This window comes from Megascapheus bottae, chromosome 12 (assembly GCF_031878675.1).
Source record: "Megascapheus bottae isolate mThoBot1 chromosome 12, mThoBot2.hap1, whole genome shotgun sequence".
Taxonomy (NCBI): domain Eukaryota; kingdom Metazoa; phylum Chordata; class Mammalia; order Rodentia; family Geomyidae; genus Megascapheus; species Megascapheus bottae.
In genome coordinates this window covers 37,884,510-38,138,592 of record NC_143520.1, presented here as the reverse complement: position 1 = coordinate 38,138,592, position 254,083 = coordinate 37,884,510, and the positions used below count along the sequence as shown (strand labels likewise).

Genomic DNA, 254,083 nt, shown 5'->3' with positions numbered 1-254,083 from the left:
GGGATGGGGAAAAACACACCCCGACCAGGCCAAGCCGCGAGAGGAAGGGGCCCAATGTCCTCCTGCACCCAGCCTTCTTTTTTTTTTATCAATATATATAAAGGTGTTTAGTATTAGTAGTTAAAAAACATTTTAAAATAAAAATTACTACTTACTTTACCCTCAGCATTATAAATACATTAAAAATGAAAACTCCAAAAATATGACAAGTATTGGGAAAGATGTAGAAAGATATAAAACTTTGCACCCAGCCTTCTTACCCCAGAGCATGAACAGAGATGCCACCGCAGCTTCATCAAGGCAGGAAGATCTCTCTCCCTCTTTATTCCCCAAATCCCTCCTCCTTATATTGGGCGAGGGAGCCAATCAGTATACAAGATGGACAGGACAAAGAGGTCCACGTGTTTTATCCCTATTACAAGCCTCAGCAGAAAGTTATTAGACAAGGCGCTACTCGGCCCCCAACATGCTAGAATTACAGGTGTGAGCCCCTCGTGTCTAGCACTCTTTTCTTTTGGAAATCTGTATCTATCTTAAGATTCCTCAAATTTCTCAGTGGCATTGGACATGCCACATTCATGAGGTTTCTCTTATCCAGAGAAGGACACCAGGTAGACAGTGTCTCTGGTTACACTCATGGTATACAGGGAAAAGAGACTGAAATTTCCAGGAAAATTCTGATAAGCATCTTCATTCTCACAGTAAATATTGTTGCTGGGATTTTTCATCATTTCTTTAATTTTTTAGATATATGGTATGGTATTTCCATATTGTAATGAACCATTAGAATTCAAATTGCAAAGATGATACAATACTTTGAAAAAAAGGTGAATGATTGCAAATAGCTCTTTCAAATGATATTAAAATACCATGGCACTGCAAATCAAATATAGTTGGAAGAAAGCAAAGAAAACTTAAATTCATGGAGATGTGTGCTGTATTTATGGAGAATATGAATTACTGTTGCATATATACATACTACATATTCTTCATTCACTGTAGGTATCTCAGATGTTTCCAGCACTTGGCTCTTGTGAATTGTGTATAACATCCATATTTCCAAATTCTGCTACCGTTTCCCTTCCTCAGAAGTATAAGTGCTCGTCACTCTGCCTTCCAGACTTTTTTTATTCTATTAAATTCAGTGGCTATTAACACTCAGAGGAAACTTTAAAAATTTTTCCCATACAGTGTGATCCATGAATCTTTACCAGACCATAGTAAGATAACATAAAAATCCAGAAAAAGACTGTGCAAAATGACATAGCAAACTGAAAGCGTGACACCTGTTCAATCTAGTGGTAGAATACTGGAGCTTTGAGCCAGGTGTCAGTGGCTCAAGCCAATAATCCTAGCTACTCAGGAGGCTGATGTCTGAGGGTGGCAGTACAAAGCCAGCCTGGGCAAGAAAAGTTGGTGAGACTATTATCTCCAATTAACCACAAGAAAACCAGAAAGCTGGGGCCGGGAGTTTGGCCTAGTGGTAGAGTGCTTGCCTAGCATGCACAAAGACCCGGGTTCGATTCCTCGGTACCACATATGTAGAAAAAAAGCCAGAAATGGTGCTGAGGCTCAAGTGGTAGAGCTCTAACCTTGAGAAAGTCCAAGGACTATGCTTAGGCCCTGAACTCAAGCCCATGACTGACAAAAAAAAAAAAAAAAGAAAACCAGAAAGCCGCACTGTGGCTCAAGTGGTTGAGCATTAACCTTGAGCTGAAGAGCTCAGGGACAGTGCCCAGGCCAGGAGTTCAAGCCCCATTTTTCCTCCCTCCATAAAATATTGGAGATTTATTTTATGTCTTTTTATTTTTATACTATCTCAAGCTATGTTTCAATTTTTATATTATCTCCAATTATATCCATTTCTGTTTGACAGTGTTGGTGTTTAATTCAGTGTCTCACAACACTAGACGTATGCCCCACCACTTGAGCAACTGTCAGCCTTTTGAGGTTTAGCTATTTTATCAAAGAGCATCTTGTACTTTTTGCCAGGGACAATCTCAGATAGTGGTCATTCTCTTAATGCCTCACACATGGTTTGGATTACAGGCCTTAACTATCAAATTTGGCTGTTCTTTGAGGCAGAGTCCTGTTCATTTGTTTGCCATGGCTGGCTTTGAATCACAATCCTTCTGTCTGAGCCTCTCACATAACTGGGACACATAACCTTGGCTCCCAGAATTAAGTTATTAGTTATTTTAATTAAATACAGAATAATTGAACTGAATGTTGATTCAGAAAAATATAGTTCACCGATAGTAAAATGGTATTTTGAAATATGTGCACCTTTTGAACTCTACAGAGAACACTTTTTTCCATTCTATTTTTTTCCGAAGACAGAAATTGTTTTTTTTAAATATGAAAAGTCAAGGGTCCTGGCTTTGACATCGATGGAAGTCTGCCTCTTCCATTTGCTAACTGTGATTTGGGTAAACTGTGTGTATCCTTTTCTAAAATTATTAACTCGTATTGTTTCTATGTGTCTTTGGAAATGGCTTAGAAGAGCCCTTGACATACAGTTTTAAATATTTCAACTATTTGTGACTTCAGTTAGTCATTAAAACATATTTTTCTCTATTTTGAATGTTTCACTAAAGAGAAAGGATATGTATCTGAAGAAATAGATATGGTTACTCAATGTACATATTTCACATTCTCCAGATATATCAAAATATCATGTGGCATCCCGGAGATGCATATACTTTTTATGTGCCTGTGAAAATAATTAAAAAATGTCTCAAAGCTGGATACCACGTCCATCCGTGTAAACTTAGTGTCTACACTAATGCCTGCAAGCCACTGGCATTAAAGCAATATGCTGGACTTGCCAATCTCAAGGTTTAGCAAGTCTTTTCTTGAATTTCTAAATGCAGCCCCAGAGACCCCTCCACAGACCACCTATTCAAAATTAGCTCTTCATTCTTTACCACTCCTAGCCCATTCATTGTTTTTTTTTCACAGTTCTCACCATCACTGCCTTTAACCATCTTTATCTTTCTTTGTTTACTTGCATATACTATTTCCTGCCCCGCCCACCTCCAGTCTATAAGGGTCAGAGACTCAGGAAGTAAGTCCGTTTTCATTTCTTTCCCAGAATAGTGTCAGATATAAAGTAGTTTATTTATTTTCTAACTGAATTCTTTAAAAAAAAAGTCAACTCCCAACAAACTGACATTTTTTAGGAAGAAAAATGTTAACTATCAAACTGGTTTTTCACCATGAATGATCTGAGAAATACTCACTAGGGCCATTTCCAGATGTTTATGACTTGAACCCCATTTAAGGGGCTCAGTGATGAGCCCAAGACTAACGATGGTTTCATTATAGGACCTGAATAAATCCCACATTTCTGGATTCCAAGTTTGTCTCCTGATGTAGATTGCTTCATCTTTAACAGGAGGGTATCTTGTGCTGCTCAGACTGCATGGAGGTCCTTGTTCAATTTGCTAATCTGTTGTAACCAGTAATGTGTCTCTTTTCTGAATGATCACTGACATTACTGCAGAAGCTAACCACCCTGTTGCTGGGCTAACACCACAGGAATTCCATTCCTGGCTCTCTTGAGCAAGGCCAGGATTTTCATTAGTACTGGATTTGCATTGCTAAGTAAACACGCTTATTTGGTTTTAATATATTAGGCTTTGCTATTCTGAACTAGATTAAATTGTCAATCATCTCTCCCATATTTCATATTGTTTCCTCCGGGCAGGGGCATGTGTGATGTTACACATGTCTCGCCAATAAAACAGCCCTCTGGATTGAAATCTGTTCAGGACGTATAGCAAGATGTCAAATTAATTGTACCAAAATAATGAGTTAGCACCAAATGCTAATTAAATATTGATGAAAGTCATACTTTCAATTATCTTCATTATGGCACCATGTTTTATGTTGGCATTAAATGCTTGCAATCCGGGTGTGTCTGGTAATTAGCTGTGCACTATGAAAAAAAATAAAAGAAGCCTGAGTTATTACTCTCATATTAAAACTACTTAGAAACCACTTGGAAAATGGAAACTCTGAAGACAGTATTTTTTTTGAGGGGAGGGTGTTTTAAACCCTTCATGAATTCAAGAATTTCTTGCTTAAAGTTGGATACCTCATTTCTCTATTTCTTTAAGTGTATAGATAAAAAAATCTAATCTAGGCTGGGATCTAATGTAGGGCTGGAAGTTTGGCCTAGTGGTAGATTGCTTGTTTCCCATGCACAAAGATCCAGGGTCGATTTTTCGGTACCACATACACAGAAAAAGCTTGAAGTGGTGCTGTGGTTCAAGTGGTAGAGCTTTAGCCTTGAGAAAGCTCAAGGACTGTATTCAGGCCCTGAGTTTAAGCCCAGGACTGGCAAAACATAAAATACAAATTGAATCTAATATTCTTTGAGAACTCTGCTGGCCTTCATCATCTCAGGTTACTTTTTAATTTTATTTTATTGTAAAGGTAATGTACAGAGGGGTTACAGTTACATAAGTAAGGAAATGAGTGCATTTCTTGCCAAACATTGTTACTCCCTCTCTGTTTTCTTCCACTTTCCCTCCCCCTCCAGACTCCCCTCTCTCACCAAGTTGTAAAGTTAACTTCCAACATAGTATTATGTGACTATTGCTGTTGCATTGGTTCACTCTTTTTCCTTTGTCTCAATTCGGGTTAATTGTTGAAATCATCTTAAATATCTTCATTGACTTTTATCTTTTCTTTGTGTCTGTGGATCAAGTGTCTATCTCTGATTTTTACTCCTATTCACTGGGTTGTCATTAAAGTACACAGATTCTGTACTGCATGTACTAGAATCACATGAGTTACTCTCTGTGTCCATACCTGACTAACAGATGAGCCAATGAAGAAATAAGAGATCTGGTTATTCACAGTAGTTCTTGACAACTCCCTAGATGTATGTTTGAGTCAATCTGCAGTGTTTTGAAACATGGTGATATAACTGGCCTTAAGTGCAGATAGAGTACTGTGTGTGTGTGTGTGTGTGTGTGTGTAAAGACATATGTGCTGGTTGCTCACTCCTGAGTTACTTAGTAGGCAGAAATCTGAGAATCATGGTTTGGAGCCATCCAGGGCAGAAATGTCCCCATGAGACTCTTATCTTCAATTAACCACTCAAAAACTGGAAGTATGGCTGTGGTTTAGAGTGGTAGAATGCTATCCTTGAGCAAAATTTCAGGGACAGTGTACAAGTCAAACCCCATGACTGACATGAAACAACAACAACCAAAAATAAACGCATATCACATTGTCTTTTTTTAGGTAATTTTAATCTGCAGCTGTATGTTGGTTGAACAATTACTATATAGTTGTCCCAACAGAAATATATGCATTATCTGTCTTATGTAACTGTAACCCTTGTGGATATCAGTCCACAAAAACAATAAAAAGAACTACTATAATAGAAGAAATTTGAGGACATTATGCTACATGAAATAACCAGACACAAAAACAAACACTGTGTAGATGAGAGATTAGTTATCCAAATCATAGAGACAGAAAGATAAGACGTTCGCCAGATATTGAGGGTGGGAGAAGGAGGAAGGATCAAGGAATTATTTTTTAATGGGTCTTGAGTTTCAGCTTTACAAATAGAAGTGCTAAAGATAGAATGATAATGATGAAAGCTGGGTGCCTGTGGCTCATGTCTGCAATTCTAGCTACTCAGGAGACTGACATCTGAGGATGGAGGTTCAAAGCCAGCCCGGGCATGGAAGTCTGTGAGACTCTTATCCCAATTAACTCCCAGAAAACCAGAGGTGGTGCTGCTCAAGTTGCAGAGCATTACTAGCCTTGAGCTGAAGAACTCATGGACAACACCCAGGCCCAGAGTTCAAGCCCCATGACAGACCAAAAACAAAACCAACAACAACAACAAAAAAAAAACAGAAAAAAATGTCGATGAAAATTTTACAACACAAATTTGTGTAAATGAGCTAAACTGTACACTTAAAAATGATTTATGGGGCTAAGGACCAGTGTTAGAGCACCTGAGTAGTATGTATAAAATCCTAGTCTTCCTTACTTAAAATTGCAGCATCCTCCACAAGACTCTGGTACTCTCTCTATCTCTGCCATGCCTCAAAATTAGCATTTAGGATAAGCTTAACTGTGACTAAAATATACCTCATTACATAATAGGAACTCAGTAGTAAGTCGTGTCATTTTATAATAATCGTGCAAGTAGGTATTATTATCCTCATTTTCTAAACAATCTCAGGACATTTAAAATTATTAAGTACATGTCCAGAGGGGTTTCAATGGGAGTCAGATTATGAGTTCAGTGCATCTTGATCCATGCCATTCCTCTTATCATTCTCTTTCATCTTTCTGTAGTTCAAGTTTTACATAACGTACATTGAATGTAATGACTGTGTTTGCCTATCCTTCCTCTCTCTCCATTTACCTGCCTTCTCCTCTCCTGACCAAACATGCTTCAGCTTCCAGCTATTCATTTTGTTAAACTGCATATTAGTTGTTTAGAGGAGTTACACCATAGGGATCCTCCCTCAAATATATCATTCTTTAGTCTAGATATTTGTTTACATAAACATATATATTTATATTTATACTTTAAATCTAATTCTCACATATAAGAGAAAATATAAACATCTGGGCTGTTAACATAACTTGGCTATCATGAATAGTGAGTATAGTAATGAGCATGGGTGTGCAAGTATCTTCCCTTTTAAATATAATTATGTGGCATAGAGTGAAATTTGACTCAGGTCTGTCTGTCTTCAATGTATGCTCTTTTCATTCTGATGATACTTATTTAGGCTTGAAATTCCATTTTCTTTAGCAGAGAGATTCCCAAAGAAGCTTAATTAGCATTTATATATTGTGGTTTGTGGAATCTGACAATTAATCTCTCATCTGTATGTCTCCCATCTAAATGAGCCCTGAATGCTCTTCTTTCCTAAGTAGGTTCCAGATATATTATTGTATGTGAGCAACTTAGAAAAATGGGCTTCATTGGATAAACGTGGAATGGAGATGAGACATGAAATGGAACTTGTTAGTAGTAGGAATCAGAAATTTGAGGAAGGAGGCAGTCTCTTCCTTTCTTAAGGGGATTGTGTATCTAGATGGTGATAAGGCAAAAAGTAGAGAGAGGACTGGACTGTTTTTCAAAAAATGATAAAGTCCTTTGAGGAACTTTTTCTTATCTTTTATCTATTACCATGCTAGGACAGGACTTCAGGCTATGCTCTGATTGTCACCCCTCCCCTCGTCCTGTCCCCAATTCCCCCACTACAGGTAGGTGCTCTCCGGGAAATGATGCCAAGACACCCAACAAATAGATGGAATGCCAAAAACTATATCATTAAAGAAATCTCTCCCCTCCCCCACTCCAATTAACTATCTAGAGAAGACAGTAGTTAACAGTGGTGCCACAGAAAGGGTGTGGCAGGCCAATTAAAAGGCCAAGTGCAGGGACTGACTTTTTTTTCTTTTGTTGGTCATGGGGTTTGAACTCTGGGTCTGGGTGCTGTCCCTGAGCTCTTCAGCTCAACTCTACCACTCGAGTCACATTGCCACTTCTGGTTTTCTGGTGGTTATTCGGAAATAGACCTGGATTTTTGGCCAAGGCTGGTTTTGAACCATTATCCTCAGAGCTTTGTCTCCTGAGTAGACAGGATTACAGATGTGAGCCACCAGCACCAGGATTAGGGACTGATTTTGATCAGGAAAATGTGGGCAGTTGCCAAGGAGGCAATTTGTGTCTCAAAATTTCTCCTCAAATGTGTCATGCCAGAAATTCCGTATTTCAAAATTTTCTACTTTTAAAAACAATTTTAGCAGGATTGGTACTTACTAATTCATAGCTGTAAGTGTGAGGTAGGGAAGTTCAGAGTGTATTGAGACGATGACTAAGAACAGGTCCCCACACCACACACACATCCAGGGCCAAAAGGAGACTCTGAGGGAAAAAAGGGAAGAGGAGTGAACTCAGACCAAATTGCACAGACTATAATGACTAGTCTCAACACTAATTAACAAATAAATAACAACACAGCTTGGAATCCTGCCAGACTGAGTTCTAGATCAATGAACCCAGTCAGCTGTTTGATGGGAGAAACAATATGGGGTGATAAAAGGGTAATGGGCAGATTTGAGTAAGAATGGCTGAGTGAGTAACTTTTAAATGTTATTCAGCTTTTATAAGCTAAATGTAGGGTGGAAATGTGTGGGTAGGAAGACACTACTATTCTGTAAAGCAAACAATAAACAATGTACACTCATTGGGAGTTTTGTGTTGATTAAGAATGGTACATGAAATGAATCCATAACATCAGACACATAGCCACACATTGAACAGTTAACTGTGGCCCTTGTTGTTATCTCAGGGGAAGCCATGAAAACCTATAAGTAGAAAGATAAAAATAGCATTTCATTCACAGTAACTCAAACTTAAGACAATCCTCTCCATTTCAGTGGTATGTTTAAGTGAGTAGCTGTGACCTGAAATATTAGATCAGTTAGTTTGTTATGTAGTTTTCAAAAACAGCCCTTGGCTGCCCTAGTCCCCAGGAGTTTCTCTTTGGGAATGTGATAGAATCATGACATAAGGCTTTTGGCCCTAGCATTATTCACTGTCAATAATGTACTTTTTCCCTTGCAGGAGGATTATCAGGCATCCTATATAAAATTTGAATTCAGGAATGTACTGCCCATAGCTTTTAATATCTAGCAAGGTCATGGGAAAGTTGGCAGCTATTTGATATGGAGTTATAGCATTAATGTGGACTTGGAGTCTGTAAGTTTAGGGTACATCTGAAGAATCCTGACTAAAAATGTATATGCTGTATAATTTTGCCCAAGTTGTTTAACTTCTCTGAGCCTTGTTTTCCTTCTCAGAAAAATGAAGGTAAAATGAACTTGGTGATTTGTCTTGAACATTGAATGAGATGATGTGAAAGCATGGTTGTGCCTCTAATAACCCATTCTTTTCACAGAAACCCAAGTAATCATTATAAAATGCAGAACTGATTAGGCCCTGCCATTTCTCTTTGCTTAACTATGTCAGTGATTTCCTGTTGTCCTTGCAGTAACACCCAGGTTCCTAAATTTGGCCTGTTAGGTATTGTATCATGTTGCTCTTTCTTTCTTCCCATTTCTATTTCACTCACTATGTACTGACCATGCTGGCAATGTTTCTAAATACTTCAGGCCCCTTCCCAGTTCATTGGCATACTCTCATAGCCCTCCCCATTCATTGCATTTTGGTTAGCTTCTCTCCACGTAAACTTCGGTATACATGTATTTTCAAAGTGGTTCTTGATTCTACAGGCTAGCCTGACACGAGCACTATGGAGCAAGTGAATTCTCTTAGAGAATTTACCACAATTGCACCAGAGGACTAGTCACGCTATGCCTGTCTTTCCTACTAAAATGTCATGTCTTTGAAGTAGTAGCCTCACTATCTTTTAGCATAGGATTATACACGTGAAGTATTTATAATAGCATTGAATTAATGAATGTGACACTGAATAAATGAGCTCCATAAGGTCGGACCTTGGCTTTAAAACTAAAAAGTGATCCTTACCACATGATAGTTCTTTCCAAAGCTACCCAAGCCAAGAAAGAATTGAACCCTGTCAATGGACCAAAGAGACATGAAGGATTAAATGTTTGGACAGCCTGGGTGGTCATATCCCAGCAACAGGTGGGAATTCTTGTCTATGGAGATGCTACATTAACCACGGCTCACTACTGGTTTAGATTCTCATTGTTGGCTTTCGCTTGTGAATTGCTTTTTATTTCTCTCAACTTTTAAAGCCATAGCAGAAAATTCACTTATGAGGCACATGCCTCCTCTTTTGGAGCTTGTAAGAAATGGGAAGTGAAAGCTTCCCTGAGTGCTGAAGTGTGTACAGGCCTTCTGTGCATATGAAAATGTGGACTGTGCTAGAAAAATGCATTTGTGGTGATAGGAACAGCCAAACGGGACCAGGCTGTTGAAAAGCAGCTTAACCCCCTTTCTCTCTCTTTATTTTTCCTTCCTTTCTCTTTATTTCTTCATTTCCTTCTTCCCTTTCCTTTCTTTCTTCTTTCTTCTCTTTCTCATTCCCTTTCTTTCTTTCTTTCTTTCTTTCTTTCTTTCTTTCTTTCTTTCTTTCTTTCTTTCTCCTTCCTTCCTTCCCTCCCTCCCTCCCTCCCTCTATCTCTCTCTTTCTTTCTCCATTTCTCCCTCCCTCTCTTCCTTCTTTCTTCCAATGTTAATAAAGCCTCTACTCTTATGAAGCATGAAATACATAACAGAAATGAAAGGAGACAACACTGGGGATGGATCATATTTGCCAGTGAGAAAAAGTCTATTAGCAAGCAATAATCAAGTTTATTTTATTGGGTGATGGTAAATACTGAAGAAAAATAGTGTAAGGCAAGGTAGTCAGTAGTAAACACAGAATTAGATTGTTTTAATTATACTATCACAGATAGCCTCTTAGAGAAGATCTAATAAAATTAGCAATGTAACACAGAAAGAAATGTTCAAACAGGCAAAACAATGAACATTGGAAGAAAATTGGCTCATGGTTTTGATTAGAAGATGCTAAGTATTCCACTACCCTACTACCAAAACAAAATGGTTTAATACACTGCTGCTCATGGCAAAAGCCATTGTGGTACACTGAATATGTTTCCATCAATTGATTCAGAAATGCAGAATCTCTTTCTTAAGTGCCTTACTCCCTTTTGGTGTCCTGAGACCTCTACCAATCTTCCATATCCTATTAGCAGATAAGGGAAATGGATCATGTAGGAGACAAAAAGCATGATGCTCTTCTTGGTCTTTTGCAAAGGAAACTGAGAAATGCAACATGTCTGTGTGTTTAGGAAGACTATTCCAGCTTGATAAATTGCTAGCCTATCTCCTCAGTATATGTCAAGAACCTTCAGAAGACAAACATTTCTGTTGCTGAATGAATAAAAGATGATTCTGAGAAGTGGACAAATACTTATTCAGGCAAGGCCTTGGGGTCATAGAAGAGATTTAGTATGCTACTAGTTTCCTAAGTATATTGGGATACCATCATAAGCAAAGCTTTGTGACATGCTTAAAACTTTTAAAAACAACTTGAAAGATTTTTTTGAAACAACAACAGAAGACAACAAAGGTTATAAGGGTAATACATTGCAAAGACAGTGACAGGCAGCTTGGAGTGAATCATAGCTGTGGAGAAGTATGGAGAAGTGGGCTTATCTGGAAGATATATTTCAAGGAACAGCCATGAGGAGTTAGTGTAAAATTGGATATGGAGTATGGAAGAGTCAACGGAGTTTGCTGAATATTTTGTCTGAGAATGGTTTCATCATTTAATGAAAAAAGTAAAGGGAACAGACATAAGAATTCTTTTCTTGAGATCAAGTGGATTGGAAGCCAAAGAGGACACCAAGTAGGCAATCGGAGAAGGAACTACTAATAAGAGTAAAGAGGGGGAACAAGCTGGAGGCAGAGAATGTGTAATTATCAGTGTGCTGTTATAAGGAACCAAGAATACGTAAGATGACCTAATCAGAGAATTTGGGGGGATTTTTTCTCCTAGGAGTATTCCAAAATTTAAAGCTCAAATCGCAGGCTCATTGATTGAGATTTTTAAAAAGACTCTAGGAAATTATAAAAATAACATCTCATTTTGTTAGTGGAGATTTGAGATGGTTAAGTTGTTTTCACAAGGTCACATAATTTATGTTGGCAGAAATCAGGTGACAGTCTAGAGCTATGGACAACTTCTGTAGGCAGGAAGTTATGCTGGGCTGTATGTGGAGATCTCACTCTTATCACTACCCCCAGAGGGGACAGAATTGTGATCTTAAGAATTGGCATTGTTCAGTGGTTCCATATATCCACTTGTCTGTTGCTTTCCACTCTTCAGCCCCCAGGTCCATCAGCCTGAGGTCAGAGATACAGGAAATATGTCAGTTTTGGGTTCTCTATAAGTTTGGTTGTCTTGCCAATGTTTCATTAAAGAGCAAACACAACAACAAAAACAGTGGCATCTATTTTGAGTGCTTACATTTCTAGTCGTGAAGACTCAAATTCAGCTTATTGTCTGGATGGAGATTATCTTTCTGCTCCTAATTTCATGGCTTCCCACTCAGGATTTCCTCATCCATGCCAAACTCTCACAGGAATAGCATTCAAACTTTTCCCTGTTCTCTGAGATTCAGAACACATGAGAGCATAGTGATGGTTGTAATGAGATACTGCAGGAAAGAGATTGTAGTGACATCTGACTTTGAGCTTTGCCAAATCCAAGTCTCCCTGATCTGATTGGCAATCTTGTGTTGCTTTTAGTAACTTAAAGAATAGGCTGGCTCACTTCTCATAACCAGCAATTCCCTGCAGTACTCTTAATAGAGATGGTCTGCTTCAGGGATGGGCTGGATATAGTGAGTCATGTAGAACAGGATGAACGGGACCACAATTCTGAGGATTGATTAGATGCCTGGGTCATACTATGAGGACACTTGTCTACTATGCTCTTTATGCTAAAATACAGTTATGATTACTTTTGTGTTTCAGACACAGTGCCAAATAGGATTGACCATTAAGAGGAGGAATAAGGGGTAGGTGAAAAAAAAAGGAGAAAGAAGAGAAGCAGAAAAAAGCAAAGGAAAGAATGAAAGAAAGAAAGAAAGAAAGAAAGAAAGAAAGAAAGAAAGAAAGAGAGAAAGAAAGAGAGAGAGAAAGGGAAAGTCAGAGGGAGGGAGGGTGGGAGGACGGAAGGAACGAACGAACGAACGAATGAAGAAAGAAAGAGGTGCTGAGAGTGTTGTCTAGCAGTGAAGTGTTCATCTCATCTAGCATGCACAAAGTCCTGTGTTCAATTCCTCTGTATCATATACACAGAAAAAAGCTGAAAATGGTTTTGTGGCTCAAGTGTCCTGAGTTCAAGTTCCAGGACAGGCAAAAAATAGAAAAGAGAAGAGAGAGAGAGAGAGAGAGAGAGAGAGAGAGAGAGAGAGAGAGAGAGAGAGAGAGAGAGAGAGAGAGAGAGAGAGAGAGAGAGGAGGGAAGGAGGAGGAGAAAGGGGAAAGAGGAGGAGGAGAGGAAGAAGGAGAAGGAGGAAGAGGAGGAGGAGGAGGGAGAAGAGGAGGAGGAGGAGGAACAGAGGAGAAGGGGGAGGAGAAAGAGGAGGAGAGGAAGAAAAAGGAAGAGGAGAAGGAGGAACAGAGGAGGAGGAGGAGGAAGAGAAAGAAGAAGGAAGAAGATGAAGAACAAGCACAAGAAGAACAAGAAGAAGAAGAGAATAATCCCTTTCCTCAAGTAATACTTTCTATTTTGAAATCCATACAAATTAACAAATAATTCTAGATGCAATGGTAAAAGGGAAGAGAACTAGTAGAAATGGTATCGAAATACTTTCTAGACAAGGTTGTTCAGCATGGGAAAGGGAGGGGGAATTAGTCAGACTGAGTATACAATAGAAATAAAGTAGGAGAGGTGATAGTAAAGTTGACCATGGGAGGGAAAGACTTGTTTAGCTAACAAGACTATCAAGTAACCAGCATAGCTATACACTGAATAGACCTGCACAGTACAAACTGGTCCAGTCTTTCTTGGGCACAGTTCATGCTTCAATAGTCTTGGCATTTGGCCTACTAATTCTATCTTTATGAAGCTATACTAAGTCAATAAGAAAAAAATATGCATCAAGAATTCAGTATTACTTAGTAGCACATTGGGAATAACTGCTTTGTTTAGCTATCAAAATTAGAGTTGTCATGTAGACTTTAAATAGAGTGACTAGTACATATTTAAAAAAGACAGTATCACATTTCCTTGTTATAGTATACAGTTGACTGCTTTTTCAAATAGTTAAGGAGAAGAGAAATGGAACATAAAATACATGGCAGGTTTTGTTGATCAAAATAACATGCAAATCACCAACTACACTGAAGTTGGGGTATATGTGGTTGTAGAACTCTGATAGGTTATCCCTATCAAAAGAGACTTCAGGGAGATGGTACTCAAAGGAATTGTGGCTTTGGGGCAGATGATGCAGTTATGTGATTAAAATATACTGAGGCCTAGGTGATGTTTTCTTTCACTTGGATTGGGTGTGGTTAACTGGAGATGAGCCTCACAGGCTTTCATGCTTGGGCTGTCTTTGAACTGTGATCCTCAGATTTCAGCCTTGTGGGTAGCTAGGATTATAAGGGCAAGCCACTAGTACCTGGCAAGTAAGAGATCTTTGTATGCCGCAACACAGCTGAGTGGTTGTTCAGAATAATTGTCAGTAAATTAACTGGAACAAACATAATCTTCCTCTACCTTTCATTTTTGTGAACAGAAGGAATTTATTTTTTGTAGCACATCAAGTTCTATTGTATTGGGTTAGAAAAATTCTGAAGAAATGGTTCCTACTTTCTGCAAGGAAAAAAGGTCATAGTTAATTTCTTAATATATGTTATTTCAGGTAAATGTACTCAATGAATAAAAAGTGCTTTTTTCTGAAATAATTTAAGTCCCCTTGTTATACATGTTGAAAATAATTTGTTTTGTAAATTATACAACAAATTAGATCTTCTGAAGCTCTGAAGGTTCTTCATGGAGGCTTTCTTTGCAGAAAGGTAACTGGCTAGCTGTACCTTGAAATGATTTTCAGATCAAACTATTTTAACTATGCTTTCTTTATGCAAGGAAACATTCAAGACTCATAAGTTTTGTGTATTATATGTTAGGACAAATGAATAATATATTTTTGTTGGGTGATTGTCACTTAAACTTGGTAGGCTTATTCTAACAGGATTTTCCTTTTGCAACATCATTTTCTAAGATTGCACACAATTGTATTGTATGTCATGCATATTAGTATTGGTGGTCTAGTGAGCAGCAAGCTCAGTTACTCCCTTTGCAATGTGATGCCAGAAGGCCATAACTACATGTGACCCATTGACCCTGGACTTCTAGAATCACAGACCAAAATAAACACTGTCTCTTTATGATCCAGCCAGTCTGTAGTATTGTTATTGGAAAGAGAATATGAACTGCCATGTCTGTTTTTTCAACTTAAGAAAAGAACCCAGGGTATTTGATAATATACAATACCTTAATTTGTTTTAATTTACTTAAAGAGGACAAAAATTGCTCTCACATATTAGCTGTTTGTCTTTGGGGTGGGGGACATGGGCCTTGAACTCTGGGCCCTGGCGCTGTCCCTGAGCTCTTCAGCTCATGGCTAGCACTCTATCACTTAAGTCACAGCAGTACTTCCAGCTATTTGACTTTTAAATTGTTTCTTCCCTCCCCTTTTCTCTTCTTCTTCCCTCCCCCTTCTTCCTGCCTCACTCCAGTCCCTCTCTTCCTGTATCTCTCTCTCCTTTCTGAATTGTGAATGTCAAGCTCATTCTTAATTACAATTTCCTTCTCCAATATTTACTGACCCTTTATATTCTAGCGGGGGGAACAAAACAGTCTGCCAAACGGAATTAAAAAATAACTTGGGGCCGGGAGTTTGGCTTGGTGGTAGATGCTTGCCTAGCATGTAGGAAGATCCTGGTTCGATTCCTCGACACTATATATATATATGTATATATATATGTATGTATATATACACATATATCCAGAAGTGTTGCTGAGGCTCAAGTGATAGAGCTCTAACCTTGAGAAAGTACAAGGACAGTGATCAAGCCCTGAGCTCAAGCCCAGAACTGTCAAAAAATAAAACAGAATAAAATTTTTAAAAAATACAGTGATCAGCTGGGCATGGTGGCTCATACCTGTAATCCTAGCTATGCAGGAGGCTGAAATCTGAGAATCAAGGTTCAAAACCAGCCCAGGCACTACAATGTCCATGGGAGAATGCCTAGGCCCAGAGTTCAAGTCCCATGACAAAAAAAGAAAAAAAAAAAGTAAAGCCAAAATCATAATCTTCCTCAACTTTTTCTTGTAGCCAGGGTTGGCCATGTTTCACAGGCACCTTATAATGAAATGTAAGGAAAAGTTAGCAGCAGGGTCTCTATGAAAAGCATTTGGGATACAATAGACTAGTCAACTGGTTGTTGTTTTTGCATTTGCCTTTTGTCTTTCCTCTTCCTTCTGCCTGTATAGAGCCACACTGCTGCAGGACTCATTATCATCAAGTGGAGAAGGGAGGAAAGCTATTTGTGAAAGATGGCCCAATCTGTATGTACAGCCTGGTCCTTTGAGGCACAATGGCAATATCGTGCTTCCAAAATAGTCCCAGGCAGCTGAACTCTGTATTTCATTTACATGAAAAGCAAGGAATTCTTTTTTCTTAAGCTTCTCTGATTGGGTTTACTATTTGGTGCAGTTGATGTGACCATTTTTAGTTATCGACTCTGAAGTGCATTTATAGAATATAAGCACTTTTTTAATGTGTGCATTAGAGACGGTCTGGTGTCTCTTACTGTTTTCTTTGCGGTACTGTGGATTGAACTGAGGGTCCTGTGCTTTCTAAGCAAGCATACTATCACTTGTGCCACACAGTTTCTTTTGCTTTTATTTCATTTTTATTTTATTTCTTTCAGATATGGTCTCAAGATAATTTTGCTTGGGCTTTCCTCAGAACACAGTGTTCTTATAGCTACCTCCCAAGTGATAGGAATTTCAGGTGGGCATCAATAACCCAGTCAATATTGTACTGTGTATGTGTGCATAACTATAGATTAAATTCAGTCTCGTGCCTTTGAATCTTTTGCATACTCTGTTTTGCCATTCTAAAACTTCATTTATCAAATTTATTTGTCTTTTGTTTTATGCTTACTGCATTGATGTCATTTAGGAAGACTGTTTCCAGTTCATAATTATTTACTTACCTTTTCTTTAAATATTTGGTTTCATATGGTTTTTGTTTTGTTTTGTGTTGGTCTTTTTCTCTTTTTATTCCTGGGGATCAAACCTAGGATCTTTCACTTGTTAGGCAAGCACTTTGCTACTGAGCTGCATCTCAGCCCTGTTTTCATATTTTAGATAAACACATTGGAATGGTTTGTCCACTGTTTCCTTCATAAGAGTGTAAGACATTGCAAATCAATTGTCACACTAATCCTTAGTGAATACCCATAGTTTACAGATCTATTTTTGTGAAACTCTTTACTTTTTTGACAAGAGGAACCACCTATCAATAAATAGGTATGTCTACTATTTTCTTTGATGCATAAACCTGAGCTGACAGGTGCTATTAATATGTTATAGACTAGAAGATGTGTTAAGAAGAAACTTTAAATATTCTGTATGTTCACTCTAAAGAAAAGTCAATGCAATTCAAATAATGAAATCCTTCAAATGACAAAATTCTTGATTCAGCAAAAGAAATCAACAATTACCAATTATTTAGACAGGCATAAATACTCATAGTCCCATAGTATAGGGTAGTGCTCAGATACCCTAATTGTTGTTTGTAGGGTATAGGTACAGAAGTATTCAGAATCTCATTAATTTAATGGGGAGACTTAAAGAGGAAATAAGTTTCTCTTAAAATTAGATTGGACACCAAAAGTAATTTTTATGGACTAGAATCAGTAAGTACATATGTTTAGAGGTCCAAATGTTCTTCATCAAGATTTGATGACCAAACAAGGACATACTAAAGCTACTAGCACAACAATGTTCATTGCAGCACTATTTATCATACTGAAGATATGGAACCAACCCAGATGACCCTCAGTAGATGATTGGATCAAGAAGATGTGGTACTTATACACAATAGAATTTTATGCTGTCATCAGAAAGAATGTCATTGCCCCATTTATCATGAAATGGAACAACTTGGAAAAAAATCATATTAAATGAAGTAAGCCAGACCCAAAGGAACATAGGCTCAATGATTTCCTTCATTTGTAATAATTAGCACACACCTAGCACTCTCCTAGCAGAGGATTACAATAGCTTAAAACCTAGGTACATAAGGATATATAGGATGAGACTGAATGAAAGGAATTCTAGGATATGGAAACAAGAGCTTTATCTTGTGTGATTGTTGTTCTTAATATACTATGTTATTTCTCTTCTCTTTTTTGTTCTGTGGTTAATCTCATATTGTTACAGTATCTAATTTTGTTACCTGGTATATTGCATATACATTTATTTGTTTATTTGAAATAAGGAAGGGAAGCGGGGAAAATAAGATGATTGGAGAGAAAAATGGGGACAGAAACATTGGAAGGGGTATCAATGTATGAGAAGTAATGCACCTACTACCTGGCAAATGTAACTGTAACCCCTCTCTCTATACATTACTCTGACAATAAAAGAAGATTTGAGGACCAAAAACTAAGGCAAATATTTCTAGCAAACCCTAGAAATATTATCAAGGGAGCATGGCATTTAGAAGAGATGCAGACTTGAACTTGGCCTGTTTTCTTTATTTTCACTCCACTTTCTCTCCTGTAACCTGGCAGCTGTTTATTTCACACATAATATGCTGATGGCTACAGGATCTTCTCTTTTACTCTCTGCTGATCAAAGAGGCACTGCCAATATGGCTACATATCATATTAAAAGTAACTAACTTCTAAAGATACACATTCTACTGATGCTTTCAGGTATAATATATATTACTAAAGCCCGAATGGAAATGCTTCTCTGTAGCTGGTGTCTGTCTTTTTGCTACTAACCGAAGATAAGTGGATGTCTGCTGTAATGTTATCGATGGTGAGACTGTAGCATAAAGTAGGAAGAAATAAATGGGATTGGGCTTCATTGGTTTAACCTCCAGAAGAATCATGAAGCTAAAAAGAGAGGCTGTGGGAAGAGATCAATAGTTGACAAATGAAAAGAGTCTCAGTCAGTTGGAAAGAGCATTTATTTTCTCATGACGTAGCAGAATAAATCACTTGTAGTATCCAACATCTCAGGATTGTCCTTTGCAAAATTACACTCTTTGTCTTTCTTTATAACCTTTGTGAACTGTAATACAAAAAGTTTTATTTTTCTTCCTCATTATATAATTGGTGAAGTAAGAATACAGCTATCCAAATTGATGCTGAGCAAGAAGCAACAGTATCACTACTATGGCTATTCTGACCTAGTATTTGGTAACCTAAAACAAGGCAAAAAAACCCATAAAACATTTTAAAGAAGGTAAGGTATTATGGAGTCTTGTTTAGTAAAATGCAATTTCTACTGTTCCTATGAAGACGTTTTTGCTCTAGCATCAAAGCTTGTGGCTCACTGGTAAAGCACAATTGCTTTGTTTTTTGTTTATTGTTTTTCTTTTCAGATTTTTTATCATATTATTACATTTTCCTCAGTAACTTTTGTGTAAGCAAATTTGCCTTCCAAAACTGGAACATATTTGTTCTTTGCAATAAATATATGTGAATTTAAATCAATTTGGAGGGTTAGTCAAGATTTATTATTCTTTTTTCCATCCACTCTCTACCATGTTGGTTAATGGGTTTGTAACTTAGAAAAATAAGCATTTATATTTTTGCATAAAATATGTTTGTTTCTACCTCAGGTTTCAAATAAATGTCTTCTCAGTTATAGTCATCTCAGGATAAAGGATATGATGCTCTCACATCACAGGGAGGAACATAAGAGACAGCCAAAATCATAATCCACAATTAAACTTATAGGCAAACCTTTCTTGGAAAGACAAAAATGTCATCTGCTTATATTATGACCAAAGCAGGTCAATCAAGAAGGGATATATACTTCTCCCAATAGTATTCTTAGATCTGTATTTCCTGCTAGTCCTTTGACTAATATACAGTTGTCTGTATGGAAAATAGGTTAAAAAAGAAGGCATAAAGTTGCCTCATTGAAATCAAGGCAAGACTATAGCCAGTCCTCAGGAATGAATGAGAACAAGAGACTTGCATACCGTCAGAACTTCATTTTTCTCATCTATTCTCCTTTCAATATGCACTTCCTTCTTTTTCTTTTAGCAGGAAAACTTCTCTTATTTTCTCTTACATGCATGTTGGAAAACACAGTGGCCAACATCTACTATGTGCATTATTTCAAGTTGAAATCGAGAGATCTTTCTCACATCAGGTTTCTGGTTGACCGAGCATGGGTACAATCTTCATCCCCAGTGCTATAACAAGCATTCCACAGGCAAGCGTACACTGGATAAAGTAACCACAGGAATCTAGTTGAATCACTTCTATTCATTTTACTGAAGTATAATGCGGTTCAATTGTACCTAACACATCTAGACAACATTTTGGCAATAAGTGTTGCTTTAGTGCTCACTCTACTGTTAAGTAGCATTTAATAACTAAATGAATTAGAGCAATTTTTATTTTCTATTTAAATGAAATTGGGGGCTTGGACAGAAACGGTGGAACAAAGGGTAAACTAATTCAGCAGTGATACTCACTAGACACTTTTTTTTTTTTTGCCAGTCCTTGGGCTTGGGCTCAGGGATTGAGCACTGTCCTTGGACTTTCTCAAGGCTAGCACTCTACTACTTGAGCCTCAGCACCACTTCCGGCTTTTTGCTATGCATGTGGTGCCGAGGAATTGAACCTGGGTCTTCATGCATGCTAGGAAAGCACTGTACCACTAGGCCAAACTCCCAGCCCCGACACTTTTGGAAATGTACTACACAAGTTGGGGGGAAGGGAGAGAAAATAGGGAGAAAAATGAGGGAGTGTCATTCTGTTCAAAAAGAAATGTGCTCATCACCTGACTTACATAACTGTAACCCATCTGTACATCACTTTTATAATAAAAATTTTTTAGAAAAATCCTCTGGGAGCATGGCTTAGTGGTAGAGTATTTGCCTAGTATGCATGAATTAGATTCCCCGGTATCACATAAACAGAAAAAGCCAGAAGGGATGCTGTGGTTCAAGTGGAAGAATGCTAGTCTTGAAAAAGTCCAAGGACATTGCCATGGCCCTGAGTTCAAGCCCCAGGACTGGCAAATAAATAAGTAGATAGATGGATAGATAGATAGATAGATAGATAGATAGATAGATAGATAGATAGATAGATAGATGATAGATAAAACAGGACTTGGTACTATGATTTTTCTTATTTTTAAAAAATACCTGAACTTTTACCTTATCTAAGTTTTTGACTTCTCCAAAATACAGGTAGGAAGAAAGTATGTTACATAGACATCGCTCTGAAGACATCTGAAAAATTCAAGTTACTTTCACCTTGAGGCTTTTAACCTAGCAAGAAAGATATATCACTGGTAGTGATTTTGGTGGAAGAGACTTTAAAGAAAAATGTATTAGTACACATACACTGAGTGAAAATACTGGTAGAAAGAAAATAATAAAGGGAATATAGGATTTTACAGTTAGTGTCATGTTTTTTTTTTTTTTTTTGCCAGTCCTGGGCTTGGGCTCAGGGCTTGAGCACTGTCCTTGGACTTTCACAAGGCTAGCACTCTACCACTTGAGCCTCAGCACCACCTCCAGCTTTTTGCTATGTATGTGGAGTGCCAAAGAATTGAACCCGGGTCTTCGTGCATGCTAGGCAAGCACTACCACTAGGCCAAACTCCCAGCCCATGTTGTTTTTAATCTATGTGATACTCTTACCTCAAGAACACTGTGAAGCAGGTACTATGACTTCACCTAGCAGATGAGAAACCTGAAGTGAAGACACAGTGTGTAACTGGCCTATTCTCACAATACCATTAAAGGATATCTTCAAGATAGAAATCTAGGTTGAAGCAGCTTCAAAGCCTGTGCTTATTTGTAAAATATCTGGACTATGGGTAGAATGGGGTGAGCCCAAACAAGTATTCACTTTGTTTCCCTACTAAACCAAATCATAATGTTATGAATTCTGTGGTCCTAGCCTAAAGTGAGAGTGATGGGATTATGACAATAGGCTACATTGGCCACAAAAGCTCTAAGCATATGTTGCCTTCCCAAATCTAGCCTTTTAAAGTAAGATGGACATTTTGTTTTGGTTCACCAAATTCTGCAAAATTATTTTGTTTCATGGAATAAATTAGTTCTTTGGATCTTTGTCATAGAGTGTATGACACGAAAGAGAAGGTAGAGGATATCCTGTTTGTGCACATAATGCTCATGTGTACTCATGACTCGCTGCCACCATACATAATTTTCCACATTATTTGCTCAAGAAATGTTCTTAGAATTTTAAAATTCCAGTCAAAACTTTTTAAGGCCCAATAAAATCAGATTATAAATAATTTTAACAGCAAAAAACTATATATCATGCATGTAGTCAGATATATATATATAATGGTGAAAAGGAAAACAGAAGAAATATGTTCAATTTATTATAGATGAACTATGGATAGTGATTTCAAATCATAATTTTGTTTTCTTGACATTCACATTATAAGAAATTTGTTAAATTTAAATGGGGACAGTTACAAATGAATGCATTGTTATGTTTCAGCTAACCAGAATGAACAAAAAAGAGTAGAATCCTACAAGAGTAAAGGAAATTGATTAATCTTTCCAATATATTGAAAACATATTATTGGACTGGGTGCCAGTGTCTCACACATGTAATCTTAGCTACTGAGGAAGTTGAGATCTGAGGGTTATAGTTTGAAACCAACCCAGGTAGGAAAGTCTGTGGGACTCCTTCCTCCAATATTAAAATTCCCACATTTTTCCTGTCTTCAAGGAGAAAGAGAAATTGAATGTGCTCATGACACTGGTGTCTAATGCTCCTTAAAAAGTCACAAATTGCTTTGGTACAATATTTGTTGCATCTTTTCATCAAATCTAATACTACACTTGGGATTTGCCATATTCCTAGAGGATAAGTTAAAAAGTAAAGGTAGAAGCAAGCATCAAAATAGAAAGAAGCAGAGTGAGGAAGCCACTAGAATACCAAGATCCAGCAAAACAATCTTTTATTATGGCTGTGTTATGCAGAGCTTAAATATGTTACATATGCCAAATACAAAGGCACCCATTTCCAAATGAGACTGATTCTTTCAGGGACTAAAAACTGAGTAAACATCACTCTCACTTGTGACGCCCAAAGTTCTCAATTCCAAAGGATGTCAGTGTTCACAGCAGCCAGAGTAGCAGCGATTTTGGTAACACACTCATCAGAGAAATCTCTTTGTCTCCTAACTGCTATGGAGACTCTTTCTTAGTTCCTAATCTTGTTTGTCATTATCTATGGTAAGAGATTGTCATTTTTCACTCCTGGTAATTTTTCTTTATGAATATATGCATTGGATTTACAAATCTGAAAATTAGAAAAAGGTTGGAAGTGGAGCTGTCGGTCAAGTGGTAGAGTGCTAGCCTTGAGTATAAAACTCAGGAACAGTGCCTAACGTAAGCCTCAGGACAGTCACACATACACTATCTATCTCTCTCTTTCTCTCTATCTATATCTATCTATCTATCTATCTATCTATCTATCTATCTATCTATCTATAGTTGGATATAGAGGAAATGCACACTGCATCTTGCCTCTAGAAAAGAAAACAGAACAGCTAAGTAAAAGAAATAAAAAGGAAGTCAGAAACCACTCACCATATAAATTACTTCTTAAATTTCTTTTTAAGTTGACATAATTGTACATAAAGAATTATGAATTCTCATTAATATATTTTCAATAAAAATCATAAATATTGAGGAATTGCTGCTGTAGCTCAAAGAGGAATAGCAATAGCCTTGACAAAGAGCCCAGGCCCCAAGTTTAAGCCACATGACCAACACCAAAGCAAAAAGATTGAAAAGAAAATGTATACTCCTTTTTAATGCTTTAGTATATGAAGTAGTTTGGCATGATTCCTGAGTTTTTATTTTCTTACCTGTAAGAACTCTCCAGGTCTGGTAGTCTAGCTCAGCGTTAAAGTACTTGCCTACCACAGTTCAATCCCCAGTACTTCAAAACAAGCAGGAAAATAACAATAGCAAGTAATAAAAAAAAAATACGCGCCTCTATTTTGTAGGGATCATTTGTAAAATAAGTGTAGATCATTTGTAAAATAAGTATAAGTGAATAACTTCCTCGATTATCTTTTAACAAAACATTATTTATGTGTCACTTAAAGTAGCAGTCTTATCCAGGCATTGTGGTACATTCAAAAACAATATAAAATATAATGTAATTTAGTTAGCCTACATTTTCTTTACAGAATGAACATACAATAATATTAATAATAAACCAAGCCAAATGTACAATGTACATGTACATTTTTATGATACCCACCATAAACAAATAAATAATGGTTAAAAAGAAAAAGGTCAGGCTTATTTAGAGTTCACAATGGATTTTATTCAATGTTTACACTAGTTGCTTTATGTGAACTTGCAATAAAAACCCATCCTAAAAGACCAGTCACTTACAGAACTATGTATTTGTTAATCTCTCATATAGAAGATATGGGTGGGTTTGGGCATAATTAAGTTATCTACTTAATTGTCTTCTATTATCAGACAAGCACTCAGCCTAGCTGTTTTCTTTCAGTCTTCTCTGCAAGGTAGCTTCCCAAGTCAGCTGAAAGAGCCCAGAACAACACTTATATCTGTTCCCAGGAATGTACATGTCCTTGTCACTCACATTCCATTAATTCCAAGTTTAGCAACAATGCCTTCATCACTATTTTTAAGTCAGTCGATAGACCAGCCAATACCAGACCTTTCTATTTCAATGGAAGAAGTAAAATATATTTTGGTGATTAGCTGGGAGTCTATTACAGACATAAAATTTCAAATATTTGGAGGAATGAAGAGACAGAATGACTTTATCCAGGTAGAAGAACAATAACAATAACCAGATTGCTAATCTCCATCAGATTTCAATCTCTTTACCTGATAAGCAAAAATTATTCTTATTCCCAAAAGTGTTTCTATTCTTTAAGCTCTGTGGTTTCTGGAGCTAATATTCAATTGGAATTGTGTTCAATTGGAACAAGGTGTTCACACTGGAAATGGTTCAATGTAACTCTCATGTTACATGTGTAGATTTTGATAATAATTGAAATAATAATCACTGTTTGATCCTATATTGCATGGAGATGAAATAAAATCAGGCAACTAATATTGATCAAGTACTTACTTGTGATGGATAATTTTATTCTGTCAACTTGACTATGTTAGGGAATTTTCTGATAGTAAATTACTACGTATACCACTAAAACTATTTCTGGAAAATTTTAGCATTGGCACTCTTACCAATATGCATGCAAAATCCACTCCCAACAATATGAATGGATATTATCTTACCTATTGAGTGCCTGAGTAGATTAGAAAGGTAAAGGGAAGGAGAATTAGTTCTCTCGTACTTTTTGAATTGGGATTTCTACCTTCTTTTGCCCTTACTTTCTTTTGGCTTGGTCTGAATTTTACCACCTGTTCTTACAGTTATTCAGTTTGTAGTAGAATATCATGGGAATTTTCATCTTTCATAATTGCGCAAACTAATTATGACAATAACTCAATGTGTTGGGCCAGGTTTTCTGGGGAATCCTGGCTACACCAGTAATATAAGGCATTGCGGAGGACAAAAGAAGTTAACTCACATTTTTGATGAGCCGAGAATAAGTCAGCGCCTTGCACTTGCAAGGCACATTTTCTCCTACTGAGATAAATCTAAACCCCCTCACTCATTCTTTTGGAAAATAGATTATGTATTATTTATGAAGGAAATTGAGCTGAATTAACACAAGGGAACATTAAGATGAAGATTAAAAGGCATGTTTTTTTTTCAATTTCCAGGCCTCAGTATTCAGTAGGGTAGGAGAATGAATATGAAATGATCTTTGATTACCTTGACCCTATATGCTCTAAAGAAGAAAAACTCTAATAAAGCTTTTTTTCTTGTGATTTATTTCTTATAATTGCTCATAGTTTATTTTCATTCTTTAAAAGTTTGATCCATTAACTTTGGGTTTGACTGTAATTTTACTACAAATAAAAATGAATGACTTTGCTTTTAGATTGGTGGAATAATAGGAAAATTAAAATCCTGATACTTTTAAAGGTAAGAATATGTGAAATCATTTTGATTTCCAGATCATGTATTTTTACAAACACTGATTATTTTTTGCTATCTTGAATTCCTGATTCAAGGTACCTTTCTTATATACTCCAAGACTTGGCACCAGGAGTCAGGAGAAATGTATTTCAACAGGATTTGCCATTTATTCAAGGGAATAAATCCCTTTCCAAGAGTTTGAAGCTAATTATCTTCCAAATGAGCCAGTTCATATATAAGTGTAGGATATGCTCTTTGAAATGACTCTTCTTAGTGTTGAGCTAACCACTTCTCTCTACTAGTTTAATTTTATGTTTTCAGAATTTTTTTTTGTATTTTTAGGCAGCTTCTACTTTGGGTGCCAAATTAGCCTGTGTGAATGATGCCCTTTTCCTTAGCTACAGTAGTAAAAGGCAAAAATGGTTTTGCAGAACCATGTAAATTTACATACTTAAATGGAGTCTGATTTATATTGTGCCAAGTATCATCATTATGTAGGCTTTGAAATGAAATTATGATAGAAATATATGAGGCATATGTTCTATTCTAATTTAATTATGCCTTTGAGTAACTTTAAAAAAAATCCATAATCTGGGATGATGATATCTAAGAATTGTATACATTTATTTACAGGTTTTGTTCTTTGTAAGAAATTATATTTCTCAATTTTTGTACAAAAGTTTTAAATCTCATTTTATATTTCAATAATAATTAGCATAACGGGAAGTAACATTTATAGTGTTCTTACAAGATGTCATGCATGATTGCATGCAAGATTACATGCATGATGTAAATTATCTTTTACTCTGTAATTTTCATAGCAAAGCTGCATAGTTTAATTCTCACATAAGGAAAACCTTAATGTTTAATCATTATTATTATTCAAAACACATGGACAGCGATGCACACAGAGATACACACACACACACACACACACACACACACACACAATCCTTGTGGCCCCCGAAAACCAAGAACAAAAGTAAATCTTTAAAAAGTGACCACCCTGAACACATGTGACAGATCTAGCAAATTACTTTTATTTACATAGAAATGTGCACACATACCTTCTCTGTACACAGAAAATTCTAAGTATATATACATACATGTTCCCACATACTTTACAATAAATAGTACTTTACCCTTGTTTCTAGATAAACATAAAAAGATGTCTCAAGATATTACTCACCAATCACAGAATTACAGAAGCACCTGAAGAAGTCAGAGCAGAAACTTCAAGCCTGTACAACCACACACTAGGCCTAGTACAATTTTTACAAAAGACAAAATCGAACACTTTGAAGATATCACTAGTAAAAGGAAAGGATTGGAAATGCCAAATGGGGAACAGAGCTGTTGTTTTCTGAACAGTGTGATAGAGTGTTTTTGTTCATTAGACATACTTTTCTTAATCTTCAATTGAACATTTTACTTTCATTAATATTTTACAGAAAGAAAGGGGAAAATGAAGTTAACTTCTACTCTCTAAAGGGTAACCATACTTTGAGTCTTGATTACTAGAAGCTTCACCCTTCCAATCATTTTGTGCAATTCAGTCACTATCCAGTTTTGCACTATGTGCCCATCCCTCACCCATCACTGAATCAAAGAAGGGCAATGAGAGTGAAGTCACATTAAATTCAAAGTCTTTTTAGGAGCCTAGTAGTCAAGACTTGGCTTAGGTTCAAATGTAATTTTCTATTTCCACATTGGGGTTTGATCCTTCATCCTAATGATTAACAAAATCCAAAGAGGACCTAATTTGGGAATCCAGAGGTAATTAATCCAGATCCCTGATGTTTCCAAACCTCTATTCCACTTTTATATTCACCGTTTTGCCTAGGAAAGAAATGTTTGGCTCTCAAACCCAGACTTGTTCTGTGTATTATGTAAAATCACACTATCAAATGAATAGATTGTGATCCTAAACTCTTTAGTGAATGGGAGGTTTATGTGATTTCTGTTAATGTCACAGCATGGAGTTTGGTCAGTTTCTGAAAATATAATGATTTTCCTTCAGATTTACACCAAGATTGCTTTTTTGATGCTCCAGCATTACTAAACCTGTGAGAATCCTGTTGTGAGAAGCCAATACACATTTAACAGTTTAAAGTCTGTTCCACTCAACTCCACTTCAGAGAATAGTGCACTGTTTCCCCCTACAGCACAGCATGGCAACTTCAGAGAGGAGTCTGGCAATACATTTTACCCTATTACCCTATCTTCCCGCATATCAGGTTTGAAGAAACAGATAGTACTATAAAAACAAGAGGATCTAATGTCAGAAACACAATTCATCTATCAAATACTATCTTTCCAGTTACTTTACTGAATTTTCTATTTTTAATGGTAACCTTCCAAACACAGTTCAAGGCAGACCCATTCTGAGAGCAGTGCTTATTACATGCATAATTTAGTTCCTTCTTCACACATGGCTACCACTGAGGTTCTTTAAGAGAAACAATATTTCTAGAACTTAGTCATCTTACAAGAAAGTAACGTCTTGGTAAGCAGTTTGGCTTTTTAGATAAAGGTACTTATGATGGAAAACAAACACATTTCACATAGGAATGTGCTTCTATTTTTTTTCTTTTAACTTGAAAACCAGATAGGGAGCTGAGGTTCACTTCCAGAAACCAAAGGGATCCTTCACCACAGAGAGCTGGGCTTTGTTTCTTAGTCATTCTGGTTAAATATACACATGTTCTTAATTTCTATCATGGTGAGGAGGTTCATCCAGAAGATAAGTATGGAGTTTCGCTATGGTAATTGTAATCAGGACAGACCTTTTGCACAAGTTTATAATCAACGCTGTAAAAGGCAATGTAAATGCAAATGACCTTGAAGGGCTTGGAGCATAACCAAGACACATGGCTCTGAGTCTGCTCCTGGTAGCAGATCTTGGATGGGTCAAAGTTGCACAGGGCAGTCTTCTTCGCCCGATCTGTTTTTTCATACTCAATGCGACAATTGAAAGATTTGGATTCCTTGGTCTCCAAGGTTGACTGGGGAGAAACTTCAAACTCTACCACTTTCGAGGGCGGGACCAAGCTTACCGAAACGTTACCCAGGCCTGTGGAATTATGCCGGAAATAAACACTGAAGGTTCCATTTCCATGGTCGACAATTTTCCCCGTGATGAGGAGGTTGAGTTTGACAGTTTTAATGTTGGAATGAAAGTCACCCCATCCAAACATTTTCTTAAATTTTCCTGTCTTAACTATTGGCCGGCGTTTAGTTCTCGTTAATGGCTCCTGGACCTCTGTGATGTTGGCCAGCCAATCCCAAAAGGTGTCCATGCTGTCTGCATAGGCCAGTGGACCGGGCTTGGGTGCTGGAGATTGTTTCACGAACAGACGCAGGGGACTGATAATCCTTGAGTGAACCACGTTTCCAACCAGCGTTCCTGCAGCATCTTTATCCTCCCAATCCAGACCCTCTGTGGCAGGCACCACCTCTTTACTCTCACAAAACAGCTGTGGAGAAGAGAAGAAAGAGAAATAATCTTCAGGATATGCTTTGAGCATGCACACAGAAACAGAAGAGAAGCTCAGTATTGTTTATGTTCTTGCTAAATACCCTTTCTCTCCCTTTCTTCTCTTTTATTTTTTGCTTTCTCTCACAGGCACCTGATAAACACATACACAGCGGGGCTCAGTACTCTGAGGTGAATATTTAATGTGAGTGATGTAAAACAGTATAACAGTTAACATGGTGAGGGTAAGAAGAAGGGATTTCATTTTCATATGCTGGTGTGGCATCCATTTTCTAGTCTTCCTCTTTTCTTTTTCTAAATTTTTTAATTCTTTTTATTTTTAAATACTGGTACAAAGGATCTGCTATTTAATGGAGGAGTTTGTGAATACAATATATCTGGATCAATGTCATCTCTTTCAACATTCTCTCCGAAAGTTGAGGAGGATATTGTTGGCCACTCATGTGATAAAGTCATAGAAATTCTGAGATCTTGTCCTTCCTGTGGAAGACAATTCTAGATGCTGTATTGTGCCAATGATTTATAAATCACCTGAATATAAGGTAGAAATAAGTCTTTTAAATGTATTTGAAATTATTATTGTTATCAGTATATTCAGTGGTTTAAGGCAATTTTATAGAAGAATACGACCGCAACACAAACTCTAACAGAAAGCATGTGGTTAGTATTAAAATTCTACAAAAGATTAATTTGTGGGAACAGTACACTTGGTTACTTTTCTGGAAACAGAAATAAATGTGGAATGTATACATTTACAAACTACTTATGATTTGGTAAGTTTCACTACAACAAAATTAACTCGAATATGGAAATGATACACAAGTTATGTGCCTTTGTTTTACAAGCTTACATTATCTGGCTATAGATTATAGGCACTGAAATGCCACTGTATTTTCCTTTTTATGCTCTTTGTAGTATGTGTCCTCATGGTTTCTCACAATCATTCAGTTAAGTCAGATGGAATCTGACAACTCTTGCTTGGAGCAAATATTTATGGATGAGTTATAAAGTCTGGAAAGTACAGATTTCTTTTGGAAACACAGATAGGTTCTTATCTCCAGTGGCACAAACCCCTTTTGTAATGATTCCATGGAGAACTGTCATCATGGTGAAAAGGATGCCCTAAGAAGTGTGAAGTAATGCACCTTCTATCTGATAAATATAATGTAACCCTTATATTAATTACAATAAAAATATATGGAATTAAAAAAGGAAGCTAGGCTGTGTTTAGGGACTGTGTCTCTAGTCTTAGATTCTTCAAAACACTTTGTACAACTGATGTCAGATTATTTTAGATAGTATTGCATTCCATTTTAGCATAAACATTGCTTGAATTATAAATACTACACAAGAATGTATGGTATAGCCTGATAATTCAAGAAACCATTTGGTATAGTCATGAAAGTTTAGAAGTTTAATCTGGGATTAGTAGTGCATATCTGTAATGGCAGATACTTGTGAAGATTGTTTTCCCAGGCCACCTAGCCAAAAGTGTAAGACTCTGTCTGGACGAAAGAAAAAGAAAGAAAGAAAGAAAGAAAGAAAGAAAGAAAGAAAGAAAGAAAGAAAGAAAGAAAGGACTGGAAGTGTAGCATAGTGGTAGAGTGCTGGTCTCGTATGCATGATGCACTGGGTTTGAATCTTTGGAACCATATGCATAGAAAAAGCTGAAAGTGATGCTGTGGCTCAAGTGGCAGAGCATCAGCCTTGAGCAAAAAGTGTCCAAGAGCAGTGCCTAGTCCCTGAGTTCAAGCTCCATGACTGGCAAAAAAAAAGCAAAACGACAAGAGGCATGGCTCAAGAGATAGAATACTTGCTTAGCAAGTCTGAAGTCCTGAGGTCAGTCTCTAGAAGTACAAATGATGCTTGTACACTTAAATTCTAACAGAATATTTTGAAAAGTGTCACCATTTAGATCAGGATTGCTGCAAAGTAGGAATCCAAGGACTCGATATATATGAGATGTGTGTGTGTTTTAAAATGTGTTTCTCGTCCTAAAATTACTGAAGTTGAAAAAGAGTATATTGATATAATTTTATATTTTTTAAGTCAAACACATCTGGTCTCTTCTTAGGGCTTGTACAATGTGCATTTGATACTTCCTTCTTTCTCTATTTGTTAGGATTTCATAATCACCAAGAAAATAAGGATCATAATCCAGAATTTGGTTCTCAAAATATGTGGTACTGTAACTGTAGTTTTCTACCCAAATATTTTATTTAAATATTAGCTTACAAAGTGTTATATCACCTAATCATTTGACATACAACTTTCATGCTGTCATAATAAATGAAATAATTAAATTATGAACAAAATATAAAAATATAATATAAATAAGGCAATGAAAATTAAAGCATATATAGCTTTAATCAGATCACTCTGTGTCTTAAAAATGTTACTGCATTTGTGAAGAGCACTAAAAGCATCATTGAACACTCTTATTGTGATATGCAGAAACTAAATGTCAACAGCCCATGGAGATTGGTAGTCTGGTTCCAGGTCTGATTTGAGTTTTGCTGAGAACTGGTGTGAGTTGGTCCAAGTGATGTGTCCTGGCCTCTCTCCAGAGAAAGGATAAGGTTATCTGGACCGATAGGATACTCTTTCTGTCTGATTATCATGATCCAATTTCTACTTCCCGTGAGCATCATTCTCATTGCCCATAATCTATTACCTAGTTTTCACAATCTCCAGTGTTTTAGGTTTTCCTGCTTCAGAAGTACTAACAGGTTGGCCTACCGTTTGCCGAGCACTTCTGTCTTAAAGAAATGCTTGCTTGCTGATCTCGATTCCTTGACTTGGTACAGCTTCAAAACTTCTTTCCTCGGGCTTGTTTTCTTTCTCTTTCATAGGGCATATCCCTTTCATCATTCTTCCTTTGTAAGATGCTTAAAATACCATAATTTATGTTCTTCACACATTTACTAGTAATTAACATTCATTAGTAAATTTTCTATTCAAAATGTTTTTCAACCACAAATATGAAAACACTCTTGGCTACCAGGATCAGTCTACTTTTTCTTTTCTTTCTCTCCATCTCTGTTTGTCATCTCGTACACATTTTCCCTGAAATTTTTCTGCTGATGTCATTTCTCTTGATTGAGGGCTTTGCTCAATTTACTCCTCTGTTATTGAAAGTCTATAAACATTGAGATTACCATTCAAACACAAGTAGGTTTTGTAATCATATAGCATCTTCATGTAGGTGGTTTTGATGTATTTCAGACAATATGTTAAAAACCCCAACATCTTAGGATATGCTTATTTCTAGGACTTCCATTGTAATGATTCTAAGGTTCTTCAATGATAATATTAAATGAACATTAACTTAAACTCTTTTTAAAGATTTTTAGATTTTCCTGGAAGTAAATCATAATGTAACAGAAATACATCCAAAACATATGACTCACAGCAGAAATAAGTGTGTATAAATTTAATTAAAAAAAAACACCACTAATCAAATAGAAAGACAGGATGCAATACTAATGTTTTAAGAAAGGTTCTTTAACTTTTCAGAACATACTTTCATAAAAATTAATTTCTAAGAAATTCATTCAAATTATAATTCTTCATTTCCCAGTCTACTGAAGGAACTTGTTATTTTAAAGATGATCTATCTATCTATCTATCTATCTATCTATCTATCTATCTACCTATCTATCTATATTTTTTTCCAGTAACAGGGACTGAACTCAGGGCATGAGCACTGTCCTTGGGCTTTTTTAAGGCTAGACATCTACCACTTGAGCCACAGCACTACTTCTAGCTTTTTCTGTGTATATGATACCAAGGAATTAAACCCAAGTCTTCCTGTATGCTAGGCAAGCACTTTCCTACTAGGCCATGCTCCCAGCACCAAGAACAACTTCTGGAGTAATTCGAGATTAAAATTATTTATTTATTTATTTTTTTATATTTATTTATTTATTTATTTATTGTCAGTTGTGGACTTGAACTCTGGGCCTGGGCACTGTCCCTGAGCTCTTCACCTCAAGACTAGTGCTATAACACTTGAGCCACAGTGCCACTTCCTACAAAAATATTTAACCAAAGCTACAGATTGATAACATGTCCCTTTTCTAGCAAAAGCACTCAGATAAAAACTACTTAGGTCATATGTATACACATATATATGATTACATGTGTAAAAGTATACATATATGTGGATGTGGATATATATATTATATATGTACACTGAATCATGTTTGCTTTCCCTAAATCATCACCTTTCTAACTTCTTTTGACATGGTTATCCAAATTCAGAAAAGATGTATATAAATTCATCTCATTATTTTACACAGAGAGTTACCAAAAGTACTGATTTTCAAACTCAGTTTGAATTTCAGTTAGTCTGCAATAATATACTAGTAGAAGCTGCTAACTCTATCCCTCCAACTCTTTCTCCCTTTGACTTAACTTTTCCAGCCTTCCTTTATTATATATAGCATTTCTAGTGAGAAAGCACACTCCCATATATCATGCCTGTGTGATGGTTTCATGCCCAAGGCCATGGCTGAAGCTTCCAAGGCTCATGCTTAAACTCAGAAGACATAGTCATGGAAAATGGAGGCTATTAAATCTCATTCCTACTTCTCACTGGGAAGCAGCCTGGAATGGCAGAACAAAGCACAATATTTGGTATCTGATGACATCATCACCCCTTGCATAACTTCATGACCTGAATCCCAGTTTTTCCCTGTATCCTTTGCTGGCTGTATGAAAGGACTAAATGTAAGAATAGTTGGAGCCAAATCCTTGACAAAAGGCATTCAATGACTGATGACCCCTCCATGGTCCAATGGGCACTTCAGATCTCCTACTCAAGAAATGTTTCCAAAGGATTATATGAATCAAGACTACATTGATTAGCATTTAATTGACTAACTTGTTCCATTCCATGTGATAAATTAATAACCACGTAGGAATCAACCTTCTCAACCCCAGGACATCAATCACTTCTTCAGTGTGTTCAGCTGCATTGGCAGCTGAGGCACATTCAGATCACAGGTTCCGGTGATTTCTCTTTGCTGACAAAATGTGTTTATGGATCGCTGATTCTGACATCATATGACTCAGCATAGGAATCTGAACTTACAGAGCATCCAGCAGGCACCCTCATTCCCCAGCAGACAGCTTCTGTGATGCGACACAGCTGAGAAGGTTGTGGGTGGTTCTGAACCTGATGGCAAACCCCTCTGTGTGAGGCAAGATTGTTGATAGGTACAAATACATGGATGTATCCTGCTGGTTGCTTTTGTATTCCACTGGGCTCTTTGTGCTCATTTCAGCATCACTGCTGTCTTTTGTCCCATCTTATTACAATGATAATGCGAGCACATTTAACCTCAGGCACAAAATGGAGTTTTAAGAAGGGAAAGAAAGAGGGATTGCTGTGCTTTATCTGTTTGAACATTCCATGATTTCAACACATTTATCAAAGCTTAAGTAATTTATGTCTTGGCAGGGTGTATCAATTTCACAAAGCACACACATTAGCTAGATACAATGATATCATATTAGCTTTTTCTGCATCTCACATAAGAGCTCAAAAAGATTAATAAAAGCTCAAACCTTCATCAATTAAATGAAGCAGGTGGAAGGAAGGGGGCAGTGCAATAAGACTGTATTTCATTTCAGTTCTTTTGTTTTTTGCAGGTTTGGGGGGGTTGAAGATGACAGGTTCAAATCATTCATCATAACAAGCTGAAGTTGAATTTCACTGATAATTAAATGCCTTTTGTCCCAAGAGGCAGAGAGCTTGCAATGAATTATATAGTAGCAGATGTGAGAACTGTCACAAATTATGGAAATAATTTATAAACTAAAAGACATCTTCCCCTGAAAACATTATATCAGAAAAGACATTTTTAAATGTATCTGCTGCATATTCCTTTAATTAGCATCTTATTATGGCTAAACTGTAGTTTATAGAAAAGTTGAACAATGCAAGAATTCCTATATATCCTGCTCCCAGTTCTCTCCATTGTTAATATCTATTACTCCAATGAACTTCACACAAGTAATGAACCACTACTAACCCTTAAACTTTACTTAGTTGTCCTTAGGTATTTTATTTTATTGACTTAATTACAATAGTCTGAAAAAAATGTCAACATATTTGGTCATTATGAAACCTTGAGCTTCTCTTGCATGAGACAATTACTTAGATTTTCTTTGTTTCATGTGACTGAATGTTTTGATAAATACTGGTCAGATATTTTGTAAAACAGTTTCCAACTTGGCTTTTTCTGGTGCTTTCCTCATAATTAGTCTGAGATGATAGGTTTGGGAGAGGAAGAACCCAGATATGAAGTCATGATATCATTTTTAAGGACTTGAGATTGTCATTGACCTTGATACTATGGATTATGTAGGAAAGATTCGTACCAAAAAGTCTTGCTTTTATAATTCTCATAAGGCTTGAAGAGTTTTCTTTTCTTAAACTTAGTGCAATTTAAATTACATTCAATGGCATCTTGGTTCAGGATTGATTTTTTTTTTTTTTTGCCAGTCCTGGGCTTAAGCTCAGGACCTGAGTACTGTCCTTGGATTTTTATCAAGGCTAAAGCTTGACCACTTGAGCCTCAGCACCACTTCTGGCTTTTTCTAAGTATGTGGTACCAAGAAATCGAACCCGGGTCTTCATGCATGCTAGGCAAGCACTCTACCACTAGGCCAAACTCACAGCCCTGATAGTTTTAAAATAAAAATTCAAACATTTTAATGTATAACTTCAAGATATTTTTGAATAACATAATTTTGGGTTTTTAGGAATTCACAGTCTTTCTAAATTATTTTGCAATTTTATGTCTAACCCCAATATTGTATTATTATTTTATTTTTTGTTTAATATTAATGTCTTAAAATTTGGCCTAATTTGATCATTAGTAGCACCATAAAGAAGAGCATGTTCCATACATATCTTGTATACATTGGAATTACTTGTGAAATGTATCAGAATCACAAGTCCCTTCTTAGCAGGAGCCAGTCCATGTACAGTAATTAATTCTATACGCCCAAAGAGAAACAAGCAACTCTAAGATGAAAACTTCTATGCAAGTTTTGACTAAATGGAATGGAATTAATTAAAGATATCTTCACAGATAACTTCTTTTTCTTTTTCTCATTTTCTCTTTCTCTTTCATCTTTCCTTCCTTCCTTCCTTCCTTCTTTCCTTCCTTCCTGATTTGTAACTCTACAAAGGCTCATTTGAATCACACTGTGATTCTCCTGCCTCAACATTCCAACTGCTAGGATTACAGGATGGATCTTGTTTTCTTTTGAGCTTTAGGATATTCAGATCTTTGGCACTAATACAGGAAAACCACTTTCTACATGCCTGTCATCATAATAGTATTGCTTCCTCTCTTTTTAGCTACATGTGAGGCTGGGGTCTCAATTGTGCGAGAGAGAAAAAATTAACACTTAATAATAATAAAAATTCCAAAAGCAAAAATTAATAACAGAAGTTTTAAGCTTTCAACTTCTGATACTCAAATTCTATTTAATACCAACACACCAGTATCGGAACAAATAAATCCATCCTATATCTTTCTTAATAAATGACATTTTTCTTGGGCTGGGAGTTTTGGCCTAGTGGTAGAGTGCTTGCATAGCATCCACTCCGTACCACAGACATAGAAAAAAGCTGGAAAGTGGTGCTTTAACACAAGTGGTAGAGCTCTAGCCTTGAGAAAATAAAGGACAGTGCCCAGGCCCTGTGAGCTCAAGCCCTGGACTGGCAAAAAAAAAAAGAGATGAAGAAGAAGAAAAATAAATGATATTTTTCTTATTTAAAGTGACCACAAAGGAAGCAACCTTGCTCTTCTTGGCCAGTATTTAACAATTCTATGTGGCACATTTGTTCAGCACTTATTGACTCTCTACTTACATGGCAACAGGGGAGTAAAGGATACATGATTTCCTAATTCCAGATGAGCCCTTTAAACCCTCTGTTGCTAAATATGCTTCTCTTGACTTAGCAGGAAAACATTAGAAGATTTCCTATTTTGTTAACATACTCTTCTTAACAAAATAGGAAATCTGTGACAGCTGAGAACTAGTTTCACCAATACATGATATATTTTTATTCAGGACTACATTCATTACTCATTGGGGTGTGTGTGTGTGTGTGTGTGTGTGTGTGTGTGTGTGTGTGTGTGTGTGCATGCTCACAGATATGCATGTGTGCCTGTCCTGGGACTTGAAATGTGAGTCTGGGTGCTATCGCTGAAATTTTGTGCTCAAGGCTAGTGCCCTACTACTTGAGCCACAGCTACACTTCTGGCTTTTTTCTTTTTTCTTTTTTGTCATTTAATGGAAATAAAAACCTTACAGATTGAGAGTCTTACAGATTAAGAATCTTATAGAAGCCCAGATTGGCTTCAAACTGCTGTTGTCAGACTTTAGCCTCCTGAATGGTTAAATTAGAGGCATGAGCCATCTGCACCAGACTATTACATTGACTTTTGTCTATACCTGCCATCAGAAAAGTGCTACTGAACTCCCACATGGGGAGTTCATGCAAATCCCTGGACTGGGCAGAAAAGTGGAATGTCCCAATAGAATGTCTACAGTAGAAAAAGTCAGCTCCCCTGTCCTTCAATAGCTGAATTTATCCAATCAAATTAATCACTCTTACGGTGAAGGAATCAACAAAAGATGCAAGGCCTATCAGGCCAGTCAGGACAAGTAAGGCCTGAGCAGGGAAGGATGAGACAGGAGCAATACTGCTTTGGTTTCCTAGAAGTGCTGGGAATCAGGAAAATATAAGTGGACCTTTGGCACAGTTACTAAACTGTCCTGGGACCTTGTGCAAGCATGTCCTTTTTCTGTATCTGGTTTACTTAACAGTGAAATTGTAAAAGGTTGCACTTTAAAGAGACAAAGGGATCTGTGAGATGGAAAGGGACTTATAGTGAGGGGAATTCATTGACAGGGACTCTTCTTTTGCTATTCTATTATGATTATCAGTTAATTTTATCATCAAGGTGATGCACAGAGGGGTTGCAGATACATATGTAAGGTAGTGGTAAGTTTCTTGTCACTGTTACCTCCTCCCACATTTTTCTCCCACTTTCCCTCCCTTTAACCCATACTCCTCACACCCCCAAGCTGTAAAGTTCATTTCCAACATACTCTCTTGTGAGTATTGCTGTGGCAGTGACTGTTGTAAGGAGAGGACCACATAGCAGAGCAGAAATAGATTTGCACTTGTGCTCTACCATGTGTGCATTCACTTATTCAGCACCGGCTTTCCAAACATATTTTGGGTACCTGAATTTATGTTCTCGAAACTGGGAGTGTTTGCTGAAGAGACAAACACAGTCTTTGTATTTATACAATTTGTACAGAAGCATTGAGATGACACGTTAAAGACATATTCCAACAAATAAGAATTCACAAGTCTCTAGTTAATGCTGTATGTTTTAATATAACAGGAAATGTAGAATATTGATTCTAATATAAAGAATAATATAGGTAATAGGGCAAGGATTGAACAAGAACTGAGCAATTGACATATTTATTTAAATGAGAGAAATGAAATCTAAGATTTTCCAGTTGGTAGTTGATAAAGAATGAATTAGCCACAAGAAAAACAAATCAACCATTGTATTTTATATTCCCATATCACTTGATCCAAATTGTGTATTGATTTGCTTATAATTACTATTGAGAGTACGATAACATTACAAAAGTATAGTTATTTATTTTTTCTTGTAATGGTGACTTTTTACAAGCTTAAACAAGCTCCAATATTCAATTTTCATGGAGTCTGATTTGCAGTGCAGTGTTAGGAAAAGTCATCTTCTTAGTAGGCCTTGTATTTCTTAAAACTCCAGTGGACTTTGAAGGGTGTGTGACTTTTAGTTTTGTGTTCTGTGGTAGTCAGACCTCTGTGGAATTATTATACAATGCTCTCATTAAATCTATATAATTAATATCAATATACATTAATGACACTTGATACTAAAGTAAACATGCCATAGGTATTTAAGAATATTTAAAAATAATACTTGACCTTTGTCATCAAAGGTGTCTTACAAACTTACTAGTAAATGAGTCTAGCTACTGATCAACATTATTACAAAGGCTAAAAAATGTTCTACATGTAAAAGAAAACCAAGCCCGGGACTGGGAGCATGTCCTAGTGGTAGAGTGCTTGCCTAGTATGCACCAAGACCTAGGTTCAATTCCTCGGTACCACTTATATAGAAAAAGCTGAAAGTGGTGCTGTGGCTCAAGTGGTAGAGCACTAGCCTTGAGGAATGCCCAAGGACAGTGCTCAGGCCCTGAGTTCAACTCAGGACTGGCAGAAAAAAAGACAAGCTATCAAAATTTTTCCATAGGTGTAATATGAAAGAGACATTTATACCTTGAGAAGAGTTCAGATTTCTGTGTTCCACATATCTCTTGTGCTGTCCCTTGGTTATCTCATATTGTTACAGTATCTCACTTTGTTGTCTGATATATTGGATATATTTGTATTTGGTTATTTAAAATTGGATAGGGAAGGGGGAAAACAAGATGAAGGGTGGGGGTAGGGGGGAGGGAAATGAGGACCAAGACATGAGAAAGGGTATCAATGTATGTGAAGTAATGCACCTTCTATCTGGCGAATATAATGTAACCCTTCTATTAATTACAATAAAAAATATATGTAAAAAAGAAAAATGAACATAAGATAATTACAGTCTATGCTGGCTTACTGTGACATAATTGGTATAATATATAGTGCTTACATATATAATCATTTTCAAAGGAAGGCTATATCTATTTTAAAACACATCAAAAATGTGTACTCCTTTGTGGAACAGAGAGGATCATGAGGAAGAACTTGGTGTTCCCTCATGTGAATCTGTAACAAGCTAGATGAGTTGACTTTTTCTTGATAAAAAGATTGGCATACTGGGCGCTGGTGACTCATGCCTGTAATCCTAACTACTCAGGAGTCTGGATCCGAGGATGGCAATTCAAAGCCAGTTCTGGCACAAAAGTCTGTGAGACTCTGATCTCCAATTAACCACCAGAAAACTGCAAGTGGCACTGTGACTCAAGTGGTAGGACAGTAGCCTTGAGCTGAAAAGCTCAGGGACAGTGCCTAGGCCTAGAGTTCAAGCTCCAGGACTGCCTCCCCAAAAAGAGAAAATATTGGCATGCAACATATACACAATAGAGATCTTCAAATATTTATGGGGCAGCTGGTTTGTGCCTGTTGGATATCCTAGAAGCATTATTGTTCTTCCAGAGTGACAATGATAGTCACATACCAGTTAGAAAGTATAACTGGCATGCTTTGTAGCTTGTTCATAGAACAAGTTGACCTATATAACTAAGTAAATTAATTTAAGCCAAGACTCCTTAAATGATTACTGCAATATAACCTCAAGATGGTTTTTTAATCCATTACAGTGGAAAACTTAAAGACCAATAAGGAGAGTTGCTCCAAAGTCTCATGCTCCTTGCTTCCATACCTTATATATTGCATAGTTTATATGTGTTTTAACAATCCTGTCCTGTATGCTACAGTAAAAACTAAATGACAACTTGCTCAGCAGAAAAATAAATAAATAAAACCATTATTGAGATCGAACTCAGCATCCCATTAATTTTTTTTTTTTTGCTTGTAAATAAATCTTGGGAAGCTTTCTCTGGGTAGAGATTTTCCAGAACATCATCCTTGCTGACAGCACGGGAACACATTTCTGCTGGACAACATGCAATGCTATATTGATGATTAGTCTTACGACTAGCCCTAGGGTCATATTTCTGGTGCTCTATTACAGAACTGTCACAGTAGATTAGACAAAGAATGACAAAAAGAGATGAAGAATGAAAGAGTCAAACATCTATCAATGTATTAATTGCACCTATTAATATTGCATGGCACAATGTGGCATTGTTTGAAAATTCATTTTGCGAGTTGGAAAACAAATGATTGCTTAGAGAAGAAAGCTAAACAGTGGACACGCTTCCTGCTGAGAGGGGCAAACTCATTGTACTTTCCAGATATCTTTTAATAGCTACCCTTTACATTTTACTAAATTGATACATGAGCTAACAGGAAATATAAGTGTGAAGACAGAAATCTTAGCAGTAAGAGCCAAAAAAAGGCTAGATTGCATTGCTTGGCAGTAGCTTTATTGCTAAGGTTAAATATGGCAATTCTTATTTTATCTTGATGACAGTAAGCTCAAAAATCGGTAACTTAAGTACTTCTAAAAAGCTCAGTACACACATAACACACCCATGCACACTTATGCCCATATGCTATTAAACACAAGTAACATACACATAAACACATGTTTTCATGCTGAGAATTCTCAGTAAACACTTGAGGAGAATGTCAGAAAAAAATACAGAATTTATTTTGTATTCAGAAGCCAACCAGAAAGGACTCTCTAAACAAACTGTCAAATCAGCTGCAAGGAAATATTAAAGAAACCTTGTGATAAGAGGTTGCTGTATGTGGCAATATATCCCCAGTAAAACGAAGTGAGAAGGCAATCTCATTTGATTCAAGCTATACAAAACCAACCAGGGTACCTTCTAATTTCTGATAAAAGGACTCCTGTCTCATTGAAAGAATGACAAAAGCACTCAGGTGGTGCTATCTACTCTCTTCTATGTGTCCTTTAAATCTCTCTCAAGCTTTCAAATGATAGGAAACCATAAATCCTACTGGACTAGAGCAGCCCGGAGAGACAACATAAAAATATTTTTAAAAAGAAACAGAAGAACAGTCAAATGAGGAGTGGGAATGCCAGATGATTCTATCTCCATGTAATATTTGGCAGGATTTTATTGAGGAGGGAGAAAACACTCAGGGGGTAGAAATGTGCACATATAAATGATGATTTTGGCCAGGCACCAGTGGTTCACACCTGTAATTTTAGTGACTCTGGAGGATGAGATCTAAGGATTATGGTTCAAAGTCAGTCCAGGTAGAAAAGTCTGTGAGACACTTATCCCCAATTAACTAACAAAAATCTGGAAATGGAGCTTGTCTTAAGTGGTAGGGTGCTAGCCTTGAGCAAAAGGCTCAGCAATGGTGCCCAGTCCCCGAGTCCAGCCCTAACCAGCACTAAAATAAAATTGTTAGTTTTATATTCTACCCCATAATTTATTTGATATTTTAACCATCAAGTATCATTAATTTTGCCATTATCCCAATCCTGATGGTGCACCAGTGTGGCTGGACTGAAGTATAAAGTTATTCAAATACAAATCTAATTGATTAACTCAAAAATTGTTCTCAATATTAGCAGTTCTTGGTTAATTATATTCTTTTTATTATTATTGTATTTTATTGCTGGGGAGATGTATAGAGGGGTTACAGTTACATTTATCAGGTAATGGGTACATTATTTTTTGAGCCTTGTTATTTCTTCCCATATTTTCTTCCAGTTTCCCTACGTCCACCTCCTCCCAATCATCTTGTTTTTCCCCTTCCCTTCCCTATTGGAAAAAAACAAATTAACCTATATACAATAAACCAAAGTCAGATAAGGTAACAGCATGAGATAAACCATAAGGGGGAGGGAAAGAGAAAAGAAATAATTTCACATAGTACTTTAAGAACAACAATCACAAAGATAAACCTCTTGTTTCCATATCCTGGAGTTCATTTTGCTTAGCCTCATCCTCTATTACCACATGTCCATAGCTTTTGAGCTATTGGGATCCTCTCCTAGGAGAATCCGAGACATATACTAATTATTATAAATGAGGGAAACCATAAGCTTATATTTCTTTGTGTCTGGCTTACATTGTACAGGATATGAATTTAAGTAGTTAATGCAGAGTATAGTAATTTACTTAAGTGCAATATTCAGTCAGGGACTATTTTTTTTTACAGAATCATAAGCACACATATTTAATCTGCTCCTGTATTATGATCCAATATAAGTTGGCATTAGTCAACAAACAATAAAATAACTACTTAAAAAGAATACAAAATTTCCAGATGATGATTGAGAAGCTAATAAAAAAATGGTGCCAGGTACCATAACAGTAACAGAACTTTGCATTTTTCTGGGGTTTTGTTTTTTATCTTTTTATTAATGGAGTGTGCTGGATGTCTAATTTTGTTCAGATGACTGCAGAACCTGGAAAAGCTGTTGCTGCTATCGATGCATAACATACTGCTATTATTGATCTTTTTATATAAATATAAATATATATAAATATATATTTTGAATTTTTGGAAACTTTAGCTGTGCTGTCAACTTTGGATAAAAGTATCCCAGTTTACCGTGTTGAGTTGGCATTGTACAGAAATTAATAGCCACATTGGTCTAGAAACGTTAAACTTTTTTTTCATTTGTACAGGGGTAAACACACTGTATTAAATATGTAAGGTCTTATCTACGTGGATTTGATTGCAGAAACTAATAAAGTATTCTCTAAATAATAAAAAAAGAATACAAAAGCATAATGTTTGTATATGAAGGTGATAATCTGTTAAAAATTATTTAGCATTAATCTTTCTTGATGTTCACACTGAAATTACACTCTTTAAATAAGACAGTTGACACATATCTTTTTTTGTGATATACATAGGACAAGAAATAACCTTAGAAAGTTGCATGTTAGTGGCTCACACCTAGCTACTTAGGAGGTGGAGATCTGAGGATCATGGTTCAAAGCCAGCCCAGGCACAAAATGTCCATGAGACACTTATTTCAAATTTACCACTAGAAAAATGAGAAGTAGTGATGTGGCTCAAGTGGTAGAGCACTAGCCAAGAACTCAGGGACAATGTTCAGGTCCACATATCAAGTCCCACAACCCACCAAACAGAAAAAAAGAAAGAAAGGAAGGATGGAAGGAAGGAAGGAAGGAAGGAAGGAAGGAAGGAAGGAAGGAAGGAAGGAAGAAAGAAAGGAAGAAAGAAAGAAAGGAAGATAGGAAGAATCCTAGAAGATTAAATGACAGGGTTCAAGATCCAAAAGACAGCTATAAATCTAGAACTCAGATCTTTGTAGAAGGTCATGCTCTTTTTAGTCTAGTAGTCTAAAGTATCTGATACACAACCCAGTCAAACAAGAACAAAAATGCCTTGATTAATAAATTTGTCCAATAAAATAAGAATACTCTTCTTACCACGAAATGGAGTTTATTCTAAACTAGTTTATTAAGCTAAGAGATTGAAAAGGTATGGTAACAATTGCTTAAATATAATTCATATTTTCCTCAGCATAATGTATGCAATATCTATTTTATATAATATTAGCGTTTTTAAGAAAACTATACTCTATTTAACAAAACTATACTTCAGCTTTAAGAAAACTATACATTGTAGTGTAAAATAAAAAAAAATATTTTGGCATTATAAAAAAAAATGAAGTCAAGTGTCCATGGCTTATATCTGTAACTTAGCTAATCCAGAGGATGAGATCTGGAGATCCTGCCTCAAAGCCAGCTCAGACAGGAAAGTCTAAGAGATTCTTGTTTCCAATTAACCACTAGACAGCTGAACACAGACCCATGGCTCACTCAACTTGTACCAGAGTGCTAGCCCTAAGGCAGAAAACAACAACAACACACTCAAGAGCCAATGTCCAGGCTCTGAATTCAAGCCCCAGCATCAGCCATATCTTTCATGTTTTCTCAGGAGCAATCAGTTCACTTCAAACAAACAGATTATAGTTCATACTCCAATCGATGAGAAAGTCTTTTAAACAAAATACAAGTTTTACGAAGGAGGATGCGTTCTCTTTTGCCTACAGACTTCATCAACTCAGGGCTTGGACACTACCCCTGACCTCTTCAGCTCAAGGCTATCACTTTAGCCCTTGAGCCACAGCACCACTTCCAGTTTTCTGGGGGTTAACTGGAGATAAGTGTCTCACCACTTTTGTGTTGGGCTGGCTTTGAACCATGATCCTCAGATCTCTGCCTCTTGAGTAGGTAGGTGCCACTGGCACCCACCAACATTTCAATTCTTTAGACTTTACACTTGGGCCATTTTAAAAAATGTTTTAAATCTTAACTAAAATTTAGTCAATAACAAGGGGTGAGAAGTTAGATGTTGGGAGTATGGAATGGAATAGTAATGAAAATTTTATTGGATAGAAAAATAATGAAACCAACTAAATGTTTAAAAATAATATTGTCAAAAGTTGTTAGTAATTATTAAAAGGATAATTTACAAAATGGTATAAAAAGATTGAATTCTATTACCTCTCAGGAATAACTATCCACCATCTATTATCAGTATTAACATACAGAATCTATCGTTGCTTAGATCTATATATCTACGATTGTAATATAGATTTACTTCAATTGAACCATGAAAAGTACACAATATGTTTTGCATTTTGTAGAGTCTAATTTAGTTCCTTTATACTAACATAGTAATTGAAAATAAGCATAGAAAAATTTAAAAGTAGAGCAGAGATTGTAAGTTCTTTGTTGCAATGCAACTGACCATAACACTTCCTCATAAAATCTGTATTGGGCTGGCAATCTGCTGTGTGATTCCATGGCACTTTTTTACTTTTTGGACAATTGACATAACTGCACACATATTCAATGAGCTGTTTCCGTCATCTGATATCTATATGAGGTAAGTGGTGGTTTCTTTCTTGGCAAGTGCCATAATTTAGAAATGAGATTGCAATCACTTCAGTTTTTCTGACATTCTCAGTACCCTTCACTTGTTTCCCACCAAAACTGGGCTCCAAAGCTGACTCAAGATATCTGGCAAAAACCAAAACAGGCCATTGCTGGGAAGAGTAGATGGCCCAGGACCAAAGAGGGAGGAGGAATCTCTACCTTAGCATGTTACCCAGTAAATTTTCTAAATTGAAAAAAAGCTAATTTTATTAAAAAATATAGCTATTAAAATAAAAGCCCCTCAATTATCCAAGGCAAGTTTCTCATATTTTCATTTTCCTTCCTTGAAAGAAGCCTTTTTTTTTTTTGCCAGTCCTGGGGACTGAACTCAGCGCCCGGGCACTATCCTTGAGTTTTTGCAAGGCTACAGCTCTATCATTTGGTCCACAGCACCACTTATGGCTTTTCCTGTGTATGTGGTACCAAGGAATCTAATCCCACACATTATGCAAGCACTCTACCACTAGGCCACACTCTTGGCCTGCAAGCCTTTTTTTTTTTTAATTTTAAACATTTTTATTGTAATTAATAGAAGGGTTACATTATATTCACAAGATAGAAGGTGCATTACTTGACAAACAGTGATACCCTTTCTCATGTTTTGGTCCCCATTTTCTCTCCCCCTACCCCTGCCCTGCAAGACTTTTTTCTTTTCCTTTACCTTTCACTTACCTTCCTTCCTTCTTATGTTTCTTATCTTTCATTTCATGCTAGTACTAGGGTATGAACTTAGGATTTGGGCACTGCCACTTAGCTTTTAGCTGAAGGCTAGTGTGCTCTACAGCTTGGATCACTGCTCCACTTCTGTTTATAAATAACAAGAGGTTTTGTGTGTGTGTGTGTGTGTGTGTGTGTGTGTGCGTGTGTGTGTGTGTATGCATATATTCTGCAGTTGTCTTTTTCTTTCTTTTTAACTTTATTCTCTTGACACTTTTTAATTTCTGTATCTTTTGTTTTGTATGTAAGTTGATATACAAAAAAGGTAAGGAGAATCACAAAACATGATGGGACAAAAAGTGATAAATCATCAGTGATACTCACTAGGTACTATGTTTGAAATGTACTTTACAATGGGGGAGGGGTGTGGGCATGTGGTCAAGAGGCGAAAAAGTGGGAGAAAATGAGGGGTAGGGTAACACTGCTCAAAAAGAAATTTCCTCATTACTTGACTCATGTAACTCTAACCCCCTCTGCACATCACCTTTAATATAAAATTCAAATAAAATTTAAAAAAAGAATCTCATAGACTTCCCAGTCCAGGCCTCTTTTGAACTGTGTTTCTCAGATCTCATTCTTCTGAGTAGGCAGATTACAAGCACGAGTCACGGGTGCCTGCCTAAAGTTTTTATAGCATTCTAATACATACAAGAAAAACCAATGTCAGTTATTATTGCACAATTATATGCTAGTTCAAATGAGTGACAATTATTACTATCTTCTCAATAAGGGTAATAAGTGCATAGTAACAGACATGACACTTGGAATCATGAGTCACAGATAATCATTATAACACAGTCTCAAAACAGCTCATGGCAGCATGTCTTCCTTAATGACTCTTGATAATTGATCCGTAAAGTCACTGCAACATTTCAGGTACACAGAACTGCTCTTCTATCATCATGCTTGAACTGTTTTATGTCCCTGCTACTTCAAGCCAGAGATACTCTTTTCTGTTCTTAACTATATTCCCTTTTGTTTGTTTGTTAGTTTTTGGTCAGTGGGGGGCCTGGGCACTCTTCCTGAGCTCTTCAGCTCAAGGCTAGCCCTCTGCACTACCCCTTGTGCTATAGTGCTACTTCCTTTTTACTGTATTCCTAAGACCTGGAACAACATCTCAAATAAGTATAATTAGTCAACACACATTGCTAAACCATGTAACCCTCCCTACAAGGCTCCAATATCATTTCCTTATTGAGTGTACGACTAGGTTGAGCTTTCCCCTCAGACTTCCCTGGAGATTGTGCAATGCTATGTTATTCTTGGCTGGCACCCACATAGTTGTATAAAATGTTCAAATTATCAGGAATGAAATCTGTGAGTTTCAATGGATTTTATTTTCCAATATGGAAATGAAAGGCACGGTTGAGGGAAAGAAGTAAGACACAAGGAAACTTTTGATGGGGTCTTTGCAGTTCATTGGCCTTTGGAGACTCAGAGAAAGTCCTAGCCTCAGTTCTAGAGGAGAAGGGTTCTTATGTTTGGATGACGGGTATGTCAGATTTATGGAGGGAGATGGAAAAGAAAGATTTGTGGTACTTTCTCTATAGTATACTATGAGGAATATTCTCTTATGTCCAAGGGAGCACTAACCTATCATCCACAGAATTTCCAAGGACTCTATAACTTTTCTAGAGAAGTTAATTTCAAAGTCAGAGGTTAAGGTCTATAGAAGTTTCTCAGGTAAATTACAGTATTGTAGGAAGATCTGATTATTTCAGGTAGCTAGTGTTCTGAACATAAATCTCATAAGACAAGGCCATGTTTTCAATATACTGTATTTGGTTTTCATAATAAATTTAACGGTATAAATAAGACATCATACTTCACAACTGGTGTGTTTTGGGGGTGAGATGACCAACTGGGTCCTTATATACAGAGAAGTATTAAAAGATGAACTGATCAACTTGCCAATTAAACACAGTTCACTAAGGTCTTGACTGACAGGGTTCTAGTGACATCTGATAAAAGTGAGAGCATGCAGACATAGCATGAAGTGGTGACAGAAGAAGGAAGTGGTCAGAAGGCGTGTTTCACTGGTGGAGAAGCCACAGAGAATATAAGTATTTATTTTTTTAAATTTCAAAGGTGATGTACAGAAAAGTTAGTTACATAATTCAGGTCATGAGTACATATCTTTTTGAGTAGTATCACCCCTCCCTCATTTTCTTCCAGTTTTTTTCATCCTAACCCCCACCCCCAACATAATGTCTAGTGAGTACCACTGCTAAATTAGTTCACACTCTGTCCTGCCATTCTGTGCCGTTTCCTCTCCTGAGGAACTGTCAAGTTAACAGTGTTTCCTCCTCAATTGAAATGTCCTTTGCCTCTATTGCTTTCCCATATTCCTCTTGCAAAGATCCTTTCCATCTCCATGTACTAAGTGGAAAGTCACCTCGTGGGTCATGTCTTTGAAAAGCCCAAGTTCAATCTCAGGTTTCCCGAACAGTGTCACTGGAATCTAGACTGCTGATATGAATTCCAAAAGAGACTAAGAGCCAGAATTAAGTCTCTTCTGATGCTGCTGAGTTTTGGTCAATTTATAGTAGTGCAATGATTCAATACGTGCTTGGAAGAAATGAAATTGAATATCCCCAGATGCTGTTACCATCTCTGTTTTTTTTGCCTAAAAAATAATATCATGTAACCCTTTTATTAATTACAAAAAAAGAAAAAAAAAGAAAAAAATCCCCATTTGTTTTAAGTCTTATCGTGTTCATTCCACTGTGAAGAGACTACTTAAAGATTATTGGCACCTGAAAAGAGGGCAGTAACAGATCAAGCACTGTTAACCAGGCCAGTAGAAAGAAGATGAAATCCATGACTATTACCTTTAATTGATTTAATATGCTGATAATAGATTCCATTTCTAGACCTATCATATTTGATCATTAGTTATATTTTACTTCTCCTCTTGCCATGACCTAATTCTATTCTAAAGACTACATGACTCAGAGTAATTGGAGAATTGCAATATTCATAAAAGAATTATATAAAGAAGAAGGCAAATTGAGGAGGCCTTGTTTCTGAAGTTAGTTGTCACAAACCTCAAGGAAGCAGATTTCACAGTAGGAAGTCTCCTTAAAATTAAAATTAGAAATAACATATGATCCAGAAATACTACTACTGTATATTTAGAAGAACAGAGATCAGTATGTTGACACGTCTGTGTTCTGATATAGCGCTGATCAATGAGTACTGAGTTACGGTTAGATTGGAGCGAGAAGCTCTATGGTTCTATCACACAGGAGGGAGAATACAGATAACATTCGTGTATCATAAATTTTTAAGACCAATAAGAAAATGTGTGTCAATGGAATTCTATGCTGCTGTCAGAAAGAACGACATCGCCCCATTTGTAAGGAAATGGAAAGACTTAGAAAACATCATATTAAGTGAAGTAAGCCAGACTCAAAGGAACATAGGCCTAATAGTCTTCCTCATTTGTCATAATCAGTAGAAACCTTGGGCTCTCCTAGCAGAGATTCACAATAGCACAAAATCCAGAGACATTAGGCCAAATAGTACGACACTAAATGTAAGGACCTCCAGGATAAGGAAACAAAAGCCATATAATGAGTGTGTTGTCCTTAATGTACTATGTTATCGCTCATCTCTTTTGCCATCCCTTGGTTATCTCATATTGTTACAATTTTTCACCTTGTTATCTGATATATTTTATATGTGCTTAATTGGTTATTTGAAATTGAATAGGGATGGGGGAAATCAAGATAAGCATAAGCAGGGGGGAGGATGGGAGGGAAATGGGGACCATGTCATGAGAAAGGGTATCAATGTTTGTGAAGTTATGCACCTTCTATCTGGTGAATATAATGTAACCCTTCTATGAATCACAATAAAAATTATTTAATAAAAAAAGAAAAATGTGTGTGTGTGTGTGTGTGTGTGTGTGTGTGTGTGGTGTGAATACTGGAACTTGAACTCAGGGCTTCACAATCTCATGTGGCTTTCTCACTCAAGGTTGGTGCTCTACCACTTCAGCCACACCTCTACTTTGGCTGGATAATTAAAGATAAGAGTCCCTCAACTTTAGGTCTGAGCTGACTTTGAACTGAGGCCCTCAGATCTCAGTCAGTCAACTTCCTGACTATTTAGGATTACAGATATAAAACCACCAGAATGATGGGAAAGGATTTTTGAAAGATGTGAAAAGATTGATAAATGGTTGAGTAGGTAAATAAGTTTAATTTGTTTTAAACATTACATGATGCATAGATTTGGTGAACATTACATTGTACCCCATCAATATATACAAAGTTTTTGTGTGTCGGTTAAATTTGAAAAATAAATAAAGCATATCTTCAAAGAAATTATACTTTCCTCCACTTTTTCCACTATGGAGATGTCATTTCCACTTATTTCAAAGAGAAATAAATAAATAACATTTAACTTCTTGCTTTCCTCTTTTCTGCATTTATCCTTTTCAATGACTTTGATTTTCTTCATTACTTGCGTTGTGAATGTGCTAGGCTTCCCATTCTTTGTCACTAGATGTGTTACTGAGATGATTCTGAAGAGCCACCTATTCCAGTCACAGTGTCAACTTCTAAAGTATTAAAAAATTGTTCATGTTAATCAATGATTTCTTTGTTTATATGCACCAGGAGGAGAGATTCCATTTTAAGAGTGAGGAAGTCATTTCATTAAAGCCATTGGCCAGGCTAAAATCCTATGTAGGCTTGTATGTAGAAGCAGGTTAGATGGATATGCTAATAATCAACTCACATGCTCTAATGGCTGGTGAGTCTTTAAAATCAGGAACTGATATTTTGTTCATTTATTTATTATTATGTTTTTATTTTTTGGTCTGTCATGGGGCTTTGAAATCTGGGCCCAGGGAATGTGCCTGAGCTCTTAAGTTCAATAACCAGTGCTCTACCACTTGAGCTACAGAGCTACTTCCAGCTTTCTGGTGGTTAGTTGAAGATAGAGTCTCATGGACATTGGTGCCCAGTTTGAACCATGATCTTCAGATCTCAGCCTCCTGAGAAGCTAGGATTACAGGCGTGAGCCACTAGGGCCCTTCTAGGTACTCATTTTTGTTGATGAGAGTCAGAAATGAAATGGTCAGACTCATGTGCATCTTGGCCCGGCTTTATTGAAAAAGTATCTTCTGTGATATGTTTTATGAATTTTCCATATGACTTGCAGATAGTTGATTATAGCCAATTCTTTACTTTTCTCCCATCCAGTATGAGAGCTGTTTAATTCCATCTACAGAGATATCCACCAACTACCAGATAAGAGTTGCAATGGTCTGTCCTAAGACAACCTGAGGATAATAGTGTGTTTGGTAACAAAAGGAAATTTTCAGTACATGGACCGGTCATACAGCACCACCTGCTTCTATGATAATGTTGTAAGTTGAATTGTGTTCTTCTAAAAGACAGACTGAAGTCTGTTGAGGCAAAATTAATGGAGACCAAGCTTGAAATTTTCCTGAGCAAACAAAACCTGCTAGACCTTAGAAAAAGAACCTTAACCTTGTTTAAACCGCAAACACAAGCATTTCTGAAAAACTGCTTGAGTTAAAGAAAAAGAAAACCTTAGCAAATCAGAAGCAAGTGTATGACTAGGGACCAACAAATGTATGATCAGGGACTTGCACATAATGTAAATTAAAAACAGTGATTTTATAACCACAGTCATGCAAATAAGTATCTGTTTTGTATCTACTTTTGCCCAGTTAATATCTGGTGCCAACACTTCATCAATACAGCATTAAGCACAAAACTGTGGTTCAACACTTCCCAGCTCATGAACTGATGTTGACTCAAATAAGAATTTCTTCAGATTGTAGGGGAAGTGGTAGTACTTGAACTCAGGGTCATACATGTGCTAGGTGAGCAATGCAGCACTCAAACCATGCTCCCGTCCTTTCTCCTTTAGTTACCCTTGTTTATGTACTCTGATAGCCTGGACTATTATTTTCCTACTTATATTTTCTGAGTAGTTATGATGACAAAATGTCCCATTTTATCTAGGCTTTATATTTGTTAAAATGAAGCTTTCAAGAACATTTTGTCCAAGTTGGCCTCAAACTGTGATTCTCCTGATCTCAGATTCTCAAGTAGATAGTGCTTGATCCCCTGGTACCTGGCCTTACTTTCTATATTAGAGCAACATTACTTTTCTAACCTAGAAAAATAAATAATTCAAGCAATTGAAAAAAATGAAATGAAAACAAATTAAGAGATAGATGATTAAAGCAATTCTCCTTAGAGGAAATAATATATTCATCCTCACTACTAATCAAATAAGTACAAATTAAGCAATAGGTACATTTATAGCAGATTAAAAACATGAAATGTACAAAAACAATAAATATATTTTCAAACTGAAATGAGAATATCCAGTGTGTAGAAGGATGTTTTCCCTTCTTTGTCATGATAATATTTATAGAGTATTTTGAAGAAGCAATTCATAGTTAGCATAAAAGTCCTAAAATTCCTCATTCCTTGGGGTGTAATAAGTGCACCTATAAAGTGCTATCTCTGGAAAAAATTTTCCGTTTCCATCTGTGATTGATGTATGCATACTGATTCTTTCTGTATTGCTATTTATTAGTTAGTCAAGTGTATAAATCGAGATCTCAAACATGAAGGGAATTAAAACTTTGTATATCTATATATAAACTTGTATATTTAAAAGCTTATTAACTTTTATTTTAAAGCAATAGTTTAAAAAACATGCATCAATAGTTATTTCTATATTGCTTAAAGTATATACTACATTGTTTGTGAAGTGCTCTTTTAATTACATTGTGTTTTTAAACAGATCGGAAAAAAAAGGAAGAATGAATATCCTAAAAGTTTCCAGTTACAGCTGAGTAAGAAACATCACTGATAACTCCTATCTCTATTTTACTTTAAGTAGTTGAACAAAGGAGATGTCATTGACAAATCAGTTTATAAATAAAAAAGTGTTTTGGTCATATTTTTGCATTTTCTCTCCTATCCCTCCCAAGCCCCATTTTACACACTTTTATTAATTTTATAATATATGCACTGAATTTCTGATTGCATTTCTTCCCCCTTTCTTCTCTTTATTCACCTATTTTAATCTGTTTCTCTATTTCGAGTATAGTCAACAACTAGCAAGATTAAATTTAATTAACCTCTCCAAAGAGTCCAGACTAATGTTAATATTGTCAAGTAACTAGCTGTTTATGGCAGAATTGTTTACTCTTCTAGTTTCTGATGAAATTGAAATGGTATGGGATTTGAGGATCAAACTGAAAGGCATCTTTGATGCCTGGAGAATACATTTAAGAATAACTTTGACTGTGTAATAACTCGGACATAACCACTAATCATTAGTTACAAAAAATAGTAATAATATTTTGAAAATGTATAGGAATGCATTTCACATGCACAATTTTGAGGAAGCATTTAACTAAGCCTTCCTTCCAGTAGTCACTTTGCATTCATCTTGGAATTTAAGAAGGGCCATACCATAGGACATTGATAGGCATTAATGACTTTCCTCCCTCCTCCATTCCTTTTGTTCTTTCATCTTTCCTCCCTTGCCCCATCTCCCTTTCTATTTCTCTTTCTTTCTTTATGTCTTTCTTTCTTTTCCCCTGTCAGTCATAGGGCTTGAACTCAGGGCCGGGGTGCTGTCCCTAACAATCTTTGGCTCAAGGCTACCTCTCTACCACTTTGAGCCACAGTTCCATTTTGGGTTTTCTGGTGGTTAATTGTAGTTAAGAGTCTCACTGATTTTTCTGACTGGGCTGGCTTTGAAGAGTGGTACTTGGATGTCAACCTCCTGACTAACAAGGATTATAGGCATGAGACACCAGCTCGTTTGACAATTTTTATAAGACCGTACCAATCTGGACACTCTGGACTATCAGACTTTCTGAACACCATTGAACCTGCCTGCAACTAGATACTGTTTTTGTTGTTATTGTTGTTTGTTTTTAGTTTTTAGTTTTTAGTTTGTATTTATTTGCTTATTTTATACCAGTGCTTGGGCTTGAACTCAGGACACCCTGCTGAACGCTGGCTCTCTATCTTTTGAATTACACCTTCATTTTCAGCTTTTTAGTGGTTAATTGGAAACAAGTCTCATGGACTTTTTTGCCAGCAAGACTGGCTTGGAGACATAATCCTCAGATGTCAGTCTCCTGCGCAGCTAAGATTATAAGCTTGAGTCAGCAGCAGCCAATTTGGAATGTATTGTCTATGTTTCATCTTACCCATTACCCTAATTTTTTTCTAGTTAACCAAAGGCCAATGTCTATGCCCTGAAGTTGACTGGAGATGGACTAAAGTACTGTTGACTCATGGCATTATGACATATAATCTCTTTCTCTGACATATTTTTTCCTAACTAACTTCATTATTACTTACGCTTTATTAGTGCTCTGTCTGAATTCACATGCTGAAGGCAAAGCTGAGGTTCATCAAATGTGCTAAATTTCTAGTAAATGTATCAAAAAATCAGAATGAAAGCAAATTCAGTCTACAGTTATCAGTAATGTACAAATTATCCTTTTTGTGGGCTAAAGGAATAGAAGTTATATATTGAGACAGAAATTTCACCCTATAATCCTGGGAGAAAAAACTAACAGCCACAACAATGGAGGGTTTTTCTCTCCCCATAGACAACTAGGCAGGCTCTATCCTGGGTGGAGCTGAGAAAGCAGAGAAAGTAAAGAAACATTATCTCCAGGGTGATCTATTGATACCTTGTAAATAATTCATTCAGAAGACCTAGAACTGGGCCGGGAAGTGGAAGAGGGTGAAAAAGTTTGGCAAAGGAGCTCACTGGATATTTTATGAAAATGAACTATACAGCTTGTTTGTGGACATGGGGGAGGGGGAGGGACTTGGAGAGAGTGAGGATATAGAAGACAATGTACAAAAGGAAATGTACTCCTTACCTGACTCATGTAATTGTAATTCCTCTGCACATCACCTCTATTATAGCAATAAAGTAAATTAATTTTTTAAAAAAGAAAAGAATCAGGGCTGGAAGTTTGGCCAAGTAGTAGAGCCTTCCTAGCATGCATGAAGACCTGGGTTCAATTCGTCGGTACCACATACATAGAAAAAGCTGGAAGTGCTGCTGCAGCTCAATTGATAGAGCTTTAGCCTTGAGAAAATTCAAAATTTAAGGACAGTGCTTAGGCTCTGAGTTCAAGCCCCAGGACAGGCAAAGAAAGAAAGGAAGAAAGAAAGGAAGAAAGAAAGGAAGAAAGAAAGAAAGAAAGAAAGAAAGAAAGAAAGAAAGAAAGAAAGAAAGAAAAAGAAAGGAGGGAGGGAGGGAAGGAAGAAAGAAAAAAAGAGGAAGGAAGGAAGGAAGGAAGGAAGGAAGGAAGGAAGGAAGGAAGGAAGGAAGGAAGGAAGGAAGGAAAGAATCTCCCTTAATAGCACTGGGGAGCCAAAAGCAAGACACTGTCGAGCTTTTCTTTCTCCTAGCAGCTCCTCCCAGTTAGAGTACAAGGCAAGACCTAGATAGCTAAACTGGACTGGGGGCAGAGGTGAGGAACATTAAACTGGGTCATAGAGGTTATCAAGTTAATAAAGATACTCTGAGGGCAGAAGAGATGATAGGAATGACTTAGCAGCCTCTCTTTCTCTCTGTCTCTCTGAGTGTGTGGGTGCGCACATGTGTGCGTGTGTGTGTGTGTGTGTGTGTGTGTGTGTGTGTACTTTAACTTAGAGGCTGGGCACTATCTAAGTATTCTAATGCCTGAATCACAGCTCCATTTCTGTTTTTTTTTTTTGTTTTTTTTGGTTGCTAGTTGTAGTTAGAAGTCTCATAAATTTTCCTTTCTGGGCTGGCTTCGAACCTTCAGGTGTCAGCTTCCTCAGTAACTAGGATTACAGATAAAAGCCACTGTTGCCCAACTTCCAGCAGGCTTCTGAGAGGTTTGCCAGATGCAAGCACCAAAGGGGATTTTTGTGTAGGGATTAGCCTGGGTTGGAGTTTTGAGCAAGCAACTTCCCTTCTGACCCCAGCTGGTCTCCTGCTGGGGTGCAGTGCCCCAGCTGTTGAAATACACTCATGTGCTTTTTGTTGTTCATAGGAACCCTTAATTAAAATTTCTGCAGGAGGCCAATAAATAGATAAAACTATGTGGCAGGTTCTTCCTCTATGTATGCTCTAATATTATAACCATTTTTTCTCTATTTGTATATTCAATGTGTCATTGTGTTGGTCTGGGCAGCTTGAGTCATCACCAAAATTCTTTCCCCTATTTCCTAGTAAGCCATGTAAAACAAATGGGTATAACCTTATTTTACAGTTGAGAGATCAGGGCACATAGAGTTTAAGCAACTAATTCAAGTTCCCTAAGAAAGTTAGCCCTGGAAAACAAGCAAAGCCAAGTGGCCTTTATTAGTTATACATGAATGTATGCACAGAGTATTTTAATCCAGTCTTCAAGCCATTTTTAACACTTATCAGTGTCATTTCCTTTGATTAAATAGAGTATATAAAAACTTTGCTAAAATACCTACCTATCTCTATATGTATTTCAACAATAGATCTGGACAGCTCAACGATCTTTACACCTATAAATAACCAGTTTCTAAAATGCCTATTATGATGTTGAAAATGATGATTACTGGTATCTGGCCATATAAATATTTAATAGCACTATTAATTCCTGAAACGGGAAAATAGAACCTTGACATTAGGTTTGTTTACTTATTAGCCTTAAATACTTATAAAGAGGGGTTTCAATTCAACATGTCAATTTATTAGTACAATTTCTTTCTTTCTTTCTTTCTTTCTTTCTTTCTTTCTTTCTTTCTTTCTTTCTTTCTTTCTTTCTTTCTTTCTTTCTTCATTTATGCTATTCCTAGAGCTTGAACTCAGCCTGAATACTATCATTGAGATTTTTTTCTCTCAAGGCTATTACTCTATCACTTGAGCCATATTTCCGCTTCTGTGTTTGTTTGTTTGTTTGTTTGTTTGTTGGAAGTAGGAATCTCAGAGTCTTTATCTTGCCTGGGTTGGCTTCGAACAGTTCCTTCTGAGTAGCTAGGATTTCAGTCATAAGTCACTGGTATCTCGTTAAGTCAGTCATTTTTTACCATTTTCCCCCATCTCTCCCAAAGCCTACCATCCCCTTGATTGTATCTAGTTCCATTTTCAGACATTAGGCTTAAATGGATGCAGAATGTATTTTTCTATTTTGATCTATATTTAATTTGAGATTCTTGGAATGAGGCCTTTACTTTAGAGTGGTTCAACTTTCATGTGAATCTTAGACATTTGTGCTTACCTTTAAATATGGACTTCCTTCCCTCACCCTTTGCGCAGCAGAGAAGGATCGGAGCTTTCAACTTTCTATCAGACCAGCACCTGCTGACCATCCATCTGTTAGACTTCTTACTTAATATCCTCCCTCCTGCTTGTTTCTTGAATGCCTGGGAGAGTTCACTTTACATTTACGAAGACTGGTTCATTAAAATACTAATTTTAAACTGTAATTATCTGTTGGTTCATATCTGCGGCTGAACGGCAGTGGTGCTAATATCTTCCAACTGCAGGAGAATTTCACATCTGTTCTCATCCCCTAGAGCCTCAAGCAAGACTTACTGTAGTGCAGTTTGAAAGATGTGAAAAACCATTTCTTTTTTCTTATAGGCAGGCTGGGAAGAATTATAAATATGGTAAACAGACTCAATTGTAAAACTGTTCATGATAATGTCTTCTAGAAAAAAAAAATAATGCTAAAGCTGGCTAATGCCAGCCAGGTAATAGGCCTGTTCTCAGGTTGGGAAAACTTTAACTATGTAATAATCAAATTTGGAGAGAATTTGCAAACTTCTGTCCCAGGGGGATAGGGAATGGGCTGGGTGGGGTGACTCCTTGTTTTATGATGAATGTCAGAAATATCTTTCTCTTGGAGTGGTATCAGCCAGCTGAGGGAATGCCATTGGTTGGCAGAACTCGGCATATTTTCATACTTAATTCAAAAATACATGAGGAAGAAAGAAGAAAAGCAAACTCAGAAGAACAAACAGGGGTTTAAGAAGAGACTACAAATGAAAAGATGCAGAGGAGAGAGAAGAGAGCAGGAAGAACAAACATAGGGGGGTGTGGCTATATTTTTTAAAGTCATCTACACACAGGTGATGTAGGAGAAAGGATGGAAAGACACAGTGTTTACTCAATGTTTCATCTGTGCTTGGTGATTTGGGTTGGAAAGGATTTTCTGCAATGTACACCAGAGGAAATTGAGGTTTGTAGAGGTCAGATTCTGGACTGGATCATTGGATGTGAGAAAATTCCTGACAATGTCTCATTTCTACCCAAATGCCAAATGCACAGCAGCAGAGGGAGGAGGGGTGAAAGCAGACAGTTGCTCTGGTTTCAGGCAAAAAAAGTGTGGGAAATATGGAAGGATACTGGTACAACACTGAGGCTACTTAACCATTTTTAGAGGCTTTTAAATACATTTCATACTTAACTGTGAGCTTTCACAAGATTGTAAAATTGGCCTGTGGCTTCCTGGCTCCCACTCCTTCCCACCCAGAGCAGCTTCTACAAGATTCCAACCTCTCCTGAGTGACCAATTTGCTCTCTTATTTACCCTGTCCCTGCAAAACCCAAGCAAAATTAAACTGAAGGAATACATGTGCATGTATACATACATATGTATATATACACATATACATATGTACATATATATGTACATATGTATATATGATAGGAAACATATCCATGAAGAGGCCCTAAAGGCAGCCTTTCTCCCTGACAGAGTAGTTGGTGTTTTGCACACAATATGAAATGCCATCTTTGGATATTTCACCTTGTTACCTGATATATTTTATATATGCTAAATTGGTTATTTTAAATTGGATAAGGAAGGGCAGAAATCAAGATGAGCAGGGGGGAGTATAATGTAACCCTTCTATTAATTATAATGAAAATATATGGAAGAAAAAGAAGTAAATGTTTAAGAACAAAATGTGAAAAAATCTCTAAGTAAGTCTCTAAGTCTCTAAGCAATCAAATAAGAGCTTTCTCTATTCTTTTTATTATTTGGGGGAGGAAGTGGGTGTTGAACTTAGAGCCTCCGACTTCTACACAGGCATGCTACCAAGCATGCCCCATCTCTCCTCCTCCCTCCCCACATCTTTGTCTTTCCACTTGATAATGTTTGTGTAAGGCCTCATGTTTTTGCTCAAGGGCAGCCTCAGACAGTAATTTGTCTTTGCCATCTACATAGCTGGGATTACAAGCACATACCATCATGCCTGGCCAAATAAAGCTTTAGCAACACGCAAGCAAAGAAATAGATTTAAGAAGGAGAAAAGGTAAATGTAGAAAGAGGCTTAAAAAAGAAAGAAACATCAAGCTTAATGAGGGGAAAACAGCAAATGCAAATCATTTGATAAAAATGGTGGTTCATCTCTTATTTATATGTAGTGGAGTAAACTGCCCCTGTTCTATCCTTTACGTTAAACAACAAGTATTTAATTTGGAAACTTAATGCCTATTTTTTTTTTCCTTTTCTGTATCTAGAGCCCGAAGACTGGATTGCTAATAATTTAGCTAACTGGAGTAAAACCTAATGATTTGAGTCTTGAAGCAGGGAAATAAAATTTCGAGATTTCCTGTAGATATGGGATGCATAATATTTAATGCTTCAGAGATCATTAGCAAAAGAAAATATTACAACCACACACACCCTCTGAGAATCGAACTAATGAACATTTCCCAGCTGCTGTTGAAAAATCAGCAGTACCATCAATACCAATTTCAAGATAAGGCACAGCTGACAGATGTTTGAAGGGATAAATCAGGCTGTACAAGGATTAAAATAACAAGTCCCTGGTGCCTCTTAAAGGCAGGGGTTCCATGTCGAACTATTTCTAGCCAGTTGAGTACAACTGGGAAATAGATCCTGAAAAATAGTACATTGAAACCCAGTAGGTACCTGAGTGATATATCACCAAATCCTATCATAGGTTCTGTCTATATCAAGCTTCAAAGAAAGAATAGCTCTGATTGATATTTCTCTATTTAAAAGGGAGTCTCAGAGTTTCTACTCGAGTTACAGTATCTGTGGCTATCAACTGAGCTGAAATCATGGAACACAATGACAATGTCTGTTTTCTGTAACTTTTAAAGAATACCTAGCATGGTAATAAAGGTATTAGAAAAATATGACAAATAACCTTGTAATTAAGAGACATGTATTTATGCATCTCATTCAAGATCTGCTGTTATTTATCCTTCAAGGGGGTGGGTTCAAAGGGTATTTAAAAAAATACAAATGGCCAGTCTTCATTCCAAAACTTGTAGAAATCCCCAAAGTCACAGACTTCTTATATTACCTCTCAGAGCATTATTTAGTGCAAAGCATAATGAACTGCACTGTAATGGATTGAGTGCATGCCAGTTATAGCTCTCTTACACACATCCAAATGTGACTCTATTGAGGGGAAAATCTGGATCTGACTTACTTTCTGTTTCTAAGAGTCAGAGACAATGCCTGGGAAAGAACATGTTGACCAAATCTGGCATTTTGAAAAAAAATGAACCTCAAGTCAAATCAGTCTTCCCAACTAAAATTATCCCTAGCTATCAAAGCATAAAGTCCAAGCAGATATATAAGAGGTTCCATGGTACATAAAGACTGACGGATGGGATTAGAATCAGTGCCCCTTAAAGTTTGACCTGCGAACTGTCAATATAAATAGTTCTGTGTGTAGAAAGGTTGTGAAAATTTAGCATTTCAACAATGTGCAAAGACGTACTTTATCTCTTAAAACACCAACCAACACCTGGCCATTTACACAAATAGTTTAAGAAATATCATCTTAGAGCAGGGCATACACACCTTTAAAAGCCACTGGAGAGGGGAATGTTAGAGGAGCATGGTTTGGGGCTGGGGCCCAGGGAAAATGATTGAGAGCTTATCAGAAAAAAAATAAGAAAAATGAAAAGTACTGGTTGTAGTACTGGTAGAACTCTTTAAATTCAGGAGACCCTGAGTTCAGGGCCTAGTACTACATGCTGCAAAAGAAAGCTTAAGAGGGAAAGTTAACAACCAAAGCACGGGATGACAGAGTAGCAAGTCTATATGAAGATGACACATAGAGGACAAGTTGAAGCCTGATGACCAACTGACCAGACTACCGATGCTGCCCACAGGAGACAGAGTGGTGTTGGAGCTGGCTGATGCCTGAGGGACACTGCCGGCTGGAAGTTAGGAGGCTCTTCTCCAGTGTCCTTCCACTTCTGAATTTTATGTAAGCTGTTTTCTCTCCTGCAGTTTATGGAAGTTGTATTTGTCATTTTAATTGTGTGATTTACTTAAACATTACATAAGCCAATGAAAGATGAGTGAGGACAAAATAAAAGATCATTTATAAGAAAATTAAGTGGAATACTTGGAGACATTTTTGCAGATGAGTCTGTTAAAAGTTGCTGTGGCTATAAATGAGAGGAAGAAAACTCTGAAAGGAAAAAAAAGTGTAAACATGTTCAGTTAGGATAAGAAGAGGAAAAGAAAGGGAAAGAGAAAGACAGGAGGGTATGTTAGCTAGACATTATAGGTCATTCCTTAAGGATGAGACATATTTAAATAGTCAAATCTAAAACTCCAGTTCGGGGCCCCATCATCAGAGGGATGATATTCCAAGTGTTTTAACCAATCAGGATATCAACCAAACACATGAAAACTGAGGCCAGTCACAACCCACAGATGTGGCTGTCCAGATGTGAACTAGCTGGAGATCAGTTTCACCCTCCTGTGTTTGGTCCTACACCAAAAGATTTGTAAATGAATGCACATTTAGCATCTAAGTTCAGAAGTTTAATATACCATGGAGTTTTTTGTAATTATTAATTACTCATGGCCCCATCTGGTGACAGAAAAACATTACCACCCTGTGTGGTGGAGTGAGGGTCTGAATGAGTTGACCCTACACAGCATTTACTTGACATCTGTGTCTACTGCCTCCAAATGCTGTCATGTTCCCTTTACTAAATACCACAGTCTATTAATAAAGCCTAGGGTTGCATAAGCATTCTGGAAAGTTTATGAACATTTGGAGAGCTTTTGCCATATTGATGATTCACACCTTTAGTTTATTTTCAACTACAACTTCTCCATACTTGTTAACCATATATCTTTTTTTTTTTTGGTTGTTTGGATGGCAGTGTTCTTTTTGAGTCCAACTTTCCGGCCTAAAAATGATCCCTTTTAACTTTCTTCTTTCTGGATTCAGCCCATCATTCTAGCCTGCTAAGCTCCTTTAGAGTCTTGTTAGCCAACATATTCCCTTTCTCTGATGCTCATGTCATCAGCTAATTTAATAAGACTTGTATCTGCCCTTTTACAATCTGACCTTGTAAAAAGGCTCCCTGGGCAGACAAGCTGATTACTACAGATACTTCCTCTACTTCCTTCTTAACTGGAATAATTTGTGATGGCAGTCACAAATTCAACTGGGCCAAGATGCCAGGGCTGGCTTCTTTTGAAGAGTCTTACATGAGGCTTCATGTCTGCCTTGTTCATGCCTGTGTGTGGCTAAATGCACAAAGTGTTTAATAAATACATTTAAATAAATTTCATTTCTTTCTCTGGCTGAGGCCCAGTTTAGAAAATGATCACAGTAACAAATCATTGCTTCTTCTTCTTTCTCCTGCCATCATATCTACTTTCCATCTCACAATTTCATCAGAACCAGGAACCTACACTTGAAAAACAAGCAAACTTAAATTAATGATGGAGTTTCTGGAAATTTCAGACCATACAAATGCACCTTCATTATTCCCTGCATTAAGACTTGAATACTGTGAAAGTTTGTATTGATTGTTAAATCTAAAAATAATTTCATTAATGGAAGCAGATATAATCTGATTTAATATGCAAGTTAAAACTGCACCCTACATTTTCTTCATTGCCCTTTCTGTATTACCCCGTTAGGCAATTTGACTAAACACTGTTACTAAATTTCTAAGCAACTTTTTTCCCTCTGTAACCTTACTGAAAACTCCTGAAAGCCAATAAATGTCGTTTCACTTTGAATATTCTAGAAATAGGCCAAAACTAATGTGAGGTATAGTGCTTATTATTCTTTGAATGTTGTTCTAAATTAAGGAGACAACTTGCTGAAAAGTTAACTACTGTGAACTGGAAAACCTCCAATTAAGTAGCTGGATTCCAACCTCTCCTTGGCTCAAAGGCTGGAGGACATTTATCAAAGTTTAGGGAAATCAAGACTGAACACAAGGGCTGGTTTGGACAACAAAATACTCTGATTCATTCTCTCCATGTTGACAAAATATACTCTGTGCCCACGGCCCTAAGCTGTGTCCACACACACACAAAGCAGTTTGAAATAAAAACAAGAGAACATTTAAATTTAGACTAGTTTTGACAGCCAAAGCTGTGTTGTCTGGCAAGCTACCAAATGAGGAGCTTCAGAAACGAGCACTTAGAAACTTCCTTGGTCCACATGGGTATTCTGACAGTGGGGGCTAGCAGGAGGGCTAATTTCAATCAGAGAGGAAATGTTTTTAAGTCCAAAAGGATGTCAAACATTCCAAGGATGCTGGATGCAGTTAAGGCGTGATGTAGCAGCTCTTGGTCCTCTCAGGGCCACTGACCAGCTGGCCTTAAGAGTGGGAATCATTTCCAATAGCAAGACTTAGGCTGAAGTTTCTCACTCTCAATTCCTAAATCCACTTCACAGATTCTCATTCTAAATATTTTTCACGTGATGAAATACTTATGATAAATTTTGACTTTTGGGGGCCTGGGAGTGTAGCCAGGTGGAGAGTGCTTGCCCAGCATGCACCAATCCCTGGGTTTGCTTCCTTGGTATCACACACACACAGAAAAAGCCAGAAGTGGTGCCATGGCTCAGTGGTAGAACGCTAGCCTTGAGAAAGCTCAAGGACAATGCCCAATCCCTGAGTTCAAGCCCCAGGACTGAAAAAAAAAAAAGAAAAAAAAAATGTAAAAAAAAAAAAAAGTATCAAGTATCAGGCCTAGTGGTAGAATGCTCACCTAGCATGCACAAAGCCCCGGGTTTGAGTCCCCAGTACCACATACACACAAAAAAGCTGGAAGTGGTGCTCTGGCTCATGTGGTAGAGTGCTAGCCTTAAGAAACCTGTGTCCAGGTCCTGAGTCCAAGCCTAGGACTGGCCAAAAAAATGTATCATTTTTTGCTGTTGGGAGTACCAACATTGGTACTCAGGGCATTATGCCTGGCTAGCAGGCACTCTACTATTTGAGCCATTCCCCCAACCCTTTTAACTTTAACCATTTTTTTTCCCAGTGGAGTCTAGCAATCATGTCGAGGCCTCAACACTCTGATTTACACTTCCCATGTAGGTGGGATGACAGGTATGTACCACTATGCTCAGCATTTTTAATTAGTTGAGATGGAATCTTGTAAAATTTTGCCTCTCTACCTATACCTTCTGACTAGCTAATATTACAAGCATAAGCTTACCATTCCCAGCTCATTTTAACCATTTTTAATAGGCTAATTCTTTTGGTGGGGGCCATGGGACTTGAATTCTGCTTGAGTGCTGTCCCTGAGCTCTTCAGCTCAAGGCTACCCCCTTACTCTTGAGCCAAGCCCCACTTCCCATTTTCTAGAGATTAACTGGAGATAAGAATCTCAGGTCCTTTTGTACCCAGGCTGGCTTTGAACCTTGATCCTGAGATCTCAGCCTCCTTAGTAGCTAAGATTATAGGTGTGAGCCACCGCACCTGGACTCTTAATAGACTAATTCCTGAGTAATTTTAGATTCATAACAAATGGAAAGTAGAGAGATTTCCCACATGTTCCCAAATCTCTCTTATATGTATAACTCCATTACTAACATATACCATCAGAATGGTATGTTTGTTATAATTAATGAATCTACATTGAAACATAATGGTAATTCAAAGACAAACTATAGTTTATATTAAGGTTCAAGTTTAATGGTACATTCCACAGGCATATGTATAATGCCAATGACATGCATATACCCATCATATATTATAGAGTGTTGCTGTATCCTCCAAATCCTCTGTACTCGATCTGTTTACTACTGGTAAACAGGCATTTACTGGTCCTGTTCTTGTCTCTGTGGTTTGCCTTTCCAAAAATAGTTGGAGTCATAGAGCCAGTAGGTTTTTCATAAAGGCTTTGTTCCCCCTTTGTAATACACACTTAAATTTCCTCCAAATCTTTTCACAACTTGATAAGTCATTTCGTTTTAGCACTGAATAAATAATTCATTGTCTGTGAAAAAGTTAATTTACCTTACTCATCTACTGTTATGATTTCAAACTTAAATCCCTTCCAAATCATGTTGAAGGCTTGATTGCCATTCTGTGGCACTGTTGGAGATGGTAGCAACTCTAGAAACTAGTGAAAGGAGGTGATGTCATTGGGGCCCTTAGCTCCTTAAAGGGCCTACTCAACTCTTTCCTTTCTCTTTTTACTTCCAAACCACCAGGAGGTTAGCTGCTCAGCTCTGCCATATACTCCCCATCATCATGTCATCTTGGAATGAAACTTGTGAAATTGTGAGCCCCCCAAAAGCTTCCTTTTTATAAGCTGGTTATCTTGGATATTTGATTTGGAATGAAAAGATTCCTAGTGAGTTGCATCATGGTTTCTTCTATTTTAAGTATTCTTATGTGCACAACCCAGTGCCATTAACTACATTCATTAAGTCATATAACCATCACCAATATGTGTTTTCAAACTTTTTCATCATTTCAAAAGGAAAACTCTTTTAGTTAGTAAGCAATAATTCCTTGTTACTTCAAGCCCCTTGTATAGCTATGCTCTGTCTTTATGTATTTGTTTATGGTTGATATTTTACATAAGTGAAATCTTAAAACATGTCCCTTTTCATGTTTGCTTTGTATCACTTAACATAATGCTCCCAAGGCTTAGCCATGTAAGAGATGTATCAGAATTGCATTCCTTTTCATGTCTGGATAACATCCTTTTATCTGCTAGCTCCATGGTTTGTTTATTGGTAGATACTTGTGTTAATTACATCATTGGCAACTGCGAATAATGCTGAGAAGCAAGTATCTATCTGAGTTCTTTCGTAGATCCAAGGGAGGAATTGTTGAATCATATGGTAATACTATGTTTAGCTTCTAAAAGAACTGCCAAACTTTCCCACAACAACGGCATCATTTTACATGCCTACCAACATACAAAGATTCCAGTTTTAAGCCTTTCTTGAGTATCAGGAAGACTGATTAGTTCACCTGAGGAATAACTTGAAGGCAGCTTATGCATTAACCAGCAGACTTATTCTACTTCTCATTCCATATGATAAAATTTACCATATGCTCTTACAATTTACTATTCACATACCTACAATTCTTCATGGGCATTTTCATCACTTCAACTTTTATTTCAATGTCTCATAACTCTGATACCAATAAAACTTCATTTCATTCTTCTGTTTCCCAGTCTGTGAAAATAGTTCAAAGCACCTAGTCACACAAATTACACACCCTATTGCTTATCTAAGTTGGCCTATCTACCAAACAACTCTCTTAGCCTTTGTCTGATTTTCCTGAGGCCATTCACCATTCTTTGCTGCTCTTCTTGCTACCATGTTTGTAGGGTCAGCTCTCATAACAAGAGCTTTCAGACTTACGTTTTAGTCACTATATTGTATTTCAAGTGAATCTACATTGTCATCTGCACAGTGTATCTTTGTAGTACAGATTCTTCTGCTCAAACCTACTAGATGTTCTTAAATTCCTACCTAGTATATTTCAAAAGTTTGATTTTAGAAGTTCTGACCTTTTGCAAAGTCCCAGCTTACCTTTCCCATGATTTCCTTCATAAGTAAATTCTCTTTTCCAGCTTTGGCTCCTCTCAAGTCTGGCTCATAATTTGGTCTCTATAGCTGCCTTCTAAGTTCTTAAACCAGATTTCTAGCTCCATCATCTCCTCTGTTTACTCCTGCTTAGGTACTTCCCATTCCGTCCTGAAGCTTCCCCAACCATATCCAGAATCTCATGCTTTCCTTCTACCATGTCCTCTGCCCAGCCAATCTCTACATTTTTATTCAAGAGATTTCCTCACCACTGTGGCTGAAGAGAAATTCACTGATGTGACATTTGGCTCATATTTAGCTTGATCTGAAAAACATACATATTCTTCTAATGGTGTCACTAGAACAGAGAAGATGGGTGAATACTGAATGTCTCATATCAGGATTTCATCAGGGGTTGGACCACTCCTTAGTCCAGTAGACTGAGGAATCTAACATTTGGGGAAAAATTGACTTTCAGGAATGGATGTATATTAGTTGAATCCATGGAAGTGGTGCGTGTGTGTGTGTGTGTGTGTGTGTGTGTGTGTGTGTGTGTGTGTAGACTTAGAATATAGCATCTGTGCTATTTTGGTGAATCAAGATGGAGATTCCTTTGTCAAAGTGGTTGTCCTCATATCCTTACAGTAATGGTCATTTCCCATTTCTGAACTTTAGACCTGCTTAATCATACATGCTGACCATGTTTTGTAAATTTATAGTTTTACCTTCAACAACAATAATAAAATTCACTAGATAACCTTCCATCCATTAACTTTAGTGTAATTTTGCGTTAGCACACCTCTTTGTCTTATCCTTAGCGCAAGTATAGGCTGTTATAAACATGCCTAAACATACCCTCTACTTTAACTCTAAAGAGAAGACATCTCTCCAAACCTTTTCTCTGTTCTTGAAGTTACTTTACTCTTCTCACATGTGGTTACTTTGCCGGGGACCATAAAACCCATTGCATTGTGTGCACTTGGGCTCAGCTCCTATTTTCCTCTGCGAATGGAATACTAAATGAAGAATATACCAATATCTTCCATGACTGTCTATATAAGACATGGCCTTGTACACAACAAGTATTCAGACTATATTGCTGAAAAAAATTAGCTCTCCTAATGAATATTCTGCAATAAATTCTCTATTTTTCCTTCTTTCAGCTGTATTTTCTATGAATGATTATTTTGTATTGTCATCTACATTTTAAATGCCAATCTACATTTAAATCTACATTTAAATTCTTAATAAAATGCTTGATCAAGAAAATGTTTGGAATTAAAAAAATTGAATTATACAGCACATGTGGGCCTTAAGTAGTTGGCTGTACAGTAAGTAGCCTCTGGTAAGACCTCAGAGGCTGATTGCTGGTGAAGGCTGGAATGGGAGCAATCGGCATCTGGTTTATCCTTGCACCTCACCAGGCAGCTCTTTACATGGCACTGTGATGGACCTTTTGATTGTTGCCCTTCTGATTGGGGTCTGATTTTGTTGGATATAAGCAAAAAGTCTCAAAGGTGACAGGTCACCTTACTGAATTTTTCTGGATTTGCAGTCTCTCATACTAGCACAACAGAAGATAGATTCTTCAGAATCTTCCCAGAGGAAAGGATTTCTAATCTAATCTTAGCTTTGTGTGCATCTTTGTCACATAATGCTGGCTCTCTAGTGTGTTCAGTATTCATCTCATGATCTTAGAGATGGAAATGGAGCTATTAGTAAGTAAGAGCATGAGATTCATAAAACCTTTTCAAAATACCAGTTTTATAAGCATCTAAAATTGATTGTAGAAAAGAAAATGATTCCAGTATTGAGGCAGACAAAACCTCCATTTGCCCGAGATCACAAGAGAATATTTCACTCTATGGTGTGATGAAGCCATGAGTCCAGACCACAGGACTTGGATGGAGTTATGGATGGTCTAGACATCAGGACTGGGAGTGAACTAGGGACACAAAGGAGCTCCCATCCATACTTTGGTTTCACACCAAAGAAAAGATACCTGTCAAGGGAATCCAGTGTTTCTTATCAAACATTTTTCTTCTCTGTGGGAATTACTGAACAATCCTCTATATACTGATTTTTATCCCCTTACAAGATATATAGATAGATAGATAGACAGACAGACAGACAGACAAACAGACAGACAGATAGATAATTTTGCTAGTCCTGGCTGGAGCTTGAACTCAGGACCTATATACCGTCATTGGGCTTTCTCAAGACTCTACTACTTAAGCCACAGACCCACTTCTGGCTTTTTCTGTGCAAGCTGTACAAAGTAATCAAACCCAGAGCGTCGTGCACGCTAGGAATGCACTCTTCCACTAGGCCATGCTTCTAGCCCATCACAAGATAAATTTTAATTTGTGTTAGCGTAGTCTTATTCAGCATTCTGCTTCCAAAAGGGGGAATAGAAAAGCTACATTTGGTGAAATATAATAGACCAGAAAGAAGTCAGCCAGGGGAGCTTCTTTCTTTTCTTCTGTATTTTTTGGGGGGGGAGAGTAATAGGAAAATTTGTTTTTTAAAGAAATATGGCAGAAATAGAGACCACATGGCATTCACACACCATGCAATTTAGCCCATGTCCATCTTGGGCCTTCATCCACAGTTTTGTTACAGAGTTTGGCCTTTGGTTAAATAGTGAGAATTGGATGACTTTCTGATTGGTGGTCTTTTCCTTATTCTTATAAAAGTATTTGAGCCTAAATATAAATACCAGTGATTTTCTACAGAATAGATAGCTCATTTAGCCTCCAAATCCACACTTGAATGAATTAAATTTATTTGCCTTTTCTCTTTTGTTAATTGGTGTGTGTGTGTGTGTGTGTGTGTGTGTGTGTGTGTGTGTGTGTGGCCCCATTAGGGCAGACAGCATTCTGAAAGATGATAAACTCTTGGCCTTAGATCATTCTATACTAATTCTTCTCTAATTTAAAGCCATGCATTCATATGACAAATTATAGTAAAAGCCTGCTATGTTCTTACATGATGGGGACCACATCCTCATTCTGCAGCACCTCATATTTAAAAAAAATATTTTTGACTTCCTAGATATAGAGTTGCCTTTCTCACATAAATGTGAGATGCTCCTATCCTACTGCTTTAGAAAGAACTTTGGAGAATTTATTGCAAAGGTGATGAATGGGGGTTACTGTTACACAGGTACACTCCCTTCCCCCGAGTTGTAAAGTGCATTTCCCACACACTGCCTAATGAGTAACATTATTGTATTAGCTCATTCTTTGCCCTGCTGTTTCTGTGATTCTCTTTCCCTCCATGGACCAAATGAGATTCCATACAAGACAAAGGTTATAGAAACTAAAACTTAGTGATTGTACTATTGTGATCCCTTACTAAATATATCATAGATATATTCTAGTTATTACAAATGAGGTAAACCATAAAACCAATATTTCTTTGGGCCTGGCTTGCTCCAAGCAACACAATTTTTCCAGGTCTTTCCATTTCCTTGTGAATGATGCAATGCCATTCTTTATGATGGAAGCATAGATCCCCAAGTTTTTCTAACATGGAGTCAGGAGACAGGCTGTGCTCACTTTCTTTTCCTTCATCAGCTGGAATCAACACACATGTTTGCTTCTTCCCCGACAAGAAGGGTGAGGTTCTGTAGAACCAACTTCATGTTCTGGAATATCAGTGTTGATTTAACTGAAATACTTCGCTTAAATGAAATTTTAGGTCTACATTTCCTATTTACTTCAACAGATTTATGCAAAAAATACAAGAATGAAAGTCCAACATTTAGAAACAACCTGATTTCATGCCAAATATTATAACTTGTAAAGTCATATATATACATATACAAATATGTATACATATACACACATGCATACATGAATGCACACATACATGCATACTTACATACAATCATTTGGGTGTCTGTGATTTATTTATCCGAAGTAACATAGAACTCGAGAAAGAATGACATTGTGCAACAGAAACAGTTCATTAAAAAGGTTGTTAGTATGATTTACTCACATTGTTTCATGAAACTTTGTAAAACACTTCCACCAGATAGAATAAATTAGGAATTAATTTGACATTTTATTTTTTACAAAATGTATGCTGAATGAAGATAAAAGTAGTCAGAGAATTTTCACACACACACACACACACACACACACACACACACACACACACAATGATTATCAACTAATTCCAGTTTACCATAATTGACCAAATTCTTCCATTCTATGCTCCTTTTATTTTAATGTAATTCCTCATAGCTGCCTAGTACCTTGCTAAATATATTTCACAAAGATAACTGCTTCCAACAATATGCTGTACCAGGTGGTCTGTGGGACTTATCTGTATGGAAAAGGTCCTAGTTAGAGATTTCTTTTTGATGATCATGAATTCTCATCCATGAGCTATCCAGAAGGATGAATTGTTAAGTGACAAAATGGACCGGCAGGATTGCCCTGAAGGCTTTCTCTCATAGTGGCACAGCACAGCAGGTACTGAACCTCCAGCAAGTAGCAGGCAAGAGTAAACCAGCTGAGCCTGAGAATCCTATGATGAATTGAAACTCTCAAAGGAACCAAATGGTCACAGGTTTCTGGTGAAAAAAGATTCAAAGAATATTTTGAAGAAAGTATCACCACAAAAAGGTAAACAAAAGATGCACAACTGAAAATCATGAAGCACAGGAGAAAGCAAGGTCCCTGAGTTGGATCTGGAGGAAATGATAACGGAAGATTTGCACCACTGCAGATTACAGAAACTGGATTGTCACATGCAGAATATATACTGATCATCTATATGTGAATATTGTAAAGAAAGAAACCAAAATAATGGGCAGGAAATGAGAAATTAATAAGAATAAGCAAATGGATTTGTAAAAGAATCAACCTGAAGTCACATATATGCATATATGGAATAAAAAAGCAAAGGTACAAGTCAGACACAGAGGGACAATTAGTACCTGGAAAATATATTGGATAAAAATATCATCAGCACAGAAAGACACAGAGATGGAAAATAGGAAGGAAAAGTTTAAAAATATGATGAAAATAAAAAGTTCTACCATATGTCTGAGAAAATTAGAGAAAGAAAGAAAGGGGGATACAGGAGAAGAAATATTTCAAGGATAATTCTGGGAAATTTCCAAAACTGAAGAAATTAAAAGTGAAATGGCTTTGTTAAATGACAAATCATTTATACAGCTACTTAAAAAAAATAGAGACCATTTAGTCCTTTGAGTTGAGACACCACACCAGAGACTAGTATCTAAACATTATATTTCTTCCTTTGTAGATGCATCAGCATAACTTGGTTTCATAGCAAATATTAATAAAAACATTATTTCATAGTCGTGGTATTGGTACACAATGGAATTCTATGCTGCTGTCAGAAAGAATGGCATCGACTCATTTGTTAGGAAATGGAAAGACTTAGAAAAAATCATATTAAGTGAAGTAAGCCAGACTCAAAGGAACCTAGGCTCAATGGTTTCCCTCATTTGTCATAATCAGTAGAAACCTTGGGCTCTACTAGCAGAGATCTGCAATAGAGCAAAACCTTGATACATAAGGCCATATAGTATGAAGCTAATTGAAAGGACCTCCAGGATATTGAAACAAAAGCCATATAATGAATGATTGTTGTCCTTAATGTACTATGTTATCCCTCATCTCCTTTGCTGTCCCTTGGTTATCTCATATTGTTACAGTATCTCACTTTGTTATCTGATATATTGAATTTATTTGTATTTGGTTATCTGAAACTTGATAGGGAAGGGTAATGGATACCAAGACACGTGAAAGGGTGTCAATGTATGTGAATTAATGCACCTTCTATCTTGCAAATATCATGTAACCCTTTTATTAATTACAATAAAAATATATTAAAAATATGCTTTGGATTACCTTTAAGAAACTTTGAGTACACCTACAGATTAACCATGGAATGCATAATCATAGTATTACAATCACAAAACAAATCAGCAGATGACAGAATGTACAAAAGAGATGATCTGAACTCCTTAGATGATGTAACTTAACACAGATGACATAGGGTTTCTGAATTGTGACTATTGATCAAAGTTGAAGTGAGAGAGAGAGAGAGAGAGAGAGAGAGAGAGAGAGAGAGAGAGAGAGAGCTGAAGCTGCCATGGTAATTCCAGAACTATAATACAAAAATACTGACTTACATTTTCCTGAGGAAAGAATGGGAGATAAAGTAGAAGATGGGATAAGTTTAAATTGTCCCATGCCAATAAAGAATTTCTTAAGTAAATTTAGGCAGAATCATATTCATATAATAGAGTATTATAAAACCTTTACAATAAATGAAATATGTCTCAATAAGAGTGTGTGGTGTGTCTGAGTGTGTTTGTGTGTGTGTGTGTGTCTGTCTGAGTGTGTGTGTGTGTGTGTGTGTGTGTGTGTGTGTGTGGTGCATGTGTGAGGTTGCACAGGTGATGGACATAGGCTCGATTTCAGGACCTACCTAAATGCTGTCCATGAACTCAAGGATAGCACTCTACCACTTGAGCCATGGTTGCTGGTTAACTGGAGATAAGAATCTCATGAATTTTTTTGCCTATCCTAGCATTGATCTAAGATCTTAGCCTCCTCAGTATAAAAGATTATAAGCATGAGCCACAAGTACCTAGCTTGCTTATATAATTTTGTAGAAGTTTGTCCACTATTAATGTTTAAAATAAAAACTGAATTTACAGCATAGCATAGTATTATTCTCATTATATTTCCAGATGAATGACTACATGCTCATATGTATAAATATCAGGAAGAAAAAGAGATGACTTAGTGGGACTCTGGAACTTCTAAGCCCTCCCCTTTTTCTTGTTGGTCATGGGGCTTGAATTCTAGCCCTGGGCACTGTCTCTGAGCTCTTCAGCTAAAGGCTACTAACCTACACTTTGAGCCACAGCACCATTTCCCATTTTCTAGTGGTTAATTGGAGATGAGTCTCAATGGACTTTTTAGTGCCTGAGCTGGCTTTGAACTACCATCCTCAGATCTTAGCTAGGATTACAGGTATGAGCCATCAAGCTCTGCCTTCCAAGCCCTTTTAATATCTAAAAATATTTTAAAAGTAAATTCTATATCATTTCAATGATGAAAGTCAAATGTGTGACAGAAAGCATGAAACAATAAGTATATACGCAATTCATATTATTGACTTTTTCAATTAAAATGCTGAACAATTAATTATGTTACTAAAATGTAACCTTTTGTTCTGATAGGTAAATAATGAAAATATCACTTACTAAACAAGCTCAAGTTTCCATGGAATGGAAGTGTTATCATTTATCATATAGTAACTCTGTACATTTATTGATCTACTTCCAATTTGATTTTTCTTGTGTAAATATCTTTTTTTATATTACATTAGTTTTAAAGTAAATTTCATTATGTGGTTCTATGTGTACCACCTCATTATTCTTCCCCTCATATAATCCTCTACTTCTTACATTTATTTTTCCATGAGAATATATTACTCAGTACAGTACAAAAAAAAGCCTTTGTTTTTTCATTCCATGAAACACATTTTGTAACTGTAAAAAAACTAATTTGCAAATTAGACAAGATATATGGCTAGACCAACAGAGGGTCACTGACCACCATTAGAAGCACAATAAAAGCCAGTCTCCTATAATAGATGACAAGAACACAATGTCTGAGTGTTACAGAACCCACCTCTACTCATAAAAATCCTCTGTGATAGACAATAAGTAAGCTTATAAATTGCCTCATAGACAGACTATAACAAGACCTGAGTGTTCACGGATAGCTGTGTGACTGACCAGAGGTCATCATAAACTGCTTCAATGAGCTTCAATGCAGTGCAGACACTGCTTAGCCAGCAGTGAAGAGGTGGTAAGAAGTGAGGTCACGTGAACTAAGAATGAGGGCTGACCGCCCCCAGATGGTGTGAAGATGCAATTCCCAGTCGTGTATCTTCTCAGAGACAATAAACTATTCATGTAACAGCAAAATTGATGACCTAGTTCTCTAAGGCATGCAGCTACAAAGAGAAATAAAAGCCCGTGCCAGTGAAAAGCTTGCAGCTTTCGGGATGGGTAGACTCTCAGGGCCAGATGAATGGCATGTGGCAAAAGATGATATGAACTAGCACTGTAGCAGGAAAGCATTGTTCAGAACTCCATTCTCCATGATCTAGTTATAGGATCTAGGGCTTCTTCAGATTCAATTCTTTTGTTGGAAAATATAGACCAAAGTAATTTAAAACAAAAATGACTGTGATTGTTAAATGATGTAGAAAACACTTCATACAAAGCCTGCTGAATCCTAGGCTCAGAAAAGGTGCCCGACATTAATGTCAACCAGGTACAATCAACAGCTAGAGGGCAGAGAAAATAGTATTTAAAGTAGGATCTGGAACATTAAAGAAGTAATGACAGAACCTCCAAACTGCTTTCCAGAGTCGATTATATTCCCACGAGCAGTATAGTAGTGTTCCCTTTTGGCCACATCCTGGCCAGCATCTGTTACTATTTGTTTCCTTGATAATGGCCATTCTGACTGAGGTGAGGTTGAATCTCAATGTTATTTTTATTCGCATTTCTTTTATGACCAGAGATGTTGAACATTTCTTCATGTGTCTGTTGAGTATTCTTACTTCTTCCTCTGAAAAGGCTCTCTTTCAGTCTTTTATTGATTGGGGTGTTGAGTTTTTGACGGTTTATTTTAGGGGGGCTTAATTTTTTGAGCTCTATGTATATTTCAGATCATCCTACTCCTGGGCATTTCTACTAAAGCTACCAGCACAACTATGTTCATTGTAGCATTGTTTACCATAGTCAAGATAGGGAATCAACACAGATACACCTCAGTGGATGAATGGATCAAGAAAATGTGGTACATATACGCAGTGGAATTCTACTCATACATCAGAATGATATTGTACCACTTGTAAGGAAATGGAAAGACTTGGAAAAATTATATTTAGTAAAGGAAGCCAGAGCCAAAGAAACTTAGGTTTCATGGTTTCTCTCATTTGTGGTAACTAGAATGTGCCTATAGATCTAAAAGCAAACACAGTGAATGATTTAAATTCAGATACATCACACACATATACACAGAATAGGACATGATAGACTATTAAATTATACAGGACTCTAGACATTTATACACTTAGGCCAAAGGAGGATATGCATGAGTGGTTAAAAAAAGCTTAATAGCTTTGTATATATGATTATATAAAATAATATATTATAAAATGAACTCCAAGGAAACAGATATTTTAGTTGCTGTTGTTGCTAATTTTGTTTTCTTTTCCTTTTGTCTTGTTCTTTAGTTTGCATTTGATAGGAAAATGCGTGCTCAGAAATGGTGGAACAAAATGTGAATAAATACAACAGTGGTACTCAGGAGATACTGTGTAGAAAATGAACTGTGCAACTTGTGGGGTTTGGATGGGAAGGAAAATGTAGGAGAAAGCAAGAGAAAGGGAAAGAGAATAGTTCAAAAAGAACTCAGATCTATAACCCCTCTATATATCAACTGTACAATAAAAATAAAACAAAATTTAAAAAGTAATATCATGTTAAATGAATATGTATACAAGGTGGCATTAAATGTGATAAAACCAAAGTTTTCAGAACATGGAAGGCTAAAGAGAAGAGAGAATTACACAAGAATGCAACTTTATGCATGGCTATATCACTTCATGTTAGAGTCCCATTTGCTAATTTATTTAATTTGTATTGTAAAGGTAATGTATGGAAGGGCAATGCATAAGTCAGGTATTGAGAGCATTTCTTTTTAAGCAGTGTCATGTCTCATGTCTTCTCCTTACTCATTTTCTCCAAGTTAAAAATGTCTCCAGACATATTTATTTTTTAATGGGGAAGAGACTTGCATTGGTATAACTCCTTTAAAAAAGAAAGTCATAGTTTAACAAAATAAATACTAGGAAGTGGAGGCACTTGTCAAGAGGTGGGGGTCAGGGAAGGGAGCAGACAAATGGAGAGAGAAAAGTGGGTAAAAGCAATAATAATTAATGTACTTATGTGAACATGGAACTTGGAAATTTGAGGAAAAGGGCTGGTTTGGGAGAGATGGGGGAGAAATGATGGGTGGTGTGACCATGCATTATACTCATCAACTGAATGGCTAAAGATAATAAAAAACTAAGTGGAATAAAATGGTCAGATCTATATTTTATGAAGATCCTGATGTGGCAACAAATATATTGCATGTTATTTGGAGGGAATACTGTATAATCATATTGTAGGTAGGAAAAAATAATATTTTATTACTTTATTTCTGAAGAAGCATAGACTGTGTTTTAAGCCATAGTGAGAGAGGGAGGGAGAGCTAGAGAGCTAGAGAGAGAAGAAAAATCCTAGTCAAAAGAAGAGTCTGTTTAATAGCTACATAGGTGTGACAAACTATAAGAATAAAGGCTTTGCCTTGCTTTTTTCCTTTCTTCTCTGGTAATCGTGAGCTATAAATACTTAAACTACCATGGCGGAGTAAACTTGTTTGAAAGTGGATAATACATGCAGTGTACAGTATTTATACACAGAAGGTAGGCATAGAAGTGCACTACACTTTGAATATTATAAGCTTATTGGATTTGTTATCCAATGATAGAAATGGATGGAGCTTATCTATTCTTGCTTCAAAGTCAGTTGCTTAATTTAGCAGAAAGAGCAGAGGCTGTAGAGACAGTCACCTGGAGTAGATGTATTCTAGCTGGTAAACTTAGAATTTATCCTTATTTGTTTGTATGTTTTATGAAATTCACATACTGTGGAAGCAAATGAAATAAATGTATATCCAAAGATGGATTATATAGTAAGAAGGACAAATGGAGAAAGAAGCTAGAAACGAGCTGAAAACAATTTTTTATATAAACTGGTCAAAAGAAAGTATTGTAAAAAAATTTATTTGAGCTCACACTTGTAGGAAGAGAGAAAATAAGTGATGTGTGTGTGTGTGTGTGTGTGTGTGTGTGTGTGTGTGTACGTACGTGCGTGTGCCTGGGTATTTTCCTTCCATTTCATAGACCTAGGATTTGAACTCAGGGCTTTATGTTTTCTAGGCTGGAGTTCTGCCACCTGAGTCATGATCCCAGCCAGGAAATAATTTCTGAAAATAACTGGGTAGAAGAAACTCTGAGGACTAGTAAACAGAAAGTCAAAGGCTCCAAGGCAGAAAAAAAAAGCCTGACTCAAAGAATGGAACACTGAAGAAGTATGTGTAGGGTAAAGTGGCATGAAGAATGGAAAAATGGTGGAGAAGGACCAAAGAATTGACACAGGCCACATGGAAGTGGGTTGTATGGGCAGTGTGAAAAATCCACTCAGTTAATGTGAGCCAGCATTCAGACCAGTAGCTCCTTGGATTGGGTAGAAATGCTGAGCTAAAGCTGCCAGGCTGAGAAGAACAAAGACAACTGGAGATAAAATTTCTGAATGCAGTCTGCAGCGGGGGCACCTGGAGAAAAAATTATTCCAATCCCTAGGTGAGACTTTAAGGATCTATAATAGAGCAGCAAAATCAAAAGGCTTAGCCCAGGCTAGCAGGTGCAAATGTGTGGGGTTTTGTTCCGGCTATATTTAGAAGGTGGTGCTGACAGAATTAAATGATGGATTGCCAAGGTGCAATTATTTGGGTTCAGAATTTTTGGCTAATCTTATAAGAATAAGATGAAGGAAATACAGAGCCTACAATTGCCCACAAGCATGAGTGCCTTTCTACTTTCCTTGGGGATTCTTAGCTCTGTCAACTTCAGGCTCTTCAGCTGCTTAGCCTCCATAGATACATGTCAACAATGGCATCAGGTGTTCTGTCATCTGTGATACACTGCTACCTGTGTCTCCTCATTTGTTTTCCAGGTGAACAAAGTACCAAAGCTAAGCACCACACCATCTGAGATCTATCACCAAGGGAAAGAGAGAAGAGGCAAGCACTGCAAGAGACAAAATATTTTCTTTTCCTGAACAAGACTGAGGAGGTTCAGGGTAGTGTTTCTTGTTAAAACAAAGCTGTGCTACACTAACAAGCTAGCCGGCAAACAGTGTTTCCCAAAGCGCAAAGCTTCTATCCAAGGAGCTTTCATAAAGCTTTGCAACAACAGCCAGCAGTAGCAAAGGATTTGGCTCCAAAAGGGAGCAACAAAAAGGGAAAAACAAAGAGAGAAAGAAATATATTGATACATTGAAGATAAGACATACTAGAAAGTGAATGAAAAAAGCATAGTTAACTATATCAGCAGATTACATGGTATTTTAAAGAAAAATGTCAACAGATATCCTACAAAATGAACAGTGAAGAAAGGGGTTGAGTAGGGGAGGGATGGGTGAGAATTTTAAAAGGCGTGACCATGATATCAAGATAAATTGAATTCATGAACTTCTTTGTTAAATGGCAAATCCTTTGTATAACTACTTAAAGATGATGATAAAAAGATGATTAAGATGATGCAAACGAATAAATGAAATGAATTGTGAGTGTGATACATTAAAAAAAAATAGTCAAAGGGCCAGGAGTTAGGCCTAGTGGTAGAGTGCTTGCCTAACATGTACAAATACCTGGGTTTGATCCTTGGTATCATATACATAAAAAAGCCGGAAGTGGTGCTGTGGCTCAAGTGGTAGAGCTCTAGCATTGAGAAAGCACAAGAATAGTGCTCAGGCCCTGAGTTCAAGCCCCAGGACTGGCAAAAAATACTCAATATATTTGGCTCAATCCTGCCCCTGAATTCTACTTTTAGGGGTGTAGTTTACACATTAAGCCAGCTATTAGAAGAGCAGCCTTGAGGTTTTGTTAGTGTTTTGCTTTCCCAAAATGCATTTTTACATAAAATGTTCCCCTCTCCTAGGGGCAGCCATCTAAAAAGCTCAACTCACTGTTCACTGTTTGTACTCCTCCCTTTCACCCTCACTCCTTTCCTCCTTAAATTGTTTTTTCATATTTCTATCTGTGAGAAAAGGTCACAGGCAGAGGACACCAAGTAACATATATTCACCATTGCTTGAGTGTTAAAGAGGTTCAGTGAATTGTGAAACTTGATTGCTTATAATTGTGTGCGTATCTGTACCTGTTTTTTTTACTGTCCAAATCAATCTGTGAGTTGCCCCACAGGAGAGTTATTATCAATTCATTAGTTAAATAAGTAAACAAATGGTGAATGGATGCTCATTATGCAATAGGTGTTATGCTACACTAGGCACTTATACACAGTAAGGAACACTAAACATGGTTGGAAATCAATGGAATGAATTCCACCAGTTACAGCAGGTGCTCTGGGCTGGGCTTGCTCTTAGTCCTTCTTTCCACGTCTCTACAATTATGGGGGACTCACTATTTTCTGTGTTTACTAAAATATAATTTAGTTTTGCTTAAAAATGGAGTTTGAAATGTAAGTATGAATTATGTGTACTCTGTACCAAGAGTTGAGAGGCTAGTAAATTACTGGAATTTTTACATAATTGCTTTAAAGCTCTATTATTTTTTCAATATCCAGTCAGTTTTTCTTGCTTTGTTTTGTTGTTTGTGGGGTATTAGAGTTTGAAAACATAGGATTTCAGGTGAGAATCATGAGTTCCTGGACCAAATGTGCAGTGTTTAAAATAATGCACTACAAATATTTACCAATTGGTGGCTGTTTACATTTTTCACCTGCTATGTGGTATTGAATGAATACTGAGCCAGTATCTCAAAATAGATGTGAGAAACCTACATATGAATATGATGTTGCATCTTGCTAGCTGCATTTTTAGTTATATTTTTCTCAGTCTGGATAAGCTACATGGGGCAGGATAAAGAAAAGTACAGATGACACAAAGATATAATTCCTTCAGAATATGAGTTTCTGATTCAATAATGGTATAGAATGGATGACAAATAATTCATTAACAGATGCAAATGAATCTTGAGAAATTCATAGCTGTTTTAGGTAAAAAATGAATAGAAACTTCAATCTTGGAATAATTGGATATGATAGGATTATGCTTCGTAATACTTGTAATGTAGATACATATCAATTTTCTATTACAAAGTTGACTTTTACCTTTCTGAAATTTATATTTTTATTATCTTTTAAGTAGTTGTACAATGGGGTTACTAGTCAACAAATCAGTTTAAAAGTACAGTGTATTTTGCTCCATATTATCCCTTTAATTATTCTCACCTATCCCTTTCAACTCGAGCCCTCCCTTCAATTTTTTCTAGTTTCAAAGGATATGCGTTGACTATCATGATTATATCTTTCTTTATGCTAGAATTTATCTCATGTTTGTCCTACCCCTATGTATATAGTAATTTTTCATATTTCAAAATTATCAGTGACTTGTATCTTCCAGCTTCAAAAATCAGTGAGTTTCTCTGACAGCAACCTAGGTTTTTTATTCTCCTGCATAAAAATCTCATTTACTGTGTGCAAAGTGTTTTCACATTTGCAGCTAAGAAATATTATCACTGTTCCAGTGTGCCTGCTTTTAGTATTTATTGTCATTCACGTTATCTTCATTTATATTCCTGTTTTAGGATGTGCGAATTTGTCTCATCTACATAGCAATTTCCTGACAATATCTTGATATTCTAGGCATTTGCATATTGACTTTTTCTCTTCCCTGACATTCATAACAACTACAAAGTATGACCCACTTTAAGTTTAATTAACATAATGTTGATTTATCTTCTACAGATTGTTAACAAAAATGTAGAAACTGTTTTACTAAATTGATCCATTACTGCATGCATATACAATCCTTGGATTTCTAGTGATTAAAAATATTCAATCTGGCTGGGTGAGGTGGCTCACTCCTGTCTTCCTAGCTACTTGGGAGGCTGAGATCTGAGGATCCTGGTTCAAAGCCAGCCTGGGCATTAAAGACTCCAAGACTCTTATCTCCAATTAGTCACTAGAAATCAGGAAGTGTGTTTGTGGCTCAAGGAATAGGGTGGTATCCTTGAGCTGAAGAGCTCAGGAACAGTGCCCAGGCCCAGGGTTCAAGCCACATGACCTCCCCCACCCCCCCCCACACAAATTCAATCTGCAGGGACCTAAGTTGCTTAATTTGTTTCATTTTGGAAAAAAAATGAAAATAATGCACAAACATTGCTGAACTAGTATTGACACCAAATTTTATTGGTTGAGTATGAGATAAATGTTTTTTTTTTCTTTTTGCTTTAACAAGAATTTATTTTAGGATGAAGGAAGGAGAAATAGCCAGACACTAGTGACTCACATCTGGAATCCTAACTACTCAGGAGGCTGAAATCGAGGAAAGACTAATTTGAAGTCAGCCCCAGGCAGGAAAGTCCATCGCCGCTTAGCCACCAAAAAGCCAGAAGTAGAGCTGTGGCTCAAGTAGTGGGAGTGCTAACCTTGATGAAAAGACTAAGGAGCAGTGATCATGTTGTCTAGCTACCCCTAACTATTAAATTATGTAGGTGGTCAAAATGGTACAACTTATTATATTAAAACATGGAGATTTACCTGAGCTTACCTAAAATTCAAGGACAATAGATACACTTCTCATTTTCTGACTCTATTAGGACAGTATCTGCCCTACTTTTTTAGATTTTGGTAGAGCATACGTTTTGTCCCCTTCATAATACTGTTTGTCAATCTTTTTGGTTCTGGAATCCAAGAGAGATCGAGGAGGAAAAATATTAGAGGCAAAACAGAGAAAGACAACATGGAGTCAGGCCAGGCTTTCACCTGGGGATCGGCATGTAGACTGAGCTACTTTTCTATGAGCTCTCTCTCAAGAAAAGACCCCCAACAAACAATAGCAACTAAAGGGAAGGAAGGAGGGAAAGAAGGAGAAAAAGGGAGGGAGAAGAAGAGAGAGGAAGGTAGAAGGGAAGAAAGGAAAGAAGGAAGGAAGGAAGGAAGGAAGGAAGGAAGGAAGGAAGGAAGGAAGAAAGAGGCACATAGCTATGTTGGTTTTGTACATTAGCAGTTGTGACATCTCTTCCCAGTAGAAGTGATTTTGTATTCAGACTGCAAGTTACTGAAAGAAGAAAATTTATGTGTGTGTGTGTGTGTGTGTGTGGTGGTTTTGGGGCTTGAGCTTTTTGGCTCAAGGTTAGTACTCTACTACTTGAACTACAGTTCATCTTTTTAAAATTTGTTTTTGAGTACATCCCTTTAGCATGAATTATTGTTATTTTACTTATTATAAAGAACTAATGGGGTTCCCATTAAGTGAAGGTACAGATTTTAGGGTATATGGATATCATAAAGAGAAAAAAGCAGGGTTAATTTTTAATCATATACAACAATTATAAAATTGTCCAGTACAGTAAGACTATACATTCCTTAACTGTGGCTCAAAATTATAAGAAACCTCCAAATTTATAGGCTGTTCTCACTCAGATCTTGCTGTTGTATAATTAATTGTTTGGTTTTGAAAAGCAACACATTTTGAATTACAGATTTTAATAAAAATTTAGTTGTTTATATCTACAATTATTCTGTTTAATGTTCATTTATATACGGAAGTCTGTCCAATAAACATAACCTTGAAGACCAAGGGGTCTCGTGTCATTTTTTAAAATTAATTCACATGCACACATTAACATTCTTCAATTCTGTATTCTGTCACTAATCAGTACTTAGTATTCACTTTCTTCAGCTTGGATTTAAGCTCATAAGGCCTTTGGTATATCCCCTGAAATTCATTGTTTTGATGTATTGGTGTCAGCCCATTACCTAATTCATCAAAGTGACACTACATATTTAATAGAGTAGCAAAGGATTAATGCTTAATTTCATGTACTGATAAAAACCTAGATAGCAAGGTAGTTTGGATAAAGACATACGGCCTATAGCTGGAATACACCCTTTTTTAAAAGAGCAGTTTAATTTCCCAGAAAAATTAAGCAATTAGTACAAACACTTTCCATGTATACTTTGATTCCACCTACACCTCCCTTGTTATCAACATTTTCTACCAGTGAGGTATATGTACAATCTGTATACCTAGAATTGCAACAGCATCTGACTAAGTGGTAGAACATTTTCCAACCATGCTTTAGGCTCTGGGTTCAGTCTACACTTCTGTGACACATTAAACAAACAAACATACACATTTATACAGACTCATTATTTTCCAAAGTCCACAGCTCACATTGGGGTTTATCATTATTGCATACTCTAAAGGTTTTTACAAATGTCTAATGACATATATTCATTTTGAATAATATTATACAGATTAGTTTCATTGCCCTCAAAATTATCGATATTCTTATGGTTTATTCTTTCCCAATTCCAACCTCTGATACCACAGATCTTTTTATTTGTCTCTACTTGCATATCATGCAATTATAATTATACAGTAGACAGCACTTTCAGATTGACTCTTTCACTTCAGAATATAGTTTTAAGAGTGATCTGTGTCTTTTCAAAATGTCATTGGATGTTAGCACTAAATAAGACTTCATCATCGAGATGGACCATATTTTATCCTTAATCTATGGAAGGGCATCTTGTTTTTCTAAGTTCTTGGCAATTATATTTGAAGTTGCTTAAGTATCCATACACAGGCTTTTGTGTGGACATAAGTTTTCAACTTATTTAAATAAATACCAAGAGACATGCCTGCCAAACTGTCTTCAAAGTGATGGCACCATTCTAGGCTCCTATCAGCAATGAATCAGTGTTCCTTCTGCTACACATTTTTCTTTTTAACCAGTATTTGCTACTGTCAGAGTTGTGCATTTCAACCATCCTATTTATGGGTAGTGTTATCTCATTGTATTAATTTATATTTCCTTAATGACATGATGTGCAGGATCTTTTCATATGTTCTCATCTGTAAAACTGTTTTAATGAGTAGTCTGCCTATGTTTTTCCTCATTTTTAAAACCAAGTTGTTCACTTATGGTTGAATTTTATGAATTGTATATTTTAGAAATAGTCCTCAAATCAGGTATATTGTTTGTAAGTATTTTCCCCAGTTTTTTCTTGTCTTCTCATTTTATTAACAGTGTCTTCTGCAGATCAGAACAGTTTAATTTTAGTTAGGCATTGTCTGTTCATGCCTATAATCCCAGCTATTTGGAAGGCTAAGAATAGAAGGCTTAAGGTTTGCCAAGGCAGAAAAGTTCATGAGACCACTTTTCAGCTCACATTTGGACAGAGATGAGTTTATCCTTTCAAACTACGTAGGAGACTAGGATTAGGGACTGGATTGGGAAACTATGGCTCTCGGCCAGTCCGGGCAGAAAAACCCAAGAAATTCCATAACCACAGGGAAATACAGATATGACAAGAAGCCTAAAGTAGATTGATTGCAGTTCAGGCACTTGTTCTGATCAATATTCAGTGGAGATCTCAAAAATAATCAGTAAAACTAAGAGCTGAAGGTGTGGCTCAAATCATAGAGTACCAATCTAGAAAGTGTGACACACAGAGTTCAAACCCTAGTACCACAAAGAAGAAAAATAATGATAATCTTACTGTAAAACTAATTTTATGTTTCCCTATCTCTAAGCCTAAATAAATTTCTTCCCACTTTATTCATTACTATGGAGGACAAAAACAGATGTTTCTGGGGAAAATATAAACTACTAGGGAGGTTCAGGCCACCTTAATTGCCAGACTACCTGCAAGCTAACCTTGGCTATCTTATTTCCTCTTAATAGGAAGCTCTAGACATCACTGTATTCATAAACAAAAGTATTAATTCTTACTGTGATCATGTTTTAAGACAGGGCCCTTATGAATATAATTAAGGTCAAATGGGGTCATAAGAAAAAATGGGAGTTTTTAATCTCCCCATGAGTGAGCAAGAGTGAGAAAGCATTTGGAAGCCAGGAAGAGAGTTAATCCTGCCAGCACCTTTATCTTGGACTTCTATTGAGTAAAACTGTGAGAAAATAAAGTTCTATAGACCACTCCACCTAGTATGAGGTGTTTTATTATTGAAACCCAAGAAGATTAACACAAGCTCTAAAATTGAGTATTGTATTTCTTGCTATAAAAATAACATACACTTCATAAGGACTACTTGGATTTAAAACAATGACAGTTAAATGATTTACTATAACACCTGGCTTGTAAACCTCTACAAATGTTAGCTATTTTAAAATCTAGGGTGCATGATCTATAGACAGTAAAAAGAAAGCCTTTGAGTGAAACATAAATAGATATAAATAATGTCTTAAGGCATAAATAATGTCTATAAATACCAGATATACACAAGAAAAAAAATCCTTCCATGAAAATACTGCTAGAACAACATAGGTACACATTTCTCTGGTAAAAAAGTCTTTTCTATTATCTAAACATCAAGCTATACATAATGAACAAAGCAAAATTAGGGATTAAAGTGGAAAGAACCAGGAAAATCTCCAGATGCAATTTTACAAAACATTTAAATTATTTCTGCTTTCATTATTTAGTCTAAATGTAGAGAATTATGCAGACATACTTAGGTTTGGCTAAGGGAATACTGTTTCCTTATACTGACTGAAGTTATCTTATCTATCGAATCAATTTTCCTGTTTTGAATAGATTAGCATTTCTCTCTCTCTCTCTCTCTCTCTCTGTCTCTCTCTCTCTCTCTCTGTCTCTCTCTCTCTCTCTCTGTCTCTTTCTCTCTCTCTCTCTCTCTCTCCACACACACACACACACACACACACACACACACACACACACACACTTATGCTCAATTATTAGATAATATTATTTATTGGAGAAACCCATATATTCCTATATGGTTCCATTCTACTCCCAAGGCATTCACAATTTGCCTTAAGTTTCACACATTATTTTATTAGAGAACACGTTTATTTGTTATTCTTCAAAATAAAATACATTTCTTTCTGTAAAAGTGAGATTAACATTGAATTTATCTAGTTCTATTCTTTGCTTAAATGTACACAAAATTATAATATCTACTAACCTACTTTCTCAGATAAATTGGATTTATTTGTTCCTTGAAAGAAGAGATTTTTAAGTACTTTACAGTATACAGTTGATAGTGAAACAGGTCTAGTCTTAACTTTTTTTAATAAACAGCACAATTTTCAGAACCCATTGGCATATTAGGGCTTCACCTAAAATTAGGAGGCTAGCAGAAGACTTGCAGATAAGTTCCTTGGCATTGGTTCATTCATTGTTCCAGATAACTTATTCCTAAATCTTTGAACTAACTGGGGAAATACGAATGAGAGTTAGGAGACCTCCTTCTCTGGAATATTGTTTTAATGGACTAAACTCCATCTGAGGAAAAAGTAGTGTGAATACATACAATGTGTGTGTATACATAAATAAAGTATATATAATGAAATATATGTATTTTTGTGTATATACACAATAGAATATGTAGGTGTAATTTATACATACACTCATGTATTCACACATGCATAAAATAGAATCCTACTTATCCATCAGGAAGAATAATGGAAGGACCTAGAAAAATTATGTTAAATGAAGTGAAGTAGACTTAGAGAGACAAATGGTGCATGCTTTCTCACATAAATTATAAACATTTATAAAAATATAGGGTCATATGCATATATACATATATATATCATATTGTCTGAAGTATGGTATTCACAAGAGAGGATTGAAATGGTATAACTCCTTTCAATAACTAAATTATAGTTTAACAAGATGAATGCCAGGACACGTGTTGTCAAGATGGAGTGTAGGTCAAGGGGAAGGGACAGACAAATGGAAAGAGAAAAGCTGTAAAAATATAGATATAATGTTCATATTAAATGCCTTTATGTGAAAATGGAACTAAGTAAACTGAGGTAATGGATAAGGTTAGGAGAGATGGGGGAAAATGATGGAAGATCAAGGTCACTGTATTAATGTATTGAAAGAAATAGGGTAGATTTGAATGAAAACTCAAATTGTTTAATTCTTTAGAAAGGCAAAGCCAAAGTGAAACAAAAGAAATGCCAGGGAACTGGTACTTGAAAAGACTGAGGTAGTGAAGGGGCAAGTGTCAAATGAATGAAGAAGAAAATAGGAGGGAAATATAGACAAGAATCCTACAAAATTAAAAAGAATGAGGGAAGGGTGGGTAGGATAGCCATGGAGTGAGAATGTTGAAAGGGATACCATTGATCAATGTGCATTGTATTGCTTTAATAAATGGTATGCCTTTCTATACATAATTCTATTTACAGAATATAAAAATATGCATTGTGCTCATAAATGGATAATCTAAATCAAACCTCCTTTCTTTTTTTCATATATTTTTATTGTAATTAATAGAAGGGTTATATTATATTTGCCAGATAGAAGGTGCATTAATTCATATACATTGATATCCTTTCTCATGTGTTGGTCCCCATTTCCCTCCCCCCACCCCCACCCCTCATCTTGTTTTCCCCCTTCCCTATCCCAATTTCAAATAACCAAATACAAATATATCCAATATCTTTTTAATGTTTTTTTTGCCATTTCTGGGGTTTAAATTCAGGGCCTGGGCATGTCCTTGGGCTTTCTCAAGGTTAGAGATCTACCCCTCGAGCCACAGAACCACTTCTGGCCTTTTCTGTGTATGTGGTACCAAGGAATCAAACCCAGGGCTTCATGAATGCTAGGCGAGCACTCTACCACTAGATCATACTCCCGCCTGACTCTTTTCCTCAAGTTTCCCATCTCAATAAGTAACAAGTTTCTCTCAACATCAACCTGGTAGTGGGACTTCAAACCTTAACTCACTCATTTCTCATTTTCATTTTGTCTCTAATTATTGTCAATTTTACTCTGTTAATCTTGACCTACACATTTCCTAATGCAGGCTCACAGCATTGTTCCCCAGAATAGCTCGGCGAGATCCCTAATCAGTCATTCCACCTCCTGAGTTCCTCTTATCCACAAACGTTTTAGTGTATTTTAAAAAGATAAATCAAAATGTCACTTTCTGTTTCACCTTCCACAATCTTTCAGCTGCAGTTGGAACAATATCTGATTTTCCCCTCCTATCTGATGTCTTGCACACCACATCAGAGCCATTTTGTTCCAAACTGCCAAGCTGCATGCCATATGCTACATTTTTTAAACCATGCCTATCTTTTCAATCTGGGTGAGTTTGAACAAAAATGTAACAGAAGTGATACTATGTGGTATGTTACCTTGGGTTGCCATAACCAATACAATAGACTGATGGCTTCAGAAAAAGTAGTTTATTTTCTTAAAGTTTTGGGAGCTGGAATTAAGCATTAAGGTGTCAGCAGAGCTGGTTTCTGCTTAATTTTCTCTCTTTGACTTGCAAATAACAGTTCTCTGGTTGTATCTTCACCTGTCCACCGTTGGTCTCTATCCTTTCTCTATGTCCTAATTTTCTCTTCTTATAAAGAAATCAATCATACTAGATTAGAACATTCCCATCCAATTTCTTTTTATTTAAGTTAATTCTTTAAGGCTCATTCTCATCTCAGTCTCATTGTAGTTGGGTGCTCGTGGCTCATAACTGCTCAGAAAGCTGAGATCTGAGGATTGCAGCTTGTCCAAGCTAGCCTGACCAGGAACCGCTTTGAAACTTTCATCCCCAATTAATCACTAAAAAGCTGAACTGGAGATGTGGCTTTAGTGGTGGACTGCTAGCCTTGATCAAAAAGGCTTAGGGACAGCATGTGGGTCCTGTGTTCAAGCCCCAGAAATGACAAAATAAAGCAAAGTCACATTTATGAGGGTTTTGAAATTAAGACTATCATATGAATTTGGAGTCAAGGGATAAAATTCAACCCATTGTATTTCTGAGACTAGGCATCATCTACTATTTGCTTTTGAAGCCTTGAACTGCGTTGTAAACAATAACAATGACAACACATACCACACAAACCTAGATCCTATGATACATCACAAAGCAAGGAAGCCCAAACCAGTGGAGCAACATATGAAGATTCTATGGTTGATGTCCTAGCCAGTCTTGGTTTGAATCCACATAGCACAAGTACCAAATATGCAAGTGAAGTTCTAATAATGTTAGATCATTTCATCCCTTAGCCTTCCACTTTACCCACATGTTGAGTCTCAGCTGATGCATCATATGGAGAAGAGACAAGCCATTCTCACTGTGTCCTGTCCAACGTACTAACCATTGGCATCTATGAGCACACTAAGATAGTGATTGTTTTGTGTCACTGAATTTGAGATGTTTTGTCATGCACCAGTAGCTTCACAGGCCTGTAATAGGCTCTTTACTCCCCCAAAGATGTTCCTTCCTCCATCCTGTCTATTATCTTTATATTCTCCTTCTTTCACTACTGTATAGCTCTCTGATTATCTTAAGAGCTTCCAAAAACATGTGTCATTATTTAGTTATTTCCTTTTATTTATTCATTGCTTTTCTCTCTTACTCTCTAGTGGTACTGGTTGTTTTTGAATAAGGAGAAATTGCTTTTGTTTTGTTCACTGTGCATAGGATGCATTTGATGTGTTTCGTATCAGGAAACTGAGGAATGTTTGCTGAAAAAAAATCAGTGACCATGTGGTTATTTTGTTATTATTGCTCTGTTTTTCTTAATGAAAAAAGTCTTTGAAAGTAAACTGACTTCCTTTGGAAAGAAGAAGCCCTGGGTAAATTTACACAGTATACTGCAAGAACAATGAAGATGTTCCTGCTAGCTTTCATCTACCTGATAGCCATGCAACAATGGCCAAGGAAACCAGGTGTTTGAACAGCTCGCGCAGAAAAGAGACTCTAAGAAGACTGTTGGACACAGTTTCCTCGGGGATTCCACATCTGAAGGTCAAGTAATGACACTAGTAGCTAAACATTCTGATGGCTACCTGCACCTGTTGAGAGGACCTGAGTGTCTATGTTTTCTGGTAAATATAAGGCTCAACCTTAAGCTTAACATTAAAGACTTCCACAAATTTTTAGATAGGTGAGCTAAAAATGTAAAAGAAGGGTCAACTCATCCAGCCTTTCTCTGATTTGTTGTGATTCTTGGTCCTTATTAAGAAAGTTTCAACCTGTGCCAAGGAGGCCTAGTGTATCTCCTAATCCTTCTTGTAAAGTTTTCAGTGTGTCAGCTTTTACCTCCAGGTCTTTGATCCATTTGGAGTTAATTCTAGTGCAGGGTGACAAAGAAGGATCCAACTTTAGTTTTCTGCAGGTGCTTAACCAGTTCTGCCAGCACAACTTGTTGAAGAGGCTGTCTTTCTTCCATTCTAATTCTTTGGCTCCCTTGACAAAAATTAGGTGGCCATAGGTCTGTGGTTTAATATCTGGGTCCTCAGTTCTATTCCATTGGTCTTCAGGCCTGTTCTTGTGACAGTACTAATACTGTTTTGGTCACCATAGCTCTGTAATAGAGTCTAGTTTGGTATTGAAATTCCTCCTGCGCTGTTCTTTCTGCTAAGAAGTGTTTTTGCTATACGGGGTCTTTTATTATTCCATATGAAATTTTGGATTCTTGTTCTATTTCTTTAAAGAATGACATTGGGATGTTGATGGGTATTGCGTTGAATTTGTAGATAGCCCTTGGCAAGATTGTCATTTTCAAGATGTTGATTCTTGGAATCCAGGAGCATGGGAGGTTTTTCCATTTCCTCAGTTCTGCTTTAATTTCCTTTTTCAGGGTTTTAAAGTTTTCATCAAAAAGGTCCTTTACATTCTTAGTTAAGGTAATTCCTAGGTACTTTATTTTCTTTGAAGCTATTGCAAAAGGAGTTGCTTTCCTGATTGTTGCCTCAAGGACATAGCTAGTAAATTAATTAGGAAGCCTACAGAATGGGGGAAGATCTTCACCAACCACACAACTGATAAAGGCCTCATATGTAAAATATATCAACAGCTCAAAAAATCGAATCACCCCAAAACTAATTTCCAAAGAAACAACTATCCCATTAAAAGATGGGCCAAAGACTTAAAGAGAGTCATTTCTGAAGAAGAAACAAAAATGGCCTACAGACACATGAAGAAATGTTCAACATCTCTGGTCATAAAAGAAATGCAAATATTGTTACAGTATCTCACTTTGTTATCTGATATATTGAATTTATTTGTATTTGGTTATTTGAAATTTGATAAGGAAGGGGGGAAAACCAAGACGGGGGGTGGGTGGTGGGTGGGGGGGAAGGTGATGAGTACCAAGACATGTGAAAGGGTATCAATGTATGTGAATTAATGCACCTTCTGTCTGGCAAATATCATGCAACCCTTTTATTAATTACAATAAAAATTATAAAAAAAGAAGTAAACATCAAAAAAAACAACAAAAAAAAGAAATGCAAATCAAAACAACTCTAAGATTTAACCTCACTCCAGAATGGCCAGGATCAAGAAAACTAGTAACAACAGATGTTGGAGTGGATGTTGCCAGGAGGGATCACTACTACACTGTTGGTGGGAGTGCAAACTCGTTCAACCACTATGGAAAGCAGTATGGAAGTTCCACAAAAGACTAAACATAGAGCTCCCCTATGACCCAGTAATTCCACTACTAGGCATTTATGCAATTGTCCAGAAACAAGGTCAGCCTAAATCCACTAGCACAACAATGTTCATTGCAGCACTATTTACCGTAGCTAAGATATGGAACCAACCCAGATGTCCCTCAGTTGATGAGTGGATCAACAAGATGTGGTATTTGTACACAATGGAATTCTATGCTGCTGTCAGAAAGAATGACATTGCCCCATTGTTAGGAAATGGAAAGACTTAGAAAAAATCATATTAAGTGAAGTAAGCCAGACTCAAAGGAACTTAGGCTCAATGGTTTCCCTCATTTGTCATAATCAGTAGAAACCTTGGTCTCTCCTAGCAGAGATTTGCAATAGAGCAAAACCTAGATACATAAGGCCATATAGTATGACGTTAAATGAAAGGACCTCTAGGATATAGAAACAAAAGCCATATAATGAGTGATTGTTGTCCTTAATGTACTATGTTACCTCTCATCTCTTTTGCTATCCCTAGATTATCTCATATTGTTACAGTATGTTATTTTGTTATCTGATATATTAGATATATTTGTATTTGGTTATTTGAAATTGGATAGGGAGGGGGAGAAAACAAGATAAGGGGTGGGGGTTGGGGAGGGAAATGGGGACCAAGGTATGAGAAAGGGTATCAATGTACGTGAATTAATGTACCTTTTACCTGGCAAATATAATGTAACCCTTCTATTAATTACAATGAAAATATATGAAAAAAAGAAGGGTCAACTCACAGGAGACCTAACTCAAGACCTAGAAGTTAGAATCAGCATGTCTAAATGTAGCAAGAAGGGTCATTTGACCATCACAGGGACAAAGAAATAACACGGCCCCAATTAACTCCAATTTCACAATTCCTGCCATTTACTTTTGAAATCAAAAGTAAATTGACTCAAAGTTCTATCATCGTTTCTGGGGTATTCCCTCATTATTCACAAGCTATTCCTGGAGCTGAAGAGCTCAGTGACAGCGTCCAGGCCCATAGTTCAAGCCCCAAGACCCACACAAAAAAATACAAACAAAAACAAACAAACAAACAAAAAAGGCTTAGTGCTATTCTGCAAAATCAGTGATAATAGATATGAAAAACTGGAGATTTTGGGCTCCAGGATGATGGGTGAGGTCCTCAGCCTCCTTTGATTATGTGACTAGAAAAAGCTGAAGATGGTAGAAAGTTTATAGTTGGGATTTTTCCCAGCATCCTTGTTTACAAGTATAATCCCCACATATTTATCTATTGGTTTGTTGGTTAATTTATTTAATCCATTGTGGGGTTTGAACTAAGGGCCTGAAGGTTGTCCCTGAGTTTTTTTGCTCAAGGTTAGTGAGCCAGAGCACCATTTCTGATTTTTCTGGTGGCTAACTGGAGATACAGCCCATGGACTTTCCTGCCCTGTCTAGCTTTGAGCTGCAGCTTCAAATCCCTGTAAGTTACTGGTTCCATCATTGACAGACAATCTATAGAATACATGATTTTTAGCCATGTAAAGAGTCAAGAGCTTCTTTGATCATGATGTAGTGTAATATCATTTGACAAAAATTTGGGAGTCTAATTTGTGGTTAAAAATGCACTGATTAATAAAAGTGCTGCTCTGTGGCTTTGTAATGCAGCATGTTTTCATTTTCATGTGTAGATATAATCCAATATAGTAGTAAACACAGTTTTGATTCACATATAGGTTCTAAATTGGACTTTATTATATTCTAAAAATTACTTCTATAAAATCAGAATGTAACATAGTTTGTGAGGCTATTGTGAAAATTAAAATTATGAAGGAAGAAGTATTTGGAGAAGAGATAGACACATAGACTCACCCACAAGTGGCAAATGATACCTCTAGTTTTATTCTGAAAAACATTTTCATCTCCCTCAAATCTATTAAAAACAAAACAATACAAAACAAAACAAAAGTCCATCTAGCTTTTAGAGATGAAACTTAAAGGTATCTATAAAGATAAAAGACTTTAAAGAAAGAAAAGCAAACATTGTGGTTATTCAAAAGATTTTCATGGCACTGATAAATGGGTCTTTTGTCCAATATAGATTTCCTTGATCATTCAATGCTCATTATAGAAGCACTTCTGTTCTATTCTCTTTTTACAGTTTTGTTCCTACAACAAAAGAAATCAAAGCACCCAAGTTCAATGCTAAGCAGTGTAACTCTGATCTAACTACACTGAAACAAAGGGTCAGAACCCAGGGAACTGTCTGCAGCCAATCCCCCTTGCTCTGCCCAGTCAGTGCTGTGTTATTGCCTATGTCACGTGTGCCACAGAATCAAAGGGTGCAGAATCTAATGAATTGGAACTCTTCCTCTCGTTAGCTTTTTTGCAGATGGACAGACCTATAACCCCACCACAGAGATCTTGTCTTCTTGTGATTCAACCAGATTCAATAGATGGTACAATGGAAGTCAGCCTGCCGTGGAAGATATGTTGGCTCCAACGATTCATGAACTCCTGGGAAATAAGGTCTGTTCTAAGAGGGGGAATTTCTTTTAAAATTAGATTCAATTCTACACTGGTTAAAGGATAGTGAGTAAGTTTACATACTGTTGTTTCCACCGGGGGGAAAATGTTTTGTCCCTTGAAGGGCAGAAACTATAAAGCACTGTCAACAATAATGATAATAAACAAGAGTAACATTCACAATAATAATATCAACTATAATAATAAAAATGCACTTTCACTCAGCCAAAAAGTAATCAGCAAATTCTGTAATAAATTACTTGTATGCACTGTAGAGAGAGGGAGGCCCACGTTCCAGCTTAGTGTCAGTGAAACTATAAGACACACAACAAATGCTGGTATCAGACATCAGAATTAAATACACATGCATGTTCTCTCTTCCTTTATCTCCCTCTGTCTCTCTCTCTGTTACACACACACACACATATGCACATACATGCACATACACACAGAGGACAATGAAATTGAATTAATTAGTGGTTGGAATAATAAGGGGAGGCTTCATATGGAAAGTGATTCTGGAATACAGTGAAGAAGTATTTTGGAAGAAGAAGATTGGATGAGCTAAGATATGGAGGATCAAAAAAGAAGAAAGGGAATGGATGAGGGAGAAAGTGGAAAGTAATCCTATAGATCTTTTACCTAGGATCCTAGTTGTGTGATCACATGTGATAAGGTCAGAGTAAATAACGATACTTACTGAGGGGCTTGTGTGCTAGGTCAAGGAGCAAAGTGTATGATAGAATCAATGGAACACTATCTGCTGCCAAGAAGGGAAATAGTATAAGATTATAGGATCATAAGATAATAGGGTCTATATACTAAATAGAGAATTAAAAGTATTAATAAATAAAAAACATCTTTTTACAGACTGAAAAAGAATGAGTAGTGAGAAAAGAGGTAGGACAGAAAGAAAGAATGTGGGGAAATGGAGTTTTGATCTTGGGATTATTTGAATATGTAGAACTTTATTTCTGGAATTCTTATGGTAATGTTACCCTAATCCATCTCAGGTTACAATAATCCATTTGCACATGTTTCCAAAATGACAGTCCAGAAAAGAAGCAAACAGACTGTTCCTTCTGGGCTCAGGTTTGGGTTGAGATCTTCACATTAGGGTCCAGAAATTTCTAATGATATGGCCACCTGGAGATCATGACTGAAATGATGGCATAGGAGAGGGCAAAGCTATATGTTTTAGTAATGGATGTTAGCTAATTTAAAAAGAGAAGGATTTTAAAAAAATAAGCATCCATCACATCTGAAACTATGTGAAGTAAAATTATTTTCAACTTTCTGACTAAAAGTGTACTAGAATGCTTTTTACTTGTTTCATATCTTAATTCATATGCCACTCAAGTGCTCAGTTGTTTCTTGAACTTTGCTGGTTTGCTTGCACACCTTTTCAGATTATCTAAATGTGATAAGGGATTCTAGTCATCTTAAAATGAATCAGCTAATTAAATTAATTTTATCTCTGTATGTTGCTGAGTCCAATTAAGTTCCTAAGGCAATCACATCAGAATAAATCAACCATATTGTTACATAATTCTCTTTAATAAACAGAGTTCTAATTATATGAAGGCAATTCTGAGGATACCATATGCTACAGAGCAGGGAACCTAATTTATTTCATTGATTTGGAGAGACAAACTCACTCATGCGTAATAACTTGTATCATCCAAAATTTTAATTCTTATTGCAATATAAAGTTGAAAGTCTCTTGCTTGTTTTTATAGTTCACAGCAAGATTTGCAATGGGGCTTGAGGGAAAAGGAAGTATATGCTTTAGATCTGAAATGATGTTCAGGAAGCTGCAGTGTAAATTTTGCTAAAGCAGTGTTGGACTTATTTGAAAAGACAATATAAGATGTGATTGGAGCTGGGTCTTGGAGAAGAAAAATGCTCTCTGAAGTAGTATCCAAGGAGAGAACCATATCGGGATAATCCTTTTGCTTCCCATCTGTCCTCCACATTTTCCAGGAAAATAATAGATGCTCTATCAACTCCTAGTGAACATTGCTTACTTTAACTAAAGATACACAGAATTCCACGTAATGGATCTGAGAAGGGAAATGCAAACACTTTTGGTTGACAACTTGGCCTGATTCTCCAGGAGAATGCTGTTGGCTTTTCAGCTTTGTTATGCATGGGGCAACAGAAACCCAAAGGAGGAATTCACTTATGGCAAACTAAGGTTCAGAGGCATTTAGCATCTCTGGCCAAGTCAGAGCTGACAGAGTATGGCATTACTGGCCAAAGACACAAAGGGTCTCACATACATTCATTTATTCAGCCCCTCTATCAAGGAGATCAGAAACATCATAAGAGGAATTTAGCCAAAGCCCTTGAGAACTTTCTTGTCTTCCTTTCTCTTAAAGTGATTTATGAGGATGTTAGACAAATAGAAGCTCATCTCTGTAGCACCCCCCTCATATATACAGTATGTGTTTTTCTTATATTTCTCACTAAGGAAGTCCTGAAATGATTCAAAATGCTTAGTTACTCCAAAAAAATACACACACTGATTTCTCAGCTGAGGACGGCACTGCCTATTACTTAGCTGAGTTTCCTATCTTCAGAAGTAACATTACTTATATGTCCCAATGCAAAATAGTCCAAAGACAAGTGTTTTAATTCAAGTAGGATGAATACCCAGACTAAACCAGGAAAAAGTAGTAAAAATTAACAGGAAAGCAGGAGACTTGGAAAATTTTTTACTTTCTGTAGCAATTACATGGAATATTATCTTGGATTGCTGCTAGAAATAGCTGGCTATCTACTTTCTTTGATTTCTTTCCTACCTTTTTATAAGGGATAAAATGCAGAATTTGCCAGAGTAGAAGATCCCAAAAATAAAAGAAGGACTTGTATAGCATTTGTTTGGGGCATTAATGGGAGGAATGTTGCAAAGGCAAAATATGCTCTTGATAATTCATCCTTATATTTTGACCAAACCAGCCATACTGCTATGAATTTAGTGGGCTTGCATGATATAACCCCATGAGATAATTAGTCTATGACTCTAGCCAACTGTCCAAAATGAAAGCAAAATTTAGCCTCAATTGAATGAGTTCATTACCAAAGTATTAATCCTATGAACAATGAATCTTGGGTTCAAAATCCAGATTGTTTTATTGATCCTCAATAGTTCAGATCTCACAGCTTCACAGATGTGAGATGCTTCTGAGAAAACACTCAACTCTATATTTAAGGCACTAAGCTGCAGTCCCAAAAGAAATGAAGATTTTTTTCTGGAATTTACGTGAATTCAAACATTGACAAATTATTTCATCACTGGCATGAAGAGAGTTCTGCATAACAGATCATGTGGGGGGGTTAGAATAATGAAAAAGTGAATTTTGGTCTTTGGTAGAACTTCATTAGAATATATTTATGACAAAAATCTTCTCACTATGACTTCTGCAAAACATTTATTTCAAACACTGATATAAGCCCAGTACCAGTGGTTTATGCTGGCAGATCTAGCTACTTAGGAAACTTAGGTATATCTTTGAAGTCATCTAGGCAAATGTCTGTCAACTGATGATGGGAAAACACAATGTGATACATCCTCACCATGAGATACCATGCAATTATGGAAAAGAATGAAGAGCTGAAACACGTTATAACATGTATTATGGAAAAGAACTGAGCCAGTAACAACTATACACTCTATACATTGTTTATCCCATTTAAGTGACATGACAAGAAGTGGCAGATCTATAGAGAAAATGGTGCAAAGGCCTGGAGAACGGAAGGGGAGAAGATAAAAAGTGATCTTCAAGGAAAAAGAAATTTCTCTTTAGAGTGTTGTAAAAATTCTAAAATCATCAATGGTGACTGCATAAACCTTTGAGTACAGTAAAATCACCAGAATACACTTTTTGTGTGTACCAGTGCTGGGGCGTGAACTCAGAGCCTTGAGTACATCAAGTGCAATGTGCCCAGAGAAGACCGTCCTTCAGGGAGAAACTGGCAAAGTTTATTCATGCTCCCTCACTGTACCTAGCTTCAGCCATATCAGGAAATAAAGGTGACCTTGATCTGGTGTGAAAGTTAGATTATGGAAATTCTCTGAGCAATAGGGAGTCAAACTTTGCCCAGTATGTCCAACTGCCCACCACCAAAGACTGCTTGGGAGATCAGGATATTGTTAAACAAAACATTAAACTGAGCAAATGGGAAGGCAAGATATGATTATTTCTCTCTGTTGCTAACACCCGATTTGCCCTTGGTCTCTCTTAAAGCTTCAGGACACTATTAATTTCACTCCATCAACCTCACGTTGAAATTTTGCTGTTGTTTTTACCCTCATAGATGGTCCTAGGGCTACCACATATTTCTTTTTACTCTTTCGCCAAATAGATTTCTTATAAAGAATTATACTGACAGAGTAAGAGAAATCAAAAGATAAACAACTATTTGACAGATGTTCCTTGTCCCAATATTAATAAGTGAGTGTCCTGTTCTTTTAATAAGTTTTGTCTTAAATATACAAATGCCAGACTAAATAAGAGGCTCAGCAAACCTAATATTCTATATTCTCCTATCATCTAGATTTGAATTCATCACAGAAAGTAAATGTCAGATTATTTGAGAATTCTCTTGTTGATGGGCACTTCCATTGTTCCTGATTATTTGCTATCATAAACAAAGTCATGATGAACATTCCTGCATATTTACATTCTCAATCTTGACAAAGTTATGACAGTTTTGATCCTGTTGAGCCTACAGGAGATGCAGCTCAATGAAGTTCACAGAAATGTGAGGTGTCCTGGGGCTGGATATAAAAGGAATGGTTTATTATGACTAGAAATCAGTGAGGTACAAATCATAATCCTGGAATCCAACAGGGATCAGCTACCTTAGAGGAGTATAGAAGGTCCAACAGAAATCTGGACATTCACATTCTGAATGTCAAAGGCTGCTAATGGGCTGTACTGCATCACTTGGCCCCAGGTGACAACCTGTTCTTTCGTATGGCTGTGATACTGTGATATCCTCAAGTATTAATAGACCCTCTGTTATAAGACAATATTATGATGATGGTCACACTGCTCTATCCTGACTGTAGACAAAACAAGAGACAGATGGGTAGGAATCACATTCATACTTCTGGTAGTAAACTTCAGGACCTTTTTAGCTGAAATGAAGCCTGCCTCCTGAAACAAGATTTGGGGAAGGGCCTTTCTTCACTGAAATGGACACAGATTGTCTACAGAATGTATGCCATCTCACAAGCACATTCACACACACACACACACACATACACACACACACACACACACACACACACACACACACACGTGTTCACACTATTCCTTTGGAGTTACCTAGGCTGTCTCTCCCTCCAGGTTCAGTAGACTGCTTACATCGGCCCTGCCTGTCCTTTATACCCACATCACCTCTCAACCTTAATCCTCATCCTCAGGTCCTGCTTTCCAGGTCATTGCTTCTATGCTGCTTTTTCTAGATGATTTCAACTGTTAACCTCTGATGTGGTTGTTGAGGTTACTTGAGTAGGTTTGTTATATAGTAAGGATTCTTTTATTAGTTGTTCCAGTTGCCATGCTAAATTATGCCTTGTATTCATGTATCCGGTCTTTAGTGGATGCTGTTATGTGCCAGGCACTGTGATAGGTGCTAGTTGTGATCACAAAGAAACAGATAATGAACAATTGAAATTTGCCTAACCTTTCTGATCTGTAGCATAAGAATAAAATGGTTATATTCATTTCAGAGATTGGTGTACAGGACAGGTGTAAAACTCTTAGCCCAGCATTTGAGAGTATACGCTTGTTAGCTAAAGTAACTTGGTATCAACATTTAATCCTATATCAGTTAGCACTATAATGGGATGTCCTGGAATCCTGCTTTTTGAGCTGAGGTTCCATGATGGTCTGATTTTTTGAAAACAAAAGACAATGAAAACATCAAAAAGGTGTGGGAAAAATGGTACCAAGTGGACAGATTTATTTCTGAAGTAGATAGAAACAGACTAGAAATGAAAAATGCTACTGTAACACGATAATACAAGGAATATACAAAGTTAGATGAAGAATGGAATTCTTATTGTCATGTATAGAGGGATTACAGTTGTATTTACCAGATAGAAGGTGCATTACTTCTCACACATTGATACCGCCTCACATGTTTTTGTCCCCATTTTCCTCCTTTCCACCCACTCCCAATCATCTTGTTTTCCCCCTTCCTTTTTATATTTCAAAGAGACAAATAAACATGTATACAATATGCCAGGTAACAAAGTCAGATAAAGTAACAATATGAGATTAACCAAAGGGCAACAAAAGAGAAGCGAAATAACATAGTACATTAAGACCAAGAATCACACAAGATAAAGCTCTTGTTTACATATCCTGGAAATCCTTTCCTTTAGCCTCATCCTATGTTGTCTTATGTATTTAGGTTTTGAGCTATTGTAATCCTCTGCTAGGAGAGTGCTAGGTGTGTGCTAATTATTACAAATGAAGGAAAGCATTGAGCCTATGTTCTTTTGGGTCTGGTTTACTTTACTTAATATGATTTTTTTTCCAAGACTTTCCATTTTCTTACAAATGGATCAATGCCATTTTTTCTGATGGCAGCATGGAATTCCATTGTGTATAAATACCACATCTTCTTGATCCAATCATCTACTGAGGGTCATCTGGGTTGGTTCCATATCTTTGCTATGGTAAATAGTGAAGCAACAAACATTGTTTGTTGTGTTAGTGGCTTTAGTATGTCCTTGTTTCTGGAAGACTGGGTAAATGAAGAATGGCATTTTTTAATACAACAAAGATACTGCATTCTGGTCATGCTTAAAGTCTGATTATTTAACAAAATATGGCTTTATAAAATTTTTGTGCTTTGTTTCTTTATTATTGCTTTTAACCAAAAAGCTGCAATTTCTTATGATTTGGCTAATCTAGTCTTAAATTGTTAATTTTTAAAGTAAAGTTGATAATAATGTTTATATAATATAAATTCTTAATGTTTATCAAATTATTTTCATAAAATGTATCTCATGGGGCTGGGTGTATATTATAGGTAACACAGACCTGAAATCCCAGATACTAGGTTGATGGTGTTCTCATGTTTGAAAGCAGAACAGAGGAAAAGTTAGCAAGATCCCATTTCAACAAATAATTTCAGCATGCCTGTGTACCTGGCTTTGCAGGAGCCATAAGTAGGAGAATAACAGTCCAAGTCCAGCAATGAGAAAAAAACACTGAGACTCTCTGAAAAATAGGTAAAACAGAAAAATGACTGACAACATGGCCCAAGTGATAGAGCACTCATTGCTCTAGCCTTCAACATGACCTCAGTGCAGAAGAAAAAGATGAGTAGAATAATGTTTTATATTATATAACATATAATATATGCAATTTTAATATATAATATATGTAATATATAATGTAATACATATATATAATATATGTGTGTGTATATAAGAGATGTTAGAGTCACAAAACTGTTACAGCAGTGGAAAAGAGTTAAAATATTCTAAATTTCCTCACTGCCAATCTTCAAATCTTATTCTTCCAACGTCCCTCATTAGCCAAATTCAGGTGAGAACCAGATAACTCAGGAGACAAAAGATATATAAGCCTGCCTGGAATAGAAATTCCACTGCAATTCAGAGCTTGTTGGGAAGTCAAGGGATGAATTTGAGTAAATGACCAATCTGAATCCAATGCTGAAAGTTTTGGTCTCCAATCCTTTTATTGTCCAGTTTACTATTATAACTTTGGGGAAAAATGTACTTCTGAGTATTGTTTTAAAAAGTGGTAAAATGCCCAAAATTTTATCTTTTATTAATTACATTTTCAGTTACATATTTAAAGCTTAAATATTCAAAGTAATATATGTATTTTTTAAAGAAACCTTAATACAAGTTAAGATTCAAGAATAAGAAGCTTCCCTAAGCTTCATCTTTTATATGTCTATTCATTTCAAGTAAAATCCTTACTTTAAAAACAAGAAGGCTGCCGGGTGCGGTGGCTCACACCTGTAATCCTAGCTAGTCAGGAGACTAAGATCAAGGTTCAAAGCCAGCCTGGGCACAAAAGGACCTGAGACTCTTATATCCAATTAATCTCTAGAAAACAGGAAGTGGGGCTTGGCTCAAGGGTAGGGTGGTAGCCTTGAGCTGAAGATCTCAGGGACAAAGGCCAGGCTGAGTTTAAGCCTCACAGCCCACAGCAACAAAACAGCAACAAAAACAACAACAAATACAAACAAACAACAAAAGGGTACATTACTCAGAGAGCACTTGCCAAGTATGAATAAGGCTCTGGATTAGATCTTCAGTGCCCTATACAAAAGAGAATGTAATAGCAAAAATATTCAAGTTTTGAGGACACTTGCTTGAACTACAGGTAAAAAATAATTCAAAAGGAGCAATAATTTTGAAGCCTAACCAGCTAAGATTATAATGATAAGTGGCAGAAGCTAATAAATTATACTGAATAAAATAGTCCTTGTATAGAAACCCTACAGTCTAACTTTTGTTCCTCATAGGGAATGATTCAAGGGAGTAAACTTTCCTCTTCAAATTTGGGAGCAATTCAAGCTTTTCCTGAGATCTAAATCAAATCAATAGCAGCAGGAAATGTGTTGCTTACATCAAGGGCTTGTTAGATCCTTCATTTTACATGGTACTGAGAAGTCAGGTTAAAGTTAGGAAACCAGGGCTACAGCTATCAGTTAGCAGCGAGCCTCAGGAAAGATGACATAGCATTTCATTCATCTGTGGACCATTGGCATTGCAGCTTTTAGTATCATCCTGAGCCTCTTGGTCTCAGACAGAACACACACAAATGCTACCTATGGCTTGATGTCAAGGTGACAGGAGACTGCCACGGCAGAAAAATATTAGTTCCATTTTCTATTGTTCTCAAAGTACAGGTCTTCTTATTTTATTCTCATCCAGGTGAAGATTCAAGGGAATTCCTTTTTAGAGCCCACAAAACAGGACATATTATGTGAATATGAAATTTGTGTTTTGTTTTTAGCATCTTTCATGGAGTGATGAAAAAGCTTGAAATACCTAGAAATATATTTAACTTGAAGCATGGATCTAAATGTGCCCTGTGGAATAAGCAAAGAAAAAAAAGTATTTTCCCCATCTTGAAATTCTAAAACAAGTTCCTTAAATGAGAAAAAATTCAGACCTAGTTAATAGTAGAAATAGTGTAGTCATAAAGCTCATGAACCTAAACTTCCTGGTGTAGCTTCAAGTCAGCTTCTATAACTATAATAGCCAAATCTCACTGTTATTTCATCATTTGCTTACTTATTTAGCATACAATGATCCAAAGCTCAGGTAGGAGAGATGCAAGGATAGGTAAGACACAGTCATTGCCTACAGAAAGCTTGTGGCCAAATAGATAATGACAAATCAACTGGACAACAATATGACTTCAAAAGTTATACAGGCAAAAGGCAGTATGCACAGCCCAGCAACTTCAAGTCAGACATATCAAAGATGTTTAAACATCACAGTCTATAGCAGAGCAAAAATGTTGAATTCTTCCTTGAAAATTACAATAGTATGGAGGAGTTCTAGTTCTACTGATGTTTTGTTATTTCTGGAACCATGTGGCACAAGACAGGGCTTCTGGTGAATAGTGGTGAATTGTTGAGTGATAACAGAAAGTCTTCAGATTTAGAAACCAAATTCTAAATTCAAGAGGCTCCAGCTTCTTACTGGATATAACAAGGCAACCCTAAAAGACTTCTTTTCATGAACATTAAACACCACCAGTGATTATGACATTTCAGAGATGATAAATTGAGAGATAAATGGAAATTATAAAAATAAATGGAAATTGCCTTTTTGTGATGGTAGGCTCATTAATTTCCTAGATTGCTCTAATACTGCATTTTAATATAATCCTGAGCCTTGGAAATTTTTTATTTTTTAAAAATTAAGTTTAAAACTTTTTAATTAAATATATTAACATTGATTTTTACATCATATTTCAAATGACACATTTAACAAACAAGTATAACAAGTATTCAAGAAAGGAATCTATATACAATCACTGGGACTTAGATTTTAGAACATAATTAAAATTAGGCTGAGGGTTTGTGTATCATAGATACATATTAATCTATGTAATAAAACATTATTTCTATAGAGTCATAGGTTTTTATGTCTATGTAGTTGTGTTTATATTTCCAATAGCATGTCCATAACATTGGGTACGCAAATATTGAGTCCTCACTCTTGTAGTGTTTGGATCTAATTGCCACATGTTAAGGATACCATGCGCCTTTTGTTCCTTTGGTCTTACTTGTCTTGCTCAATATGATTCGCTCTAGAATCATCCACTTCCCTGCAAATGCCACTATTTTATCTTGTCTGTTGGCTATGTAGAATTCTATTATATATATATATATATATGTATATATATATATCACATTTTCTGTATCAATTCATCTGCAGTAGGGCATCTGGGTTGTTTCCATTGCCTGGCTATTGTGCAGAGATGAACATAGCTGAGCAGGTGTCTTTATATCTTGGGTTACGATGTTCAGGATAGATACCCAGGAGTGGTATGGTGGGATCATAGGGAAGGTCAATTTTCAGTTCTTTAAGAAACCTCCACACTGCTTTCCAGAGTGGCTGAACTAGCTTACAATCCCACCAGCAGTGTAGTAGGGTTCCTTCTCCACAACCCCGCCAGCATCTGTCATTGCCTGAGTTCAAAATCTTGGCCATTCTTGTTGGGGTAATGTGGTATCTTAGGGTTGTTTTTATTTGCATTTCTTTTATGACCATGGATAATGAGCATTTTCTCATATGCTTTTCTGCGATTTTAACCTCTTCTTTTGATGAATCTCTCTTTAGTTCCCTTACCCATTTAGTGATTGGTTTGTTGTGTTGGGTGGGGGATTAGTTTCTTGAGTTCCCTGTAAATACTGGATCTTAAGCATTTGTCTAATGTATTATTGGTAAATATCTATTCCCAGTTGACTATCTTTTTACTTTAGTGGCTATGCTTTTATCTGTGGGGAAACATTTTATTTTTAGGTAGTCCCATTTATCGAGTCCCTCTCCAATCTGTTGTGACCCTAGGATTCTCTTCAGGAGTTTTTGCCCATGCCTGTGAGTTTCAGTGTCTCTCCAACACTGTCGTGTAGCAGTTTCAAGGTTTCCTGTCTGATATTGAAGTCTTTGATCCATTTTGAGTTAATGCTTGTGCATGGTGAAAGGCTAAGTTTAAAACTTTTTGATGCCAGTCTGTGGCTTGAACTAAGGCCCAGGTGCTCTACCTGAGCTTTTATGCTCGGATGTTAGCACTCTACCACTTGAGCCACTGATCCATTCTGGCTTTTCATTGGAAAATGAGAAATAGGGGTCTTGTGGACTTTCCTGCACAGGTTAGCTTTGAACTGCGGCCCTCAGATCTCATCCTCTTGAGTAACTAGGATTATAGGCATGAGGCACTGGTGCCCAGCAAAACTTTTTTATTTTTCATTAGAATTCCCAGTACAAAATTTGTTTTAGTAGAAGAAAGCTTAATCTTAATACCTTTTTTCTCTTAAAGGAAAATACATCAAGAAAACTATAGGTCTACTTACATATTTCTCTGACTTGGTTCCTGGTTGTATTAAGCCTCTCTCTCTAAAGGTGCATTATAATAAACCTGCGATGATCAGGAGATGTAACCTGCTATTGATAACTCAGGTAGTATTAAGTGTTTTAAAGACAGAATGAACCTTAACATCCTTCCTTTAAAAGAAATGCCTTACATTTTCTACTGCCTTCTTTTATTCAGGCTATTAATTCTACACACAGGAACTAAATACTCATCACTGTATTTTCTGTCTTTGTCTCCTTGGGAGAAGACGTTTTTATTTTGATATGCCCATGTCAGAGTTCTTCCTTCCACTCAGCTTTCAGCTGAAATGTCACATGACAAGCACTTTTTAAGTCTAAAGCTATGTCTTACACTGTCCTCTCTCTTTCTCATTACCCTTGGTGTTTTCTTTACTGCCCCAAAGTCTCCTGACAATCTACTTACTTATTATTTTCTGTCTTCTGGTACGATGTATATTAGGAAGAACATGAATATGGCAGTCAAATGAATCAGAACTAAATATCTCAGAAGTAAATATTACTGATCAATGAACAGTATAGATCACATGTCAGAGAATGTACCACTCCCCTATGAGACTGAACTGCCTACAAAATCTCAGATGAGAAACATAAGAGAGATGATTTTAGCAATATGCTACCAATATGCTTCTCTTGCTTAACTAACATACCCCCAAATCAAATTAAAATGGAGTGAGTGTTACATATACATATATTATATGTATATACATATAATATATGTATATGTATATGTACATTATGCACAACATTATATCTATTGAATTTCCTTGTATTACTATAGTTTGAAATTGTTGTTACAGTTTTCTGAAAAACAACCATATAAATTTTACTTTCACATTGGTTGTGAAACTAGAGTAAACAATTCTTTTATTTCACCTTCTTAAAATGCCCTAAATACATCAACAGGAGGAAGGACAAAAATCACATGATTGTCTCAATAGATGTGGAAAAGGCATTTGACAAGATCCAACGCCCCTTTATGTTAAAAGCTCTGGAGGAACTAGGAATCCATGGAACATTCCTCAATATAATAAAGGCTGTGTATGACAAACCCACTGCTAGTATTACATTTAATGGTGAAAATCTAAAGCCATTCCCTCTAAAATCAGGAACGAGACAAGGATGCCCACTCTCTCCACTCCTCTTTAACATAGTATTAGAATTCCTAGCCAGTGCAATAAGGCAAGAAGCAAGCATAAAGGGGATCCAAGTAGGAAAAGAGGAAGTAAAACTATCCCTCTTTGCAGATGACATGATTCTGTATTTAAAGAATCCTATAGACTCTACTCCCAAGCTCCTTGAGCTGATTCAAAACTTTGGAAGGGTAGCAGGCTACAAAATTAACCCTCAAAAATCAACTGCCTTCCTCTACGCCAACAGTGAGAGGAACGAGGCAATAATCAGGAAAGAAACTCCTTTCACAATAGCATCAAAGAAAATAAAGTACCTAGGAATTAGCTTAACTAAGAATGTAAAGGACCTTTTTGATGAAAACTTTAAAACCTTAAAAAAGGAAATTAAAGCAGAACTAAGGAAATGGAAAAACCTCCCATGCTCCTGGATTGGAAGAATCAACATTGTGAAAATGACAATCTTGCCAAGGGCTATCTACAAATTCAATGCAATACCCATCAATATCCCAATGCCATTCTTTAAAGAAATAGAAAAGACAATCCAAAATTTTATATGGAATAATAAAAGACCCCGTATGGCAAAAATACTTCTTACCAGAAAGAACAGCGTAAGACGAATTTCAATACCAAACTTTAGACTCTATTACAGAGCTATAATTCTCAAAACAGCTTGGTACTGGCAAGAACAGGCCTGAAGACCAATGGAATAGAACTGAGGACCCAGATATTAAACCACAGACCTATGGCCACCTAATCTTTGACAAGGGAGCCAAAAAAATAGAATGGAAGAAAGACAGCCTCTTCAACAAGTTGTGCTGTCAGAACTGGTTAAGCACCTGCAGAAAACTAAAGTTAGATCCTTCTTTGTCACCCTGCACTAGAATTAACTCCAAATGGATCAAAGACCTGGAGGTAAAAGCTGACACTCTGAAAACTTTATAAGAAGGAATAGGAGATACACTAGGCCTCCTTGCACAGATTGAAACTTTCTTAATAAGGACCAAGAATCACAGCAAATAAGTGGGACTGCATTAAACTGCAGAGCTTTTGTATGGCAAAGGACATAGCTAGTAAATTAATTAGGAAGCCCACAGAGTGGGAGAAGATCTTCACCAACCAAACAATGGACAAAGGCCTCATATCTAAAGTATATCAACAGCTCCAAAAATTGAATCACCCCAAAACTAATCTCCAAAGTAACAACCATCCCATTAAAAAATGGGCCAAAGATTTAAAGAGAGTCTTCTCTGAAGAAGAAACAAAAATGGCCTATAGACACATGAAGAAATGCTCAACACCTCTGGTCATAAAAGAAATGCAAATCAAAACAACTCTAAGATTCCACCTCACTCCAGTTAGAATGGCCAGGATCAGGAAAACGAATGACAACAGATGCTGGAGGGGATGTGGCCAGGAGGGATCACTACTACACTGTTGGTGGGAGTGCAAACTCGTTCAACCACTATGGAAAGCAGTGTGGCAGTTCCTCAAAAGGCTAAACATAGAGCTCCCCTATGATCCAGCAATTCCACTACTTGGCATTTACCCAACCATCCAGAAACAAGGGCATACTAAACCCACTAGCACAACAATGTTCATTGCAACACTATTTACAGCAAAGATATGGAACCAACCTAGATGTTCCTCAGTTCATGAGTGGATCAACAAGATGTGGTATTTGTACACAATGGAATTCTATGCTGCTGTCAGAAAGAATGACATTGCCCCATTTGTTAGGAAATGGAAAGACTTAGAAAAAATCATATTAAGTGAAGTAAGCCAGACTCAAAGGAACTTAGGCTCAATGGTGTCCCTCATTTGTCATAATCAGTAGAAACCTTGGGCTCTACTAGCAGAGATCTGCAATAGAGCAAAACCTTAATACATAAGGCCATATAGTATGAAGCTAATTGAAAGGACCTCCAGGATATTGAAACAAAAGCCATATAATGAGTGATTGTTGTCCTTAATGTACTATGTTGTCTCTCATCTCCTTTGCTGTCCCTTGGTTATCTCATATTGTTATAGTACCTCACTTTGTTATCTGATATATTGGATTTATTTGCATTTGGTTATTTGAAATTGGATAGGGAAGGGGGGGAAACCAAGACGGGGGGATGGTGGAGGGGAGGGTAATGGGGACCAAGACATGTGAAAGGGTATCAATATATGTGAATTAATGCACCTTCTATCTGGCAAATATCATGTAACCCTTTAATAAAAAATATTAAAAATATGCCCTAAATATATTTTTACAGGGTTTAAAACAAGGGAATGTTTTACTTCTTTGAGAATCTCTTTTATTTGCTTATCATGAGAGATGTGTAATTTAATCACATTTCCTTGTCTTTCATGGTCACCAGAAAAAGTGGTGTCAGCTTTCCCAATAAATCATAACAACTATGTTAGCATCACTGAGTAAAAGATTTATCCTTTTATAACCCTGAACAGATTTTTAAAAATGTACTTTAGGTTTCTTTCCAGAATATTCTCAGTTCCTATTAGAAAGAATGAAACAAATACTGAATTCAAATTGTAATATTAATTCTCAGTCTCTAATACTCAATCCTAAATTGAGTAACAGGCATCATTGAGATTGTGCGTTAGAACTTGAGGAATATTTGAGATGCCAAAAGACTGAGATGGGTCTAAAAATACATAGAATGATGAAATGGATTCCTATAGGGATGAAAGATAAAATTTGTACGAAGAAGAATAAGCAGTGATTGAATTCTCGCTAGCAGCATGGTTTTAAAGGCCCCTTATGTCTAACAACGTGATGAAGAAACGTAAAGAGTAAACATCTAGGTCTGATTTTTATTCCATTCAAATCTTATTTACTGGATACGGAAGTTTAATCCAATCACCTTCCATCAGCATCAGCCTCTTGGTCCTTGGAAGAAAAACATGGTCTCCAATTCATGGTAGTTCCATCCTAAACCTACTTGTAAAATAAGTTAAGTATTTCCTCTTAAATTTCATTTGTGACACTTCTTCTCAAAGTTGCTATAAAAGGTAATTTAAGCACACACACATACATACACACACACATGCACATCACACACACATACAAAACACTCATCTCAGTGGTGGGTGGCTACTGGGTTAGGTAGTAAAAATTAGGTATTTACTAGTTGTCCTACCCTCCAACATTTTAAATATTATAACAGTTGTTAAATACAAAGAAAATTGTAAAGACAGTTCAGTCTCCATATTCTTTGTAACCCTGTTGCTGTCATGTATCAGTACGGTATTTCTGGTTATTTTTAATAAATTCATTCATATATATGAACATGTACTAAGGCCATTTCTTCCTTTATGTCCTTTTTCTGACCCATCCATGAGTCATATCGCCCTGGCTAAGGGGTGTTTGTCATGTTTCTCAACTGTGTATATGAATATATTGTATATTATATATATATATTACCCCTGTCTACACAATGGCAGGAAGTGACTGTGGATGGGCTACATCTAGCTAGGTGTTATGTCCCCTTCCTTGATGGGCAATTATCTGCATAAATCACTTGGAATCTCTCTGCCTGGGGGATCAATTTATCCCCCTCTATCTGTTTATCTAAAAGTTTTTATTGGTAAGAACTCCTGAGTGCTTATTTTATACATTGAATTATACCCTAGCAATAATTTACTGTATTGTTCAGTTTTGGATCACTGGAAGTCCTTTCCCTTGGTACCTGTGAGCTTTAGACAAACTTCTTTCCTTGAAGTTTGTTTGAAAAGTGTAACAAACTGTCAAGTAGTTACACTGTTTTCATGGGTTTGGGGGAGGCAGTGTTTGATTTATTTCAGAGAAATTCTTTCTTCTCTTTTTAGAACTCTGAGATGCCCATAGCTTATTGCATATTAATTGTTTGGAACTGGCCGTTTTTCCAGGAGGCCCTGATTCATTTTATTGATTGATCATATTAGAAGCCAATGTCCAGTTTCTAGGTATGCTCATCATTACTGGTCATGGTTTGTCCTAAGCCACTCTGCACAACAAAACAAGGGGATGTATGTATGTAACAAATTATGTATGCATATATATCTGTAAAAATCTCAGGGTGTAACTATATATCTTCATTAGATGAAACACAAGGGTAACTTTTTTGTTTCTTCAATTCTAACTTGTTATGAAAGGGATCTTATAGCCACTTCTTCTTGATTATCTGTCCATCCTAATTTAGTAAGAAATCTTGGTTCCTTTCTGCAACACTGTCATTTAGTCTGTCTATTCTGTGTGTGTGTGTGTGTGTGTGTGTGTGTGTGTGTGCGTGTGTGTGCATGTGTGCACAGGTGCACACGAGTTCACACAAGTTCTTGCCTTTAGTTTTAGGGTTGCCTTTGGTTTGGGGGACTCTTCTCATTTGTAAAAGAGGTAAAATTCCCTCGTTCTTCATTCTCTTCATTGAGAGTTTTTCTCTTATCTGTGTGATTGTGCATAATATATTTTCACATCCTCTAACCCATTTAGTGATTTAAATTTTGTATGTAAATTAATACTTCTTATGCTACAAAACAGTTTAGGTTTCAACAAATGTTTTGTCAGCTATCTTTCATTACCGTATCAGAAACAATACTTCCACTAGCTTAAAATTTCTTGTGCTTCATCATACCAAACCTTTTCTACCATCAAGTTTCTAAACATCAATTACTGTTTTGCTTTCTGCAGACTTTTTTTGGTTTCCAGAATATCATATAATTAAAATCCTAAAATATGTGGCTAATTAATATTTGCTCATTTCAATTAGCCATATACATTTTTTAGGAAATGAGTTTTTATTCGAAGTACATAGGTACAGATATAAAAAACTATGTCTCTAATTTGGAAGTATTATTTCCTTTGAATCCTGATTTAGATAAGTAAAATGGCAATAATAGTTGAGAAAGAATTCTGATTCTTGCATATATAATTGGCGTCTTTCAAACTTGACAAATCATTATGGACTTGAAGTAACCCCTATATAGAAAATCCACATTTTATGTTGTATGAAGGGGGAGAAGGTTAGAAAGTCCACATCCTAAATATATTATGAGTTTTACTTAGCTATCAGTGTCACTTCCATTCTAAACAACAGTCAGTTATGAATTGAATTAATTTCTGTATAGAAATTCTACATCCTAATATCTTGTGATTTTTACTTCATTACACATAAGACTTTTTTCCTGATGACTTTTTTTTTGGTCGGTTGTCGGGCTTGAACTCTGTCTTGGCCTGGGCATTTTCAAGACTCAAGGTTACTGCCCTACCCCTTGAGCCACTTCCAGTTTTCTCCTGTTTAATTGGAGATAAGGGTCCCATGGTCTTTAGTGCTTGGGCTTAGCCATATACATTTAAGACTAACACATATATTTCATACAGGAGATCATAACGAGTGATAAAAATGGATGATTCCATATTCTTACCTCTGAATAATAGTCTACTGAATAGATGCATCCGTTTATGTGTTCACACACGGAGGGACATCTTGTTAGAAATGAAATTACTAGAAGGCTTTGTATGATTTTTATTAATGTTTTTGGTATGGGAATATGTGTTCAAATCTGTTGTTCAGCTGCTAAGTCACATAATAAGACTGTTTATTTAGCTGTGTAATAAACTGTCAGGTGGCTGTACTGTTTAGCATTTCCTTCTACAATAAAGGGGAAGAAATGGGAGTTCCTATGGCTTTACACCCCCTCCTTCGTTATGATCATGGTATAGTTGCTCTCCTGCTGTTCTCTGAAGAGAAATGCTGTGGGATACCTTTTCATAGGCTTATTTGCTATTTCAGTGATCTTTATGATGAGGTTTCCATTCAGAACATTTTCATATTTAAGATTTTTCTCTATAGGTGAGTATTAAGGGTTTGTCGTTGTCATCATTGTTTGTTTTTAGATAGCCAGGTGTAATTGTAGATTGCCTTAGTCCAGGCATTCAGAAGGCTTAGGTTGGAGGAAGATCCCTGAGCCTCAAATTCAACATCAGTTTGAGCAACATAGAGGCTCTCAATAAATATAAAAGAGTTTATATATGTTCCATACAAGAACTTCATCAGAGTTATATTCAGTAATTCTTTCTCCCTGCTTGTGACTTCTTTTCTCTTACATTTTTACTGACAAGATTTTTTGGGGGGGATGAAGGAATGAGGTAATGTGCTGGTCCAGGGGCTTGAACTCAGGGCCTTCACACTGAGAGTTTTTGTTTAAGTCTAATGCTCTGCCACTTGAGCTACAGCTTCACTTCTACCTTTTAGAGATGTGAATCTCATACACCTTCCTTTCTGGTCTGGCTTCACACCATGATCTTCAGATCTCAGCTTCCTGAGTAGCTAGGATTATAGGTTTGAGCCACCAGCACCCACCCAGCAGAGCCACGACTAGCACCAGGCCATGTCACCAGGGCCAGGTCTGAGAAACTTTTTAATTTGCTAATGTCCAAGGTATCAGTTTCTCTTTCATGGGTCATAGTTTTGGTATGCTATCTAAAAATTCACTAGTAAATTCAAGATGACTTAGATGTTTCTCCTGTTTCATTTTAGATATTTTATAGTTGTATATTTTAATGTTATGGCCATGATTTGTTTTGAAATATTGTTATGAAAAGTGTAAGGCCTGTGTATAAGCACATGGGCCTCCTGTTGTTCAAGTTCCATTTGTTTTAAAAAAAAATCATCCTTTCTACAGAATTGTTAAAGATCAGTTGTCTTTATATGTGCAGGTCCATTTCTGCAACTTTTATTCTGCTGTATTTGTATAGGGCTTATATTTTCAACCATATCCAAATATTAGAACTTCATAGTAATTTCAGTAGAAGTCCATTAATTTTGTACTTCAGTGTTATACTATTTTCCTTTTTTCTTTGCCAGAATATCAATTGGTATTATATTGATTATGAGAAGCAAGTCATGAAACTGCTATAAGATGTTACTAAAAAGGAATAACACCTAAATAATATTGAGTCTTCCAATTAATGGGCACTTACTGTATTTTTGCTTATTTAAATATTATTTGCTTTTCTTTCCTTTATTCTCCCCATCTTCCATCTCTTCCTTCATCCCTTCTTTCCTACTCTTCCTTCTTCCTTAAAATAGGAATTATTATTGGTGCATGCATGTGTGTATGTGTGTGTGTGTATGCATGTGTGGTACTAGCAGTTGATTCCAAAGCTTTGTTCATTCAAGTAAATGGTCTGCTACTTGAGCTATGCCCTCAGCCTGTGTGTGTATATTTTGTTCCTCCCACATTTACCTAAATTGGTCTCACACTTGAAATACTGTTCCATGCTTCACCAGGCTGATCTTTAGCTTTCTCCCATTGGTGTTTTTGCATACAGACTCTTTCATATTTTATACTTACACACTTTAGCATTTTCATATCAACAGTATGTGCATTTATTATGTATAATTTATAATATGTTTTATAATTATAATATGAAATTATACATATAACTCATGATATGAAATTATATGATAATATCATATATGACTACACAGTATCTCTATATAAAATGATAAATGTAGTGAAGGCAATTATACAAATAAAATAATGCATACTAGAGAAGCTAAAACAATTTATGATCTAAATATAAATTATATAAAAATATAAATTATATGATGAAAATATTATATTTACAACATAATTATAGATTATATGATCAATTAAAATTAACTATATATGTATATAATTTCAATGATATATAAGAAAGAAGTAAACTTTTGTATATTAGCTTTGTATTCTTTATTTGTTATACTTCAAAATTTTATTTATGAGATAAAGGAAAAACAAGTACCACACCTCAGTATAGATTTCTTTTAACTTGAAAAACTAGACAGTATCTTATTCAATACAGAAATATAATTTTTATTGCCTCATTATTGTGCCTGAAAATATTAAAAGCTATGACAATGCAAAAGTCCAGAAATCAGCACAAACACCACTGAACCCTTAGAGGACATTATACTTAAAGATAAAATAGGCTACATTTTGCAGTAAATAGCCATTTCAGACAGTGATATTGTTTTAACTTTTTTGAAAAGTTAATTTAAAAGTACACACCACTCATAAAGAAAATTAATAAAATAAAAAGATTACCTTCTTCCTTGTCAATTGAATACACTATGTATTCAATGATATGAGCTCAGTATTCATATAATGAAAGGCATAGAAAATTAACCATCCCCACACCAGAATGAATTGCAGCCAGTGGAAGGCTATAATTTAAACTAAAATGTTTGAACTAAAATATATATATTAGAAGGAAACATTTTAGTAGGTATACTCTACCATATCACTATACAATATTTTTAAGAAATCTGTGGTTTTATATACATATATATAAATATATTCATTTAAATTTTATTTTTATGTATAGAGTGGTTACAATTATATTCACAGATGGAAGGTGCATTATTTTTCACACATTGATACCCCTTCTTTTGTTTTTGTCCCCATTTCCCTCCTCCCACCCCACCCCTAATCTTTTTTCCCATTCTATTTCAAATATATGTATATATATACATATATATATACATATATACATGTATATACACATGTATATATGTATACATGTATATATATATATATATATATACCATATAACAAAGTTAAATAATGAAACAATATGAGATTAACGAAAAGGCGAGATTTGCATTCTAAAACTGTTGTTTTTGTTTTTGTTTTTGTTTTTCAGTTTGGGGCTTGAACTCTGGGCCTGGGCACTGTCCTTTAGCTCTTCAGCTCAAGGCTAGTGCTCCCCACTTTGAGCCATAGTGCCACGTCCAGTTTTCTGGTGGTTAATTACAGATAAGAGCCTCTTGGGACTGTGGAGAACCATGATCCTCAGATCTCAGCTTCCTGAGTAGCTAGGATTGCAAGTGGGATACACCAAACCCCTGCTGCTGCTTCTTCTGCTGCTGCTGCTCCTTCACTTCCTCCTCCTCCTCCTTCTCCTCCTTCTTTTATCATTTAACAAAGCAGTTTTGAACACAATGCAGCCTGATCAATGCAATTCATTCAACATTCTCATCCATCTCTCCCTTTCTGAACCCTTCCCCTCACTCCTTAATTTTGTAGGATACTCAATTGAATTCTTGACTGTATTCACCTATAATTACTTTTCTTTCTGAAGTTTTTTATTATTGTAAATATACAGAAGGGTCACCATTACTTTTTTCCTTTTTTTCAATTTAATTTTATTGTGAAGATGATGTATAGAGAGGTTGCAGTTATGTTCATAATTTCTTTTTTATTTCATTATCAGGATAATATACAGATGGGTTACAGTTACATTGGTCAGGTAGTGGGTGAATTATTTCTAATGTATTTGTCCCCCTTTCCCTCCTCCTTTCCCCCCAAACATTTGTTAATCCTGCTTTCCTTCCCCATTTCAAATAAAGAAATAAACATATACAATATAACAGTCAGATACAGTAACCACATGAGATTAACCATAAGGATAATAAAAGAGAAAAAAGAAAACATAGTTCATTATGAAAAAAAATTACAAAGATAAACCTCTTGTTTCCATATCCTAGAGTGTATTTTGTTAAGTCTCATTCTATATGACGATATGTACATAGCTTATAAGCTGGTGTGATCCTCTTCTAGGAGAGTCCTATATGTGTACCAATCATTACAAATGAGAGAAACCATGGAGTCTATGTTCCTTTGGGTATGACTTACTTCATTTAAAATGATATTTTAAATTGTAATAAATAGAAGGGTTACATTATATTCACCAGATAGAAGGTGCATTACTTCACAAACATTGATACCCTTTCTCATGATATGGTCCCTATTTCCCTCTCCCTCTCACCCCACTCATCTTGATTTCTCCCCTTCCTTATCCATTTTCAAATAACCAATAAAGCACATATAAAATATATCAGATAACAACATGAAATATTGTAACAATATGAGATCACTCGTTACATGGCTTTTGTTTCCTTATCCTGGAGGTCCTTACATTTAGTGTCATATTATTTGGCCTATGTCTCTAGATTTTGGGCTATTGTAAATCTCTGCTAGTAGAGCCCAAATTTTCTACTGATTATGACAAATGAGGGAGACTGTTGGGCCTATGTTCCTTTGAGTCTGGTTTATTTCACCTAATATGATTTTTTCTAAATCTTTCCATTTCCTTACAAATAGGGTGATGTCATTCTTTCTGACAGCTGCATAGAATTCCATTGGTAAAAATACCATATCTTGTTGATCCACTCATAAAGTGAGGGACATCTGGGTTGGTTCCATATACTTGCTATGGTAAATAGTGCTGCAATGAACATCGCTGTGCTCGTGGATTTAGTCTGTTCTTGTTACTGGACGATTGGGTAAATGCCATGTAGTGGACTGCTGGGTTATAGGGGAATTCTATGTTTAGTCTTTTGAGGAAATGCCATTCTGCTTTCCACAGTGGTTGAACGAGTTTGCATTCCACCAGCAGTGTAGAAGTGATCCCTCCTGGCCACATCCCGTCCAACATCTGTTGTTATTACTTTTCTTGATCCTGGTCACTCTAACTGGAGTGAGGTGGAATCTTAGAGTTGTTTTGATTTGCATTTCTTTTATGGCCAGAGATGTTGAGCATTTCTTCATGTGTCTATAGGCCATTCTTTTAAATTTTTATTTATTTATTTATTTTTGCCAGTCCTGGGCTTGAGCTCAGGGCCTGAGGACTGTCCTTCGACTTTCTCAAGGCTAGAGCTCTACTACTTGAGCCTCAGCACCACTTCCGGCTTTTTTCTATGTATGTGGTACAGAGGAATTGAACCTGGGTCTTTGTGCATGCTAGGCAAGCACTCTACATCTAGGCCAAACTCCCAGCCCTTTATAGGCCATTTTTATTTCTTCTTCTGAGAAGACTAAGTCTTTGGCCCATCTTTTACTGGGATGGTTGTTTCTTCGGAGATTAGTTTTGGAGTGATTCAATTTTTTGAACTGTTAATATATTTTAGATATGAGGCCTTTGTCCATTGTATTGTTAGTGAAGATCTTCTCCCATTCTGTAGGTTTCCTAATTAATTTACTAGCTATATCCTTTGCCATACAGAAGCTCTGCAGTTTAATGCAGTCCCACTTATCTAGCCTTTCTCTGATTTGTTGTATTACTTGGTCCTTATTGAGAAAGTTTCAACCTGTTGCCTAGTATATCTCCTATTCCTTCTTGTAAAGGTTTTTCAGTGTGTTGGCTTTTCCTTGAGATCTTTGATCCATTTGGAGTTAATTCTAGTACAGGGTGACAAAGAAGGATCCAACTTTAGTTTTCTGCAGGCGCTTAACCAGTTCTGCTAGCACCATTTGTTAAGAGGCTGTCTTTCTTCCATTCTATTTTTTTGCCTCCCTTATGAAAGATTAGGTGGCCAAAGGTCTATGGTTTAATATCTGTGTCCTCAGTTCTATTCCATTTGTCTTCAGGCTTGTTCTTGTGCCAGTACCAAGCTGTTTTGATTATTATAGCTCTGTAATAGAGTCTAAAGATTGGTATTGAAATTCCTCCTGCTCTGTTCTTTCTTCTAAGAAGTGTTTTTGCTCTATGGGTCTTTTATTATTCCATATGAAATTTTGGATTGCCCCTTCCATTTCTTTAAAGAATGACATTAGGATATTGATGGGTATTGCATTGAATTTGTAGATAGCCCTTGGCAAGGTTGACATTTTCACAATGTTGATTCTTCCAAAATCAAGAGCATTTCAGTGAACTTTCCAAATATCCAGAAGGGCAGGCCCATCCAGATACAATAAGCTTTTAAAACCCCAAAAAGACCTGATCAGAAAAGGACCTCCCACCGCCACATTATAATCCCTACAGGATCAATAGAGACCAAAGAAAGGATCCTAAAAGCAGCCAGGGAGAAGAGAACAATCACCTACAAAGGAAAACAAATCAGAATAACCACAGATTTCTCAGCAGAGACCATACAAACAAGAAGCGATTGGAAGGATATATGTCATGCCCTTAAGTCAAATAACTACCAACCACGAATACTGTACCCTTATAAGCTCTCATTCATAACTGAGGGAACAATAAAAACATTCCATTCCAGGGAAAAGCTGCAACATTACATAACAACTAAACCAACATTATAGAAAATTCTTAGAGATGTTCTACACATTGAAAACCAACACAAATGTAATACAGAGAAAGAAATGGCACCAAAAAAATCATACCATCTAAGTCCCACAAGAACTGTCAAGATACAGGCCCTAATGAAAGCTTTTAAAAATGGAAAGGAACTAATAAATATTTCTCAATCCTAACTCTCAATATCAATGGACTTAACTCTCCAATTGTATGGCATAGACTGTCTAGTTGGATCAAAAAGCAAGATCCATCATTCTGCTGTCTTCAAGAGATACATCTTGCTCCCCAAAATAAACATTTTTTGAAAGTGGGAGGTTGGAATAATCTTTATCAAGCTAATGGCCCCCATAAACAGGCTGGAGTTGCCATCCTCATATCAGATAAAATGGACTTCAAACTAAAATTAGTGAGAAAAGACAAAGAAGGTTACTACATACTACTAAAGGGATCTTTCCTCCAGGAGGACATAATCATTCTAAATATCTACACACCTAATCCCGGAGCACAGAACTTCATCAAGCAAACTTTACTTTCACTAAAACCACACATAGACCAAAACACAGTGATTGTTGGTGACTTTAACACTCCACTGACACCTATAGACAGATCAACCAGGCAAAACCTCAACAGAGAAGCCTTAGAATTGAACAACTGTATATACCAACTAGATCTAATGGACATCTGCAGCAACAACACAATATACATTTTTTTCAGCAGCATATGGAACATTTTCCAAAATAGACCACATTTTAGGGCATACAACAAACCTGGGCATATTCAGAAATACTGAAATTATTCCCTGCACGCTCTCAGACCACAAAGGCATCAACTGAACACCAATCTCCACCACTAAAACCCTGTATCTCATGGAGATTGAAGATGATTTTTTTCCCCAAGACTTTCCATTTCTTTACAAACGGGGCCACGCCATTCTTTCTGATGTTAGCATAGAATTTCATTGTGCATAAGTACCATATCTTGATCCAATCATCTACTGAGGGGCATCTGGGTTAGTTCTCTATTTTAGCTGTGGTAAATAGTGTTGCAATGAATATTTTTGTGCTAGGAGCTTTAGTATGGCCTTGCTTCTGGACATTTAGATAAATGCCAGGGAGTGTGATTGCCTAGTCATAGGGAAGCTCTATTTTTAGTCTATTGAAGAATTGCCATACTGCTTTCCATAGTGGTTGAACAAGTTTACATTCCCAACAACAGTGTAGTAGCAAACCCTCCTGGCCATATCCCTGCCAGCATCTGTTGTTATTAGATTTCTTGATCATGGTCATTCTAACTGGAGTGAGGTAGAACCTCAAAGTTGTTTTGATTTGCATTTATTTTATGGCCAGAGATGTCAAGCATTTCTTCATGTGTCTATAGGCCATTCTTATTTCCTCTTCAGAGAAGTCTCTTTTTAAGTCTTTAGCCCACCTTTTAATGGGGGTGGTTGTTTTTTGAAGATTTGTTTTGGAGAGATTCAATTTTGTGGGCTGTAGGTATATTTTAGATATGAGACCTTTGTCTATTATATGGCTAGTAAAGATCTTCTCCAACTCTATGGTCTTTCTATTTAGCTTGCTAGCTATGTCCTTTGCCATACAGAAGTGCTGCAGTTTAATGCAGACCTATTTGTCAAACTTTCTTTAATTTGTTGTGTTTCTGTATCTTTCTTAAGAAAGTTTCAACTTGTGCTAAGGAGATCTAGTGTATCTCCTATTTCTTCCTGTAACGTTTTCAGGGTATCTACCTTAAGGTCTTTTATCCATTTGTAATTAATCCTGGTGCAGGGTGACATTTAAGGATCCAGCTTTAGTTTTCTACAGGTACTTAACCAATTCTGCCAGCACCATTTGTTGAAGAGGCTGTGTTTCTTCCATCCTATCTTTTTGGCTCCCTTATCGAAGCTTAGGTGGTCATAGGTCTGTGGATTGATTTCTACATCTTCAGTTATATTCCATTGATCCTCAGGTCTATTCTTATGACTTTACCAAGCTGTTTTGATCATTATAGCTCTGTAATAGTGTCTGAAGTTTGGTAGTAATATTCCTCCAGTCCTGTTCTTTTTGCTAAGGATTGTTTATGCTGTATGGGGTCTTTTATTATTCCATACGAATTTTTGGATTGCTTCCTCTCTTGCGTTAAAGAATGACATTGGAATATTGATGGGTATTGCATTGAATTTGTAGATAGCCCTTGGCAGGGTTGCCATTTTGATGATGGTAGTTCTTCCAAACCGGACCATGGGAGGATTTTCCACTTCCTTAGTTCTGTTTTAATTTCATTTTTCAGGTTTTAAGTTTTCATCAAAAAGGTCCTTTACATCCTCAATTAATTCCTAAGTATTTAATTGTCTTTGAGGCAAAAGGAGTTGCTTTCTTAATTTCTGCCTCACTCTTCTTATTGTTGGCATACAGGAAAGCAGTTGATTAGAGAGGTAATTTTATACCATGCTAATTGCCAAAGTTTCATATCAGCTCCAGTAACTTAGGAGTAGAATCTATAAGGTTATTTAAAAAGAAATTCATGTCATCTGCAGAGGGAAAGTTTCACTTCCTCTTTCCCTATTTGGATCTTCTTAAGCTTCCTTCTTGCCTTATTGCTCTGGCAAGGAATTCTATTGCCATATTGAAGAAAAGTGGAGAGAGTGAATATGTCTTTCTTGTTCCTGGTTTTATAGGAAATGGCTTTAGCTTTTCACCATTAAGTATAATGCTAGCTGTTGGTTTTTCAAACATAGCCTTTATTATACTGAGGAATGTTCTATGGATTCCTAGTTTCTCCAGAACTTTTAGCATAAAGTGGTGCTGAATCTTGTCAAACACTTTTTCGGCATCTATTGAGGTGATAATGTGATTCTTGTCCTTGCTCTTGTTGATGTGATGAATTACATTGACTTGTGTACATTGAACCAGTTTTGCCTCCCTGTGATGAATCCTGTTGGATCATAGTGTTTATATTTTTGATTAGTTGTTGAAGATAATTGGCCAGTATTTTGTTGAGTAGTTTGGCATCAATGTTCATTAAAAAAATGTGTCTATAGTTCTCTTTCCCTCTCTAGTTTTGGAATGAAGGTTATGCTGGCTTTATATAATGAGTTTGGCATTGAGTCTTCATTTTCAATTTCATTGAAGAGTTTGAGGATTATTGGTGTGAGCTCTGTTTGGAAGGTCTTACAGAATTCAGCTGTGAATCCATCAGGTCCTGAGTTTTCCTTAGTTGGGAGATCCCTTATTACCATTTCTATTTCATTACTTCAAGTAGGTCTGTTTAGTTGGTTTAGATCTTCTTGCTTCAGTCTGTTTAATTGGTTTAGATCTTCTTGGTTCAGTTTGGGTTGAATATTGGCTAGAAATTTGTTCATCTCTTCTAGATTCTCAAATTTGTTGACATAAAGGTTTTAAAGCATTCCCTTACGATGCTCTGGATCTTGGTAATTTCTGTCATGACTTTTCCATTCTCATTCATGATTTTGTTTATTTGAGTGTGCTCCCTCTTTTTGTGGTCAGATTTGCTAAGGGTCTGTCAATTTTGTTAATTTTTTCAACTCCTTTTTTGATTATTCCACGTTTTTTTTGACTCTCAGGATTGTTTTGACTATGTGGGGCTATTTTTCTTTTTATATGAGTTTTAGAACTGATTTTTATGTATCTGAAGAATGGAATTAACACTTTACTGGGGACTATATTGAATCTGTAAGCCTGCTTTGGGCAATATAGCCATTTTCTCACTACTGGCTCTGATTGATGAGCATGGATGTTTTTCCATCTTCTACATTCTTCTTCAATTTCTTTCCTCAGTGTTTTATAGTTTCACTATAGATTGTTTAACCTTTTTACAAGTTTTAAAATTCTTAATCAAACTACTTAATTATATGAAGCTTCCATTTTCAAGACAAGAGCTTTTCTCCACGGATGGGCTAACTGATTCATGTGTAATATTTCTAGAGGGAAAAGAAACAACATCAGTTTCCTTAAGATTTCCAGTGCCAATTCTGTTAAATAACCTCCAAATGAACATATTTTAATGCAGTCTGGAGGAAGAACTTGCTTAGAATTTTGGGAATATTTTAAAGTCTTTTTATAGAGCTGCCTTGCTCATAATTAATTTTGTAGTGATTTATTTTTTAAAAAAAGTAATTACCCTTTATTTAATCTTCCAAAAACATCGAGTTTTTATCAATGAAATCTTTTCTTCTGAATCAATATGAAGAAATTCACAGTAACAAAGATACAGAGGCACAATAACAACAAAAGATCTTATATGCAAAGAAAGATAAAGAGAACACTGGGATGATAATAGCAGTGCTGCTGGAATTGAAGAAGTGTTCAGAGAGGAATCTAATAGCCTCACGCTTGCTGTCCTGCCAGGCTGGTGAAACCAGTGGAGAAGCTTAAGACATAACTTAGGATGTTAAGAGATACCCTTAATTTTGGTTCAAAATACGAACGGAGACAACACTTACCTAGTGTGAGATCCATGGGTGTCAACAACTTAACACTCAGGCTAACCAGCTGTGTAAAATTTACTGTTCCTTTTATAGTTTTTTAGAAGTGTGACTTTATATCCATTATGAAGCCATATGACTTTAGTAGAAAAGAGAGAATGGAGATCTCCTACAAACAAGGCTTCTTGGTTTTCCAACCAAACCATAAACCAGCCGTTTACAATTATTATTCTGAGGTCTTTGTAGATATTCTATTAATTTCAACAAGCTATCAAGTTCTATGGATCCAGAAATGTGTCCCATACCTCCTCATATTCACCACTGAAATGGCTTTGTAACGTGTCTAGGCTAATCTATCTGCCTCTCTCTGAGTTTTCCTTATTGAATGTTAGGATTGAGAGGACACCTGGGAGTACCTGGGAAGCTTAGCAAGGCAGAAGGATGGAAAATGGTTTGCAGCTTACACAAGCTCCAGACCTGCTGCACTGACATGTGACCGTGGTTGCCATTGCTATTCTTCCACCATCCCTTGGATCTTCTTCCAACCTTCTGTGACTATGGGGCCAGTTGTCAGCATTTAACCTTTGGCAAAGGGCCTTTCATTTATTTATTCTGAAGGCTATCTTAGAAACAAAGATCATTGTTAACAAGACTGACTTATTTGGTCCATCCCTGTGCAGTTCCTTCCTCCTCCCCCTCTCCACCCCTCCCCTGCATTCCTGCCTGCCTGTCCTAGACTTCAGACTCCATGATCACACACAGATAGGAGAAGTCACAGAAGTGTTGGTACAACTTTTCTGCCTAACTCTACAAGGCCAAAAGGTATGAATCTATTGACACACACACACACACACACACACACACACACACACACACACACACGCATTTACATGTAAGATTTGTTTATATATGTACAATTATTCTCCAGTATACACAAGGAATTAGGTCTGAAACTAAAAGCTATGATTAGTCAAATGACTTACTGTTTGCTTAAAACTAATGTAGCCTTCCCACATATTTTACGAATTAGATACATGCATGTATGCCTATCTATGTTTGAATATCTATCAGTCATATTCCATTGGTTCTGCTAGCCTGGGTGACCTCTGACTGATAACACACCAGTAAACTTGGAAACATGTTTCCAAGTAGCAGGAAAAGTAGCCCAAGGCATGCTACTGTTAACTGTGGCTTTCAGTGTGAGTGAAAAAAATGGAGAGGCATAAAGATAATCCAGGAGCAAACCTGTTAAAACAGACTCAAGTCTTCTATTATCCATAAAATCCAATCTCATAAAATGGAACACACTCCTTTTATTACAGAGGATTCAAAAAAATTGGGGAAGAGGTCATTGTGAAGACTATACCTCTTTTCCACAAAGCTGATCATTGATTTTTGACTATGACTAACCTGTCTTTGTATGTGGTATTAAACAATATTATCGGTAAGGTATCCAGAGTCCTAGGCAGAATCTGGTCTCAAGGGTTGTATTTTCTCTGTCCTTGGAAAATTAATGTACAATCATATAATTGTAGGTCTGAACATAACTTTAAAGGATATGTATATGTACATATGTATATATTTGTACAAATACACACACACACACACACACACACACACACACATATATATATATGTATATATATCCTCGAGTTTTTTTAGAGGATAAAATGGAGGCTTAGTGGCATTGTGACTTTCTAAGGACCATGTATTAATGAATAGTATGAGACAAACAAATTTTCTTTATGTGACTGACTTGTGTCTCTACTTATTTGAACCCTATGATATCATGAGGCAAATCTGTTGGGTTGAAACATGTCTTGTCAACCATGTCTTAAAGTCATAAGCTTATAGTTTTCAAATTTCCAGTATGAAAATTGAACAGATTCCTAATTAGTGGCCTTATCCTTTAGACCTAGTCACCTGACTGGTTTACAAGCTTTGGAGAAACTTGGAAGTCATGAAATTCCAAAGTCTGTTGTATCTTACCAAGATCGCCATCAAAAAGTTCATAAAATGGCTCTATATATTCCAATCCTAGCCTCTTGTCCTCAGCAAGGGAGAGCTATTCCAGCCTCTGTATCACAGTCTGCCTATGGCGTGAGAGTATTTCCTCTGACTAGTTGGACAGGTACTGATACTCATCTTTACCATCTCATATTATAATGCATATTTTTTACCCATCCTGGGGCTTCAACTCAGGGCTTGAGCACTGTTTTGGGGCTTTCTCAAGGCTAGGGATCTAGCACTGTAGCCTCAGCACCACTTCCAGGTTTTTCTTTGTATGTGGTACTGAGGAATTGAACCAGGGTTTTTGTGCATACTAGGCAACACCCTACCACTAGGCAAAACTCCAGGCCCCCATAATGCATTTTACAACTTCCTCCCTCAACTGATAGTGAAACATATAGATATTCATGCTAGGCTGAGGGGATAGATGAATGTTGGAGCCCTCCTTGAAGCTACTTTTGAACCACACTAGACTGATGCATAGATGTAACTTGAAGGTAACTTTTTCCTTTCTTTGTTTTTCACTCTTGCATGCCCTTGTCAGAATGCCTGGAAGGATTCCATTGTTCATGGTGACATATATACTAAGGTGCAACATGTCACAAAATATTTAGTAGTTCATCTGTGTGAAGGGTGTGTGGTTTCAGATAATGAGCCTTACCACAGTGGCCACAGAAGCATGGGTTCAAGAATTAGTTCTGAGGCAGGCAGGGTGGCATTGATACACAAGCCTGACATTTCTTAAGAGACTCAAGCATTGTTGTTCATTTTTCTCAATGCTTGCTACCTCTTGCTCACAGCATGGCTACGTCATTCTAGGCCCAAAAAAGCCTAGAAAAGAGGAAAAGGGTGAAAATGCTGAAATGTAAAAGCTATGCCAGCCTAATTTATCATTGTCTCAAACAAGGTTTTTCCAAAAATAGTATTTAGTAACTTTATAGTTCACTGCTTTTCCCCATGGCTGTGTCCTAGAGGCCATTCTGAAGTGGAATGTCACAAAAAACAAAGAGGTTGTGGATAGTGATAGAAACAATCAGTCATAATATCTACTAAACAGTCTACGTCAGAATTCTTTCAGAAACAGTTCAAAGCTATAATCATTCTGAATAAGGCTTGGAATTCAAAACCAAGTCCTAGAAGTGTTTTTTTTTAATTTCAAACCAAGCAATTAAAGTTCATTAAATTTATTCAGTCTGAAAGAGTGGGGACATTAATAATTCTAATTTCATATTGGACAAATATCAACATATCTTGGTAACACAGTAGTAAGATAAATACATGACTACTGACAGGCAATAAGGAACTTATCTGTCAATCATACTTCTTGGTGGCTTATGATGTAGTTCAACTGAGTCCATCCTATTCTTGATGCTCACTCAAGCTCTCAGGCCATTGGCTTTCTGAACAAAGACAAGTATGTCTTAGACATATGATTACCAGTGGTATAATCTTGGGAAGTTACTTTTAGAATCTAGAGACTCATATTTCATCATGGCACACAGGTCTCTGCTTTGGAAGGAAAGATAACAGCAGGGTCCTTGGGTAAAACCATAATGTATTTAGAAACACATTTTCTGAACTAAGTAGAACCAGGCTGCTTTAGGCTAGTGTTTCTCAAAGCATCAGCTCTACAACCTTTATTGACTACTTTAGTCACTGCTTCAAATTCAGGTTCCTAGCTCTAGTTTAAATCCATGGAACCTATTTTCCAAGCAGGGACCAAAGAACCTAAACTTTGACCAATTATGAAAGGTTATTGCACATTAAAATTTTACAGTCATTCCCAGATTCATCTACCAGATTCATGGAGTGAGTACAAAGAGCGACAAAATTTCCACTCAAAGTGGAAATTGTGGCCCATGTTTTTAAAGCCAATTTAGGTAGGAGAATCATTTGAATTTTTTCAAAGGCACTGACTTCAGGACAAAGCAAACACATATTCAAGGCTACAGCAAGACACTTGACTAAAACTAGGCTCTGTACATACAGCCTCCAGCTGATTAAAATGTCTATCTAGATGGTGAAAATTTTTAGAGTGAAGCAGCTACCTCTCAGGGATCTATTAAGATCCAAAGGTCATGTCCAAGTCCAGCCTCACCAACCTGTCCAATCCTTCACCTCCATCAGAACATCTCCACACTGTCCCAGCTTCTTACCTGGCTCTGCCTCTCCTCAACTAATTCATTCACCCATACATCTTATAAGACGTTCCCTGGGTTGCCACTGCTGACCCCTACACCAAACATTTTCTTGAAATTGCGCTGCCTGATTTCACAAATCACCCAGAGTTGTCAATTGTGACAGCAAGAGGGGAAACTTGACAGAAGGCTCCTTATCCAGGTCCATAAGAGCCAGGGGCTACTGGACACTCCCTATCACATGAATGCAGCAGAACTTTTCCATGTTTTTTTGGCCACATTTCTTTATGGTTTTGAAGTTTCTTTGATTTACTAATACATCTGTTGTACCTCCTGTTGGTTTTAAATGAGAAGCTGAAGCCTGTGCTGTGGCACAGAATCGAGTGCTATTCTGAGAGAGTATGCTGGAAACTGAGGGGGGTTTCCTGTGCCATTTGAAGCTGAGAAAGGAGGATCCTGTCTTGGGCTTTAGTACCAAAGTAGATCTTCTTCCTCCTCCAAAGTTCACTAAAATAAAGTTGGAAAAGTGATTTTTTCCGGCCCCTTGCAGATATAGAAATATTTAACTTTCAAAGGTTCTGACTGAACTATATATTTAAAGCAAAATACCTTTCATCTTATGCATTCAAATGCATGTATTCTCTGAAGATGAAAAAGAAGGTTGGCAGATTCAACTAAAGAGAAACCTAGAAGTTCTGAGATTTAGAAAATGAAAAGGCAGTGGTTGGAAGCTAACCATGTAAAGTACTAGGAAGTGTACAGACAGAATGTCAAGAGAGTAATGCGCATCACAAAACACAAGAGGCTAGAGTGGCAGAAATCTCATATTATTACCCTGGTTAAAATCCAGAGTAACACCAGGGTCAGGCACAATTGTGACTAGGAATGTTTGCACCCTGGATTAGAGAATTATACAGAGCAGAGAAGCAGTAGGGCCACACGAATCCTTAGAGAACAAGATTAGCAGAAATTTCCATTAGCAATAATATTAAGCAGATTCAGAGCTGAGGCTATGTGTGAAGGGAGAAATGAGCCAACATGAAGACAAAAGTCACAGGTTTTATTGCTTTTGTAACACAACTTAAAGCTTATCCCTAACATAGCTAAAGAACTTGGAATTCTATGATATCACCTGAAATTCTACTATATCACCATCTAAGGTCAACTAGAGCTTATAGAAAACACTGCCACACTCTTAGTGTATCTTGGCATGTTCTACCATGCCTGCTTCTAATATCAATATATCCTTTTAGTATCATTCAAGCATTCTAAATCACCACCTTAAATACCTGGAGGTGCAAATAAAAACATTTCTCTGCTAGTACATTTCTCTTAAGAATCCAGATACATTTCTTCAGTATAAAAATCAAAACAAAAGCAAAACAAAATACTAGGGAGAGAATTTGCTAAATTACTTGGTTGAGTGCTTTGGCCATGTACATTTTGATCTGCTAACATAGATATGATATAAAATATAAGAAGAGTTTATTGTAGTCAGACAGTTCCTAAATAGAATAGCAAGTCCCTTCTCTAATAGTCTGGGGTGGGTCTCTGCACAAACAGTGCACTATTAGTGCTATGGCATCTAAACCCTGAGTACAGATGACAGTCCAGTTAAAGTAAATCTGTCCCCTCTTCTACTGGCCACATGGTTGTCAATATGATAACAAAAACAGACTCTATTTCCTCCAGTTCCAATACCTTACACTGTGGCTGCTTTCTCACATAGTGAAAGAATTTGGAAATGTCCTGTTATACCAAATGTAGTCACAGTCTTTACATGGGGGTAAAATGAAGACTGCTGATATCTTTTTTTGTCTGTATAATGAAATAAATTGTCAGAATTAACAGTAAAAATCTGACACTTTATAATAGTTAAAAGGACAAAAAAATTAAGATCCATTAAGTAAATATCCTTAGTGACTCAGTACCAGGATCTTAAACCTACTACCTTACCAGAAATAAGGAAGTATGAAAATTAATGCAGATAGCACCTAAACTATTAGAATAAAGCATCATATCAAAAATATAAATCATAAATTTAAATGGCTGACTGCCTAAACCCCAACTTTTACGGCATTTTTTTCTATCAACAATTGGAGCGAAATATCAGAAAATTCTTTCCTGTATAGATTAAGTTACAGAGCTTTCTCCCCACAATCCTAGTGACCATATTGCCAAGAATGAGATACTTTTTCTTATCCAGAACTAAAAAACAAAAGGCTTCAGGACACTTTAAGTGAGATCAGTGATACTGAGCTAGCAGCCTACTGGAGTATAGTTAATAAACCACCAGCTTCTCCATTGTTAGCTTGTCAAATGTGGCTTTCCTCTGATTCTAAAGCATAAGCCTATCCAGGGAATTATGATTCATTAACTGAAGCATTCTTTTGATGCCTACCATGTGGATGTCTTGGGGTATTAAAGATAGTGACAGCCACCTTTCCTGTGTTCGTGGATTTCGCTCGAGTTATGCAAAATAAGCAAAGATATGCCTCCACAATTCCAAAATTACAGTAGCATAAGAAATATAGTACATTGGATGTATGCAGAGTATACATGACACCAGAGTGAGAAGCAATTAACACCCCTTTGAGTGCCTATAAGCTTGCAGTCCCTGTCAAGATTTGAGGTGTTGCCCACCTCGATCACTGGCTGTGCAATCAGTGCATATGTTATGCTTGATTTCAGAAAAAAAACAATAACAAATTATTCATAAAAGTATATTCTAGCTGTGGACCAATGACCAATGGATTAAACCTGTAGTCCTAGCTATTCAGGAGGCTGAGATATGAGGATGGCAATTTGAAGCCAGCCATAGCATAAAAGTTTATGACAATTATATCTCCAATTAACTGCCAAACTGCCAAAAAACTAGAAGTGGAGCTGTGGCTCATGTGGTAGAGTACTAGCCAATAGTAAAAACAAAACAAAGCAAAACAAAACAAAACAAAAACTCAAGGAGTATGTGCAGTCCTTGAGTTCAAGCCCCAGGACAAGCACAAAAAGATAGATAGATAGATAGATAGATAGATAGATAGATAGATAGATAGATGATAAATAAGCTACCAAGTAAAATCTTAGCATGATGCCATGCATGTATTAAATACTAAATCCAAGTGAATGGAGACATGAATATAAACATTACCAAAATATTCTTCTCAATAGATATTTCCTACATAACTCTTTACCAAAATGAAGAATATACCAGGCTAGTAGCGTAATTTGGGCTTATTGCTTTCAAATAAAATGTAAAATATATGATATCCTCCTGTCAGTGAAAAGATACATCCTCTGATGTGGTCAAAAACCCAATCAGGGGGTGTTATCTGTGTTCATACATTGGTGTACAAAGGCTGAGGTGGGACAGAGCTGCTCTGCCCAGGGAGTTCAAGCCTTGGACGCTCAGGTCTAGGCAGAGCTCTTTAGAAAGGGAATGACCTAGAGCCCACTCTGGCTCTCAGAATTTATCCCCAAAAGTAAAGTCATTATTATGCATGGCTATAATTTCATCAAATTATATTAAATTTCAAATGTTCACACCATCAGGGATGTGGTTTATTTTTCTATTACCACATATGTCTCCAGGGAATGAGATACAACTCTCAATGGACACGTTTATAGATAAATGTTCTTTAAAAATGAGCATTTGTCTGAAAGGAAAAGCTTAATTAAAAAATGTATTTCAACACAGAACAATGTGAATTGTATCATTTGTAAAAGTAAAGTAACAGGCCTTGCAATTTAGTAAACTTAAAAATAAATCCCTATTCATTTTTGTTTTCTGTTTTGGTTTTTTGTTTTGTTTTGTTTTGTTTTGCCAGTCCTGGGCTTGGGCTCAGGGCATGAGCACTGTCCTTGAGGTTTTTTTTTTTTTTCCTTAAATCTAGAGCTTTAGCATTTGAGTCACAGCACCACTTCTGGCTTTTTTCTATGTATGTGGTACCGAGGAATCAACCCCAGGTCTTTGTGCATGTTGAGCAAGCACTCGACCACTAGGCCAAACTCCCGGTCCCTGTTTTCTGGGTTTTTTTTATTATTAAAAAAGAAATATGATACAGTTCCTTAGAAGTGAACTTTATTATTTTAAATTTCTTATTTTTAAATTTCAAGACAGGAGGTCAAATTTTGCATTCAGAACAACTAGCCTCGTTTTAGATTTGTGATTTTAAAGTTTGTGATAAACTCTTTGAAGAATATCATCCTACCATATATTTTAATTCTAAAACAAACATGTATGTCAGGTATGATTTTGTCCTCATTTTTATTAGCCAATGGATATTTATGAGTGCTATTTTCAGCTTTATTTGCTGTCTTTTACAGAGTAATTTTTTTCATTACTGAATTTTAAAATGGAAATTAGAAGATTTTCCTACAACTCTGTGAGGCAGCGCTACCAACTGGTAAGATATGTACCTGAGGCAAAATGAAATGTGTGACAATTTCTAGGAGGGAGGGAAATCTTTTCTGGGTGAGAAATCTCAGGAGAATCATTTATCATTTATTTCCCTTAAATAGGAAAATTTGTCAGAACAGAGGTATGTACACTGGGCACTAAGCCTGAGAGAGGTGGCACTTACAAATATCAGTTGAGTTGAACTGAACTGAAGCAAATTTCACCTGAGTTGAAATGAAGACCAAAAGTGTTTTTCCTCTTTTTCAAACAAAGCATTTATGAAAAGTTCTGTTGTCAAGTGACTGAGCTTCCCCTATTTCCAGGAAGTCTCTGCAGAAGAGAAGTTTCCATGAGTGCAGTTTTACTCCCTAGAAAACATGTGGCAACGCCCAGAGGCATTTGTGGTTGTCACACTGGGATTGGGTGTTAATAGCCTCTAGAGAACAGAAGCCAGAGGATGCTGTGAAACCAACCACAAAGCAGGATAGCTCAATGACAAAGAATTATGAAGCTCTAGATGAAAAAAATAATTATGAAAAAGCTCCAGGCGTGGTTCTGCTGTACAACTAAGATCCTGCAGGTGGCTTCTGTGATGTCTTTCCATTCCAAGTGAAGGAGAGATCACAGATTCATGAGACATAGCTCTCCCACGAAGAAGACTGTCTTTATTCTGAAATGTGCAAATATTTGACAAAATCATTGCAAATTTTTAAAAAGCATTTTTGAGGAAAAATGTAAAATAAAAATCATATTCTAAAGTCAAAATACTTTTCCAGATGTGAACTTTCTATTTTTGAAATAAAAGAAATAAAAGCACAAGCAAACAATTAAATCTACATGCTAAATCTTGGGTGGTTATATCATTTCAATTCTATTATTTGGTAATAACTTATTACAATTTCTTATTTCAATTTATTAACATTAGACAGTTTCTAATAATTTCTTACTATGCAAACACCTAAATCTACCTCTTTATCTTCAAAGCTCTCATGGTCCATCAGTTTTTATTTTATTATACTTCATTCTCAAGCTCATTTGAATAAGTTAGATTATGTGTAAGAGGACAGTATTTATACAGCAAACAATATCTATAAAGCTGAAATTATTTCAGTGTGATTACTTGTAAAGCAGAAATACTCCCCTACTAAAGGAAATGCAGTCAGAAGCTAACTGGCTTCTACTAAGACTTGGCCCCAAATGTACCTCATCCCTTTGCTCTCCATTCCTGTCTTGCTTTCAAGAGTCTCTTTGAAGATTTTTCTACATGGATAGAGCAGTTATTCCTCTGAGATCCTTACAAATGTCATGTTTTTTTGGTTTCAGATTTCTCTTCTTTCTCCTATCCCCTTTTCTTTCGTATTTGATTGATATTTTGGTCATAATTTCAATATTCATCTCCTCCTTTACAACTCTATGCTATTCCAGCACTTCTAACAGTATGAGTAATGAATGTTTGTCACTAATCTAGCTTGTTTTTATGAAATAATTTGAATGTAGAAATGGCACCATGATTTTTTTTAAGTTGGCTTCTATTAAACACTTGTACTACAACTAATGTTCTTCACCTTTTTGTCTTTCTCACCCTTTATTTTTTCCAGGACTTGCTCTTTGGAATTTCTGGATTTATCCTGTTATTTCCCCTTATTTTCCATTTTGATTTCTTCCCTCCATTTCATGGAAAATTTCCTTGACTTTGGTATAGTATTTCACCAGCATGCTCTTTATTCATATTTATTTAAACCTTTCCTTGTTTTTGTTTTATTTAGGCAGTTACAGATTTCATTTGGAAGAATCATTTCTTCTTCTGCTGTTAATATTTCTTTATAGAAACCTGATGTTATTTTTAGGGTACAGTATCTTCTTCACTTTCTGAGAACACTATGTGAGAATTTTAATCTGATCCTCTCATTAGTGGTTTCCAGAAGACTTAGTTGTTCTGTGTTCTAATTGCATTCTCCTCCCCTCCTCTTTTTTTTCTAATAACATTTTTGCTTTGTTTTGTTTTGTTTAGCCTGTCTCAAGGCTTGAACTTTGGGCCTGATTTCTGTCCCTAAGATACATTGCTCAAGGCTATCTACCTCTTGAGCCAAAGTGTCATTTCTTTCTGGAGATAAATCTCACAGATTTTCCTGCCAAGGCTGGTTTTGAAGAATTATCTCAATCTCCTTAGTAGCTAGGATTACAGATGTGAGCCACAGGTGTCTGGTTCTAATTACCTCTTTTAAGTTTCTAGGGATCTCTGGATATCTACATCTATTTGTGAGTGGGACACCACATTGAATCATATGGGAAAGTGTAATACACCTCTGAACTTATAACACACCTCCTTCTCCAGTGGGAGGTGCAATCAGAAGTTCTCTAATGGAAACACATAATGTTGGTTTCCTGGATGTTCAGAGATGTTCATCATAGTCCCACCTTTATCTAGCCAAAGTATCTGACTCAGTTCAACCAGACCCTCTCAAACAAAATATGAAATCTTAATTGAAATGAAAAAGGATTTTTAAGGACAATAGGGTTGGCAATTATGTATTTATATTGATTTACTGACAACTTTCTGGTACCTAGACCTTGGATTCTGTTCTAGAGAGGCCTAGATCTCCTGTGATCCTTCTAGTTATCCCATTTCATTTATTTTCTACATGCATGTATGAGTCCATTTCTATTGCTTAGCACATAAAGGAACATTGTGTATAGGTGGAAAGGTAAACTGACAATGGTTAAACTATTGCATACAATTATTAAACCCTTTTAGATAGTTATAATTACTATTCTTTTATGAGGAAAGAAGCCAAGAATACAGTAGATTAGTTTAACCAAAGCAGTACAGAAAGTGTCCAAATCTAAGTCAGTCTGATATCAAATCATATGCTTTCTCTCTACTCTTAAGTGTTTGTGTCACATTGAGGATATAGGCCTAGTTACAGTTAAGAATATGTGATGAATATTGGAAGAGAAATGTAAGGCTAGAAAAGCCAGGAAGTGGAATTTAGACCCAATGTGTTAAAAAAAAGAAGTTAGAGAGTGATAATCTCATTCTTAAGAGCAGAGCAGCATGGTAAATTAGAGAGAATTTAAGGAAGATAGTCCTATAGTTTGTGGAAGACATGTGCTAGAATAGAGCAGGGAATGCAAGAAGAGGGTAGTGATGAAATGGCCTAGGGCAGAGGAAAGGATACACTTTCCATGGGATTGGAAGAATATTTTATAGGATTTTGTGACTGCACTGATATTACGAGGGATGAGGAATGATGTGCCACAATGAATACAAGACTTGTAGTTGCAGTATGGATAGCTGAATGAGCATATTTACTTTGTCACTCTCACAACCCCCAAATCCCAAAGAAATGAATAAGGAATGCAAAAGCAGGAATGAATACATAGGAGTACTAAAAATCAAAAAAGTATGCCAAAACAGTCCAAAAAATTCTTATTTTCTCTGAAAGACATAAAGAAGAGTGAATCAAGCCAGGTATGGAGGTGTATACCTCTAAGCACAAAACTTGGGAGGCTAAGGTAGAAATGCAAATTTGGAGCCAGCTGGGCATATGGCAAGAACCAGGGAAGGCAGCATGGATTGCCTTGAAAGACCCTGCTTCATAGACATATATACATGCACATATGCATACATACATACATACATACATACACACATACACACACACACACATACATACATACATACAAAAATCCAAGTGTGAATCAGGATGGAAAAGTCAAACATGCTAAGTAGATTTTAATTAAACTTGAAACAAAGAACAGGAACTAAGCAGGAAATTGAAGTCTATCCTCATAAAGTGCCCCTTCCACCCTCAAGCTTGGGGAAGTTGGATTTGGAGTTCAGCAGGAACAACGGCAGTTACTAGCAGGCTGTATTATCTTTGTTGTGCAGGAATGGATGACTCTGCTTATTTTTTGCCCAAGACTATTCAGCATGAACCATCAAGCATCTTATGTAAGGAATTCGTCACAGAAGTCTTCATTTTACAGTCCCAGGCCTAGAGATAGAATGAAGGTCTTTTCTTTGCATCTATTATTCCAAAAGAATTATAGAAATGTAGATAAAACATAGTGCTAGTCAAGTGGTAGTGGCTCACATATGTAATCCTAGCTACTCAGGAGATCTGATCATATCGGCTCAAAACCAGCAAGAATGCTAGTAGTGGTGGCTCACACCTGTACTCCTAGCTACACAGGAGGATGAGATCTGAGGATCAAGGTTCAAAGCCAGCCCAGCACAAAAGGACCTGACACTCTTATCTCCAATTAATCTGAAGAGCTCAAGGTCAACGCTGAGGCCCAGGGGTAGAGCAGTACCCTTGAGCTGAAGAGCTCAGGGACATTGTCCAGGCCAAGTGCAAGCCCCATAACCCACAAAAAAATTGAAGAGTACATTTGAATGCAAAAGTAGTCACAAAAGAAATGGAGAGCTTATAAAAGACTTCTGCAAAACAAAGGCTAATATAGATCAAATAGAAAACCAAGGGAAGTCTTTCTATTTATGTTCCTCAAATAATCCTGATGCAAAAACTTAACATGTTTCACTTTCTCTATTTCATTTGCAAACATGACACTTGTATTTCTAAGGGTAATAATGTAAACACTTATGCCTTAGGTTATTAAAGTGTAGAAAATGCAAACCCAGGAGTATGGCTTAGTGGTAGAGTGCTTGCTCAGCATGCACGAAGACCCAGGTTTGATTCCTCAGTACCACATACATACATACAAATACTGGAAGTGAAGCTGTGGCTCAAGTGGTAGAGCTCTAGCCTGGAGAAAGCTCAAGCACAGTGCACAGGCACTGAGCTCAAGCCCCAAGCTCAAACCCAAGGACTGGTTTAAAAAAAAAAAAAAAAGTATAGAAAATGCAAACTCAGCATTTGTGGCACCTTTAACCCTAGCTACTGGGAAAGCTAGGATGTAGAGGATCAAGATGGAGACCAGTATGGGCAAACAAGTCTAACAGCTATGTGAAGGCAGTATGGCTAGATGTTAGAACACCAGCTGAGTGAGCAAACAAGTAAGGGCAAGGCCCTCAGTTCAAACTCCAGTAATATAGTACCATCACAGGTCATATATGTGTGTATATATATGTATGCATATATATATACACAAATAAACATGTATATATGAAGCACAGAGTCTATTTACAAATACTACAAAACTTATTTACAAATACAAAACAGGCATTTACATTTAAAATTATGTGGTCTTAAAAATCCTAAAAAGCCACTTAAAGTCAACCTCTATCCTTGATATAGATTTATTTAATATGAAATATGAAAACATATTCTTCAACTCATAGATTATTTACAAAAATAATCAAACTTCATATTGGTTAAAGGTTTTATCAGAAACATGGTAAAAGCCTAGTTTCAGTTTTATTCAACAATAGTTTAATGACTGTATCTATCCATTATACCTGGAGGAAAAGTTTAATATGAGACAAAATATTAAATAGTAGAAAAAGGAAAATAGGAAGTTTTAGAAAGATCATGTAATAGAATAAAATCAAAATTATTAGAACTAATAATCCAATTTATAGATGATATGAACTTAAATATATCAAAAATAGTTTTCTTATATTCCAGAATAAAAGTAAATGTTTTTTAAAAGTCAGGCTAAAGAAGAATCTATAGCAGCACTATAACGTATAAAATATCCAGGTATAATAAAATAAAGAAAGCATGCAAGAACAATTCAAAACTATTTAAAGTTTAAAGGTTGTTGAGAAAATTGAAAACAGGAATTTATTTAAAAAAGAAATTGATACACTAAGTAATACAAATGGCTACCATATACAAGTACATTTTTATATTGCTAGTAATATGCCACACATTTACTGAACAATGAGGTGTTTTCCTTCACAGACTGACATGCTCAGAAAATATTAATATTCAATATTCACATGGAACTACAGGCATTGTAAATGGTACTGTATACAATTAAAATGATTGAAAATTATATGTATACAAATTCCAATTATTCATTCTCTGCATATACTCAATTCTAGGAATTCATTTGATAAATATATTGAACAATGAACTCTATAAAGTATTATAGAACTAAAACCAATCAGCTATTAATTAAGAGCTGATTAAACCTATAAAGATATATCAATTCCATAAAGTACTGTGAATTCTCCGATGTTTAAGTTGCCCTATAAGGTATTTTAAATTTTGTTTATTTTTCATGCTGGTACTAGAGTTTAAACTCAAGGCCTGAGATTCTCACTTAGCTTTTTTGTTTGTGGTTGATGTTCTCTCATTTGAATCACACATCTACTTCCAGATGTATAGTACTTTTTAAGCCTCAAATTAGAAGATCATGTTAGAAGCATTATGCTGTTCATGGCATCATTATGATAAAGATGTACCCATCTACACATCTAGAGATATATGTATTACACTACTAGTAATGATTACCCTGTGTGTGATATGCAAAGTCGCAGAAAGCAGGTAGAAGCAATGATTGCTACCTTAGAAAATTGTGAATATTGATTAAAAAAATGAATGGAAATCTTAAATCAGGTTCCCAAAAAGCAGACAGTGAGGTAAGTATTTGAGTGCAAAAGATTTATAACTGGAACACTTCCAATCTGGTATGAGAGTGAAACAGCAGAAAACAGAATGAAAGAATGCCACATAAGTGTGCGATCTCAGATGAAGACCCACAGTGTAATTTTAGTTTGTTCCTCCAAAGACCTTCCAAAGTATCCGTCATACACCAGAGCTGTCCAGACTCAGGCAAAGAAGCTGAATTTTCCAGACTCTGATGCCTGTCATTCATCAATCCAGAACTTTCTAGCAGAAGAAAGTGCCTTCTTTCTGGTTCTGAAGCCGTGGTAACAACATTCATCCTCAAAGGCAATCTTGAAGAATCAATAGCATAGAAATGTTACCTTTACAATAAAATGTGTGCTTTGTTACAAATGGAAAAAGCAACAGCAGCAAGACTGTTGTCAAAGAAAAACTGAATGCTAGCTAAGTGCAGTGGCTCATGTCTGTAATCCTAGCTACTCAGGAGGCTGAGATCTGTGGATCACTATTCAAAGCCAACCTTGGCACAACAAAAGCACCTGAGACTCTCATCTCCAATTAACCTCTAGGAAAAGGGAAGTTGGGATCTGCTCGAGGGTAGGGCAGTAGCCTTGAGCTGAAGAGCTCAGGTGCTGCGCCAAGGCCCAAGGGTAGGGCAGTATCCTTGAGCTGATGAGCTCAGAGACAGTGCCCAGGCCGAGTTTAAGCCCCATGACCCACAAAAAATCCACCACACAAACAAACAAGCAAAAAAAAACCTGAAATGCTAAAACTCGCCAATTTTGTACAAGAACAAGTATCTACCAAACAATCCCCACAAGCTTCTACTCATATTCTCATCATCTGATTACTAGGAAACCAGGATGAAGGGTATTGGGAAACCTGGAACTTCCCTCTCACACTTGCATCTTTTCAGTCTTTTCAGAGGTTTTCAGGAGGTGAAGGGAATAGAAATCTTGATCCTAACAAAGCCACATGACATGGGTATTGATGTAACGTGAAAGCTACATATAAGCTGGAACACGTGATAAGTAGATTGTAGGCTAAAGTCAAAGCAGAGCTCTAGATGAAGGAAGCTACTCCAAGAATCTATGCATTAAGCTGAGGTTTCTCCCTTGATGTGCATTTCAGAGAAATTCTGTGGCTCATGGGCATCATATTGGGTTTCAACAACGATTACTCAGGAAGATGGTGCTAATCACGGTCTCTACTATCACATCAGTTCTACCAATGAATCTAGAGCTCTGCTGGGTAATTCACCTGATCATCTGCCTAGCTACTCTGTCTCTGTAACCTCTGTTGCTTCTGTGTCCTCACTGGTAACTTGGACTCAGCAGCTAGTCTCCTGTCTCCAGTCCAAGGCTAACGTGAAGGTGATCATAAAATAAAGCATGTAAACTAACAACATTTTATACTATGTTATTTGTCTTATTATAAAAGCTTTAGACACCAAAAAAAGATGACCCCCAAATCTGCGTCAATGAATGATGGAAGACACTTTTGTTTAGAAATGATTTAAACATTTAAAGAATAGGCTGGTATTGAAATATCCCAGTTAAAAATGAATGCTGCATTATAGAAACGTAAATGTTGAGCCTAGCCAGTAAGCTAGAAATTGGGACATAAATTTGGGTTACTAACTCAGGGGAAACAATGAATTCAAGACTATGGAGAAGATGCCTTTGACAACTTCATCTCACTTTCTAGTTGGGTAGCCATATTATTCTCTTCTTCTATCTAGACTACCCAAATGAAAAACTTACTAACACATATTCTATCATTGCCACAAATTACTACCTTAAATGGTTCTTTTTAGTCTCCATTCAGTTATCGTGTAGATCAGCCACTCATTTGAAATTTGCAAATTCACACATGTATACCCACAAAAATAAAAATAGAATGCTGAAACAGAAACCATGCACAGACTGGGCACCAGTGAGTCACACATGTAACACTGGCTACTCAGGAGATGGAGATCTAGAGAAGTTTGAAGTCAACCTGAACAGAAAAGGCCTGGGAGACTTCAATCAACAAGAAAAATGTGGAATTGGATGCATGGCTCAAATTGTAAGTCACCTCCGTGTAGAGTGGCTACTCAGGAGGCTGAGATCTGAGGATCATGGTTCAAAGCCAGCCCTTGCATTAAAGAATGTGAGACTCTTATCTCCAGTTAACCACTAGAAAACTGAAGTGGTGCTGTGGCTGAAGGAGTAGGGTGGTAGCCTTGAGCTGAAGAGCTCAAGGACTACACCCAGACCCAGGGGAAGGGCGGTAGACTTGAGCTGAAGAGCTAAAAGAAATTGCATACATTATGGACATCAATATAAACCACGTTGGATCTTTCCCTCTAAGTCATTGACTCTATTTTTTACATTACTGCTTAGAGTGAATAGTATACATGCTATGCCATTCAAGGTAAATTGATGAGATTTAGAAGCTGTCATTACATAAGATAATTTAAAATCATAGTCTTGTATAAGGAGACTTACGCAAATGTTTTACGGCCTTTGAATCACTTTAGCCAAACGCCAGCAGTATTTCAAATTCAATGTTCATTTTTAAAGACATTTAAGATGTTTAGAGTTGAAATGAACTCCAGTATTACTCTTTATTTTTTCCATTTAGATCATCTCTCTGAAAGTTATGATCAATAGTGATTTTTTCCTCTATAATTCATGGGTCTTAAATGCTAGTTTTATGCTGTTTTGTTTTCTAAAAAATGTAACTGAACTTCTGGATCTTTGATATTAAAAAGTACTTCTGATTTAAATAATCTACATTCCAGTGAGGCATACTAAAATCACTTGCTAGTTTACTGGTTGCTAAACAATATTAATCTGTAATGTTAATTTAATTAAGAGTCAACTCATTTTTTTAAGTTGAGGCAATGACTATATGTTAGTAGTTGTTCAAGGGGGAAAGCCCTGAAAATACCATTTTAATTTAAATGTTATTGATTTTGCTGATTATGTGTTTAGTAAGTACTCATTAATTCCTTTGCTTATTAGACTACATTTTCCTTTTCTACAAGCAAAGATAACACTAATCAGCAGTATAGTGTTTTTATAAATAGACTTCTAACCATATATACCACTTAGGATGCAGTTAATAGCATAAATGCCATGTGAAGGTTTTACTTAAATCAATTGTGTATAAGGAATATTAAAGATTGTACAGTAACTAAGGATTAAATTCATAAATGAAACAGAATTATTGCAATACATTTTCAAAGGAGCTTTTAGAAGTAATATTTCATCTGTTTTAGCATTCAGTAGTGACTTTACCATACAGGTGAAGGGCTAAGCCTGCTGTATGACTCTGCAAGGATGGCACACTCACAGGAGTCCATGCACATGTTTTGTTTGTTTGTTTAGTGTGTGTGTGTGTGTGTGTGTGTGTGTGTGCATTGTTTTGTTTTTGCCAGTCCTGGGGCTTGAACTCAGGACCTGGGCACTGTCCTTGGACATTTTTTTCTCAAGATTAGCACTCTGTCACTTAAGCCACAGTGCCATTTCTGGCTTTTTCGGTATTAGTGGTTCTAGGGGATTGAACCCAGGGCGTCATGCATGCTAGAAGAACATGTTAGCACTTGGCCACGCTCCTGGCCCCCATGTCTTTTCTTTCTTTTCTTTCTTTCTTTCTTTCTTTTCTTTCTTTCTTTCTTTCTTTCTTTCTTTCTTTCTTTCTTTCTTTCTTTCTTTCTTTCTTTCCTTTGTCATTCATAGGGCTTGAACTCTAGGCCTAGGCACCGTCCCTGAGTTCTTCAGCTCAAGCTTAGCACTCTACCACTTGTGCCACAGTGTCACCTCCAGTTCCCTGGTGGTTAACTGGAAGTAAGAATCTCAGGGACTTTTTGTGCCTGGTCTGGCTTTGACCCACAATCCTCAGATCTCAGCATCCTGAGTAGCTTTGATTACAATCCTGAGCCACCAGTGCCGTGCCAACACGCACTCACACTTCTCATTCACATACTTGGACCTGCTCTATTTTTGTTTGCTGCTATGATCTCATTACTTGTTACAGAATAAGTGCAAAGTCTGAGCCCAACAGTGAATAAATATTTATTGTACCTTTACTTTATTTGGGAATAAAATCCTAGCCTTTTAATATCATATTCATTCAAATGTTAATTGAAACATTTATAATGCCTTCTAGTCTTACTGGAAGAATAGGATAGGATAAACTGTGTGAAAGAAACTTGAAAGTGGGTACAATAGGGAAAGATAATGGAGCTTTATTATAATGTGGTCTTAGTTTTAAAAAGTCTCAATTTTCTTTCATAGATCCATATCTCTAAAAAAGGAAAAACTGAAAGATTGATAATTTTAAAAACAACTGTTTAAGATTTTTGAATGATTTCATAAGGCAAAAGGTAATTCTCTCCAACAGCATCTGGGTTAAAATAACAAGTCTTTCTGTTTTAAAACGATATTGCTGTAAAGAAAACAAGATTCCATATTGTATACCGAATATACAACATGATGAATCAAACATCTTGTTGAAGGCTTCTACCTAGATTTTTACAAATTGAAACAAAACAAAATGGAGGTTTTTAGTCTATCTTAATTGTTTATTATATGAAAATCTGTATTACTCACTTTTTACAATTGTCAACCACACTATTATATCTATCACCATTACTAAAAACATCATTCTACCAAATTAAGAAGAGTGAAGAATGGGGCAGGTAGGAGAGGGACAGTTAAGAAATGAGTGAAAACAGTGACATTGATAAAGACATATTCTATTCGTTAACTGCTTTGTTAAGTGGCAACTCTTTTGAATGACTACTTAAAATAATAAAAATTATGAAATAAAAATCAGAGAAGTTGTTGCCCAGTAAAGACTAAAAACACTGAGAAAGGTACTCAAATTTGAAACAACTAAGCATCTTGTAAAACAGTATTATAAAACTGTGTAACAGTACAATAAGTAAGTAAGCTGAAAAAAATAATATCTAACATAGTTTTAAAATATTGCAATTTAAGTTGTAACCATGAGCAAGTAGAAGCTATTGATTCATCTTTTAATTTTATCAAGTCAATAATATAGAAATTAGTTGTTGAACTGTCAGCCCACATATACCTTCAGGATACACAGAGAGAAGCTTCACATGGGTGAATGCTCAAAATCATTTGAGTCATTTTTTTAAGCAGTTTTAAAATAATTGACTTTCAAATCAAGAGATTAAATGCCAGCTTCTAACCAGCAATAATGCTTATGGCTAAGATAGAAATGAGATTCCTCAAAGAAACGCTGACACAGCCCTGGTTATAGGCACTTGAATGTACAACTATAATTCTTTTCTTCAAATCTTACCCAGGAAAGCCTCAGGTAAAGGAATCTGTGGAATATGTAAACAGTTGGAGACAGACCTGGAGGTTTTATAAAATTATCAACCTGTGATACATTTATATCCACCTTTGATTGTTTTCATTACATGACCAAATCATTCTAGATACATTAATTAGCTATTTATTACCTGAAATGTAGCCAATGTATTATAGAAGTATATTCCACAGCATCATGTGTTGCATGACAAAAATCAGTATTTCTTAATTCACTTGATTTTCAAGAGTTGCACATTTTAAGTCAATATAAACTGCTAAAAGATTTTTCAAAAATGTCTCTGCCTTATTTAGTATTCTGTCCAGTAATAAGAAGCAACACCAGGGAGAGGGGGGAGGGGAGGATAGGGAGAAAACAAAGATTTAGAAAGCCTTTCTTTTTCATTCAGAAATTTATTAAGCAGTAAAATACTTTCTCAAGAGGAGATACTTTCCTATGTCAAAGGCATTTTAAATTAGATCAAATAGCACAATCTTAGAATAGTACAATAGAACACAACTTTTATTAGGAAGTATCTGTCTGGGATTTACTTGTCTGACTCTAATTTTCATTTTTAAAATTCAAACTTAATGATACTCAGGCAGAGTTTAGCTTTAAAGCCCAGTTAACTCTGAATCACACCATGATGCAATGGTATTTTTCTCCTCCATATTGTCCAGTACCTAACAGACTACTATTGATCCTACACTGGAAAATGCTGTTTTGATATTTATTGGTCAAGACAAAAGGTAGGAAATTGTGATTTTTGAACGGAAGGTAGTGAAGAGTTATTACTTCTGGTAAACATAATGGACCAATATGAAAATATCAAATTTTAACATAAGCATAATGTCCTTTAAAAATTTGGGCAAGATTATGTCATAGAATGATGATAAACTTAAAACTGGTTATCATAACTGTTATGATAGTGTAGGATTGTAAAACCTTGCTGATTACATCAGTAACTTTTAACTTAGATTTCCTTATTTGAACTCAGCATTTCTATCAGAGCAAAATTAAATTGCAATAAATAATAAGTTTACTTTTATATTATTACAAAATTTTACCTTAAACTGGAGTTAATCATTCATCTAAATTCAAATTTAAACAGTCTGCATTTTGTTCAAAAGTAAAATGATCATTAGGAGTTACAAATAATCACAAAAATCTGTAAGAAATTAATACCTAGGTGAACTCTTCACCTTGGATATTGAGTCGTGAGACATCACATATTTTGTTTTATTAATTCAAAGTACCAAGTTTTCATTAGGTGACAGAATATTCTTATATTGCATACATTATGACAAAAGGATATTGATAAAATAATATAGTCAAGATGGGTGTATTAAAATTTCAAGTGTCTAGTAACTCCATTAACTGGGTTAAGCAAATTAAAAGGCTAGACAATAGCCAAGCAAATTGAGCAAGGACAAGCTGCATGCCTATATCCTTTAGAGGCTGCTTGTAACATTGATCCATTAGGCTTATTGTTTCCTTAGAACTTTCCACAAAATAAGAGAAAAATCAAGTTTTCCTAACAATTTTAAACCTTTGATGATTTCTTTGAATGCAGTTCCCTAAATAAGCAATTTTCATTTTGCTGTAAATAAATCTATTACTAGTTGTAAATGTTTTTTAAAAAAATTAAAGCACAGTCTCAGTCTGGCAATGCAAATAGAAAACAAAAAACAATTTCAATAGTAATTCAAGTGTTCCCCTCCCACTCTAACAAATTAAATATACAGATATGTGTTGCTTTTGGGATTTGACAATGAAATTCACTGTCAGCACAAAAAGGTAGACCTAACACAGAAACTAAGCTGGGTGACAGGTTGAGGTGCCTGACCTGTACTTTTCTGTACCTGCTGGGCTGGGGCATGTGGTGGGTTTGGGGAATGTTTCCATTTGGATCTACCAGGCTCAGCCACACTGCTTTCCTTTCACATCCTCACCCCCTTGTGTTAAAAGGCTGGAGACAGCCTTTCAAGAATGTAGAGAATGTAAACAGCCTTTTATTGTCCAAGAGGATGGCAATGGAAGGCCTGGTGCTTATCACAAGACTGCAGCACCCCACCTCACTTACCATGATAAAGTGTACCAGAAAACAAAATAAAAAACATTACAACCCCAGCACAATCCCAAAATGGATTTGAATTGGACATCACCTTCCTTAAACATGAATTAATCAAGCCATGCTGTCATATTAGAATCTAAATCTAAAAGAAGTATAATCCTTTCCAGATGTATTTCTTGCATCATGTGGGTTGTGCATGGGGGGAGCGGGAATCTAACCTTTCCAATACAAAAGCTGACTGAAGAGTCAACTTCTTTCCCATATATCTCCTAAATATATTTCTTCATCTCTGCAAACAGAGCTTCTGGAGAGGATGCACAGTTTGTGATCACTGAATGGAAAATTAATGAAGTGAGATTCATGAAGACATTCTAAAGACCTCATAGAATCACCTGACTCCCACAGGGCTCACCACACTACTGCTGCTTCCATGAGTCCTTTCCCATTGAAATCCAGACTTAAAAAAAATAGTCAAAGGAAATGATACTAAAGATTAATGTAGCATATATTTCAGATAAATAAAGCTTCAGATGTGAAACTTGTTTTTATATTCTATAGTATACATAGCCAGTCTGTTGCAATTCATTCAAGGACATTTGAGATTATTTTCTTGATGTCACTGAAGAATTTCTTAGTTAATACCTTGCGGGAAAAGTTAAATGTATGCTGTCTCAGGAATGGAGCATGGGACCAATGGCCTTTCTCTTTCACCTTTTAAGAGTCCCTTCTCCAACACATGCAAAATGCGCCAGCCTCCACCATGCCATGATTAATTTCACAGAAAAAAAAATCATAAATTATTTGACTTTTCCTCGCAAGGGAAAGGAAAACACCTTGTTGTTCTGGACTCTTCATTCCGGTTTTATAACAACCTAGAGGTAAGCATGCAAAATCTTAAGTATGTAAAGGGCCAAAGAAACCCTGAATCATGACAGTGATCACTTCATAACTATCTACCCAGGCTGATGCCAAGTGACCAGTAGTAATCACTCACAGACATGGAATGAGCCAAAGCCCTTCCACTTCGACATTTTTACTCAAAAGTTTCCTTCTGAAGTCTTAGGATTTGCCTTGCGTGTAGTCAAGGAGCAGAACATAAAGCCAACAAGTATACATAGGAAGGAGGAGAATGTGGAGCCTTTCCGGGAAATCAGTCAGAGCAGAAAGAGTCGCCCAGTTGTCTGAGATCCCTAAACTACCTTTTATTATCTTTCATCTCCTTCAGCAAGCCGTCCAGACAATGAGAGAGACATTTCCAGGAAAAGGATGCTTAGAGGTGCCCCAGTCAGGGCTCCTTCGTGGAGTTTTGGCATGAAAAGTTACACCTTACATTTGCAGGGAAAACAACACCCTTCTCAGTACCCCGTAGCAAATGCAAAAAGAAAAAAGAATTCCAGATGACACCAAAATGAATCTTTTATCTAAGTTTTCCTCCATCCAGACGTCACTATCCTAGCTCCGATGCTCTGCTTTAGGCATCTGAGCAAAATACTAGGGAGAAAAAAAGGATCACCTATTCTTTTAGTCTGGGTTGAAGGAAAAATCTTCCAGCCCATCCGCATCATATCTTCTACACCCATTCAAGCACTTCCCCATAGCAATCAAATCTTGCTTCCCAGCCACTTTCTTCCTACTTTAACCCAAACGTAAAGTCCCTAACCTAGCCCGCCTCCATGTCCCTTCTATTGGACTCCCCAATTTTTTTTCCCCTCCAACCCCTATGGCCATCCCAAACTCCCTCACTCTGTGCGCCCTTCGTCCCATTTTCCATACATCCACTGGCTCCTCTTCTCAGCCCGCCACCCTCACGATTTTCCCGCCGAAACGCGTGGCCTGCGCGCGGGGCGTGGGGCAGTGGGGCTGGCCCTGCACTCACCAGCTGCAGCAAGCCGGGGACCACGACGAGGGGCAGCGGCCGCAGGCGCATGGTGCCGGCTGGCGCGGCTTTTCAGGAGCTGCGCGCCCTAGCCTGCTTCTGGCTCATCTCCACTTCGGGGGCAGGACTGAGGACACCGGGGACGGAGCGCAGCACTTTCCTCGTGGAATCCTAGAGCTGCGCTGAGCGGTGCAGCGCCGGCTGGGTGGGTGGGTGGGCGGGCGAGGAAAGGGGCGGGAGGGAGGGCAGACGGGAGGTGTCTCTCCAGGCCCCAACGCGAGGGGGCTTGAAAAGTGCGGGTGTGCTAGAGCTACAAACAGTCTGCTCTGGGGTCCAGTGGCACCTGGGACCCGGGTTTGGTGAGGGTCAGAGGGAGCGCAGGGGCCGCTCAGCAGGTGCAGGCGCGGACTCTGAAGCTTTGCTGTAGGGTTCACGCGCAAGGCTATTCTCAGGATCTCGCCGTGCTAGGCTGCTCCCTAGCAGACCTGAGCGCTCGTTGGCCAGCTGGAGTCACGGAGTCCCCACAAAGAAGCGTGTCTCCTCTCTCCTTCTGCGGAAGTAGCTGGAGTCCTGGCCACTGAGGGCTCTCTCACCTGTCCAGGGAGCCTGGCAGAGTTATGGGGCGAGGTGTGGGGGCTGGACAGAAAGGTCGGAGGCCCGTGCCTTGGTGTGGGCAAGAAGGCACCAGAGGCTGCTGATCCGGCTGGATTTCTGGAGTTGGGAAACAATGAGGGCCTCAAGAAGTGGTAGTGGCAGGGCAGTGAGAGAAGCAGCTGGGTTTAGCTGTTCCAGCTTAAGCTGGCTGGGAAACCTTGTAAACAGCCACAAATGTTGGAGAGCTACTGACCTAGGCTGTGGATGCCTTCTGCCCAGGGAGAGGGAGGACTGGTTTAAGCAGAGGAGAGCCCTCTCAGCCTTCCACCAGGGACATTTTGTGTGTGGGGGAATCTTTCGTTCTTGGTGAAGATTCAGACCTCAAGCTCGAGTCCCAACCTCTGTTAACACCTCTCCACTGGAGAGGTCTTCCGAGTACCTGTGTGCGGGACCTCCAGTGGAGGATCAAAGGCAGTGAGGCTCAGGGACCCCAAAATATCCCCGGGAAATGAGAATTCCGCATCATCCATCAACCCAGATACTGGACAGGTAGAAAAACGGAAACTTTAAGGTCCAGAGAGGTAAATGCACTTCTCCAGGGACAGAAGTCTAGACAGCTGCTTCAACAGAAATCTCGAGGTAACACTACTCCTCATGTCTAGAGATATAAACAAAGTTCTTAAGGAAGAAAAACACATTGAGGCAGGGACAGACAATTGCAATTTATTTCTAAGCTTTAGGAAAAATACGACAGAAAGGGCAGTTTGGCGTTGTCATGTGTAGACAAGAGAAAAGTTTCCTCTTACTCCTCAGACTTCAAAATAGGAGGGAGGATTCATAAATTCTTTTAATGACCCTGCTTGAAGCAGAACTTCCTTGGTCTACTATTCTAAAGGTAGGAAGATTGACCTCAGTAGAGAAAGATTCTATTTGTGTTCTTTCTTGTAGCAACATTGCCCAAATGAGGACAGATTGTTCTAGACTGTTCTGGGATCACTGTGCAATTTTAGAAGACTGTGTTCCTGGGGCTATAGGTTGATATTTCTTTAATAAATTTCATCTTCTATATAAGAGAGAGTAACAAGCAAAAGCCATGCTTCTTATGCAACCTATTTGTCAAATGTGAGTTGGTATCTCTAGTGCCTTAAAGCAAACCACACACCCACTCTCTTGCATTTCTTTTGAATTTTTCCTTGAAGCGGACTCAAAAACAAATGAAATTTCCACATTTATAGCTCACTCACTTTGCTCTTGAACCGCACAAAAATGCTCTTTTTATCAAAGCCTGGAGCCTAGTTCTACCTGATCTAGAAAAGCATTGTGTCCTAAAGGCATAAATAAGGTACTTGAAATTATTGGGAGGTATCTGTCTTTGTTGACTTTTCTTGTCTGACTCAATAGATTACCTCAATAGAATTTCATTTTATTGACAGACAACCATAGGAAAACAGCAGGACACTGTGGAAGGATTTGACTCAAAAAAGAAATGTTACTTTGTAGTAAAAGTACAGCTAAGAGGGAAGAAAGGCAAACAGCATTTCAAGCTGCAACATCTTAGCAGATAAAGAGGGTTAGATCCCTTCTCAGTCCAGTAATTTGCAATTCCCTCCTCTCTAACTCTCTGCATGAGAATTGTATAACTTAAACTTATCACAATAACTATGAGAATAAGTAACTTTGTAGTTTAATTATTGAACTATTGAATTTTTATATGAACTTATTCATATTTCTTAGTGTCTGACTATTAGGAAGGTCAGGACACTAAAGAAACCCTAGGACATTTAGGGAACCCTAAATATTTATATAACCCCCTCACACAAATGGAATGCAGAGTGTTGAACTCAAAGCTAACTACAGTGCATTGCAGTGCTCAGGCAGTATAAAACAGAAGAAACACGACTCACAGTGGCTTAAAAGCCTGACATTGTTATGCTTATTTAGAAAGTGGCTGTTTATTATTTTCTATGTCACCCCAATTTTATGGCACAAATTAGAGAGAAAAAAGGAAAAAAATGAGGACATATTTAAAAAAAACTGGGAAAGGAACCAAGAGAAAGAAAGACAGAAGCATTTAATGTACTGTCTCTGTCTTCCAAAAGCAGGTACAGATTCAATCAGGAACAGATTCAAAGAACAAAACAGCAGACAATAGCAAGTGTAAGTGCTGTTTAGTGCAATTGGAGAATAGAAGATTATAGGAAGACACAGGTGCCTCATGGACAAAGTCATATCAAAGTATGATATGCATAAGGAAAATTAACTCCTATGAACAACTAACTTACAGTCTAACAAAACGGATATCAGGAAGCTGAAACAAGTCAAACAGGAGCAATCAAGGGGAGGGGGCAGATAAATGGGGAGAAAAATGGTGAGCAAAACCAGGCAGAATATTCAATGTGCATTGGTAAAATTGAACAAGACAAGTGGAAGAGATGGACTGAGTTGGGAGAGGTGGGAGAAAAATTATGACTGGGATAAACTTGATCAAAATGTATTGTAGCCATAACCTGACATGTTGAATTGAAACCCTTTCTTATAACTACTTCATTTAAAAATAAAACAAAAATGAGATGAAATATGAGTCGAATCAGCTTCTAAGAACAGTTGCATTGGGAAAAGTAGGCACCACAGTTCCACATGGGGAGGATAATATGAGAAAAAACAAAGAAGGGACGGATAATATGAGTAAAAACAGAAGGGAGCACTTTAGGTGGAAGAGTGGACAAAAAAACTGAGCAGACTGGGTGGTGGAAATGTGTTGAGGAAGAGTGAGAAGGAGGGTTGGATGTGAGAGAGACTCTAGACATCTGGGATGTCAGGCTGAATAATCTAGACTTAATCTGAAAGAAATACAAAGTCTTAAAAAATGTTTTTAAAGTAGGCAAATTATCCAGCAAGAGACATAAAGATATATGTGGTGGCAACACAGGAGTCTTGAAGAGGATGTGGCTCAAGGAGCAGAGCAGGCCATGCTGGCTGGAAAGAAAGGTGGAGAGAGATGTAGGTGCAATGACTGCAAGGATACCCAACTGAACTCAGGGTTTACGTATTTAAAACTTTTCTGGAAGATTAGAAGAATTGAAAGAAAAATAACACCACTGTTTCTCTTTTATATTCAACAACTAGAAAATCAGATTATCTTTCAAGGGTGACTTTTCACAAGGGTGAATGAATAATAATATTTTATTTGCTTTAATTTTGTGCCAGTCTGGGCTTGAACTTAGGATTTAGGCACTGTCTCTGAGTATTTCGCTCAAGGCTAGCACTTGATCATTTGAGCCATAACTTCACATTCAGCTTTTTGGTAGCTAATTGAAGATGGGTGTCATGGACTTTTCTGCTGGGGCTGTTTTCAGACCATGATCTTCTGATCTCAGGATTACAGGGGTGAGTGAACCCTTGGTGCCAGGCTAACATGATTCTTTTCATGTAGCACTAGCTGAAAATAGAATCCACCAAATTGTCACATGATTCTGTGTTTATAAGAGAGAGACTTATGATATATTTAACGCTTTGAGGACAGATTTTGCAATTTTATTTATTTATTTATTTTGGTGCTTTTCTCTCTATACTTTTACATATTCTACTGTGCATTACCATCATTACCAGAAAGTGGTCAGGAATATAGAATGAAGGTTGGCTTTTCATAGTTGCAATGCGTTTGAAATATTACCCAACTTTCTCACTTTACATTTAAGGAAACAGGCATAAAAAGTTATGCGACTTGCTTCAGGTCAGCTAAAGAGACAAGGGCAAGTGTGTAACTTGATTAAAGGCCTGAGATTCTCTGTGTGCTGAAACTCCTTGCAATCTGCCCCTCTGCCTCAGGTACTTTTCTCCCTTATAAAAGTTTTGGTGTAGTGAATGAATGAATGAACCTCTACCCAATAAGAATGTGGGAATGATCTATGAGTGCTAAAAGGCATGGGATCTGTATTATTATCCGGACAAGATTTTCTCCTCTACTAAGCCTGAAGCACTGAACTGGCAATAATTTTCCAAGATGAGAGGTGAGGAGAATGACCTAGCATAGTCTTCAAAGAAGTGGGCTCCAGGATTTGAGGACATGGCTTACACAGAGGAAAGAGAAATATTGAGAGCATGTTCCTGCCTCTTATATCTCTGCAATAAGAAACTCGGTGGAGGTGGAGGTTTTGGTGGTAATCCTTAGCAACGAAATTCCTTTAGGGTTCCCGTTATTTTTAAGTAATTGAATATTCTCGAGTCACTATTTCACAGCAGAAAATGTTGTATTTCATTGAATTCCAAATCCAATTGTATAATAGAATCACTGGAAACTTTAACTATCTCTGAGGATGGGCTTGACTATTCACAGTTTATACCAGTGAGGGTTGAAAATTATTGCTCTACCACTCCACCAGCCACTTGTTTCCTTTTCTTCCTCCACTTCTTCTTCTTCCCTCCCTCCTATTATTTCTACTACTCCTGCAGAACTGGCGAAAAACAGTTAGAATGCACTGAGGCTGTAACAGAATATCATTAGAATTGTTAGCATTCTTGGCTCTATACATTCATCTCAGGAGACAACCTGACATTTTATTTATAGATATCTGGACGTGACTGGAGGATTTATAAAGTTTCAAGGCATAAATATTGACTGTAGGTTTAAACATAAATCAAATATTCATCTGTACTGAAACTACTTTTCCACTCTCCTTTGGAGACATCAGCAATCTCTTTGTTACCTTTTCTGGATATCAGAAGGAGGTAAAAGGAGGATGTTGAAAGTTGATACAAAGTGTCAGTATCTGAGGAGCTAAGGAGAAGCTAGACAAGCTTCTCCCTAGGTGGTAATATTATTCCATCTTTGCAAACATGATTTTGCAAACTTGTTGCAAAGGTAATAATCTTTTCATATTTATTCCTATACATTGTTCATGTATACGTGACTAATTTGGTAATGTCATTCGCTATTTGTATGTCAGACACAATGAATGTCACCACTGAGGGAATTACTTAACCTGCTTTGAATGTTGCTTCATATATGAAGAAAAGGTAAGAAATAAAATAAGAAAGAAAGAACCACATACAGCTAGAATTGAAACATCCTACTCAGTGTGTAGATGATCTATTGCAGAGGGAAAAAAGTGTTTCCACAGCCAAGCCTTACCAAACATCAAGGCTGTTGACCTCGTTCAGTGATTCTTTTGGCCAGGCTGGATTTATTCTGTGGGTGGTGAGACTTAGTGGGGTGCATACTGCCTGCATTACAGTAAGAATGTCAGGGAAACATGGGCATAGAATCCTGTCACAGATATTTCTTATTTGAGAATATCTGGTGTTCCAGCAGAAGACAGAATGAAAAACTCAGAATGAAATAAGACTTCCCTCAACTTACTCTCTATCTCAGTTACCTCACTCACCCTGATAATGCAATCTGCATAAAAGTGCTCAAATATAACTAAGAAGACAACAGAAACTAAATTAACAGCCAACATGAATAGGTAATTCAAAGGCTACTTTTGGGCAACTGGAGACCAAGTTTAAACTTCTTAGCTGAATAAACAGTCAATCACCCAAGTATGAATGTGCGTGTGCGTGTGCGTGTGCGTGTGCATGTGTGTGTGTGTGTGTGTGTTTCCTTATTAAAGTAGTCTGCAGTAGCAGCAGCAGCAGCAGAAAGATTGAAGTTGGCCCTACAGGGTGGGGGCTAAAAACGCACCACCTAATTTTTGTCAGAGCTGGTTTCTCCAGCACCCAATTTTCTGCATGAAGGAGTTTTCAGATGTCTTTTTTCCTTAACCTGGACTCTCCTTGCTCAAGTGCCTCCAATTTTCCCTTGATAGGTCCTTGAATGACACTCATCTCCTTACTTGTGGCACCTAAGCTGTTTCTATTTGCTTGTATGGGTTCTGAATATCACCATTTTAGACACAGACCTGAAGTAAGGAAGTAGAGAGAAATGGCAGTGTCCAAACATCATCGATGGTGGATGATGATTCAAAATTATGCTAGGCTTTGGTGTCTTATATTGGTAATCCTAGTTACTCAGAAAACTGAGACATGAGGATGATGATTCAAAGCAAGACTGAGCATAAAAGTCAGTGAGACATTTATGTGAGTAACTAGCCAAAAGCCTGAAGTAGAGGTATGACTCAAATGATTGAGTTCTAACAACAAAGCCATACAAGGACATCCTGAGCTCAAGCTCCAGTGCTGGCACACACATGAAGCAATTGTATGAACTCTCTTTACTATATGGAACATGGATTTGTCTTGATACCATGGCCATTATCATTGTCAGAACATAGAAGTTGCTTCATGCACTGTAGCAACTCACTGTCCACCTGCTTTCAATAATTCCAAGTCACTTTTTTGTTTGCATTCAAGTTTTTAGGTTTTGTTTCTGTTTTGTTTTGCCAGTCTGGAGCTTAACCTCTGTCCTTGAGTACTTCTGCTCAAGGCCAGTGGTTTGCCACTTGAGCCACAGCACAATTTCTGGTTTTTTCTGTGTATATGGTACTAAGAAATTGAGCTAGGGGCTTCATGCATGCTAGGCACACTCCTGGCCCTGGATTTCAGTTATTAAAACATTGCAACTTGAAATACATGTTATGTTTAAGCCAGGCTCTTTCTTAGGGTCAGTGAGTACTAAAAGACAGCATTTTTTAGTATAATTTTTTTTGGCTAAATTCAACTGGCACCTGGACCTCAGCATTCCTGTGCATCTGCTGCCATTATGTTTTATATCAATGGGTGTCAGCTGTGTGATATCTTTCCACCTTCAAACAAATGCATCAGAAAGCAAATGTGCTCATTTGCCTGAGATGATGAAGGCCAGACTTACATTAAGACACCACCAAGGTTTTGTATTTAAAACTCTCTATTTCTAGGGGCTTCTATTTTCCTCCTTTACTATCTAAAATAAACTTGTCTAATGTTTCCCTAGAAGAATAATAATCACACCAAATACCTTTCTTTACTTATTGAAATATCTTTAGTGCTATCTACTGGCCAACAGAGGCACTGCCTCTTGAAGGGCGAATTTCAGGCAATTCGTTTGGCTTTTTGAAGTATAACTCAGCAGGAGCTGAATTTATGCTATGAATTTCATTTACATCCAGAAATCTGCTTTTCAGAATGATGGAATTTCTAGATATCTCTCATTGTCTTCTCATTTAGTGCATCCCTTGATTAGGAGTCATATAAGTTATAAGTGAAATGTAATGGGCAGCCGGATGTCAATCTGTCCTTCCTGTGAGTAGCATAAATCTGATTTTTGCTGAGTCATATGAGTAGACGAAACAAGCCATTAATATCAAATGAGCTTAGCTGTATAGGATCAATCAATAAATTTATGCCTTTATATATACAGAGAGGAAGAACAAAGAAGTTTGAAAAACTCCTTTCCAGTAAATTTACACTCAATACTAGCTAACAAGTACATGCCAATACTAATACTATTGATCAAAATACTGGAAACAGATACCATTAAACGTGAGCTAAAAGTCAATCCAATTTATTCCAGTCAAATCTGTTCTCTCCCCCAGCCCTTTTCTTTCTAAGCATCGTATAAATTACCAACTTTATAGCAAAGACTCTATCAGGAAGGAGTGAGTAAATAAGCAATGGAGAGTCAGAGCCGTGTGAGAGACACAGTGGAAAGTTACCAGGCTTTACTCATTGTACCATGAGAATTAAGTTCTCTTTTATGGCACAGGGCTACGAAAGAAGAGCCCCAAACAGGAGATTGAACTCACTGCATTGAGGCAAAAATCCTGACCCCCAAAAAGTATTTAAGAAATACTTCATGCACTCAAATGGACTTAATAATATATAGGGAAATAAAACATTCTATCTACATTTTTTAGGTTTTTGAAATGCAACTTTTGCCTTTAATGCGATGATTTTTGAACTATCCACTCAGTCATTGGAAATTATTTGTGTCAGTTCATAATTACTGATAATTATATTCTCTTTACAATATAATGCTAAAATGGAAATATCCTGGTTCTATAACTGCATATTTAATTTATTGAGTTATGTCAAGGTATTTATTAAAATGATGAATATAAGCATTTTGATTGATAGGAAAGAAAAAAGATGGTAAATTTAAAATTAACTTTGAACATTTTATTTTGAAAATGACAGTTTTTTTCTTTTATAATTTTATTTTTTTATTGTCTGGGTTATGCATCGAGGGGTTACAGTTACATTCAACATGTAGTAGGTGCATTACTTCTCACACGTTGATACCCCTTCTCATGTTTTTGTCCCCATTTCCCTCCCCCCACTCCTCCCAATCATCTTGTTTCCCCCCTTCCCTTTCCTATTGCAAATAAACAAATAAATGCATATACAATATACCAGCAACAAAGTCAGATACAGTAACAATATGAGATTAACCAAAAGGCAACAAAAGAGAAGAGAAATAACATAGTACATTAAGAACAACAATCACACAGAATAAACCTTTTGTTTCCATATCTAGATTGCAGAATCCTGTTAGTAATCTTTCCTTCCTGAAAAATCTTCCAAGGAGTAGTGACTAGCAGGCCCTCGGTAGGCCTAGCAGGCCAGCCCATCCTCACTCTCATCCATCTTGCCTGGTTCTTCTTTCTACTGTTCTAAGACAACAGCTGTCCAAATTCCCCGCTCTGTGCTTGGCTGTGCATTCACAGAGGGAGTGGATACAGAAGTACAAGGCTGACCCATCTATTGCTCCATGCACCACTGAATGATTCCATGATTCCATTCTAACAGATCCAAAGTTTCACCTGCCCCAATCTTCAGCAAAAAGAATTGGCAAAGTCCCTGTGATGTTTCAACTCCCCTTTTCTAAATACTGTTCCTCAAACTCCTACAGTCGTGTAAGATGTAAGGCCTAATTTTCCGTCCCCCTACCCGCAGTTCTGTTTGTTCCAAACTCTGCTTCTCTAACCCAATTTTGACTGAGATCCTCCCTGAGATTTATCCTCTCTTCTATTTACAGTTTAAAATTGGTTACAATAGTCACAGTTAGTTAGGAAGCTTTTTAGTACTCATCTTTGTCGTGTTGATTGCCTGATCATCTGTGGCTTAAAAATGCTTCTTTCAGGGGAATATACCCCCTGTCTAGTTTGCAGTGAAATTCATATTAGCAATGACTGCTTTCTGATTTTCACTTCTGCCTTCTACAGAGGATTCTGCCTGGTCCTGCTGTTGTTTGTTCTCTTTTCCTTCCTAAGGGAAGTCTTACTTTACTAGGCTTCATGGACTTTGGGGATGGTAATTCAGGAGCAAATGAGTAGAAAAAGAAAACTGAATGCCAGACAAGACCAGGATAATTAGAGAAGATTTTCAAAAGCCATTAAAGAGAGAGCAGAGTAGGATGTCCTTGGCCCATGTCTGTAATCCTGGTTACTCAGGAAGCCGAGATCTGACCATGGAAGTTCAAAGCAGCCTAGGCAGACAAATATGAGATTCTTAATCTCTAAGTAGCCAGTAAAGAGCCAGATCTGTGGCTCAAATGATAGACCACCAGCCTTGAGAGGAAAAAGCTAAACAAGATTTCAAAGACCCGGAATTCAAGCACCAGTTAACAGCATAAAAATGTAAGAAAAACAAAGTATGTTTGTGTGTGTGTGTATGTGTGTGTGTGTGTGTGTGTGTGTATGTGTGTGTGTGTGTGTGTGTGTGTGTATGTGTGTGTGTGTGTGTGTGTGTGTGTGTGTGTGTGTACGCGTGCGTGCGTGGTGAGGATTGGCAGATGAGGGTGAGGGGTAGAAATGATTTCACTAAGTGGAAAAAATGGATTCAAAAAGTATTGTATAGAATACACATTCCGTTTGTGGTATTTAAAATATTGGAAATCCAAATTATTCTGAACTTAGTTTTGGTTGTATTATGGCCCTCTCTGGGACTAAAACATGTACTCTGTGATTTTGTAAGAGTCACACATATATACATGAATTTCATGACTATCACAAGGTCTCAAAATAGGTAATAAAAATAGACACAAACCTCTCAAATCCCTTAAGATTCAAGTTTTTCTAACTCCAAATTAGTCTTGTGCTACTCATTGTACAAAAGTATATTCCAGTGGGGTGTCGATAGCTCACATCTGTAATCCTAGATACTCAGGAGGCTGAAATCTGCTGATCATGATTCAGAGCCAGCCCAAGCAGAAAAATCCACAAGAATTTAATGTCCAATTAACCACCACCAAAAAGCCAGAAGTAGAACTGTGGCTTTAGTGGAACAGTGCCAGCTTTGGGTAAGAAAGATCAGGGCAATACCCAGACTCTAAATTCAAGCCCCAGGATTGGCAACACACACACACACACACACACACACACACACACACATGTATGCACACACAGGAAGTATATTTCATTGTGCTTTTCAAATTTTTATTGTTTCATGAACAATCTCTAAAATAGTTAAATGTTTCATGAAGGGAAAGTTCTGATATCAACTAAGTTTAGGAAACATGATACAAAACAAAGATATGGATTCATTCATTGACTATTTAATTTCTTATTCAGTTCTCTTGGACATTTTTAATAACCTCTTTCAGAACCACATATACCACGAGTGATACAGGGACAACCACAAAGTAGCCATACTTTTCTGCAGCAAAAGAGATGAGAGATAACATAGTACATTAAGGACAACAATCACTCATTATATGGCTTTTGTTTCTATATCCTAGAAGTCCTTTCATTTGGCGTCATTCTGTATGACCTTATGTACTAGGTTTTGCTCTATTGCAAATCTCTGCTAGGAGAGCCCAAGGTTTCTGCTCATCTCTTTTACTGTCCCTTGGTTATCTCATATTGTTACAATATCTCACTTTGTTATCTGATATATTGGGTATATTTGTACTTGGCTATTTGAAATTGGATAGGGAAGGGGGGAAAACAAGATGAGGGGTGGGGGTAGGAGGGAGGGAAATGGGGACCAAGACATGAATTAATGCACCTTTTATCTGGCAAATATAATATAACCCTTCTATTAATTACAATAAAAATACATGAAAAAAGAAGCTATGTTTTCATTCTTTTACATTTCTGCAGAATGTAGAATATGCAGTGTAAAATGATTGATATTCTCACTCATTGATTAATTAAACTTTCAATGCTTAAAACACTAGTAATAAATTATTAAGATTTCTAACATTACCAATTGAAATGTTTGGCGTGGGAGGTGTTTGATTTGGATGGGGCCTTTTATGAAGTTCATTCACATACTTCCAAATGGTCTCTTTCATTTTCCTACCACTCCACCTCCTCATCTCCATGCCTTTGGCACCTGGGTGGGCACACTTCATTCTTGGGTGTTCCCTGTGATAGATCAACCTATGTAGAGCCAAATTCCTGGGGCTGTGTTCCTTAATTCTTCTGATCAAACATTTTTCTCTTAGCTGTACCCTGTCCTCTAAAGGACTTTTCCATTCTGAATGATATATAGGGATCAGAAATAAGAAGAGATTTTTATCTGATAGATTAATCTTTGATGATACATTAATAGAATTCAGAGTCGAATATTTTACTGAAGAGCACACATTCTATTAAGTCTGACATGCCCATATTGAAATTCAATCTCTAATAGCTACCATTTTTGTCATCTTGGGTAAATTGTACAATTTAAGTAAGAGCATATAGGACCTTTTTATAATATGGCAGGACAAAATGGGCAGGAGGTAGCATATTATACAATATTTCCTTTGACTTCTCTTCTATAATCCTTTTCTGAAAATACGGTAGTAGTCATTATGTTCTTAATATTTTTAGTTTATCAGGCACACTACTATATAGTAGTCATTATGCTCTTAGTACTTTCAGTTTATCAGGCACTGTTCTATGTGATTTGGACAAACTATTCACAATTTTTAAACATGCTAATTCACTAGTATTATTTTACTCTTGTCCATAAGAACAAATTAATTTTAACCAATGTCTTATAAGATCACAAAGTAAGAAAGTGGTAAAACTAATATCAGAATCATAGTCTGATTACTTTTGAGATCTCGCAAAGATGCAGGGAGGATGAGAAGTGGGGATAGTCAACAACTACAAACATGAAAAAGATATTTTAAGGTGCATGAACTTTTCAGTGGCTCTTCTAATCATATGACAAAAACAAGGATGCATAAGACACATTTATAATTGATTAACTGTGTTTTAATTGAGCAAGTTTCAGATTCAGAACATTTCTTTGGATCTTTCTTTACTAGAAAGTGATTTTCTCAGGAGATATCATGCTCAGAGTCTCTTAATTGCTCTCAGTTTGTTCTTTTCATGCATATCTTCCATCTATTTCTTGACTCAGTCCCCCTATTTGACTTCTTTATTTTCTTGGTTTCTCATTGGGGGCTAATGCAGCTTTATCCAGTGGTAGTCTGTGAAAATCACATGGGAGGTGAAATGTGGGTAACATTGGATATCTCCTTCTTGTGTTTATGCTTTTATACCTTCAAGGATGTCTGATATTCATCAGTCCAGATAGGCTCTTTTCCAAGATGGAGAAAGGGAAAAGTTTCATCTCTCTAAACTAGGAAGAGTATTTGGGAATATGTTTATCTCGCACAGAGCTTGAACTGGTCTTCTGCTTCCCCTTAGCTTTTCAAGATACCTGAAGCTAGCTTTTCCTGAGACTTCTCAGAGAGTTGCAAATGTGGCCTGTTCTTAGCTCTGACATGATTTACTTAGGCTTTAGCTTCCTTGAGTCTACTATAGCAGTTTGTAAAAGTTCCAATGTTTTCAATTTGTGTCTTGGTCCTTTTAAAAAATTAATTATTGCAGAGGTGTATGCAGGAGCAGAACTAATTATACATGCCCTGTACTGATGAACTGCCAGCTGGGCTTAGCTTAAGAGAGTAAACAGCTGTCCTCTATATATTTATACATTTATAGAAGATAAGCTGTTTGATATGTATATGTAGCTACACAGTATCTGCAAGTCATGGAGAATGACGGACAGTCTAGGGAATTTCAGTGTGTTACTCTTCAGGTTTGTACTGTTATCACCCCCTTGTCACATTTGAGGCTTTTTCTGTCATTCTCTTTTCCCTGGTATGCCTTTATACTTCCTTTTTGCTGTTAAGCATCAACTTGCCTTAGCTATTTCTTCTTTCTCTTTTAATAGTTATTTTCCCATTTCTTGGAAAAAGGAGAGAGTAGAATATCAAATTTGCACTAATCATAATTCCTTTTTATTACCTAAATCCATGTTGCTTCATCTCTCCACAGTAGAAATTTTTACTAATCCTGAGTAGTTAATTACTGATGAACCATCAGGCTCCAAACCTTCAAATGAAGAAATAATAAAAACTCAAGCAAATAAAAGCAGCGATTCCTATTTTATTGAGAAATAGATTTCTTTTTTTTCTCTAATTTTATTAAACCCAAAGCACAAGAGGGCCTTCAGGACTCCCCATTAAACTTGGCAGGTGATTAAACCCAGATCAAACTATGTCATAAAAGAAAAGAGATAACCAGGCTTGAAGGGGGGATTTGCAAATTTGTTAATAGAGTTATTTTATATTTGTATACTCCATGCTGCTAAGCCTTAAATAGTTCTTCAATTTGAATTTAAAGATTTAAAAGAGATAAGATTCTTGACACAACCTCATACCACGAGATGACATGCTGTGCCAACTTTGAAGGGCATGTGACAGCAATCTCACCAAACATGTTCTAGTGAATCAAAGGGTTCTTTCCAAGCACACTATATATTCCCAAATTACAGCAAACAGTTTGTGGACCTCTTACATCATACACTGAGAAAGTGAAGTATGCATTTGAATGTGAAAAACAACATAACTTAGGGAAACAAAAAGAAGCTTTGGCTTCTAGAAAGCATTTCAAGGAAATATTTATAAATGAATAGATAACATTTTCTCTTGATATTTCTTTTTTTTTTTGCCAGTCCTGGGCTTGAGCTCAGGGCCTGAGCACTGTCCTTGGACTTTCTCAAGGCTAGAGCTCTACCATTTGAGCCACAGCACCACTTCCGGCTTTTTTCTATGTATGTGGTACCAAGGAATCGAACCCGGGTCTTCGTGCATGCTAGGCAGGCACTTTAACCACTAGGCCAAACTCCCAGCCCCTTGATATTTCTTTTAATGGGATGGTATACTTATAAATTGCTGGAACACTTTTTTTTCTTTGCCAGTCATGGGACATGAACTCAGGGCCTGAGCACTGTCCTTGAGCTTTCTCAAAGCAAGAGCTCTATCACTTGAGCCACAGTACCACTTCTGGTTTTTTCTATGTATGGGATTCGGAGGAGTCAAACTTGGGTTTTTATGTATACTAGGCAAACACTTTACCATCAGGCCAAACTCCCAGCACTGGAACACTTCCTATCCCCATCCTGAAAATCGCTCTGATGTCAATCTTGGCTCACTCTGATGCCATCGATCTGTTGTTGGTTTTCTTAGGACATGCAAATTGTGTCAATAGCGTAGTTGTAGTGAAGACTAGAAACATCATGTGCTACTCACACGGAGAAACATCATGTGCTACTCACACGTGTGATATCACACGATTTGTACTAAGTGGTAAATCATAGGTGCTGGATTTCAATCCTTATCAGTGAGAGATGATTATTATTTTTTCCAAAAAAATTAATCTAGTTTCATGGACTAGCCAAATATACCAAAAACCATAACCCATATCAAGTGCACAATAAAAGGTAGAGATAGGACTTCAGAGGCGTAAGAAAGCTATGATTTAATTTGTCTGATGTACGTCCCCAGCAAGCACCATGTGGATGGAATTCCGCTCTACTTTTTGCTCTATTTTACATCTCTGGCCTAGACCAATAGGTTCTAGATCGTTACATGATTATTACCTCTAATCTACCAGCTATGTGTGACCTTCTGTCTATATCTTGACGATGCTGGAAAGGGGCTCAGGTTCATGAAACTAGGGAAGGTAGGGGAGGGAAGGTTTGTATGGAAAATTACCCTGAAGAATAGATGGGATAGAAAGAGACAAAGCATACAGTAGAAGAGCATTTCAGGAACTAAAAACAGTGCAGATCTAGAAAAGTATTCTGTGTGGAGGTGATAATGAACCAACAGTACCAGAAGAAATTTGTCCCTACTTAGGAAGACAGAGATAAGATTGATGGCTATTTGGGGGACATTTCAGAAAATCTGGAAGCTATTTATTTTTGTTTTTTAAAAGTGAGAGTCAGAAAAATTCCCCTTCAAAAGTGCTTGAATGCATAAACCTACTCAAACCTTAAAAGCCACTAAACACATAGTGTAAATCTTGCAGCAGGTTCCCCTGTCCTCATTTACATGGAGAAACAATTGTTGGGAGTCTGTAAGTAGTGATGTAGAGATGTTGCCTGTTTTGCATGGCCTAGGGCCAGAAAAATTTCTGCCCAGCTAGGGAACCTTAGGCAGAACAGATCGCCTTTAAATGTGCAATCAAAGCCAGGTCAATTGTGTTCCAGAACAGACTTAGAAATGGGATGCCAAATATGATAAATCCTGGTGAGTAGTTGGCTGTGAGAAAAAATTGGCTTGGCGTGTTTCCAAACATATTGTTTGGGGAGTCATTTGCTTGTTGACTGTTGGGTGCATTTAAAAAACAAAACTCTGGCTCATCTTACAAATACAGCCAATAATTCTTCCCTGTGTGCTGGTTATTCCTATACTATAATGAGGTGCCAATTAGCAGAAGCATTTGGTGTGATCTGGATTGGTCACAAATTAGGTGCAATCCAATTTCTATGATATTAGCTGGAAATAACTCAATTACCCCCTCACCTCCTCTAATTCACTTTTTCAATTTCCTTTTTATTTCCATGCTGCGATTTGAGATCCTAAGTTTCCCTCTAGATACCACATGGCTCCACATTCTCCTTATTTTAAAGACTTCACTTTTCTGTTATTTTTAAATTATAACTTTGCTCACATGCATAAAATAGTGGTTATTTAAGGGAGGGTTGCAGATCTGATTCCACACTTTCTTTTCCTTCTAGATCTTGGTTGGGATTTCATATAAAAGTAAATATAAGGAATATGTGTATGCGTGTGTGTGTGTGTGTTTTGTGTGTGTGTGTGTGTGTGTGTGTGTGTGTGTGTGTGAAAGAGAGAGAAAGAGAGAGAGACAGAGACGGAGAGACAGAGATAATGAAAAATGAGCCTTGAACTCAAGGCCTCACACAACTGCTCAGCTGTTTTGCGAAAGGCTAACACTCTACAACATAGACAGCCCTCAACTGCTGATTTTTCTTGGGTAATTGGCGATAAGGGTCTCAGGGACTTTTCTTCCCTTAGGCTGGCTTCAAACCGTGGTATACAAATCTTAGCTTTTTGAGTACTATGATTACAGGTATGAGCCACCAGTGTTTGGTGGGAACATATTTAGACAACACCCCAAATGCTACAACCCCAGGGATGCATTTCAGAGTGGAACATGAAGAAGAGTAAGTTTATTCATTAAAAATAAATATTTTACTGTAGGAATACATTGTTCTGGGCTAAATGAATTCACAAACCTGATGTCTGTCTTTCTGAACAGCTGGCAGACTCTGGCAGATGTACTTTTACATCATTACAAGTATTTAAATATACCACAATACAAAACCCTACTTTTCTTTTCTCCATGCTAATAAGTAAATACTTGGGACAACATTACTCTTTCCATGATAGGATTACAAAAGTATATAAGTAGGCCAGGTAGTGGTGACTCATGACTAATCCTAGCTGCTCAGAACACTGAGCTCTAAGGACCATGATTTTAAGCAAGGGCAGGAAATTCCATGAGGCTCTTATCTCAAATTAATCATGCACAAACACATAGACACAGACAAAGACACACCCCCACACCCCACACACACTATAAAATTCAAACATTAAGAGAGTTATACATTTTTTAAAAGAAAGGTTCATGAACACAGAAGGTAAGAAATACAAAAAGGCAAAAACTAAACTCAAAAACAAATTGCAAAACTATTTTAGAAAGTACATTACTTTTATATTGCCTTACTTAAGTATAACACTGATATAAATTTTAAATCATGATTGTTTTCAGGAGTAATTTTTATTCTCAGACATATTTCTGGAGTCTTTTCATCTTTTCTATAGAATGCTTATGTTTTAAAATTACAAAATCAGGTGAGTCATGAAATCTTTAAAAACTGTTACCTTTGGCAAGGTTATATTTGCAATATTGCTTATAATATTGCTTATCTAAAGCTAGAGTCTGTCCACCCAGCCATAACTTGTCAAACTTAGGTGGCCTGTGGCAAATCATTGAAATTTCCTGAACCATAGATGCATTATCTAGAATTCTAAGGGGCTGTGCTGTCCAGTGTGCTTGGCACTCATTACAGGTGGCCATTAAACACTGGAAATGGGGCCAGTCTGAACTGAGGTATATGATAAGTCCAAAAAGCACATTGGAGTCTGAAGACAGTGCAACAATGTAAAATAGCTTATTAACAATTGTTTTTGTGTTTTTGATGTTGAAATGCAAATATTTTGGATGTAATATATTCCATAATTCAGTTAAAAATAATTTCACCTGTTCTTAATTTCTGACATGACTACTGGAAAATCTGCATGTAGATAATAATGTAGTTCATATTCTGTTCTGTGGATAGAATTAATCTGAAGGATTACAGGTATTTACGTTACTGATTTTAATGTTCTATGACTATAGGAAAACATGTAAACAATACAGACACTGACAAACAAGACAGAATGAGAACAAGGGTAGAAAATATCAGCCTGGGGCAGATATGAAGTGATTGCTGGTTGAGTTTTACAAATTGGAACAGTATAACTTGGCCCAGGTATGTGAAGCTACCTGATCAAAATGTCTGAAAATGTTCAAGGAAAACATTGAGGAAAAAAATAAAAATAAAGTGAATAAGTTCAGTATGGGTGCTAAGTGAAGCAAATAAGACAAACAAAAAGAGAGCTTACTGAAATATGGGATATTGTGTTCACCGGTAGGGATTCAGGTAGGAAAGAGAAGGGAGATGTTTGTCAACAGGATAATGTTGAGCCCGTACAGTGGCTACTCAAGAGCTTGAAATCTGAGGATCACAGTTCAAAGCCAGCCTGGGTACTAAAGTATGTGAGACTCTTATGTCCAGTTAATCACTGGAAACTTGAAGTGGCCCTATGGCTCAAGGGGTAGGGTGGTAGCCTTGAGCTGAAGAGCTCAGGGACAATGCCCAAGCCCAGAGTTCAAGCCCCATGACCAGAAATAAAAGAAGACAAGTGGCTATTAAGGAGAAAGTAGTACTAGAGGTTCCTACAGCATGGTGATTGTAATTAAAAATAATATAACGTACCTTTGAAAACTGCTGAAGGTATATATACCTTATATACTCTCATCAGAAAATAATCTGCAATATATGATGAAAACATTAATTCATTCAAGTTAATTAGTTTATACATAATTAATATGGTGGATGGTCACTTAATGTGACTTCTGCTTAATCAATTTGTTTGAGTAATTGACAATCACTAATTTTTCTCCAAGTCATGGACATATTATATTGGCCAAGGACAAAAATACACTGGTTCTTTCCTGACTTCTTAGATAGCAGAGCAATTATATAACCACCAATAGACATGTATGCTGAATAACTATGATGATTAAATTTAATAAAATGGTAGGTAATTAATAAAATAAAAATAATAAAATAGAAGTATTTAATGAAATGAAATCTAAATGAAAGACATAACTTAAAAGATTAATGAAATAAAAAAGTCTAAGAACAATTTTTGTCTCTATAAAATCTTTATCTTTTTAATCAGCTCTATTTACACATGCTCACATATTATGTCTATATATAGATATGTATTTTGAGAAAGTGCTGTAAAATAATTGATATGAGTTCAGTTCTCTACTTGTTATGTAATGATTATATATTTATATGAATTATAAATCCTAGATAAAGTAAAACAAATGTAGTAATTTATGCAATTTTCATCACACTTTGTCCCTGTTACAAAAGATATTTCAGAAATTTACTTTTATAAACATTGAAGCAAATGAGTAACATGTATATATGTATGTATGTATCTATCTATCTATCTATCTATGATGACATTGAATATTTCTCTGCTGTGACAACTTTGAAAATGTAACTGAGTATGCATGTGGTCACACTGGATAGAATTCTAACTTTCTATACTTACTTGCCTTAGCTGTCTAGTTTTATAAATGACAGCCCCTTTACTCAAATTATATTATCCTCCCAGTAAGAAAATAAGTATGATATTTTCCATGATACTGACATGTTTCAAACTGAATTTGTAAATTCTTGATACCAGCCTGTGTTCAATCCAGCCAGCATCATGCTAACCACACAGCCTTGATCCTACTGCCCTCTTCAGGTTCTCTTAGCACCAAACTGGATGAATCATACCAACACACAGGGACTGCAGCTTCCTATCTTGGCTTATTAAGTCTGTTTTGTTGTTGTTGTTTAGTTTTTCCCTTCAATTGTCTTTTAGTTAAAGGGTTCTACTTTTTGTCAGCTGTACGATTTGGAGCTTCTCATCTAACCTGCTCTGGGCAGGTGTGAGACACTGTGTGAGAAGGCCAGCACAGTACTTATCACATCGTTGTGTTCAGTGGGTTGCTTTTCTTTCTGCTTTTGTGGGGTTTCCCACAGGATCAAATTGCTTTTTATCCTTAAATCCCTTAGCATTTTATCTGTGCCTCTCTTCACAGTAGTTTTCGACTGCACATTTGAAGCAAGTACTCTGAGTAGCATTCCCAGCATCTGGCGTTCTGACACACGGTCTTACTATGTGGCAGGAGCTGACTTTGAATTCACACACCTCCTACCTTTGCTTCCCAAATACTGAGATTAAAGGCGTGTGCCACATTTTCTTTGCACACAAAATGGATTAGTTAAACTTTCATATGGGTGGTTGTAAGTACAAATCCATAGAATGGGTTTCATATGTCTTTCCAAATTGTGAATAATCACCTTTCAGTGACCAAATGCAGGAAACACAATTTGATTGGGATATGAAGAAGAAAATGTTGGCTAGTAAAGTTGGTTAGTAAAGTACAGAGCTTTGGTAACACAAGCCAAGAGGCCTCCCTGCCTGACTACTTCCTTCCTTCCTTCCTTCCTTCCTTCCTTCCTTCCTTCCTTCCTTCCTTCCTTCCTTTTGCCTCCAGTGCCCTGGCTGACATACAGGAGAACCCTGTTGAAATGTAACTAAAGGATAGAACTGGTCTGGGGGTGGGGTCAGTATTCACACATCCCGGACTGTCCCCACCTCCAGAACCTCTGGCTTTCTTTTCCTCGGTCATCTTGAAATACTATTTGCTCTTGGTTGTGCTTTAGCTATATGAAAAAGCTTTATTAGGACTTTTACTCTTTAGAATATCAATCCTAAGACAATTGGTACAACAGCATATAAAATTAACCCTCAAAAATCAATGGCTTTCCTGTATGCCAACAATGAGAGAGCCTGAAATCAGGAAAGCAACTCCTTTTGGAATAGCCTCAAAAAATGGTTAGGAATTCACTTAACCAAGGAAGTAAAGGACCTCAATGATGAAAACTTTAGAAACCTGAAATAGATCTAAGCAGATCTAAGGAATAATCTCCCATGCTCCTGGATTGGAAGGATTAATATTGTGAAAATGGCAATACTGCAATACCCAACAATATTCTAATGTTATTTTATCACACAATAGAAGAAGCCATCCAAAAATTCATAGGGAATAATAAAAAAACCCAAATAACAAAAATAATCCCTAGCAGAAAGAACAGCTCTGGAGGAATAACAATACCAAACATCAAACTCTACCACAAATCTTTAGCAATAAAAATAGCTTGTTACTGGCACAAGAACAGGCCCGAGGTCTAATTGAATAGAACTGAAGACCCAGAAATGAACTCACAGACCTATAGTCACCTAATCTTTGATAAAGGAGCCAAGAATACCAGCTGGAAGAAAGATAGCTAAACACTTACTTTGGGGTCCTAACTTCTTATTTTCACCTCTAACTCACATGATCCTCCCTCTCTAAGTATCAGGCATCTGATTCCTCCCTGCTGCACCCCTGGTCCTCTCCATCATTACCAGCCTTGCTGAGGTCCAAACTCCCCAGAGTAGTCTCTGTGGATAATGTTAACGGTGTGCATGATACTTTCTGAGCTTATGATCCAAACACCACAGATTTGTAAGATGAGAAGACATTTTCTCCCTGAAGCACTGCTTGGATACTGGAAACTTTGGGTAGGATTGATTGTGGGGATTAACATGAGTGCTACACCTGGGTGTTCTTCTATCATGTGTACAGGCCTAGAGCACCCAGGTTTGAGGAGTCAGGCGATGTCCCCGCTCTCATGGAGTCCACTAAGTGTGAGTGGACAAATGGCAGCTGAGCAGAGATTCTTTCTCGTCAACAAACAACTTGACATTGTCCAAAAAGAACTGTACTCATTTCCTCACTTATGGAACCCTTCTGTGCAATCCCTTAATAACAACAATAAAATTATTTTTCTTAAGGTAAAGCAACTTCAGCTGCTCAGGGACTGGGAAACCCACTGGGTCCAGCTGCTTTTATTTCTGGATCCTGTCACCTGCTTCATATCTGTGTTACACAGGCGCATGCTTTGGTTTCTTTTCAACTTTATTTTTACTTCAGTTTCTTCTGTGGATTTGTGTGTACTGTTCCCAGATGAACATTGTTAGGAGGGTCTGACCAAACTTTAGGCTTTAGATACAGCATGAAAATGACTCTCTAATAAATCCTCATCACAGAGTTTTCCAATTCCAGGGACCAACCATTCAGCTGGGTTTTGTCTAAGTAAGAATCCTTCTCAATTTACTTGGGTCTTTTTAATTAAACAAGTAGTATACATTTGAATTGTGTAGTTAAAATTCAATGTGTGTGTGTGTGTGTGTGTGTGTGTGTGTGTGTGTGTGTGTGTGTGTGTTGTTCCTGGGGCTTGAATTTGAACTGGGTGCTGTCTCTGAGGGTTTTTGTTGTTGTTGTTGTTGTTGTTGTTGTTGTTGTTATTGTTTTTCTTCAAGCCTAGGACTGTAGCACTTCCCACATTTTTGGTGCTCAATCGGAGATCAGAGTCTCATGGACTTAACTGCTTGGGTTAGCTTTAAACTTCAATCCTCAGATCTCAGCCTCTTTAATAGCTAAGATTACAGGTGTGAGTCAGTATCCCCTGGTATAAAAATACTCTAGTTTTTATTTTCTTTTTAGAGATGAAGAAGCTGAGATTTGGAACTGGAGAGGCTGTGACATACCCAAATCCATACAGAGGATTAATGACAAGGGCAGGATAATAAAAATCAGTGTATATAATCAAACCTTACTCTTTTGGAGTAATCTATCTAGGCTGAATAGTTAGTGGTATAAATTGGATTTACATGCTCAGAAGTGATGTTAGGGTCACTGTCACATTACTGAATTTTGCTGCCTCAACCTCCTTTAATATCTGGGATGGTCCTCCCTTATTCAATATGCACCACAGACTTAGATAGGAGGTAAGAAGGTGACTGAGGCCAATCCTCAGGCACTCTAAGGGGCCAAGGCTTTGGTTAAGGGATGGGATGACTCTTTAGGCAACTGTCTGATGGTAAAGAGGGTAGCCTGTGTTCTACTAGCATCTATCCAGCATCTCAATTTGTAGGAAAAGCTTACCGTTCTAGTTTCGTGCCCCTAACTGACCAATGAATACTATTTGCATTCATAAATGTTCCTTTTACTGCATTCCAAATGATGCCAAAGAACAGCTAATATGTAAGATCTGTAGCTGCCTTTTATTTGCTACTTACAGTAATATAATGCTTACCCTGAACACTCATTGGCTTCTGTAAAGGAACCTGTGGAGGGGGTTATATTTGTGCATTGGGTTGCTCTTGGCTTATAGACTGGGCTCAGATTCTGTTTCTGGGTACTGTTTTATCAGTCTTATCTGGCTCAGCAAAGCAGGAAGGCTCTCTGGGTGAAAACTGTGGCTCTATGCTGCCATCTGCTGGACTTTTTGGAAAGATGCTTTTCTTTGATGTTTATTAAAAAAAAACAAACGGTGGGAAAGGGATTTTTTTAATAGAAACAGGAGGAAAATAGTTTAAATGTAATAGATATTTCTCTTCTGGAGAAAGGGTCTAAAGAAGACTGTTTTAAAACCACAGTTCCATAAAAGTAATAAAGCTGTGATCTATTTTCACATTCTTTTTGATATTTACCGCAGATATTTGGGGAGGAAGCCAAATAACCTATTTGCTGTACTCTCAAATCAGACCAAAGTTGGGTATAGTCTTCTGGAAATGTGCAATTTCTTCTCGGCTAAAACAAATTTAGAACTAAGAAAGGTAATAGGAAAAAAAATCACCCACAGGATTTAGCAAAAATCCCAGAATGAGGTAATTTCTATGATAAAATGGGGTTTGTAATCCTCTAGGAATAGCTCAGAAAACATTGCACTTGTTAAGGATGATACTATCCCTTGAATTTTAACCTCTGAATCTATAGATGCTCAAAACAAAGGGTATACATATTTTCTAAGTCACGCCAAGTATGTTAAATTTGGGGGAATCCTGTTGTTCTGATACTGAAAGTTCAGATGATTGAAAATCAGCATAGCTAGAATTTTTTTGCATTGTTTTAAAAATTACAAAAAGTTAAAGTTTCAAAAAATGGTGTGACATAAGTTCACTTTAAGTATTGTATTTTTTTCTGTTGTATTTAGCAGCTCTTCAGGTAAACTATCCCCAACAGCCCACTGAGGATTGGGTCTTTGTTGAAGTTTGTTACTCTGATGCTTTTGCCAAAGCCAGCTGTCTGTGATTAAATATTTGGGCAAATTTTACCAAGCCCTGCCAAGACATGTTTTTTCTTTATGCTTGACAGAGCATAGATATTTGATAATTTGTTGTTTAACAAGTAAATGGTCATTGGATAGATGTCTAGAGATTAACATGACTTACTTCAAACTGCTCCTAACTTCCTTGTCCCTCTATATTGACTAGTGTCTCTGTGAAATTCTAATTATCCATTTGAGTCTATTCAGCAGACCCTTAAAATATACACTAAAATGAAATGTTGGCTTTTTCCTGTTTAAAGAATTGTGACTACAAAGTTGAAGTATTAAGGATTTTCAGATCATCAGAATCCTTAAGAACCAAATATCTTAATCTCTAGGTAATTTAGTATTCTTTTTTTTTTTTGCCAGTTCTGGGCTTGAGCTCAGGGCCTGAGCACTGTCCTTGGATTTTCTCAAGGCTAGAGCTCTACCACTTGAGCCTCAGCACCACTTCTGGCTTTTTTCTACGTATGTGGTACCGAGGAATCGAACCTGGGTCTTCATGCATGCTAGGCAAGCACTTTACCCACTAGGCCAAACTCCCAGCCCCATAATTTAGTATTCTTATAAAGATAATAAACTCTTTGTTCAATTACCGAGGTGATAAATCTCCATCACCTGCTAGTAAGAACTACTGGTGTCTTTGCATAGCTATAGTGCTCTTGGTGCCCCCAACCTCACCCCTACCACTTCGCCAGTTGAGAAAGAGATGCTTGAAGAGACTCTGAAAACTTACAGCATACACATGAGACACATATCCACAAGTTAAACAAGTGCAATTGTATTTATCCTTAGAAGAGTCTGTACCATAATCTGCCAACGATTTTATGATTTTATCCTTCTCCAAGAACACTGTTTTATGGTTTATTTGTTTTTTTTTTTAAGGATTTATGGCAACTGTGTCTGGCCTGTCTATTTCCAGGCTCAATTATATGGCTAATGATTATGCTTAGTCTGAGCAACTTCCAGTTCAGCTCCCCAGTGCATGTGCTGTCACTGGACAACTGAAAGCACTTCCTGTGCTGCCAAGTACTGTGTACTCCTCCTACATCACGTACAATGTGGTGTTTGGAACTGTGTAGAGAATAAGCTCAGAGACATTCCAACTTGTTCAGAAGTGATATTTGTCTGGTTTCCTGTTTGATACTAAGGTATTTACTGAATTGACTTGGTTGTGTACTGTGGACAAAATAGAAAACATAGATTTTTTTTTCTAAATTCTGTTGCTTGGACAGCAATCAGCAGCTTTGCCACCATCTACATCACCATACAGATAAACACACTGAGTCCTGTTAATGCAGTGCTAGTCTCTGAGTTTTAAGAGCTTGAATGACACCTGGAAAAGAGAACATTTTATATCCAAGTAAAGTTAGGCTGTGATTGTGTGTGTGTGTCTGTGTGTGTGTGTGTGTGTGTGTGTGTGTGTGTGTGTGTCTGTGTGTGTGTGTCTGTGTGTGTCTGTGTGTTTTGAGTCTTAAATTCAGAGTCTGGGCTCATTCACTGAGCATTTTATGGACTTTCCTGCCTGGGCTGGCTTTGAACTGGTATCTGCAGATCTCAGTCTCCTGAGTATCTAGGATTATAGATGTGAGCCACAGGCACTCAGCTATGATTTTTTGTGGGTCATGGGGCTTGAACTTGGCTCGGGCACTGACCCTGAGTTCTTCAGCTCAAGGTTACTGCCCTACCCCTGGGCCTGGGCATTGTGACTGGGCTCTTTAGCTCAACGCCACCACCTTACTCACCCTTGAGCCAAGCCCCACTTCCCATTATCTAGAGGTTAACTAGAGATAAGAGTCTCAGGTCCTTTTGTGCCTGGGCTGGCTTTGAACATTGATCCTCAGATCTCAGCCTCCTGAGTAGCTAGGATTACAGGCGTGAGCCACAGTGCCTGGCTCAGCTATGATTTGTAAAAAATTTGTACTGAAAACTTTACCTAGGAGAAGAAAAAGAGTAAAATAACCAGCAAGTAAACACAATGGATACTAAAAAAACAGAAAAATGACATGATAATCTGTACAGGACTCAGTGAGACGAAAGGAGGCTATTTTAGGAGATCACAAAGGTTCAATAACTTTGTGCATATGATCATATAAAATGATGTTTATCAAAATGAACTCCAAGAAATGGACACAAGATGTTTTATTTTACTTTTTTTGCAGATGTGTGTTTTCTTCTTATTCACTGTTTTTGATTTCTATACCTTTTGTCTTGTATGGAAATTTATCTGCCTTAGGAGGATAAGGAGGAACACAGAAATGGTGGGATAAACAGGAAGAAATGCATAGTGATACTCACTAAGCACTATGTTGAAAATGAAATATAAACTGTTGGATGGGAGGGGAAGGGGGAAAAACTGGGAGAAAGTAAGGGAAGTGACACTGTTCAAAAAGAAATGTACTCATTACCTGACTTATCTAACTGTAACCCCTTTGTATACCACCTTTACAAGAAAAATAAATAAAATTCAAACAATAACACTTAAAAAAAACAAAAAATAATTTGAACAAATCAAAAAGTAGTACATGATCCTATATATATGTATGTATATGTATAACAGTCATTAAATAAAGCTTGTTAAACACGTCATAAAACAGTTGCTCTTTTTGTAGAGGGAAATAATCCCATTTATTAAAATTAATCTCCTATGAAGCTGGGGGTGGTGGTTCACACCTGTAATCCTAGCTGATCGGGAGGCTGAGATCTGAGGATCAAGGTTCAAAGCCAGCTGGAGAACTAAAGAACTTGAGATTCCTATCTCTAATTAATCTCTAGAAAATGGGAAGTGTGGCTTGACTCAAGGGTAGGGTGGTAGCCTTGAGCTCAAGTGCTCAGGGACACTGCCCAGGCTGAGTTCAAGCCCCATGACCTACAAAAAAATAATAATCCCATAAATTATTTACCAAGTCTCAGTTCATTGGTTGGCTGTTCCTGTAATGTGGTGTAGATTATCAGTGTCTGTTCTGATTTATTTCTGTCTTCTATGCAAATGCTAGTGGGTGCCTCAATTCTTAATTCTTTATCGCTGTGTCATCTCTCCACAAAAACACTACTGGCAGTCGTTATTGCCCAGACTTACATTCTTTGGTTAGTGGAGATAAATGACAACTGTTGATAACCATATCATTTATACTAATAATAAACTAATGGATTTGAGTTTTCCCCTGTTGTATTGGGGATTGAACCCAAGGCTTTAAGCTAACTAATAAAGTACTCTATAAATTAGACAAATCCTCAGTCCCTTGGTTTGTATTATCTGCCATTAAGTTGGGTCAGGTTGGCCTTTGCCTCCTTAGTTGTTGCGGTTACAGACATATATTAATTACTGCTGTCATCCTGACAGTTGGAATTTTATAGACATCATTAACTGCTTTTATTCTTAAAGTCTAATGGACAGTCTACAAAGGACAACTCACTTGACATAAGATAAAACTATATCCTAAATTAGATTTTAAAAAATGTTCAGTATAAATTATGATTAATGCAAAATGTGCTAAAATCAGATTTTATAGTAAATAATTAGCAGTAACTAATTAACAGTTTCAGTGTTGTTGGCTACATATGTGCCAAGGATGTTACGGTGTTTATTACAACAATGAAGGAAGAGGAGGAAATCTGAATTTCGACTTCTAGGTTAAGTTAGATGGAAATAGCCTTACAGTAGTGAGGACTACATAGTAGTTTTCATCTCTTATATTAGCTGAACACATAGCAACTACAACCCCAAATACATTTTAGTATATATCACCATTATTCTCTGTAACTGTGGCAATCCATGGAAGTAGAGGAACATGAAATTCTGGAACGAATTTTGTCTTTTCCACAGCAGAAATGCAGGTGGATTGATAAGATGTTCTCTCCTCACCATGAGATTAAAAACCCTGTGTTTGTGACAATGATGACATCATTATGTCAGACACGAGCTACCTGGACTTTTACACAACTGAGAAGTGAAAAATCCATGATGGTATTGAGTCTCTGTTCCCTGTCTTATAGTAATATCTTAATATAAGAAGTAAACATTATATCATTGCATCTTATTACATTTAAAATGGCACTGGATGCAAGGAAGGTGGAATTAATAGTGCAGGAAAGACTTGGTTTGAATACCTGACTTTATCAGTTGCTTTTCTGCAGCCTTGAGCAAGGTATTGATTGAGTCTCTCTGTTTCCATTTTTCTGGTGTGGGAAGTGGAGATAGTGGCTTGTCCAATTCATAGTGTTAACATTGGATGAGTGATAGATGATGACAAAATGGCTCTGCATATAGCAATTGTGCAATCACTACTCATTATTGCTATTTTTCTACTTCATTTATAATGCCCATCAAATATGCCTGGTTATGCAATTTGGTCTCACAAGATACCATGATGTCCTCTCAAAATTACCAATTTTCATTCTGAGTGAAAAGTTTAACATTCTATTCTTTGAACAAATTGCTTGCTAATTTGGAAATATGAAACAAGCTTTGTTATATCCTTCAATGATGAGAGAATTTAGGCACAAACTCAAGTGATTGTTTTGAAAGTCAAACGATAATTTTGTAACTAGTAATGAAATAAAAACATGATCCTAATTTTAACAATATCATAGCAAGATTGGAAACTTCTGTGTGTCAACTTTGCCCTGTCTTAAATATGTTGTTGCCTACAATTGCACTTTATCTGCATAACACCGGTATCAATTTTTGACTTTAATGTTGAAAAATGAAGACAAGTTACTTATATTTCTTGCCACAGGACATGTGATTATTAAGGACTTGCTGTGAAGTTCAAATTTACTTTTGTTGGAAATAACTTTAAATTTTCAGTCTTCCTCTACCTCCTTGCAATATAGTCAAAGGAAGAATTGAGTCTCTACGATTTGTATTCAGTGTATTTAGGCAAACATATTTTCCTACTTTTATATTTGTTGAAGAGCTAGAGATCAATTAGGGTTTCATTGGTCAAGCTGAGTTATATTTTTCAAGTAAAATCTCTTAATAAACGTGTTAATAAATGTAAAATGTATTTAGTACCTTTAGTCATTTTAGTTTTTTTTCAGGCTGAGACATGAGATTTGGGGTTCAAAACAAGGAATGTCCAGGGAAGTCAATGAAGCCTTTATCTTCAATTAACTATGAAAAAGCTATAACTAGGGCTATGACTCAAGTGGTAGAATACTAGCCTTGAGTTTAAAACCTCAAGGGCAGCACATAGGCCCTGAATTCAAGCTGTAACACACACACACACACACACACACACACACACACACATGCTCACCAACAAATGGAAGTATTTAAACTTGGGTTCTAATAAAGAGTCTGTTCATTATTTAAATCTGGTAGACTCCAGGATTGTTTACTTGTTTGGAGACTGTAGCATACACATATTGAATGAGGTAAATTGAGTCCAAATTGAAAACAGAAATACAAAGAGAGTTATAACCTACTTTTAAATGATGGAACTACATTTATATACCTGAAAAATTAAACTTGGTAGAGTTCGATCATCATCAGCCTTTCTAACTATATTGTTACTTAAATAGATCCCTCTCTTCTTTTCTCCTCTCTCTAAACTTTACACCTCTTCTCCCTTTGTTACTTCTTCCCTAAATAAGTTGTAATAAAATACTTCACTTTGCTTTAATCATCCTGATGTACCATCTGCTTCTGTATTTTATCAAAAAGCAGAATTTGATCACAGATTTTATAGAACACTCAATATTACTTATATTAAAAGCAAATAAGTCTGACATTTATGCCAATGTGGCCTAAATTCCCCTAAATCTTGTCTTATATGTGAAATGTATGATGTGTAAAGTCTTAGAAAGCTCTTAAGAAGGTTTTCACAGTCGAACAAGTCTCTTTGATCTTCTCATAACTTCAAAGCTGCAAGTGGGGAATGTGAGACTATTTCTGAAGTTCTGAAAATGATTCACAGGTAATTCAAATTTACTCTGAGGGTTTTAGTTTGATTAATGAGTGATACATATATCAAGAAAATGCCATTTAAACATTAATGCAAAAATACCAAAGCTATGCAAATTCTATAAATACTTAGCTATTATATGTGATCAGGTAGTCAATGTTCAAAAAATACCGTAAATGTAAATCTATGCTTAGAATATTCAGTGTCAGTTTTTCTTATTCATGCACCATTTAGCAGATTTACATAATTTCTTAAGACAGGTAAAATTCTGCTCGGTTTATGTAATCCCCTTTGAAAATAAAAATCTATCAAACATCGCTTCTGAGCAGAATATTTTCCAAGATTCTTACATATGTTTGACCATATGTGCTAAGTACCTACCTTCACCTTTAGGATATATTTGTGTGCATACCGTGGGTAAAAATTAAGGAAAAAATTGCTAGAAGAAAATGGTCTTGCTCACTTTCTCCTTTAAGTACTAACAAGAAATGGAGAGAAAAGTTATGTAATATGCAAAATGGCAAGGAAATACTGTAAAGCATGTTAATGTGCAATACATCTCATCTTTGTGTTATCCAGATGTTTAAAAAAATGAAAAATGGGGTAAAGAGAAAGGGGCAAAGAAGTAAGAGAGAGAGAGAGAGAGAGAGAGAGAGAGAGAGAGAGAGAGAGAGAGAGAGAGAGAGAGAGAGAGAGAGGGAGGTCGTGCATATACTCATCTACAAGCATGTCCCAGTGTAATCTAGGATCAGTTGTGCTCTGGGAAACATCTCATAATGAGTCAATGAGTTCCTCCTCTAAATGTTGACCAGAATTTAAGGAACTAAAAAAATTGCCTCCTGACATGTATGTTTTCCTTTCTTTTTTCCCTTATTTTCTCCTTAAAAAAGATATACTTATGCTGAAATTTATAAATCCATTAATTTTGAATACTTTTGGAACTTTTATAATCAAAGACTAAAAGAATTTGTGATGTGCTGAAGAGTATTAGAAAAATTAATTTAGCAAAGAATCTACCATGTCATTAAAAATAAATTAAATAGCTAGACTCTGTTGGCTCATGCGTCTAGTACTAGCTTCTCAGGAGGCTGAGATCTGAGGAATGGAATTCAATACCAGTCCCAAACAGGAAAATCTGTGGGAATTTTTTCTCCAATTAATCACAAAATGTCAGAAATGGAACTGTGGCTCAAGTGGTAGAGTGTTAATCTTCAACAAGAGAGCTCAATTGTATCATGCAGGCTCTTAGTTCAAGCCCTGGTACCTGCACACACACACACACACACACACACACACACACACACACACACACACAGAGTTAAATAAATATATTAGTCATGCATGTGTAGAATTCATTTTCAGCAGAAATCAATGTGATGGGAGAAACAGAATATTGCATTTTCTTCTAAAATTCTTTAGGCAAAAGAAGAGGAGCAAGAACAGTGTGTGTGTGTGTGTGTGTGTGTGTGTGTGTGTGTGTGTGTGTGTGTTGTACATAGGAAATCAACAGTATGGACCAGACCAGTCAACATATTGTTCAAGGAAAAGAGGATAGGAAAATCCTGAATTAGTAGTTAAGTAGAATTTGTAGACTCAAATTTCAAAGCTTAGTCAGATTTTTAATACATATTTTCTCATTTTTGCAGCTGTCTTAGGCATTTTTAGCTTCCAATTTTTCTAGTCCTATGACTCATTACCCCTCTAGTAACAGCAATTTCAACATATTAGCAAATTAGGAATAATAGGTAGAAGCTGGTGGAAAAGGTACCTGGAGTAGATTTGTGTGTGTGTGTGTGTGTGTGTGTGTGTGTGTGTGTGTGTGTGTGTGTGTGTGTAAATCTATTTTGTAAAAGAGAAAGAAATTAATGTTAATATATAATTCTTTTTTGCGCCTGGTATTTCTTTCACTGAAATGTATTCACTGAAATAAAGCTTTCACAAAGCTTCATTTCCCAGACATTGGAAATCTCAACAGCATCCCTTGGATCCTGCTCTGTCAAACATTTCTAGTGATCTTTTTAACTTGTTAATATAACATCTGAACCACAGGGACTGGAAACCAAAGAAAGAGCAGTATACTAATTCAACTTTCTTTAAATAATTTCAGTTGAGTGTTAATATAACAATATGCAATTACTATGTGCTTCTTTTCCTGTGGAGTCATAAGCATGAGAAAGAGCTAAGGGCAACAACTTGGTGTATAAAGTCATAGAGGAAAGGCAAGGTGGCTGAGAGTTTTCCATCTTTCTCTGTATTCTTATATTGAAGAACCCATAGAAAGAATGTAACAGATCTATTCAACTAATAATTTGGTCATCTTGACACTACTTCTGCCAACCTAGACATCCTATGTATTTAGTCCTAGATTATCAAGCAGGAAAGCAAATGAAGACAATTGGTAGTTAATTGAAACAAAATAAAGTGTCAATTTATTTCTTTCATTTACTGTTAAAGTATTAGATACTGGACTTACATATTTTTGCTTATGGAGAAGCTCTGATGACACATTTGTACAACTGAGAAGAAAGCATATGAATGAATGTTTAATGCTTGTCTAATGAAATACTAATTGTGCAAGCATTTAAACTGCCTTCATGATAGATTTATTTTCATCTTTTTGTGATGATGTTTAGCTCCTGTATACTTGCCTCATTGGCCTCTCAGGGACATACTAATGTACTTTATGTTCATTATGGGCAGGCTCCCTTGGGAGAGAAAACAGTGGTGGGAAAACAAGATTAGACCATGTGTTGATGTTTTTATTTCATGAAGTTTATTACCTTTTCCTTGATTTGTATATAATTTACAAATTTACTTAATATCGATAGTTGGATGAACTTAATATACACATCTATGAAATGGCCACTGAGATCAAGACAGAGTCACTGCTATTATACTTTAGATGATCAACATTCTACATTTAATAGAATCTCATTGTGGCTCTATTGGATGACAGTGGAACCTTCTGGAAATAGTGCACAGTAAAGGAAGTTAGGTCATTGACAGCATATCTCTGATGGAGATATTAGGACCCTGGGCCTTTTTTATTTTTACCTATCTTTGTTCCCTGGCTGCAATGAGGAAGTAGGCCTTTTCTGCTTCAAAGTTCTAGACTCATATGTCATGGAACCACAGGCGTAAAGTCATAAAACCTAGTGACAAGGTGAGCCCAAACCTGCCCTCTATGAAAGTTGTTTATCACAAGTATTTTGCTATGTTAATGGGAGCTAATTTATACGAACACAGAAGATTGCTCCTTCCTAATCAATATCTTTTGTGCCATAGATCTTAAAGAAATCATTTATCTTCCTTCTATCATTTTAGTTTGACTTTGTCTCCTGGAGAGTTTTAAATAAATGGAATCAAATTGTATGCACATATTTGAATTTCTTTCACTGTGCATAGTGATTCTGAAAATTTAAAAAATACTGAGCATATACTTTTGATCATTTAAGAGGTAACTTCATAGATATTCAACTACTTATCCATTTGCTTGTTGATAAACATTTGGTTTATATCCAGTTTGGGATAATATGAGTAAAACTACCATAAACATTTATATACAAGTCTTTGCATGCACATGCAATTTCTATTTCAACTGGATAAATATCCAGAAGTGAAATGCTTTGATAATATCTATAACTTAAAAAAACAGGCACACATTTCTATGGACTTTTTACATTCCTATCAGTAAAGCTTATGAATTTCAGTTGCTTTACATCTTACCTAGTATTTGGTATGTCCCGACCTTTTATTTTTCACTTACTTATAGGTATGTAGAAAGACCTAACTAGACCTTAGTTATCATTTTTCTGTTGAATGATAAAGGTTAGTGTTTTGTCTATCTTTTTCTTATTTTGTGAAGTGATTATGATGTAGTTAAATCATGCTAAATGTTTACATACTTTATCTACTTGACAGGATAGCTTACTCAATCTACCTTACATATGCAAAACATTTGCAGTATACTAAGCTGGGCAAAATCATGTAACAAAAGTCTATTTTCTAAAAAGTGTTAGTTTATTAAATGAAATTAGTTTTTAAAGTTATTCTTAAGTAGCTGTAAAAAGAGATTTCAATTCAACTGGCTACTTTGTGAGTGCCATGTATCATGACCAAGGTCATACTTTTTGTCCTTTCCCATCTCTCTTCAAAATTCAGAACAGTATAATACAGCATCAGATACTTGCACTTGTGAATACGTGTGTGGTTTAAGACGATTGTCCAGATTGTATGCAAGTATTTTATTGCACATCGTTAGCCTTGGAAAGGATTAAAATTCAAATTTTTAAGTGTTTCTCCTAAATGTGTAGCATTTTGTGCAATTAGGAACCAAGAACTATTTCTTAAGTAGGTTCCTTGTTAGCTGAGGACCATTGTATAGGGATGTAAGATTGCTTTCATATACTTTACACACAAATTCTTTTCACTTTTATACATACATCTGCATTATGAATATTTTGTTACAGTTCATGGCTTGGATTTTTCAAATTGGATGTGTTTGAAGTACAAGACCTTTTGGAAAAAGTTTTATTTATATATATTTTGCCTAAGAAATCATTGCCTTTTTAAATATCTTCATATTTTCTTCTAGAAACACTTTTAGGAGTCTAGCTATTATACTCATTTATAGATAAATAGTTCTATGAGCTACTTAAAATTTATTTTGCATTTAGTATAAAGTCAATAGCATGACTTGTTTTCTATATTAAAGACATATTTTTCCAAAATATTAGAAAAATTATTATAAAGGCTAATGTGCAGAGGGGTTATAGTCTACAAATCAGGTAATGAATACAGGCTCCATGGTTTCCCTCATTTGTAATAATTATTTCACATCTAGGATTCTCCTAAGAGAGAATAGTTCAAAAGCTATGTGCATATGGTCATACAGAATGAGACTAAACAAAGTGAACTCTAGGATATGGAAACAAGAGGCTTATCTTTGTTATTCTAGTTCTTAATGTACTACGTGAAGTTATTTCTTTTCTTTTTATCACCACTTATGGTTAATATCATGTAGTTACTGTATCTGACTTTGTTACCAAGTATATTGTATATACGTTTATTTGTTTATTTGAAATAGGGTAGGGAACGGTAATTGGAAGGGGTGGTGGGAGGGAAAGCGGGACAAAAACATGAGGAGTATCAAGATTCGTGAAGTAATGCACTCATCACCTCATAAATGTAACTGTAACCCCTATATATTATCATGACAATAAAATACAATTCAAAAAAACAGTGGAAAAAATAAATAACGTCTTTCTTCTGGTGTTTACTTTGTTGAACTTTGACTTGTCCTGTGCGGGTACTTGAAAGGGGTATGGTAGAGTCAAGGGGAAAAGGGTAAAGAATAAATAAAAGAAAGGAAATGTAGTTAAGAATTCAATATGTATCCTACAAAATTAAGAAGCATGAGAGAAATGATTGGTGGGGAGGGAATGGTGAAAATGTTGAAAGGGGTGATACATATTATATTTATAAACAGCTTTGTTAAAGGGCAACTCCTTTCTTCAACTACTTAAAGATAATAAAAAATAAAATAAATATTTTTAAAAAACTCACTACGTTTTTCCTTTTCAAACAATTTTTGAGCGGGACTGGTGTTTTAAAGTCGGGGCCTTGTTCCAAATGTTTCAGTTGGCAATAATGTAAAGAAGGATGCTATTGCTATACAGACACTCCATCTGTGCCTAGCCTCAGACCTTGCCTTCCATTGTAAGATATTAAAGAACACACAAAACTTATTTTCAGTGAGCTTTGTTTTATTGTTGGGGTAATGTACATAGGAGTTACAGTTATATTCATCAGGTAGTAGGTGCATTACTTCTTGAACATTGAAATCCCTTTTCATGACTTTGTTCCCCTTTCCCTCCCACCACCCCAACCTAATCATCTTGCTCTCCCTCCTTCCCCTCACTATTTCAAATAAAGAAATAACATACATACAATATACCAGGTAACAAAATCATATTCCTTGTAAGAGAACACCCACAACTAGACTAATATTTTAATTGCTGCTACTTAGTAGTAATGAGTAGTTTATTTTCTAAATTTAAATTGCTGGAATCCTTTTTGAAAATAGACCATTATATGGCTATTAATGATGTAAATAACAAAACCCAGAAATGGTGGGTAGAGGACTTGTCTTTGACCATATCTGAAAAAACTGAGCCATTCAAATTTGCAGAAGGCAAATGATGACAAAGATCAAGTGTGAGTAACAGCCTGAAGTTTGATTCCCAAAGCACTTCATTTCTGTTTCTACTCCTCCCTGTGAGAAAAAAATAATCTGATAATTTGTCATTTGTATTCATATTGCATCTTCTACCTGCCAGCAACTGCAAGAAAACAGATGTGAATTTTCCTATCTAATTTTTTCATACATTACATTCCAGCCTTGCTTATGACACATTGAAAGAGAACAAAGTCTCTGCTATTTACAGTGGTGTGCACACTATGACTTGAGAACTATGGCTATTGGAACTAGTTGAGAAACTTGGCTTAGTGGCACAAAGAATCACTACAAAATTCTGTATTGAAGAAAAGAAGAAATGACATTGGTGAAGATACACTGTGCTCATAAAGTGAATAGAAGAGGATACTGGAGGCTGAAATCAGAGGATCATGGTTGGAAGCCAGCCCAGGCAGGAAATCCCTGTGACTCTTATCTCATTAACTACCAGAAAGCAGCAGTGAGGCTGTGGCTCAAACTCTACAGTGCTAACACTGAGCACAAAAGAGGGACAGCACCCAGGCATTGAGTTCAAGCCCCTAGGTCTGGCACACAAAAAGAAAGATAACTACTTAAAGACAATCTGTATTGATATCTCATCAGGCCCAAAGAAGATACTCATCCTACAGCCTGAATCGACTGAGGAAAAGACAACTGCAGAAAGAGAGCCTTTTTCTGATGCTGCAGGTTCAAGATGTCTGGGGAAGAATTTGGACTGCAAATTTTAAGAAAAATAAAGAAGGTAGATGGACAAATTCAATGCATCATACATGGAAGTGTGAAAATCCTCCAGCAAATACCATTAATTTGTACAATTGTTATATGTTAACATAATTGACTTCTGTACAATTCTTTTGCTTTTATGAATCTTTATAACCTTTGCAATCCACACCAATTTTGCAAAGACAAAATAAAGAGATCTTTTACTTTCTGAGTGTTATAAGAAAGGAGTAGCAATAGGTCTTACAACTCAGTTAATAGTGGAGATGATTTGTAAGGCATGCAATTGCAGGAAAACAGAATCTGAGAGGTATTTCAGACTCCCTTCTCCAACAAGACTCTTCAGAGTTCAATGGTCAGTTTTGCAACCATTTGTTTCATTTCACATTTTTAAAATATGAAGAACTATTGAGTGCTATTATAGCTCACTTGTTGTATATTTTTTAACATTTTAATAATAAACATTTTGTGAATGCTTTTTTACATGTATATGACTACTATTGAAAAGTAGCAGTAATTTATATCATGCAAAATAAAATATAATAGGTGGTCTGTCAAATAAAGGATCAAAGAGGAATTTCACAAAGTACATTTGAGAAAAAATCATAGGTAGTATTATATTTAATATTGAAAGCTTGAATGATTTTTCCCTAACAACAACCACAGTAAAAGAATATAGTCACATTTCACTACAAGATCTAATCAATGTCATATGAAAATAAAAAGAAATAAAAGTTACACAAATTGGAAAAGAACTAAACTTCTGTTATCTTAAAATAGTATGATAATACGTGATATGTATCCTAAGAAACCTATTTTTAAATAGCAGAACTAATAAGTAAGTTTAATAAGTTTATAGAAAATAATGTCAATACAGGGCCAGGAATTTGGCCTAGTGGTTAAAGTGCTTGCCTAGCATGCATGAAGACCCAGGTTCAATTCCTTGGTACCACATACATAGAAAAAAGCCGGAAGTGGTGCTGAGGCTCAAGTGGTAGAGCTCTAGCCTTGAGAAAGTCCAAGGACAGTGCTCAGGCCCTGAGCTCAAACCCAGGAATGCCAAAAAAAAAAAAAAGAAAAAAAAGAAAATAATGTCAATACAAAAAGATCTACTGGATTTGTATGGACTAGCAAAAAAGCCACTGAAAATTAAAATAAAATGAATAATTCAATTTAAAGTGCTGTTAAAAACCTGAATCTCTGAAAAAGAGACTGAACAATATGAAAACTACTGAAATCACAAACTAAGATTAAAAAGAATAAAGAAAACCTAAATAAATGAAGAAGCTTGTGGAGAAGGAAGATGGCACCAAGACAATAGGGACCCTGCCTAGCTCTCTCTCTCACAAAAGGAGAGAACCAGGGAGTCCCACGAGTCAACTACCTTAAGAAATCCACAACAACAAACTCAAAAAGCAATGGAGAAGGACTCGAACTGGAAAAGAAATCCAGATAAAGCTTACATCCAACTTTCTCAAAGAATTCAGAACGCGAGGACCCCCTCCCCCACCTCTCTCCGCCGGCTCCAAGCCGCAAAAGCCAGGGAAAGCCGCGAAAAGCGGCAGCTGGAGCCGGCTCCAAGCCCTGAAAAGCGGCGGCAGTGGAGGGCGCCAGGCCAGGAGCCCAACTGCTGCAAACTGGATTCATCACGAGGAGGTAAAGCTGGTTCAACATATGCAAATCAATTAATATAATTCAACACATCAACAGGAGCAAGGACAAAAATCACATGATTGTTTCAATAGACGTGGAAAAGGCATTTGACAAGATCCAACACCCCTTTATGTTAAAAGCTCTGGAGAAACTAGGAATCCATGGAACATTCCTCAATGTAATAAAGGCTGTGTATGAGAAACCCAATGCTAGTATTACACTTAATGGTGAAAATCTAAAGCCATTCCCTCTAAAATCAGGAATGAGACAAGGAAGCCCAGTCTCTCTACTACTCTTTAACATAGTACTAGAATTCCAGCCAGTGCAATAAGGCAAGAAGCAAGCATAAAGGGGATCCAAGTAGGGAAAGAGGAAATAAAACTATCCCTCTTTGCAGATGATATGATTCTGTATTTAAAGAATCCTATAGTCTCTACTCCCAAGCTCCTTGAGCTGATTCAAAACTTTGGAAGGGTAGCAGGCTATAAAATCAACCCTCAAAAATCAACTGCCTTCCTTTACGACAACAGTGAGAGGAACGAGGCAATAATCAGGAAAGTAACTCCTTTCACAATAGCCTCAAAGAAAATAAAGTACCTAGGAATTAGCTTAACTAAGAATGTAAAGGACCTTTTGACGAAAACTTTAAAACCCTAAAAAAGGAAATTAAAGCAGAACTAAGGAAATGGAAAAACCTCCCATGCTCCTGGATTGGAAGAATCAACATTGTGAAAATGACAATCTTGCCAAGGGCTATCTACAAATTCAATGCAATACCCATCAATATCCCAATGGCATTCTTTAAAGAAATAGAAGAGGTAATTCAAAATTTCATATGGAATAATGAAAGACCCTGCATAGCAAAAACACTTCTTAGCAGAAAGAACAGCGCCAGAGGAATTTTAATTCCAAACGTTAGACTCTATTACAGGGCTATAATTCTCAAAACAGCTTGTTACTGACACAAGAACAGGCCTGAAGACCAATGGAATAGAACTGAGGACCCAGATATTAAACCACAGACGTATGGCCACCTAATCTTTGACAAGGGAGCTAAAAAAATAGAATGGAAGAAAGACAGCCTCTTCAACAAGTTGTGCTGGCAGAACTGGTTAAGCACCTGCAGAAAACTAAAGTTGGATCCTTTTTTTTTGTCACCTTGCACTAGAATTAACTCCAAATGGATCAAAGACCTGGAGATAAAAGCTGACACTCTGAAAACTTTACAGGAAGGAATAGGAGATACACTAGGCCTCCTTGGCACAGGTAGAAACTTTCTTAATAAGGACCAAAAATCACAACAAATCAGAGAAAGGCTGGATAAGTGGGACTGCATTAAACTGCAGAGCTTTTGTATGGCAAAGGACATAGCTAGTAAATTAATTAGAAAGCCTACAGAGTGGGAGAAGATCTTCACCAACCAAACAACGGACAAAGGCCTCATATCTAAAATATATCAACAACTCAAAAAATTGAATCACTCCAAAACTAATCTCCAAAGTAACAACCATCCCATTAAAAAATGGGCCAAAGACTTAAAGAGAGTCTTCGCTGAAGAAGAAACAAAAATGGCCTATAGACACATGAAGAAATGCTCAATATCTCTGGTCATAAAAGAAATGCAAATCAAAACAACTCTAAGATTCCACCTCACTCCAGTTAGAATGGCCAGGGTCAGGAAAACGAATAATAACAGATACTGGAGGGGATGTGGCCAGGAGGGATCACTACTACACTGTTGGTGGGAGTGCAAACTTGTTCAACCACTATGAAAAGCAGTGTGGCAGTGCCTCAAAAGACTAAACATAGAACTCCCCTATGACCCAGCAATTCCACTACTTGGCATTTACCCAACCATCCAGAAACAAGGGCATACTAAATCCACTAGCACAACAATGTTCATTGCAGCACTATTCACCATAGCAAAGATATGGAACCAACCTAGATGTCCCTCAGTTGATGAGTGGATCAACAAGTTGTGGTACTTGTACACAATGGAATTCTATGCTGCTGTCAGAAAGAATGACATCGCCCCATTTGTTAGGAAATGGAAAAACTTAGAAAAAATCATATGAAGTGAAGTAAGCCAGACTCAAAGGAACTTAGGCTCAATTCATGATAATCAGTAGAAACCTTGGGCTCTACTAGCAGAGATCTGCAATAGAGCAAAAAAATCTTGATACATAAGGCCATATAATGTGAAGCTAATTGAAAGGACCTCCAGGATATTGAAACAAAAGCCATACAACAAATGATTGTTGTCCTTAAGGTACTATGTTGTCTCTCATCTCCTTTGCTGTCCCTTGGTTATCTCATATTGTTATAGTACCTCACTTTGTTATCTGATATATTGAATTTATTTGTATTTGGTTATTTGAAATTTGATAGGGAAGGGGGTAAAACCAAGACAGGTTGGGGGTGGGGGGAGGGTAATGGGTACCAAGACATGTGAAAGGGTATCAATGTATGTGAATTAATGGACCTTCTATCTTGCAAATATCATGTAACCCTTTTATTAATTACAACAAAAAATTAAAAAAAGAAATAAAAAAAATGAAGAAGCTTGTTTTGTGCATTGGATTTGTTCAGTCACTAAAGGAATTCTATCAAATAGTTCTGCACACATCGGCAAGCTAGGTCCAACATTTAATCAGCAATGCAGAGAACTGAAAAGAGATGTTATGGTTTAAAACATTGATTTTTTTATTAAGGAATGACTCTTGGAACACCAGGTAAAGCACTATTTTTGGTGTGTATGTAAGGAATTATAGAGTGCAAATGACTGGTATGCGGAAGATTGTCAGTGTAGGCAGGCATCCTTCATCTCTCTGGAATTCTCAAAAGAACAAAAGCAGAAAGGAAACTGTCATTGTCTCCTCAAGATGTATTGACAATTATGGACACCAGCACCCCAGTCCTCCCTACTTTTGAACTCTGAGATTTATACAAGAATCCCTGCTTTGAGTATAGAGACTCAAAAGTTTTAATATTGGTCCATAGATCTTAGCGTGAATCCTAATGCCAAAACTTAGCCTTAATCATTCTACCAGCAATGTAGAATCTCCAACTACATACAGCCTAGTGTGAAACTTCTCAGCCATCATAACTGTTATAAATCTTTCGCATATGCATATGCATAGTGTGCATATGGTATGCATTCTGTCTCTCTTCAAAGCCACAACTCATGTAATAATCATAAGTGGTTTTTGGAAGCCAGTACAAGCTGGATGCTTTTACATCTATGAGGTCTGTTATCTGTAATTCTAGCTACTCAAGAGGCTGAGATCTGAGGATTACAGTTCAATGTCAGCATGGGCAGGAAGTCCATAAGTCTTTTATCTCCAATTAACTACCACAAATGTTGGAATGGTGTCTCAACCACCAAAGCTCAGGAATAGTGCTGGGGCCTTGAGTTCCAGGTCCAGGACCTGTACTAAAATAAAATAAAATAAAATAATTAGTAGAAATTAGATGAACTTAACTCTTGTGGTTTGAAGCCCTACATTAGAAATTATAGTGATCCAAGTAGTGTCATCTTGATATAAAAATTTAAAAACATGTATCTATGAAACAGAATAAAAAATCAAGGAATAGATTTGTATATCATTATTATTTTCAAACTGTTGGTGATGAAAGATATGCCTTGACCATAAAATATTTTGGAAATTGTGGGATAAATGTTAAACAAATGCAGCAGTGATACTCAATAGACACAGTGTTGAAACCAAACTATGCAACTTGTGGCTAAGGGGCTTGGGAGAGAAAACTGGGAGAAAAATGGGGAAAAGGTAATACTGTTCAAAAAGTAAGTTCAACAAACATAAGCCCAGGTAGCAGAGAACAGATAGTGCTGGCACAAGCAGCCTTCTGGGAATATGCATGAACACATTGTGATTATTATGCTTTGAATCTCATAGTATAAGAGATAACAGATATATTCTTCTACAATAGAAGAAGAAAATGGTTTCATGGATACTATGGAAGTGTTATTTCTTATCTATATTTATGATAGTACGAAATTTAGTACTATAAGCCTATCATTCTGTCTTCTAATTTGGAAATAATTCTCCTAATTCCAGATGAATTGAGAATTATAAAACCTATCAATTCATCATCCGCATTATATTATCATAGGAGTTCTGAGTCTAGTTTTGGACTAGTGAAATCAAATCCAAAGTCAATCATTTGTTGGGTGTCTCCACGCAAGTCATTTGTTCACCCTAAATCTTACTTTCATTTGGGGAAGTGTTAAGCAAAATTCCAGGAGGCTACTCTACACTGGGCTGCAACAGGCCTGACCAAACCTAATTGAGTCACTCATGGAAATGTCATATAATTAAAGTGGAATATTAAGGAGGAAATGGTAGATTCCGTGGCAGACCAGTTTTTTGCTTTTGTTTTCTTTTTTCCCTCTGAAAATGTAAGGCTCTAATCTACCTGAGTTAACAGCTGCCTTATTATTTAACTCTTTTTAAAAATTTTATTGTCGGGGCAATGTATAGAAGCATTATAGTTACACTCCTCAGGTACTGGGTGCATTAATTCTCAAACACTGTTACCCCTTCTCATGATTTTGTACCCATTTCCTCCCCCACCCCCTCCCAACCATCTTGTTTCCCCCCTTCCCTTCCCTATTTCAGATAAACAAATATTCTTTATAACCCAGGATATGATAAGGACACCTTCTCAACTATGTTCATCTCTGCACTATTCACAATAGCCAGGCGATGGAAACAATCCAGATGCCCTATTGCAGATGAATGAATACAGAAAATGTGATATTTATATATACATATGTACATATATATACAATGTAATTCTACATACCCAACAGACAAGGTAAAATAATGACATTTGCAGGGAAGTGGATGAATCTAGAGTGAATCATGTTGAGTGAGACAAGTCAAGACCAAAGGAACAAAAGATGCAGGGTATCCTTAATATGTGACTATTAGATCCAAACAGTACAAGAGTGAGGACTCAATATTTGTGTACCCAATGCTGTGGACATGGTATTGGAAATATAAACACAACTACATAGACATAAAAATTTATGACTATAGACGTAATGTTTTATTACATAGATTAATATGTATCTGTGACATACAAATCATCAGCCCAATTTTAATTATGTTCTAAAAATCTAAATGCCAGTGATTGTATATAGAGATTCCCTTCTTGAATACTTATTTGTTAAATGTGTCATTTGAAATATGATGTAAAAATCAATGTTAATAAATTCTTTAATAAAAATGGTAACCTTGGGCCAGGGATGTGGGCTAGTTATAGAGTGTGTGCCTAGCATGCACAAAGTCCCGAGTTCAATTCTTCAGTACCACATAAACAGAAAAAGACAGAAGTGATGCTGTGGCTCAAGTAGTGGAGTGCTAGCCTTGTAAAAGCTCAAACACAGTGCCCAGGCCCTGAGTTCAATCCTCAGGACTAGCACATGAAAGAAAGGAAGAAAGAAAGGAAGAAAGGAAGGAAGGAAGGAGGGAAGGAAGGAAGGAAGAAATTAGAAAGAAAGAAAGAGAGAAATTAGAAAGAAAGAAGAGAAGAGAGAGAACAGAAAGAAGAGAAAAGAGAAGAGAAGAGAGAGGGAGGGAAGGAAGGAAGGAAGGAACGAGGGAACGAAGGAAGGACAGAAAAGAAAAAAAAGTTAACTTTGCCAGGCAATGGTGGCTCATGCCTATCATCCTTAGCTGCTCAGGAGGTTGTGACTTGAGAACCATAGTTCAAAGTCAGTCTGGGCCAAAAAATCCTATAGACATTTATCTCCTATTAAACACAAACACACACACACACACACACACACACACACACACACACACACACACACAACCCACAACTAAAAATGGAGCTGTGTGCTGCGTACTGTTTGTCTCAAAGGGTAGAGTTCTAGCCATGAACAAAAAAGCCAGCTTCATGTCATTATAAACTTTCACTCACTCAAAAGGGACAGGCAGATATGTTTGTACAAATCTATATTCCAGGGAAGTTTTAGTGGCATATTAAGTTATGGATTGCTTTGAAAGCCCTCAGGAAGGAGTAATTAATTCCAGCTAAAATGAAAGCTTCACTTTCACATTTACTAGTGCTTGAATATGAAAAAAAGTGTCTGGCAGATAAAGCTCTGTGCAGGGGTGCTTCTTCTCTGGATACTTGATAAGAGATGCTGTGGTCAAGTGGTCTGGGAAAGACCCAGTCTTCCTCTGATGACTGAACACAGCACCTCCAACATCCTCAGAAATTCAGATGAGTTATTCAGTTCATCTTTCAAGCTTGAAAAGTAAAAATAAAATTTAGGCTATAGCCAATACGATTACCAACAGAAGCAAAATTCCTCACCTAGTCGCTGCTTTAAAAATATCATTAACAAGAAAAAGAGTAGACATTTTCCAGAAATGCCTTGGGAAGTCAGGTTGACCCATTAAGTAAGTACACTGTTCATGCACCAAATCTGTTTTCCTAGAATGTATTTGTAGAGGCTATATAATTTGGATTTATTTTTAGTCTTGAGGGACAAAAAAGACAAGAAATAAAGCTCAAGCCCAGCCCATGAGACACTCTTTGTGATTGTTATTTTTAATGTATTTTGTGAAGTTATTTCTTTTCTCTTTTACCCCCTTATGGTTAATCTCATGTGGTTACTGTATCTGACTTTGTTACCTGGTATAATGTATATATGTTTATTTGTTTAATTAAAATAGGGAAGGGAAGTGGGGAATAAGATGACTGGGAGGGGGCAGGGGAGGGAAAGGGGGACAAAAACATGAGAAAGGGATATCAATGTGCAAGAAGTAATACACCCAATACTGGATGAATGCAACTGTAACCCCTCTACACATTGACAATAAAATACAATAAATAAAAGGCAATCTTTTCCCCAGACTGATCTGGATTTACCAAGTGTTAAGCCATGAGGATAAATTATAGATATGAACTAATCTAATACCGAGATTGCAGATAAAATACAGGATGCTCAGCTAAATTTGAACTTCAGTTAAACAATTAAGGATTTCTAACATAAGTATGTGAGACATACTTATACTTAAAAACTTACTTTTTCTTAATTTGAAATTCAATATTTAACTGGAAGGCCTTTGGTATATAATGTGAATATGGCCAGTATATTAACCTGGCTTCAATTCCTGAAATACAAATAAGGCTATCCTGCTTTGTGTAAAGCAGAAGCAAAGCAAAAGGAATAAAATCATGCCTGCCATTTTGTGGCCATAAGCTGCATAGCTGTAGTTCATCTAAGAAATTGTCATAATGGATAGTATACTAGGTATCTAGTAGAAACAGACATGATATATCATTGAGGAAGGATGTTGTCAATCTGGTCCCGAAGGAATTTCACAGATAATTGCTAATGATCAATTATCAGCAAGTGATTAAGATAGCTAAGTACACATGGAAACAGGACAGCCTACCTGGGAAACTACAGGAGTCACTAGCTGTAGAAAGCCTGATGCAATATTCAAATACAAATCACCATACCTAGATTTCATACAACTTGCCTCAAAATATTTAAAGAATAACTCATAATCTTTTTTCAATATTTTTATTGTAATTAGTAGAAGAGTTACATTATATTCACCTGATACCCTTTCTGATGTCTTGGTCCCCATTTCCCTCCCTCCACCCCTACCCCTCATCTTGTTTTTCACCTTTCCCTGTCCTATTTTAAAATTCATAATCTTTTACTTAATGCCAAGGTGATCTAGAAGATTTGAAATAAGTAGGGCAACCCAAAGTAAACATTGTGGAACAGATTTTAAAGCAAGCTTTACAATTTGGCAGAAAAAAATAACCAGTAAAACTGAAATCAGAGGAGGGGTTATGCAAATTTGTCACCAACTTCTCAAGCATCACTTATTAACAAAGGCTAATCTCCAAAAACAGGGGCAAATTGGAATAATACAGTCCTCTTTCCCCTAAAGTACAACTCGTACCCAATTTTAATAAGTTTATAGTTGAGTGGTTTTATATTATAAACAAAAACTGCATGAGGAAAGATTTTTACTGTTGGAAATAAAATTATTCTTTTATCATTGCCATGATAAGACCAAGAGAATCTACTGAACTCCATTATCAATGACATAACATTATAGTGAAGCTATTGGTTTATCCCTAAAATGAAAATATATTTTTTTTTTTGCCAGTCCTGGGCTTGAGCTCAGGGCCTGAGCACTGTCCTTGGACTTTCTCAAGGCTAGAGCTCTACCTCTTGAGCCTCAGCACCACTTCCGGCTTTTTTCTATGTATGTGGTGCCGAGGAATCGAACCTGGGTCTTCATGCATGCTAGGCAAGCACTTTAACCACTAGGCCAAACTCCCGGCCCATGAAAATATTTTTATACATCTAAAATAATGAGAAAAAATTATTACTTTGGGTACTATAATACTTAATGTGATCTTTATAAAAATATTTAACTTTATATACATTTATGTTTTTTATAAAAATTCATGCTTTGAGGAAGAATAATATGAATCTTATGTAATCTTAATCAAAGGTCCAATCTTATTAAAATTAAATATGTATTTTATAGTATTTAATCTTGAGTTACACATATTTATGTATAGGCATAGATATATAAATGCATATGAAACAGTGGCAGAAATATATTCTATGTATTATTATAAAAGAGAGCTTTTAAATAAATCAGAGAATGGCATGCCCAATAGCCATTTGCAAAAACTACTTCTTTTTCTTGCATTTTTAAAATAAATTATTAAAATGGTCAAAAATTTAAAGTTGTTTTTGCTTTTACTTATTTTTCAGTTCTATTTATTTTGCCAGTCCAGGGGCTTGAAATCAGGACCTGGGCACTATCCTTGGACTTTATTTTGCTCAAGGCTAGCACTCTGCCACTTGAGCCAGAGAACCACCTCTGGCTTTCCCTATGTATGTGGTGCCGGGAATCAAACCCAGGGCTTCATGAATACTAGGAGAGCACTCTACCACTAGGCTACACTCCAGGCTGAATCTACAAGATATTTTTTATAACATGGAAGAGTTTCAAAATGACTTAAAATATGAATAATTATAAAGAAAATAGTTTTAAGTGTCACAATATAATAATTTTATAAGTTAGGAATACATTAAAGGTAAAAGGTTGGTACATATAATGAAAAAAGTTTATTATGAAAGACTAAAGATTGATTTTCTAAAGTTAAACAGAATTGCATATTATTTTCATTTTATTTTAAAAGACTAAATTATCTGTCATGCCTTTTGTAATTAGCAAAAAGGAGATACACATTCAATGTATTTTCTCATCAAATAGAAATCTTTGATTAGGATAAGAATGATATTCAAATTTATTAATGTGATGTGAAATCTGATTTGTCAGATTAATTGGATTGGGAAACTCCTGAGAGATTACTAAAGCATAACACTGGGTGTATCTGTGAAAGTGTTTTCAGAAAGGATGAGATTACAAGGACTCTGACCTAGCCAGTAGCTCCCTTCAGGGATAGTTTCAAAATTTGAGTAGACTCTAGAGAGGTGATAGAACTAAGGATGGGCCTAATTGGAGAGCATGGGTCCTGGAGGTGGCGGGGGAAGGGGGGCGGAATGTCCTCTAGTTTCCTGGCAGCCACAAGGTGATCAGCTTTCTTTTCCAAGACCCTTCCTTCCTTCAGAACATTTTGGCCTTGTCAGAGACCTAAAAGGAATAGAACCTGTGAGCCCAGGACTGGAATCCTTGAAACTTGAACCAAGATAAATCTCTCCTCCCTTATGTTGTTTATATTAGGTATTTTCTAAATGATGAGAAAAAAATCTTACTAATTAATTAGTAATCAAATGATCACACTTTCGAGATTAGTTAGATAGGAAAGTTTGGGGTGCTATTAATGCTAGGCTATTACCATTCTCATTCAAGTGTCAATAGACCTGATCAGTTAGAGTCTCTTCTAGAAACCTTACTCTATAAGACTATGGGAAAGAATGAGATAGATTTAGATATAGTTATTTGTGTATGTGTGTGCACATATATGTATATGTATGCATATATGTGCAGATTATTCAGTCTGAAAGACAAAACTAATTTATTATCCATACCACATTATCATGTGAATATGTGAGCATATTATTCACAAATATCTTTCAATTTTTATTCTATAGTATTTAAAATAAATAGCGGGTTATATAAAATCCTTAATATTTAATATCATTTTAGAATATTTTAAATCTTCACATGCATAGCCATTTGTGTTTAGATAAAGCATCAGGGAGCTATTAATCTTTAGGTAATGAGATTTTATATATCTCTCCTTTTTAATACCTTTTTATATAATTATATTTTAATTAAACATATCTTGCTTCTGTGTTAGGAAAAAAATGAGTTAAATAATAAAGCAGAAAAATAGAATCAGGGCCTAAGGAAGTAGGCTACAGTTATCTTAGGAATTCTTGTGCCAAAACTGTTGTTCACTGACAATGGTTGAATTAATAGAGCATTGCTGTATCTTGAGTGCACAGCACCACTTACTATAATGAAAAAGCAGACTTGCTTGTAAGGGAATATTCTCAAGTAAATATCAGGTTAACATCTCATAAAATAGTTTTTGCCTTTTCTCTCAGGAGAATCACTTCAATTAAAAACTTTGCAGAACTCTTTGCATATTCTACTCAAGTATATATGATTATCAGAGTTATGTCAACATCTGTATGAAGGCCTATTATATTTGAACCGTTCTGTCCCAATGAAATGCCACTTCCTCAGCTAAAAATAAAGCACAAAGCAAAACCACATATAAAGTTTTCTACTGTGTAGGTTTTCGTATGTAGGTATTTTTGAAGTTGAAATATCCAAGGAAACAAAACTGGCTTCCACCCTTAACAAAGTGGTCTTCTTAGTGTTTGAGAATCACAACATAACTTAAATAAATTAAAGTCCACCAGTGCCTAATACTTAAACTAATGGGTTAGATTTGCAGTAAACGCTTTATTGAGTGATAGAGATAATATACTAATAGGCAAGTCAGATACTGCAACATATTGGACTTTAAAAAAGTTCTTCTATCAGTACAGTTCCACTGTAGTTAGAGTGGAATTAATTGTGAAAATTAAACTATCAATTCCATCCATATATGAATGGACTGAGGTGGGCCGAGGAAAATAAAAAGAATCCCAAGGATTAGATGCTTTATCAATTAAATAGTATTGACTTCAACTACTTAGAAAAGGAATTCCACCTATTGCAAGAATAGATTTGTTCCTGTTTTTAATCTGAAAAGAGCTATAGAGATATTGAGAAGGGTATTTTTCCAAAGCACCAGAATGAGCATTTAAACTTACAAGTCATTAAATGATGTTCCTCTGCTTTGTCCTAATTTTGTTCAAAAGGGTTTAAAAGCTGTATTCATTTTGCTTTTCTGATGAAAACTTTGGCTTTGGCATCTGCATCAGGATGCTGTAGGGCAACAGTTAAAGTATTTACAGTTGTACCCTGGGCATTGCATAACTGTAATTGACAACTCTTTTCCCCAGAAAAAAATTCATTTCCTTGGAAAATATGTTATTCTCTATCATACCTAAAGCTCTTCAGTAATTTGGTTTAATGTTTCTCTGTAGCAAGCTCCTTAATAGCATAATATGCACTATGGATTTCTAATGGCAAGATTATAAAGTTATTTACTTTAGTACAATTGAAATGTTATGGAATCAGTCACTAAGTTACGACTTTATTTTCTGAGAAAAATATCCAAAATCCATAAGGCACACAAACGATCTAAGATCCATAATACACAAAATATAACTATTTCTATATTTTATCTAACTAATATATAGAGGGCTGAAATCCAAGCCTTTCCCTGCATGACATCACAGACTTTTTCAGGCCACACTGAAATCTTTTTCACAGGTTGCACAAGATATGTGAGTAAGTTGTACACTGCAGACCTCTAGAGGGTGCTATTTATTTTATATATTTCATGTGACATGTATTTATGAAACATACATCACAGCACTAAATGTTCTGTGGAAGGGGCATCTTTTTCTAGTTGCACAATGAAAGAATATGAGTTACCTGTGGGAATATTTTATTCCAATCTTTTATGTGGTAGATAAGGATATGAACAATGCATTGATTAGTTACAAAAAAAAAAAAGCCATTACATGGATGTTTCTCATTCTAGTGAATGTATGACCCTTTCAGATGAGAAGTGCATATTGTATTTCTTTCTTCAACTATATAATATGTGTGTGTGTGTGTGTGTGTGTGTGTGTGTGTGTGTGTGTGTGTGCTTGAGCACTTCCTAAGGTTTGGTGGGATCTTGTGATATCTAACAAAGATGAAGATGATATTCTTACTTTATCATTTTCTACTAATACTGACAAAGTTATGCATATTTTATTATTGGGTTTGGTATTTCCCTGAGAATTTAATAATTATACAAAGACATTGTTCATATTTTAGAGTGTTTATAATCTGATATATCAATTCAGAAATGTTCTGGCTTATATGCTGACATCTTAGGATCATGGTTGCAATTCAGCCAGGGCAGGAAAATATAGGAGTGAGACTGTGGTAAAGTGCTATTAATGAGGAAAACAACTCAGAGCCAGTGCTCAGATCCTGAGTTCCAGCCTGAGGACAAAAAATTAATAAATAAATAAAGGAAGAAAGAAAAGAATGCCTTTGGTTTCCTTTATAATAAATCCTGTGAGATTAATACAATCCTGATCTTATTTTTTTAATGATAGAAGGACTGTAAAGAACATTATTCATTATGTTTTAGGAAAATGGCTTGTTCCTGCGCTGTAATTTTTAGTATGCTGTATTTCCTTTCTATGGGGCAACTGTGTTTCTGGATATCACACTATATGGGCTGTCCATGTAGGAAAAGTAGAAAGGAAAGAACAAATTAGTCGGGACTTATTTTCAGGACCATGTCATATGGCCAAACATTTTGTTCTGGTAATTTAAATATTTTAAGTTATACTTAAGGAAATACTGTTGAAAAGCAAGAAAGGAGATCTTGTCACGTAGTTTGAATGTAACTTTGGTATTATTTAGTCATCCCAACCATATTTATATGGAATTTTGACTAGAGAGCTAGCCACTCTGAATGTAAATGGCTAGGAGATGATCAACACTGACCAGGAGAAGAAAGTGAGTCAAACCATAAGTTTAAAAGTAGCAATGTATGTGGCATTTTGTCAGTAGTTTTTAGAAAATTTAAGAATCATTCATATACCTACTTCATCGGAAAATTTAGAACCAATCATAGTATCCTGTGTTCTGCTTGTTTATTAGCTCTACCTCAGGAGCTTAAGAGATCTGAAGCTGATGTGTAGAGGAAGCAAGACAGTAAGACACAGATTTTCTGCCATTGAATTCTATAAAACTTAGTACATGCAAATTCAATTATCTTATTTTTACATAGGCACATTCCCTAGTTATCTCATATTACTTTTAGAGAATTTCAAGCAAAACAATAAAAGAGTTGTATAACAAATCTCAATGTACTACTCAGAATCATTTTTACTTACAGCCAGCTCTGTTTCATGCATTGTGATACTTCTTCCTTTTTCAAAATTACTTTGAAGCAAATAGTTTATACACATTTATGAAATATTAAAAATCTTTACTCAGCCTCTGAATTTTTCCAATTCTATAATTCTCTGATTTTTGGAAAAAATATTATTTAAGGAATGTATGTTTGTAATTCATTGTTTTTTTTTATAAATTCTCTTAATCTGTAGGGCTCATACCCTCTTTAACTTTTCTTTTTAGGTTGTTATTGTTGTTTTCTTTTTAATTTGCTGAAAAATTGCAAGTGGAGTATTCCCTCACTTTCTGCTTCTTGTATCTCTGAGGTGTCAATGAACAAGTTTTTTGTTTGTTTGTTTTTGTTTTTTGTTTTTTGTGGGGTTTTTTGCATCTGTGTATCCTGACAATGGATTGTTAAAAAATGAAAACCTGATCAGATTTAGGCTCAGATTATTTTGTTGGCAAGGAGATTGGAAGCATTTTCAATGATAGATAGAAATTACTTTTTTCTTTTTACCAAACATTTTGAAGAAAATAGTGAAAACCTCAGTTCTCAGCCAGTTTGAGAATTAATTTCCATACATTTTAATTTTCAGATTTAACATTAGCCTATAGCCTACTTAACGTATATCCCCCATTCACATCAAGTACTGTTAAACTGAGGTAATATTTTGTCTAATTCATAGCTAATGGTTTCCTCACCCATTATAGCCACTATTAGCAGTAAGTTATTTTTCTCTTTCAATTTGATTGGAGTTATCGTTCTCTTAACTAGTTACTCCAAACTTAGGCAGAATTAATCCAGAATGAATTGAAAGAAGTTTCCCTTCAGAAAGTTAAAAAGTATTTCCCTTCTATTAGTGACATTTTATTTAATATTACACAAATAGTAATAAAATATGTTCCCTAATGAGAAATAAGGGCACACCTGACTCGCCGTTAGTCAGAGTCAATCTTAAGTATCCAGCTGTATGTAGTTAAGTTAAATGGGACATTCTTGAACTTTCTCTCTTGAGTACTCAGTTCTTTTCCTTGCTGAGCTATTATTTTTCCATATACACAGTAAAAAGGTCAGTGTGATCATGAGTTCAGCCTGCTTGAGTATAAATTATCAATTTATGAGTTCATCTTACATATATTTTGTTATCTTAAAATGACACCTACTTATAATTTCCCCCAGTTATAATTTGAGTCATTTTATGGCAGTGCCTGAAGCCTTTTTCTTTTTTAAAACTATGAGTTCCTTCATAGTTTTACTTTATTTGAAACTCTTTGTAAAAGGTCTCTATATATTTAAAAAAATCAGGGAAGATTTATGAACTTGAAAGAAGGGGACAGTAGCCTGGTTCCTGTTTCCTCAAGTACATCTGACTCCCTTTGTAAATATATTGAACAACTCAATTCCTAAGCTCAGTGAAGAACACTTGGGAAAAAATGACTTAAGATGCCCTGAGCCCATGTTTCTCCATTATTTATGAAGGGCCTTTGTGTAGAAAAGGAAAACAATGTGTTGAAAAGGAGAAAGATGGAAGGGATGACATTCATCAAGGGACATTGTATTCATAACCTGAATTATGGAATTATAAACACTTTGAACCACGACTAAATAATAAAAATTTAAAAATAATAGAAAAAGGGAAAAAAGAAAGGAAAATGAATGAGTAATATAGTTAGAGGTGCTGGTCATATAGTCAAGTATTTAAAGTGTTTGGTCTTATACTAAACATTGGACATTTCTTCTAAATGTATCTTTAACAGGAACAAAAACAACCCTCCTTTTTAGTAATATCTGATTTTTAATCTGAACTCTAAATGTAATGATGAATTGTAAATGTGTGCTTACAAAATTTCTGAGATATTTTATGTAAATTTAAAAATTATCTGTGATTCAGACATTATTATTTGAATACTCCTAATATATTCATCTTGTAATAATCAAGATAAAAATCTTTATAACTGGTTGTCACTCTACCTTAGGAATTTAAATGCCATCAGGAGTCTTTTGGACAGCAAGCCCAAATGAAATTAATCAATCATCTAATTATGGCAGGAAGATAAAGCACTTTATATAATCAATGAATTGTAACTGAAAAGGAATAATTAAGTTTTAAATTCATCATCTAAAATCAACTTGTAAAAGCATGGACTATCCACAATTACAATTCAGCTTAATTTGGACATAGGCCTTTTATTATTTTTAATTTTTTATTATTTATTCCACAGTGACTTTTTTCCTCCCTATGTTCATATTGATTCTTTTTTTTTTTTTTTGCCAGTCCTGGGATTGAGCTCAGGGCCTGAGCACTGTCCTTGGACTTTCTCAAGGCTAGAGCTCTACCACTTGAGCCTCAGCACCGCTTCCAGCTTTTTTTCTATGCATGTGGTACCAAGGAATCGAACCTGGGTCTTCGTGCATGTTAGGCAAGCACTCTACCACTAGGCCAAACTTCCCGCCCCATATTGTTTTTTGTTTTTTTAGTTTTCTACAGACAATCAGATCTAGTTTAAACTCTTCAGTTCAATATTGAAGGCTGGGTCAGTGAGATGCCCCACCAAGAGGGTCATGAATCTACCATTTCAAGTCCACTGATGGTCTTAGTTCTCCTGAGATTATGTGTTTAACAGCTGCACTGGCCAATCACAGCATTGTGATTGGGGGGGTCTTTAAGATGACTTGTAACATAGGTCAAGATCCTGGCTCAGGTGGCAGGACAGTGGCTGAAGATGTCAGAAATAGCAGAGACATGTCCTGTTAGCCTATTATTTTATAATTGTTTTACTTCAATATTACTGTCTTCTCTGGATAGCCCATATTGAATTAATATGTATATTTAGTATTATTATATATAGCATAATACATAAATATAAAAGTGGAGTTTAATATTACTAGGTTTGAAAGAAAAGAAGAGACGCAATCTAGTAGAGGTCATCCCTGGACATATCATGATGGAAGATTCTGAGTAACCATGTAGAAGATCTACAAGAAGAGCTAGCTGCAGGAGGTTGCAGAAAGCAGAATGATAGGGAGAAGAAATGAGCTGAAACAAAACCCCTGTGATTTTGAGTTTTCTGTGACTGACAGGAGACTCCTAGTATCAGATCTAAAAGAGCCAAGGATATGTGACCAATGTCCACAAGCATAAGTGTACAACCAGGGTCAATTCCTGAGTGCATGGATCTAAGTGCTCAGATGGGCTCTATTTGGTTTAAGGTTTATGATCATGTACATATTCTTAATGATTTCTTTATAGTTATTTTATAGTTATTTTTCCAATGAGCTCCATAAATTATATAGATGTTGTTGGATGTAATAATCATGAAACTAGTTTTGCTGTGCGGAAAGGGGACATTTTGTTCTTCAGGAAAAGTTAACAGAGTCCTGGTTACCCTCGGGACACATTTACATATCTATTGGCACAGCAATTCCATGCCTACTCAAGGACCTAGAATATGTCTTCCCAAGAGGCTATGTGTTCTCAATTGGCTCGTAGTTTTCATCAAAAAAGTAAAATTGAAAATCACAGCAAACCTAGTCTTCTTAAAGTGTCAAGTAAAACAAGTAAATCTCTATTCTGTATCAAAACATGGGGTTAGATCTATAGCTCTACTTTTCATTAGCCAGAGGATCTCTATTTTTCATTAGCCAGACCGTATGGACATTTGAGACAGACAAGTGGCATTGTTTTTCCAGCAAAAACCATAGCATGTTGATAGTACATCATTTCTACTCCCTTTTCAAATTTTAAATAAGGCTCTCTGCCCTCTCAGTTGTACTAGGTTACAAGAATATTGTGTTGTAAGAGATACCACTGGATTTTGGGGTATGTCTTAGGTTGCTCGTGCAGAGCTGATTCCCCAATGGATGTTTACATTGCTTCACTTTTGTGTAGCAATTCAAATTTACAAAAGGTTTCTACACTATTTAACAAATGCCTCCTGAGCTGCCATGGAGTGTGTCCATAAACAGTTTAGAGTCTGAGCTCTCAAAAGAAAAGCATATGAGTTCTGTACAAATTACAGCCAAGGTCTATTAACCACCATAATGTCCAACTTCAAATCAGTGATGATTTACTATCAACCTGTAAAAGGGTGTTTTGATGATTGAAAGCCTATGTACCTCCCATTCATCTAGTCTCTGAACTTTTAACAAATGTCTACAGTTTCAGTTCAACGACTTCCAACATCAATATTTAAAGGCCCATTTTTGGTTTAGAAGGATAAGAGTCTACTTCTTGTTGATTTAATTACTCTAATATCTTTGTTTGAATAATTAAGTACACATCATTCCTGGTGAAGTGTCTGGAAAAAAATGATCCATTAATTGAAATGATAATGCCTTCTCATAGGCTATTTGATTATAATATAATCAACATAACTCAAAAAAGTTTACTTTGATTTGCCATAGTAAAAGAAATGTCAGAAAACAATTAGTCACAAATAGTTTGATGATCTAGCTACCCTAAGTATAGTTGATCGGTTGCTATTTTTGTTTACAGTTCAAGTATATTCATCTTAATCTCCACCATCCTTCTCTAGAAATTTTTGTCTGCCCAAACCCAAACTCTACACTAAGACAATAATACTCTATTCTCTCTTGCCTCAAAGCTCTAATATCTGCCTCTACTTTCAGTATCAAATAATTTTATTTTTGTTTGAGTTTCATAAGAATAATAACACAATATTTAACTTCAGTGTCTATTTTGTTTCACTAAACATACAATCTGCAAAATTCATCCATACTATAGACTAGTAGCCTCAGCCAATCCAAAAGTATAGAATTCTGGAAATAACTACTGATCTCTTTAGAGAAGATTTTTCAATATTGCTGTGGTCTGCTTAGCTAATGTTCCACCAATTCATCTGATAAATGTGAAGATTCATTATTTTATTTGTCCCTGAGTATAAAACTTCATGAACAACATTCATAGTAGAACAGCTCATTCATGGTAACTTGAATTTGTGTTCTCAAATCTATCATATTTTCGTTAGAATAGATAATTTTTTCTATTTCCCTTAAGACTGAGTTGCTATTTTACATTATTTTTTGGTTTATCAATTCATAGTATCAGTTTTTAAAAAAGATGCCATTTTCTCCATTGAATGTTCTTGGTAACTTTATGTAAATTTTAAAAAGGCATATATATTTAATGTCTTGACATGATAAGAAAGATATGAAAGAGGAAGCAATATTACTTTTTGCTAACTTCATGCCTAGAAATAAGGAAAAATATTTAAGAGTCATGTTTAATATTTCATCCATGTAATTCAAGCATTTAGAAAACGGAGTAGGATAGCATATTTGAGACAAATTTACACTACATAATGACATTTTTATTACATGGAAGAACAGAAGAAAGGGAGAAAGGAAGGAAGGAATAAAGCAAAAAGGAGGGATAAGAAAAGAAGGAGAGAAGGAAAGGGAAGGAGAGAAAGCAGGAAGATGGAGGGGGGAAAGGTTGAAGAAAGGGAAGAAAGAGAGAGGGGAAGGTATGTAGAGGGGAAAGACAAAGAAAGGAAAAAAAGTAACTCTCATTATCTGTGGTTGACATCTTCATAGAATAGAATACTTAAGGCTAAAAATGATAAAAGGATAGAAGAAGAAATATCTTCAGCAAAAGATGCAAGATGGTAGATCTGAGGCTCAAGTGGTAGACCACTTTTCTAGCATGAAATAGTCCTGAGCTCAGTTTTAGCACTGAAAAAAACCCCACAAGATGTTCTAGTAGGGCAAAATTTACATTGAAAGAACCTTATTGAAACAAAAGACATATAATGAGTGATTATTGTCCTCAATGTACTATGTTATCTCTCATCTCTTTTGCTGTCCCTTGGTTATCTCATATTGTTATAGTACTTCACCTTGTCATCTAATATATTGTACATATGCATATTTGGTTATTTGAAATACAATAGGAAAGGGGGGAAAACAAGATGAGGGGTGGGGGTGGGGGAGGTAAATGGAGACCAAGACATGAGAAAGGATATCAATGTTTGTGAAGTAATACACCTTCTGTCTCGTGAATATAATGTAACACTTCTATTAATTACAATAAAAAACACATGGAAAAAATTAACCTCAGAATTATACACTAATCTAATAATTGTCACCCTAACCTTAGAGAGTGATTATTGTCCTGGGTCTTACTACTGAGAGCTATAAAACAGGATTTCATTTTAATCTATAATGTCAAATACAGGTATGACTTTATAACTCAAAAACCACAAACGATGTCAATCATATTATTTTTGTTATTGGCAGTTTTGTTATTGGCAGTTTATAGTAATTTGAAGCATTCATTCATTATGCTTTCATTTTAACAATAATCCAACAAAGGCAAGGTTTTGTTGGGGGTACTTCTTGGAGGTCTACAAGGGGGATAAAATGGCGACGGAGCCCACGAATAATCCCAGGAACACAGAATCTAGAGAGCAGACTCTCGGTGCAGATCTAACTTTATTTTGGAAAGCGAGCTCACTAAAATACAGATCCAGCTGGGGCTGCCACATCATACCAGCTGCAGTTGTTGGGTCTTTCCTGAATGCAACTGTCAGTCAGTGGTGTCCTGAGACATGCCACACTTGCCTGGAGTATCAGGAAGCTCCTGCTCAAGGCAGAAGGAGTGACTTGTGTCATTGAGTGTGCCCAGGGGCATAAGTGCCTTTTGGCACAGAGTCATGGGAGCACAGATAGCAACCTGGGCTTCTATACCACTAGCTAGGAAGCCCCACAGTTCCCCCTTTTTCTTTATTTATGGACACTCATAAAGGAATCTAGAATGGGGCCCAAATGGTGCGCAAAGACATTAGCTAGGTGGCATCCAGGCAAGCCTGGATAGACTCAACCAACTTTGGTAAAGCAAACACGGTTCCATCCTGCTGCTGTGGAAATGAGCACGGTAGGCCAAAGAGGACTAGGGCTTAGTGGGTTTCAAATGGGATTGGGGTAAACAGGAATCACGATACCCTGTTAAAGGTACAGCCCCCATGTCCTCCCCAACATGCTTTGAGGGAAGATAATAGTGTTGCAATTCCTATGATTATATTGTTCATAATCATATCACAGTACCATGCTTGGGGGTCAAATTTATTACTCCGGGCCTCCACAGTTCCTGTTTCTTCTGGTTCCGGGGTAGACATAGGATGAGGTAGCTTTGAGGAGAGGGTGGAGGCAGCGTCTGTGGCATCCATATTCGACAGAGCAGTCATCCAGGGCGGTTTTTCTGGATAGGTCTGTGTCCTACAGCTGTATTGGTGAGGTCACAAAGATCGAGGCAGAACTCAGGTCAGCTGGCTGCGGCTGGCAGAAGTGTCGCTGAGAGGCCATTTCGTGGTGGCAGGAACTTGTAGATTGTCTGCTCCTGAAACTTGAGAGTCAGAAGTTAGGCAAACAAGGGGAATCATGTGTTGTCTCAGAGGGCAGAAGGGTTTGGGCCAGTGGTGGCCTTACTTTATGTCACAAGCCATAGCAATGCCTTCTGACTGGGTGGCAGGTGCCATCTCAGCCAGGTGCGGTCCCAAGACCAGGAGGTGAGCACCGGGCCATGAGTTAGCCCTCCTTTTCTACAGCACAGGTTTCCATTACCCTGATGTGACATGCTCCACACGGTTCTACCTTGTTAATTCTGAATGCAATGTATCCATCTGTGAGACAGTGCCTTATTCATATGTGCTTGAACATCGATCTGTTAACTGTTTTGATTATACTAGCACTTATTGAAAACCTACTTAAGATGAATACATTTATGTACCATAAATTTGTATTTAAAAAATACTACTTACAATACAATTTACTTTCTAAGGCTTACAACAAATTTTATTGACTCTACCTACAAGGAGGCACTTCCACTTACAATGATAAGAAAGAGGGCACACGCATAGATACAAGAGGCATATTACGTGCAGCTGTTTTCCTCTTTAGATAATGTGTATTTTCAGTTGTACAAAGTGGTGTTGGTTTCTTGATTCTCAATTTGGTATTTCTCAGTTTGCCTTTGTCTTTACCTGGCCTGGCATCACAGATGTATATGACACATTTATTTCCCTTATCCCCACCTTTCAGAAAGGTTTCAGACAGTCTTACCACTGAATTCTGGACATCAGCACAAACATTTGGTAAGCTTCTAAAGCCATTACTAAATGTCATGGCTATTGCTTACCTATTGCTTTCTTCAGTTTATGTCCTAGTAAATACACATGCACGCACACACACACACACACACACACACACACACACACACACACAATTTGAATTCAAATTGACTTCAGTATTTCTGGAACAAAAGATGAGTAACAATTCTCAGTTTTGTGGAGATCAAGATAGAAAAAGGAGACAAGAAAGGAAGGAAGGTAGGTACTTATTTTCTTGTTTGTGAATTTACCTTACTGAACCTGATTTAGAAAAGGTTTTTAGGTCTGTGAAAGCTATAGTTAGAAACAGAAGCACTTGTTCATCAAGAATTAAAAGCTTCATCCCATGTGCCTTTTCTAGTACTGCATTTGAAATGGTGCATAATTGTGTGGATGTAAAATTTCAATATGATGTCATGCAGTGATTAAAATACTTTTACAGCTGGCAACAGGGGAACAGTATAAACAAATGTTTTGGTATAATCAACTAGATAACTGGAAACTTAATAACTCTAGATTAGAGCGGGTCATATAAAGTTTAATTTACAATCTCTGCCTCAGACCAATGGAGAAAAACTAACCTCTACTTAGTCTTTAGCCAGCTTTCAGCATACAATAACTCAAGGTTGACATCTTTCTCTGGAGTTATATTGCTCTTTACAGAAGGCAGAGGAAGGAATTATGTTGTACAAAAACTCACAAATCCTTTCGGTTCTTGCTTTTTCTTTTCTTTTTCTTTTTTTTTTCTCTTTTTTTTTTTGTGGATCATGGGATTTGAACTTTGGGCATGGGTGTTGTCCCTGAGCTCTTCAGCTCAAGGATACTGCCCTACCCATTTCAGTTTTCTGATGGTTAATTGGAGATAAGAGTCTCATGGACTTTAGTATGCAGGCTGGCTTTGAACCTAGATCCTCAGATCTCAGCTTCCAGAGTAGCTAGGATTATAAATGTGAGCTACCACACCCACTTTGCTTTTTCTTTTAAATACAATTTGCCACAACTTTGCTGTCATATTGCCATCACATAGAGTGTTGATATTTAATTGTGAGTGGGAAAAGAAGGCTGTATATGTTCTACTTACCTTTCTCTCCCTACCTTACTTGTTTTTACTGAGTTGGTCTTTCCAGATTTAGCCTCAATGAGTCACATGTTTTAAACCTTTTATTATAAACACACAGAATTTAACTGCTTCTATGGTTTATTTTCCTGTATCACAGCTACCTAAAGTGCCCTTTTCTTATCTTTGTTTCTACTGCTTGCCTTGTAGGTTAAAACTCTTCTTTCTCCTTGTTTTCATATAATATATAATAATCTCATCATTGGCCTTAGAATAATCCTTCTTGACTTTTTGGTACTTTCCATGTAAATCCATTTTACATGTATCCAGATAAAAATAAAGCATTTATTCAAATACATTGAGCTTAAAGAATACTGTAGTTTAAGAAATCAGTTGAAATCCAAACAGAAGGTGGAATAGGCTACTGGATAATACAGGTTGAGGATGTTGTGTTGCTGTCTTGAAGCCAGGATTTAGCTAGCATTTTAAAAATGGAATCCGAGAAACTCTGGCTGGGAAACAGTGAAAGTCATCTTCCACACAAACAATAGAAGAATCTCTCTTGTAAAATTCAATCAGTGTGAAAGACAATAATTTAGTGGTTCTGATTTAGCTTATTGTATGAAAGATTTCAATTAAGTGAACTTACAGCAAAGACTAGAGTGAAACTTCCTATACATGAGCTCAAAATCTTCAGTGTAGAATTTTAGGATGACTAGAATATTAAAGACAAAACTAAACTAAATAGAGAAAGATTTCAAAAATACAGAGACTAGGTAAACAAAATAAAACTTGGGCCGGAAATTTGGCATAGTGATAGACTGCTTGCATAACATGCACGAAGATCTGGGTTTGATTTCTTGGTACGATATACACAGAAAAAAATCTGGAAGTGGTGCTGAGGCTCAAGTGGTAGAGCTCTATACTTGAGAAATCCCAAGGACAGTGATCAGGCTCTGAGCTTGAGTCCAGGACTGGAAAACAAAAGAAAACTTTACAAATTAAGTATTATTATCCTCCATAAGACCATTACTGTAATAGCAAGACAACAAAGCCCTCATTGCTCAGAGAATGGAATGACATTGTGAGAAATTAAATATAGAACAGAAAAGAAAAACTAAGATATTTTGGATATATCTGAGGATTTGTCTCAGAAAATATAGCAAATATATGATAGTATGATGATAAATGATAATGTAAAACATACTATGAATATATAGAAAAAGGTAAAAGACAGGGTTTTTGGAGAGGGCCACATGTAATTCTGGGAGTTGATTATATCAAAATTGTAACAAAGTATGCTAAGTTCCTTTTTTAGCAATAGGAAGCCACAAAAAAGTAAAGGTGAGTTAAAGGCAAAATATTATTTAACATTATAAATAAGCAGATTAGCCTGGGTTTAAAGAGGAATGCAAGGATTCTTAGAAAATCAAATAAAAATGCCTTGTAGAAGGAGCCACATACAAAAATTCAATTAACCAAGTCCAGTACTATGGCACATACCTATAATCTCAGCTACCCATCTGGTAGAGATTAGGAGGATTCAGTTTGAAGCAAGTCTGTGCAAAATGTGGGCCCATTTCCATTAATAGCTGGGTGTGGTAGGAACACTTGTCATTCCTGCTACATTGGAGGCTTCAATTAAAGAGCATCATGGTTCAGAACACAGAGGAATAAACACTGAACTGCTTTTATTTAAAAAAACAATCATTTTCTTCTCAGTGATCACATGGGACCCTGTATATTTTTTTCTTTCGTGTTGTTAGAACACATACCACTTGGCTCTCCTTTGATGATCTACGTTTTTCCCCTTCTAGGCAAGAGTTATGCACTTGTCTCATCAGATTCATTTACCAACACAGTGTAGCAGCATTTTTAAATGAACGAATAAGTAAATGAGTTCATGTTCCACTGCCTATTCTTTAGTAGAACAATCTCTTTATTCTGTTTCACTGTCTGTGATTTCAGTTAACTACAGTCAAATATGGTCTGAAAACACAACATGGAAAAACCTGGAAATGTATAATGCATAAGTTTTAAGTTGCCTGCCATTCTGAAGAGTGAGATGAAATCTCACATCATTCAATTTCATCCTACCTGGGTATAAACTGTCTCTGTGTCCACTGTGTTCACTCTGTACAATTGTTCACACATCAGTCCTTCAGGAGTCACATTAGTTTTTAAATTCATTTTTATGGTGTCAGAGGACTTGTCCTTAGGAAACTCTTGTTGTACAAAAATAGTGTTTCTGATAAAATGCAGCAAAGAAAAACTACACAAGTCATCTTTTAAATGCAAAGGTGAAAGCTTTTAAGATAAGTAGGAAAATAATCATATACTGCTGTGATGAAATTCATGGTAAGAGTTTGAGATGTAGCTCAATGGCAAATGGCTTGCCAGTAAATGCAGCTGCCTGGTTTTGATCCCCAGTACCCAAAATGAAAAGTCAAAAAACAGAGTTGTAAAGGATTTATGGTGAGAAGAAAACTATTCATAAAATTTGTGAAGTAGGGACAATAAATTCATGCTTAGTTTTGCTGAAATGGCAGAAGATATGGCCACAGCACCTGACAAGTACTTAGTGATATGGTTTGCTACTCTAAAGTTTCGGGGATCATTGGAGTGTTAAACAACTTCACTGCAGATAATGGAGATATACTTTAAAGTGAAGCCTATAGAAAGGCGCTATGGACATCTCCAAGTAAAATGATAGGGTGCAGTTTAGAAGGCAAAGTTCAGTGTCTTAATTACGCCAACAAAAATTCTAAAGAATGAAATTACTTACCCTCAGCCACAGGTACTTGTAAGAGTGTCTGTTATTTACTGGTTTACCCAGTCACCAGGAATTTTTCAAACACATATACACCCAAAGTAGAGCTGTGATAATAGAGACCCATATAGGATGTACGTGAAGTCTTTTAGGTTTTAGTAGCAAATCAGTTGATTCTGTTACTAACATAGTTTTCCAGTATCTGATATACAAACTTCAATAAAGAAAACAACTGACTTCTCTTGCATTATTATATGTAATGACTTTGATATGAAATTCGCTACCTATGCTGTGGCTCAGTTAGGTAAAACTACTTAATGGGATTAAATTGGCTTGTGTCAAAAAGGCACACATTTCTATATGTTGTTAGAACATTTCAGAAATTCTGGAATAGGAGGAATGCACAATGTTTGGTTTTGTCTTTGTCCAGTCAAGTGTCTTTCAAGGCCAAGCCATGGTCATTTGCACTCACTAATGGCGTAGCTGCAAAGTGCTAATTGTCATCAGCATTACCCAATGCCTTCATTTAAAAGATGAAATCTCTAAGTCTAAGGTGAATCAAGGGGCTTGGTATGGGTCCCAAAGCCAATAGCTAGGGTCATTAAGATTCAGAGGTCAGGTTTCTTCTCTGTGAGGCCAGAATGTGATTTACCACTTCATGCAGCCTCTCACAAGTGAATTACAACTACATTTCCCAGGCAAGGCATTGCAAGTACATGCAGCCATGTGTATATTGAAGGCTTTTAAATTATATCTTCAAAATTGAAGTTAGTTTAAGCACAGGCTTTGAATTTATTCACCACTTAGGAAAATAGATGTATGTGATATTCTCAACCCACTGAACCATAATCTTTCTACAAAATACTAATGAAATACACAGTGTGATCCAGCTTCTCATTTCTAACTCCCCCCTGTGAACTCCCTTCGATCTGCAGCATTCCATTTGAGAGTAGGGGTACGCATACAGCTCCTTCCAAATAAATTTCATTAGAGAATGTGCAAGACAAAGGCCCTCTGTCATGGGACCATCAACAAAAGGATTTAAAAATAGGCATCTCTTTCACAGAAGAGCTGAAGCCAAAAGTAAAAAAAAAATGCATGGCAGTTTAAAATTCAACTTTTAGGCATAACTCTAAGAAATGAATCCAAAGACATATGTATATGTATACTTTTCTTTGATAGATAGAATATAAAACCCACAATGTTTCCGTACAAAGGAAATATGGGAGATGCATTTCTTAATGACCCTTCAGCATCCAAGCTCAGTGGAATTGGGAAGAGTTGGAATTTGATTAGGTGAGGAAGGGAAGGGAAAACAATAGAGACTGGGAGAAAGAGTGAGTGAGATAAGGAGTCTCAGGCTGAAAAGTCTGTGCTAATGTTGCTCCTGGTGACCTGAACACCATGAAACATTTGGAAATCTGCAACAATGTAGCACAGAGAGCAGTGAGCTAGGAACTGGGACACCCATGTTCCTGGAGAGGCACTTCCACTTTCTTCATCTGGAAAGTGCTGGGGCACTGTCTACTGTCACATTATTGGTTCATGGTGATTTTGCTGTCTGTTATTATACTGGCAAGAAAAATAACACAATTAAAGAAAACATGTTGGCTTGGGCCCGGAGTTTGGCCTAGTGGTAGAGTGCTTGCCTAGCATGCACAAAGACCTGGGTTCAATTCCTTGGTACCACATACATAGAAAAATGCCAGAAGTAGTGCTAAGGCTCAAGGGTAGAGCTCTAGCCTTGAGAAAGTCCAAGGACAGTGCGCAGGCCCTGAGCCCAAGCCCAGGACTGGCAAAAAAAAAAAAAAAAAAAAAAAGAAAAGAAAACCTGTTGGCAAAGTTTCTTTTATTCATTTCTGGATTTGGACAACTCTCTGTTCTTTGTAGCCCTTTCATTAATGGATAAGAGATGTTTGAGAATCTCAGAGGAGAGTCTAGAGTAGTTGATGTTCTTTCTCTTCCAAGGGAAGCTCTAGTGAAATCTTTTCTCGACTATTGTCTGGCCCTTTGTCAACATTTCTCAAAGCTATTAAGTCATTGCTCTGAAATACTGAGTACAATGTTTACCAGCAGGGGACTTCTGACAAGGCCTTTTAGGTTGTTAGAGACAACAAATCCATAATTTTAAAACACTTGGATGTTTACAGATGACTATAGGTCACCTGCCAGTCACCAACCCAGTATGTTTATAGGGACTAAAATATTTGTCATAATTTAAAACCACCCCATCACTACTGAGGCTAGAATTCAAGACTGGTGCCAATTCTTACTGCAAAGCTTCTGGTCAGAAACAAGTGCAGAAAAATGGAATGTTCTCTCAGAAACTTGTTGGATGCCTCACTTCAGTAACAGATATCAATGCCTAACTGTTTTCTTTTATGAATTGCCATTATATCACTATTGTTAGTTCTTATTATGCCTTCATTTTACATGTTTCTCAAATAAGTTTTACACTACATTGGTGCTGATGTTCACCAACACCTACATTTCTTTTTTTTCATATATTTTTATTGTAATTAATAGAAGGGTTACATGATATTTGCCAGATAGGAAGTGCATTAATTCGCATACATTGATACCCTTCCACCTGTCTTGGTCCCCATTTCCCTCCCCTCCACACCCACCCCTCCTCTTGTTTTCCCCCTTCCCTATCCAATTTCAAATAACCAAATACAAATATATCCGATATATCAGATAACAAAGTGAGATACTGTAACAATACGAGATAACCAAGGGACAGCAAAAGAGATGAGAGATAACATAGTACCTTAAGGACAACAATCATTCATTATATGGCTTATGTTTCTATATCCTAGAGATCCTTTCATTTAGTGTCCTACTATATGGCCTTTTGTATCTAGGTTTTGCTCTATTGCAAATCTCTGCTAGGAGAACCCAAGGTTTCTACTGATTATGACAAATGTGGGAAACCATTGAGCCTAAGTTCCTTTGAGTCTGGCTTACTTCACTTAATATGATTTTTTCTAAGTCTTTCCATTTCCTTAAAAATGGGGCAATATCGTTCTTTCTGACAGCAGCATAGAATTCCATTGTGTACAAATACCACATCTTGTTGATCCACTCATCAACTGAGGGACATCTGGGTTGGTTCCATATCTTTGCTATGGTAAATAGTGCTGCAATGAACATTGTTGTGTTAGTGGATTTAGTATGTCCTTGTTTCTGGATGATTGGGTAAATGCCAAATAGTGGAATTGCTAGGTCATAGGGGAGCTCTATGTTTAGTCTTCTGAGGAACTGCCATGCTGCTTTCCATAGTGGTTGAAGGAGTTTGCACTCCCACCAACAGTGTAGTAGTGATCCTTCCTGGCCACATCCCCTCCAGCATCTGTTCTTAATAGTTTTCTTGATCCTAGCCATTCTAACTGGAGTGAGGTAGACATAAAAGAAATGCAAATCAAAACAACACCTACATTTCTAAAGTAAACATATTCACATAGCTCCAGTGGTTTGTTTCTAATATGATAGCTCATTGACAATGGGCTGCCCCTAAGGTAACGTGACATACTCTCAATTTAAGTCTTGTAAAACTATTCTTCATGATTTCCCTTGGATACAATGATTGAGAAAAGCTCTCTCTCTCTCTTCCTCTCTCTTACTGTTTAAATACAAACATCATATTTTAGGAGAGATAATTTTTTCAAACTTCAACTAATAAACTGTTTCCTTTGTCATTTTTTCTGGCAATGATTGAGAATTTTAAGAAATTTAATCTATAAACCAATTGAGTTCTAAGGAGAGGAATATATTTTCAGTTTTGTCTGTTCATTCTCTTAATGTTTTATCTGAGAAGTTGGAATATCCCATAGCTTAACTCTGTTATCTCAATTCTTGTTATTTTGTGAAATGTTGCTTTTACCTTCTTATGTATAAACTCTTTGCCTTTCTGTCTAGACAAGGGAGTCAACCAAGTCTAGAAGACCTTGGTCTTAGAGACCACTTAAGGTAAGCATGTAGAGGTTTTTTTTTTTTGTTTTTTTTTTTTTGCCAGTCCCAGGCTTGATCTCATGGCCTGAGCACTGTCCTTGGAATTTCTTCAGGCAAGAGCTCTGCCACTTGAGCCTCAGCACCACTTCTGGTATTTTCTATGTATGTGGTACAGAGGAATCGAACCCAAGTCTTAGTGCATGCTAGGCAAGCACTCTACCAATAGGCCAAACTCCTGGCCCAATATGTAGACTTTTTGTCCAGTGAAAACTTCACTTTAGATACTGGTTTAGCCACCAGGAAGGAGATGTTTTATTTTGTTTTAGTTATGCTGAGGAGAAATATTAAATACTTGGATGGGATTATCATCAACTTTGCCAACACACAGAGAGAGGTATTCTGACATTAGCTAAGATCAAAAAAGAAAGACCTAGAGATGATACATGCTTGATACAAAACCATATTTGTAGAAAAGTGTGAAAACTTTTCAGTGTAAGCAATAAACTCTCTTTTTAGCTGAGGCCAATTTGTGTTGGGTTCTGTTATTTGAGATGAAAGGATTTCTTCCTAATTCACAAGCATCAGAAGAAACCTTTATATTTCTCATAAAAATCAACTATTGTGTGTGGAAATATTTTTGCATCATGCTACAAGTAATAGATTTATCCTATCCAGCTCTATCTATAGTGACAAATTCCAGTGTTTGAAAATTTTAATCCTGCCATATGGCCTAGTTTCAGCAAGACTGGGTGACAAGTTGAATATTTTCTATGCAAAGGTGGCTGCCACACCAGGTGTGTCAACTGTTTGATGTTCAGTTTCAAGAGACTATGAATAAATTTCCTACATTATAAAAGACTATAAAACCAGTAGATTATCTCACTAACAGATATTTTTGCATGAATATAATATAATCCGTTATATAGCAATGCTGCTCCAGTGCACTTACTCTTGAGTGCAAAAGCTGTGCAGACTGCTGTCAGCGAATAGCTCCATATACTTTAAATTCATTCACATTACTAACCACCTTAGTGCTACAAGAGGATCTGAAAAATGTAAATTAGAAAGCAGAACTGGTATTATTGGAAGCAGAGATTGACTCTCTGAGCGTTAATATGCTTGCCTTTCCATTGTGGCAATGGACCACATAATTCATATTAAAGCAGTGACTTAATGACTTAGATAGCACCAAGAGAGGGAATGAAGAAAGATACATGGAAAAATGAAAAATTACAGAAGTGAATTTGAGGAAAAGTATTACAAATTCTTGATACATCTAAGGGAATAAGCACTAGTTGTTTTAGTCACAGCAGCACTTGTGACCCAGAGAAGCATGTTTCAGGAAGATGGAAGCAGAATTTGTTGTGGTGAAGCTACAAACCAAGGAATGTCAAGCTGTGATGCTATAGAGGAGAAATTTATTAGTGTTTCCATATCCACTGTAAGTGCTTTTCTCTAGTGATGTGCAATTTAGATGGATGATAAAGATGAAAAATAGAAAAGCAACCAAGTATATATTAGCCCATGTGTGTAGATACACTGACAGAAATACGCAGTAGTAAGAAACTCAAAGCAGGGTGGTTCGTAGAGCTTGAACTTATGTGGTATTTTAGCAAAGAACAATCATTTTGGAGAAAATTAACAAAGAGAAAGAACAAAGGACTTTGAACTCTGTCAAAGATTATAGGAGGAAAAATACATGGCAACTAATGGCAGATAGAGGCTAATTAGTAAGGCTTATTCATGGAGATTGCCATCTGGTCTTCCATGGTTCTCTTTCATGCACAGGAAGTAGGAAAGAGCACTTTCACAGGAGTGTTCAACGTGTGTTTCTGGAAGAAGATGAAGGACAACACTTCATTTTATATGTACTTTATCTCAATTGCTTCAGCTCAAAATAGTTCTTAAAATCGTAAGCATTGTAATTGGGGTAACATACTTTGAATCTTCACTGGCAACACTGACAAGGGAAGAGAAACAATAGTTGAATTTTATCCTACAAGTTTCAAAAGAAGCATGGAACTAGCAACATTATTTCAAATTCCTAACTTCTACAACTATGAGATTGGGAATTTCTGTTCTGTGAGAAAAGAAAAACAACAACCTAAAAAACCCCAAAAATGAGTCACAGAGAGACTCTTAACATTTCTAGAGTAATGCTAAAAATATTTTAAGAAAAGTGATGTTTGTTTTGATATATTTTATTTAACCATCTAAAAATAATACCAACTGAATGTAAATCTGAAATGAAACTTATTGAGATATTTTACAGATTTTGTTCATGTTTGGTTATAAATATCTGGTATATTTTAGAGTTAGAGTGACACTAAGTGTTAAAGAGTCATATGTGGGTCTGGGAGTGTGCCCTAGTGGTAGAGTCCTTGCACAAAGCTCTGGGTTTGATTCCCTTGTCCCACATATACAGAAAAAGCTGGAAGTAGGTCTGTGGTTCAAGTGGTAGAGTGGCAGCCTTGAGAAAGCTCAAGGAGTGTGCCTAGGCCCTGAGTTCAAGCCCCAGGACTGAAAAAAAAAAAAGAAGAGTCATATGTGGCCAGGAACTACCGTATTACAGGATAAGAGATGACAATCTTTCCCACTGGTATCTGAACTTTAACTATCTCGCTGTAGAAGGAAAGGTATTGGAAACTTCTTTATCATTCCCATCCAACCAATTTAAAACTTAATCTTAACCCTAGGCCAGTCCTTATCCTACTTCCAGCCTTGTGACTAAATGGCTGTCAGTGAATTATTTTTCATTGATGTGTCATTAGGGGACAGCTGGAACTTTAATTGGATTAATTAAAATCAATTTAATAGGAGGACTTGGACTCTACAAAATCATGTTGGTAAGGGACACATAAACTAAAAGACAAAGTGTGATACCTAAGTAATTTAAAATTAGTCTGTAGTATCCTAATTCTTAAAGGAGTATCAGAAGAAAATATTGTCTCTGATCTGGAAAGAGAGGGTTCTTTGAAGAGGGGATTGTAACAAAAGTTATAATCTTTTTGCTGGAGATTGTCTCTCCATGATAATCCTGAAATGAGAAGAGGGGCATTAGTGCCTCAGCCTTTAAGTTTGTTTTTCTCTTCTTGCATTCTTCCTCCTGTTGTTATTCCCATTGAACAAACTCAAATAAATGGCAGAGAGCAAGACAGCTTATTGGTATGGTACACATAGGCAGTTTCTGAAATAAAGGAAGAGAAGAGGGTTGATCCACAACAGCAAACTCATCTAGAACAGTTGCCACCTTGAGGATACTAAGAAGCTACGATAAACAAGAGATTGACTACAGAATTAATGAGGCCTTGAGAAGTGTAGAAAAACATTAACTGAGTTTTCTTAATCTTCCCTTCTGTTACATTTACATTCTGTTTTATTCCCTGTCTTAAAGTATGTGTCAAGTTCTTGATTTGACTGAAATTCAAGTCCACAGCTGAGTTTTAAGAGGTCCAGGAATGATATTAATTGAAATGAATAATATATATACATATATGTATGTATGTATATATTTATATCTACACATATGAACATGTACACGTATAAATAATACACCCCCACCCCCAAATGATCCATAAGTTCCTATATCTATTTTTTGGTAATGGAAGCTTAAGAAGAATCCCATGATAAGGAACATACCATATCAATAATATGAGATCTCAAAATTGTTGAACATTATCCAGGAGTAGAATGTTCATTTCCTTTCTTTTCTATTTATTTTTTATTCTTGGGATAATGTATAGAGGGGTTACAGTTACATTCATGTTCAAACATTTTCTTTGATCAAGTTTCCTGAAGTAGACTTTGGCTTTTTCACAAAGTAATCCCTCCCACCCCAAATGCAAAAACAAAGACAAACACAAACACATAGGAAAACAGAGGAGGCATGAATGGCAAGAATGGGTACAACTCCAGGAAATGTCCTCAGATGAATGTTTCAGCATTACTCTGAAGTGAAATAGGGACACTAACCCTTTCTCTTCAGTTTTTGCTCTCTTTGCAATATTCCTGTGGTTACTCCCATTAAGTGAGCCAGCTGAATGGGATGGCAAGACAACCTGTTTATAAAGTCCTTATAGCCTGTTGTTAAAACACAGGAAGCGAGGAGGATTGAGGCATACTAGTAAATTAGACATAGCTGGAGGCAGTTTCCAGTTTGAGGAAGGAATAATAATAATAATAATAATAATAATAATAATATGAAGAAGGAGAAGAAGAAGGAGGAGGAGGAGGAGAAGGAGGAGGGGAAGGAGAAGGAGGAGGAGAAGGAGGAGGGGAAGGAGAAGGAGGAGGAGAAGGAGAAGGAGGAGGAGAAGAAGAAGGAGGAGAGGGAGAGGGAGAAGGAGAAGGAGAGGGAGAAGGAGAGGGAGAAGGAGGAGGAGAAGGAAAAGAAGAAGGAGGAGGAGAAAAGGAGAAGGAGGAGGAGGAAGGAGGAGGAGAAAAGGAGGAGGAGGAGGAGGAAAGGAGGAGGAGGAGGAGGAGGAGAAGGAAAAGAAGAAGAAGAAGAAGAAGAAGAAGAAGAAGAAGAAGAAGAAGAACAACAACAACAACAACAACAACAACAACAACAACAACAAAAAAAAACAAAAACATTAACTGAATTTCTTCAATCTTAGCTTCTGGTACTTTTTGTTTTACATTTTGTTCTGTCTTAAATTGTGTATCAAGTTCAGTGACTTAAATTTAAGAGCACAAGCATGTTTGGTTGTTCAGAAAAGTAGGGAAACATTAACTGTTAGTCTATAGATATAATTACTCCTCCCCCACATAACACAAGCAGAAAAGTTCCCATACAGTCTTGGTTATTGAAGCATAAGAAACACCCATGATAAAATGCGTGCCATAGAGATCTCAAAGTTGCTAAGCATTATCTAAGAGTAGGATGCTTAACATATTTTTTAGGATAAACTCAATGAAACAGATCTCGATTTATTCACAAAGTAATCCTTGAAAAAAGTTGTAGGAAAACAGAATGAAAGTTACAGGCAATGGGTCGGGAGGTTAGCATAGTGGTAGAGTGCTTGCCTAGCATGTACAAAGACCTGGGCTTGATTCCTTGGTACCACATACATAGAAAAAAGCCAGAAATGGTGCTGTCACTCAAGTGGTAGAGCTCTGGCCTTGACAAAACCCAAGGACAGTGCCCAGACCCTGAGTTCAAGGCCCAAGACTGGCAAAAAAAGTTACAGGAAAGACAAATAGAGCATACAAAGATACAACTCCAGACAGCATCCAGAGATGAATGCTTCAGCATGATTCTGCAGAAGAGGTGTGGTAGACGTTAGTCAAAAAGCTGTTCAAGGGGTTGTTAAATGTTTAACAATTTGGCAAATTGGTAGAACAGGCTGAAGAAGCTTTGGTAGTCCTAATGTGAGAGTATTCTGAAAAGTTGATGATACTGGTAGAAGAAGGAATATATTACCTAAAGTGGCTAAAGTATACGACAAATGGTTAGCAAACCATTTAGAACTAAAGGTAGGAGAGCAGAATGGTAAGAAATTAGTTTTTTTAAAGGCATGTGGAACTCAGCTTCTCATTATGAAGTCAAAATGTACAGATTATACAACAGAGCCAGGATATTCCCTTGTAATCTTTAGACCATGGCTCCCTGCCTATTGGCAGTATGGAAAAATCATAGAAATTTTATTTTGATGTGTCTCATTGAATATGAAGAATATCATTATTGCCAAAATTATCTGAGTACTTGTGATACAGTATGTCATGTGTTGTACTCTAAAGATAAACGTAATTCCTACCCTTAATCCATTAACAGACATATGAACATGAATCAATACAAAATGTCAAGCTTATGCTAAACCTTTATTCATTTTTCTCCTGATTCCTCCTGTCTTGCCCTCAGTCTCTACCTCTTTCATATCATAATGACCATAATAACAAGGACAGCAGGAGGCACTTACTATGTGGCTGTAAGCTAAGCACTTTCTGTAGATTGCCTAATTTAAATGTCAAGTCATTTTATCACTTAACAGCATTATTAGCAGGGAACACTGAAGATCAGGGAGTTTAATTAATATTTCTAGGTTACAGCACCAGTAGTAAGAATCCAGCGCAGCTGACTCCAAAGCTCACATGCTCTATACTCATTTTTCTTCATAATATTTTGCTTATCTTTTTCACACTCTAATCCCAAGTGATTCTATGTGGAAAGATCCTCTCTTGCCTTGATCAGTTGATTGGTATATCTTCTTCCAGTACTGGAAGAGCTCCTCCCTTGAGGGATTCCTCAGCATTCTCAGACCTCAGTGTGCAAGCAATGCCATGTCCCGAAAGTTCCTATCCTCTACGGATCAAGACTTCTGACCCAAGTTGGTCAACTACAGTTTTTTTGGGGGGAGACTCTTATTGAAATCATTAAAAATATACCCCTGACCCCAAATACTCTTTCTCCTTGTAAGACTGAGGCTACTCAGACCAGTATGAATGTGAAACTATGGAGAGATCCTTCATGACAACTTTTAGAAAGAGATCAAGCACAAGATTACTTCCTTTGGTTTCACTGTGTGAATGCCTAATTTATCATAGATAATTTTGTGTGACTTTTGTTAGCATTCGTTTTGGCTTAGTCTACTATTTAAAATGGAAATAATGTATCTTACTTAGATTTTTTCCTTTACCTTATATCTGCTCCTAAATTTTAAGTTTGGGGTTGTGAGTCTAATCTTTTTCTTGTCTCTTCTTTCTCCTTCTTTGTTCTTTTTTGTCATCAACATGGTACTAAGGTTTGAACTCAGTGCCTCAATGTTGTTTAGCAAGCACTCTACAAATTAAAACATGATACCCATTTTTGTTTAGTTTCCTACTGATTTCCAGTTTTCCCAGCAATATTTGTAGAAGGATATATATATATATATATTTTTTTTTTTTTTGCCAGTCCTGGGCCTTGAACTCAGGGCCTGAGCACTGTCCTTGGGCTTTCTCAAGGCTAGAGTTCCGCCACTTGAGCCACAGCACCATTTCCTGCAATATCTCTCTCTCTCTATATATATATCTATCTATATATATATATAGATATATATATATCTTCGGTACCATATATATATATATATAGAGAGAGAGAGATATATATATCTATATATCTATATATATATATGGTACCGAAGAATCAAACCCAAGTCTTCCTGCATGCTAGCAAGCACTCTACCACTAGGCCTAACTCCTGACCATGAGAAGTATATTTTAATGTTCATTTTGTCAAAAATTAGATGGCTGTGTAGATTTATTGTCATACAGATTTTCTACATAGATTTATTCCTCATTCATTTATTTACTTTATTAAATCAGTCTTCATCTCAGATTAAGTGTAAGTAACATGCTGTTTTATTGCTGTGGCTCTATAGTATAATTTTAAAGATTTTATTACAATACCACAAGCATTGATTTTGCACCTTCTCAGATATCATATGACCTTAAGGATTGATAGGCATTTTTACTTCTATGAAAAATGACATTGGTATTTTGATGGAGATTGTATTAAGGTTACAAATTCTTTTGATAGTACAGTGATTTTAACAGTATCTATTCTACCAATCAATATTGGTATGAGAGTATGTATTATCTTCTGATGTCTTCCTCAGTTTCTTTCTTCAATATTTTGTAGGTTATTTCATCTCCTGGGTTAAGTTTAATCCTATGTATTTTATTCTTTTATTTTTTGAGACTGTGGTAAATGAAACAATTTTCCTCATTTCTTTCTCACCTGGATTATTGTTGGTATACAGAAAAGCTGCTCGTGCTTCTGTGTTGAGTTTTTAATTTGTATCCTGCTATATTATCAAGGGTGTTTATCAGTCCTAGGCATACTCCTGTAGACTCTTCAATGTCCTTTAGAAATAAGATCTTACCCTTTGCCATGATGAAATCTCTTTGAACAATACTATGCACTAAAACAGAAAATGACAGAAACATACAACAGTCCTCTGTGAAGGATGTGTACTAATAGGAGGGAGAGGGAGAATAGAAAGGATTAACCTGAGTGAATATAGTAAAATACTGTATAATTATACAATATAATAAAGGGCATATATGAAAGACCTTTAGCCAATATCACAATGAATTAGGAAAAACTGAAAGCATTACCTCTGATATCAGGAACATGACAGAGTTTTCACTGTTACAACCGTTTTTCAATAAAGTGCTTGAATTCCTTACAGAGCAATAAAGAAGGGAAAGAAATAACAGAGATAGAAATAGAAAAGGAAGGGCTTAAATTAGTCTAGTTTGCAAATTATATAATCTTATACTTGATGGATTCTTAAGATTCCACAAAAAGATTTCGAAGTCTGGCAAACATTTTCAGCAAAATACAAAATCAACATTAAAAAAAAAAAACACTATCAGCTGGATGCAGTGGCGTATGCCTGTAATGCTAGCTGCTCATGAGCCTGAGATTTGAGGATTGTGGTTCAAAGCCAGCCCGGGCATTAAAGTCCGTGAGATTCTTATCTCCAATTAACCACTAGAAAACTGAAAGTGTTGCTGTGGCTCAAGGGGTAGGGTGGTAGCCTTGAGCTGAAGAGCTCAGAGACAACACCCAGGCCCAGAACTCAAGTCCCACCACTGACAAATAACAACAAAAACAAAAACATTAGTACCTTTTCTGATATACCAACAATGTACTCATTGGATAAATAAAAAGTCAAGAAAAAAATCACATTCATAGAAGCCTTGGGGGGAAAAGATAAAACCTAAAAAAAGTGTTAATGATTTTTACAATAAAAACATTATGATGAAGAATAAGGAAATTGAAGAAGACACCAACAGCTAGAAAATGAAAAAAAATCTTCTATGTTCATAGATTTAAAAATGGCCATACTATCAAATGTAATTTACAAATTTCATGCAAGTCTATCAAAATTTAATGACACTTTTACATAGAAACTGAAAAAAGAAATCTTAAATTCTTGTGGAAACACAAACATCCTGAATAGCCTCTGCCATCCTGAGCAAAGTGAAGATACCACATTAGTTGATTTAAACTATACTACAACCATAATTCTTCTAACAGCTTGGTACAAAGCAGACAAATAGACCAATGTGATACAGAAGAAGGCTCAGAAATAAACTCAAGCAGATGCTGTCCTCTGTTTTGTTGATAAACAGAAACTTACATTGCAATAAAGACAGCCTCTTTAAAATGAGGTACTACTAAAATTAACTATCGATGTAAAGAAATCTGAAACGAGATCCCTTTCATTTACTTATTACAAAATTCACCTAGGAATGGATCAGATAGCTAAATACTAAACCTGAAACTGAAAGTACTTTAAGAAAACATAGATGATTTACTTTAAGTACTGGTATAAGCGATTATTTTCTCAAAAGGACTTCAACATATCAGAAAATTGTGGTTAAGAATTGACAAATGTGATTGTGTCAAATTAAAAAGCTTATTCACAATAAAAGAAACCCTCAACAATGTGAAGAGACAGGCTCTAGAATAGGAGAAAATCTTTGCCAGCTGTTTATCGAGCAGGAGTTTAATATCCAAATTATAATAAATAGTAGAAAAAATTAAAAACTAAATAGTGAGTCTGGAAGTATGGCTCAATGGATAGTACACATTCCTAATAAGTGATAGGCCCTAAATTCAAACATGAAAAAACTGGAACACCAAAATAATAAATATCCAATCCAGAAAGGGAAAAATGAAGTGCACAGACATTTTTCTTGTATGAATGGTCAATGCATGCATGAAAAAGCGTATATAGCATCAACATCCTTAGCTGTCTGGGAAATGTAAATCCAAACTATGGTGACATTCCATCACAGCCCAGTCAGCATGTCTATCAATATAAAACAAATAGGAACAAGTGCTGGTAAGATGTTGTTAAGATGTTGGCCATAGATATTACATTAGATACTCTAAAATAAGTATAGAGATTACTAAAAAAATAAAAAATTAAAAACTAAACTCCTGTATATTTTACGTCCATTATATCTGAATATATAGTCAAGGGAATCAAAGTCAGCATATTGAGATACCTACATCTCCCGATTTGTTATGGTATATTCAAAATAGAAACATTACAGTATCAAATATGATGTCTATCAACAGCTGAATGGATAAAGAAAATATTTTGTATCTCTGTCTATTATATGTATACATATACCTATAAACACACCCAAGCATGCAAATATAGGTACAGGATGGAGTTTCAATCAGCTTTTAAGAATAATGAAATAGCCTGGGCATTGGAGGCTAATGCCTAGAACCCTAGCTATTCATAAGCCTGAGACTAGAGGACCAATCTGAATCCAGTCTGGACAAAAAACATCTAAGACACATCATCTCCAGTTAGTCAGCAAAATGTTGGATCAAGAAAAAAATGAACTCCTATCATTGTTGGAAAATGGGTGAAATAACTCATTCCACAAAAGATAAAGATCACATTGCCTTTTTGCCACATTTGTGGGAACTATATGAACACAAATCTAAAGAAAAGAATGATTGACAAGGCAAAAGGAAACTTAGTAGGTAGTGGAAAGGGAAGGAAAAAAGTGCAAGGAGAAGGTAAATAAAATTATAATACATCATAATTCTATATGGAAATGTCATGGTGAAGCATTTTAATTTAGTATATGCCAATAAAAATAAAACAAAATCAGCAAAAATATTTTTTTCTTTATGCTTATTCCTACTTGGATAATTTGGGATCTAAACAAATGTACTATGCGAAGTTTTTCTTTTTTCCTTTGTTATTTTCCCCCTATGATTTATTCCCTGTGATCACTGAATCTGATTTTGGTATTTAGTGTACTGTATACATGTTTATCTGAATTAGGGAAAGAAGGGGAACAACAGAATGGTGAGATGAAGGACAAAGGTTGAATGAATGTAACAGCAATGAAACTCACAAGACAATATGTTGGAAATGAATTTTACATCTTGGAGGGGAAGAAGAAGGAAAAGTGAGAGAAAAACATTGGAGGGAGTAACAATGTCCAACAAAAAATATGCTCACTACATTATGTATATAATTAAAACTCCTATGTACATAACCCTGACAATTAAATTAAATTAAATAAACATATTTAAAAGGAAAAAAAGGTAATAAAAATGTATAAACCTAAAATAAAAAGTTGATTAAAAGAAAGAGTAATTGAGAAAACTCAAAGCAACTTTGGGAAGTATCATAGCTTCACGAGGCATATTTCTTGACAGACTTATTTAAATGCAGTCTGAATATCAGAAGCCGCACTGAATGTATGGCATATGGTGCCAAATGGTTTTTCTTTTCTTTACATGCTAGGACTGTAAATGCTGTGATAAACACCTTCTTTTACTTGCAATGTGAATAAACCATGCCAAACCCTCTTCCATGTTGTCAGGGGACCACAGGTAAAATGCAGTGGGCTCCATTCTCTCTGGTAACTTGAATCTATGGAATTGGCTGGGTTTCTCTGGAAAGAAAGAGATCCACAGCAGTACCACAGAAGAGAATAGTACCCACATTGGCTCCTCAGAGAGACTTAGAGATTAATAGGTTTAACATTTTTGGTTTTTATGTGGGAATCCATTGTCAGCAACTCTATTCTTCAGTGAAACCAGCCTCTGGGCAATTATAGATGAGCTGCATGTGTGTGACTCTTCCATATGCACCTGGGGACCCTTTTCTTCCAAATTCTCACTCAGTCGTTCAACTCAAAGGCACTTAGTTCCTCTTGAGTGCTATTCCTATGTCAGATAGAAATAAGCATACTGTTTGAATTTCAGGCAGCAGATGGCAGAAAGAGAGTCTGGTCCAGGTTTAGGAAAGGGAAAGCTAAACCAGAGTGGGAGATTCTATGATAATCTGATTGAGTGTATCTTTATGTGTTATTTATATTATTTTCATTGTGAGTTTCAAAATTCTATACATGGTAATGTAACTGTGTTGTAGCTGTGGAGTTTTCATTTGTGCATGTCTGTATTTAGGATTGGCTGTCTATGAAGATAGACTAAATGACTAGGTAACATTGTGCATTTTAATGGATAAAAGTACAGTCAAGGCACAATGACTTACAGAATTCTCAATTTTATAGTAACTCTTCCATATTAATACCAGTGTTTCTATAAAATTATGATAAGTGGTAAAGCCTAGAGAGAAAAAAACATGTTTTGCCTTATATGTGGAAGTTAGATTTAGCTTATATACATATAAGTAAGTAAATACAGTGGGTGGTATGTAAGTGTATGCAAATGTATTAACTGTAATATAGTAGATTCAAAGTAGAATTCAAGTAGTAGGAAGGAAAAGTCAAAATTCAACAAAATAAAACACATGGAAATAAGTACTTGAAAAAGGGTGGAGTTAAGGAGAAATACATGAAGAGGAGAAGAGAGGGAGAATACAGTCAAGAATCCAGTGTATATCCTACAAAATTAAGAGAAAGAGTGAGGGAAGAGGTGGGCAGGAGAGGGAGAAGTAGTTAAAGATAAAAATAATAAATACTTCAAATAAAATAATCACTTTGATGAAATCAATAGAACTAGTGAAACACTTGCAATATCATGTTTGAGTATTTGATTTATGCCTTTGGAGAAACATTTATAGAGAAGTGAACATAGACAATACAGTTACAACTCTTTCCACTGAAGCTTATAAGGATCACTGAAATGGCTTATGTTTTGGCTTCTTATCCTCAGAAATCTGAAGTGTAAATGAATAAAAGGTTTTCCTCCTCTATACTTGAATTATCAGTGCCAAAGGACAGAGTGTATGATCAAGTAGAAGGAATACGAAAGCAGATTTCAGGTAAATATAAGAAATTATTTGCTACCGTACTAATGACAGATTTCTTTCTCACTAAATATCAACAGAACTGGATTGATAAAAGTTTGGCAAAAATGTGGTATGAAGACTGCAGTGCAAGGCCCAGTCAGTGTCCACATTTTGCCGCAACGACACGTCACTTCGGAGTTGGACTGGGAATGATCACAGACTCAAATTGCTGCAAGCAGAGGTCTTTTATTTCTCTCTCCTTTTTTCTCTGCCTCTCTCCTTTCTCCTTCTCTCTTCACCCTTCTCCGTCTTTTCTCTGACTTTCTACCTTCTCCTTCCTTCCCCAGAAACCCACACTATTTATCCTTAAGCAGCCAATCACAGTAAAGGTCATCTGCAAAGCAGCAAACAAACCTGGAAGAAATCTAGTGATATACTTTCTCCACAAGCACGGAAGAAACAAATCAACAAATGCAAAGAAACTTCCTGGTCAGCAAGTACTGACTCATTGGTGAGCTGCCAGGTACCATCTTATAATCTTACTTTCTCAGGAGGCTGAAAGCAATGGTCTCCAACAACCACAGTGCAAATTCCAGTCAGTGTCCATATTTTCTTCCTTCTTGCTAATAGGTTCTAGGCGGGAATGTTGTAGATGAAAAATATGTCTCTTAGTATTCCTCTAAGTGAAGCGTGATTGGTGGGGTACAAGGAACACTCAATGGACGGTGTTTCTGGCAAAGTGTTTTTTCCCTCTCCTCTCCCTCTCCTGGCCTTTTGCCTAGAATGCAGATGTGTTGGTTGAAGCTTTGGCTATATTTTTGATGGCTATATGACCCTTACAACGAAAGAGACACATTTGGTATGGCTGAGCTGACAGACAGAAGCAGCCACTGTCCACAATGGCCAAATTAACTTGGCCTGCCTCCCTTGTTTTGTTTGTAATCTGTAAGAGAAAAAATCCATATTTTTATAGTTTTTTGAGTTGCCAATCTCTCTTACTTGCAGCCAACTGTAATTGTTAGCTGATATATGCATAGTTAGCCATCCAATTTTTTTCCTCTTTTAATTCTAAACCACCATGGTTTTAAAATCTATTGTTTCATTTCTATTATCTTTATGATCTACTGCATGACACAATTAAAACACAGGAAAGTATAATGCAAGAGTAATCTTGAAATATTGCACTGATATATTTATGAATTGTTTCTGGAGCTTAATTGCCATGTGACATTAATCAAGATGCATTACTTATTTTCTTCAAGGAAGCCTAGAACAAAGAGGTCATTGCTCACTTTAGTTTCAAATTGGCATTTTATGTACCTCAATAAGATGGTGTCTCAAAGCATCTTTCTTTATTGCAAAAAAAGACATTTTTCTAAATTTCAGTAGCATCATTCTCTTCATAAGAAGCAAGCCTGGCTGACTCAGATAATAGAATTTTTATATAAGTCATAGAATCTAGGGGAAGAAATGGATGTAGGGAAATGGATGTGCCCTTACTCTATCACTAAAAGGAAGGTCATAGGCTTCCCCTGTTAGAATTATTTGTAGAGAAAGAAAAGAAAACAAATGTATACTTGAAATTTTTTGCTTTATCAAGTACTTAGAAAAAGTCATGAGGAAAAAAAAAGTCATGAGGGAAAAATCAGGGAGTAAGAGGCAAGGATTAATCTGGTAACTTTAGAGCTTTTGACCCCAGAAAAGTCCTCATTTTGCCTCTCGTGGGGCTTGAACTCAAGGCCTGAGTACTGCCCTTGGACTTTTCTCAAGGCTAGAGCTCTACCTCTTGAGCTACAGCTCCTTTTCCACCTTTTTTCTATGTATGTGGTACTGAGGAATCGAACCCAAGCCTTCGTGCATGCTAGACAAGCACTCTACCACTAGACCAGACTCCGGGCCCCAAGTCCTCATTTTTTGGGCAAGTAGCTCAGACCAGTAGGGCACAAGAATACCAATTGAAACTATTAGAATGTAGAGTTTACAGTTTAGGGTGTCTTAGACTGTGGATACATTTCTTTTAGGATCAGTGTGGTTATCCAAATGCCCCATAGGCTGTAACACAGACCAATATTTTGATGACAAGAGGCTTGTGATTTATAACAACAAGATGCTAATGTGAGTACATGTAATGTTTTTTGCATTCAGATTTTACTTTGAGGACAAAGAAATACCTTGACACTCAAGAAACAGCCTTTCTCTTTGAATAATTTTTCAGAATTTATTTTTAAACTAGAAAAACACAAGATACCTTAATATAAGTCTTCAGGGTTCAATGAGATCTCATGAAATTGTGGGATGAGTCCATGTAAGGGTTGTTCCTATGTTTCATGTATTGTGCCAGAAGTGACCATGTAGCAGCTGGCCTCTCAAGAGGATCAAAACATGAGGTTGAAGAGAACAAAAGAAATCTAAAATCTTTAAGGTCCAACTGGATCCCTGGAAACAGTGTATAACCTGTACCTGTCTTGCACCAGCTTTGAACTTCATGATACAGATGACCTTACTGACAAAACTGGTGCCTTCACCATCAAAGTACACAAACACACACACACACACACACACACACACACACACACACACACACACACACACACACACTTCAACCTTGAACTTGGAGAAGTCAGTAGAGATATCTGGAGGCAGTGCATGAAGATGCCAACGTATGATTGATAGTTTTACTAGCTCATTACAATACAGAGCTATCACAGCAGCCTGCAAACAACTACATAGATGAAAGCCACGTGAAGATTAAAACATAGTTTTATGTCTGCCTTTCAATCCCATGAACAAGCACAACTTAGAGCCAACACAACCTAGAGCCAGTCAATAGATACTTGACAAATATAATTCCCACTGAACAAAGTGACACCATTTAGAGCTCTTGAAGTAAGTAATGATCACTACAAAATGAAATGAAGTTAATATAAGAAGAAAGAGACAGTAGAAAATTATCAAATCTGGATTGAAATGTGTGTGTTTTTGTTTGTGTGTCTGTGTGTATATCTTCTATTCCATAATTTTATCAGCTGTTTTTTATATATTATTTTCCTTTTGTTGGCTTTGAATTCAAGCCTTGAGGACTGTTCCTGGGCTCTTCAGAATAAGACTAGCATTCTAACACTTTTACCCATAGTGCCACTTCCCATTTTCTGGTGCTTAATTGGAGATAAGAGTCTTCATGGCTGGAGGGGTAAGTGGGAGAAAATTTGGGAAAAGGTAACAGTGTTTAAAAAGAAATGTACTCTTGAGGCAGGAAGTTGTCCTAGTGGTAGAGTGCTTGCCTAGCATGCACAAGACCTGGGTTCAACTCCTCAGTACTACATTCATAGAAAAAGCTGGAAGTGTTACTGTGGCTCAAGTGGTAGGGCTCTAGCCTTGAGAAAGCCCAAAGGCAGTGCTCAGACCCTGAGTTCAAGCCCCAGGACTGGCAACTCAACCCACCAAAAAAGAAAAGAAAGAAATGTACTCTTCTGGCCACATCTCTGCCACCAACTTGTTATTAGATTTCTTGATAATGGCCACTCTAAAAAAAATGGGGTGGAATCTCAAAGCAGTTTTGATTTGCATTTCTTTTATGGCCAGAGATGTTGAACATTTCTTCATGTGTTTATTGGTCATTGGTTGGAGTGTAAGTTTACCCAACCAGTCTAGAAAGCAGCATGGAGGTTCCTCAAAAGATTAAACATAGAGTTCTCCTATGATGCAGCATTCCCACTTCTGGACAGTTATCCAAATGTCTATGAACAAGGCCATACCAAACCTGCCAGCATAACCATGTTCATTACAGCAATATTTACCATAGCTAAGATATGGAACCAACCCAGATGCCCCTCAGTATATGAATGGATCAGGAAGATGTGGTATTTATACACAATGGAATTCTGTGCTGCCAGCAGAAAGAATGACATCTTCCCATTTGTAAGAAAATGGGAAGACTTGGGGAAAAAAATTGTATTAAGTGAAATAAGCCAGACTCAAAGAAGCACAGGCTTCATGGTTTCCCTCATTTGTAATAATTTCCTATATGTCCTGAATTTTCCTAGCAGAATATTACAGTAGCTCAATAGTTGTGAATATATGACCATATATAATCTTGTTTCCAGGATATGGAAACAATATGTTTTTCTTTGTGATTTTTATTTTTAATGTACTATGTGAAGTTATTTTTTTCTTTCATTTCTTTCCTCCTGTAGTTTACCTCATGTTGTTACCATATTTGATTTTGGTATCCTCTGTCTTGTATATACATTTATCTGAGTTAGGGAATGGGGGAGAACAACAAAATAATGAGACAAAGGACAAAGGATAAACCAATATAATAGAGATAAACAGGGGCCTGGAGTTTGGCCTAGTGGTAGAGTGCTTGCCTAGCATGCACAAAGACCTGGGTTCAATTCCTTGGTACCACATACTTAGAAAAAGCCAGAAGGGGTGCTGAGGCTCAAGTGGTAGAGTTCTAGCCTTGAGAAAAATCCAAAGTCCTCAGGCCCTGAGCTTAAGCCCAGGACTGGCAAAAAAAAAAATAGAGATAAACACAAACAGTATGTTGGAAATGAACTTTACAACTTACTGGGTGTGAATTGGGGGAGAAAGTGGGATGAGTAACAATATTTGAGAAGAAATACATGGGGCAGGTAGTGTGGACAATTGATAGAGTGCTTGCCTAGCATGCACAAAGCTCTGGGTTCAATTCCTCATATACAAATTAAAAAATGGAAGTGGTGCAGTAGCTCAATGCGCAGAACACTTGCCTTGAGCAAAAATGTGCTCAAAGACAGTGCCCAGGACCTGAGTTAAAGCCCCAGGATTGGCAAAAATAAAGGAAAAGTAAAAGAGAGAGAGGGAAAAATGTACTCACTTATTTCTAACTGTAACCTCCTCTGTACATCACCCTGATAATAAAATTAAATTTAAGAAAAAGAAATGTACACATTAGCTTACTTATGTAACTCTCTCATATTTATCACATTTACAGTAGATATTGATAAAATAAAAATAATTAATAATAAATCATATGAAATAATGTTTTCACAATAAACTTCAAATTATGTTTTATGTTAATATAAATAATGATGAAATCAATCTCTGGTGATTATTTCCTTGTTTTTGTTTTTAACTAGATGAAATATAATAGTGTCGTGAGATAAATAAATAGGAGTCATATTTTATTTTTGCTAGTCCTGGGCTTGGGCTCAGGGCCTGAGCACTGTCGTTGGGCTTTCTCAAGGCTAGAGCTCTACCACTTGAGCCTCAGCACCACTTCCAGGTTTTTTCTATGTATGAAGTACTGAGGAGTTGAATCCAGGTCTTCATGCATGCCAGGCAAGCACTCCACCACTAGGCCAAACTCCGGGCCCAGGAGTCATATTTTTTAAAGTCTCAAGGGGACTTTTCTCTCTAGGCTGGCTTTGAAACCATGATCATTCGATTTAGCCTCCTGAATAGCTAGGATTTAAAGGCATGAGTCACTGCTACCTGGCTTATAACTGCATTACTGGATTTGGCCTCAGATTAGGAAATTTGTATAAAATTTGGCAAGTTTTTGTGATGTGGCTCTTGATAAGACACAAGTAGGATGGTGACATGGAGGTTACCTCTGAGAAATATTAAGAGAAACAAATGAAAACCCAGGGGAAGGTGATGTAGACAAGTAAATTCTAGTGTTTTCTAAGACTTGCAAAATATTTGCATGTGAATCCATCAGGTCCTGGGCTTTTCTTGGTTGGGAGGTCTCTTATTGTCATTTCGATTTTGTTACTTGAAATGGGTCTGTTTAGTTGGTTTAGATCTTGGTTTAGTTTGTGTATTTCAATATTTACTATAAATTTGTCCATCTCCTATAAATTCTCAAATTTGTTGGCATAAACGTTTGCAAAGTATGCCCTTATGATGCTGTGGATCTTGGTAATTTCTGTTATGATGTTTCCATTCTCATCTGTGATCTATGATTTTGTTTATTTGGGTCTGCTCCTTCTTTTTTTGGGTGGGGAGGGGGTCATGGGGCTTGAACTTCAGCCTTGGCGCTCTCTCTGAGCTCTTCAGCTCAAGGTTACCTCCCTACTCATCCTTGAGCCAAGCCCCACTTCCTGTTTTCTAAGGGTTAATTGGAAATAAGAATCTCAGTTCCTTAAGTGCCTGGGCTTGCTTTGAACCTTGATCCTCAGATCTCAGCCTCCTGAGTAGCTAGAATTGCAGGCATGAGCCACCACACCTGACTCCCTTCTTTTATTGGTAAGATTTGCTAAGGATCTGTCAATTTTGTTATTTTTTTCCAAGAACCAACTCCTTGTTTTTTTGAGTCTTTCTATGCTTTTTTTTGGACTCCAATTCACTTAATTCTGCTTTAGTTTTAATAATCTGCTTCATTCTACTGGATTTTGGATTGGTTTGTTGCTCTTCCAGAAGTTTAAGGTGCATCATTAAATTGAAATTTCTCCAAGTTGTTGATGTAGGCACTCAGCTATAAATTTTCCTCTTAGTACTGCCTTTTACTGTGTCCTAAAAGAGCTGGGATTTTTGTGTGCTGCTTTTTGTTAAATACCATAAACTGTTGAATTGCTTTTCTGATCTCTTCAATGACCCAGTGGTGATTCAACAATATGTTTTTCAATCTCAGTGGGTTACTGGGTTTTTCTTGGTGGAGATTGGTGTCGAGTCCCAATTTTACACTGTTGTGGTCTGAGAGAATGTAGTGAATGTTTCTGAATTTGCACAGATTTGCTTTATGCTCTAAAATGTGATCTGTTTTAGAAATTGTTCCATGCACTGCTGAAAAAAATATATTCTGGTGGTTCTGGGTGGAATAATATGTAGATATCTGTGAAGGCTAGTTGGTGAATGCAATTGTTCAATTCTGAGGTTTTTTTTTATTATTGAGTTTTTGCTTTGTTGATCTATCCAGAGATGACAGTGGAGTGTTAAAATCAACATTCACTGTGATAGGATCTATGTGTGTTTCTAGTGTGCGTAAAATGTGTTTGATGAAGTAGGGTGCTCTGGCATTTAGTGTGTTGATATTTAGAATGATTATATCTTCCTGAAGGAGAAATTCCTTTAGTGATATGTAGCAATCTTCTTTGTCTCTTCTCACTAATTATAGTTTGAAATCTGTTTCATCTGATTTAAGGATAGCTAATCCAGCCTGTTTATGGGGGCTGTTTGCTAAAAAGATTTTATTCCAGCACCTCACTTGCAGAATATGTTTTTTGGGGGAAGAAGGGGCAAGACATGTCTCATGAAGACAGCAGAACTATGGATTTTTTTGTCACTCATGGGGCTCGAACTCAGGGCCTAAGCACTAGTCTTGGGCTTTTTCAAGGCTAGAGCTCTACCACTTGAGCCATAGCACCACTTCCAGCTTTTTTTTTCTATGTATGTGATAGTGAGGACTAGAACCCCGGTCTTCATGCATGCTAGGCAAGCTATCTACCACTAGTCCAACCTTTAGGCCCAGATCTTGCTTTTTGGTCCAACTAATCAGTCTATGCTGTTTAGTTGGTGAGTTATGTCCTTTCAAATTGAGGGTTAGGACTGAAAATTGTTTGAAAATTCCTGCCATTTTCTCTATTTGGTTAGGGCCTATGACTTGTCAATTTCTGCTGTAACTACCTGGTGTACTTTTTAGGTGCCATTTCTCCGTGAATATCATGTTTGTGTTGATTATCAATATGGAGAACATCTTTGAGAATTTTCTGTAATACTGGTTTGGTGGATATATACTGTTAATTTTTTCTTGTTGTGGAAGGTTTTTATTTTTCCCTTAGCTACGAATGAGAGCTTATCTGGGTACAGTATTCTTGGTTGGTAGTTATTTGTCTTTAGTGCATTGCATACATCATGCAAAGATCTACTTGCTTGCATGGTCTCTGCTGAGAAATCTGTGGTTATTCTGATTGGTTTTCCTTTGTAGGTTACCTGGTGTATTTCATATATGTTTATTTGAAATAAGGAAGGGAAGGGGATAAACATGATGATTGGGAGGGGTTGGAGTGAGGAAAAGAGGGACAAAGACAAGAGATAGGGAATCAATGTTCAAGAAATAATGTACCCACTACCTGATGAGTGTAACTGTAACACCTCTATACATTACCCTGACATAAAATTCAATAAAAAAGAAAGAAAAAAATGTTTGCATGTGAACCTTTCATCCTGCTCTGCCAACTACAAAAATAAAAGAGAGTAACATATACAAAAAGTGTGGCCTTTTCTACTGTAGAGCTAGAGGCAACTTGGTTCTCATTACCTGTTATAGGTTAGAGGGAACAATCTACTTTGTAATAAAGGTTCTCATCTGTAGAGCCAGTACCACAATTAGAATAATCAAACTTTGGGACTTTGCATCATTTCTAAATTAGGAAAACTCCAACAATGAAAATGAGTTTTCACTTTATTTATAATCTTATTTGATGAAAATATCATGTCTTGCTGGTACTTATCACTGGCAAATGTATTCTTAAATAGTATTAAATACTCCAGTCCTTTGCCTGCCAAATACCCACAGACCATTTGGGCAAATTTTGTTATTCCTTCAATTATATGGTTTTTTTTGTAGTATTCAGAACTGGTCAAAATGAAACTTGGGAAAAACATTTCTGAATAACTTTGAAAGTACATGAATAGATGAGGTTTACATATGTGTCTACATGCACTCATGAACACTATGGATAGATTAAATATGAGCTTGTCTGTGAGAAATAACCTACTTTGATACTTCATATACTTTCAATTGAAAGAAGTTCTGTATAGCAGTATCTTTGACAGTGGACTAGGCTCCCAGCCCTTGCAAAATAAGGTTGACATTGTCTCCTGGTTTTCTTCCCTCCTCTCTATCTATCAAAATGGCTTTGACCTGTGTCCTCCCCAGCCACTCAGCTCTTTCTCTTTAACATGTATGCTAGGGCAGCAGTGAATTAATAGAGAATAGCTCATGGAATCTTCCTACCTATCACTTGCCTTAAAAAACTTGCAAAAAGTTCTTTTTTATTTTCCCTTTGCTGTCATAGGCTCAGACTTTGGTTCATTAACTCAGACATTTTCTCTGGGATTTCTCCTCCCTCTTCCTCTGCTTTTTTTCTTTTTTTTGCCTGCTTGGCAAATTGCTACTTGCTCACTGAGACTGATTATTGTGAGCTGTACCTTTCCAACTCTTGTCTCCAAGCTACCAAGAAGGCTAATGAGCCCTGGTGCTTAGATTTTAACACTAGACATTTGCCACAGAACTAATGCAAAATGCATGGCATATGTCCAATATCAGAAAGCAAGTGGTTGCAGTATGAGGAGAAAAAGGAAATACTTCCTTATTCTATGTGACATGAGAACCTGGAAATGTGCTTTCAAAGACACAGTTTAATCCTTAGAAAAACTAGCTGTCATCAGGATGAATGTGGAGAATTGATTCTTGAGCATGTAGTAAGTGTCATAGAAATTTATCTATGATCAAGAAAAACCTTTAGTGAGTTTATATGTATGCTTCATGATTATCTTAATTGCAAGCAGAATTTGCATGATCAACACAATGATTTTTACTTCGTTTTCTCTGAAAGGCAAGAATTTCAGATCATAGAGATGATGATGGACATGTGAGCTCTTCTGAGCTTGTTACTGGGTAACATTTCAACAGAGACCTGACTTAGTCTGCATGTCCTGATCTTCTCACCTTTATCTACCAAACTTTCAGATTCTGACAGGATGATTGTTGTGAACTACATTAGTAGATTCCTGCCTCTTATCTATACTTCTCTGTGAAGTCTGGCCAATTGGGAAGGTCCAGGAGGAGATAAAAGCTTAAGTGTGTAAGTAAAAAGACCAATAGAAAATTAAATAATTAAGTAAATGAAAAATGCAGAATATTGGCTAGAGAGCAACTTCAGAAACATAAAGCCAATGAGGGGCAATTGTTACACTAAGTCAAGGGCTTTTAAATTTAACCACTATCAAAACATAAAAGTTGTTATGTAAATGACAGTATTTAACACACTGTTATCAAAACTACAGACTAATTTCTCCTTAACTTCTGTTGTATTTTCTAAGAATCATCTTGCATTGAGACTATCAACTACATCATCCTGTGTGGGATATGAGCATTGTATCTGATTGATATAAAGAATTCCAAATTTCAAACACAATAAAATATTTAGTTTATTTATGTCATTTTTTTGTTGGCTGCCACAGTGATTTTAGATTGTCTAACAAAAAAAACGTACTCCAAACTTAAAAATGACAAGAGGATCACCTTTCAGAGAATATGGAGAATAATTTGCAATTTTGAAAAAAAGAAACGTGGGATTCACATAGCCCAGCAATTTCAAGGAATATGTTACAGCATGGAAGATTAGTGATTTCATACTTTCTTTCATAGCCATGGGAGGATAAATCTTAATGCATAAATTTTGAAATCATCACATACATGTTCAGACTCTGTTGGGGAGTTATTTTTGTTTTTATTTTAAAAGTTAAATATACTTTTTTGCTTTATTTTTTTCATATATTTTTATTGTAATTAATGGAAGGGTTACATTATATTCAGCAGACAGAAGGTGCATTATTTCACATACATTGAAACCCTTTCTCATGTCTTGGTCCCAATTTCCCTTCCCCTACCCTGCCCCCCATCTTGTTTTCCCCCTTCCCTATCCGATTTCAAAAAACCAAATAAGCATATATAAAATATATCAGATAACAAGGTGAAATACTGTAACAATATGAGATAACCAAGGGACAGCAAAAGAGATGAGAGAAAACATAGTTCATTAAGGACAACAATCATGCATTATATGGCTTTTGTTTCTTTATCCTGAAGGTAATTTAATTTGGCTCATATATACGTAGGATTTGCACTATTGTAAATCTCTGTTAGGAGAGCCCAAGGTTTCTCGTGATTAAGACAAATGAGGGAAACCTTGAGCCTATGTTCCTTTGAGTCTGGCTTACTTCACTTAATATGATTTTTTCTAAGTCTTTCCATTTCCTTACAAATGGGGTGATGTCGTTCTTTCTGACAGCAGCATAGAATTCCATTGTGTATAAATTCCACATCTTGTTGATCCACTCAACAACTGTGGGGCATCTGGGTTGGTTCCATATCTTTGCTTTGGTAAATAGTGCTGCAATGAACATCATTGTGCTGGTGGATTTAGTATGTCCTTGTTTCTGGATGATTGGGTAAATACCAAGTAGTGGAATTACTGGGTCATAGGGGAGCTCTATGTTTAGTCTTTTGAGGAACTGCCATACTACTTTCCCTAGTGGTTGAAGGAGTTTGCACTCCCACCAACAGTATAGTAGTGATCCCTCCTGGCCAAATCGCCACCAACATCTGTTGTTAGTAGATTTCTTGATCCTGGCCATTCTAACTGGAGTGAGGTGGAATGTTAGAGTTGTTTTGATTTGCTTTTCTTTTATGACCAGATATGTCGAGCATTTCTTCATGTGTCCTTAGGCCGTTATTATTTCTTCTTCAGAGAAGACTCTCTTTAAGCCTTTGGCCCATCTTTTAATAGGATGGTTGTTTCTTTGGGGATTAGTTTTGGAGTGATTCAATTTTTTGAACTATTGATATATTTTAGATATAAGTCCTTTGTCCATTTTGTGATTAGTGAAGATCTTCTCCCAGTAGGCTTTCTAGTTAATTTTCTAGCTATGTCCTTTGCTCTGCAGTCTAATGTTGTCCCACTTATCCAGACTTTCTCTGATTTGTTGTGTTTCTTGGTCCTTATTAAGAAAGTTTCAACCTGTACCAAGGAGGCCTAGTGTATCTCCTATCCTTTCTTGTAAAGTTTTCAGTGTATCTTTTTTGACCTCAAGGTCTTTGATCCATTTGGATTTAATCCTGGTGCAGTGTGTCAAAGAAGGGGTCCAACTTTAGTTTTCTGCAGGTGCTTAGCTAGTTCTGCCAGCTCGACTTGTTGAAGAGGCGTCATTCTTCCATTCTATTTTTTTGGCTCCCTTATCAAAGATTAGATGGCCATAGGTCTGTGGGTTAATATCTGGGTCCTCAGTTCTATTCCAATGGTCTTCAGGCTTTTCTTGTGCCAGTTCAAGTGGTTTTGGTCATTATAGCTCTGTAATAGAGTCTAAAGTTTGGTATTGAAATTCCTCCTGTGCTGTTCTATCTGCTAAGAATTATTTTTTATTAAAGAATTTATTAACGTTGATCTTTACATCATATTTCAGATGCCATGTTTAACAAATGAGCGTTCAAGAAGGGAATCTCTATATGCAATCCCTGGCACTTAGCTTTTAACATAATCAAAATTAGGCTAAGGTTTGTATCATAGATAGATATTAATTTATGAAATAAAACATTATGTCTATAGAGTCATAGGTTTTTATGTCTATGTAGTTTTGTTTATATTCCAATACCATGTCCATAGCATTGGGTATGCAAATATGGAGTCCTCTCTCTTGTACTGTTTGGAATTATTTTTGCTATATGGGTTTTTTTATTATTCCATATGAAATTTTGGATTGCCTCTTCTACTTCTTTAAAGAATGACATTGGGATATTGATGGGTATTGCATTGAATTTGTAGATAGCCCTTGACAAGATTGCCATTTTCACAATGTTAATTCTTCCAATCCATGAGCATGGGAGGTTTTTCCATTTCCTTATTTCTGCTTTAATTTCCTTTTTTAGGGTGTTAAACTTTTGATCAAAACAGTCCTTTACATTCTTAGTTAAGTTAATTCCTAGGTATTTTATTTATTTTTTTTGAGGTTATTGCAAAAGGAGTTGCTTTCCTGATTGTTGCCTCGTTCCTCCCATTGTTGGCATATAGGAAGGTGGTTGATTTTTGAGGGTTAATTTTATACTCTGCTACCTTTCCAAAGTTTTGAATCAGCTCAAGGAGCTTTGGAGTTGAGTCTATATGGTTTTTTAAAGGGGAGTTATTTTTATAAAGAATAAGCAAGAAGTGTTTCTGGGAAAGCTGTGGGCATGCTGGTGAGTGGGATTATATCTCTGGTTTTTTTTTTGTTTGTTTTGTTTTGTTTTTTTCTTTGCCTTAGTCATTCCCTTCTTCTATGGACAGTAAAAAGTGCAAAAACACCTTCATTCTAATCCTACTCTGGAGCTTGGAAAGTAGGCCCATTCAGAAAGCCTTAGGATTCTTGCTGGAGTTCTTAGTAGTAGCAAAATTCCTTTAATACAATTTGCATCATAATGGAGCTGTGAATGATAAAGGAAAACAAATGAAGAAAAGTCTAAAGCAACTATTCTTTTTATCATCCTGGTGAAAACCCAGATGTATTAGATTAAAACAAAACAAAGCACTATATGCTTCTTTATACAACGGTAAGGAGTCTATTGACATCAAGAGTAGAATATTATTTTCTTTTTTTTTTTTTTAGATATCTGACATGCTTTTTTTTGCATTTTTTTATTGTAATTAGTAAAAGGGTTACATGATATTTGCCAGATAGAAGGTGCATTAATTCATGTACATTGATACCCTTTCACATGTCTTGGTACCCTAGAATATTATTTTCTTAAGAATTATTTTTTTCATAATACTCACTCCATAGTTCTCCAGCTTGGCTGTTCATTTATTCAACTGAGAAGCTTTTAAATCACACTGAAGATCCCATACAGAGACACAAACTCATTTGATCAGGGTTGGGGGCCTTGGCAAGTTACAGGAATGTTAATGTGTTCCTACATGGTGGACCACTGAATTATAAAAGCCTACAGATGTTCAGTTCATGGGGGTGGAAATATTTCTGTATTCATAATTACGTGAAAAGCTTGACAAGTTTAGATAATCAGGGAAAAGCAGTAAGTAAAACAAATGCTTCTATTCCCATGAAGTCTACAAAAGTTTGATGCTGACGAATAGCAATAACGTCAAATTAAAGAATCAAACAAAGAGTGAGGAAGGTGCTCACTGGCTGTGAATTGTGTTAGAGGATATATCACTTGGATAAAGAATTACAGGAACCTCTTGTGAATATCTGGAAAAGGAAAAATTCCAGATGGTAAATTGGAGTGTGAGAAAGGTCATGAGGCCAGAATAGCACCAGAGTGGTACACTATGGATGGGATCCAGACACCAATAACTCCAAATGAAGAGTCATGGTTTCATTTCAGCAACTTCTTCTAAAACCTACAATATCAGCTATGCATTGTTCTTTACATTATGTAGCATGTTGAAGTACTACAAGGAGAACTAATCTGAGAGATATTTTGAATGTTGTGGAAGAAGGTTTGGGATGTATTGCATTGTGAGATGCATGGCAAGTTGAACTTCACAGGCTGTTCTTCCTGTTCTCATAAAGCCAATGTGCATCTTGAATACCTAATTCTTTCCTATTGGAACCTATGGTCCCTATTGCATTCCCAATGAGAGTCACACATCTCTCTACCAAAAAGCTACAAGCTAAGAAATGATATCGGTTACTCATGTAATCATATTTCAACATTTTTGTCAGTCATGAGACTGACATAGTTCAATTTTTATGCTGAAAAATCTCCCATGAGTTTTCCTGGCCCTGTTCTAACTCATCTAATATCACCTGAACTTCTGGAACTGATATAATTTTCAATGACACAAATTGTTTTTACTCAAGAAATAAAGATAAAGGTTATAGAATCAACAAAGTTTAATCTTTTTCGTCAGTGTTTGCTGTTGTTTTTTTTAATACCTCATGACTTTCCCCATATTCACTATTTTTAAGAACACATCTCAAAATCTGGAAACTGAGCTGAAATATATCATTTTGTGTATTGGTTAGTATCTTTTCTTGTCTTTTTTAAAACCTCCAGATGGTGAAGTCATGTCAACTTTATCCACATTAGATTACAAATCCCTTATTATCAGGGACTGTACTCATCTAAATCTCTCTGTGGCAGTATTAATTTGTGATCACAGTTATCAAAATGTTATCCCTATGTATACAGGAAACCATGTCATTTCATCAGTTCAGTAGACCAGAGAGCCTTCTACAAATAGCTTTAAGCTCCAAGGCCAGTCTAACTATTGGTTAATGCAAAAAAGCAAAGCGAATGTTTCTGTTGTGCCTCAGTAACTGCAATCCCATTTGAAGCAGAGTTATGTATTATGGAATTACTAGGGAGGTCCCTCAAGCAAAGCAGATAAGCATGCAGTTAGAGAATGTTCAGATTGGTTTCTCTTAAATACAGGCAAGTTTGGGTTTGTTGACCAAATCAATTAGAGAATTTTCTCCTAGTTCACTTTCTGACGGGAAATTGCCTTTCCATCAATGAAAATAACAAGGAATCCAGACAGAAGGCCAAAAGTGTTTATATAAATATATTGTGAAAAACAAGCTGGGGTCTATTTATGTGAAGAATGATTATAACTTGATCTGTATTTCTAATTCTTCTCTCCTTCCTTCCTTCCTTCCTTCCTTTCTTTCTTTTTTCCTTTCTTTCTTTCTTTCTTTCTTTCTTTCTTTCTTTCTTTCTTTCTTTCTTTCTTTCATCTTCCTTTCTTTCTTTTTGTCTGTCGTGGTTCTTGAACTCTGGACTTGGGCGCTGTCCCTGAGCTCTTCAACTCAAAGCTACTTTCTTACCCCTTAAGCCAAAGTAACCTTCCAGTTTCTTAGTGGTTAATTGGAGATAAGAGTCTCATGGTCTTTAGTGCACAGTGTGGCTTTGAACCATGATACTCAGATCTCAGCCTTCTGAGTAGCTAGGATTACAGGCATGAGCCACCATGCCTGGTTGTATTTCTAATTCTTAATTGGTTCATTGAAGCATAATGTTTGCACAAGAAAATATACAAGTCATAAAAGAACAGTGAAATTATTTTACATAATGATGAAATGTATACACCGTGTTACCAGAACCCCACTCAATAAACACCCAGTTTCTATCATCTACATACATCTTATGCCTTCCTTTGCAGGAAATTCCCCTGTCCATCATGGTTCTGACATACTCCAAGTACAATTACATATAGCACACAGTCTTGTACCAAGCTTTATTTGCTTTGCCTAGTGATTTTGAGATACATTTGAGTGATTGCACTTTTCAGTATTCTTTCTTTTCTTTTTCATTCATCTTGTTTTGCCATTTACCAAATGATATGCATTTGGATTGTTCTCAGTTTTGAACTATTATCCTTCAATCGTATAAGCACTAATGTACATATTTTTGTGTGAGTGTTTCCATTTAGAGTAAATTCCTAGCAGTGAAATTTCTGATGACATTCAAAGTACATATTGAGATTTCTAAGAAACATTAAATGATTTTCAGAAGTAATTGCAACATTGTATTTTGCCTACCAGAATCATAGGAGAGTTGGAGACATTCTCATTTATTCCCTCACTTGATACTATCAGTTTTAAATTTTAATCATGATGCCATCTGCAGGTTTGCCTCTTGATGTTTGACTTATTATGTATTTCTAAAGACTAACAATCTTAAACATTTTAAAATATAGGTATTTTTATTTAATATGTATGTGACATGTTTTCGAAGTCTTTTGCTCATTTTCAATAGGTTATTTAGTTTTTAATATCAGATTTTTAATCATCAGGCTTTTGTTACTATAAAAGTCAAGAGTGTTTTAGGGAAGTCTTCTTAAAGCAAGAAGCTCCTTTTTAAAGGGCATCACACTGGCATATATTTGGAGCTAGCCAGACCTTTCTCAGCTGCATCACTTTAAGGCAGATGGAGGTGGCAAGAGTGCAGGTGTGAGGAAGGATTACAGCTGGAAGAGGAAGTTAGCAAGAACTGGGGGAGAGGGGATGGTGTGCCTCCTAGTTTCAGGCTCTGAGAGAAACTGGTTGTCGGGAGAACCCTTGCCAGGAAACCAATATTCTCTAACAAGGGTAGCACAAATTCGTTAAAGGCTTCCCATCAAGCTTCATCTTTAAAGTTTCAATCAACTTCCAATACCTTCACCTATCTCCATCTAGTAAACTTTTGGAAAAGGGGAAAAATAACCCCACTAGGACTGTATTCTAGTAAGCTTTAAAATATGGGTTTCCAGGCCAGATTTGGGTGGCTCATTTCTTTAATTCTAGTTACTCATGAGGCTGAAATCTGAGGATAAAGGTTCAAAGTCTGCCCAGGCAGGAAAGTCCTTAAGCCCCTTTTCTTCATTTAACCACCTGGAGATCAGAAATAGATCTGTGACTCAAAGTGATAGAGTGCCAGCCTGGAGCAAAAGAGCTCAGGGAAAGCCACTAGATTTTGAGTTCAAGCCCTATGACCAATAGGGGGAAAAGGTGTTTACAATTATATCCTGTGGTTCATGAGTATTTGGCTATGGTTTAAAAATTAGAAATTTTCCTCTTATAAGTACTACTTTTATTATATTTAAGTACTTGTACAAGGGGATAGTTTGCCATATGAATCATAAAATATTATAAGATTTAATGTTTATGTTTTCTCTCTGAGACACCTTGCTAATTTCTGAGCAAAAGTAGTGTCTTCTTTATTTTTTAAATGATGCATATCTTTAATCTCCACATTTATGTCTGATTAATTTGCTTTATTTTTGTATATACTATGAAATAGCTGTAGGACTCAGTTTGTCTCTGTTGCTATCACATCAATTTAGTGTCACTTATGGAAAATATGTTGTCTTGCTCCATATCATGCTAACCTTTTGGTGAAAATAAATTGAACTCACATATGAGGCTTTTATTTTTTGAACCATCTGTTTATGCATAATAATGACTACAGTTTTAGAGTAAGCTGAAATGAACATTTTTAGGCAGTTTATATTCTCTGAGTTCCTCTGAAATTTTAAAAATAGAAATAGATGGCCAATCTTTGTAAAAATACGCAGTAGGAATTTTCTTGGCTTTGCTTTGAACTTGTAGCTTAATATGAACCAAACATTAAGAACACTGAAAGTTTTAATCTTGTTTTTAAATCTTAAATATTTTTCTCAATATTCTTGAACTGTTTGTGTGTCTGTAGATTTTTCCAAAACTATACTCTTGATTTTGTAATAACCTCAGGCTATCATAAATGGTATTGTATGGCATTAGTGCAATTGTAAATAATATTTAAAAATTTTAATTTAGCTAAAATTTTAATAATTACTACTACATACAATATGAATAGATCTTAAACTTTTGATAACTATTATTTTAATTTTATTTGTTAATTTTAGAAATTTATTTGGTAGAAAATTTACAATTACGTAGGTAAAGACTTAAGTTTTCTTCAAATAAACAATTTTGTTTCTTTCATCCTAACTTTTACAACTTCTATGTGTGTGTATAAATGAATTTTGAACTTTTTCCTTGTTTTTTGAAAATTTAATTTTATTGCCAAGGTGATGTACAGAGGGATTACAATTATATATGTAAGGTAGTGAGCACATTTCTTGTTGAACTTTGTTACCTCCTCCTGTTTTTCTCCCACTTTGCCTCTCCCACAATTCCCTGCTCCTGGCTGTGTGGCAAAGTTCATTTCCAAGATAAAAACCTTTTATAAAGTGAAAGTTTGGCCTTTGTGTCTTTATTTGTGTATTTTTGACATTAATCTTTATTATTATATTTGTCTGTAATTGTATTAGCATGAATTGACTATACCAAGTGGCTATATTTTGAAATGTCTGTGAATGAGTCTGATGTACCTTGATCATTTTCATCACTTCTGTCACTCTCTACCTAATCCCCTCTTATACTAATCTGAATAAGTTTCAATTTTCCATTTTTTCACATGCCCACAAAGTATTTTTATATTTTCCATTCAGTTTTCCTTACAAATGCCTCAGAAAAGATTTATGTGTGTTATCTCTACTTACTCAAGTTCAATATTTTTAGGTCTCACACGTCAATGAGATCATGCTGTATTTGTCTCTCTAAACTTATTTTCCTTAACATGTTATCTCTCATATTCACCCATGCTGTTGCAAATGATGAGCTTTTGTCTTTTGAACAAATGAAATATTATTCCATTGTCTACATAGACATCACATTTTCTTCCCCTATTTATCCAGTGATGGATGCTGATTGATTCTGTAACTTCACCACTGTGAATAATGCTATAGTGGCCAAAGCAAGATGGATGGTCTTTTTTGATATATTTATGTAATTATAAGTTCTGTGGATGTTACTTACCAATGTACTACAGAAAGTTGCTCTAGTACTTTGGGAGAAGGTAACAAAAACTCTTCAATCCTGTAGCCTAAGTTTCTTTCCTTTTCATTCCTTCTCTTTGCTTCCCTACTCTTCCCTTTTCCCCTCCCCTCCCTCCCTCCCTCCTTCTTTTCCTTCCTTTCTTCCTTCCTTCCTTCCTTCCTTCCTTCCTTCCTTCCTTCCTTCCTTCCTTCCTTCCTTCCTTCCTTCCTTCCTTGTGTATATGTGTGTTTTGGGAAGACTGGCACAAAACAAAAAATATGAGGATGTTATTCATATTTGATGCCTTATTAAACTATCCTTCCTAAAGTAAATATAGAAAGATTGATATAAATTCAAGTACATTTTCATCTGTGTTCTCTAGTAATACATCCATGTTGTAAACTTGTAGAAATAATGAAACACCATGTGCCGTGTGGCAATCATAAAACGTTTGCACTATATGAGAGGACTTATTCATTGCTGTCGCCTGTTGCATATTATTAGTTACTATACAAGACAGAGCAATGGACCTGTTATAACACCTCCTCACACACACAATTTTCTTGTTCTTGTTTTTCTTGCCCTTCCTCCTCCTCCTCCTCTTCTTAACCCAGATCATGGATCAGACATCAATATTTCATTTTCTTAATTTCAAGGCAAATGACATTATAACTAATTACTCCTTCTCAATCTCCTGGGATTGTACATGTGATAAAAGAAATGAGTTGGAGAGGAAGTTCAATATTGAAGATACGTCAATCTAACACTAGGTTTACAATCTCCCTTTAGTATGATCTTATCCTTTAATATAGTCTTCCTTGGGACATTTGTCTTACTAATTTCTTATTGATTATTTGCTTTCTTATTCTTCTCCCAGTGCACTCCCCCCCACCCTTTCTCACCATTTTGAATAATGTTATAGTGGCCAAAGTAACATGGATGCCTTTTTTTTTTCCATTTTTCTTTTCCTGAGATGATCTTTATTTTTAAATTTCTTTCTTTTTTTTTAAATTTCTTTCTTTTTCCAGGAAACATTAAATAGATATTGTGAAAGCAGTCATTTTTCCCTTTATTGACAGAGAAATATCTGATGTTTCATAATTAAATGTGATGGCTTCTTTTTGTAGTTTTGCAAATGCCTTTAATTTGGCTATAAAAATTTACTTCTATGCTCATGATTTTCACCATTTTTATTATGCATAATTTTGAATTTTGCACAATTCTAAGTTGTTCAATAAGTATGGAAATTTATATTGATTTTTAAAAAATTAAACCAACTCTATTCTCCTGGGAAAAGTGATAGAGTGTTATGAGGTTTTTTTATTGTGATTAATAGAAGGGTTACATTATATTCACCAAATAGAAGGTGCATAACTTCACAAACATTGATACCCTTTCTCGTGACATGGTCCCCATTTCCCTCCCACCCTCCCCCGCTTATTTGATTTCCCCCCTTCCCTATCCAATTTCAAATAACCAATTAAGCACATATAAAATATATCAGATAACAAGTTGAAATATTGTAACAATATGAGATAACCAAGGGATGGCAAAAGAGATGAGCGATAACATAATCTTTTTTATATATTAATTTAATTATAAATTTAAATTATAAACTGAATTATATTTAATTATATTAAATATAACCATACATTACTAATTATGAAATTATGATTATAATTAAATAATAATTAAATTATTAACATAATGCAAATGATATAAATAATAATAAATATTATAATTATAAATCAAATTATTAATTATATTTATTTAATTTAATCATAATTTAATTAATTTATATATACCAATGGACCACAGAATGTTGCTCCAGTATTTTGGGGGAAGGTACCAAAAACTCCTCAACCCTGTAGTCTCTCTCTCTCTCTCTCTCTCTCTCTCTCTCTCTCTCTCTCTCTCTCTCTCTCTCTCTCTCTCTCTCTCTCTCTGTCCCTCTCTGTCTCTGTCTCTGTCTCTCTCACACACACACACACACTCACACACACACACTCATGCATGCGCACACAATACATGCATGCACACTCACTATTTGTTTCCGTATGACCTAGAACAAAAGGTATGCTTTGGAAATTTTTAAAAATCAATTAAAGTAAATGAGGTTATGCTTTCATGCTTTCAAGCCAAGTTACAAGGAAATTTATTTATAGGCAATGTATTATAGTATGAGATATAATGCTGATTTCAGGAAACAGAATAATTTTGGTACTTGTTTAAGGTCTATGTTTAATGGGAATGTATTCTATGCGAGTGTTAATAAGTTTTTCACTGTCCTCAGATCTCCACAATCAACCTGCTCAGGATTAACCTTACAGATTCATATGCTTGCCTTATTGAGAGTAATACTGTATATTTAAAAATCTTTATTCCAAGTAACAGAGCAAGTGAACTGAGCCATAAAATACAAACTTTGTAAAGGGATCTTGCTTGTACTGTGCTAAGAATTTGGGGAAGGTAACAGGAAGGAACGAAGTTTATGAATGAAGTTAAATATGTATGAGGTGAAACAGCCATATGCCTGAAGTAAGGCTGGAAATAGAACTAGTGTGGGAATGAGAGATGGTTCTAACTAAAAAAAAAAGGAGAACATTTGCTATTGCTTCTCATAATACCGTGGAAAGGGCACAGAGAAATAACCAATAATGTAACTTGCAGTAAAGTGGGACAAATTGTAATTATCCTAGAAAGAGAATGCCATTTTCATTATATTCCTTAAATCAGAAATATCATGATCACAGGTAGAAATTTTTGAAGGATTATGGGACCTTTCAATGCTTAGTTACAATCTCTAGTTAAATCTAACAGGTGACATGAGAATAACAAATCCAGTTCCCTGCTCTAGTGGCTCATGCCTGTAGTCCTAGTTACTCAGCAGGCTGAGATTTCAGGACTACAGTCCAAAGACAGTCAAGGCATGAAAGTTCTTAAGACTCTTATTTCCAATTAACCATCAGAAAACTGGAAGTGGTGCTGTGGCTCAAGTGGTGGAGCACTAGCCTTGAGCTGAAGAGCTCAGGGACAGCACCCAGGCCCACAGTTCAACTCCCATGATCAACAATAAAAAAATACAGACTTTCTAGGTTCAACTATTGGACTTGTCATTTAGTTCTGAGTGTTCTAGCTCTAAACTTGTCTTGCTTATAATCTAAAAAGAAGACTTTAAAATTATCTTAAAGGACTGATACAAAAATAAGATTCATAGACATTATAAATTATGTCTATGATTTATTTGCTTGTGTGTATATGGGCCTTTATCAGTACGTATCTTACTATACATTTTTTCCAAATGAAAGAAGTCAATATTTCATTTTCAAGTTGGCATAAAATATAACTTTAAATAATGTCTTCCACGTAAAGGCCATAGCTTGATAAGTCTTAAAAAAATGTCTCCTAACTTTTAGATATAGCTTATTTCCTTTTGTTGGCAACTCTGTTAGCTAGGACATATACAATTTTTATTTCTTTTCTTCTGATAGAGAAAAGCTAAAAGAATCTCCATTAGCCTAAAATACAAAGGTTTCATTAGTAGTCAAATGTGAGCCCTTGAACCAAATAAAATAGCAAAATAGAAAGAAATTTATAAAAATGGAGAAAGATGAGATTTTTCAGAAGAACAGATAAATGTACATATACACACATATATGCATATGTTTACACATGGTGTATACATTTCTCTTTATACATAGTCAATCATTAAATCAATATCGTATGCCAATTTTTCATTCTTTGAGAAGAGTTGACCACACGTACCAGTAAATTCTAGCACATAGATGTTTTTGCAGAGTATGCTCCTACACTCTATATGGAGAAAGTCTCTGCATTGATATTCATTTCACCTACCAAGGTTTTATCCTTTGAGATAAAGGATATTAGCGGGGCATTCCTATGTTACAAATCCATCCTGGCCAGTGGGTCATAATTTCCTCGGTTCCATTTGTTCTGTGATTTCCTTGTGTCACAGGAAGCTAATGCTTCAAATGCATCACCTTGATGGAGTATTTCATCACCCTGCAGCAAACTTTTCACCCACAAGATAGACACTTAATTTATAAGTTCTTTCCAATCATATTAAACCTCCAAAAAGTCAAATATTGTTTTGCATGACACCGGTGATTCTCATGAACTTATTACCTCTCTTAAAAGCTATATCTCTTGGCAGCTGCTTCACACTGAATAAAGATGAGGCTTCTTCACTCCATCAAGTGAAACGAACTTCACTGCAGCTGTGTCCTATTGAGTGAAAATGAGATTAATTTTTCAGGGAGTTAGATCCATTCAGACAGAACACAGGAATACTTCAAGAGAGACAATTTCTAGATTATTAACAAAATTGCTTCAAGTCTTAGTTTCAATTATGGTTAAGCCCCCAAATTTAGAGACTTTTTAAAATACTACTATATGTGTTATCTAGAGCAGAGAGCTTAGTTGATTTTTAATAGGTGACAACTGCATTTGGTCTATCTCTTCATTTAAAACAAGCTAATATTTGAGTTCTGGGCATCAGTGACTCATGTCTAATCTTAGCTACTCAGGATGCTGAAATCTGAGGAGTATGGTTGGAAGCTAGCCTGGGTAGGAAAAGAAGGTAATATATTCTTATCTCCAATTAACCAGTAAAATGTCAGATGTGTATTTATGATTCGAGTGATTTAATGTTTAAGTAGAAAAAAATAGCTCTACATCAACCCTCAGTCCCAGAATTCAAACTTCAGGAACAGCATATGAATAAAAATAAATAAATAAATAAATAAATAGAAAAACAAACAAACAAAAAGCTAATAGCTAATTGAAAGGCAAGTTAATAAAGAGGGAATTTGAGTATAGGATTTGTTTGAAATTATAGAAGGAAGCAGTACACCAACATAGTGGTGTAAAGTATACAGTGAGGAGCAGCTGGCTTGCTGCAGGAAGTATCTGTGAAACCACATATTATATAATGGAATAGATGAAAATGGAGTAGGAAAAGCAAAGGGAATTTCATTAAAGAACTACATGAACTGAAGCATGAGTTAAAAATCCTATTTAGACTATTG

At 36.4% G+C, this 254,083-nt stretch overlaps 1 protein-coding gene across 1 annotated transcript; it reads right to left on the bottom strand.

Moving 5' to 3' along the window:
- Nucleotides 1-26,939: 26,939 nt before the first annotated feature.
- Nxph2 (neurexophilin 2) lies at nt 26,940-149,089 on the bottom strand. The gene is made up of 2 exons (XM_090343130.1): nt 148,971-149,089; nt 26,940-29,332 (listed from the first exon to the last, which is right to left on the bottom strand). Exons 1-2 carry the CDS (start codon nt 149,019-149,021, stop codon nt 28,589-28,591), a joined length of 795 nt encoding a protein of 264 aa, XP_090199256.1. The 5' UTR covers nt 149,022-149,089; the 3' UTR covers nt 26,940-28,588.
- Between the last annotated feature and the right edge of the window lie 104,994 nt (nt 149,090-254,083).

Coding starts and splice junctions, on each gene's coding strand:
- Nxph2 (XM_090343130.1), bottom strand. CDS start 149,021: ATGCGCCTGCGGCCGCTGCCCCTCGTCGTGGTCCCCGGCTTGCTGCAG. Junction 29,333..148,970: donor TCCCCGGCTTGCTGCAGCTG/GTGAGTGCAGGG, acceptor TCTTCTCCACAG/CTGTTTTGTGAGAGTAAAGA.